The 231,860-nt window shown below is 45.5% G+C and overlaps 2 protein-coding genes and 2 long non-coding RNA genes across 6 annotated transcripts; 2 read left to right on the top strand and 2 right to left on the bottom strand.

The window, feature by feature from the left end:
* The first annotated feature begins 3,859 nt into the window (after window positions 1-3,859).
* Window positions 3,860-8,339, top strand: LOC123575754. The gene is made up of 3 exons (XR_006700977.1): window positions 3,860-3,985; window positions 5,831-6,092; window positions 6,774-8,339. It is a non-coding gene; the product is annotated as an uncharacterized LOC123575754 (long non-coding RNA).
* A 3,142-nt stretch (window positions 8,340-11,481) lies between these two features.
* Window positions 11,482-62,578, bottom strand: CMTM7 (CKLF like MARVEL transmembrane domain containing 7). Of its 2 annotated transcripts, XM_045436426.1 has the most exons (5): window positions 62,063-62,578; window positions 24,794-24,967; window positions 18,285-18,383; window positions 15,317-15,398; window positions 11,482-12,111 (listed from the first exon to the last, which is right to left on the bottom strand). In XM_045436426.1, the coding sequence occupies exons 1-5, from the start codon at window positions 62,249-62,251 to the stop codon at window positions 12,098-12,100; spliced, it is 558 nt and encodes a 185-aa protein (XP_045292382.1). In that variant the 5' UTR covers window positions 62,252-62,578; the 3' UTR covers window positions 11,482-12,097. The 2 variants fall into 2 exon arrangements, with proteins under 2 accessions (XP_045292382.1, XP_045292383.1); XM_045436427.1 differs by lacking the exon at window positions 18,285-18,383 and having other exon boundaries at window positions 11,483-12,111.
* A 15,358-nt stretch (window positions 62,579-77,936) lies between these two features.
* Window positions 77,937-186,061, bottom strand: CMTM8 (CKLF like MARVEL transmembrane domain containing 8). Of its 2 annotated transcripts, none has more exons than XM_045436423.1 (4): window positions 185,442-186,061; window positions 89,977-90,150; window positions 79,928-80,044; window positions 77,937-78,376 (listed from the first exon to the last, which is right to left on the bottom strand). In XM_045436423.1, exons 1-4 carry the CDS (start codon window positions 185,586-185,588, stop codon window positions 78,293-78,295), a joined length of 522 nt encoding a protein of 173 aa, XP_045292379.1. In that variant the 5' UTR covers window positions 185,589-186,061; the 3' UTR covers window positions 77,937-78,292. The 2 variants fall into 2 exon arrangements, with proteins under 2 accessions (XP_045292379.1, XP_045292380.1); XM_045436424.1 differs by lacking the exon at window positions 185,442-186,061 and adding an exon at window positions 160,510-160,694.
* LOC123575751 lies at window positions 106,831-121,332 on the top strand. The gene is made up of 3 exons (XR_006700976.1): window positions 106,831-107,873; window positions 115,146-115,291; window positions 119,116-121,332. It is a non-coding gene; the product is annotated as an uncharacterized LOC123575751 (long non-coding RNA).
* Window positions 186,062-231,860: the final 45,799 nt, after the last annotated feature.

Below are 231,860 nucleotides of genomic sequence, written 5' to 3'. Positions count from 1 at the left end.
ACAGAGTATGCAGCAGGATCTTTAGGTTTCTTGTTCTCACATCGGGGATTACTCTGACTTCTCTTTGGGGGAGACCTTCTTAAGGAAGTATCTAGCAAATCCTGCCCAGGTTAACCCTGAGGATGATGTAAGGGGCAGCCCAGCCATTCCTCTTCAGACTCGTTGTGATCGTTTGCAAGAATGGCCTCTTGCTGGCAGGCTGTCTTAGAGCCAGCCGGCCAGGGCACTTGGTCCTTTCTGAGCAAGGGTTCACAGAGTAGATCTTTCTTGTCCTCCTCTTAGAATTTTGACTCAGGACTCTGGTGTGAAGGCAGTAAGCCCACGTGCCAGGTACTTCAGGACTTTGGTGGAAGTCTCCGGGGCTAGGTGGACTCCTTCTGAAGGAGTGGAATCGTGTTCCCAGTGAGACCATTTAATGACCCTATCCGTTTGAAATTTCTCATTTGTGTGTGTGGATGTGGCAGGTGCGGTGGTCAGAGTTCAGCAGCACGGCCTCCCACGGCTGCTGCCCTCTCTTGCTGACTCGGGACTGTATCCATTTGTTCCCAAGTTTGGATGCTAGTGCCCGTGGTGCTGTCACCACTACCCGCCTAGGGGATAATGAACCCGATCACGGATGCTGTCTTTACTGGGCGTACCATCCATGAGAGGAGAAATAGCTTGGGTCCTGGGCCCAAGAAAGAAGAGTGGTTCGAAGATAAGTAGCGTATGGTCAGCAAGTTCTGGAATTTCACCCCTGACTGTACACTGTCATTTTAAATATCATCCAGACCCAGCTGGGCTTTCACAGCAAACCATCCGGGCTACCTCAGGGTCCCCGCGCGTGCACGGGCTTCGTTGAGTTTGATGGGACGTGTCCCAGCTGGCCGCCTCCATACAGCACGTCGGCATCGAGCCGCAGCGCTGCTCGCTCTGAGGCTTGGCTTGCGTCTCTTTTATTGGTGCAGACGTGGGCCTCTTAGCTGCCACTTAACCTTCCCTTTGCAGAAAGATAATGTATTTGCTGGTATTTTGGGTCCCTCTGGAACTTTTCTTCATCCTGTTCTCTATGGGACCCATGACTGATTGGCCCCCCTCTTCTATTGTAGAAGGAATTCGAGTAAAAAGACCACGTGGTGAATAAAAAAAGTTCAAGGAAAACTTGAGACCAAAACCCCTTTGATGTCCGAAAAAGGGCAAACTCAGTAAACTGAAATGTCACATAATTTTTTATTAACAGCCATGTTAGATTTGTTGTATTTTATACAAATAAACTGTTTAAAATGGTTCTTAAAGATTTTAAGAGAAAATGCATACAATGTAAGAATTTTATAACTGCCATACTTAAATTATGTTCTGCTTGGGGACTGGGAAATGTATTTTTACATTGTTTATAGCCAATCGCTTTTGTATTTATCAATTTAAATCCTGTGGGTCTTTTTTCTTTCTTTTTTTTTTTTTATCTCTCTCAATGTCAAATTTTGTAGTTTTCTTTTTAAATAAATCCATTTTATTGTCTACACCTTTGTAGTTGTTTCATTATCACAGAAGCCTGATGTTGAAGATGAAAACTTTCTCCAGAGTTCTAGGAGTGGGCTGTACAATCTTGGTAAGTACTTTGGTGGGATACTGGACTGTGCGTCTGCCCAGGTGTGAGGCACAGGTAGGAAGTTGGAACACACGTTGAAACAGCCTTTGTTGGGAGCCATGTCTGAAGAGTTGCAAAGGAATGTTATGGACTAAACACCTTTAAATACTTACAAAGAAGCAAATTTGGACTCTCCATCACAATTCTCGTTGTGGCTAAACAATGCTAAAAACAAAATAGGCACATTCTCTTTCAGACTGTTCAGTGACAGAGAAAGTGTGAAACAAAACTGGGGTGGTTCTGGTAAAGCTGCAACTATTTGTGTGGTTTGCAGAACTCCCGCCTCCAGTCTGTGTGAGAATAACAAGATCTTTATAATCATCAGGAACTCACTGGAATTCTTACATTCTTCAGAGTTTTGTGTTTTGTTTTGATAAAGAGCATTGTCTTGGGGCGCCTGGCTGGCTCAGTTTGGTAGAACATGTGACTCTTGACCTCAGTGTTGTGAGTTCAAGCCCCATGTTGGTGGAGAGGTTGCTTAAACAAATGAAACAAACAAACAAAAAAAGGAGTTGTCTCAGTGTGCCGTCAACTGCAAGGAGCAGAAAACCTAAATAAATAGGTCTTAAAGAGTAAGGAAAATTTATTTCATAAGCCCCGGTAGGGCCGTTCTGTGACTGGTCGAAGTTCAGCGTCTCAGCAGTATTATCAGGGACCCAGACTCTTTCCATGTTTTTCTGCCCATGCATCTTCTGCTGTGAGTCTTTATCCTCAGGATTGACCCCTTATGGTGTAGCAAGACAGGTGACATCTCCAGGCATCGTCCACTTGCACAACAATGTCCAAGGCCCAAAGAAGAGATTGTGCATTGCTGTGTCTCTAAGGTGTTCTTTTTTCACAGAAGCCCCTTGGTGGACTTCACCTTCCTGTCTTACTAACAGACTTTAAATGCCCATTTCTAAATTATTTACTGACCTGGAGAACGGCATTACTGAAATTGGCCTAAAGCAATCCAGATTCCTCTCCTCAAGTGGTGAATACCCTTTGAAGCAGATAGAGTCTTCTGTTACCTGAACACATTGGTTCTGATAGCAAGAGCCATGGGCTTGGGGTTCAACAATGTCTGGCATAAGCATGTTAAGGATTGGGCCCCAGCTAGGGAAAATTAAATTCCCAGTTTAAGAAATTTTTGTAGGCCTGAATACCCCCAAAGCAATGTAAAATAGAAAAACTAACAGTTCTGACGTTTAGACTAAACTATAATTGTACAAGTTATGTGTACCCTAGAAAATTGGTCTAATAAAAGGTGGGAAGTACTGTTTTTTTTTTTTTTTTTTCCTGTCACCTTCATATTTGGCTACTTTTAATTTTTTTTTTTTTTTTTTTTTTTTTAATTTTTTTTTTTCAACGTTTATTTATTTTTGGGACAGAGAGAGACAGAGCATGAACAGGGGAGGGGCAGAGAGAGAGGGAGACACAGAATCGGAAACAGGCTCCAGGCTCTGAGCCATCAGCCCAGAGCCCGACGCGGGGCTCGAACTCACGGACCGCGAGATCGTGACCTGGCTGAAATCGGACGCTTAACCGACTGCGCCACCCAGGCGCCCCAATTTGGCTACTTTTAATTTTTGAGAACTGTCGAGTACTGGAAGCACAGAAGATCACACCCATTTCAGACACCACCCAGCTTTAATAGATCATAACTTTTTGCCATAAAGGCCCTTGTTTAAGAAAGAAGATGAAGTTTCACTTCTGAAATACCACCACCTCCAATCTTACTTTTTACTTTCCCAAAGGCACACGTGATCTTGAATGTGGTATCTGTCTTTCCTGTCTTTATTGTCTGTACTATATAGAGAGATGTATCCATAAACAATGTCCGACATGGTATTTATGCTAGATTTAGCCATTCGTAGGTTGCTTTTTCCAATCGGTAGTATTTTGAAATGTATCTGATACACGCAGCTCTAGTTCATTCATTTTAACTACTATTTGGCATCCCGTGGTACGAATTTGCCAGTTTACTTACCTTTCCTCTGTTGACAGAAAAATTTTGATGTGGTTTGTTTTTGACCGTTTGAACCAGTGTTCCAGGGAACAGACATCTTTGAACATCTCACGCACGGGTGCAAGAGTTCTGTGTAGGTTGTGGACTTAGAAATTGTTGCATCGCAGGATGTGTGGGATTCCAACGTGGCTAAATATTTCCAAACAGTCTCCAAAGTGGAGACTTCGCGGCAGCCGTGTACGGGGGTGCTTTGTTTCCTTATTCTTGTCTTGCACTTAGTATTAGTTTGGCTTAAGAGTTTTGCTGATCTGGGGCTGAAATGGTCTCATTTTCTTTTACACTCCCCTTATGACTGGTGAGCCTGGGCGTCTTCTCATTCGGCTGTTGACTTTGTACGCTTCCCCACATCAGTGAGTTGTTCGTTTATATTCTTTGCCTTTTTTCCACCCTGATGTGCGTTTTTTTTTTTTTTTTTTAACTCATTTGAGAGTTCTTGACATATTATGGGTGTTATCCTTTGTTAGTAATGTGCCTTGGAAATATCTCCTCAAAGTCTATAATTTATATTTTAACTTTGCTTCTTGATACTTTGTCTCTTTGCTTATCGATTCTTGTTAGCTCAAGGTCACAGATGTTCCCTGCCTCTTTTTTTTTTTTTTTTTTAATTTTTTTTTTTTAACGTTTTTATTTATTTTTGAGACAGAGAGAGACAGAGCATGAAGGGGGGAGGGGCAGAGAGAGAAGGAGACACAGAATCGGAAGCAGGCTCCAGGCTCCGAGCCATCAGCCCAGAGCCTGACGCAGGGCTTGAACTCACGGACCGCAAGATCGTGACCTGGCTGAAGTCGGACGCTTAACCGACTGCGCCACCCAGGCGCCCCTCCCTGCCGCTTTCTAAAATGTTTAAAGGTTTGCATTTTACATTTAGTACTTGAATGTACCCTGATTTCTGTATGTGGTAGGAGCACTCCGTGACTCTTTACTCCTCTGATAGACAACGGCTGCTTCTACCAAGTTTATGCATATGCGTGGGTCTGGGGCTGGCTTCCTTAGGCTTTTTTTCTATACCTATGCCAATACCATAGTCTTGATAAAGTTGTAGTAACCTGAGGGCAAGTTCAAAATTGTTGTATTCTTAACACTTTGTTATTTGAGACACTTTTTCTTTCTTTCTTTCTTTCTTTTTTTGAGCTGGGGAGAAGGTCAGAGGGAGAGAGAATTTTTTTTTTTTAAATGTTTTATTTACTTTGGAGAGACCTAAAGACCGAGTGAGAGTGGGGGAGGGGCAGAGAGCGAGGGAGACAAAGAATCCGAAGCAGGTTCCAGGCTCTGAGCTGTCAGCACAGAGCCCAACATAGGGCTCAAACTCACAAACCACGAGATTATGACCTGAGCTGAAGTTGGATGCTTAACCAACTAAGCCAACCAGGTGCCCCTATTTTAAAGACTTTTTAAGAATAGTTTTAGGTTTGCAGTAAAATTGAGAGAAAGGTTACTTTACTTTTTACTATAAAGATACTTTTTACTATAAAATTTTAAGATTGATTTGGCAAGTTCCACAAAAAGCCCTAGTTAACTTTTTCTTGGAATTGCATTGAATTTATAGATTAATTTGGGGGAAAATGATTTATGATTTAACTTAACATTCGTGAACCTAGAATCTCCACTGATTTGGGTCTTTTATTGTTTTCCAATAAAGTTTGTGGTTTTCTTCAAAAAGGTCTTGTACATCTTTGGCAGATTTGTCCTAGGTACTTTATTTTTGCAGGTGTCCAGAATGGGATCTTTATTTTATTTTATTATTTTTAACACTATTTTATTTTATTTTTTAAATTAATTAATTTTTTATAATTTACATCCAGATTAGCATATAGTGCAACAGTGATTTCAGGACTAGATTCCTTAGTGCCCCTTACCCATTTAGCCCATCTCCCCTCCCACAACCCCTCCAGCAACCCTCTGTTGTCTGTATTTAAAAGTCTCTTATGTTTTGTCCCCCTCCCTGTTTTTATATTATTTTTCTTTCCCTTCCTTTATGTTCATCTGTTTTGTATCTTAAATTCCTCATATGAGTGAAGTCATATATTTGTCTTTCTCTGGCTAATTTCGCTTAGCATAATACCCTCCAGTTCCAGCCATGTAGTTGCAAATGGTGGGATCTTTATTTTAAAGATGACGTATTCTGATTAGAAAACTGAAAGATAGCTCTGAAGGCTTGCTTAAATTGAGGTCAGTCTTTTCCTTTTTTTTTTAAGGTTTTCCTGTGGGTGATGGCGCGTGCCTCCCGCCATCCCGCACGAACTGCACCCAAGTGGTCCAGATGCTGGCACCTGATCCCTCCCACCATGAAGGTTCCCGTCAACCTTTTAGTTAAAAGTTCCCATCCCTTGGCCTTTCTCTGAATCTGTTATCTGCGTTTACAAAATGGCGACTGTAGTTCCTGCCACTTTCATCAGCTAAAATTCTGCAGTAATACTCAGATTTTTAGCGTGCATATTTGACGTCAGGAAAACAAGGGTAATCAGTACTCCTGCTCGGCTCCCGAATGACACTAAGACGTGAGGACTGATGCCCCTCAGTTCTTCCCACCTACTGCATTGTTATTGCCTGGTAGTTTTTACTTTATCTTGTTTTAACACCTCCCGCACCTTCCACATGTTCCTCTAGGTGCTTTTCTCTAGATGTGGTTGCTTCGCATGACCACGCATACAACTGAAATATTGTGTCTGTAATTAAATAGCTGTGTGTTTCTGGGGGTGGGGGACGCTGCACCCTATGTATGGTATGTCTTCACCAGCCCAGTCCTGGGTGGCCCAAACACCTGACCACACAGGCCATGGGCCAATGTTACAGATACTGTTTACTAAATCTTGGGGTGGCGCACTCTGGCCGGAAGTCCCCCGTGTTCAGCCCATTGCACGGGGTGTCCGCTGCGGTGGGCCCTGACCCATTTACCATCCCTGGATGGCTGCAGCATCGCAGGGGACCTGCTTGGGCCAGTGGCGGGGGGTGGGGTGGGGGAGGGCTCTTTCATCACTGATTCTCGTGACAGGCAAGTCCTTTATTAAGCCAGCAGTGCAATAGGGAAAACACTATTTCCGTCCGATGGGTGGGCGACCACTTGCTGGTGAAGGTGGTTACAGGCTCAGGGGCTGGGCTGGGCCCTGAATCGGAAAATCTGTTTTCTTATCTCGATAGGACTTTCTGGAGCTTGCCCCACGTACGAACTGGAAGATGAGAATGTGAAAGTGGACACTGTTTCATTTAGGGCTCAGTAACGCTGGCAGTCGGCCGTCAGCAGCAGGAGGAGGTTCTCAAATCCAAGAGGTCGGAGGCCCGGAAGTGGAGGAGGTTTCACTGCGAAAGGTGCCAGTCAACGGCGCCACGATACCTGTAGTTCCCGGCGGTCTGAGGGGCCGGAGGCTCTAGGGCGGGGCATCTTCTCCCGCCTGAATGGCTTCCAAGATGTCACTGTTCGGGCCCTCGCTCCAGTGGACACGTGTCTGATGACTCGGGGTGGGGGCTGCGGGAACATCCCCAGGTTTGGAGGGACGGCCTCCGACAGCCAGTACGCGCAGCGGCCGGTCCTGCTGCGGGGCCGCTTTCGTAGTGGCGGCTACGTCTGTCCTAACGTGACCGGGAAATAGCTCCCCGAGTCGTGACACAGCTTCCAAGATGGTCGCGCGGAAGGCCGGACACTTGCATTCTCATTTACGGTCCTCATTTACGGTCCCGTCTGTCTCGCGTCAGCTGTGCTTGGGTGGCACCTGATGAGGCAAGAGCAGTTTTCTCCGTGGAGCCATTACGGAAGAGCTTGCGTCACCACCCGGAGTTCACGTGATCCTGGCCGTGTCCGATACGCTGATGCTCGATCGCCGGCGAATCCAGAGCGATAAAAATGTACGCTCCACACCCCTGCCCCCACCCCTAGAAAGGCGATCTAAAAACAGTGTTAGCAACACCCGAGGCCGCAAACCAAGAGCCAGGCATGAAGGCAGCAACACATTCATGCGCTTTGATGATGTCGGGCACTGGAAATGGACGTGACCACGTTCTTTAAGCTTCCCTGCTCTACAGTAACGCCAGCTGCCGGTGGCCAGCAGGGGTGTTCAACTTGAAGCTTTGAAGCTTTGCACGGCACCCCTGGCTCTGTGAAACCTTGCGGGAGAAGACAATGCACCTTTTCTGCTCCCAGGAAAAGGCATTGTTTCCGTTGTTAATGCTTGGCAAGCTTTATGGGTAAACGCCCTTTTTGGCTTGGCCTCTGCCTTATATGAGCCACCCAAAGAGGTCGCAGTGTGTGCATCGTGCGAGCAGTTTGTTGCAAAAGAGCAGGGAGCAGAGTCCAGACCGAAAAACAAACGTAACGCCCACAAAGCCACACGACTACAGCCAGTATCTAATAAATTTAGAAATATGTGGGGCTTCCTCGGGGTGGGGCTGAATCTGGAGACCCGGTCTCATACCCGATTCTTGCCCCTCCTTGTCCTGCCGCTAATTAGTGCAGTCCGGGTGCTATCAGCTCAGATGAAGGTCTTGGCTCCACAGGAGCTGTGAAATCCACTCTAGGTTTCGCTTCTGCTGTTTGTGCACCCTCACAGCCCCTAGCCGGTCTAGCCCCGCCTGGGCCTTTAATTCTGTGGGTCCCTGAGCTTTTAATCATACAATATACGTGTATGTGCAGGGGTTTTTTTCCGTGGCATTTAGTGGCCTCATTATCCAGGATTTTTATTTTGTAGGAAATCCACGGATTGTTCAAATGAATTGCGTGGTTGAGAATTTTAGTGGCTTCCTGCCCCATCCACCCCTCGTGGCCTTACTGGTCTTTCCCTTTCTAGGCCCCTGGCCATTCACCTGTCCCCAAGGCTGCATATTTTCTCACTGGGCCACTTCCACCAAAGTAGATGATCAGATGCCTTGCACAGGGCTTTGGCCATTGGAGTTATCTCCCTATTCCCCCTCACTCCTGTCTTCCAAAGCCACCCCTGAGTAAGGCTATTCATGCAGCCACCACATATTTCCTGCCTGTACCCACATATCCATCCGAACCATCTGGAGTGAAGATGAGAAGGAGATCGCTGATACGAGGATGTGTTACTGAGTTGGTCACCACTCAGTGTGACTGTTCCCTTGGTCCCACAGAACTGTCCCTGGAGAAGTGGTGTAAAACTTGCCTTAGGACAATTTGTCCCAGGAGAGAACAGATGTATCCACTGACTCCTGTGTCCCATTGACCAGTGTTCCACCCCAGGGCAGGAAGTCTCCTGCACTTGCCCGCGGCACATGTGTGGGTGCTGGGTGGGTCCCTGGGCAGCATCCACAGGACAGTCAAGAGGTGCCAGTGGAGGCCTGGAGCACAGCTGTGTGGTTACAGTGGCATGAAGTTGTCACAGCCCTTGCAGGACCGGCACTGCAGTGGTGGCTGGATGAAGAGAGATGTGAGGCCCACATTACATACAGCATGGTGACTGTTTCAATTACGGATAACTACCAGACTTCTATGCACTTTCTAGGCAACCCATGTAACTGCCGTAGAGCTACATATTAAGAAAAGCAAAGATGCGGTGGATGGAAGGATCTGGAGGTTGTGCTGGGAGAGGACAGACGGGAGGGGTGAGGCAAGGGGAAGCACACAGTCACAAAGGTTGGTTAAATGCCGCACTGCGCCCCGCTGCCACAAGAGGGCGCGCGCTGCTAGGCGAGGGCGCGCAGGGCGGCCACCTGCTCATCAGGGTTTTGTTTTCGCAGAAGAAAAGTTGAGGCCAGCTGCGACCGGTGGCAGCGCGCCAGCAGGCGACTCTGCCGGCAGGGGACCCCGGGGAGGGCCCCCGCCCCGCGCACTAGCTTGGGGTTTCGGGAGGAAGCAGGTGCTGGCCCGAGAAGCCTCCGCGCGCTCCGGCCTCAGCCCTGACTTCCTGCTGCCAGACCACCCTCCTTCCCGTCCCCGGAACCACCGGGTCAGGTAGGGTCGCAAACCGAGGGCTCGCGGGCTGCACAAAGCCTCGGCACGCATTTGGCTCGGCCCGAAGTGTATCTTTTAAAAGTTTATTTGGCAACCTTTATTTTTTTATTATTACTAGTTTTTAATGTTTTTATTTATTTTTGAGACAGAGCATGGGCAGGGGAGGGGCATAGAGAGAGGGAGACGCAGAATCTGAAGCAGGCTCCTGGCTCCGAGCTGTCAGCACAGAGCCCGATGCCGGGCTTGAACTCACAGACTGTGAGATCATGACCTGAGCTGAAGTCAAACGCTCAACTGACTGAGCCACCCAGGCGCCCCTATTTGGTAACTTTTAAAACTCAAATGTTTAGCCTAAAAATTCTCTCCGACACTTGGGGCATCTGGAGCCCTGGGCTGCCCTCCACATGCACCCCTGCCCTCGCAATGAGTTTTTAATAGTTTGGGTCAGGTCGATATTCAGCGTCACCATTATTCTGGCTGTTACTGCTCTACAGAACTGAGCCAAAGGGCACCCTTGACACCGCGATGTTACCTTTTTTGCACAACTCTGCATGGAGCTTATCGTGGTCTTTCTCATTTGCATAATTTTCATATACACAGAAAATGACAATAAAACCCCAGCAAGCCACCGGTTGCCTCATTCGCCTTACAAGGTCCACGGGCTCCAGTTACTCGCCCGGTGGTCTTCATGAGAAAGCCACTCAGTGTCTGGCTGCCTCCAACCTGGGTGCATTGCTCTGGCCCGGCAGCTTCCTTCCTGTCAGGGACTTCTGAACGCGTTATTTTTAAGCAGAGAAACCCACTTTGTCAATCTAGATCATATGAAACTCTATTATATAAAACAGGAAATATGATGTTAACACGAATGATCAATTTACACTTATAACATTTACTTATTATAAAGTCAGTCCATAATGGGGTACCTGGGTGGCTCAGTTGGGTAAGCGTCATGATCGTCCGCTCAGGTCGTGATCTCACGGTTCGTGGGTTCGAGCCCCGCGTCGGGCTCTGTGCCGACAGCTTGGAGCCTGGAGCCTGCTTCAGATTCTGTGTCTCCCTTTCTCTCTGCCCCTCCCCTGCTCGTGCTCCCTCTCTCAAAAATAAGTAAACATTAAAAAAAGTTTTTTTAACTATGCGTAACATAGAACTTAACCACTTTCACAACTTTTAGGTGCAGCTCATTGGCATTACACTTATGCTGTGCAGCCACCACCACATCCGACTCCAGAACGTTTCCGTCTTCCCGCTTGAAAGCTGTACCCGTTAGACACGAACTCCCCATTCCCTCACGCCAGCCCCCCGCTCCGGCAACCATGCTTCCACTTTCAGTCTCTGAAGTTTAACTACTCTAGGAATCTCCTGGAAATGGAATCACACAGCATTTGTCCTTCTGGCTTATTTCACTCGGCACAATGTCCTCGGGGTTCATCTATGCTGTAGTAGGTACCAGAAGTTCCCTCTTTTTCTAAGGCCACTTGTGCTGCTCGTGAGTAGTGCTTTGTTAGGTCTTGTGTGAACAGTACTGGCTTCCACCCTTAACATCCATTTACTCTGAAAATATGCAAATCTTGAGGGGCCAGGGTCTTCTGCATCCTTTAGTGTTCTCATCTCTGGGGAGGTGGGGGGGGGGTGGGTAGGGGTAGGGGGGCCCGGGGTGCATCAAGTGATTTCCCATGAGCTTTGTGGGCCCTGTCACGTGACTCCTGGTTTACAGCTTTCTCGTCCAATAAGAAATTGGCCAAGTCAATATTTTTATTACAAAACACATGCACACACGCCCCCCTCCACACATGCCCACACGCACACTCACAGTGGTAATTAAGACTGAGGCCTGCAACACGGGCTGACCACACAGTGCTTCTGCAGGCCCGCCTCACTTAAGAAAGAGGGTCTGGTCTCAAGAGGGGCTTCTTCCCAAGCTGGATAAATTAGGAGATGGCTTTGTTTTTTTGTTAATTTTTTTAAATATTTATTTATTTTTCAGAAAGAAACAGAGCGTGAGCGGGGAGGGCAGAGAGAGAGGGAGATTCAGAATCCGAAGCAGGTTCCAGGCTCCGAGCTGTCAGCACAGAGCCCGACACAGGGCTCGAACTTTTGAACCGTGAGATCATGACCTGGGCCGAAGTGGGAAACTTAACCGACTGAGCCACCCTGGTGCCCCAGAGAGAGCTTTGTTTCTATAAGAGGATTTAAGGCAGCTTCATCCCCCTGAGGAATGTGGAGTAGAAGCAGATTTAGGCAGGAGTATTCAGAAACCCTCCGCTGTGGTAGGTAAGTGGGGTCATCAGTCCCTGAGACGGTTGGTTCTAAGAGCAGGAGGAAGAGACCAGATTTCCCTGCAGGCTGCTTTCGTTCCCAGGCGGCGAGGACTATTCTCCAAGGAAGACCAGAAAGGCTGAGAGCGGCTCAGGAGCCCAGGAGGACGCCGAGGGCCCCTCTTGTGCCCAGCAGTGTGGGCAGGGCTTTGGCACAGGAGCAGAGGTTCAGAAGCCTGTCCTGGGCGCCGGCCCCCCGACGCTCCCATCTCAGAGCCTGCCTCAGGCCGGGGCGCAGGGTGTCCTCAGACAGCGGCATCTTGGGAAGGAAGTGGCAAAGTTAGGACGGCGGGCAGGGCAGGCCCACCCAGAAGCCACACATCAGGAGGCTGCCCCCCAGCTCTGCTCAGAGCACTTCCTTCCTCCGCCCAGCAACAACTACCATTGGAATTCGTTTTTTCCTTCTAAATACATTTCTTCTTTTTTTTTTTTTTTTTTTTTTTTTTAACGTTTATTTATCTTTGAGACAGAGAGAGACAGAGCATGAACGGGGGAGGGTCAGAGAGAGGGAGACACAGAATCTGACACAGGCTCCAGGCTCCGAGCTGTCAGCACAGAGCCCGATGCGGGGCTCGAACTCACAGACCACGAGATCATGACCTGAGCCAAAGTCGGACGCTCAACCGACCAAGCCACCCAGGCGCCCCTCTTTTTTTTTTTTTATGTTTATTTATTTTTGAGACAGAGAGAGACAGAGCATGAACAGGGGAGGGTCAGAGAGAGGTAGACACAGAATCTGAAACAGGCTTCAGGCTCTGAGCTGTCAGCCCAGAGCCCGTCGCGGGGGTCGAACTCACGGACCGTGAGATCATGACCTGAGCCGAAGTCGGCCGCTTAACTGACTGAGCCACCCAGGCGCCCCTCTAAATACATTTCTAACAGAAAAGAAAAAAATTAGTACGGGCGCGGGGACAGGGGGTTTCTATCCTTCCTCTTCCCCACCCAGGCCTATCGTCACAGGGACTCTCATTGTGTTTGCGGTTTCTTTGGGCTGTTCCTTCATAATTTTAAGTCATAATTTTCACCTTCAGATGTTACACATAACTGTTACATTCTCTACTTTTCTTCATTGGTTTTTTTAAAAAATTTATTTTACTTATTTATGTATCTATTTATTTAGAGAGTGAGAGGGGCAGAGAGAGAGGAGAGAGAGGAAGCAGGCTCCACACTCAGCGCAGAGCCCGACACGGGGCTCGATCCCACGACCACAAGATCATGACCTGAGCCGAAGCCAAGAGTCAGGCACTTAACCAACTGAGCCACCCAGGCGCCCCCTCATTGATTTCTCCCTTAAACAGCTTCAGCGAGACAAAATCTACCTACCGTACAACTCACCCACCTCAAGTGGAGGCTTCATGTCCACAGTTTCCGTGTACTCACAGGACTGTGCGAACACTGCCATGCTTCTAGAATACTTCATCCCTTCCAAGAGAAGGCCCACACCCCTCTGCAGTCACCTCCCCAGCTCCTGGCAACCTCTGATCTACTTCCTGCCTCTTTGGATGTGTCTCTTCTGCCCGTTTCATGTAAACAGAATCCTACAGCCTGTGGTCTCTTGTGACTGCCTCCTCTCCCTCAGCTTCCTGTTCTCTTTTTGTCAGTGACTTCTAGAGGGAATCGGAAGCTAGTGGAAACGTTTCTTCGGGACAACTCAGACCATGTACTGTACACACTCTGATATTCCTTTAGTTATTTTTTTAAGAGAAAGAAAAAGAACAAAGACAGGAAGGGCTGGGCTAAAGAAAAAGGTGGATTAATCAAAATACCTGGCTCAAGCTCTCAGCAGTGTTACCTCTAGGAATGCATTCTAGAGGTAGAAGATATTAGGCATGAGTATGGGGCTATATTTACAAGTGTGTTCTTTACAACACTGTTTAGTAGCAAAGAATTAAAACAAAACAAAACAAGACAAAAAACCACAGTGACCCCAGACAGGAGACAAGTAAACTATGACACAGACATGCCCTGGAGTCAATGCAACAGCACAGAGCCATTAAAAGTGATGGGACAGAGGGGCGCCTGGGTGGCTCAGTCGGTTAAGCGGCCGGCTTCGGCTCAGGTCATGATCTCATGGTCCGTGAGTTCGAGCCCTGCGTCGGGCTCTGTGCTGACTGCTCAGAGCCTGGAGCCTGTTGCAGATTCTGTATCTCCCTCTCTCTGACCCTCCCCCGTTCATGCTCTGTCTCTCTCTCGGTCTCAAAAATAAATAAATGTTAAAAATAAATAAATAATAAATAAATAAAAGTGATGGGAGGGACACGTGGGTGGCTCAGCCGGTTAAATGTTCGACTTCCGAGCAGGTCATGATCTCACAGTTGTGGAGTTCGAGCCCCGCATTCGGCTCTCTGCTGTCAGCACAGAGCCCGCTTCAGATCCTCTGTCTCTCTCTCTCTGACCCTCCCCAGCTCGTGCTGTCTCTCAAAAATAAACACTTAACAAAAAGCGATGGGAGAAGAGGGGCACCTGGCTGGCTCAGTCCTTAGAGCATGTCACTCCCGATCTTGGGGTTGTAAGTTCGAGCCCCAAGTTGGGCACAGAGATTACTTAAAAATAAAATCTAAATACGTACGTACATAAAATCTTTTTATTTTTTTTTATTATTTTTTTTTTTAATTTTTTTTTTTTTCAACGTTTATTTATTTTTGGGACAGAGAGAGACAGAGCATGAACGGGGGAGGGACAGAGAGAGAGGGAGACACAGAATCGGAAACAGGCTCCAGGCTCCGAGCCATCAGCCCAGAGCCCGACGCGGGGCTCGAACTCACGGACCGCGAGATCGTGACCTGGCCGAAGTCGGACGCTTAACCGACTGCGCCACCCAGGCGCCCCCATAAAATCTTTTTAAAAGCGATGGAAAAGAATCCCCAAACAAGTGGGGAAAATGTCTCATAGATGGTTAAGTACGAGAATGAGAACAGGTTACAAATAATACCTGAAGTTGGATCGTTTAACAAAAGCAACATATGTATGTATCTATACATCTTTGTATCTGTCCATCCATCCATCCATCCATCCAACCAGAGAGAAGAAATACTGGAAGGACAGACACCCAGTAGGTGCTATTTCTGGGTAGTGTGATGATAGACGGTTTTCATTAAAAATATTTTGTTTTTCTTATTTGCATTTTCAAAATTCTCTACACTTTATTTTTGTCATTAGGGAACTTATTTAAAGAAAATGCTTCACCGGGGCACCTGGGTGGCCCAGTTGGTTAAGCGTCCGACTCTTGATCTCGGCTCAGGTCACGATCCTGTAGTTTGTGAGATCGAGCCCCGTGTTGGGTGCTGCGATGACAGTGCGGAGCAGAGAACCTTGGGTGACACCTTTCCACCTTGGCCCCCCCAACGCCTCACGGTGGGCGGCCCTTCCCTGTTGCTGAACTCCAGACCAGGCTGTCCTCCCGTTCCCCGGCAGAGGGAACTCTGCTTTCAGAGATCATCTGTGTTCGGGCAACCAGAACTCACCTGTTGACTGGGTCACACACGAGATCTTGTAGGACAGCCATATGCTCGCCAGGCAGAGGAAGGTGGCCACGAAACCGAAGATCTACACAGGAGAGAGAGCAAAGGAAGTTCCCAGGCCGAGGGCCAATCACTCAGGCTAGCCGCCCTTTGTTTCTCATCCCTGCGCCTGTTTCTGGACCAGCTGTGGCCAGGAGGGAGCCCCGGGGAATCACGGGAGCTGACCACCCGGTCCCTGCTCAGGTGCAGGAACGAGGCCTTGTGTCCACGGCTCCCCCAGGAGGGGCCCTAGTGCGGGCCTGGCAGCCAGGCTCTGGCTTTCACCTCCTGGCTCTCCTCACTCTAGGCAACTTCAGGGCCCACGTTTGGGTTTGTGTTTACCACTAAGCTGGGGCCCAGACACTGGACTGTAATTACCCGGGGCTAATGAAAGAGAAAAAGGTGAAGTTGTGTGTTTTAATTTAGGGTTTTAAATTTCTAATGTTCAAATGGATCTTACTGATGTGGCAGCATTGCATTTCATTCATTAATGGCTTTCTGTTCTGTGTCACTTTATAGCCAGGCAAGAGCCCGAAGCTGAAGCCCTGACAGGCAGTTTCATGTCTGCAAACATTGAAACAGTATTAGCCTAAAATGAATAGGGCAGCGCACCTTTCTATTCTGAGGCTGCACTCTGTGCTCAAGCGGCTGACCTAGCTTATCTAGGAAAGCTGACCTAGCCCAGTCCAACCTCATTTAACGATGAAGAAAGAACAGGGCGCCCAGAGAGGAAAAGGGTCTCGTGTGAGGCTCCTGATGGTCGAAGAGACTCTGCTGTCTTCGTATGAAACTTTGAAGCCTGTAGCCATTTCCTTACTTGTCAACAACACCAGCAGCTGCAGCAAGTATAATTTATTGACCACTTGCTATGTGCCCGCCCGTGTTCTAAGCCCATTAGGTGTGCTGATCCTTTAAACTCCTACCATGTTTCCGGCTGGGTGATGTGGGTACCCTCCCCTCCCCCTCATTTGGCAGCTAAAGACAAGGAAGGACAGCAAGTCAACTAGTTTGCTCAGGGCCACAGAGATAGCGAGGGCCAGACATGGGATCTGAGCCCTAGGAATCAACAGAACCCTGCTCTGTATTTTTGCCCAAATGTTCCCAGACTTGCACATGGCCTCAGGTTTGCGGCGCGGCCAGAGCCACGGCTGACACACAATAGGAGGAGCCCAGGAGCAGCCAGGCCACGGGCAGGATTTCCAGCGTTTGGTTTTCTTTTCAGGCCCGGCCTCTGGTTTACATAAGCGGCTGCTCCCACAGGCCCACACCCGCTCCCCTCCCCCAGGTCCCTTTCCTTGGCTCCCTTTGTACCGATTGTCTGCACCACATAATTAGCCTATTGGAGCCTGTCCTAGCCCCTCATTGTCTGTCCTGCACAATTAGCACATTATATACTATCCCGGTCCCCAACTGTCTGCACTGCATAATTGAACAGTTTATTATATCGCTACATAATGCTATTCTGGACAACAATGCCTTGTTTGCTAATTGTTTCATGCGCCTTGGCCTTGACTCCTGAACTAGATTACCATTTTCTCATAAGCAAGGTCCGTGTCTTTTTATTTCTTCTGGCTCCCTCATGGCCAAGGCTTTGTCCTAGGCACAAAGACGGTGTATGATAAATGGGGCTTATTGGAATTCTAAGGCTAACAGACACAGTTATGTGCAACCTGAATCCTAAAACCCAGTGGGAGCCTCCCGTGTGGCTCTGACACAGTGGGCACCAGCCGGCCTGTAATCAAGCAGGTGGGAACCTGTAGGTAGCATTCACTCCCGTCCTTGGGGATTGCAGGGGTGGGGAGGGGTGGCTGCTCGAGGCACTGAAGGCCCATGAGTGTTGAGAGGCTTGGCTGCCCCCCTCCCCACCTTTGGAGGACAGACCCCACCCCTCAGTGGAACTCCAGGCACTAAACCACTCCCAACCCGAAGTCTGGAGAATTTTGTTAACACGTACATGAAAGAGTGACTGTCCCGTGCAGCTTTTCTTAAAACTCAAAATGAGGCAAATCCGTACTGGCCCACAGGCCACCAAACTGTAACCAGTGAGCTAAATCAGAAACCATATTGCAGGAATCTCTGCATCTTTAAGTAATAATAAATGCAGGGGCGCCTGGGTGGCTCGGTTAAGGGTCTACCTTCAGCTCGGATCATAATCGCGTGGTTTGTGAGTTTGAGCCCTGTGTCCTTCTCTGTCCTGACAGCTCAGAGCCTGGAGCCTGCTTCGGATTCTGTGTCTCCCTCTCTCTCTGACCCTCCCCTGCTCGTGCTCTGTCTCTCTCTCTCTCAAAAATAAACAAACATTAAAAAAAAATTTTTAAATAATACACATATATGTATAGTATACACACATATGAAAATATGTGTGTGTGGGGGTGGTAAACACAGCCCCACAGCACTCTTATTTTTATACATTTCCATGGTTCTATTCAGGCTATCAGATCGATCAATTCTCACCTTTGAAAGGTCTAAAAGTGTCACTTCCTGGCCCGAATATTGTTATAAATCAGGACCAGCAAAGCCAGCACTCGTGACAGGTATCACTAACTGATCACATCCTCCAGTGGGCCCTAACGTGGCTTTGGAATCTTTGCCCGCACAACACTGAGGTAGCCACAAGCACATGACTCAAATGGGCATGTGCATTAACGCCGAATGGCCCCCTGGTTTAAGCAGTGGCTTCGTGAGGGAGAGGGCTGGGCCACGGGCCATCTGTGTGTGCCAGAAGCCCTGACGGTCCACCTGCTGAGACCCTCTGCTGTGGGCCCAAGTTTAAGGCTCTTTGGAGACTGTTGCTGGCTGGATCAAGGCGGGTACTGATGGGTACTTTTCTAGGAAAGAAAGGCCCCGGGAAACAATCCCTTCGCTGCCCATCAGGAAGAAAATGTACTAGAGGTGAACTCGTTCGTGAAGTGTCCCCCGAGACCGTCCTCACCGCTCCAGCTACCAGTCCGCTCTGGCTGTAACTCTTGGAGGCTGCCACAATGGAGGCGATTAGGAGGAGCAGGGTACCGATTAAATAGTGCAGAAGTTCCTGGGGACAAAAACAAAGCAAAGCAGTGGGTCGGGAGGTCCACTCCTGGTTCTCAGAGGCAACTGGGCACAGAAGAGAGGAACTCTGACCACAGCAGTTAGCTCACAGGCAGCAGATACGGAAGGCTGGCCAGGATGAGGCCCTGCAAGACAGAAAAGGAGCCAGCAGGCAGCCAGAGAGGCAACAGAGAGAAAGGACACTTGTGGCATGAGGAAAGATATCCACGAAGGACGGCTCTACTCCTGAGAGCAATCTGTAGACAGTACCCTGATGTCTGGCGAGAGCTAAAGCAAACAGCTTCTCATGGCTCCCAGGCTGGAGAGTTTAAAGGCAGCTCCAGCTCTGAGAGGCAAAGCCCCTCAAAGAGATGTGTGTCTGACGCTTCTGCTTCCGAGAAACTTCTCGTCTAACAACGTGCTGGCTTTTGGTGCCCACCCGCCCTGTGAACAGTTGTAGGTGTGGACTTGAGATGCTCGGCCCCTCAGACTTGGAGTCGGAGCTTAGAGTGAGGTCAGGGCCCTTCTGTGATGTGCTTGTGGGGGTGGGGGAGCCAGCTTTCTGGCACCCGAGCCTCCTGGTTTGGTCCTCATTTCATCACACTCTGCTGAGGAGTTGGTTGGCAGGGCAGACTCCACCGTTGCTTCCGTCCGCCTCCACCCCATTCAACCCCATGCTTACAATGGCATCTCCACAGACCCTGAATGAGGCTGAACCTCCTGCATTCAGCAGCATGACTTCCACCTCCTCCTTCTTTCTCCCCATTAAACACCAGATCAGAGGGGAACTGGGGCTGAGGGCTGGGAGAGTACTCCCGCTGGATCCAGAGTGCATTCGTTTTTAATTGTCATCGGTGAGAACTTGGAAATTAGTCCTTCATGAAGTTCTGCCCATCAGGGTAGTCACCTATGAAATTCTGGAAAAGCGTTCCACTTTTAAGCAGCAGCTCCTCTGAAAGCTGGGCAAAATCAAACACCCACATTTCCCCTTTACGGACTAGAAAGGAATTATCAGAAAGTAGATCACAGAGATTTTGACTGAAGAGCAGATTAGTAAGTGAAGTTCCCTCCCTCCAAGATTCTCACCCACAAAGAAAGAGGACTATGACATGGGGTACGGAAAACTGACTTGAGACAGTCCTAAATGGAAGATGCCCCAATAGTGCCCCATGGGAAATGTGGGGCTGAGCTAACCCCTCCAACATTCTCATTCCCTTCTCAGCCCACCCCTATTCTTGTCCCCAGCTTTTATTCCCTCCGCTGCTTGCTCATTATCAGTATCGTTATCAGAGGAGCTTGTTCTCAAAAGAAGCAGAAAGGTGTCATAACTTTGAAAGGAGGCTTATAACTTAGGAACACAAAGGAAAGGTCTCTCAAAATAACATAGCGGGTAATAACATTAAATGTGAATAATTAAAACAATCCAAACAAGAAGCAGAGGTCGTCAGGCTACATTTAAAAAAAAAAAAAAAGATTCAACTAGTCTACTGGAGGAAACCTTATATTCAAAGATACAAACAGATTGAAAGTAGAAGCTTCCATTCAAACAGCAACCAAAAGAAAACTGGAGGGGTTATACTGGTGTCAGACAAAATAGATTTTAAAACAGAAAATGTTACCAAAGATAAAGAGGGACATTTTATAATGATGAAAACGTCAATCCGTCAGGAAGACAGACAATTATAAACACGAATTCACCTAACAACAAAGCAACACATGAAACAAAAACTCAAAGAGATGAAGGGAGAAATAGATAATTCAAAAATAATAGTTGGAAGCTTCAATACCCTACTTTCAATAATGTATAGAACAATTAGGGAGAAGATCAACAAGGAAATAGAAGACTCAATACTATAAGACAACTAAACCTAACCTAACATCTATAAAACACTCTACCCAACAACAGAATATACATTCCTCTCAAATGCAAATAAAATATTCTCTAGGATACACTATATGTTAAACCATAAAATAAAACTCAATAAATATGAAATATTGAAATAACATGAAGTATGTTCTTCAGCTACAACAGAATGAAATTAGAAAGCAATAGCAGGAAGAAATTGGGGAAACCCACAGATAGGTACAAAATAACACATTCCTAACTAATGGGCCAATTAGAGATAAAACCACAAGGAAAATTAGAAGATACTTGCAGATGAATGAAAATGAAAACATAATAGACCAAAATTATGGGATGCAGCTAAAGCAGTGCTCAGAAAGAAATTTATAGCTGTACAGACCTATACCAAAAAACAAGAAAGGTTTCAAATTAATAACCTAATCTTTACCTTAAGACATTGGAAAAAGAAGATCAAAATAAATCTAAAGAGGGGCGCCTGGGTGGCGCAGTCGGTTAAGCGTCCGACTTCAGCCAGGTCACGATCTCGCGGTCCGTGAGTTCGAGCCCCGCGTCGGGCTCTGGGCTGATGGCTCAGAGCCTGGAGCCTGTTTCCGATTCTGTGTCTCCCTCTCTCTCTGCCCCTCCCCCGTTCATGCTCTGTCTCTCTCTGTCCCAAAAATAAATAAACGTTGAAAAAAAAAAAATTAAAAAAAAAAATTTTTAAATAAAAAAAAAAAATAAATAAATAAATCTAAAGCAAGGAGACAGAAGGAAAAAAAGATGGGAGCAGAAATTAATGATCTAGAGAACAGAAGAACAATAGGGAAAATTAGTGAAACCAAAACTGGTTCTTTGCAAAGATGAAAAAAACAGCCAAACCTTTAGCAAAACTGATCAAGAAAAAAAAAGGGAGAGAAAAGATGACCAGATTCAAATGACCAGAATCAGAAATGAAAGAGGGGACATCACTACAGACCTTACAGAAGTAAAACTGATTTTAAAGGAATACTTGAACAATTGTATGTCAGTAACTTAGAAAACTTAGATGAAACAGACATGTTCCTATAAGAACATACCACTGAAAATGACTCAAGCAGAAATAAATAATCTGAAAAATCTAAAACAAGTAGAGTTTGTATTAATAAGAATAATAAATCACCCACAAGAAAAACCCAGGCTCAGATGCTTTCACTGCAGAATTCTACCAAACATTTAAATAAGAATACCAATTCTACACAAACTCTTTTAAAATATAGAAGAGGTGGTAACACTTCCCAAATTATTCTATGAGACCAGTATTACAGTGATAGCAAAACCAGACAAAGGTATCACAAGAAAACTACACACTGGTATCTCTTACAAATACAAATATAAAAATTCTCAATAAAATGCTAGCAAACCAAACCCAGCTACATATAAACTGAATTACATATCATGACCAAACAAAATTTATCCCAGGGATGCAAACTTTAGTTCCACATATGAAAGTCAATGTAATACACTATATTAGAAGAATATTAAGGGGGAAAACCCACGATTGCCTCAACAGACTAAGAAAAAGCATTTGACAAAATCTAACACCCTTTCATGATAAAAAAAACATTCAGCAAAGGAGGACTGGAAATTAACTTTTTCAATCTGATAAATCGCATCTGTAAAAATCCACAGCTAACATTATATTTAATGATGAAAGATGGAATGCTTTCCTCCTAAGCTCAGGAACAAGATAGCAATGTGTGGTCTTGCCACTTCAATATTCAACTAATTTCTTAGTTGAATAAGAACAATAAGATAAGAAAATGATTGGAAAGGAATATAAAACTATCTCTACTCACAGATGGCATAATCTTATATCTACAAAATCCTGAAGAATCCACTAACAGTCTATTAGATCTAAAATGAGTTCACCAAGGTTAAGGATACAAGATCAATATACAGAAATCACTTGTATTTCTATCCACTTGGAATGAACCATCCAAAAATGAAATTAAGAAAATGATTACATTTGAAATATCATCAAAAAAATAAGGTACTTAGAAACAGATTTAAGTTGCCCCGTGCCAAATGCACCAAAACTTCCACTCTGAAAACTATAAAACATTGATGAAAGAAATTAAAGAAGATCTAAATAAATGGGAAAACCTCCCATGTTCCTAGGTCACAAAACTTAATGTTAAGATGGCAATACTCTCCAAATTGATCTCTAGATTCAGTGCAGTTTGTATTAGAATCCCAGCTGACATTTCGTAGGAACTAAAAAGTTGATTCTAAAATTCATATGGAATTGCAAAACTCCAAAACAATCCTGAAAAAGAACAAATAGAAGATTCAGAATTCCTAATTTCAAAACTGGCTACACATCTTCAGCAATCAAGACCATGTGGTAAGATCAATGCAACTGAGAGTCCAGATATAAATCCATGTGTTTATGGTCAACTCATTTTCAGCCAGGATGCCAAGACAATGCAATGAGGAAAGAACAGTCTTCCCAACAGATGGTGCTGGGACAACTGGATATTTACATTTCAACGTATTCTTTCCTTCAAAAGAATGAAGTTGAATCCTTACCTCACACCAGACACAAAAAATTAATTCAAAATAGACAAAATACCTAAATGTAAGAGCTGAAACTCTGAAACTCCTTAGAGGAAAACACAGAGTAAAATCTTCATGATCTTGGGTTTGGCAACGGCTTTTTAGATTTTATACCAAAAACATCATTAACAGAAGAAAAGTAGTTACATTAGATTTCATCAAACTAAAAACCTGTGCTTTAATGAACACTATCAAGAAAGTGAACACTAGGGGTGCCTGGGTGGCTCAGGCAGTTGATCATCTAACTCTTGGTTTCAGCTCAGGTCATGATCTCACAGTTCGTGGGTTCAAGCCCCTCTGTGCGGAGCCTGCTTGGCATTTCTCTCTTTCTCCCTCTCTCTCTGTCCCTCCAGGCTCGTGTGCTCTCTCTCTCTCTCTCTCTCAAGAAATAAATGGATAAACATTAAAAAAAATTTAAGAAAGTGAAAAATAACCAATAGAATGGGAGAAAATATCTGCCAATCATTTATCTGATAAGGATCTTCTAACTAAAATATACAAAAGACTGAGAATTCGGTAATAAAATGACAACCTAATCAAAAATGGGCAAAGGGTGTGAACAGACATTTCTCTAAAGAAGATACATGAATGGCCAAAAAGCTCATGAAACGATGATTGACATCAACAGTCATCAGAGAAATGCAAATCATGAGATACCACTTCATACTCGTTAGAGTGACTAAAATCAGAAAGTAAGAAAATGACGAGTATTGATAAGGATGTGGGGAAATCGGACCCCTCCTACACTGCTGATGGGAATATAAAATGGTGCAGTCACTTTGGAAGAAAGTCTGGCAGCTCCTCAAACAATTAAACACAGTTACCACGGGAACCAGCAATTCCACTCTCTGGTATATTCCCTAGCGGAATGAAAACACGTCCACGCAAAAAGCTTGTACGTGAATGTTCACAGCAGCATTACTCATGATAGCCAAAAGGTGGAAACAACCCAAATGTCCATCAGAATAAACAGAATGTGGTATATCCTTTTAATGGAATATTCCTTGGCTATTAAAAAAAAATGGAAGTACTGACCCATGCTACAACATAGAAAAACCATGAAAACACTCTCGGTGAAAGAAACCAGTGACAGAAGACCACACATATGCTTCCATTTACAGGAAATGTCAAGAAGAGGAAAATTCATAGAGACAGAAAGTAGATTAGTGGTTGCTTAAGGTTGGAGGGGATGAAAGGTAGGAGGTGACAGCTAAAGCATATGGGGTTTCTTTTTGAAGCGAGGAAAATGTTCTAAAATTGACTATGGCGATGGTTGCACAACTCTGGGAAGATAGCAAAATCTGGAGAATTGTACACTTTAAATAGGCAATGGTCCGGCACGTGAAGTATATGTCAACCAAACTTATAAAAAAATAATAGAGGGGCGCCTGGGTAGCTCAGTCAGTTAAGTGTCCGACTTCGGCTCAGGTCATGATCTCTCGGTTCATGAGTTCAAGCACCACGTTGGGCTCTGTGCTGACAGCTCAGAGCCTGGAGCCTGCTTCAGATTCTGTGTCTCCCTCTCTCTCTGCCCCTTCCTTGCTCACGCTCTGTCTCTCAAAAACTAAATACACATTAAAAAAATTTTTTTAAATAACAGAGTGGGACGAAAAAAATCCTGGGAACTTCTGAAATCTTTCCTCAGACTCAGCCGGTCCTTTTAGCTGATGAATCTTACCATTCAGTACTCCCAACAGTATAAATCCCCATCGCCTTTAGGAGCTTCTTCCTCCAAACTCACACACATGGCCCGTTTCCTGCCACTCAAGAAAATAAACACCGAGGCAGGAGGCACAGCAGGACACAGGCGGAGATGTCCGGCAGACATCGGGACGTGCAGGGCCACAGCAGGAAGAGCCGGAGAGAGAGCAGGGGGACACCGGGGGGCGCAGACGGGACGGGTTCTGTTGGGTCTCAGTGCCTCAGCTAATACCCTGGCTTCCGGTGCCCAGAATCGGGCCGGGCCGCTCCCTTACCGACAGGGGCCAGCTGATGCAGGTAAGCACGCGGTAGAGACGGAAGAGATGCACCAGGTAAAAGACGAGGATCATTATCAAGTTGCAGATGGTGACCACTTCAAAGTAGCTGTAGGCGCTGTACCTGGTCCACACAGAACTCCTCACGCAGATGAAGGCGATCAGCAGAGTGACCTGGGACAGAAATACAGGCACATCAGAGAAACGCCCAGCCAGGACGGCCACCCAGGGAAGAAACAACAACAGGACGTTGAGGAACCGCTGCGATTCAGGTTATTTCCTCACAGACTGGCTGCAAGGTTGGGGAAGTGCACTTTCCCATAGTGCGAGCCTTTGAAACATGCCGGTCGCGGGGCACCTGGGTGGCTCAGTCGGTTGAGTGAACGACTTCGGCTCAGGTCAGGATCTCACAGTTCGTGAGTTCGCGCCCCGCATCGGGCTCTGTGCTGACAGTGCAGAGCCTGCTTAGGATTCTCTCTCTCTGTCCCCGTCCTGATTGCGCGCCCACTCTCTCTCTCTCAAAATAAACAAGCTTTAAAAAAAAGGAAAAAAAAAAAAGAAAAAAAGAAAATGTGAGTCTCTAATGAGCATCAGATCACAAAATGTATCTGACACTGGTTCAAGTGGTGTGAAAAATGCTCTATTTTCTCAAGCCCCTCATTTCTAGCGTCTGTCCAACTGCTCCGAACAGATACGAAGGCTGGGAAAGACTCTGGCATGAAGAGTGTTCTGCTTGTCAAATCCAAACAGCGGTGTGCAGAGGGACCCTCGACATTTGCGTATTCCCCTTTGCTAATGAGCAACAGGAGTAATTTTCATTTTTTCGGTTCCTCTCAAGCCGGCCAGCCTTGGTAATAGAATGATTCATGCCTTGAGGCTGTTTTAAAGCTCCGAGGGGAGCTCTGCTTCACTCGGGACTATGCGTGATCTCGCCAGGGCTCTGCTGATTATCAGTCCCCATTTGCAGGCCTCCCGTTCTATGGGTGTCCCCACCTGGTGCTGACCCCTCCCGCACTGGGGCGTTCAAGGCCTGCCTTAAAATGCAGCGAATTCAGGATTATGAGGCGTGATTCCTGGGTGAAGAGGCAATTTTGTGCTTAACTGAATGCAAAGATTAGAATAATTTGTACAACTCTTCATCTGTGACAGAGCCACCTCTTTCCCGTGATGACACAGAGATGTGGGAGTTTCCCAGTGAACAAAAGGGGTCCGGGCAGGTCTTCCTCTACGAACTCCCAGGGCCGAGGACCTTCAGCAGGAAGGACATTATCGTTCTACCGCAAACCATCGCAAACCTCTCTGGGAAACATGCTTGTAAAGTAAGACTTCCCGAACCCTGTTCCACTGGCCTAATGCCACCTACCTACCGTGGGCTCCTCTTCTGGGAATCCCAACTTTGGAAAATCACATTTAGACTGCACAAGGTATGTACTAATGCATGTAACTAAAAGCTTCCTTTTTGCCCAATAATTCATTCATCCCTACTTTAAATGGCCAGCATCGCAGCTAATGCGCTCTAAAAAAAGAAAGAATGAAAAGAAAGAAAGAAAGAAAGAAAGAAAGAAAGAAAGAAAGAAAGAAAAAGATCTGACACCAAACTTTTCAGAACTTTTCTAAGGTCAGCAGGTAACCTCTGCAAATGATGCAGACCCCTGAATCCTCTAGATCGATACTCTGGGGGCAGCCAGAAAGGTGAAGCAGGAGAACGAGCAAGCAAGAGCATGGTGGAGAAAACGCCCTGGGGTGTTCATTCTCCCCCACCCCAACCACGGCCCCCTCAGACCTCTTCTTGTTTCCAGCCAGAGAAGCAAATCAAACAACACAGCAGAATTGAGACAAACTGAAGTAGGAGTTCTGATTTCAGGGCTAAGGAAGGCTGGGAGGCTTCTGGAAGGCAGACGTGATTCTGTGTAGAGTAACTTCAATGTGATACCGTCCAAAGGAGTAATTTGTGCTCTCCAGCTCCTCTGATAAAGGCTTGTCCTTTTATATCAAACTGCCATTGACAGTTGAAAATAAAATATCTAACACAAACATCCAGAGGTTTAAAGGTAATGCTGCAAGCACCCCCAACTCAAAGCCAGGGTCTCACAGACCGGCTGTGGCACTGTTCAGAATCCCCAGCATCATCTCAGATTAGAAACCACCCGTTTCTCCCCCAAACTGTGTCGTTTCTGACTCTATCAAAATGCTTACTAGAAAGAAGAGATGATTTTTGTGAAAGCAAGCAACAGAGGGTTTACATTTCACACCTGAAACAGGCTGACATCACTTGAGAGAAATGAATGTCCCTCTCCCCCACCCCCACCCCCACCTCTCCACCCCCACCCCCAACTCTGGAACTAAAACATCCTGGTTTTAACTCTACAGCAGGCGCCAGGCAGCCTCCTCATGTTCTCAGTCTGGGTGGGTGTCCCTCAAGGAAGAAAAAGCATTTTGAAGTCTAAGATGGAACATTTCTGGAGAAGACTCAAGAGTCAGGCTTCAGGAGAAGCGTTCTTCTGAGCTGGGCAGCAGAAGCCTCCGGTGGTCTCGGGGGCCCGGCCACCTGCTGCCTGCAGTCTGTGCTCTGGAACATTCCCTCAGGAGGCTTGGTCTTCCTGTGCTCCTGCCAGAGTCTGGTCTGCTGAACACGCCTGCATCTGGCTGAAGCTGGCACCAGACACCTTATGTTTCGAGAACCTCGGGCTGGATGTGGGCAGGTCACCCAACCCCACCTTCTCGCAAGGGTTTTTATCCTGACCTTGGAATAATGTATCAGCCAGGAAGACAAGCAGGGGAAAGAGAAGTCGCTGATGAAAGCCAACATCAAAAAGTCTCAGACCCAATTCTAAGAGGCTTTTCTGGAAAAGCCCAGGAGATGAAAGCCAGGCTTGTTCAAAAAGTCAGAGATGGGGCGAGTCAGTGATTGCAAAGTGCTCTTGGATCTGCAAGGAGGCCCATTAATGACTCTGCTTGGCTGTGGGCCGGCAGAAGAGGGATTTGATATGTTTCTAACTTTGGCTGAATTCTGCCCTGGGGTGGGAGGAAATTTACCCCACCTCCCTGTTAAAGCCCCCCGGGTCAGCACCACCAAACAGCCCTTGTGGAACCTCACTGACACCCACGTGCGAGAGAACCCTCGCCCGGCTTATTTCCTCTGCGTCCTCCTTTCACTCACCAATACATCAGCCTTTTGGTTACAGGCTCCTTCCCACCCTCCCAAACCCCAGCACACAGTTTTGTTCTGCATCCAAAAATAAAAATGCCCTTGAAAACACAAGAGGCGGGGGGAATAACCTAAAAAACGTTATGTCAGGGGTTGTCAGGTGCAGGCCGCTAGCATCCGGCTAATTAATGCACTAGTTTCTGAATCTAACCATGCAGCAAAATACCTACAGCTTATTAAAAACCAAATATGCTTGTCTGTGCTGGGACTATTTCTGGAAGGACACATAAGAAACCGGTAACAGTGGTTGCCTCTGGGGAGAACTGATCATTTAGTGGTTTTTTAAATTTGCTGTTTTCTTTCCTTGTATTATAAAAATCACACATTAAGCTGTAAAAAAGCTAATGACATGTCTTAGAGATCTTTAATGGCACATGTATAGACTTACCCCTTTCTTCCAACTGGCTGCGGATTTATTTGACCCAGTGTTTGTCAACCTCAGCACTACTGACATTTGGGGCTGGGTAATTTTTTGGTGGGGACTGTCCTGTAGCACGGTTAGCAGCATCCTGTCCCCCACCCACAAAATGCCAGGTGCTACTAAGCACCTCCCCAGGCACAATAACCAAAAATGTCTCCAGATGTTGGCAAAGATCCTGGGGGGCGGGGGAGGGGGCACCCCCTCTGGTCAGGAAGTACCACCTTACACAATCTTTTACTGATGGGCATTTGTCACATCCCCAGCTTTTTGCAAGTACACATCATCCTGCAAAAGAATATTCTTGGACAAGCTGCTTTCTGCATGTATGTACATTTCTGAAAGGTTCTCAGAAGTGAAATTATGAAGTGAAAGCATATTCACAGGCAAGATTTTGATATTTGCTGCCATAATGCTATCCAAAAAAAAAAAAAAAAAAAAAAAAGATGAGTTCCCCCGCATAGGGAGTCCTGCTCACACAGATTATTATCAGTATTTAAAAAGAAAGGAAATGATATCTTTTATTTAATCTTAATTTCCCTGATAACTAGTGGGCTGAATATCTTTTCATAAGTTTATTATAGATTTGATATTTATATTCTGAATATTAACCTATTGCCTGTTGCGGATATTGCAAATATATTCTCTCAGCTGCCTTTAGTTTTTATCTTTTCTATTACTGAAATTAAAAATTTTTATGCAGTCGAATCTACACATTTTTTATAGCTTCTGGGTTTTGTGGGTTTTTTTTTTAAATGCTTCTTTATTTATTTTGAGAGAGAGTGAGTGGAAGAGGAGCAGAGAGAGGGAGGGAGACAGGATCCCAAGTAGGCTCCGCACTGTCAGCACAGAGCCCCACGTTCGAACTCACGAACCGCGAGATCATGACCTGAGCCGAAATCAAGAGTCGGATGCTCAACAGACTGAGCCAACCAGGCGCCCTGGGGTTGTGTCTTAAGCTCCACCTGCAGGTTCTGGTCCCAGTTTCTGCTGCTTCTCTGGGCACACTGGGCTCCCAGAGTGCCTCAAGGGTTGTACCCCCCCCCCCAGGTGGGTCCCCAGTATTCTCTCTGATGGAACCTTTGTGATTGGTACTAAACCTATTTGGTGTTTGGTTAGATGTGTATTTGCTTGTTGGTCACCTTGTTTACTACCCTTCTCCCAACTACTCTAGGGACTCTGCTGGTTTCACTCTTACTCTCTCCTCCTAGCAGAGTGCCCTGCACATAATAGGTAGGGAATTCAACACTGAGTGAATGGATGGTTTCTGGGGTCATCCTGCCATCCTCTGTGACAGCTCTGTGACACTCTATTGCATTAAGCAAAAACAAAAAACCACGTCTCCCTCCCTTACTGGGCTCAAGCGCTTTGAGAAGAGAATCGTGCTTTTTCATTAAACTTCACTTCGGGACCTAGCACAAAGGACTTTTGGAGGCTGCTAACACCTTTCAAAGTTGGCTGATGGACTCATTAACTGCCCCAGCAGGTCTGGCATCCAGGATCTCCAGGGTATCGGTGAGTATGGTTTGTGAAGGAGCCAGAACATTCTCAGCGTGTTACTGAGGCCAGGCCATGCTCCCCTGTCCCTAATCAATTTTGCACCACAGAGCCCGGACGGCAACCTGGGCAACATCATGTCACCCACGTCACCACCGCTCTTGGCTAGCAAAGGTCATCAGGTCACACTCAGACTACGGAGACGGAACGCTCAACTTGTCAAAAACATCATTATATCAGAAAGGATCAGAAGCACCACTGACGCTTATTATGTAGCAAACTTGGTGGTTTGGTCCTTATATTGAACCAAACTGAAACGGCAAATTTTTTTGTTTGCAAGTAGTAGTTTCTCTAGTTTGTTTCTCTTTCAGTATCCGACTCGATTTCCTAGTCTCTGTTGCGGCTGATTCAATTTCACGAACGAAAGCAACGTCCTCTGCCGCTTGCTCCCACCATGACCAGGGGAGGGGAGGACACGCGGCTTTGTGTATGTGCGGGCGGTAGGCGGCCACCTCCCCCGAGAAGTGGGTCAGCAGAGGGGACCAAGGGCAACTGAGACAACGTGGAGATGCCACAGGGAATGGGGGATTCAACCACAAAGGGAAAGGCCTATTGGCATGGCTCCTCGTGAGCCAAGGAGGCCGAGGTACAGAGACGGGAAGCACTCGGCACCAATCGCCCCCGCTCACACGTCTGAGCCGGGCATGGACACAGGCTGGCCCGCTGCAGCACGCTCCCCGGCGTCCCGTTGCCATGGCAGTGATGGCTGGAGCCCTGGAGCCCCAAAGCCACGTCTCCCAAGGACATCCCGCCTGAACACTGGCTACTGAATGTCTGTCGGCAAAGTGAATGGGGAGAGAGAGGAACGGGTGGGGTGGGTCTTTTTGTTCCAATTTACTCTCCTTTCTGGTGATGACAATTCAAAAACCATTTTCTGCCTACTTTGTGCTAGGGACTAGCGACAATCATCAGTGGAACAGACACAGTCCTTGCCCTCCTGGAGCTCACAGTCTAAAGGAAGAGATCAACACCCACGTCCACAGGCTCACAAATTCTTCACCATAAACTGAGATAAGCTAAGAAGGAATGAATGCACAGGGTTTTCCAAAGATCGCAAGAAACTTAGAAGAACTTGATGTAGCTTGAAGGGTCTGGAGTTCACTCCCACGGAAACCGTCGAGGGGCGAAGGGAGCACTGGCAGAGGCAGGCCACACTAACTCCTGTCACCCCGGCAGCAGCGCCCCCAACAAACATGGCCAGGCAGCACTGTGCCCCATTCACACATCTGAGGACAGGGAGGACTAGGGGTGGGTCACTTGCCACGGATGGTCGATGGTGGGGCCAGAGCACAAACCCAGACTCCCAAGACTCTGTGACGAGTGAGTGTGTTCCAGAGGGACGGGCTGCCATGTCTCAGAGGCTTGAGCTTGGACCCAACCCACCCAGGGTCATCACGTCTGTTCCCAAGCCCTGCAGAGACGTGTGAGAAGGTGGTGACCGGAGGGGCTACAAAGAACGAGCCCCCTCCATGGAGGGGAGGCATCGCCCACCTTCTTCCTCTCAGGCTTCTTTAAGGAACTTTCTCAACGTTTGCTCTGGAGAAATCTGAACTGCATTCCTGCTCAGCAGCTGGCCCTCAGTGAGACCAGTTCAAGCGGTGGCACCAACGGAGGAGGGACAAATCCCCGGAGCTTTTGGGGGAGAGGGGAGGGATACAGGGGACGGTACCCAATGAAAGGACACGGGGCTTGGCCAGCAGGTTGAATCCAGTCCCCACAGCCCCCTCTTCTCTGTTTCACATGTGGTTTTCTTTCTGCCATGTCTTCTCTGTCACCGTCGCTGATAGCACACTGCCCTCCTTGACTTGCTCTACAAATGACAGGTACTACCCTTTCTGAGTGCCTACTCTGCCTCTCTCCGGGCACTGAGCTAAGGACTCTCCGATTTTTAAACAAGTTTACCCTCACAACAGTCCCACTACTGTTATCACTGTCCTTTCACGAGGAAACCTGAAGCACAGAGAGGCTAAGCAACTTGTTCAAAGTCACACAGTCAGGCAGAGGAACCAGCTGGGCCCCTGGCATGGCCCTGAGGTCTAACCACTGCACTGCTCTGCCTACAGGGCCTGTTCCCCTTCACAGCCCCCTCTCCCAGGTTTTGGTCTCTGTTTTCAGCAAGGACTTGAATCCTTTGTCCTGAGCCCCTGGGAGCAAGCACTGAACGTTGCCTGGGACTCTGCATGATGGAAGGGAAGTCCTGCTCTGCCTCAGCTTCCCTCATGCTGGAAGCAGGGCTCTGGGGCTCCAACTCAGAAATGGCCTGTAAGGAATGGGATTCATGTCAAGTCTCCTGCTCAAACCAAAGATACTCAAAAGTATAATCAACACTGTTCATTACAGAAAATCAATTCATGCAAGTATCTATTTAAGAAAATAAAAATCAGGGGCTCCTGGGTGGCTCAGTCGGTCGAGTGTCTGACTTCGGCTCAGGTCATGATTTCATGGTTCATGAGTTCGAGCCCCGCATCGGGCCCTGTGCTGACAGTGTGGGGCCTGGAACCTGCTTTGGATTCTGTGTCTCCTCCCTCTCTCTCTGCCCCCTGCCCCGCTCATGCTCTGTCTCCCTCTCTCTCAAAAGTGAATAAACATTAAAAAAATTTTTTTAAAAAGAAAAGAACAATCACCTATCATCCCATTTCTCAGGGTTAACCACCACCCCTGGCATTTTGGAGGATTTCTTTCCACCTATGTGTGTTTAAAGCATATATGTATTATTTTTCCTTTTCAAAGATTGGCTCATACTGCATAGATAGTTTTATATTCTGCTTCTAGAAAGGTAATTATTTTATCATTTGTAGATGTTACTTATTCAGTTATTCTGCTTCAGAGACCTTATCACTGCCCAGCAAAGCTGTTTATTTTACCTGTTTTTTATTATTATTATTATTATTATTATTGTCTGTCATCTCTGAACGTAAGCCCCACAATGATGGGGATTTTAATCTGTTTTGTTCACTGTTATTTCCCCAGTGCCAGGAACCCTGAATGGTACACGTGTTGTCCGTGGATATTTGGTAAATACATGAATGAATACATGACTGAATGCAATTTGATGTCCGTTTCCTGAGACCTACGTTCCAGGCACTGTGCTGGGCCGCATTCTCGTTCACTCATGCCCGGGAGGGGAGTGAGATGGATGGGGGAGGAAGGTAAAAGCATCACTCTGGAGAGGCCCTACTTTTACATGTGGGGTGAGACATGTAGGATTCACTTTTATCCTGTGCATCCTAAAACGAGTAGGCGCTTTAAATCCAGAAGCAAGGGCCCATTGGGAAACTGTGTGAACTACAACCTGCATGCACATGTCCAGATGTAGACCGTGCCACAGCAAAGCTTTAGTTTGAGACAAGCTATTAAGCCCATATCCCAGCCAAGACTGCCTCTGCCCCGCTGTATGCCTACTTGTGAGTACACAGGCAGGGACCCAGACTCAGCCCCTACTGCATCCCCAGTGCCCAGCCCCAGTGCACTGGCCTTCAATGGTAAACGCAGACCTGAGCTTGGGGTTAGGCTGGATTCTCAACAGCAACCTTCGGGTAAAAATGGCTGGCAGGCTGGGGGCAGCTTCTCCTCTGTAATCATTTCCCCCTCAGGCTCTCCAGGGTTTATAGAAAGGCAGCACTGAATGCAGGGCTTTGCTCTTAGGCATAAGCAGAAGAGAGGCTGCCCGAGCAGATGCCAACATGGCAAGCGAATGGGATGCCCAGCAATTTAGACACAGACTGAAATATTTAGGGATGAGACGAAACACAGTAGAAGATCTGCTCTACAATAATATGGGAGCAAATGGGCTCTGTGCTGACAGCTCAGAGCCTAGGGCCTGTTTCAGATTCTGTGTCTCCCTCTCTGCCTCTGCCCCTCCCCCACTCGTGCTCTGTCTCTCTCTCTCAAAAACAAACAGTTTTTTAAAAAAAGGAGGGGGGCGGAACTCAAGGCAAAGGCAGGTGCTCCAGGGGGGCCGGACTTGAGGCTACAGTGAGTAAGCCACCCACTCAGGTCACCTCAGATGACAGGGTTTGTTGTGAGCGCACGGGGAGCCGCCTCAGCCCCTCTCAGACAAGCCTGGGGACTCGCTGGTGGGCCTTTCTCCTTGCTCAAGGTACAGCCTACAAGTGGGCACCCTTCTCTCCACCTCTCTTATCACACTCTCCACAGGGAACACCCCTATTCACCAGTCACCTCCCAGAACCAGGCCCCTGCACAGGCCCAGCATCTCCCTATGTCCCGCGGACAATGTGGTCTTTGCTGCAGCCAGCTGGATCCAGGGTCAGGTGCCCAACAGAATTTTCCATGATGATGGAAATGTTGTGTCTACCTGTGCTGCGCAATATGACAGGCAACAGCAAGAGCGGAACACTTGGAATGGAGCTGACGTGACTGAGGAATTGAATGTTTACTGTCATTGATTTAAATTTAAATAGCCGCGTGTGGCTAGTGGCTACCGTGTCATACAGTTCTAGACGGCCCACAAAGCATTCTCTGCCCTTCTGTTCCCTGGACTGAAGGGGCCTCTCCCTCCTCCAACACTTCACTCCCATCCCTTTTCTGGCCTCTGCCATTATCCCCTTCCAGGTCTCGTGCCCCCGAGAAGAAGAAACTTCCTTGTAGATCCAGGCAGGGTCTGGGCCTCCCTGGATCCCACAAAGCAGCCACTCAGCGAAAGAACTCACTCACCAGTGCTTGTCCTAGTCAGCTGGACCAGGCCTTTGCCCCTCCTTGGATTAAGTATCAGGCTTCTAGGAATGGCTGTTCGTATAGTCCAAAGAGGTTGGTGACCTTCCACAGATAGGAAGAGAGTGGATGCTCCAGCCATCAGATCTGTTCTATAGAAATCCAGTTATATTTCTGAAAGGCAGCTTGCCTTTGGTCCAACCGCCTCAGCTCAGTGGCTGGTGCCACGTTCTAGCTGCGTGGCCTCACTTTTCTACGCCTCAATTTCTTCATCTTTCTTCATTCTTACAAGTGTACCTTATAAGGGTGTTGTGAGGGCAAAATGCGTTAACACATGTGCAGCTCTGTGCTTGACCCAAAAGAAGGATGTAACAAACAGTGAACATAATGTGTTTCTGTAATTCTAATTTGTAAGCCCCCCCTCCCCAGCGCCCTCCCTCAAGCACAGAGGCCTCGATGCTGCTGAGATTGGAATGTAATTTACATAAGATTAGTATGTAATGGGGCGCCTGGGTGGCTCAGTTGGTTAAGCATCTGACTTCGGCTCAGGTCATGATCTCACGGTCCCCGTGAGTTCGAGCCCCACGTCGGGCTCTGTGCTGACAGCTCAGAGCCTGGAGCCTGCTTCAGATTCTGTGTCTCCCTCTCTCTCTCTGCCTCTCCCCTGTTCATAATCTGTCTCTCTCTGTCTCAAAAATAAATAAAAAAAATTAAAAAAAAAAAGATTAGTATGTAATCTAACCTCCCCCCCCAGCCCCTCCATTCCAAAATCAGTGGTAAGTCTTACAGTCAATAAAGTCTTAGAATCAAGGCAACCCAACATATTAATTCAGAAATGGGAAAAAATAGAAAATATATTAAATGCTCTTTTTTTTTCTTTTTTTTCAGATGGTAAATCCTAGAAAACTGGATAAAATCAGATGGGTAAAACCTCCGTGTGTGGCCATGGTCTTACAGGCAGAAGGAGCTAGTGTTTCCCAGAGGTTCCCTGATGAGGTGATTAACAAAATAAAAGAGTATGACTGACAAAGAATCTTCTCCAGGACTGGTAGGAGCAGGATGGGCTTAACAGCCCCTACTGGGACATGAGCGTTTTTTTTTTTTTAGAACTTACTGAAATAATACTGGTATGATCATTATTTCTGCAAATGGCTAGTTTCCTTAGGCATGGGGGTAAGTTCTGTTATTACCCCCATTCCACAGATGAGGAAACTGAGGCATCTGGAGACATGTGGACAGATTTTATGACTATTTGTCATAGAGCAAAAGCTAACTCCTACATCTGGTTTTAGAGTTTCCCTGGTTTCCCAGTCAGACAAGCCTTTTTTTTTTTTTTTTTTAATGTTTATTTCTGAGAGAGAGAGAGGGAGAGAGGGAGAGAATGATCGGGGCAGGGGTAGAGAGAGAGGGAGACACAGATTCCGAAGGAGGCTCCAGGTTCTGAGCCATCAGCACAGAGCCTGACACGGGGCTAGAACTCACAGACCACAAGATCATGATGTGAGCCGAAGTCGGATGCTTAACCAACTAAGCTACTGAGGCGCCCCAAGCCTAGTTTTTAAAGTGGAAAGAGGAATCAAGTTATTTATTCAGTGATTATTTATTAAGGATCAACCTTGTAGCAGCCTTGTGCTCAGCACAAGGGATACAAGGCTACATTGGTTTCCACTTTGCCAAAGACGATCCCAAGGAAACCGTGATGCAGGGGAACTACTCCGTAATTTGGAGGCTATCCTGGGGAAGTAAATATTTGGAGAAGCTGTGGGGCCAGTCCCAGCAGGAAGCCTGGCATCCAGCCCTGGGCTCCTGCCAGAAGTGAGTGCCTGCTGAATTTGAGAATGTGGGTGTGGGAGGCCTTGATTAAAAACAGAGGCAGCGTAATGCCAAAAAAGTGCCAGCCTGGGGAAGAAGAAATTAGTCTGGGATAAAATATGACAAAGCAAGTATACAAGAACCATTAAGGGATTGTAAGCATGTGTCGCTGATGGAAAACCACAGTTGTTAAGGATGTATGATCATCATATGGTACCCAGTGAGGTATCCAGTGAGGAGTGGAGAAGGAAGTCTTGAGTGTTGGCCAAAGGCTGGTGCCCAATTAGAATGAGTAGAGCTGAGTGGGAGCAATAAAGCATGGTCAGCAACCTCTCACTCAGCAAACACAATTACCAGCGGGCCAGTTAACCGCTCTGCGCCTCAGTTTCCTCATCTTTGCAAGGGGGATCATTAAACCTACCACACAGTGTTGATATGAGGATTAACTGAGCCGATTTGCGCCAAAACATTTAGAACAGCCTGGAACGTCTCTAGTAAACATTCACGAATGCTAGGTATTAAAAAGTTCTTTCGGGGTTTTTTTGGGAAGAATAAATGGGATGTTTGAGAAGTTCTTAGCACACAGTGGCTCTTAAACAGTGACTGTCGGGGCACCTGGGTGGCTCAGTCGGTTGAGCGCCCGACTTCGGCTCAGGTCATGATCTCACGGTCTGGTCCGTGAGTTCGAGCCCCACATCGAGCTCTGTGCTGACAGCTCAGAGCCTGGAGCCTGTTTCAGATTCTGTGTCTCCTTCTCTCTCTGACCCTCCCCCATTCATGCTCTGTCTCTCTCTGTCTCAAAAATAAATAAACGTTAAAAAAAATTAAAAAAAAAAACCTAAATAAATAGTGACTGTCCTAAGTGCAGTGTGCTGTCACCAGGTGATGAGAACAATGTTAAGGACAGCTTAGACACAGGCCCTGTCCTAAAGGAGAAGGAGCCTCAGACCCAGACACAAGTACTGTAAAGAATGAGATAAATGCCACCAGGGAGGTGTGATTTATAAGGAAGGTCCTTGGAAAGGCAGGTGAGGCATGGCCTCTGCAGGGGCAGTCATGGCCTTAGTGAGGACTCTGTGGGAGACCGGATTTGAATATACAGAGAAGAGAAAATGGGGGCTTCCAAGCAGAGGGAGCATGACAAAGGAAGGCCTCGGGGTGCAAAGGCCCAGGGCATATTTGGGACTAGGCAGCTTGTCCATTTTGGGCAAACCCCACATGTGTGTAAAGGGGCATGGAGTGGGCATCAGATTCCAGGCCGAGAGAGTAGTTATTATGGACGGACAATGGGGAGCCAGTGAAGGTTACTGAGCAGAGAAGAGCCACAGGCAGAAGTGGATTTCTGGAAAACTAATCCAATCACAGCATGCCGGAGATGGGGGAGAAGAGGCTCAGGACTAGACTCGGCACCAGCCAGAGGAGACAGGTGGGCGAGGAGGTGGCCTCCGATGCACCAGACTGCATGATGATATGGGGAGCCGGCCCCCCTCCAACCCCCAGGTCCCCGCAGCTGGGGAGTTCCAACAGGAAACTCCCCTTGCTGGCTCTTGCTGGCTCGGTAGGGAGGTGGCTGCCTCAGATTCCTCAGCCTGCTGACAAAATGCTGGAAAGGAGCTGGCAATTCCATCTGTCCAAACACTTCCCCACGCGAAACCACAGATTAAAGGGAAGTATGCCAGGCCTCCCCGCTTCTGCAGGCCGTTAGCTATCCCCTCTCCTGCTCTCTGACCCTAACCCTAACCCTAACCCTCCCAGAGAGGACCTCTCCTGCCTGCCCTCTGGCTGTCTGTGCTTCTGGAGAGCAGAAAGCCTGCCCATGGTGAACCTCCCGCTTCAAACAGGCAAGAGTGGGGGGAGGGGAGGGGGTGGGAAACACCTCACCCTTTCTTCCTCCCTCCTCTGGCTACCCTGTCCCCAGTTCAAAGGCACAGTTAGGGCGCCCTACGACCTGCGACCCCAGGTTCAGAAGGCAGGTGTCAGACAGGCCCTCCCCAGGGGTCTGCATTCTCCTTTGATCTCTCACTTCTGAGTCATCTCAGAGCCAGGCGAAAACACAGACCTCCCTTCAGAAAGTCCTCCGCCCCCTTGGCCTTCACTTATTAAAAATAACCTCGGAAGGCTGAAACCCAGCCGCTCCCTGCGTTTCCCCTTCCTTACCCGACCCTGAGTCCTCTGTGCTGCCGCAAAAGCCACCTGGTGGTGAGACAAAGAGGGCCTTTCAGTCTCCACCAAGAGGCCCTGCTCCTGTCCCTGTCTGGATGCCTTTGGAGGAAGCAGAGAGGGTGTGTCCTAAACAAAGCCTCCCCTCCTGCACCTGCCAATGGGGAACTAGACCACTCGGATACATCCAACACAAACACACTGCCTTCCAAGGGCACTACTGGTGGCAGGGCATTTAGGATCTCAGGAAGGTGAGGCAAACCAACTTGAATCTAGCTATGGGCTCGAATGCTTCTTTCTAAATCCTGTTTCTGAAGGGAGTTTCTAGGCAGAAGTGAGAAACATGCAAAGCCAAAGAGAACAGCAATCACAGAAAGGAGAAAGAGAGACAAGGATTCAGAGAAACCCACATCAGACTATTAGTATGTGAATGTCTCAGAGGGATGGACGGAAAGTGGGTTGGGTCATGAGTAAGCTTAAGGATAAATTCTTTCTCGGCTATCAAAAACCCTCAACAAAATATCAGCATAGCAAATCCAACAATATATAAAAATATGCAGGTGCACAACAAGTAACTAAAGTTTATTCCAGGAGGCATGGCGGGTTCAACATTGGAAAATCAATGTAGATACCGTATTAACAGACCAAAAGAAGAAAAACCAGGTATGGGTATCAGCTGATGCTGAAAAAGCACTTGACAAAATTCAATACCCATTCATGATAAAAACATCCAGCAAACTAGGATAGCAGGGTAATTCCTTAACCTGATAAAGGGCATGTACGTAAAAATCTACGGCTAATCTAAGACTCAGTGGTGACAGACTGTATGCTTTCCCCCTAAGGAACAAGGGAAGGTTATCACCTCTCACCAATCCTATTCAGCATATTTCTGGAAGCTGCAATAAGGTAAGAAAAGGAAATGAAAGACTGAAAAGGAAGAAATAAAACTTTTTTTTAAAGTATTTATTTGAGAGAGAAAGAGAGAGAGAGAGAGAGAGCGTGTGACCATGAGCATGAGCAGGGAAGGGGCAGAGATAGAGGGAAAGAGAATCCCAAGCAGGCTCTGTGCTAAGAGCCCCCACGCAGGGCTCGAACCCCCAAACCAGGAGACCATGACCTGAGCCTAAATCAAGAGTTGGGAGCTGAACCAACTGAGCCACCCAGACACCCTGAAACTTTATTTGTAAACAACAGGGCTACCGGTGTAGAAAAAATCTCCATAAAAAGATCTAAGAGCTAATCATTGAGTTTAGCATTATCAGAGGTTGCAAGCTCAGTATACAAAAATCAATATGTTAACAACAAACCATTGAAATCAAACGTTAAAAACACACAGGACTATTTACAGTAGCATCAAAAAAGAAAAAAGAAAATATTTATTAGGTAAAGATATAACTTTAGAATATGCTAAAAACTACAAAACACTGATAAAAGAGGGGCGCCTGGCTGGCTCAGTCGGTTGAGCATCCAACTTTGGCTCAGGTCATGATCTCACAGTGAGTTCAAGCCCTGTTGTCGGGCTCTGTGCTGACAGCTCAGAGCCTGGAGCCTGCTTCGGATTCTGAGTCTCCCTCTCTTTCTGCCCCTTCCCCACTCTACTCTGTCTCTGTCTCTCGAAAAGAAACATTAAAATTTTTTTAAAAAATACTGATCAAAGAAACCAGAGGAGACTTACATAAATGGAGAGGTATAATATGTTCATGGATTGGAAGGTGCAACATTACTGACATGCCAATTCTCCCCACGTTGATCTACAGACTCAACGAAATGCCAGCCAAATCCCAGCAGGCTTCACAGGTACGTACTGATGAGCTTACATGGTAAGGCAAAGGGGTTACAAGGTGGGGAGAAGGACCGACTACAAAGGAATGGCACAGGGGCATCTGGGGGGATGATGGGACTGTCCTCTATCTCGCTGTGGTGATAGGGACATGACTGTGCACTTGTCAACACAGAGCTCTTCGAAACTTTCTGAAATTGGTTGTGGTGATGGCAGCACATATTCTGTGAATATACTAAAAACCACTGCACCTTTTATATGGATGGAGATGGTGTGGCCAGACCACACAGTGGGAGGCTGCTGGGGATGAGAAAAGAGTCAGAGGCCCCAGCCCTCACTATGCTTTGCAAAGACCTCACTGCGGCATTTCCACAGTGGTTTCTCAGAACTCTGACTTTTCTCTGCCCTGGAATCTTATTGATAACAGAAAAACCGTCCAGAAACGCCCCTGCTATAGGAATGACACAGCCCCCAACACTCACAGCTCACCCACGCCAGTGCCCAGGCGATTTTGGACTTGCCCAGTGATTCGCATTCTGACCCAGCACACATGTCCATATACATAACAACTAGAACAACAGGGATCTTGAACATTGTCCTCCTACTGCACAGGAGAGAAATTTGAGACCAAGAAAAGAAACGTGATTTACCTAGGGCTACTCAGTTGATAGTGGCAAAGGCAAGGGCCAAGGCTATGCCCTTTCTTCATCACTTTGACACCTCTCTGTCGGGTCAAAAATATGAGCCTGGCACATATCACATGCTCTACACTGGATAGCTAAGTGCAAAATAAAACTTTCGCATACTCTGAATGGGGGTGAGTAAGTTCTCTCCACATGCTGACACTGACCTGTGCCAATCTAACTTTCCTATCAAAAGGACCAGCACAGACTCCTAGAAATAAGATGGGGACAGGCAAAGGGGAAAAAGAGGGTGAAGGCCTTGTAGAAAATAGGACTATTATAAGTATGAAGAACCGATCCAATTGATTTCTGGGGAAAGGATTAAAGATCTCACTAGGACACCAAGAAGAGGTAGCAGAATAATAACTAACATTTCCCCAGAGCTCAAATACTTCATACAGGATCTGCACAGTAACCTGGGGACCAGGTAATACCATCATCCCCATTTTGTAGATGAGGAAACTGAGGCACAAGGAGGTTAGGTGACTTACCCAAGATCTCACTCCCACAGTGGGAATTTTACTAGCTGTGTGACCTGGGACAGCTACATAACCTTCCAGAACCTCAGACTTCCCATTTGGAAAGTGGAGATGAAAGATAGTACCCCACTTAGAGGGTTATCTCATCTGAGGTAATACCAAAAAAAAAACAAAAAACAAAAAAAAAACAAAACAACACTGAGCACAGCACCAGGCGCAAATTACATGCTCTACATATACTGAGGGGAAAAGAAAACCCTCATGTGGTCCGTGGAACAATTCTATTATGGTAAACCATCTGCGGGCCTTATATCACTACACTCTTGGGTTATCATTGCTTCTTCCTTCACGGACTTTCCCGGAAAGAGTCTTTTTCTGCGCGTGAATTAGAAACTAAGTAGAAACCACTGCTTCATCAGCCTCCCTTTTCTTCCCAGTGGAGAGGGCTCTTTCAGCCCTGCTTGGCCCGTATTTTTCTTCACCTCTCTCCCTGGCCCCAAGGAACAGAGATTGACATTGACTTACAGTGGACATCTGTTCAGGGGCAGATGGCCTGTGTGATTTGAATATTTATTGTCTCAGTAATTTGTACTTTACATCTTCCTAAAGTAAGAAGGCGGCCTTAGTAAGAAATGCCAAATACACAGGGAGGAGCAGAGATCTGCACCAGATAGGAACTGTGAACGCAGGGTTGAAGTACCATTACCAAGAGCAACAAGTAAGTACACACTTTCAAAGGCGATGCAAAGTTAAGAATAAAAATTGAACCAAGAAAGCTTAGGTTGGTCATTAGGATTGAGGGGGTGGAGAGAGCTCCCTGGAAATAAACTCTGAAATGTGTCCCCTGCCCAAACTGGCAATTGTGGGGCAGACACTGAGGAGAGAAGAAAATAAATTATTATGTGTTACAGAACCCCATGCTACGACTTCTAATATATACTGTTAAACTATGACAGCAAGGTGAAAAGCATCAAAATAACAAGGGGCCCACATTATAATGGAGGGATCAGGATGACATCAGCTAAGCCCACTCATCAATCTTAGTACCATGAAAATAGAGCTAACCAGACATCATGCACCTCCTGATGGAAATACATATCACCACCCGTGATGTGGCCTTGCAACAAACAAACAAATCTAAATCTGATGAACCTCTGTATCTAATAGACAATTTGTAGAAAATACGGAGGACTGGAGAACTTGTTAACGACACCATAGGGATGCATTCAGACACATCTACTCAGTAGGAATGAACCACAGGAATGAATGACTAGATTTTTATTCAAGTAGTAAGTTGTAAGGAAAAAGAAGGAGGGGGAGGAATGCACAGATTAAAAGGGTGCCTGGGTGGCTCAGTCAGTTAAGCATTAAAAAACATTAAAAAAAAAAAAAAAGAAACTTGAGAGACACATAAATGAAATAAAATGTGTAGTTTTTGTTTGTATCCTGATTTGAACAAACCAACTGTTTAAACACACACACACACACACACACACACACACACACACACCTTGTAATTTCAAGGAGAGAGAGAGAGAGAATAGAGAGAAAGCAGAACCTGTGATTATAATCACTTTGATTTCAGCCGCAAACTTAGTGTATACACTCAGGCAAGGACCGAACAGATCATGTGTGGAACTTGTGTAATGGTGGGGCCGCGGGTCAATTCTGTCTTTTCATACCTTTTTTTAGATCTAACTATATTAATGTTGCTCTGAGCATATATAGGTAATAACATAAAACTTCAAAAATAAAATGCTAGATCTATAAAATATCTTCAATGCAAGATGCAGGTAAAACATAAATTAACAGGCTCATTGTACCATTAACTCCTCCGGCAGTTTCTAGGAGACAGAGGACAACGAGGGATTAGTTGTCAAAGCCTAACAGAACCACAACTAACTTACTTCTATGGCTGGCAGCATTTCCACATCCCAGCACTACCGAAAAGCCCATTTTGTGAACTGACCAGGAAGCTTTCAAATCCTCTGCCCTCTCTCTCAACTCTGGGCCTCTGCAAAGGCTGTTCCTTCCTCCAGCAACTCACCCGCCTTTTCCTCCTGCCTTGCCATTTCCCACGCTCAGGTCTCAGCCTGGAGGTTCCTCCCCTGGGAATGTCTGACTGCAGACAAGGGAGGATCCCTGCCTGTGATCTGTGCGGACACTAACCAGACTTCGGATTCAAAGGTGCTCTTTCTTGCACATTTTTGCTTCCCTCTGGTCAGGGGAGTAACTTACCAATGCTGTTGGCCAGACCAGGGAGCAGTTACCGCGTGACAACGTGCCAAAGTCAAACCTCGCGGAAGCGTGTCAGGCACGCGGAGCATCATTGCCAAAGTGGGAGTCAAAAGCCAGCGTATAAGCCCAGCGCCGATGGCTTTTACTTCTTTTATGGACTCTTCCAAGGAATGCTGCATTGCTCACACCCTTGATGGTACAAAAGATGACAGGGTGTATAAAAGTACTTTAATTTTTTTTTTTTTTTTTTTCTTTTCAACGTTTTTATTTATTTTTGGGACAGAGAGAGACAGAGCATGAATGGGGGAGGGGCAGAGAGAGAGGGAGACACAGAATCGGAAACAGGCTTCAGGCTCCGAGCCATCAGCCCAGAGCCCGACGCGGGGCTCGAACTCACGGACCGCGAGATCGTGACCTGGCTGAAGTCGAACGCTTAACCGACCGCGCCACCCAGGCGCCCCTAAAAGTACTTTAAAAAAAAAAATCCAGAAGAGAAGGACTCTGACTGTAAAGAAGTCGTAGGAATATCTTAGGCAATTTATTTTCCTTCCTCAAGTTTTCTTTTTATACAGTCCCAAGAGCATGTAAAATCTCAACGAAGTTTAAAAGAGCTCCTCTAACGAGCATACAATAAAAATTCTACGTAAGAGATCTGTGTCATCACGTAATTAACATTTTTCTTTCTTAGCAGTGCCTAAAACAACAGTGCCTTAGAAGTGACGAAGCAAGACGCTTGTTCAAGGTCCACATTTTCTGCCGATGGGGGAGGGGCTGGCCTGCCTCGTTCATGGCCGTAGCCTCGGCCACTGGCAAAGGGCTGGGACGAAGCAGGCGCTAAACATCTGCTGAGGTGACCTGAAGCAGGGCCTCTGCCAGGCAAAGGGGCCGTGACCAGAACCACACCAAGGGTTAGCACCTGAGCCATAAACAGACATCCCAAAGTGGGCCTGCCCTGTCTGGCCTTGGATTCTTTTCACCTTGAATCCGAAACAGTAGTGCCCCTGTTCTGGGTTTCCTGGTGTTAAATTAGGAGCCCTGTCCTGACAGCCTGACAAACTGAGACACTTCTCTCACCCCGTGGCTTGTCTCCGATTTGCTTTGGCATAGGAACCCGCTGTTTTGACTGTGTGGGTCCGTGGAAACCTGTCAACTCGACTACGTCAAAACGAAAGGTGCTTTCACACTGGTGGCCAGGACAGTGGCTGTAACTTTACCAGCAACTCCAGGTGGGCATCCCAGCCTCTCCTTGCGAGGGTCCCACCCGCATCTTCCTCGGGAGGGAGACCCCCCCCCCCACACACACACCTCCCCGCCTTTCTGGCCTGCAGGCCTGAAGTTAATGCCCCAGGCACCCCCGTGCCTCCAGGCTTGGCAAAGGGGCCCTCCCACACCGGGCCCTCACCCCACCCGTCAGCAGGCACTTCCCCGCGTAGCATCACATCTTCTGTGGAGGATCCAAGTCTCAAGCATTTCATCCAGGCTTTAAATGTTTATTTTTGAGAGAGAAAGAGAGAGAGAGAGAGCAAGTGGGAGAGGGATAGGGCGGGGGGCAGGGGGGCACAGAAGATCTGAAGTGCTGACAGCAGAGAGCCTGATGTGGGGCTGGAACTCAAGAGCCGTGAGATCATTGCCTGAGCTGAAGCTGGAAGCTTCTGACAGAGCCGCCCAGCTGCCCCTGGCAGGCTGACTTTTTTAATTAAAAACATTTTTTTAATGTTTATTCATTTTTGAGAGAGAGAGAGGCAGAGTGTGAATGGGGGAGTGGCAGAAAGAAAGGGAGACATAGAATCCAAAGCAGGTTCCAGGCTCTGAGCTGTCGGCACAGAGCCCGAAATGGGGCTCGAACTCACCAACTGCAAGATCACGACCTGAGTCAAAGCCACATACTCAACCAACTGTGCCACCCAGGCGCCCCGGATGACTTTTTTAAAAGGAGTGTTATTACCAGGGGCTTTGTCCAGAAAATGCGCTTTCGATCATTTAGAACAAAACAAAACAAAAACTTGTGAGTGCTTTCTATGCTCCAGGCACTGACGTAGGAGCAAGGCACCCTGAGGTGACCCAGACAGAAAGGTCACTGTCCTGCAGTTCAGATCCCGGTGAGAAGACCCACCATGAATGAGCAACGAAGTGAACAAGGAGATTTCGGCTCGAGAAGTGATGTGAAAGAAGTCAGAACTGGGCAACAGGACAGGGTGATGGGTTAGGGTGGCGTTAGGGGGATGACTTCAGATGGGGCCTTTGGAGAAGACCCCTCAGAGGCAGGACAGGAAGTGGTCCAGCAGAGAAGCAGGCAGTCTCCACACATGGATGTTTCCTTATCTATAAAATATGAAAAACAGGGCCTTGGAGCCTCCACACAGAGCTGACAGAAAAGGCAAGAGTAGAGAATCCTGCCTCTTAAAAGCTTCAGACAGAAGTGACAAGTACCTCTTCTACTCTTACTCCTTCGGCGAGAACCCGTGGCACAGCCTGGCTGAAACAGAGACGGCGGGAAACGTCTGGCTGCACAGCTGTCAACCAGGAACAGCCCCACACTGTGAAAGAGGGAGCATGAGTTTTTGGTGAACTAAATATCCGTCACCGAGTGGAACCCTGTATGCAGTATCCAACCGCATAACTACTGTGAATTCAGACGCTTGGCGCGAAATGGGAAAAACAGTACTTAGATGATAGGGTTGTCAGGAAGACTGAATGAGGCAATTCATGTCAAGTTCATAGAACTGGGCTTGGTAGGTGATGGGTCTTCAATACATTTTAGCCATTGCCCCAAGGGTGTGATATTTGAGGTAAGTCTGTATGTTTTCCTTCCTTCCTTCCTTCCTTCCTTCCCTCTCCCTCCCTTTTCTTTCTTTTCTTCTTTTCTCTTTTCTTTCTTCCTTCCTTCCTCCCTTGCTTCCTTCCTTCACCAGGACATGCAGTCCAGCTCAACGTGAACTACTTTAACTTCAGATAGGAAGTTTGCAGAAGAGTCTTTTGTGAAAGCAAAAGCACTAAAATTAAGATAAGGTGTGCCATGGTCCAAATGTGTCTCCTTCTCCCTCTTCTGTGTCAGCTACAGCCACAAAATACCGCCCTCCATACCAACTTTAATGTCCAAGGATGGGGTTGCTCTGTCCTGGACTCTTCAGAAATATCAAGGTCGTGAAAGACAAGAACGTATGTTCCAGACTGAAGGGGATTAAAGAGACAGGACAAATGACTATAACTCATGATCCAGGATGGGACCCTAGACCAGAAAAGGGACGTTAGTGGGACAACTGGCGAAATCTAAATAAGGCTGGTAGGTTAGATAATAGTCTGGTGTTGTTCATTTCCTGATTTAGGTAACTGTACTGAAGTGAGGTAAGAGAAGGTCCTTCTTAGGAAATGCACACTGAAGAATGCTGGACAAAAAAGCATTATGCCTGCAACTTACTCTCAACTGATTCAAAGAAAAAATAATATGTACATAAATGGAAAATGATTAAACAAACATATTAAAAGGTTAACAGTTAAGAGGCGTTAAGCATCCGACTTCGGCTCAGGTCATGATCTTGCGGTTCGTGGGTTCGAGCCCCGCGTCGGGTTCTGTGCTGACAGAGTTTGGAGCCTGGAGTCTGCTTGGGGCTCTGTGTCTCCCTCTCTCTCTGCCCCTCCCCCGCTCACAGTCTGTCTCTCAAAAATAAATAAACATTAAAAAAAAAAAAACTTTGGGGTGCCTGGGTGGCTCAGTCTGTTGAGTGACCGACTTCGGCTCAGGTCATGATCTCATGGTTTGTGAGTTCGAGCCCCACGTCGGGCTCTGTGCTGATAGCTCAGAGCCTGGAGCCTGCTTCAGATTCTGTCTCCCTCTCTCTCTGCCTCTCCCCCACTCATGCTCTGTCTCTCTCTGTCTCAGAAATAAACATTTAAAAAATATATTTTTTTAGAAGATTAACAGTTGAGAACCTGGGGGAAGGGTATATGGGGGGGGGGGGTCTCTGTACTGCTCCTGCAAAGTTTCTATAAATCTGGATTTATAAATAAAAAATTACAAAAGTATATATATATACATACACACACACACACACACACATATATATATAATTTAGAGACTTAAATCATTGGGCACTTCTACAAACATTTTTAACAATATCAACTATTTCACAAGCAGATTAGGCAGGGCTAATTCAACTGCCTTAATACATATTTGGGGGGCTGCAATATCTTTAAAGATTCTACTAGAATGCTGTAAAATTTATTTGGCAATCTAATGGTTCGGGGGAACTGGGGACATGTCATTCAATGCCCACAGAAAGCCAGAAACAGCTCTTCTTTGGAATGTACTTTTCATCTTTTGTCTCTACTCCGCCATCTGAGAATGACTCTCTGATGTTCTCTTCATGTATGCTCTGTCTTTAGGGTTCTGCTTTTCTCAGCAGAAATTCAAGGGCTGCTTCTCTTTTTGAATAAGCTATTAAGGAAAAAGATGTACCAAAATAAAGAAGATTGAGATATAACTGTCATCCAGAACAGCAGACGATGGCCATCTCTTCTCTGAAACACTGTTCCTGCAAATGAGCCGTTGCTACTCAAAGGAGAAAATATTCAGTGTCTACGACCCACCATGTGGAAGATTTCTAGAATCTGACCAAAATGGAAAGTCTTGAACTGGTTGTATCAGTTTCCTGCAGTTGTTGTAAAACACTACAATAAAGGTGGTGGCTTAGAATAACAGAAATTCCTTCTTTTACAAGTCTGTAAGTCAGAGGGGCGCCTGGGTGGCGCAGTCGGTTAAGCGTCCGACTTCAGCCAGGTCACGATCTCGCGGTCCGTGAGTTCGAGCCCCGCGTCAGGCTCTGGGCTGATGGCTCAGAGCCTGGAGCCTGTTTCCGATTCTGTGTCTCCCTCCTCTCTCTGCCCCTCCCCCGTTCATGCTCTGTCTCTCTCTGTCCCAAAAATAAACAAACGTTGAAAAAAAAAATTTTTTTTTAAATTAAAAAAAAAAAAAAAAAAAAAACAAGTCTGTAAGTCAGAGGTCAAAATCAGTACCACTGGGCTTAAATTAAGGTGTTGGCAGGACTGCGCTCTCTCTGGTGACTTGAGGGAGAATCCATTCCTTGTTCCTTCCAGCCTCTGGCAGCTGCCCTGGTGTTCCTGGGCTCATGGCCACGTCACTGCAATCTCTGCCACATCTTCACATCACTGCTGGAGAAGGTCATCAAACAGATGTGACCACCAGCTGACCTGGGAGCTGGACCTGGGTCCTCAGAGGTCCTCACTGCCTCCCCCGTACCATCCTTGGAACTTGGGGTTCTGGTTGCCTTTCACACTCCCAGAGGCTACTCCGAGGACCGTCTTGAGATAGTGATGCAACGTTGAGAACACCTGCACAGTGTATGTGACTGAAGGCAGTTAATGCCTCTATGGAAACTTTTAAGATTTGGTGGGCATGCGCAGGAATCCATTCATCTTACTGCCGCCCAAGGCAAGCCTTGTATGTAAGTTCCCTTTGCTTATTAAATGTGCCACCTGGTTGGTCTCTCCCTGCCTTCCCACTATGAGGGACTGGTTTCAGATTACCTGGGAAGCACCAAGAAGGTTTCAAACCAACACTCCCCATCACCTTCTCCTTGGTGGGTCTCTTTCAAAAACACCTGTCATTGGATTTAGAGACCTCCCAGGTAATTCACATCATCATTTCAAGACCCTTAACTACATCCGATAAAACCCTTTTTTCAAATAAGGCCACGTTCACAGGTTCCTGGGATTAGGATGTGGACATATATTTTGGGGGTCATCATTCAACCCACTACAACTGGAAAGCCATTTTTCATCCCTAAACCACACTAAGACAAGTGTATGTTGAAGCAGCGATCGCATCCCTAAATATGGGATTGATGTCACCGTAAGTGGTGAGAGTAAGCTTACAGCCAGCAAGGGGACCCCTATTAGACACAAGGGGTGCATATTGTTTCTAATAGGGGAGTTTCATTCTCTGCCTGAAGTGGAAGTTGGTAAACAGGACACACTGCTCAGTGACAGTGACACTTGACAAGCCCTTGTAAAACCAATGTCACATTGTCAATATAAGGGTTAGTGGTGTCTCTTTTACCTTTTCCAAGTGAAACTCACAACCGTCTGTGTCAATAAGGCCTCACCTCAGAAATCAAATTTCTTTTCTCCAGGAAACTTTCTCTGTGGTTACATTCTTAAGTCCTTCCCAGGAGTTAAAACAGATACGGTCAGGTTATTCATACTACCATGACATTGCTTCTGAGTCCCTTGTAAAAGGTTACAGAAATAATTTTGCTCCGTTATTGATTTTATTTTTCATGCAGTACACGCTAATTTGCTTTCTTCTCCCCTTGTTTCAAGTGGGAGTTAAAAAATAATGACATGACTCTTTAAGTGGACAGCAAAACGCAACATCAAAAGTCCTGGGTGGTCTGAAAGGCTGAGCAGCCTGGCAGAGATCCAACGGGACTGGGCAAGAATATTGATAAACCAGTTTTGCGGGTGGAAGGAGTCAGGTTTGTTAAGTCCTCAGACTGCATCGGCTTCGAGCCTCACCAGAGATCGGAAAAACGGAAGCAATTCCAATGTTCCTAAGGAACACAAGCGGGCACTCCATTGGTGCGCTGCTCAACTACGCTGCCTCTAACCAGGTCAATGCACCACTGCCCAGGTACTGCAGGGGGCGCTGCTGCTAACTCCTCCCGCCTGCAAACCCTGTGCCAATGATCTTGCCCTCTACAGCTACAGCTGTCTGGCTCAGAGGTCCCTGGGAGTTTATCTACTCCCTTCCCTGGTCTGTGGCCAATGAAGGGTACAAAAGCCCAGCTCCAGTGCCTCCAAACAGGGGAATCTGTGCTGCCCCTCACTTTCCAGAGGTCCCTGCAAGATCAGGCTGAGGCTTAGACTTCTAAAATCCACCTTTGTCTAGCTCCTTCTCCTGCCCGCGCCTGCCTCCCTGACTCAGAAAACCATGTGCACAAGAACCCCATCTCTAGCTCTACTTCTAGGGAAGCTGATTTCAACACCCACCCCCTGTGATGGATACTGGGAAATTCTAAGAAAAATGCTGGTCACACAAGTTTTATTCCCTAGACTTCCCTAGTTCTTAGCATCTTAAAGTGGAACTCTGAACACCGAACACTAAGTAGAGTCTTCCTCAGTCAATGGATGTGGAAGATCCCTGAAACCCTGCGGAAGAAGATCACAGACCAGTGTGTATAAGTTTGTTCCCATCTGGGGGGAGAGGGGGCATACACACACGGAAGCACAAAATAATTCCCGAAAGATGCACAAGAAACTGGGATCACTGGTAGCCTCCAGGGAGGGAAAGTGGAAATTGAGGACTTTTTGTACTTTTAAAATCTTTTTTTTTTTAAATACAATTTATTGTCAAGTTGGCTAACACACAGAGTATACAGTGTACTTTTAAAATCTTGATCATGTCTATTTTTTAAAAAGTAAACATAATTTGGGGTGCCTGGGTGGCTCAGTTGGTTAAGAGTCTGACCTCGGCTCGGGTCAGGATCTCATGGTTTGTGAGTTCAAGCCCCACATCTGTGCTGAGCTGTCAGCACAGAGCCTGGAACCTGCTTCAGATTCTGTGTCTCCCTTGCTCTCTGCTCCCCCACTCCCAACTCGTGCTCTGTCTCTCTCTCTCTCTCAAAAATAAACATTAAAAAATTAAAAAAAAAACCATAAACATATTTTTAGCAATTACACAGCCATACTTTCTGTTTGGATCAGGGTTTTTATTTTTTAGAATGGCTCCGGCGGGTGGGGGCGCGGTGCCTGGGTGGCTTAGTCAATTAAGTGTCCGGCTCTTGATCTTGGCTCAGGTCATGATCTCACGCTTCATGGGTTCGAGCCCCACATCGGGCCCTGCACTGATGGCACGGAGCCTAGTCGGGATTCTGTCTCTCCTTCTCTCTGCCCCTCACCTCTCTCTCTCTCTCAAAATAAATAAATTAATCTTAAAAAATCGTTCTGGGAGGGGACCCTGGAGGGGAACAGGATGGCTGGGAGATAGAGGCAGTTGTTACAAGCCTAGAGGCTGCAGAGAAGGCCCCGCATGTTTCCTCACCTGTAAAATGGGAATACCGACACCTAGAAAGGCTGTAATGCTGGGTGAGTTCTTGCATGCCAAGCATACGGCACAATGCCCAGAGCAAGAGCTCAACAGGTTTACTCCACAGGAATTCAATGATGTAGGGCCACAGCCCAGGTACGAATTATCCGGTCTATTATTATTAGAAGAATGGCAACGCACCTTCTGCCTTCTGCACTGCTGCTGCCCCATCTTTCCTTGCCAAGGAACGGCCACAAGAGTGCCAGATCTGATGCAGGATACATGGGCTTCTGTGGGTGTAAGAGTATGTACCGCTGTGTAACAAATGACCACAAACTAAGTAGCTTAAAAGAACACTTAGGCTCCCAGGCGAGAGTCCTCTGCTCTAGGTCTCAAAAGGCTGCAGCCATGATGTTGGCCAGGCTGGGGTTTTATCTGAGGCCTGGGGTCCTCTTCCGAGGTCACATGATTGTTGGCGGATTTTAGTTCCCTGCTGAAACAGAGGTCTTTGGTTTTTTGTTTTTCTGGCCATCTGCTGAGGGCTGCTCTTAGATTCCAGACACAGCCCATAGGTGCTGGGCAGGTGGCCTCTGCCAGGCTCTCGCGCCCAACTCCCTCAGCAGCGTTTACTTCCCAGGGCCTGCAGGAGAATCTCCCTTTTTGGGAAGGACCCAGTACCTCCTTTAAGGACTTTCACATGATGAAGTCAGGCCTACCTGGAGATGATCTCCTTTTGATTAACTTGGAATCAACTGATTTAGGACATTAATTACACCTGCAACATCCATTCACCTAGGCATCTGACATGACATAACCATGGGAATAACATCCATCACCTTTGCTATACTCTCTTGGTTAGCAGCAAGTCACAGGGCCGTCCCACGCTCAAGAGGAAGGAATTACACAAGGTTGTGACTCACTAGGGGTCACCCTATGGCACATCTGCCACAGTGGGCTAGCCTGGGGGGGGGTCTGCTCACCCCACATGGAGAGATGGCACACCACCATAGAAAGGCTAGGCCTTGACCTTACCCGGGTTCAAATGCTGGCTCCAGAATATAATGGGTATTTTCAACGTTGGGCAAGTTACAAAACCTCTCAGCCTCCGTTCAACCAAAAAAAATGGAAGATAAGTAATACAGAGCCACTAACAGGGTTAAAAGCAAAGGGAAACTGCATGTAAAATTGCCTGACACAGTAGAGCAGATACTCGCGCCTTAGTTCCCCTCTGTTCCCAACCCTTCCAGGAGGAACTTGTGACTTAACAAACGAGAGTAGTAAACGATGGTTTCCTCTTAAGCCTTCCAGTAGCCCTGTGGGTAACATGTGAATATGCTTTCTAAAATACTATACACACACTGTCCAATACCCCAGTGAGGGGTTTTCCCTTGTCTGGCCGATTTCATCTCTGGCAAAGGGTGAAACCGTCTCTAAGTACCCGCTGTTGCTTCTCACAGCACCTCCTTTCAGATCGGCCACAGCCTGCCCACCAGCGAGAAGCCAAATGGATAAATTATGATACAACCAAACAAAGGACTCGGATGCAGGTATCACATCGCTTTCAAACAGGTTTAATGACAAAGGAAAATACTCATGGTGTATTGACATTGAAAAAGAAAGGACCCCAAATTGTCCTTTGATGAGCTCAAGATCTGGACTCAAACTGCCTGGTTCCAAAATCCAGCTTCACTCTTTATGGCTATGACTTTGGGCAAGGTACCTAACTTCCCCGTGCCTCAGTTTCCTCATCTATAGAATGCAGATAATGACAGGACCTACTTATCATGGGGATGAAATGAGGTAACACATGTAGAACATGTAGCCTCGTGGCTGCTACCTAAGGAAGTCAATGAGTGATAAATGCTATTATTATTATTATTATTATTATTATTAAAGTACCACTTTTATCATTGGGGAGGAAAAGTTAAAAAAAGACTTCCTCAGGGGAGCCTGGGTGGCTCAGTCAGTTAAGCATCCAGCTTCAGTTCAGGTCATGATCTGATGGTTCATGAGTTTGAGCCCTGCATCAGGCTCTGCACTGACAGTGTGGAGTCTGTTTGAGACTCTCTCTCTGCCCCTCCCCCGCTAGTGTTTTCCCCCCACCAAAATAAATACACTTTAAAAAAAAAGGCTTCTTCATAAACAATTACTAGCATTGCTGCTGAATAAAGAAAACCTATGAGGAAAAGTGAGTAAATACACATTGAGGTCACACGATAGTAGTTCTCAGTACTTTCCAGCAGGTTCCAATTTACTCTGTACCTGAAAGCATTTAATTAATTACTCTTTTTCCTGCCTTCCCATCTCCTTCTGAAGGAACTGCGTTTTCTCTATCTTTAAAAATTTGGATAATACCGCTCTTTCACAGCAATCCTTTCTGTGGGTAATATGTGGAAACCACTTTACAGAAAATTTCTCCTCCTCTATCAAACCACCTATCCTTCTAGCTATCTAAAGAAGGAAATAAAACAAAAAAAAAAAAAGAGTGTGGCCGCTCCAGGAAAAGGAAGGGTCATGTCATCATCACTGCTGATTAAAACACAAGCCAGCTGAACTCCGTTTTCTGCAGAGGCTGAGTAGCTCTTCTGTTCCTGATTTCCACCAGGGAGCTGGGGTGGGCCGCGGTGGTGGGGAGAGATTCCTTCCCGTCCTCCTTTCCTCCAGAAAGCCCCTGGGGCTGCTGAAGCACCGGCAGCCAGTACCTGGCTCTGGGCCAGGCCACCGATGCCAGGAGTTGCCGAGGCCCCAGCGAGGAACGCCAGAGAGTGAGCAGCCGGCGAGGGCGACGCTGAGCCAAACTGGTGACAAAGACGGCGAGCATGTGGCAGGCGGCGGGTCAGAGGGAGGCTCCCGTGGGCAGCACGCCTGGGCCAGCGCGGGGAAGGCAGATGGCAGGGGGAGGAAACAGATGGGTGTCCAGTGGCGCTGGGCAGGAAGCCTAAGAATGGGGGGCGGGGGCTGGGAGGAAGGGAGCAGAGAAGCCCTTCCCTGACACATCAATGTAACTAAATACGCCGACCCACACAGGGAGTCCCCCACGTGAGGCCCAGGATTGCCGTGGAGGGTCTGGAGTGCTCACTGTGACGCCCGGAAACCTGGGTGACTCCCGCGGGACCGCACGCACGCACCCACTCATGCTCCCCAGTGGCCTTCATCAGCACCGTCTCCTTTGGCCGCCGGTTCCCAATCGGGGGGCAGGTGGTTTTTAGGGGGCTCTGGAGGGGAATTCTTGCCAGTAGTTAAGAAATCTACATACTCTGCAGCCTGAATAAATAGGTGTGGTAAGATCATTCTTCAAATTTACGCACATGCTGGTCCCATTACTTAAATACAAGTGCATTTAAAAGCACTACAGAATCGGGGCGCCTGGGTGGCTCAGTCGGCTGAGCGTCCGACTTCGGCTCAGGTCATGATCTCGCGGTCTGTGAGTTTGAGCCCCGCGTGGGGCTCTGTGCTGACCACTCAGAGCCTAGAGCCTGCTTCGGATTCTGTGTCTCCCTCTCTCTCTGGCCCTCCCCCGTTCATGCTCTGTCTCTGTCTCAAAAATAAATTAAAAAAAAAAAAAAATTAAGAGCACTACAGAATCTTCTAGCCCATCGATGTCATTGTTCCTTTTCCAAACCATCAGACACCAAAAATACCATCACAACTTAAAATATTACCATCACATTCCGCTCCTGGAAATTTCTGGATGATAAAGGGACATCCAATAATTTCTAGATATTAAAATGTTCAGATAATTGTTTAATGTCACCATGCTCTGAAGGGCAAGAAGCACTTCATTTCCTCTCTGTAAAAGGTCACTGCCATTTATCCTGAGGGAGAATTTACAGATTTGTACACCAGGATGTCTCTACAAGGAAGTGCACCAGAGACTTTTCCTACATCGACAGAATCGGGAGCTTTTTAAGCCACAAAAAGGGGGAGGGGGCTGGTCACACAGACAATAGCACACCTACGACTGACTACAACAATGCTGTTAAAAACCAAATCGCACGGGGTACCTGGATGGCTCAGTCCATTAACTTCAGCTGAGGTCATGACCTCACGGTTCGTGAGTTCGAGCCCTGTGTGGGGCTCTGTGCTGACAGCTCAGAGCCTGGAGCCTGCTTCAGATTGTGTGTGTGTGTGTGTGTGTGTGTGTGTGTGTGTGTGTGTGTGTGTGTGGCGCGTGCACGCGCATCTCTCTGCCCCTCCCCCACTCACACTCTCTCTCAAAAATAAACATAAAACAACAACAAATTGCGGCAATCATTAAGTGACACGAGAAAGCATTCATCACATTTATGCAAAAAAAATTTTTTACAAAATAGGTACAGATCATCCTAATTTTCTAACAGAAAAAAAAAAATAGAACAACCTCAAATTGTACACGTCTACTATGAAACCACATAAAATTTTTCTTAAAACGCTAATCTTGGAAAACAGTCTACTACTTTCTTTTTTGTGTCTCCCCCAATTTAATGAGCAAGCATTACTTGTGTCATCGGGAATAAACCCCATAACTTGTTATGTTTTATCGTAGTTTCCTGTTCTTGGATCAGGTTTGGGTTGGGAGTGAAAGAATCTTGGCAGTGAGGTCCCTTGCTGCCTTTAACCCTCTGGCTTCCAGGAAGTAGGACATGAGTGTGCAGATTGCATTTGGGACCCAAATCTGGTGCTATCCCCTGCTACACAGACCTAAAGCAGAACAAAGAGGGGTGGATCGTTCTGGGTTATGCTGGGTCATTCTCCACGCATAAGTCTATTCACGGCTATACCAGAGGCTGAGCTCCCCCGCAGTCCAATTCTATTTGGTAACTGGGCTGTGAATTTCCAGAGTGAAGTCCACAGTTGCCCCAGCCTGCTAGAGGGTATTTAGAATGCTCTCATGCCAGAAAACTTAGTGTGCTCTCCCCAGATTCACACACCCACTCAGCTTCCACCCAGCCTGCGTAGTAGGCTCCTTTAATCTTATTTCAGATAAAACATCTCTTTAGGATACTAAATATATGCAATGCCCTCATGACTATCCTGAAATGAGTAAAATGTACACATAAAATGATCCTAATCCTTGACAACCAAAAAGGAGTTTCCATCAAGTTCCAAAATAACCTCTAGGGGGCAGTACAGCCCTGGTTTGAAACCCACTTCAACAGCGATCGCGACGTGATGCCTCCCCGATATTCTTAGATTAAGGATCGTAGGATGATCTGGCAGGCCTTGCATATTTCTCGTCTCACGCAAACCACTTCCACCTTTGTTCCCTCCCCTCCAACCACAGCAATACTCCTTTCTCTAGACTCAGAGTCATGGTCTGTGCTTTTCCTTCTTCCGGTAATGCCGTTCCCTCATCCTTCAAATACCCCTTCCTTCGAGAAGCCCCTCCTTATCTCCCAGACAGGTCAGACTCCTAGTTAATTCTCTTTGTTACTGAGTGCCTCTTTTTCAGAGCTTTTGTCGCAGTTTATGGTTATAGATTTATAATCATTTTATTAAAGTTTATTTTCCTATTTGAGTATTAGGAGGAGGACAGGGGCTGATCTGCCTTATTTATTTGCTCTTCTTTCCACAGTATTCTAGCATACAATAGGTGCTCAAATATTTGCTGAGTAAATAACTGGAACTTCTGGAAGACATTTAAGTTTCCATCTTTGCTGCTTGTGAAACCACATTCTGATCCTCCTTCCATATGGTTCTGCAAATGTCACAGTCCTTGATTCCCTGCACAGGCAGAAAGTTGTCTAGTTAACTGCTGTATTCCGCACGCCTCACATGAGAACACAGCAGATTTCTAATAAAAGAGATGACACCTCTTTCTAGACGTCAGGGGTACAGAGGTTAATAACTGCCCAAGGACTGACTCACATCCTGCTGTATTTTCTTCCATTCCACCACCCCCAACATATCCCTTGTCTCCAACTTAAACATGCTGAATAAAGGCAGTAGAGAGGGAATAGGGTGCTCCTGACCTCACAAACCCATACTCCTCTCTCCAGATTCAACTCAAATGTAACCTTCATCTTCAAGCCTCCCCCTTCCTTCCTAAGTGTAGGCAACCATCAGAGCTTTTACCTCCCAACCAGTCAGTTCTGGGACTTGTCTGTCACCTCAATGAAACCACAGACTTTCTTGAGGGCAAGGGCTTTGTCACAGCCTCCTGCTTCTGCAGAAATGAATATGAACTCTTAAATATATGCGGAACAAATGAACTGATGAGGAATGTTGGCAAGGTCACATACAGGAGCACCTGGTCCCCTTCAGTGTAGGGCTCCTGCCCGCCTCCCACAAGGCTCTTCAGCTCAGATTCTGTGAGGTCGGCAGGTGGACGCTCCTTCCTGTAGTAGCGGATACGGGGAGACACCAGGGGGATTTCCTATAGCCGTGGCCCTCCCACACCCAGTGGCTCCATGCAGGGTACCCCGCTCCAAACTCTCCCTAGATCTATTTCTTTTTAACAGCTTTCCTGAGACTCAATCCACACATTTGAGGTGTATGATTCAATGGTTTTCAGTATACTCACAGGGCTGTGCAACCATCACCATAATCCGTTTTAGAACGTTCTCACCAACCCAAAAAGAAACCACCTACCTCTCAGCAGCCGCTTCCCAAAGCTCCCAAACTCCCCAGCTCTAAACCACTAATCTACTTTCCGTCTCCATCAATTTGCCTGTTCTGGACATCCCATGTTAAGCGGAATCATATAATATGCGGTCTTTTGTGTCTGGCTTCTTCCACTTAGCATGTTTTCAAGGATCATCCATGGTGTTCGTTCCTTTTCCTGCTAGTATTCCATCCTATGAATAGACCACGGTTTTTTTCATCCCTTCATCAGCTTACGGACATTTGGGTTGTTTTCACTTTCTGGCTATTATCAAGAATGCTGCGCTGAACCTCTCCGTACAAGTTTGTGGGTGGACGTGTGTCTTTACTTCTCTTGAGTATATACCCTGGAGCAGAAATGTTGGATCACGTGGCACCTCCGTGTTTAATAGTCTGAGGAGCTGCCAGACTGTTTGCCAAAGTGTCTGCACCATTTTACATTCCCACCAGCCAACTGGCAACGTATGAGGGTTCTGATTTCTTCACATCCTCCACGTCATACTTATTAGTATGGTGGCTTATTAGCATGTCTTTTTTCTTGTTGCCATCAGACTGGGTGTGAAGTGGTATTTCACTGTGGCATCGATTTCCCCAGATCTATTAACAAGCAATAACTGTGGGGGATCTTTGGGGACATGAGGTTAGTCAGGCCTGGGTTGGCCCCACCTCTGCTGCTGACAGCTGTGTGACCTTTACTAGTTTAACCTTTCAGTCAGTTTCCTCTTTGTCAAAACATGGTACTTCGCTGGATTCTTAAAAACAGTTAATGACACATACATGGTATATAGTGTAGAATCCCTAGTGTATTATTAAGTAGTAGGACCCCCCAAAAATATAGCTATTAACAACAACAAAGAAACACAGTTCTCTAGGGTCGAAAACTGTGACGGTCTCTAGTCTAAAGAGGAAGACCAAAGAAAGTCAACTATCGTGGCCACGGGATTATAAAGATTCACGCAAGTGACGTGTCAGGTACCAACATTCACTGAGAACTCGCTTTCCTCCTATTTTCTCTCCTCAGGTTCTGGTAGTGGTGGAGATTCAAAGCAAGACTCAAAGCAAGGAAAGGAAGTTGTTCTCAGACAACAGCCTTTTTAATGGTTTCTTAAAGTAGTATGTTGACAGGTCTGTTGAGCAGACCATGAGGAAAACACTTTATGGGAAGTGTAGGACATAAAGGTCAGCCTACTCAGGATGCAAGTGAGACACCAAGAGTCAAAATCAGGGACCCATGGATACAGTGTCCAATTGTGGCGCCACCTCAGCTGCCATCTGCCCTTCCCCCGGTTTTGTTAACTCTTGACCCTGCACGCGTGTTCCAGCAAAGAAGACAAGAGAACATCAGATGTCTACACAGGCACCCCAGAAGAGAGAAAGAGGAGGAGAATGAGGAAGAGTGAGACAAGAGGCCCAGCTAGACAACCCTAAATAGTCTCTCTATTGTAACAGGACCACCCTGCAAGGGCAAGTTTACTTTCAAGGGGTCTGTTCAAACCAGCCTGCAATCACCGGGGATCTCCAGGGGAGGAAGAAAGCATAAGAATCCGGCGAAGAAGGTTTTAAAAGAGGCAGAGAAGCATCTCTCCAAGTCTTTGTTCTCTTCTATGGAACAACAGGCCTGATGACTGTCACCTGCAACCTGGCATAAGGGCCACAGGCAAGAGCCTAGTTGAGGAGCTTACAATGAAATGGAACTTTCTCTTCTCCACAGACATTATGCCCCAAACTCATGGACCAACACAGAGCCTTCTTAACCCCATTACCTTTGTCCATCAAACTCGTGGACCAGATGAAGGGTTTGATCCCAATTTTTGTCCACTGAACTCATTATTGATTCATGGTATCTCTTCCAGGGCCGCATTAGGGTCTGTCTCACCCCACCCATCTTTTAAGAATGAAGAGGTAGGCCGGTCCCCTCTATTTAGCTGATTAGAGGTCTTACCGTGAGCCAAAACATGTCTTGCTCAAAATCAACACTGCTCAGAAAAATTTGTTGTTGTTATTAGTAGTAGCTAATACTTCCTAATTTGGGGTCCATCTAGACACCTTTCTTAGAGAAAAGGGAACTCAGTCCCCCTCCCTTCAGATCTGGCCCAAGCAGGAAATGACAGCCCTCTGTACACACACCAGAATACCAGTGGTATGGATTCAAGGGCAGCTCTCACCCTGTGTCCAGCCCCACCTTAGCAGACGCCAGCTTCTGGATGCGTAACCTTGTTCCTATTCCCACATCCCTTTGTCCACATCCCTGTTCAAAACTACCCTCCCCCCCCCCAACTCTTGCTGCAAACATTACGAGTGGAGTCACAAACAGCCCAACCTAGTTTCAAAACATATGAAACAAATGGGAAAGGTGTTTAAGATGAAATTTTGTTTAAAGAAGAAATGGGAAAAAAGAAAAGAGTGGGGAACAAGAGAACAGACCAGACAATATCAACTTTGGTGGAAGGTTCCTGTCACTGCACTGGTCATACTCAGACCTCAGAACCTCCAGCCTGCCTACCTATCTCCACAGGTGACTCTGGCTCCCCCAGTGAGTTACAGTAATACCCCCGCCCCACCCCCACAGTTTTGCTTTCTGTGAGTTAGGTTACCCACAGCCAACCATAGTCCTGAAGCAGATGGCCCTCTGCTCTGCTGATTAATCAGAAGATCAATAGCAGCCTAATGCGATGTCACAATGCCTACATCATTCATCTAGCTTGATCTCATCGGGCAGGCATTTCAATCATGTCACATCATCACAAAAAGGGTGATTACAGGACAGTAAGGCATTTCGAGAGAGACCACATTCACATACTTTTTCATTACAGTATATTGCTATAATTGTTCTATTTCACTACTAGTCATTGTTATTAACCTCCTACTATGCCTAATTGATAAATTAAACTTTATCATAAGTATGTATATATAGGGGGAAAAACCAGGAAAGACAGGGTTGGATACTTCCTACAGTTAGTAGGGAGACTAGTGCGCAGGCTCCACAGAAAAGACGTTCCCCATTGATCCTCCGCCTCCCGGCAGACCCTCTAGACATGGAGGCTCCCTTGAACTTGGGAGGTCAGGGGTCCAGAACAGTTGCCCGGAGGGTCCCAATTCCTCTTGCCTACTATGGAACTGAGAACTTCGGACCTCCTCCTCTCTGTGAAACTGCGCCCTGAGCAGTGGAGCCCTGTGCCCTGGGGTGGGAGGAAGAGGAGGCCTCCAGGGGGAGAAGGTCGGGTTGCGCCGCCTCAGCGCGCCGCCTGGGCCACTCTTCCACCCCCGGCTCGGGTGCGAAGCGGCGCGGCCCAGAGAAGAGGAAGGAAGACGAAAAGCAACTTTTGCCTGGGGTTTCTGTCGGAAAGCGGGTCGGGGCCCGCAGAGGGGTGGGTGGAAAAACTTGGGACCTTTGGAGATACGGGTCCGCGGGAGCAACGGTGGCGCCGGGGCTGAGTTCCAGGGCCCGCGCAGCGCAAGCAACTTTCCGAAGCCCTCCCCGAACTTGCCGGTGGCGGCGCAGTCCCCCGCCCCGCCCGCGGCGCGATGCTCCGGCGGGCCCCGCCCGGCTCCCGCCGCCCGGCGCGCCACCTCCCGGGTCCCCTTCCCGCCCGGCCTCTCCAGGAGCCCCCGGCCCCGCGCCCCGGGCCTCTCTTACCATCTGCGCCACTTTCAGCAGGGCCCCATAAGTGCGGGGGTAGACGGGGTCCAGCGGCCCCTCCGAGGGCCTCGCGCCGGGCTGCCCGGCGCCGGCCCCGGACCCGCCACTGCTGCTGCACGTGGTGCGGACGAGCCCGGCTCCCTGCGACCCCGCGCCGCCCCTACCCGCCGGCAGCCTCCCCTGCATGGCCCACCGGCCAGAATAGCGGGGCGGGACGGGGGCGGGGCCGGGGCGGGGCCCGGGCGTGCGGTCGCGGGGCACCGGTGGGGGCGGGGCGCAGGCGTCCGGGGCCCGTGCGGGGACCCCGGTCCGGCCGGACTCGGGCGGGGGAGGGGCTGTCCGGCGCTTTCCGGGGAGGGAGCGGCCTTCCTGCCCTCCGCGCCGCGCGGAAGTTGGACTGGAGGGCGCGGGCCGACGGCGCAGAGGCCCTAACGGAGCGGGGCCACAGCTGGGTCTGAGCCTCCTGGGGTTTCGTGTGGGTGCGGCCGCGTGTGCTAAGAGTACTTGACTGAGGTATGGCCCACACACACTAAAATGCCCGAACCCTGCGGGCTCCGCTCCATTAATTTTCCCGTATGTGTGCACCTGCGTAACCACCACCCGATCACTAGTACCCCCCAAAGATCTCTCCTGCTTCTTCCCAATCTGCCTTCCTCCGTCGCACCCCTTTACCCCCAAGCCTCAGGCAGCCACAATATTCTCCTGCCACTATGGATTTATTTTGCCTGTTTTTGGACTTGCTCTACTTGAAATAGGACTGAATATTCTCATTTGTGTCCGGCCTTTTTTCACTAAACACAATGCATTTGAGATCTTCCTGTTATACGTAATAAAACTATGGTGAATATTCAGGTAAAAGTGTGTGTGTGTGTGTGTGTGTGTGTGTGTGTGTGTGTGCGCGCGCGCGCGCGCGTGCACTCCTTTCTCTAGAGTAAATACCTATGAGAGGATTTACTGGGTCACAGATGAGCCTACATTTACTTGCATTAAACGCCGTGAAACAGGAGCGTCTGGGTGGCTCAGTCGGTTGAGCATCCGACTCAGGTCATAATCTCACCCTCAATGAGTTCGAGCCCCGCATCGGGCTCTGTGCTGACAGCTCAGAGCCTGGAGCCTGCTTCGGATTCCCTGTCTCCCTCTCACTCTGCCGCTAACGCACTCACTTTCTGTCTCTCTCTCAAAAATAAATAAACATTAAAAAAAAAAAGCTGTGAAACAGACATTCAAGTGACATGCTATGTTGCCCCCCTTCTGTGTTATTTTTTGAATGAAGACAGGCCCAAACGGGGCTATGGCAGAGAGATAGGTTATCAATGTTCCCTTTGAACACAGTGTCCCTGTGGCCTAACTTCTAACTTTGTTTGTAAATAACACCAAAACAAATCTGCCTCTCAGAGATTTCTAGGATGCCGGTGCCGTCCTGTTAGAAGACTGTCATCAGTGTGGCAAAGTCCTGATAATTCTAGAATGTGGAGATAATCACACAGTCTCTAGTTTGACCAGCCTCCCAGGTGAATCTAACAAACACTCAAGGCTGAGAACCAGTCATTGCCAAAGTTGAGGCATTTGGTGATTCATTACACTATTTCTTCTACTTTTGTGTACATCTGATAATTTTCATGACCAAAAAAAAATTTAAGTCCAATGTCTGTCTGCTTTTTAGACAATAGTCACAGTACCTGCTACCTCTACTTCTTTCTAAGCGTACCTAGGAGCTGCTGTGACAATGCGACAGGTGCGCAGGCATTCTGTAACATTGCCAGCTCTATGCCCACAGGCATAAAGTTGGTATTGTGTATCATTTTTTATGCAGATTTACATTTTTCATTCCTGTCCTTTTACAAGGCTTCAGAACTTACAATAGAGATGATAGGGGGTCTTTGTTGGAGCGAAGGTTTCAGGGAAGCACAAAAACCTAGCACTGGATAATTTCTCCTCTGAGGGGCCTTCATCCAATTCTCTAGCAATCTTCTAAATCAGTGATTTTCTCTAAATCAGTATTGTCTCTAGACCAGCGGCACCAGCAACACCGGGGAACTTGTGAGAAATGCAAATTCTTGGGCCCCAACCAGGACTGCTGAATCAGAAGAAACTCTGGGGGTGAGGCTCAGCAATCTGTGTTTTGACAAGTTGTTCCCCGCCCCCCCCCCCCCCCGCCCCTCACCACCTCCCACATGATTCAGACGCATGCTGAAGTTTGAGAACCTCTGTCATTTCCTGAGTCTACTAAGAGTTGAGGCTGCTGCGTTTCTCTATCGGCTAATGTGCCATCCAGTCCAGACAGGGAAATATTCGCTGCTGGTGGCCACTCTGTTAATCACTTCATCATGAACACTTAAGAGCTTGAGCAAGATGCCTGGCAGCACAAGGGCCATGTGCTGGCCTGGTGGGAAAGAAAAGGCCCCACGGACCAGACCTGCCGTCAAGGATGCTGAGATTTCTACACTGGCGTGAGGCCTTCTTGGTGTGATGGACTGCCCTTGGAGGGGCAAAGGACTCCATAACCCCCTTGAAAGACTTCACACTCTAAGAGAAAGTCAGCCAGATGCATGGTCTCCAAGCAGCTGGTGAAAATTTAAGAATTTCCAAGTTCTTCTCTGTTCACCTACCCTGAAGGAGTATAGGTTCCGAGGCTTCAATTAGAGTGTCACCGTCTGACTATAACTCATTTACACCAATGTAATTATGATGATATCTCAGTTCAGATATAATGAAAGAATATAATGAGAGTTGATTCTGTATTAGTCAGTATTTTGGCTTGCAAGTGATAGAAACTAAACTCAAGCAAAAAAGAATTCATTGGCTTGTGTGACTGCGGTATGCAGACAAAAAAACCTATCGCAGGCACAGGCCAATACAGGTGCTCAAATCAGGCACAGTCAGAACTTATTTTCTTTTGGTTCTGGAGGCTGGAAGTCCAAGATCGAGGTGCCATCAGGGTTGATTTCTGGTGAGGCCTCTCTTCCTGGCTTGGAGACAGCCACCTTCACACTGTGTCCTCACATGGTCTTTCCTCTGTGCATGGAAACAGGGGGTGAGAGAGAGAGTTGGCGCGGGGCGGGGGGGGGAGGGGGTATGGTGTCTCTTCCTCTTCTTGTAAGAATACCAGCCTTAATGGGATTAGGGTCCCACCTAATTATCTTAATTATCTTCCGGCCCCATCTCCAAATGCAGTCACATTGGGGGCTAGGGTTTCAACATATGAATTTTGGGGGCACATAATTCAGTCCATGACCGGCCCACTGATGGGTCCAAATATGGGCCATGTTTCCTTTAAACAATCATTATGTCCCGGGGGGTAGATATTTTTATTGGACAGGCCAATTTCTACCTACCCATATAGCTTTGTGTGGGTAGTTCTCCAGAACCACAGGAACGGAGTTGGGGAGGGGTGATTCCCAAAAGGAAAATCAGCGTGCAGGTCCCTGAAAGGGGAGTGAATATTAGGCAGTCTTATGGATTGAATGTTTGTGTCCCCCACAAATTCAAATGTTGAAGCTCTACCCTCCAATGTTTTGGTATTTGGAGATGGGACCTTAGGGAGGTAATTAGGGTTAGATGAGATCATGAGGGATTAGTGCCCATGGCATTAATGGCCTTATAAGAAACACCACAGAGCTCTTTCCCTCCCTCTCTTCCATGTGAAGACACAGCAAGAAGGCTGCTACCTGCAAGCCAGGAAAAGAGCTCTCACCAGAAATGGAATTGGCTGGCACCTTGATCAGGGACTTTCAAGGCTGTGGGAAAGTAGATGTATGTTGTTTAAGGCACCAAGTGTAAGGTGTTTTGTTATGGCAGCCCAACCTGAGACAGAAGGGCAAAAGCATCAATGTCCATGACCCTTTTCTAGTACCTGCCTTTTAAATCCTTTTCCAGTGAAGTTTTAGAAGTTTCTCAGGCTCTGAGAACCAGCCAGACTCTCCGGTCCTTCTGAGGAACATCAGCCTCCTGTGAATGGACCAGGATGGCCCTAGAGCCAGAAGTAGCCCATCAAGGACTCGGCCGGCAGCATTTGGAACAGCCTGACATGAGAGCTTAGCCCAACAGAAGCCTATCAGATCCCTTCTGTTGAGGAGTCTGACTTGGAGGCGCTGGGAGGGGTCAGCAGTTGGCAGGTGGAGGCAGCAGAAGCCAGAGGACACCGAGAAGGTGGAAGCTGTAGGCTAGAAGTACAGAGACTTGAGGAACAGAGTGGCCGAAACCCAGCGGATCAAGAGCTCACCACTGAGGGCCAACAAGAAACCTGGTCCTTGGAGCTGGGCAGGAAACCTCTGCCTGTGCTACCTGGCTGTGTGGTTGACGGGCAGGACTCTGGAACCAAACCACCTGCATTTGGCTCCCAGTTCCATCCCTTGCTAGATCTATGACCTTGGAGAAGTTACTAACTTCTCTGATCTTCCATTTCCTCCTCTGTAAAGAGGAGCAACAATAGAACTGACTTTCAGGGCAAATATGGGAATAATATACATGGACAGATGGTGCCTCCAATAGTGTTTGGCTCATAGTAATATAGGTTACTTTTTTTTTTTTTTTTTTAAAGTTTTTGTTCCAAGGGGTACCTGGCTGTCAGTTGGTAGAGCATGAAACTCTTGATCTCCAGGTTGTGAAAAAAGAAAAGATAAAGAAAATTGCAAGTCTGGATGGTTTCATTGGAGAGTTCCACCAAACATTCAAAAGTTATTATTCCTTCTGTCCTTATGTATTTAAACAAGAAGGTTCTACCACCTGGGGGCTGAGGGACCCCCCAGTGGGTCGCTGTTCCATAACCATAAGCATTGGAAACCTTTTCTAAGGGGGAAATAAAAGACTTTTTGGATCTGTAATGCAATGTCAGGCAATCTGAGTAACTAAAAGAGCTTCTGGGGGGAAATTTCACTGGGAGGGACAGAGGGGGAGAAAGAGGACTCACCTAGTTATTTGTGACTCATGCATCATTCAGCAAACATTACTGGACCCTTCCACATGCCGGGCAGAACAATTCATAGGTGAGGAACGCCCTTGCCCAGGGAGTTTGTAGCCCCTAACAATATGGGGGAATAGAGCCAGGTGGTAGAGGGAGCTGATGGTCACCTCCATGGGGCAGAGTCCAGGTCTGGACTGGAAGGTTCCCCGCTCATGTCCAGTGTGAAACAGAGTGCCTGGCCCAAAGTAGTATGCAATACACATTTGTGAGATTAATACAGAACTGCAGGGATGGCCCACAGGAGGGAGGAACCAGCTTGTCCTGAAAGGGGAGGAGGAAGGTTCACAGAGGAGCTGGTACTTGGAACTGTGTCTTGAAGGATGATTAAAAATGTGTTGGGTGGGCAAAAAAGGGAATGGAATATGCCTAGGCAGGAGGCATGAAACTGCACCAGAGGATTCCAGGAATTGCTACTGACACTGATAATGATGACAATGAGGTGTCTACTGTCGTGATGGTGTCGCCCTGATCGCAGCTACTGCTCTGACACATTCCCATCTTGGTTCCCGTGATTCTCTGCAGGGAATGTCTTGCTTATCTTTCCCTATTTTGTGTTGTGATTTGCAAATTAGAATCACCTGTGAAAATACACCTGCCGAGGCTCAGCCCTGAGGATCCCAATTCAGGGTGCTCAGGTGGAGCCTGGACCTCTGTGTTTGGAAGAAGTCCCACCACAAGTGATACTGATGCCCCTGGCTGAGAACTGTTGACCTGGCAAATTGCCAGTGGTCGAACTAAGTCTCGCTGAAATGTCACTGCCTGTGGGAAGCCTTCCTTGAGCAATGAGCAATCTCCCATGGCATTCATTCAACCAGAATTTACTGAGTATCTACAAAGTGCCAGGCTCCGTGTTGGACATGGAAGTACATGTTCATTGCCCTTTTGGAATTTCCTAATAAGAAGGAAGTAGACGGATAAAGCTAGCAATTTTAATAGACTATGGTGAAGGCTAATTGACAGGGTAAAAGTAGATGTGCCATGGGAGCCAATGGGAGACACAGGGAAGGCTTCCTGGACGAGGGGCCATCTTAACCACACACAGAATGATAACGAGCTGTTAACCAGTTACTGGTGGTTGGAGAGTTGAGATAAACACTCAGAGGCATGTCTCAGAGGACATGAAATTCATTGAGGCTTGAGCACAGGGGTCCAAAGGAGGGGAAGGAGCTAGATGAGGCTGAAGAGGTGGCAGGACAACATGGCAAAGACAGGTGGGTCCCCTCAGCGCACCCAGCTGTGCGTGCACCCAGCGCTGCATCTACATTGCAAATGTCTGACGCGCCACACTTCAGGCTTAGCGGTCTCTCTTCCCAGACTGGGCAATTCTAGATGGAAGAAATTATGTGTGGAAAATCTGCAGTCAGGGTCATGCTGCCTTGGGTTTGAATCCTAACCCTGCCGCCTACTAACTCTATGAACTTGGGAAGTTTCTAAGCCCCTCTGGGCCTCAGTTTCCCTACATGTAAAATGAGGACAAAAGCTTCTATCTCTACTTTCTAATCCAATTATCATCTGCATCGTATCAAACCACCCCAAAGGTTATGGGCTTGCAATCATTTATTACCATCTCTTATGGTTCTCATGATTTGACATGGCTCAGCTGAGCAGTTGTCACTTGGGGTCTCATGCAACTGTAATCGGATGGGAGCCAGTCAGATGGACTACAGTCACGTGAAGGCTTGATGGTGCTGAACATCCTAGAAGGTTCTCTCACATGTCTGGCAGTTGATGCTGGCTGTTGACCGGGAGCTCAGCTATGGCTGTCAAGGGGAGTGCCTGCATGTGGCCGCTCTATGTGGCTTGGGCTTCTCAGAGCATGGCAGCGGGGTTCTGAGAGGGAGCACTGGCAGTGAGCATCCCAGGAGGCAGGACAAGGAAGATGCCAGGCCAGTTAAAGAATATTCCTCCATAATCCTGGAGGTCAATGAGTTCACAGGACCTGCCCGGATTTTAGAGGGTGGTAAGATAATTTCCACCATTTGATGAGGACGTTGTAGGGTGACGTTGTCAAGCCATCTTTCAAAAACACAACCTGCCACGCCTCCCATGAGGATTAGATAAATTAAGGCACGGGCAACTCTCCGCGCCATGCCTAGCACATAGCAAGTCCTCCGAAGCATGCAGACTCTTCTTGCCTTTATCCCGACATCCTCAGCACCAATCGTAGTGCCCAGTGCACAATGGTGCATCTTCATCATTTTTAGATTTGACAGTGGAAAAACTGTGTACCATTTATTTGTTTAATTGCCATGCAGCCCAAGAATCATTGTGATTCCCATGAAACAGGTCAGATCAATTTCACTGTTAAATGAAAACTGAGTGAACACGCGTGCTCCGTTTGCGTTATTGTGGTGCACACAAAAAACCGTCTACTCGAAAACGGGGGAAAAGTGAGGGAAGACATATTTAGGGGTTCAAGAAAAGAGTAGTGTGGAAAGAGCACTGGATTCGGAGTTAGGAGACGCATCTTGGAGACCAGGTGCCTCGGAACCACTCTGAGTAAGAATCTCCAGATCTGCAAAGTGGAGGGTGATGCTGCTTTCCTCCCAGGGCTTCTGTGGGGCTAGACTAAATGATATCATGCCTGTTTGGGCATTTGGGACGAGGTAGTGGGATGTGAAATAGGCTGGCATGAAAGGTGGTTGGGGCTAGCAGGTTAGGGCACTGGCAAACAGGTGCAAACAGCATTTTAAGCCAGGACCTAGAGAAAGACAACAAAACAACCCAAACAAACAAAAAACCAAAAAACCTTGGGGCTGCCCTTGGTTCATATTTGCCCTCTTGGCTCATAACCCTCATCCAGTTTAAATTTTTTTAAAATTTGTTTTAATGTTTATTTATTTTTGAGACAGAGAGAGAGAGAGACAGAGCATGAACGGGGGAGGGGCAGAGAGAGAGAGAGACACAGAATCGGAAGCAGGCTCCAGGCTCTGAGCCATCAGCCCAGAGCCCAACGCGGGGCTCGACCTCACGGACCGCGAGATCGTGACCTGAGCTGAAGTCGGACGCTTAAGCGACTGAGCCACCCAGGCGCCCCCCTCATCCAGTTTATATGCCTTGTCCCACATCCTTCAGATACCCAAAGAGAGGTCTGTGCATAACTGAGGGACAAGAAACATTGCTAGCACTTGCTGGCCCACTCAAGCCATTTTGTCCTTGGTTCCAGCCTGCAGTTGAGAATTTGACACTGAATTGCACAGGTGGCTCCTTATTAGTTCCTCCTCCTGCCCAGTATGTTTCTGGATTGTCACTGAGCAGACTGATAGCCACTCATGTTTGCCCCAATACGAACCGGCAAGGAGAGAAGGTTTGCTGTTGGCCAATGTGAGCATGGTGACATCTAGTGAATTAGGCAGTGAATCCTGGCCTTAGAGTTTGCTCTCATCCCGGTGGGTTTGCCATGTCTCAAGTAGCCTGCAGGCTTCCTGTAGACAATCTGCTATATGAATGCTCCCCAGGAGCTATAACTTGCTCAAGAGTGGCTCACCCATGCCTTAGGGCTGTGCATTTAGGAGGGGTGGGACCAGGAGAAGACACCCCATCCCCTTAGGCAGTAGAGGGTCTGCATAAAGGTCCTGGTTTTGTTTGCTTGACCTTTGGAATGAGAGGGGACTCTGGCTGCTGGTCTGCCCACAGGCAAGGTTGTCTGAACCTCAGTGTTTGTCTTTGTGAAGAGGTCAGGTACCACCTGGCTTAGGTAATAAAGCAACGTACAAATATAAGGAACGATTTGTTTTTATGCCAATGTTTTCTACCAGAATCAGTATTCTTTCTATGAAGTTACCAAGAGAATACAGGGGAGAGGAGGGGTAGGGAGGAGGGAGAGCAAGAAAGGGGAGAGTCTCTTTCTCCTACTTTATCCATGGAATCTTTCATAAACGAGAGAAATGATGGCCAAAGATGACTACGCTTCCCTTCAAAAGGAGACAAACATAATGGGTATAGTTCCCTCCATAGTTTTCATGCAATTGCCCTGGTCATTTGTCTGCCTTCATAAGGGGGCCTTGAAGAGGTTCATTTTCCCACTAGTTACGAGGATCCTGGTTTTTCCAGCCTGCTGAAACCACTGCCTTCTCTTGTCTCTGATTTAAAAATATTTGTTATTTCCTGATGATGAATGTATTTCCTGCTCATTATAGAAAATTAGGGGAAATTCAAACCAACAAAGACAATAAAAATCACCCCATGATCCCACCACTCTTTACAATTTAGTTTGCTCTGCCTTTTGTCAACTCCAAGTTAGACTCTAAATGTGTTCTAATAAGAATTCCTCACACAGTTTTCAGTGGGAGCATTGATTTGTGTGTTCATACACAATTTATTTTTCTCTATTATGTATTCTTAGAAAGACAGCACTTTAACAACTGATCTTCAATTTAATAACCAGTTTAGCAACCACAGTTCAGCACAGCTTGAGAAATGTGTTAAAAATACAAAGTTAAATCATTAATGGCAGTGCTAACCCACTCTGATTTGGAATAAACTTGGGAGGGGGTGGGTTGGAGTGAATTCATTTCTAAAGGCTCATTAGATGGACTTATTTATTTAACCATTCTCCTTCTGTTAGGGTTTTAGGTTGATGCAGTGTGTGTGTGTGTGTGTGTGTGTGTGTGTGTGCGCGCGCGCGCGCGTGTGTGTATGTATGTATTTAAAAAAATTTTTTTTTTAAATTAAACTCTATGCCATAATGAGGGGCTCAAACTCACAGCCCTGCAATCAAGAGTTGCATGCTCTACTGAGTAAGCCAGCCCAGGCACCCTGAACTTTCTTTTTTTTTTTTCCTATTATACATAAGACTGGGATTAATATCTTCGTGCGTGACCTCAGGCTCCTAACCGAAGCAACCCCAAATCCAAGGGAATATTTTTAAGCTCTTCATATATATTGCCAAACAGATTTCCGAAAATGTTGTACCGCTTTATCCCCACAGCCTATAACGTTTCCACCTGCTTCTTTTCCTCACATTACAGATGTTTCCAGTCGGCTAGGCTAGAGGGGCTGCAGACCAGGGGCAAGAAAACCTGCATATCTGTCCAAACTATTCCAATTACTCACGGTATAAACTTGGGCAAACTGCTGATACTTAATGAAGCCTCAACTGTCCTTATCAGATAAAAGGAGCTCTTGACGCCTGCTAAGGCAAAGCTCTTTTGAGGACCAACTGACGCCATGTGTGAAAGCGCTTTGTCAAGTATAAAATCGTAGGTTGACTCATATGACATTTTTGTAGGCCAAAGAGTCAAATATTGGCAATTTCATACGGTTCAACCCAACACTGTTACCATTAAGTGGTTAGAAGTTGTTAGGCAATTACTCATTTGTGCTTTCCAGAAACTAATCAGCTAGTTGCGTGTTTTCCCAGGTACCTAGCTCAGTAATCGCTTGGCAGCTCTCATCTATTAAGCGCTTTCTGACATTACTTCAACAGTCTCGAATTCTGACGGCACTACTTTCACAGCCCACGTTCAGAATCGCCTTCTGTTGGTTTCCCTCAGCTTGTCTTCTAAACCAGCTACTCCTTCAAGGTCTCCTGGGACCCGGCATTAACTTCCCAGCATTTTCACCGCCGCAGACATTTGTTGAACACGTACTATGTTCTGCACACTGTGCCGAGCTCCAGAGGGAAGATGGATATGAAAATGCCCGCCTCTGCAACAGACCACAGACCAGGCGGGAGACGGGTGGTAGTGAATCATGTGACAGCAGGGCAGAGGGGACAGGAGCCACAAGGACATTTCAAAATGCCCCAGTGTTTTTCTTTTAAAACCAGCATTCTCCAGGTATACGTCACATAAAATAAAACGCACCATCTTCAGTAAATAGTTTGTGGATTTTGGCAAATGCATATGCGCATGCAGCCCCCACCATACTCAAGATGCACACTGTTTCTATCACCTCAGAACGTTTCCCTGTGTCCCTTTCTAGCTAATCTCTTCCACCTCTAACCCCAGGCAACTGCTGATTGGCCTCCTATCACGATAGATTTGTTTTGCTTTTTTTTTTTTGAATTTCATATATAGATACAATCAAACATTATACATATGTTTTTTGGTCTGGCTTCTTTCATTCAGTGTAATATTTCAGTGACTCATCTACATTGCTGCATGTGTCCAGAGTTTGCTCCTTTTCATTGCTGAGTAGTATTCCATCGTGAGAATACACCATAGTTTGTTTATTCACTGTTTGATAGTCATGTGGGTTGTTTCCAGTTTGGGCCAATTATGAATGCAGCCAGCTGTGCATATTCTTGCATAAAAGTCTTTTTGTGGACATGTTTCTCTTGGGTAGATATCGAAGAATGGAACTGCTGGGTCATATCACATGTGTATGTTTAACTTTATAAATAATTGTACCGTTTTACAGTCCCACCAGCGATGACTGAGAAGTCCAGATTCTCCGAGACCTTGTCAACACCTGGTACCATCAGTCTTTTTAAATTGGGCCTTTCTGGAGGGTGTGATGTAGCATCTCATTGTGGTTTTAACTGGAAAAGTATGTACCTTGTTCCTGTCAAGAGTTGAGGCCTAATCCTCACTCTTAGAAGCTCAGTGTTCTTCGGTAGTAATGGCCAACTTACTTCCAGAGAAGGAAGCCATTTCTCATGGATGACTATTGTCTTTCAGACAAAAGGTAGAGTTCTCATTATGAGTTAAAATGATCAGAGGCCAGGCTGTTCACGCTGCATTCACACGCAGCCTTCCTATTGCAAGGTCATGACCAAGCTAGGTCATGAAAATTCCTGTGAGTCCCCATCCCCCTGCTGTTTCTCTTTCTAAGATTTTTCCATGTTATCACCATCTTTTTTTTTTTTTTTTTAACAATTTTTTAAATGTCTTACATTTATTTTTGAGAGACAGCACAATCAAGGTAAGGGGAGAGAGAGAGGTAGACGCAGAATCGGAAGCAGGCTCCAGGCTGGAGCTGTCAGCACAGAGCCCGACGCGGGGCTTGAACTCACAAACTGTGAGATCATGACCTGAGCTGAGGTTGGACACTCAACCGACTGAGCCACGCAGGCACCCTCATCTTATCACCATCCTTCAACGATAGCTTCAGGAAGGCTTGAGTCACTCTCTCATGTGGACTCTCAAATCTTTCTTTTTCTACCCTTCTGTTGCTCAAAAGCACTGGAACTAACATTGACTTACACTAGCATTATTACCATCTACTTAGGGCCTTGTGGTGACTATTAGAAAGTAAATCAGAACCAAGGTGTTATGCCTTTGCTCGAAAGCCACGTTCCAGGATGTCCTGTGCATTGGTTAGGATATGTGCTGTTGCAACTAACAGGAATTAGTTTAAGCAAAGTGAGTGTCATTGCTCATGTCATTGCAAAGCCCAGAGTTTGACAGCATTCAGGGCTGAGAGGATTCAGTGACTCAATGATGTAACCAGTAAGTTTCTTTCCATCTCTTGGCTCTTCCTTCTATCACCTTCGTCCTATGACTGGCTCCCCCTTGTGGTCACAAGATATTTACCAACAATTTCCCCGCCTACTTAGTTCCTCAGAACTCTGACACAGCCAAGCCCTGGGGCACATGCCTATCCCTGAACCAATCAATCGGTGTGGCCAGGGGGTGGAAGCAGCTTAGGCAAAGCCCCCTTCCCCCCAGGAAGCTGGGGCATGAGTGGGTGGGTGGTTACTGAATAAAAACTAAGACAGATAACAAGAGGAGGGACAGATAACAAGAGGAGGAGAACTAGGACAGATAACCAGAGGTGTGGGCCAGGCAGCGACAAGGTCCACTATAGCCTGGACTTAGAATTATTCTGAATATTCTAGGAAAACAAACCCTCTGCCATGGACACACAAGTTTTCCCAACACATACGTTCCAAATGCAATGTCTCCCTGGCCAACAACTTTCTTACCACTCACCTTCCTTAGTCTCCCTCAAACACCTTCTAGATCGAACACCTAAGTTCACCTACCCCTTAACTTGTAACCATACTCACTCCAATCTTCCTCGTTGCTCTCAACACCATGGACATAGCTGTCACCTTCCTTCACTGCCATCTGCTTACAAGTCACATTTGGCAGAAGCCCGTGGTCAGAACTTCTACGCAAGGCCAAGTTAACAAATGCTTCTTAACTTGTCATCTTACACGGTATGTGTTTGCTCCTGTGCCCCTGGCCTTACATGCCCAACTTTTTTTTTTTTTTCTGTGAAAAATCCATCTTTTCAATTAAAATAATAATTGTCTAGGGGATAGAAATACAAACTTTTAATTGATTTTCTACCCAAGGCTGTAGCTTCAGTGAATATTTAAAAAAAATCTAATGTGTACTTATTTTTGAGGGAGAGAAGGCAGGGAGGGGCAGAGAGAGAGGGAGACACAGAATCTGTCAGCACAGAGCACGATGTGGGGCTCAAACTCCCAGGCTGCGAGATCATGACCTAAGCTGAAGTCGGACGCTCAACCTACTGAGCCACCCAGGAGCCCCTTCAGTTAGCACTTTCAAATATCTGTGCTCTGTGCAGAGATAACTTTATGTATTTATGTATTTAAACTCTTTTGTGTGCTGATACGCTGGGGGGATTTTTCTAAGAAAGCAGCAACTTTTAAATGTATCCAAATAAACGATATTGAACCTTCTTGTCTCTGGGTTTTCTTGTAGTTGTCAAATGTTGGCTACATATCTTGGGGGCTATGAGTTGGGACACTGCAATGGAGAGAGATTGATTGCCTAAAGCATGTCACTTATTGGCCTTAAGTGGGTAAATACATCAAACTCAAAACCCACCCAGCTCCATCAAAAAGGACGCAATGCTTTTGGAAGGGCAGTTGGTGGCCACCTATGCCAGAGAATAGTTTAAGCACTCTGTATCCTGTCCTTGTAATAATATTTTTCAAACCTCAGAAACCTATTCTTTTTATGATGTTTGCTATATCGCATGTGGCTTTTCTTTCTTAAGAGAAAAGTGGAAGCCGTTCAAGAACTTATAGCTTCATCTGAACAGCAGAGAATCATTGTATTGTCCCAAAACCCACACTTAAAAGTGCACGAACAAAGTCAGCATTCAAAAGAGGAAATAAGAATTTCCTTTCAGTTAAAAAAACAGATATTTGGTTTTGCTTTGTGTTTGTTTTTGGGCAAACTCTCAGGATGACACAAATGGTCAAGCTCCTGAAAAGCCACAAATAAAGACAACAAGTACTCCTGCCTGGAAACAAATGAGTACTGTTCTCTAGAAATAGATCTCATTGGGGCTACTGGCTCAAGAAAGACCTATAGCCTTTATGGAGAATATTTCCAAAGTGGGTTATGGAACTCTTCACCCCAGAAGCTGCTTCCTATAAATGGGGCCATGATTATAGAAATCACACACATACACACACACCACAGTGGGTGGCAAGGACATAAAACAGACTTCTTTCTTTCTTTTTTAAAAAGTTTATTTATTTATTTTTTTTTGAGGGGGGGGAAGGGGCAGACAGAAAGTGAGGGCAAGAATCCCAAGCAGGCTCCCTGCAACCATCCCGTCAGCAAAGAGCCCGATGTGGGACTCGAACTCACAAACTGCGAGATCATGACCTGAGCCGAGATCAAGAGTCGGACACTTAACCAGACTGAACCACCCAGGCGCTCCCAGGCTTCTTTCTTGATGGTTGTTTCCAGAAGTTCCCTGAAACACGAATCTGGAAGTTCTAGTTTTTCTGCCTTTTGTCGAGCTTTGGTTGCAATACCAAGTACTTAAAACACCCAGTACACGGAGGATGACTATGCCTCTGTGAGTGTGAGACAGAGAGGAACAAATTCTGACTAGTGATTTCAGCTTTTCTTGCAAAATCAGCGAGTTGGAGGCTGTCCTGCTGGTGACCAGGAATGCAGCTCCCCAAGGATTGAGCGCTGATCACCTGTGGGTCTGTGTTGCTAAAATCCGACTGTCACAGCTCGCTGGATGCCGGACTCAGAGTGGCCTCTGGTACCCCCAACCCTCACCCACTCCCACACACCTGTCCCCTACACTCCCCTTATTCTCGGTCCCCATCTCCCCACTAGCTCTTTGGATCCAGAACCCAGGAACATTCTTCATTGTTCCTTTCAAAGGCCGGTGGTGGGTGTTGGACACTGAAGAAATCTCACCTCTCCTCTACAGAGGCAAACAGAACTTGGATCAGAACTTACAGGTAAACAGGAGGACGGACCAAATAACCAGACAACTCACAACAGAAACAAACAGTACTGCTAAACAACAGCAGAAGAGTGAGGCCCCGGGGGTCACGTCCGCAGAGTGTGCAAGCTAACGCGGCTCACTGTCATCAACCCTATTAACGCTTCTGTGGTTTTTTGTTTTTCAAAAGAAGCTCATGTTGAAAAATCACCCACGGCACACTGCCTTACCAGCAAGAACCATCCTAACTGAACACACTTCCTCTAAACACGCATCTGCCTTGCTGCCTGGGGTTCTTTCCACCCTCTGATGACAGCTAACAACGATGCCACAAAGTAGTCGTTCTGGAGAACTTTTGGTCAGGTATTTTCCACAACGTAGGGTACATGAGTCCCTGTGGTCAGTGAGTATCTTAAGGGACACGCAAGTACTTATTTTCATGGTTATGCACTAATTCTAATACGTATCAGGAAAAAATGCCACCAGCAAGCACATCAATCCATGCACTCAGCAGCACCACGTAGGGTGAGCATCTTAACGAACTGCAAGGCCAGAGTTTCACTAGGTGCTTTCTCTGGGCCCTCTGGTTAGCAGATGAGAATCATGGCCACTGACGATCCCCGGGCTTGGGGAGATGGGTCTCTTCTGCCACCCTGGTCCAGTGGCTGTGGACAAGGGTCTCTGGGCAACGTTGCAACTGGACAGTCCCGTGAGGGCGAAGATGTATCCACAGCACCCCAGCTCAGGCTGTGGTAACAGGTCTCCTTTCTCAAATCAGACACCTTACCCGGTGATTTTGAAACATTTAATCAGAAAAGAGTCTAGCATTTGAAAAGTTAGGTTGATAAACTTGACACAGTCTTGATATTAGCAATTTATCTATTTATACATTGTCTAAGAAAATAAGGTCTGTGAAGACATCCGCAAGATATTGAAGAGTTCCAAGCTACAGCAAACTGCAGATAAGTATCCAGTTTAATTGTAACAAACTGCCGCGAGCAAATTTAACTAGGTATATAAAAACATTAGTCAAATACAATTCTCTGGAAATATACATCATACCTACAGTTTGTCGGGTTTTTTGTTTTCGTTTTTACAAGGAGATTCTTCGTGTTTTCTCCCTCCCTTTTAATTCTCAAAATGGCCAATCACTGTATGGTCCTGGATCTCCAAGCTATAAAACTGAAATATGTGTTCCCAGCATAGCAGATGGTGACCAGAAAGGCGAAGAACTACAGGAAACAAAGCATGATAGAAAGAGGGCTTAGGGCACATTCTAATTAGCAAAAGTTATCATTTCGCCTCCATTGAATCAGGCACTCACAGCATCCCTTAACTCCGGGCTTCCTCATCTAAAACTGCTTTATTGGTTCAATTACCTTCCTTCTGAAATGATCTCTGGCTATGCTGGTTGTTTGTTTTTTTTGTTTTTTTTGTTTTTTTTGTTTTGAAACATATCTGGAAAGCTTGTAGTTCTGCTCAAATAACCACAGGCTGTTCACTTTGGGGTGACTATGGTGGGGTGGCATCTGAGAAAAGCACATGAATTCCTAATTTAGTACAGGCAATTTTAGACCAGGGCTTAACCTCAGACTGTCATACGATCAGTTAAATAAAGGAGTCGAGTTTGTAGGAGGAAGCGATGAACCCACGTGGTACGAATGGGGAGCAGGGAAAATGCAGGCCCCTCTTCAGGGGCAGCTACTGCCCAGTTCCGGTGGATTCTTGCTGTAGGATAGCTTGAGGCATGTGCTGCTACGGCGTGTGATTTTTTTTTTTTAAGTTTATTTATCTAGTTTGAGAGAGACAGAGACGGTGCTCGTGGGGGAGGGGCAGAAGGAGGAGACAGAGAATGCCAAGCGGGCTCTGCGCTGCCGGTGCAGAGCTGGATGCGGGGCTTGAACTCACGAAACCGTGAGATCATGACCTGAGCCGACACCAAGAGTCAGACACTGAACTGACTGAGCCACCCAGGTGCTCCAAAGCTTGTGATTTTTAATGTCATGCACACCACGCTCTCTACGTTTGAGTAGAGATTTTCAAATATAAATACAAGGATATAATGAATGGCTATATTATCATCAGTCAGCCTTCACACTATCATTTTGGCATTCCTGTCTAACTGCCCCCCACTCCCCTGCCAATGGCTTCTTTGGGGGATGGAATATTTTAAGGCCAATCTCAGAGAAACTTCTAGATTTAGTTTTTACAACCAGAGCAACAATACACACGATGGCTTAGAAATGCAAACCATACAGAAGCGTGTGTGTGTATATATATATATCACAAAGCAGAAGCCCCTCAGGCCGCTCCCCTCGTCACCCAGCCACAGTCTCTGGAAGGAACCTCTGTTACTGTGTACTTTCCTCTGCATTCCCAGTGCATAAACAAACATCTCTACTTCTCAAAAAAAAAAAAAGAATCATAGTGTGCTCATTGTTTTGCAACTGCCTCCCCACTTGAACTGTAGTCAGTAGAATTATTCTTAGACGGCCACAAATAGCTTTCCTCCCTCAAATACTTACTCTGTTCCAAACTATCTGGCTTTCACTCAAGCTGGGTCTTTTAGCCTCTGTGCACCTCAGGCCATCGGGAGGCCCCACTAATTTTCGATGCTTTCAAACCACAAGCTAATGGCCAGTGTGTCACAGCTGTGGGTGGTGCTTTCCCCCTCCTGCAGATAATTTGGGCCTCCTCCTGGATCCCCAGCCCCAGTGGGAGGAGGAGAACGTGATCCTGACCATGGAGGTTTGGGGGGGGTGGTGTTGAAAGGGCTCACTCACCGATGAGGCTGCCCAGCTGTTGAAGTTGTGGCTGTCCCTCTCCGGGGAGACAGAAGAGGCATCCACCACAGCGGCCGAGAGGTATAAGACGAAGGCACTGCCATTAAAGCACAGACCCTGGGAGAGACAGAGGGGTGGGGTGGTCAGGGAGTGTGGAAGGTCTGGGCACCTCTGGACCTGAGAAGTGGCCAGGACCGCATGCCAGGTGTGGAAAGGGTGCATCTGGACGCTTGGGAAGGGCTTTTTTTTTTTTAAGTTTATTTTTTATTGAAGGGGACAGAGAGAGAGAGAGAGAGAGAGAATACACAAGCATGTGCAATCAGGGGAGAGGCAGAAATAGAGGGAGAGGAGAGGAGAGGAGAGGAGAGGAGAGGAGAGGAGAGAGAGAGAGAGAGAGAGAGAGAGAGAGAGAGAGAGAGAATCCCAAGCAGGCTCCTTGCTGTCAGATCCCAATACAGGGCTCAATCTCATGAACCATGAGACCATGACCTGAGCCAAAATCAAGAGTCAGATGCTCAACCGACTGAGCTACCCAGGTGCCCCCCACCCCCGAAGCAGCTCTTCAGGGCCTCTAGGAGGAGAGGGCTTAACACCAGCTTATATACAATACAACCAGACACCCCTCGCCTGTCCCCCAAGATACTCAGGCTGCCTGCTCATCCCTTCAGCCACTTCTCTCTCTCTCAATTTGCTCTTAATCCTTGCTTCACCCAGATTTCAGCCATGGCGACCTACTGGCTGAGGAAGGCAGGTAGCTGGGCGCCCCAGCAAGATCTGCCTGGCCCATGGCCCCAGCAGGTACAGCCCTTCAGCACCTGTCCCTGACCCAGAGCTGGGAGACAGCCTTTCCCAAAGCAGGCGAGCTGATCCATTTCCCTGCTCTAAGCAGGGCGGGACATTTAGGTGAACTCCTCAACCCTAGCAACAAGTTCTTCAAACTAAAAAGAAGATTATACATATTAATAGAGCCCTTTGGGAACTAATCTTTCCCTTGGCTTCACCTTATTTTTTCCTATTCTTAGAGAAGACAGATATGTAAATCCAAGGAGGTATTTGGTTTTCAGCTATATTTAAACTCTAGGAAATCATACTGTGAAATGTGTGAAACCTGATCCTATCTGAACAAGGGTGAGAGGAGAGGGTGGGGTGGGGCAAGACTGATGCAGAAACCAAAGCTTTATACAGGTAGGAAGAAGGTGGCTCTCAAGGAATAGATCCTCTGTGGTCTAATAGCTCTCCCTCAGGAATTCAGAGCGACAGGAACAAATAGGGGCAAGGGGAGGAAGCAATATCTTTTTCTTCTTAGGGAAAGAAAGGCACGTAGAAGCACGTAGAATTTTCCAGATGCAGGTCCTAGCATTCTGAGGTGGGTTGTGTATCCCTGTTGCCTCCTCCACACTTATATTAAGCCGGGTTAACGAGATTAACCCTTATGATAAGGGTAGTCCAGGATTCAGGGTATCCCCTGATGCTCATCTGCATAGAAATGTGCCCCCAAGAAGACATGGTTTCCCTGCATGACTCATTATGTTTGCTGGTTGTGGGGTTTTTCTGGGTCCAGAAACACATTTGTGCATTACAAAAAGTTTTTTTAATTAATTAATTTATTTTGAGAGAGAGAGAGAACACAAGTGGAGGAGGGGCAGAGAGAGGGAGAGAGAGAATCCCAAGCAGGCTCTGCACGGTCAGCACAGAGCCCGATGCAGGGATCGAACCCATAAACCGTGAGATCATGCCCTGAGCCAAAGTCGGATGCTCAACTGACTGAGCCGCCTAGGCACCTCTCCCAAGTTTTTTTTTTCAATTGCACATTACCTCCAGAGTTTTATACATTTGCTATCTGCCAAATAAAGGACTCTTCATACATATTTTTAATGCTGAAACAGCTAAAGGTAATTACCTCTGAGGAGTGGGGGACCTTAGTTTTCACTTTGTGGCCTTTCCACAGGTAGTGGTTAAGTTTATTTTTATTTAATAAACTAGTCACGTCTTACATTCGAAACATTAAAATGCTTAAGAAAAAAATTTAAAAGTAATGCATGTTCATGGTAACCAAACAAAATCCAGTGTGGATAGAAGAATCTGGAGTAAAAAGTCAGTCTATTTTTTTCACCTCAGCTTTTTCCTTTGGGATATAAACAAACACCCAATTTTATACAAAAGGAGCCATAGAGTTATGTAAACTTAGAGGTGTTTTTTTTTTTTTTTTTTCTTCACTGAAAAAGATACCAAGGGCAATTTTGCATGCCTGTCCAAAAAGATGACCTCATTTGTTGTCATAACACAAATACCTTAGAATCTAACTTTCCCCTATCGATGGGCATGTCACGTTCCTAGTTTTCCCAGGGTCACAAATGCTACTGTGACGAATGTCTTTAAACAAGTATTTGGGGGTGCTCATGCATGTCTAGTCCCCACACAAGGGGAGAGGTGACGGAGACAGCATTCGCAGAGGTCAGCCTGGTCAGGACTGCCCTGACACTGGCCCTGGGCCTTGTCCCCACTGCTGGGTGGGTGAAGGGCCGGAGAGGGAGTGGTGACAAGACTCCCTGAGGATATGTGTCCCCATCCCTTAGTAAGTGTGGCCCAATCCATTTTTCCAAGGCTCTCTTTCCCTCGGAGAGAAGCAGGGAAGGGCTTTCTTCCCCCCTGCACCACCCTGCGGGGCCCTGCTGGGTAATCACAGCCTCCATTCCTGCTAGCTCAGTGTGGAAACTCCTCCTGCCCGCCTCCCCCCACACCATCTTCCTAGGACTCCCAAATTAAGTATGTATGGGGGATGCCTGGAGTGGGAAACTAGTGAAAACAGGTGGAGAGAGGAAAGAAAAAAGAAGGGCAAAGAAATCAGGATCTGAGATTGTTTTTTTTCTTTTCCTTCCTTCCTTCCTTCCTTCCTTCCTTCCTTCCTTCCTTCCTTCATGTTTATTTATTACTTTGAGAGAGAGACAGAGCGTGAGCAGGGGAGAAGCAGAAAGAGAGGAAGACACAGAATCCAAAGCAGGCTGCAGGCTCCGAGCTGTCAGCACAGAGCCCGACGTGGGGCTCAAACTCATGGACCGCGACATCATGACCTGAGCCAAAGTCAGACACTCAAACGACTGAGCCACCCAGGTGCCCCAGGATCTGAGATTGCTATAGAGGTTCAAGAACAGAGATCTGTGTGGCTACAGTAGTGGCGAAGGGTAACACACAGCTTCGGCAGCCTCTGGAATATCACTGAGCTTCGTCAAAACACAAGGTCGCACTGCTCTAGAGAAGCAGGACCCGAGTCTGAGACTGCTCAGGCTGAAAAAACCCTAGAGCACCCCCCCCGCCCCCCACCAACTCAAATGCCAGTTCTCAAAGCATCCCCGGGCCGCAGGGAACCCAGAACAAATACAGTGTCTTACCAAAGTTTCCCAACTACTCCGTTTTGGGAGAAGGTGGAGGGAGGCTCTTCTTTTCTGAAATTTGATCCCTCTTTGGTACAGAATGTCCTCCCCCCCCCCCCCCAAATAAAGGCACACAGATAAAAACTCTCAAATAGCTGGCCTCCTTGTTGGCCCTCCACCGTGTAGCACTGGTGTCCACGACTGACCAAACCTAACTGCGGAGAGAGAACTCCTCATCCCTTCACAGTGGAGAGGAGGAAGGTCCTCTCAGCTCCAGGGATTTCCCGAAGGCTAGGACCAGGGCATTTGTGAACCCTGGCCGCCAAGGAGACTCCAGGGTTGACGGCTGTGGTTGGCAGCAGGGGACCTGCTTCCCATTCCCTGGCTATCAAAACCCTTTTGGTGTCTATTTCTTCACCTGCAAAATGGAAATAATCCACTCCGTGTTTGCAGTTAGTGTGAGGTGAAATGATGTAATCTATGAAGGACCCAGCCTGACCTCTGGCACACAGTAGGTGCTTTATGAATGGTGGCTGCTACTGCCTATAAAAGGAAGCTGTGCCCTCTGCCCTGTACTGCTCAGAGTGCTTGCAACGAGGCCGACAGGGATGAGCTGTGGAGGATGAATCCTCAGAAAATGCATTTGTGCAGGTCCTGGTGCTTAGTGCCCCAAGGAGGACAAACGGTATTGCTTTGAAGTTTTAGCTCAAATCAGATTTGTCACAAAGCACATCCCAGCCTCTCTGGGTGACTCATATGGCCCAGAAAACATGCCTACAATTGAGTCAATTCCAGTGCAAAGCTCATGCCTTACCAAGCAAAGAGCTACAGGCAAAACTATGAGACTGGTTTTTGTCATGTCGCATGGGCTGGTCTCCCAGCCAAGTTCCCAGTGGATGAAAGCCTGGTCTGCTCATCCCTTCTTGGCAATCTCAGATTCCCCAAATGCTCTGAGAACCAAAAGTAAATCCAAAAGTCATCTGGCAGCAAAAGCTGACTTGTACTGACATGGGGGCAATGCAGTCTTTATTACCCCTCTTTGCAGGAAAATGCACGTGTTCGTGCAGAAATGCTAACATGTCTGATTACAGTGCCGCCCCCAGACTCAGGATCTTACGCAGTAAATGCACCAGATTATTTATCTTTCTAAAATTTGAGGGGGTGGAAATCCTGATTCTAAACATATCTGGCCTAGGGGCGCCTGGGTGGCTCAGTCAATTAAGCATCCGACTTCGGCTCAGGTCATGATCTCAAGGTTTGTGAGTTCGAGCCCCACGTCAGTCTCTGCACTGACCACGTTGAGCCTGCCTGGGATTCTCTCCTCTGCTTATGTGCTCTCTCTCTCTTTCTCTCTCTTTCAAAATAAATAAATTCTAGAAAATAAATTTAAAGAAAAAAAAAACTACAGAAAACATGCCTAGGAATTGAGACTCAGCAGAAGCGGAATTAAAGGTACTGCTCATTCTTGCATCTTAACCATTGGCTCTCCCGTTACAGTTTCCAAGTTCTCTTCCTCCAAGTTCACAAGTACTTTCCTCAAGACATCCTTTAAGACCCATCGTCCTCCCAAACGGCATTCCTCCCCTTCCTCCAGGTCACTTGAATGATGCCCTCTCCCCGTATTCCCACGTGGCTGTTACTTCGAGGTGCTTTCTACCTTTTGTGATTCCCCACATCCAGATGACTCTTTCTTCCCGGTGCCCACCCAGCGAGGCAGGATGCCAGTTCCAACCAGGCTGCGTGGGCTGCCCCAGGCAGCTACGGGCACCTCGGCGGGAGTTACTTTCAGAGCCTGCCCCACGTTCCCGAGAATCGTAACGGAAAATCCTCACGTTCGTATTTGGGGAGACTGTTAAGAGTCCGTCAATGTGTTCCGTGCAATCAAATGAGACCTGTTATTTGTGTGTGTATGTGTGTGTGTGTGGGGGGGGGGGGGTGGTGGTTAACTTAGCTAGCTCTGAAAGCAGCTCCCAGAAAGAACCAGGCCAGATACACTTGAGCAGTGAGGCCGATAAAGCCTGCCAGCTTTATTTCGGTCTACACCACACTTAGACACTATGCTTCAAATCTGGCTTATCAGTCGCTTATTTGGAATTGGATAGTTTTTTGATCCACTGGTTGAAAATAAGCAAACAAAAAGATACTATCGCTCTGAGCCCTGTTTTGTACACACACATGTGTGGCACCACTTGGTTTTTTTTTTTGGTTTTTTTAAATCGTGCAGCCAGTCCAACTCCCCCAAAAAAGATTATAAATTCTCCAAAGGCAAAGGGGACCTCACCTTTTATCTCTGAGCTCCCCTCAGGATGTGTGTGATCAGTCTTCAAGATGACACTAAATGCTGCCTCCTCTCTCGAGAGTTCCCAGCTGTCCCAAGCTGAGGTGGTAGTTTCCATCACACTTTGTACATACCTTCACTTCGCTATATGTCATAGGGTACCATGATGGGTTGATTTTCTGTGTTAACCTGACTGGGTCACAGGTGCACAGATATTTGGTCAAACATTATCCGGGGTCTATCTATGAGGGCTTCTGGATGATATTAACATTCAAATCTACAGCCTGAGTAAAGCAGACTGTCCTCTCTAATGTGGGTGGGCCTCATCCAATCAGTTGAAGACCTGAATCGAACAAGAAGGCTGAGTAAGAGAGAACTGCTCCTGCCTGACCGCCTTGAGCTGGGACATCAGTCTTTTTTCCTGTCTTTGGGCTTGAACAGAAACATCAGGTTCCCTGGCCCTCAGGCCTTCGGGCTCGGACCGGAACCACACCATCAGTGTGCCAGGGGTCCAGCTGGCTGACAGCAGATCTTGGGACTTCCCAGTTTCCATTATCATGTGAACCAATTCCTTCTAATAAATCCCTTCATGTGGGTGTGCATGCACACACACACACACACACACACACACACCCTATTGCCTATGCTTCTCTAGAGCACTCTAATACAGACTTTGTATCGAGAGTGGGGTAGACAGATTTTGGAGACTGGAGTGGAACTGATGCTATAACAAATACCTAAAAATGTAAAAGTGGCTTTGGAACTTGATAATAAGTAACGGCTGGGGAGTTTTGAGGAGCATACTAGAAATACGGATGTTGAAGGGGATTGTGGTGAGGGCTCAGAAAGAAAAGAGAAGAGCTAGAGAGAAAGGTGCCATCTTCTTAGGGAATACATAAATAATCACAAACAGAATCTTAGTGCAAGTGTGCATGTTGAAGGCCACTGTGGAGAGATCTCAATGCACACGTGGGGAACATGCTTTTGGAAACTGGAGGAAAGGTGATCCTTGTCATAAAGTGGGAAAGAATTTTGCTGAACTGGGTTCTATTGTTTCATGGAAGATAGAGCTGACAAGCAACAAAACTGGATTAACTGGATATTTAAATGAGGAGATTAAAAAAAAAATTTTTTTTTTCAACGTTTATTTATTTTTGGGACAGAGAGAGACAGAGCATGAATGGGGGAGGGGCAGAGAGAGAGGGAGACACAGAATCGGAAACAGGCTCCAGGCTCTGAGCCATCAGCCCAGAGCCTGACGCGGGGCTCGAACTCACGGACCGCGAGATCGTGACCTGGCTGAAGTCGGACGCTTAACCGACTGCGCCACCCAGGCGCCCCTAAATGAGGAGATTTTTAAAACAAAGTGTGAAAGGCAAGGCTTGGTTCCTTCTGTTTGTAGTAAAATGCAAATGGAAACAGATGAATTAATGAAGAAATTGTTGGGGTGCCTGGGTGGCTCATTTGGTTAAGTGTCCAAGACTCTTGATTTAGGCTCAGGTACATGATCTCACAGTTTGTGGAATCGAGCTCCACATCGGGCTCTGCACTGGCAGCACAGAGCCTCCTTGAGATTCTCTCTCTCCCTCTCTCTGCGCCCCTCCCCTGCTCTCTCTCTCTCTCAAAATAAATAAATTTACAAAAAAAAAGAAACCGTTAAGCAAAAAAGAAGCAGAACTTGATGGTCTGGAAAGTCCTTAGCTTAATCCATATTGTAAAAAATAAGAAAGCTTGCTCTTAAGAGAACACCAGAGGTGTGGCCGAACAACCATTTGATAAAGAGATCACGGGTGCAAACCACAGATCTAATTTTGTACAGGCAGAAGCCAGGAACAGGTAAGGGATTATACCCGTGAAACACTGCCAGTTTGAATGAAAGCGGGTGGAGATGGGACAAAATAAAGGAGTTCTGTTGAATTTCTCGGATTCTATAGGATAGAATGATAGAGCTATTTGGCTGTGAATATGAGCCTATCTTCAAGAACAAAGAATGAATCATCCAAAGGCCATTCAGTGATCATCAGGCCCAGGGGACAGGCTGGTTGCTCCTCAGTTGCAAAGAGTTGGGCTGCTTCCCTGGTGTGAGCCAGGACATCTCCACCTGGTGCCTCAGGAGCAGGCCCACCCCGTGGAGGTATGGGGGTGACAAGAGGTATGGGGGTGACAATGCCACCCCAGTGGGCCTGGAGGGCAGGGCACTGAACCAAAGAGGCTTATTCTGGAGCCTTAAGATCCAATGGAATTTGCCTTGTAAGTTTTGGGCTTGCCTGGGGACCCGCCACTCCTTCCTTCTTCCCTGTTTCTCCCTTTTGGAAGGGGACTGTCTATCTTGTGCCTGTCCCACCAGTGGGACCCATAACTCGTCTGGTTTCACAGGCTCCCAGCTGGAGAGGAATTCTGCCTCAGGGAGGAATTCTACCTCCAGTCTCAGCATATCTGATTTAGATGACATTTATAGGTGAAACTCTGGATCTTAGATTTCAGTTGATGCTGGAATGAGTTAAGACTTTGAGGGATGTTGAGATGGAATGCATGTATTTTGCATGTTAGAAGGGCAAGATTTGGGGGAGCCAGGGGCAGAATGTTATGGCCTGAATGCCTACGTCCCCCAACGTTCACATGTTGAAGCCCTAATTGACAGAGTGATGCCATCTGGAGATGAGGCCTTTGAGAGGTAATTAGGGTTAGATGACGTCATGAAGGTGGGATCCTCCTAATGGCATCGGCTCCCTTACAAGAAGAGATGAAAGAAAGCTCTCACCAGAGACCAGCTATGATGAGGGACCATAAGGCAAGCCGAGGGCAAAGCACAAGCTAGCACAACCCCCGCCCTCCAGGTAGGCTATGTGTGACATTCCTCAGGCACTCCTGGCTACCCAAAAACAAAGAAAAGGGAAAAACAAATGGTTAACTGATCGCCATCACAGTCTTGCGAGACTGAGTCTCCATCAGTTTACAAGATGGATGTAAATTACAAGAAAAAGGCAATCTTATCAATAGCCTAATCTCCAGAAACCTTACAAACTCAGTTTCCTGGAGTCCCTAATATCACCCCTCCCCTCCATAGTTGTGGGGAACAAAGGCAAGAAGGAAATAGCAGATAAAATTAAATTTCTTTGCAACCTGCAGTCCATTGACAAATACTTGAGGCAAATACAATGGGTAGCATTTCTCCAGCAGCCCCCGACCATCCTAACGTCAATGTCTTACTAGAGGGAATACAACCATAGTTTGAAAATAGCAGTCCTCCTATATCTTTGGAGTCCTCGTTAGCATATGAAAGTCCTGTGGGAGGCTTCCCTTTTGTCTTTACCTCCCCCAGTTCCATAGTATATAACTGGTCACTCTTCACAACCCCAGTGCAGCTCTTTCTGCCCACGGGTCCTGTCCCCGTGCTTTAATAAAAATCACCCTTTTCTGCATAAAAGACATCTCAAGAATTTTTTCTTGGCTGTCAGCTCCGAACCACCACTACTCCAAAACCTCATCAAACTATACTGATGCCTGGTTTTAGACTTCCAGCCTCTAGAAGTGTGAGAAATAAATTTCTGTCAGTTAAAGCTACCAGTCTGTAGTATTTTGTTATGGTGCCAGTGCACACTAAGGTATATTTTCTTATCTATTTCACCCCAGACTGTATGTTCCCCTTAGATTATCCTGCACCCAGCATGGTGCCTGGAGCCAGGACAAGCCTCCAATCCCCCTTGACCACACTTGCTTCCAAATGTTAGGACATCTACTTATTCTAACAGTAGTTTCATTTTTCATTCTAATACTGTACACGCTATGCATCCCAACATCAAAGAGCTGTGTGTGCAAGAAAGTGAGATCTGCCAAGGCTGGGGTCCTGACGTACCTGTTTTCCAGGGAACTAATAAAGAACTGAACTTCTCTTCATTCAGTCTTCTGAGAACTGGTCCGCTATTTTGCCTAAAAGAAATTCCTGGGGGTTCTAGGATGGCTCAGTGGATTAAGCGTCCGACTTCGGCTCAGGTCACGATCTCATGGCTCGTGGGTTCAAGCCCCGCGTCGGGCTCTGTGCTGACAGCTCGGAGCCTGGAGCCTGCTTCGGATTCTGCGTCTCCCTCTCTCTCTGCCCCTCCCCCACTCACGCTGTCTCTCTTTCTCTCAAAAATAAACATTAACAACAACAGCAACAACAAAAATTAAAAAAAAAAAAAAGAAGAAATTTCTGGACTTTCCCATATGCCCAGTTTCACACTCAGGTATAATCACCCTAGAGACAATAGGATAACATAAAGATTACCTGCTGTGTTGGGTCCTCCCTGGCTTTGCCCCCTGCTTTGCCGGCAGGGAGACAACTGAACTGAGGAAAGAAGGACTAAGTTCCAACCTGCATAGTGGGCAACGGACAGTAACAACACCCCCGGCTTCCTTACCACTGTTGTCCAGGGCACCTGCGGGATCCTGGTGTAGGTCATTGTTATGTAGATGATGAGGAAGAAGACGGTGAGGACCCAGTAAAACACGGCTACAAACATGACCCAGCCAAAAGCAGGGACCCGGAAGTACTCGGTTCCGGCGATAAGTGTCCATACCAGCAGTCCCAGAACCTGCAAAACGGTAGAGGCAGTGGAAAAGAAAAGGGAGACACAAGGAGGAAATAAAGAAAGAAGCAGAGACAGAGGGAAGAAAAAATTATATCAAGTGTCCATTACAGCTTTTATTCATATTTCCACATACACACAACTAACAAATATAAAACGGGTTGCAACCTCAGGTGCCCATAAATGCCAGAGGTACAACTTATTGTCAAATTGGTTTGAGGGCCAATTTTTTAAAAAGTAAACTCTACCCGCCCCCCCCCCCCCAGTGTGGGGCTTGAACTCACGACCCCAAGGTCAAGAGTCACACGCTCCACTGATTGGGCCAGCCAGGTACCTCTGTGGTGCACCAGTTTTCTTAGAGCTTTCTTTTTTCCTCCAAGAAAACACAGCAACTCAAGTTTGTACATGACGATCTTGATTTTTAAATATTTATTTATTCCTGGGAGAGTGCTAGCAGGGGAGGGGCAGAGAGAAGGGGACAGAGGATCCAAAGCGGGCTCTGTGCTGACAGGTTGACAGCAGCAAGCCCGACGTGGGGCTCGAACTCACAAACTGAGAGATCGTGCCCCGAGACAAAGTCGGACACTCAACCAACTGAGCCACCCAAGTACCCCGATAATCTTGATTTTTAAATGTGAGCACTAATGATGATTTTTAAAATGCCATGAGGGGACAAACCACACACATCTGTGGCTGGAATTTGCTCACAGGCTGATACTTGTCAAGAAAACAAGACTGCAGGTGTACTTGAGGTCTACTGGGACTGATCCGCTCTCGAGGGATGAATCTCTGAGGATACCCCACGGCCACTACTGTCTGCCCCCCCCCGCCCCCGCTTTCCCTCACGCCCCTCCCCCTCTTCCTTACAGAGGGCAAATAACATGTGGCCTGAGAGAGCTTCTGAAAAGGAGAACAAGCAAGGGCCCAGGGCAGATGCCAGCATTCAGAGTTTTAACGTAAGTTGTGCATTTATTCCGGTAACAGCCATCCAAGTCTTCACCACTGTTGACGAACAAGACCAAAGCCAAAGCCAAATGAATGTCACCCATGGACTAGAGGCAGGTTTCATCAAGGGAAAAGAAACCGATCCAAACTGCAGGCGTCTTTAGCCCTGAACAAAGGGAAGCCGTGGCAAAGTATGCATCTCGCATTCCAGTACCTTCCAGGGACCAGGACTTTATTCCTAAACCATGAAGAAGTTAGATCCAAACCATATCCCCAGGAGACAGCATCAGGAGCCCAGGGCAGGCTCTGGCTGCAAGTTCTGGATTGCTGTGTGACTCAGGACAAATTATTTCATTTCTGCTTTAGCTGTGTTCAAGGTGTAGGGAACAAAATACTAAAGAGACTTTAATCACAAAGCTGGGAAGATGGTTTTCACTCGCTTGTTTAACCCTTGAGAGCACCTAAACTCTGCCAGGCTTCCTGCTATCAGGCCCCAAGGACGGGGTCAGGCACACGTTACTGAACACACCCTGCTGTACATAACTTAAAGCCTCGTGGGGGGAAATATCTGCATAATTCTATTAAATTCTTTTTTTTCAACGTTTATTTATTTTTGGGACAGAGAGAGACAGAGCATGAATGGGGGAGGGGCAGAGAGAGAGGGAGACACAGAATCGGAAACAGGCTCCAGGCTCTGAGCCATCAGCCCAGAGCCCGACGCGGAGCTCGAACTCACAGACTGCGAGATCGTGACCTGGCTGAAGTCGGACGCTTAACCGACTGCGCCACCCAGGCGCCCCATGCATAATTTTAATTGTGACAAATGCTGTGAAGGAAAATGAAGGCTGTGGTAAGGGTGTGTAACAGATATGACCTTGTTGCAGGCATGGGAAGTGTCAGGGAAGGCCATGCTGAAGAACACCCCCCAGACCCAGTAAGAGCTAGCGAGAGAGACAGATGGGAAGACAGAGTTCTAGGCACAGAACTTTCGTCCGGAGTGGGGAAGGGCTTTGCTGCCTTCTAGAACCTGTAAAGAAAGTATAGAAAGTTAGGACACTGGTGCAAAATGTTAGGTTGGGAAGGGTCAGATTATATGGGCCCAGGCCTAAGTTCTTTATACTGTCGCCAGCTAGACCCAGAACCTGACCTTTACTGCCTCACCTGCTTGTACTTATCGACCTCTGTCCCTCATTTTTCCTTAAGCTCTTCTTTCTAGCTTATCTTTTAACTCAGGCAAAAGACCGGACGGGCATAACATCCCATGACAGAAATTGAAACTACTCCTCAAGCAACAGGAAGTGGCCGGACCTGTGCAGACAGACCATGGAGTGACCCAGGGAATGACCAACAGTTACCTTTACCTCACTGTAATACTAAACCTCCACCCAGTCTCCAAGTCAGAGGGCAAGCCTCACCTCATTTATGTACAGGCATGTTTCCTTAAGGTGCACGCGTGGCCTTATGCCCGCCTCTATATACGATGACAAGGCTCCCCTATCTAAATATTCATCCTAACCCTAAATAAAAGGAACCCTTTCACCTTGCTTGGGAGTCAAGGCTTTGAAGTTATTCCCCTTGACCTCATTTGTTGCAGATAAAGTTTCCTTTGTGCCACAACTCCACCGGGTGTGGTTCCTTCTATGCCTCACCAAGGAGGGAACTCATGTTAGTTTGGTTGTAATACCACTCTAGCCGATTGAGGAGAATGGACACATGGAGGGGAAAGGTGTGTGTGTGTGTGTGTGTTCACGTGCGCGTGCACTCATAAGCAGACAAGCTCAGAGACTGTCACAATAGTCTCAGTGAGAGAAGATGACATATTCAAGACCGAGATGGTGGCAGGGAACATGCAAGTGAGGGAATTCGAGACAGACTTCAGAAGCAGCTAGGACGTTAATAGACTTCACAGGTTAGACCAGGATAAAGTGGAAAGACATGCAGAGTCTCTGGAAAGATACACGATGTGCATTAGGGCGTCATTTCCTCACCTGGAACAATGAAACAGGAACAGGTTAACAGGCTGATCTGAACAACAGTTCCTCAGTTGTTCAACCCATGCAATCTGAGGTGGTCAGGGACTCCAGATAGCGATTAGAAGGGGACGCTGCAGGGACAAGAGTGCAGGCCCCTTTTTAAGAAGGAAGACACATATGGGCCACCTGGGTGGCCAAGTCAGTTATGCGTCCAACTCCGGCTCAGGTCATGATCTCACGGTTCATGAGTTCAAGCCCCGCATCTGGCTCCCTGCTGCCAGCAAGAAGCCCGTTTCAGATCCTCTCTCTCTACCCTCCCCTGCTAGAGCTCTCTCTCTCAAAAATAAACATAAAAAAAAAAAAAAAAAAAAGACACTGAAGCCCTCAGACAGGTTTCCAAGGGACATTTTACACTGCTCATGGAGAGAAGCCCACCTCTCTGGTACAGTTTGGATGCGGTGCTGGAGAGCACTAGACAGTCTCTAAATGTTGCTGTTTCCCTTCTTTAGAGTTGAAAGTCGCTGTTCTTTTGATCTAGTTGATATTGTACACGAATTCCAAAGCAATGCTTAATGGAGATGTGTTTTTATGCTTACATTTGTGGCAGCAGAATTTATCGAAAGTGATGTACAAAATGGGACAGAACTCCGGAAAGTGCTAAGCCTCACACTAATGGGATTTCGGGCCTGAAGTCAGCGTAACTGACAGGTAATCTACACACATGTATGTGACACTCATTGGATCAGTGAGACAGGTATAGTAGATGTAATCCAGCGTGGTGGTGCCTGAAATAACATCACGGCGTTCTTGATTCCAACTGAAAGGGTCAGAACAGCCCTTTGTTGACGATGCACCCAGGAAACATTACAGTGTGTGAAAGAGCATGGCAAACAGGGTTAGGGTGTCTTTCCAGGGGAGTGCAAGGGTTTAAGAGTCTCCAGTAGAAGCCCGTGTCCAGCTCACCAGGCTCAGCTAACAGCTCTTGGCTCTGAATGTGAAACGTTTTTCATTATTAAAGCAGAGTCCACTGCCTAGAGACGCTTTGTCTAATGTGCTAGCAGTGGTCATCTTTTACACACAGGGACAATATCGTTAACTGAACCATCTCTCAAAGAGCAGGAGTACCTGACCCATGACCTCACCAGCAAACACAGTTAAAAGAATGCCCCTGTCAAGAAAAGAATTCTACCCAAGTGAATTTCCTAGGTAACAGAAATAAAAAGCAAGCCTTTTGTCTCTTACTATAACTGATACTGATGAAAATCACTCCACAAAAATGTTATTCATCTCCTGCTGTGTGGGTGTATGTGTGCTTTCAAAACAAACTCTAGCTCTTTATTTGCTTAGACTACAAAAACAGTGTTTGTTTTTGTCACTGATGAGCATTTTTTTAGGCTAAGACTTTTTTGAACGGTAAAGCTAAGACTTAAAATTCGGGAGTGATAAATGCAGGTAAAAATAAACACAGAAATATAGAGAGAGCATATATAAAATATACAAAGAAGCAACAACCCCCATCCACCAACTGTAAATTCTCAAGAGAAACCAATATAAAAATTTTAAATCTACCCTTCTTCTTTCCTTTGCATCTGTAACTACCACCAGTATATCCTTTTCTTTCTCCCTTGAAACTATGAATCACGCTGTGCATGGTGCTTATAACTTGCTTCTCTGAGTACACATACGATGTGGGACCTCCTTTCACGTTACTACGTACCGATCTAGGCCAATTTTGACAGTTGCCCGGTTTTCTATAATTCATGTAACCAGTTCCCGACTGAGAGAAATTTAAGTTTTCTCCTTCATGCTTGTATAAAAATGCCCAGGGAACATTCTTTTAATTTACACCTGAATTCCAGGATGGATTCTGAGAAGTGAAATTTCTAGGCTATACGAAGTGTTAGAGATACTGCCAAATTACTCACCCAAGCCTTGGACTGACTGTACTAAAGCATGGTCTTCCCTTCAACCCCAAGTTCCCTCGTTTTAAATATTTCATTTTTTTAAAAAATTTTTTTAACATTTTATTTATTTTTGAGACAGTGAGAGACAGAGCATGAACAGGGGAGGGTCAGAGAGAGGGAGACACAGAATCTGAAACAGGCTCCAGGCTCTGAGCTGTCAGCACACAGCCCGACGCGGGGCTCGAATTCGCGGACCGAGAGATCATGACCTGAGCCGAAGTCGGCCGCTTAACCGACTGAGCCACCCAGGCGCCCCTCGTTTTAAATATTTCAAACCCGATTAAAAAAGAAAGAGATCTCACATTTTGCCTTTCCCTGCTTTACTGAAATGCAGCATAGAGAAAAGTGTACAAATCCGAAGTGAACGATGAATTTTCACAAACGGGAACAAACCTGTGTAACCAGCACCTGCACCAAGAAACAGAATGTGACCAGTGTCCTGGACGCTGTAACCTCACTTGTACTTACTCCTTCCCTTCTCTGAGGGTAACTGACCGTCTTCCTGATTCCTATTACTCTGGATTAGTGTTGCTTGTTTTTGGACTCCACATACATGGAATCCCACAGTATGTACTCTTACATCTGGTTTCCTTCACGTAGCATGGTGTGATTCAAGCATGACACCGAACGCCATTTCTTCATTCTCCTGGCTACACGGCTGTGGTTCTCAAACATACCGATCTAGGCCAATTTTGACAGTTGGGCCGTGAGCATCAGAATCACCTGCCCGGTGTGTTAAACCACAGATGGACGGACCCCACCCTCAGAGTTCGTTTCTGTAGATCTAGAATGGGATTTGAAGATGCGCATTTCTACAAATTTCCACGTGGTGCTGATGCTGTGAGTCCAGGGACCACACGCTCAGAACCACTGATGTATAGTATTCCCCTTGTCTGTTGTAGTTTGCATTTTCCTGATCAGTGGTGGGGATGGCACAACATCTTTCCAAACGCTTGTTAGCCACTTTGAGTTCTTTCCTTATTTATTGCTACGTTTTTTAAAACATCACTTCCTTCCTGATTTGTTAAGTTCTCTACATAAGAGGGATGGTAACCAATCATATCTGTGGCAATATTTTCCCCGTCCAGGTTTGCTTTTTAACTATCTTTTTTAACAGAGTCTTTTGTCATATGGAAGTTTTAAACTTTTACATAGTTAATTTTTTCATGTTTTATTTTTTTAATTTATTTTAATTAATTTTTTTTCATGCTTTTATTTATTTTTGAAGGTGAGAGAGAGAGACAGAGCATGAGAAGGGGAGGAGCAGAGAGAGAGGGAGACACAGAATCCGAAGCAGGCTCCAGGCTCTAAGCTGTCAGCACAGACCCCAATGTGGGGCTTGAACCCATGTACCGTGAGATCATGACCTGAGCTGATGTTGGACGTTAAACCGACTGAGCCACCCAGGCACCCCAATGCTTTTTATTTTTGAGAGAGAGAGAGAGAGCACACGCACAAGCCATGGAGGGGCAGACAGAAAGGGAGAGAGAATCCAAAGCAGGCCCAATCATGATGTGAGCCAAAATCAAGAGTTGGTCGCTTAACTGACTGAGACATCCAGGTACCCCAAACTTTTACATAGTTAATTGGTCCCCATTTAAGCCTTCCTCTATTCTTACCTGCTTAGGAAGTTCTTCAACACAAGATTATAAAAATATTGTCCTATAGGGGCACCTGAATGGCTCTGTCAGTTGAGTGTCCTCTCCTGATTTCAGCCCACATCATGATCCCAGGGTTGTGGGATCAAGGCCCTCCTCTGGCTCTGTGCTGAATGTGGAGCCTGACTGAGATTCTCTCTTTCTCTTTCTCTCTCTCTCTCTCTCTCTCTCTCTCTCCCTCCCTCCCTCCCCTGCTCATGCACATGTACATGCTCTCTCTCTAAAATTAAAAAACCCTCATATATTTTTTTACAGTTTGTATATAGGTTCAGATCTTTAATCCAACTAGAATTAAGTTCCATATATGGGGTGAGTAAAGGCTAATTTTAATTTTTTTCTAACACATAGTCAATTGATCTGTAATCACTTATTGGTGATTTTTCACATACTGGGTGAGTTTCTGGAATCTTAATTTTAGTCCACCCGTCTCTGTGACTGCCGTTCGAGTGCCAGCTACCATAGCTTCAGCACGTACTTTAGGCTTCTGGATAAAGATGTCAAGTCGAACACATGAATCTAATTTTGCTTCTTCCCAAAACCATTCTAAAATTATCACGAGAATGGGATGAATAGGAAAGGAGACAAAAGCGACACATTTTTAGAAGCTTGGAACGGATAAAGGATAATGGACTTGGCCACTATGAGAAAGCTGAATGCTAAGCTGGTTGACAGGGAAAGTAAAGAACCAATGAGGCTCACTGCAAAGTCTGAAAAGACTCAGGCACCTCTGGGAGGGGGACTGGGAGAGAAGGGGGGGGGTTGCTAAAGTAAGGAGGATTTGTGGAAAGTTGTTTGAAAGTAGCTGTGTCCAAGATGACTTTAAAAAAGTGGGGGGTGGAGGTGCCTGGCTGGTTCACTCAATACAGCATGTAACTGTTGATACTGTGGTCATGAGTTCGAGCCCCACATTGGGCACAGACTGTGTAACAAAAGAGGGGGAGCGGTGGGGGGAGAAAGAAAGTAGCTGTGTCCTAACCTTCTGTCCTACTTTAAGCTACTGGGTGACTGCCCCACCTTTGTCATTGGTCTGCAAGTTTATTCTAGGTAGGGATTCTCAACCTCAGTCCTACTGACACAGGAGGCCAACAATTCATTGTTGCAGAGGGCTGTCCTGAGCAGGATATTTAGCAGCATCCCTGGCCTCTATCTACTAGATGCCAGCACCAAGCTTTCCCTCTTCCTCTTACTGATAATCGAAAACGTGTCCAGAAATTGCCAACTGGTTCCTGGGAGGCAAAATCACCCTGTTTGAGAACCACTCTAAAGAAGGTTTAAAAAAAGGGGGGGGGGGGGGCGGAGGTCTCTGGACTGAGGGGCACAGTTGAAGGTTTGAGTAACGACCTGAAAACAAGAGACTTCTATGACCCTTCTATGTGAAGACTTCCCTACCCTCCCAGTCCCTAACCTTTCCCTTCCATGGGTTCTTGGGGGTACTGGCAGCCAAGCCTTCACTCCCACAAGAGAAGAGGCCTTGGGGATTCACCAACACACAGCTTGGCCAGGTCAACCCACAATGAAGTTCCAAGTTGATAAGCCCCACCTACGTGCTTCGAGCATCCCAACAGCTTTGTACTCTTAAAACATAGGCAGACAACCAAGGTTACCAGATCTGTGATGGGGGAAGAAAAAAAAAAAGCTTGTACAATGGGGCAGAGAGCTGAGACCAAAAAACAAACTGGAAGAAAGGAACTTTGAAGAGGGAGAAAAAGAATCAGTATTCTCAGGGAGAAAAGACATTATAGTAGTGAACCAAAAACATGTTACAGAAAGGACATAAATAGTCCTTCAGAAACAAAATTAGCTTTGAAATTACAAATAGGATAGCAGAAATTTAAAAATGCAGTGAAAGTGTTACATGATAAAATTGAAGAAACCTTCTAGAAAAGATAGTGAAGAAACAAAAAGATGAAAAAAAAAAAAAAAAGAAAAGAAACCAGGATAGAGGGCAATTAGAGGACAGGTTCAGGAGGTCAACCACCTGAATGATATGTTTTAGGAATACAAACTAGAGAAAATGGAGGGAAAGATATCAACCACAGAATCACTGAAGAAATCTCAGAATTTAAGGGCATGAATTTCCACATAAAAGGGCTCCCCTGAGAACCCAGCACAATGGATGAAAACAGATACCAATGAAGAAGGTAAATCATGAAATTTCAGCACATCAGGTACAAAGAGAAGATTTTTTTTTTTATTAAAAAAAAATTTTTTTTTAACGTTTATTTATTTTTGAGACAGAGAGAGACAGAGCATGAACGGGGGAGGGTCAGAGAGAGAGGGAGACACAGAATCTGAAACAGGCTCCAGGCTCTGAGCCATCAGCCCAGAGCCCGACGCGGGGCTCGAACTCACGGACCGCGAGATTGTGACCTGGCTGAAGTCGGACGCTTAACCGACTAAGCCACCCAGGTGCCCCGAGAAGATTTTTTTAAAGGACCAAAGAACAAACAGGTCACCTACCCAAGATCAGAAACAAGAATAGCTTTTAAGCTTTTCTAAAAGAAATAGGATGTTAGAAGACACAGGCAAATGCCTTCAAATCAGAAAATGATTTCTTTTTTTTTAGTTTATTTATTTTTGGGGGTGGAGGGGCAGCGAGAGAGGAAGGGAGAAAGAATCCCAAACAAGCTCTGCACTGTCAGGGCAGAGTCTGGCTCGGGGCTCAAACTCATGAACCATGAGATCATGACTTGAGCTGAAACCAAGAGTCGAACACTTAACCGACTGAGCCACCCAGGCACCCTGGGAAAATGATTTCTAGCCCCAAAATTACCCAGGAAAATTATCAATGAAGAGCATGAGAAGAACACATTGCTCCCTCCACTCCCCCCAAACATGCAATGTTGGATGTGATTCACCAAAATGAGGGTAGAAACTCTTAAAAAGGAAACATGGACTAGACTAAGAGGAAAGCTAAACAGGAGAGAGGTGAGAGCAATCCCCAGGATGAGGGGAAATCAGGCAGGACAGGTGCTCCATGCCAGACTGGGGCAGTGACTCAGAAGACAGGCGTGACAAAGGCTATCGCCACCTGCTTTGTGTCACTTTACTTTCTTTTCAACCTGGTGAGGCTATTAGGAAACTTGCTCTACCAAAGTGAGGGAGGAAACCAAGAAACAGGAAGATAAGGGATCCAAGAATTTCAGCCCAATACAAAGGTAAAGGGAATTCCAAAGTGAAGGGAGGTCTCCACGATGATTTTTATCATCTAAGATAAAGATGACCCTGTGACTATGTGATGTGACAGCCCTTGTGGGCAACTTTACTAAGAGGCTAATACAGGAAAAATGTGAGACAAATTAGCTACAAAAAAAAAAAAAAACCCTAAGCAAATAAAAATAGTTGTACTATGTTAATAACTTAAGTAAAAACCAAAAGAAAGAAACTGCAACAGTTGTCTGGAGTTAGGTGTTCACTACAACCCTCCACCCTAAATAATATTTGCACAGAGGTAACAATGAACACTAAATATCAACCTAAATGCATTATAACATGGAGGACAGAAGCAATAGGGATGGTGGTACAGACTGAATTGTGTCCAAGCCCCCCACCACCTGCCAATTTATATGTTGAAGCCCTAACCCCCTATGGGATGGTATTTGAGGATGGGGCCATTAGGAAGTACTTAGGTTTAGGTGAGGTCATGAGGGCAGGTCCCTCATGATGGGATTAGTGCTCTTACAAGATACCAGAAAGCACATCCCACCCGACCCCTGCACAGGCACCAAAGAAAAGTCATGTGAAGACACGGCAAGAAGGCAGCTGTCTGGCAAAACTAAAAGGCAACCGAGGGAATGGGAGAAGATATTGGCAAATGACATATCAAAGGGTGAGTATCCAAAATCTATAAAGAACAGACTCAACACCCCAAAAACAATCCAGTGAAGAAATGGGCAAAAGACATGAATAGACACTTTTCCAAAGAAGACATCCAGATGGCTAACAGACACATGAAAAGATGCTCAACATCACTCATCATCAAGAAAATACAAATCAAAACCACAGTGAGATACCACATCACACCCGTCAGAATGGCTAACATTAACAACTCAGGCAACAACAGATGTTGGCGAGGATGCGGAGAAAGAGGATCTCTTTTGCACTGTTGGTGGCAATGCAAGCTGGTGCGGCCACTCTGTTTTCCACTCTGGAAAACAGTATGGAGGTTCCTCAAAAAGTTAAAAATAGAACTACCCTACGACCCAGCAATTGCACTACTAGGTATTTACCTAAAGGATACAGGTATGCTGATTCGAAGGGGCACACGAACCCCAATGTTTACAGCAACACTATAGGCAACAGCCAAGTATGGAAAGAGCCCAAATGTCCATTGATGGATGAATGGATAAAGAAGATGTGGCATATATATATATATATATATATATATATATATATATATACACACATATATATATATACACACACACACATATATATAATGGAATACTATTCAGTGATAAAAAAAAGAATGAAATCTTGCCGTTTGCAACAATGTGGATGGAACTAGAGTGTATTATGCTAAGCGAAATAAATCAGAGAAAAACAAATACCATACAATTTCACCCATATGTGGAGTTTAAGATACAAAACAGATGAACATAAGGGAAGGGAAGCAAAAATAAGATAAAAACAGAGAGGGAGACAAACCATAAGGGACTCTTAAATACAGAGAACAAACTGAGGGGTGCTGGCAAGGTGTTGGGTGGGGGATGGGCTAAATGGATGAGGGGCATTAAGGAGGACACTTATTGGGATGAGCATTGGGAGTTACATGTAAGTGAATCACTAAATTCTATTCCTGAAATTATTATTAAAAGAAAAAAACAACCTATTTGGTGGTAAAAAGAAAGAAAGAAAGAAAGAAAGAAAGAAAGAAAGAAAGAAAGAAAGAAAGAGAAAAGAAAAGAAAAAGAAAAGAAAAGAAAAAAGAAAAGGAAAAAGAAGGCAGCTGTTTCCAACTCAAGGAGAAAAGTCCCACCAAGCACCAACTCTGCTGGCACCTTGACCTTGGACTTCCAGTAGGCATCCAAAAGTATGAGTTTAAGCTACCCAGCTTATGGTATATTGTTATGGCAGCCCAAGCTAAGGCAGATGGTAACAGAAGGTTACTAGTTAACAATAAGATTGTGGCACCGCTCATATTATTTGTAGCTGTGGATGTAAGTCAGAGGTGTCCCAAGTAGAGACCTCTGTCTCTTGGGAGGGAGACCCTGGAGTAAGGAGGTATTGGGGTGAGAACCGCCTTTTGTCATCAGCCTTTCAGTTCTCCAGGTATTTGACCACCCTACTGATTTCAGTTGATTCCCTAGAATTTTCTGGCTACAATACCCACAATAACAGTTTTGATGCTTTCCAATATTTATATGGTTTCTTATGCCACATTAACTAGAATCTCCAGAACCATCTACCACATGACAGTGACCATCCTTATTCTATTCTACTTTATTTATTTTCATGTTTACATTTGTATGAGGTCTGTTGTTGACAGTTGATGGGTGCCCTTTATCAAGCTAAAGACTTTTATTTTTTAGGGAACTAAGGTTTCTTCTCCAACCTCCCTCATGAACAACAGGGTAATGAGCTCAGTTGAATGAATGTTTTGTATCTCCCTTTTAAAATGAAGTACAGTATTCCTAATATAGCTGAACCTTTTGATGACCCAGGGTCATTATGAACATTGAATGTTTCAACTACTGCCTTGTGCTTTGGCAGGAGGCTGTGTGCCTCTACTCTTAATGGTACCAGATACACGTGCCTTTCTATGAAGAATTTTTTTTTAATGTTTACTTATTTTTGAGAGAGAGAAACAGAGACAGAAACAGAGTGTGAGTGGGGGAGGGAAAGAGAGACAGAGGGAGACACAGAATCCGAAGCAGGCTCCAGGCTCTGAGCTGTCAGCACACAGCCTGATGCTGGGCTTGAACTCACGAACAGCGAGATCATGACCTGAGCTGAAGTCAGACACTTAACCAACTGAGCCACCCAGGCGCCCCGAATAACTTTTTTTTTTTAATTGAAATTGTCAATGGTCACCTGTTGAGGCTCTCAATGAGCTGACTGCAATGGCGTTTCTCTGTCTCCTGTATGTACATGGCCCCCACACAAAGAAATCAGATGCCTCAGACTTCTAAAAATCACACTGAAAGACAAAATAAGTTTGCTTGTGAGGCCTCTCCTGTGAAGTCAAGTCTATGAAGCCTGTGAACTTTGTGACAGCTACAGAAGAATTACCTGACGGCGGTGCTAAAGGGTCTCATTTAGTCGAACATCCGCAGAGCATCTATTATGCGCCAGGAGTTTCTCTGGCACTGTTGGTGGGGTAGGAAATGCCACATTGCTATAGCAAACAGGTTGGCGGACTTATTTCTGCTTTTAGCATTGACTGGCATGAGCATCACTTACTGCATCTGTACATCAGCCTGGAAGGCAGACAGGTGACTTGTGACGATCCACTAGGCTACTCTAGGAGCTATTCTAGGAGCCAGTTGTTCCCAGCTGGCTTTGCCCAGGGGAATGGCATTGCTCCCGGCGTGAGCTCAGCACACCTCTAATGTACCTCACTGGGCTTTAAATCATTTACATGCTTATTCCTTGCAATGAAGGGGCACTGGATATCAGCTACTGGAGATGTCCTTGCTGTCCTCAGAGTAGGTACACGGATGGGTATTTAACTATAAACTGTGTGAGTCCTATGAAAGGAATGAGGCTGATGTGAAAATGTAAGGCATAAGGACCCAAGTATGGATGGTCAGAGGAAGTGTGAGATTTAATCAGTGCATGGGAGTCGACCAGGCAAAATCTGCACTGTAGCGGGAATGCTGACACCGCGATGACACCCCACCTGGCGCTGTGAATCTCCCGAGGTTCTGTCCTAACACAGGAAGATCAACAGCAAGTCCAGTTCCAGAAGAAGCTGATTCATGGCCCAGCACTGGATGGGTATCAGTCTCCAGACAGCATCCTCTCTCAAAGTCAAGGCTCACTCTGAGGTGGTCTGAGGGTCAAAGAATGTTAGTGCTGGACGAGAAGTTCCGGAGATGCTCAGAAGCAACAAGCTTAGAGATCACGAGGCTAGTTAGTGGTCAAAGCAGAATCAGCACGCAGCTGTGACTTCCAGTCTGGTGATGCTTTACTTTGTACTGTAAGGTCTTGATTTCTTCCTTCTCCTTCCCCACTCGCTGTCTGGAGTGACGCTACCCCTCATGGAAATTCAGACTGAGAGGCAGAGAGTATGCCTGGTGAGGAAATCACACACTCTGGAGTCAGCCTGCCTGCCTTCCACTCCCTGCTGCTGGGCAAATTACTGACCAGAGCCTCAGTTTCCTTATCTGTAAAATCGACACAGGGATATAGAGACTTTCCTTGCAGGATGTAGGAAGACCACACAGTTAAGTAATACACGCACAACAATGCTAGGTGCCGTGTCTGTTATTACTATTATGCCAGTATTATCGGCAGGTTTACAAAGACTCAGGAGTACCTCCCCTCTTCCTTTCTTAGGTAAAGAGCAGCCTTTCTCTGTAGTTCAAAATCTTTACACTTGCATGGAGCCAAGGAGTCGTATCTATTTCCAGCTCCCTGGATGTGTGGCTTGAGCTTGAGGGCTCTCCTGTAAGCAATAATACCAACACGATGGCAGGCTGAGTGGACTGGGGGTGTTTGACCCTCAAGCTCTGTCCTCTCTGCCCAGTGTGGACACCTTCAATGTCACCATTATCGTGTCCTCTGCTCCTGTTTGGTTAAATGATATGATGCCATGGCCATATGATTTGGCAGAAAGAGTCAGGCTTTGAAGTCTTGCCAGCTGTGTGACAGGACAAATTAATTTAGTTACCCGGGATTTATTGAGCACCTACTATATGCCCAAGCTCCAGGTAACAGCAATAGCGTAGTATCTATTATGGAGTAAGGAAGTGCTTCTCGTGTCTTCCCTCATTTAACCCACATGATAACTAAAATAGCTTCTCACAACCATTTTATCATTTTATGGGGAAATTGAGGCACAGTGTGTTAACAGTCCAAACTTTTAAATATTTTGCTATACAATAACAGTACCATGCCCAAATCACTGAACTTATCTGTGTCTCGGTTTCTTCATCTGCAGTATAGGGATAACACGTATTTTACATGATGAGACAATATACTCTATAAAGGACAACTACTAGCATGAGTGATGATAACAGAAACAGAGTGGTTTGGCCAACCACAAACCTGCCCAGGAGGAACAGCCACATGCAGGGCTAAAAAGGCTGGTGTTGGAGACAGAGAAGCTGGCTCTTAGGCTGTGCTCTTTCTGTGTTAGGGATGCAGCATTACCTAGAATGTCACCAGCCAGCTCCACGCCCCCCCTCCCCCCGCCCGGTCCAAGTCTCTGGGCAGAAATAGGTTCTGGTAAAATGAGCAGATGCCTTGATACAAACCCATCCCTGGTTCTGCAAACAAGATTCCCAGCAGCTGTCCACTAAGGCTGGGCCACTAGGGGGTGCCATCTTGAGGGTGGCATGGACACTTTTTATCTATTAGTCTCTCAGATGACACATTGGTTCATTTTAAACAGGGAGAAGCAGAGGGGCACCTGGGTGGCCCAGTCAGTTGAGCATTGGGCTCCCTGCTGTCAGGGTGGAGCCTGCTTTGGATCCTCTGTCCCCTTCTCTCTCTGCCCCTCCCCCGTTGTGTGCTCTCTCTCAAAAATAAATTTAAAAAGCCTTAAAAAAAAAAAAAAAAAAAACAGGGACAAGTAGAAAGAAAATAGGAATAGCAGCTAATCCTATTTTCTTTCTTTCTTTCTTTTTTTCTCAACGTTTTTATTTTTTTTGGGACAGAGAAAGACAGAGCATGAACGGGGGAGGGGCAGAGAGAGAGGGAGACACAGAATCGGAAGCAGGCGCCAGGCTCTGAGCCATCAGCCCAGAGCCTGACGCGGGGCTCGAACTCACGGACCGCGAGATCGTGACCTGGCTGAAGTCGGACGCTTAACCGACTGCGCCACCCAGGCGCCCCAATCCTATTTTCTCTGATGGTGTAAACACCCAATGCAGAGAGTATGCATTGAATTCCAAGAAATCCAGGAAGAAAGTTGATACATTACAGAGGTTGACATGAGAGCCATCTTGGGTCAGACACAGTGCCGCGTGCTCAGGGTCCAAAGGTGGGCAAGGCACGCTGTTGTTGTCCCAAGGAACGTACTGTCCAGTGTGAGACAACACAATTCAGTTCAACTCTCCTTCACCAGGGTGTTCCGACCATGGCCTATGGCCACATGCAGCCTACTGCCTGTATATAAAGCCCTTGAACACAGCCATGCTCATTAATCTACATATTATCTATGGTTGTTTTCATGCTACAGTGGCAGAGTACTATATGTGGCCTTCGGCTGCAAAACCTAAAGTCTTCGCTATCTGGCCTTTTACAGAAAAAATTTAGCCACTCCTGTTGACCAGCACACATACTGTCTGCCCAGGAAACACGCACACGTGCACCTATATACATGTACTTAATATTTTTGGTTCCTGCATTGATTCAAACAAACCAGGTTATTAATCCCTTGAGCCAGAGGAGGTGATAGGATAAAAGCATGTACCCTTTCCCTGCACCTCAAAGAATTGCATCATCCTCAGGCTGATTGCTGTCTGCACCTGCCGAGTATTTTCTTTATTCAGTCAAAGGGATCTTTACGGGGCGCCTGGGTGGCTCAGTCGGTTAAGCGTCCGACTTCAGCTCAGGTCATGATCTCACAGTCTGTGAGTTCAAGCCCCGCGTCAGGCTCTGGGCTGACAGCTCGGAGCCTGGAGCCTGCTTTGGATTCTGTGTCTCCCTCTCTCTCTGCCCCTCCCCTGCTCATGCTCTGTCTCTCTCTCTGTCTCAAAAATAAATAAAGACATTAAAAAAAAAAAAGGGATTTTTACGTCAGTCATCTCCACGCCCCTTCAGGATTGTAATGTAGCTCTTCTGTTCAGTAAGCATGTGACCTTCTCCACTTATCCACTAGAGGGTGGCCAGACACTGCTTATGAAAGATTAAGGCCCTCTGATACCTGTTCGATGGAGAGACAGCAGAGTTTACCATCTGTCTGGATGAGTTCCTACACTTAAAGCGCATTCCACAGAGGTGGCAGGACGTGGAAGAATAAACTTGGTCTGGTATTCACTCACTTGAACCAGACATTGCCTAGAAACAGATCTGACAAGAAATGTAGCCAGCCAAATGAGATAAGGATTAATTAAGAGAAAGACTTGGAAGGACAAATTTAATCCCACAAGTTCATGGCCTTCTTTGTGTACCCCTATGAGATTTTTACTGCAGTGTATTTAATATTCTATAGGAGGGACTATGGGGAGTATCGACCAGCGAAACCAAGGGGCCTCAGACGCTGCTGATTCCCCAATAAGAAGCTTGGCCTCTTTGGGCCTCTTCTTTCCCAATGTGGAAACGGGAAGAATAGGATAAGAAACCCAGTTCTCCAGTGGGAGTGGGGAGGCCAGCACATGGGAGGAGCATATCGAATCACCTGGGGTTTCACCCTTGTGGTTTTCGTCCTACTTTCCATATACGCCATGAGAGTGGGTGTCTCTCTCTGGCCCTCCTTGACCCCTCCTCAAATACGATTGTAGGAAACCCCTGGGTGCTCCGGAGCAAAACGAAGCTTCAGGCCTAGGTGTTGCTAAGAATTTGTGACTTAACCTTGCTTTTGCTTAGGACTTCAGTCTATGATCAACTAGATCTGCCCTGAGACAATACCTCGGGACCCCAATATTCCCAGAAGGAAATAGAATGCAAATACAGGGCTGGCTTTAAAATATGTCCACAGATTCCTTGACAAGCCTCTCAAATGTAGGATCCTCTTGAATGTAGTGAATTGTTTCTGGTGAACAAAGTATGGCAGACATGATGCTATGTGACTTGGGAGGCTAAGTCATAAAGCCTACCTGCTGCTGTCTCAATATCGTGCTCCAGGGAAGTCAGTTGGTTAGCAGTCACGTTGTGAGGACATTTAGGCAGTCTTACAGAGAGGTCTACATGGAGAGGAACAGAGGCCACCCATCAGCAGCCAGCAGCTCCTTGCCAGCCAGGTGAGTGAGCCCTCTTGGAAGTGGATTCTCCAGGCTCAGTCAAGCCTTCAGTGACCGCAGCCCCAGATGACATCTGACTCAGCCTCAGGAAAACACCTGAGCCACAACCACCTGGCCAAGGTGATCTCGGACTCCTGACCTACAGAAACTGCGAGCGATAATAAATGTTTCCTGTTCTTTGAAGCTAAGTTTGGGGGTGATTTGCTACATGGTAATAGATGACTAATATGCCAAGTTTCGGCCAATTTGGGCTCATACACAAGAGGCAGTGTAGTAGGTAGAATGGACAGAAGACCTAAGTTTGTCACAAACTTGCTGTGAGAAGAGAGGTAGGCCATTTCACCTCCGGGCCTCGGTTTGTAACCCCATAAGATGGGTACAGCACTAGCTAGGTTGCTCAGGGTTTCAAGGTGTTTTGTGATCTGCAAAGATCTAGGCGAACAGCCGTGACTACTGGTCTCCTGTTTTTTCTCCCAGGAAACATGACCTAATGCTCAGCATAGCTGGCAATTTGACAGTAAGGGTCCTAGCACACCTAGCTAGTGAAAGAAGGTGGGGGGGAGGGGTCTGTGCCCATAATTAGAACCAGGATCAGGGTGCAGAGGAAGGACCAGAGCAGGAGTCGGTAGGCTTTTTCTGTAAAGGACCACACAGTAAATACTTTTGGCTCTTCGGGCCATATGGTCTCTGTCACAACTACTCAATTCTGCCACTGTAGCATGAAAGCGGCCACAGACATTATGCAAATGGATGGGAGTAACTGCGTACCACTAAAACTGTATTTATAAAACAGGCAGCAGGCTGGATTTGGCTGCCAGGCTATCATTTGCCAACCTCTGCCCTCCAGCCTTGCTTCTTCACCAAGTGTGTGGTCCCAGAGCAGCAGGATCAGCATCCCCAGGAGCTTGCCAGAAACGCCAACACTCAGGCCCACCCCGCTCTGCTGAATCAGCCTTCGTGGGGAAGGGGCCCAGCAACGGGCTTTCACAAGTCCCCCTGCCGCTCATGTTTGAGAAGCCTCACCTTCCATCCCTCCCTTCCACCTGAAGCCCCGTGCCCCAGGGACCCAAGAGGAATCTCGGATGGCACTGACCCGATCAAAAATCTTCGGATCTATAAAGAACACCCGGAACCTCAGGATTCTCGTGAGTCAGTGAAAAGCATTTGGTCGGTGGTCCTGGGTCACCAATAAGCAAAGCAGCAGCCAGTCCTACCCATACAGCTCAAGGAACCAGAGCAAGCTGTGTGGTGATGGCACCCAGGAGCAGAGGGATGGGAAGTGGCAATAATTCAAGGCCTCTCCTTCCCTGCGGCCTGGATGGATGGAACCCTTTGCCGTCAGATGCCAACATGGCTCCCGGCCCAACTTGTTTCTTTCAGCAAATTTATGCGAAGGCTGAATCCCTTCATTTTAGTGACGTGTGGGGGGGTATAAAAGGCAAGGAGGCAGAGGCCAAAGGATATCTCTTAAGGAACAGAAGAGATGAAAGGTTGATAGGAAAGAAGCAATAGGATGGGAGGGGATGGGATGCTGTAAACCAGCGTCTGCCACTTGCCCGTGGGAGACACTCGATCTTGTAACAACACTGACGTCTTGCCTCTGAGCACCACACCGACCTAAAGTATTACCAGTTACACACTCTCCTCCCACTCAAGCCACACAACAGCCACACGACGTAGATAATCATAATCCCCATCCAGGCTCTGGGCTCAGAGCAGTGAACGGCCATGTCCAAAACCACATTCTACAAAGCTGGTAGAGCCATGGCTCAAAGCCAGGTCCGAGGACTGCTTTCTGCTACAGAACCTCCCAGCACTGCCCACAGGTCCACGGCTCCGCTGGCGGTCAAGGAGAAATCTTACACGTGCGAGCCTTGATTTGTGTTGACCGCACTTCATCACAGGCGCCCTGCGGGGACGGCTCACAGGGTGAACCTGTTTCTCCCTGGGACATCTCCACCTCTGTCCTACCTTTAGGCACCAGGGAAGGAGGAGATCAGACCAAAAGGTTCTGACACAGTGGTAAACAGTATAATACCAGAAGTCACACGGCCACTCTTTAATGTCGATCTCAAAAGAACTGAAATAAAAATCAAACAGGGAGGGCTCTGAAATGCTTCCCTCCACCAAAGATGCAGGGTGTGAAGACCTGAGCCCTCATGTGGAGGACCACTGTACTCTGGGCAGGAGGCTCTCTAGCTGTCTGTCTGGGCTGCTCTTCTCTGGGGTCTACTCACCCCCGGATATTTAACCGGCTCTGAGGGCAGGACAGAAGATGCTTCACCTTCGAGTGAGAGTTCTGGTCTCCTGGACTGCAGGCCTCCCTGCTTCCACGGAGCCGAAGGGGCCCTAGCAGACACTCTTGCCTGTTTGGAATCTATACTCCTTTGTTGTGTCCACTCTTCTTAATTCTGTGGTGTTCGGATTATCAGGCCTTTTTGTTTCAAACAGAAGACAATTTAGGAGACCCTAAAGCATGATGGTCTGTCCAGGAAACACTGGAATCGGGTAATCGTCAACACACCTGTGCTACCCAGTTAGCCTTTGCCCCAATAGCAGCAGATGCACGAGGCCCAGTGGGGTGCAATGGCCATGGGCAGTTAAGTCAAGCAGCAGATACGGAGAAAGGTAACCATCTGGCCCCTAGAAACAAGTTTAGGAATGTCAAGTTGTGGCTCAAAGGGAGTCTGACCTCCACATTTTCATAGAGCCTCTCCCCCAGGCAAGCCAGTCTGCTTCCTTATGGGAGATGCACAACTTACCAGAGCCCTACTTCAAGTGGGCGGACACTTAAGGACAGACGTAGCCCTCCCTTCCACAATTGCCAGGGGCTGCCGGGGGATTGGAGTAATTCCTCTTCGAATGTGAGGTAGAATTCTCCAGCTAAGCCATTTGGCCCTGGGCTTTATCTTTCTTGGGAGGTTTTTGATCATTGATTTAATCTCGCTAATCGTAGGTCTGTCTGGATTTTTAGAATCTTCACGATCCAGTCGTGGAAGGCTGCATGTTTCTCGACATACATCCCTTTCTAGATTATCCTGGAACGTATAGACGTATCATCGTCCTGGTAGTCTCTTGGATCCTTTTCATTTTTGTGACTTCAGTGTTAATGTCTCCTCTTCATTTCTGATTGTTTTGAGTCTTTTCTCTTTTTTTCTTAGCCTAGCTAAGGGTTTGTCACTTTTGTTGATCCTTTGAAAGCACCAATTAAGTGTCGCTTTCTCGATGGCAAGAATCTCATACCCTTACAGCACAGAAATACCTGTATGTATTCATGGGTTCCAATATTCATTGACTAAAGGTTCACCTATTACCATAATAGAAAAGAATCTTCATGGAGAAGGAGGCCGATTTGTCATACTGCTGAAGATTGCCCAGGCAGTTTCAATACATTCCACACTTCAATCTTTTTGACCTGCCATATAAAAAATGCAATTTCTACCTACATTAAGGGCTAGGAGAGGCTTCGGCACTATATGTACAATTTAGTAGTTCAGAATGGAACTTCCAGATGCCCTTCAAAAATACCTCATGCGCCAACTCTGCTATTTCATAACTAAGAAAAATGCAATGGGATCATTTTGGCAATTTTGCCTGGGAGTCTCCAATTCAAACTTCACTCCCAGAGTGAAAAACCAAAACCTTCAGGCAATCAAAAAAATCAAAGTAAGACAACCTCCTTAAAAATAAAATTCCCCTTGGCAGCTAATGAATATCTAAAACAAGTCATCAGTTTTTCACACTCAGACAAATGATTCACCTCCACATTACCTTCCAGAGGCAACTAGAGACAACCAAATTCTATCTCCCGTGGCTCACACAGTCTCAGTAGGGACTGTCAACAAGAAGCTAGTCAAGGGCTGAAGAGGGACTCACAAAGATGGTCGGAATTACCCAATTCTCAAGGTGAAGGGCAGTGTGATACTTGACTGAGGCACTGTCCCCCAGCATGCAGACACTAGCCCCAGGTGAGAAAGCACACTTCCCCTACGCTTCATTCTCTAGCCAGCATTTGGAAGTTCAGACAAGCCTCAGCTCTGCTTCCAGAAGCCAACAGAGCCACCAACCGGAAAGGGAACGATGGCTCATACAGCATCTCAGACAGCTGGGTCTTTTGGCTTCAACACTGTCCTGATGACATACTGGCCTGACTTCTCTCTGCTGGGACTCAGACTCGCAGTGAGTCTCAATTATTTAATCAGGGTTTCTCAGGGTAGTCATTTGTCACATTCAGCATGTGCATTCCAACTATCTATACAAGTTTGATAACTTTGTTTGTATCTATCTATTTATCTATCTATCTTAGAGAAAGTGCAAGAGGAGAGAGAGCATGAACAGGGGAGAGGAGCAGAGGGAGAGAGAATCTCAAGCAGGCTCAGTGTGGAGCCTGACATGGGGCTTGATCCCATGACCCTGGGATCATGACCTGAGCTGAAATCAAGAGTCAGATGCTCACCCGACTGAGCCACCCCGGTACCCTGAGAACTTTGTTTTTAATTAGATGAGCAGCATAATTACGGTAGAAAACTTGGACAATCTAGAAAAACATTAAGAAAACAAAAATCATTCATGCTCTTTTATGAGTCAGAGAAAACTAACCCTAACACTCTGGTAAAGGTGCTTCAAATGCTTAAGAATGTTTCCAATACAGAACATTATAAGCATAATATTTAGGGTCATGAAAAGTAAGGGCTGGCATTTGTAAAGCTCTCAGGAACTATGCCTGGTACAGTAACTTGTTGGGAGATACTATGGGCACTTGTTAGAAATGCAGATCCCTGGGTATACCCCAGACTGCTTAAGAGGCATTTCTTTCTTTTTTTTTTTATGTTTGCTTATTTTTGAGAGAGAGACAAAGCACAGTGGGGGAGGGGCAGAGAGAGAGAGAGAGAGAGAGAGAGAGAGAGAGAGAGAGAGAATATGAAGCAGGCTCCAGGCTCTGAGCTGTCAGCTCAAACTCACGAGCTGTAAGATCATGACCTGAACTGAAGTCAGACACTTAAATGACTGAGCCACCCAGGCGCCCCTAAAGGGGCATTTCTGAAGAAGTCCTGGGCATCTGCATTTTAAGCATTTCCTCACCTCATCCTTATAATCAGGTAAGTCGAAGCGTTCAGCATTCAGGCTGCTACTGGAAGCTACTGTTGGCAGCTTCCTAATAAAGTCCCTTATCTAAAAATGCCTATTTTGTGTTTGTACTGAACTGACAATCTGGTCGGGTAGAGAATATACTCTCTTTTTTTCAGTTTTTTTAAAATAACAGCTTTGAGCTATAATTCATATAACATAAAACACAAAAATGTACAATTCAATGGACTGTAGTATATTCACAGAGTCGTGTAAATACCACCACAATCAATTTTAGATCATTTTCATCCTCCTAAAAAGAAATCTTGCACCCACTGGCAGTCACTCCCCATTTCCCCTCAACCACACTCCATCCCGGCCTCCCAGTCGTAGGCAACCATCTACTGTCCGCCTCCATCAATTTGCCTGTTCTGGACCTTCTTCCATGTTGCAGCAAGTATCAATACTTCACTCCTTTTTATTCATGAAAAACGTCCCACTGTATAGACATGCCACATTTCGTTTATCTATCTGTCAGACAGCTGATGGACATTTCGGTTGTTTCTCCATTTTGGCTATTATGAATAATGCTGCTGTGAATATTTGTGTGTACATGTTTTATGTGGATATAGGTTTTCAATTCCCTTGGGCACCTTCCTAGGGGTGGAATTGCTGGGTCATATGACTCCATATTTAACCTTTTGAGGTAACGAAAGACTGTTTCCCAAAGTGCCTGCACCACTTTACGTTCCTACCGGCAGTAAAGTGAAGCTTCTAATTTCTCTGCAGGGACATCCTTGCCAACACTCATTGTGTTTTTGATTCTAGGCATCTTAGTGGAAATGAAATGGTATCTCACCATGGTTTTAAAAATTTTTTTTTTTCAATGTTTATTTATTTTTGGGACAGAGAGAGAGACAGAGCATGAACGGGGGAGGGGCAGAGAGAGAGGGAGACACAGAATCCGAAACAGGCTCCAGGCTCTGAGCCATCAGCCCAGAGCCTGACGCGGGGCTCGAACTCACAGACCGCGTCACCATGGTTTTGATCTACATTTCCTGATGGCTAACGACTCAGAACATCCTTTCATGTGCTTATTGGCCATTTGTTTATCTTTGGACAGACATCTATTCAGGCCCTTTTCTCATTCTGTAGTTGGGTTGTCTTTTTATTATTGAGTTGTAAGCGTTTCTTTGCATTTTGTTTTTTTAGTGTTTAGTTATATTTGAGAGAGAGAGGGAGAGAGTGCACGCAAGCAGGTGAGGGGCAGAGAGAGGGAGGCACAGAATCTGAAGCAGGCTCCAAGTTCCGAGTTGTCAGCACAGAGCATGATGCAGGGCTTGAACCCATAAGCCGTGAGATCATGACCTGAGCCGAAGTCGGATGCTTAACCGACTGCACCACCCAGGCACCCCAAGAGTTTCTTTTTAAATAGCAGGGTCATCAACGTTTTCCTCCTAATACTTATCTGTTTGTTTATTTGTTTATTTGTATTTATTTTTAAATAGGCTCCATGCCCAAAGCATAGTCCAATGAGGGGCTTGAGATCGAGATCTGGGCTGCAGTCAAGAGTTGGATGCTTAACTGACTGAGCCACCCTGGCATCCCCTCCTAAGCACCAATGGCTATGTTTTAATTTTTTTTTTTAACATTTATTCATTTAAAAAAATTTTTTTTTAACCTTTTATTTTTATTTTTGAGACAGAGAGAGACAGAGCATGAACGGGGGAGGGGCAGAGAGAGAGGGAGACACAGAATCGGAAGCAGGCTCCAGGCTCTGAGCCATCAGCCCAGAGCCCGACGCGAGGCTCGAACCCACAGACCGCGAGATCGTGACCTGAGCTGAAGTCGGACGCTCAACCGACTAAGCCACCCAGGCGCCCCAACATTTATTCATTTTTAAGAGACAGAGACAGAGCACGAGTGGGGCAGGGCAGAGAGAGGGAGACCTAGAATCTGAAGCAGGCTGCAGGCTCTGAGCTGTCAGCACAGAGCCTGACGTGGGGCTCAAACCCACGAACCATGAGATCATGACCTGAGCCGATGTCACAGGCTCAACCAACGGAGCCACCCAGGTGCCCCACCAACAGCTATGTTTTAAATACAGATGAGCCCCAATATTTTAAGAGCTTTTTTTTTCTGGAAGATGTTATCAGGTTACTGTAAATCAAAATTTATTTAAAAAGCTTATTCACAAGAGGATGCACAACATCCTGTTTGGGAAAATAATCACTTTCTAATTTAGTTTCCACGTAAACTCAAACTTTCCTGGATTGCATCTATTTATAGCAACTCTGTGTAAAACTCCATTTCTCATTCTTCCAGCAGCTGAATGGAGGTCACAAAGGTTACTGGACACCAGGACAACCAAAGAGACAGGCACTGCACACGGCCAGTGCGTACAAGAGAGATCATTCAGTGTGGCCAGGGAGATAAAGCAAACAGAAAACCCTGCTGCAGCAAGGCCAATGGTAAGGACCAGAGAAGTGCAATCATGTCATGAGATGCTGAATGATTCCTTCAGGGGCAGCAATAAATAACTCGGGTGCTCAGAGAGGATTAAGGGCATCAGGAAGGCCAGGACCTCAACGGGTGTAGCTGCTCTCCAGGCAGGGGTGAGGCTGGGACTTGGCATCTACATGCTTTAAGGATGTGGGCAAAAGGCCAGAGGGTTGGCAATGCTTGGGACGGCAGTAGGAGATGTGGAGGGAGAGGGCGGTTGGGCCACCCTTGGAATGGCGGGCTAAGGAGTTCAGAATTTACTCACCAGGCAGGCATGATGGAACCAACGGCATTTTTTGGAAACAGGTATTTCTGGCATCAGTGTTTCGGAGTTGGCATATCTTCAAAATCTCCTTTGGTTGGGGCGCCTGGGTGGCGCAGTCGGTTAAGCGTCCGACTTCAGCCAGGTCACGATCTCGCGGTCCGGGAGTTCGAGCCCCGTGTCAGGCTCTGGGCTGACGGCTCAGAGCCTGGAGCCTGTTTCTGATTCTGTGTCTCCCTCTCTCTCTGACCCTCCCCCGTTCATGCTCTGTCTCTCTCTGTCCCAAAAATAAATAAACGTTGAAAAAAAAAAAATCTCCTTCGGCAATGGGAGAAAGTCACGTGACTGAGGGTGGGCTAGTCATCAGGAGGATTTGTTTCAATGCCATGTCACCTAGAAGGCCGGCGGATGGGCAGACAGCAGCAGATCGGGAGCTCAGCCAGGCTGGCCTCTACACTTCTCCCGGCTGCCTTTGCATCTTGGCAGCAGATGGGCGTTCTTGGGAGAGGGTTCTAAGCCTGATGTCCCAAACTGGCTTATTTCATGGGTCCCCCCAAGAGCCTCCACCCTGGTGATGCCATCCTCCTGGGAAAGTGATACTCCTCCGCTTGGTGGGTTCAAATGCTCAGTGCAGTATCTTACAGTTGGCCGCTGGTCCTTTGGGACTTTTCCTGAGACTACTGAGGGATGAGAAGGAATAGCATACAGCACACAACTAATCTTTGGGAAGGACCTGGCAGCGCATTGGGAGTACAGGAAGCCATGTTACCTTAGCATTGGTTTTTTTTTTTTTTTTTTTTTTTTTTTTTTTTTTTCAACGTTTATTTATTTTTGGGACAGAGAGAGAGCATGAACGGGGGAGGGGCAGAGAGAGAGGGAGACACAGAATCGGAAACAGGCTCCAGGCTCTGAGCCATCCGCCCAGAGCCCGACGCGGGGCTCGAACTCACGGACCGCGAGATCGCGACCTGGCTGAAGTCGGACGCCCAACCGACTGCGCCACCCAGGCGCCCCTTAGCATTGGTTTTATCCGAAGATTTGGGGCTGAGGTGGGGAAGAGGTACTATCACAGATAAACCCCTACTCAGCACCTGCTACAGACCTGATGTTTGTGTGCCTCTGAAATTCCTATGTTCACACCTAATCCCCAGTGTGATGGTGTTTGGAGGTGGGGCCTCTGGAAGGTGATTAGGCTCCACCCTCATGAACAGGATTAGCGTCCTTATAAAAGAGAGCCTAGGAAGCTCACTCTCTCCTTGTGCCGACAAAGATGGCCAAATATGAACCAGGAAGTAGGTCCCCATTAGACATCCAATCTGCCTTCATATTGGACTTCCCAGCCTTCAGAACTGTGAGAGGGAAATTTCTGTTGTTTATAAACAATCAGTCTATGGTATTCTGTTATAGCAGCCTAAATGGACGAAGACAGAAATTGAAAATCAAAGCCAGAAATATCGCAGAGGAAAAAGCTCACAGGAATTAAACATATCAAATACAAAACGCCCTCCCCTAAATTTTACCCGGGTAGCTTCATCCTCAGATCCCTGAGAGAATGAGCTTTACTCTCAGAGGTTTGGGATATTTTGGTTGAAAAAATGTAATAAACACAGGCTTATAGAAACAAGACTCGTGAATTTAGATACCTACTGTGACATTTCTCTTCTGCTGAGTGTTCAAAAATAGACAAGCTCCTTCCACTACTGTAGGAGCAAGCATATTATCCATGGCTTAGCACGGACTTTTCTCTGAAGGACAGCTGATCATGGGGGCTTTTTAAAGGTTGCCAGTAACACTGCATTATTATTGGAACCTCTTTTTCCTCCTGCAACTAGTTATACCTAAACACCCCTTGGTCTATTTCACAATTTAAATAGGTGTGTAAGGATCCCCGGGGGTGGTCATAGGTCAGTGCTCCCATTAAAACCAGAATAAGGTGCCAGTGCCAGGGGAGCTGACGTTTTAAACAGTTCACTTAACTCCCTCCTGGGCGAGATGATGTGGGAGACCCCAGTCTCCTCTGCCTTAGATGAGTTTAACAGTAATAATTCCCTAACTGAGGAAAATGAGACTGCTACCTTCTTCACCTGTCTTAGAGAAGCGGGAGGCACAGTTCCATGTAGAGAAGGCCACACCAAAACAAGCCAGTAAGCCTGAGAGGGCTACGTAAACTGTGGCTTGTCCACTGGAGGCAGAAAATGTTAACAAATAGGTTATTATATATATAATAATATATTGTTTATATATAAATATAAATATAAATATAAATATAAATATAAATATAAATACATATATATATAAAACAGTTTTACGTTATAAGCAAACAGCTTCACAACCAGACTCCCGACACCTTACTTTATTGGGTTTTTTTTATTGTTATTACTGTTTTCAGTAGGTCTCATGCCCAGCACAGAGCCCAACATGGGGCTTGAACTCACAGCCCTGAGATCAAGATCTGAGCTGAGATCAAGAGTCGGATGCTGGCTGTGCCACCCAGGCACCACGACACATTTTGATGGTTCTTAATGGTGCAATAGGTTATACTGCAAACCACTGGTGAAAAATTAAAAGCCTGATCATTGTAAACAACATAGAGATGAAGGGGAGCAACATGGGGCTGACATATCCAAGTCAAAGTTTGCCAAAAATCCCCAAAATTCACGTTCCAGATTCAAGGCCACTCGTGGCTGCATCCACCAAAGTTTTTGCAGGGATGTCAGTAACTAGCAGAGCTGGTCAGCTTTGGCCTTGGCTTGCATCATGTTGTAGAGGAGAAAAAAAGAAACAGCTAGCACTCCCTGAGTCCATGTCACGAACGAAAGGATTCCTAAGGATCACCGCCAATCGCTACAACAGCTTGACAATGTTGGCAATTTTGTCCACGTTTTAAAAACGGAGAAATAGGGGCGCCTGGGTGGCGCAGTCGGTTAAGCGTCCGACTTCAGCCAGGTCACGATCTCGCGGTCCGTGAGTTCGAGCCCCGCGTCGGGCTCTGGGCTGATGGCTCAGAGCCTGGCGCCTGTTTCCGATTCTGTGTCTCCCTCTCTCTCTGACCCTCCCCCGTTCATGCTCTGTCTCTCTCTGTCCCAAAAATAAAAAAACGTTGAAAAAAATAAAAATAAAAATGGAGAAATAGAGGCAAAGTTGGCAATTTGCCCAAAGCCAACAACAGGTGGAGGATTTGCACCTGATTTTCTAACGTCAAAAGGCCATACTCACTTATAAGATCTTTGGCCACTTCTGAGTTACGCTCAAAAAACCAGAAAGGGATCTGGCTGTCCAGACTCCTTGGGTAACAGACACGGTCCCGGACAAGCTCAAGTGCAAAAGGGGCTCTTGTCGCAAAGCTCTCAGTCTCTAGGCGACAAGGGCAGGATGACTTGGTCTCTGGTTCAGGAACAACAGAGAACTATTTATGTGCAAGCACTATTAGGAATAAAAGTCACAGACCTACATTGTGGGCAAACGTTACCAAGTTTGAGAGTCAAAGTCTGGCCATGTTGACATTAACTTATAAATACGTTTTTTATGCAGAGAGAAAACAAACTACCTAAGACAGAGATGGAGAATCCGGGGAAAACGTGGAAATGGTTGTTTCATCACTGCAGCTGAGTCCAGGAAATCCATGAACACATCTCCAGGAAGCAAACTGGGGACAGGCGGCCTGACAGACAAGTGACCAGTGGAAAGCTACCAGAGGAGGCCCATGACAGCTGCCGGCTGTCCCTTTTGCTACCCACCCCCCTCCCCAAGCACCATGCTGGCCTCAGGAGCTCTGCAGCTGCCAGATGTGCACCCCGACACCCCCCCCCCCCCCCCCCGCCGCAGTCTTCCAGCCAGACCATCTGAATTTCTCTTGGCTTGAACATCCCTGGGCCACTTGATAACTATTATGCCGGACCTCATTGCCTCCTTGCTTCTGTAGGAAAGGGCTGGCACCTGGGTCAATGTCTTTGGTAAGAGCGCATGAAGCTCTCCGTGAGGTCTAACCCTGCCCAGCCCCCAAAACATCTACTTTGGAGAAGCAGGAACCAAGATCTACCAAGATGCTGTGGGGAACACAAGACGTCCCCTCTGCCGCTTCTGTCTCTGGATATCTTTGTATCCCAGCCACGTGGAAGGAAAATGTCGCCCATGTGGTCAATGTCAGGGCTCTAGCCTCTTAGGGAGAGACTACAGCAACTCAGTCTCCAGTTTCAGTTCTTAGAGAACACTCTGAGTGACCCAGTTTGGGTCAGGTGCCTGCCCCTCAACCACACAACAGTGGCCTGGCTGGGCCAGGTGTGGAGGGTGAAATATCACCATGAGTGAACATGGCTATTGCTGCTGCCATGATATGTAAAGAGAAGGGCTGATAATTCTTAGAAACTCTGTGAGCAAAGAACTCAACAGGTGTTCATGACCAGGACAGCATTAAAAGTGGCCCAGCCAGTTGAGTGGCTCAGTCGGTTAAACGTCTGACTTCGGCTCAAGTCATGACCTCAGGGTTTGTGAGCCCTGCATCAGGCTCTGTGCTGACAGTGTGGAGCCTGTTGAAATTCTGTCTCTCTCTCTCTCTCTCAAAAAGAGGGAGGGGGCAGCCAAGAAGCGATTTACCTATCTATGAGGAGGTTAAAACTCTTATAGGGAAAATACTAAACTTGGTGCCAAGCAAAATTTATTTTCATGCCAGCTCCTCGCTGACTCCAAATGCTCCCAATAAGTGATGCACACACTACTAAAGAATAGTTGAAAGATGACCAAATAATTGCCTTCCTGACCATTCCAAGCAGAAAAACACAAGAAGCCATCTGATTAATACAGAGTTAGTACATAATGTTGGAATAGTCTAAATCGGATTGCATGCTAACTTGGGTTCTTGAACCGCTAGCTGAATACCTCTGGCACCTGTAGGTTTTTTTCTCTAAAATACATATTAGGCTCAAGTTCCAGGTACCTTGAATAAAAGCTTTTTCCCCACAGGAAGAGAAGTGCATCATTTAGCACTGAGGTCAGCAAACTTATTCTGCAAGGGGCCAGATAGTAAATATTTTAGGCTTTGCAGGACAGACAGTTGCAATAACTCATGTCCGTGGTTGAGGCCTGAAAGCAGCCAACGTGTAAACAAATGGGCATGGTTGTGTTTGAACAAGAACTTCTGAAAACAGGCAGCAGGCCAGATTTGGCCCCCAGGCTGTAGTTTGCCGACTCCTGATCTAGCAGATTACAGTTTCCCTTCATAGCAAACCAGGTTTGGGATAATGCGGTGGGGCTCCCTACCCAGGAAGGCACCTTCCTCCTCACCGGAACATTTCAGGGAAGAAGTCAGGACTTGCCTCTCCTTCCTCCCAACGCTCCTGAGAGGGGCCTTCACCTCTTCATCAGTCCACGCTCATGCACACTCACATTGCACACGCACGCTTTTGCTAGCTGTCTGTTTTTCTCTCTCTTCCCACTCTGGTCTTTTGTTCTCAGCAGATTTTCAAGTGGACGAGCCGATGTCTGACCCGAGTCTCACTGAGGTCTGCAATATTGTTTAAATAGCGCCACGTTTTCCTGGGAAACAATGGTGGGTGGCTCTTTCTCTAACAGGAAACTACACCTCTGACATGTGCATTTTTATACTCTGTCTTCCGGCTGGGCCATATAAGTAAAAAGGCCTGTCCTTAGCAGATACCAGTGCTGGTTTTTGAAGCCCAAAGCAATTTCCAATGCATGAAACCTCCAGAAAAGGAAAGCCATTGTCGCCCAAGAAGCACAAAGATGCTTTAAAATAATTTTGGCGGGGGCTGGGAGAGGCGCCTGGGTGGCTCAGACAGTTAAGTATCAAAGTCTTGATTTCGGCCCAGATCACGATCTCATGGTTCATGAGTTCGAGCCCCGCATCGGTCTCTGCACTAACAGCACGGAGCCTCTCTCTCCCCCCCTCTCTGTTCCTACCCTGCTCATGTGCTCTCTCTCTCTCTCTCTCAAAATAAATAAACTTAAAAAAAAAAAAATAGTAAGTTTGGCAGGGGTGGGGGTGGGTAGAGAAGGAAGGAAGTTACCCCAAATGAACTGGAAGTAAAATAAGATGATGGAGTCAAAGAAAGTCACTACTGTTTTCCAGGTGATTTTTTGGGGGGGCAGAAACTAAGTTTACACAGAGTTTCAAAGGTGAAAGGAAACAACATCTCCTTCCTCCCTCATCTTAACTACCACACACACCCCCTCACCTCCACCCCGGGCCTGCACCACACCCTGACTCCAGGAAAAAACAAAGACAAATGCCAAGGAAGGGAATCAGGTACGTCTTGAAGAAACGTAAGTTAATCCAATTCTATTTTTTTTAATTTTTTTATTTTATTTTATTTGTTTTAATTTTTTTTAACGTTTATTTATTTTTGAGACAGATAGAGACAGAGCACGAGCGGGGGAGGGGCAGAGAGAGAGGGAGACACAGAATTGGAAGCAGGCTCCAGGCTCTGAGCCATCAGCCCAGAGCCTGACGCGGGGCTCGAACTCACGGACCGAGAGATCGACCTGAGCCGAAGTCGGACGCTTCACCGATCGAACCACCCAGGCACCCCTCTTCGTTTCTCTTAAATCTAGTCCTATTTCGGATGTACAAGGGAAGCCTGCTGAGGATCTGAGGGTGTGGCCCGGCGGGGGTCAGGTTAGATGTTTAGATAACAGACATACAGGATCTCTAGTCAGAAGGAGCGGAAGTTTTTCCAGATACTCCCTCTCCTCCACAGATGCTCAGAGCAGAACAGGACTGTATGAGGAAATACACATGGGCCTCAACTTTCAAGTTCAATTTTGGCACATTATTGAATGCAACCCCAAAGGCCTTTAATGTTAAGCATCCTGACGTCAGCTGACGAACCAATATTTCCACCAAGGGTTGTTTTTTTTCTAGGGTGGTTTTGACAGCTGTCTGTCATGCCTACTTTCACAGCAGAGCAAGTTTGCACAAATATCTGAATATTTTGTGGCCTCTTGGCCTTATTAGGCTTTTCAAGTGGGTGGGAAGTGGAAAACTGGAATTGCTGGTGCCAGTGGTAATATTGTTAACCACACGTTCACAGGATGAAAGCCACTGGACTGGTCAACTGAGAAGGACAAGCTTAACATGTAGGAAATGCTGAAAGTCACTCTCCAAAGAGCATCTGCAAAGCAAGGTGATGAAGTGATAAAACCTTTAAAAGCATGGGCTGAGGACTAATACTTCAAAAAATAATCCAGCATGGGGCGCCTGGGTGACTCGGTCATTTGGGTGTCTCGATCTTGGCTCTCGATCTTGGCTCATGTCATGATCCCATGGTGTGGGATCCAGCCCTGCATCGGGCTTCATGCGGGCTGTGGAATCTGCTTAAGATTCTCTCCCTCTCCCCCCCTCCTCCGCCACCCCCCCTCCGTCCCTCTCTCCCACTCACACATGTGCACTCTCTCTCTAAAATAAAAAAAAATAAAGAGGCACCTGGGTGGCTCAGTCGGTTAAGCATCTGACTTCGGCTCAGGTCGTGACCTCACAGTTTGTGGGTTCGAGCCCCGTGTCGGGCTCTGTGCTGACAGCTCAGAGCCTGGAGCCCACTTCCGATTCTGTGTCTCCCCCTCTCTACCCCTCCTCCACTCACGTTCTCTCTCTCTCTCTCTCAGAAAATAAATAAACATTAAAAAAAATTTTTTTTAATTAAAAAAAATTCTACTTTAAAACGTAATATTTAAAAAATAGTGAAAGAGGGGCGCCTGGGTGGCGCAGTCGGTTAAGCGTCCGACTTCAGCCAGGTCACGATCTCGCGGTCCGTGAGTTCGAGCCCCGCGTCAGGCTCTGGGCTGATGGCTCAGAGCCTGGAGCCTGTTTCCGATTCTGTGTCTCCCTCTCTCTCTGCCCCTCCCCCGTTCATGCTCTGTCTCTCTCTGTCCCAAAAAATAAATAAACGTTGAAAAAAAAATTAAAAAAAAAATAGTGAAAGAAAATTCCTATCTTTTAGAGCTCCAGACTAAAATATTTACAGATGAAATGAGATGTCATCTAGGATTCCCTTCAAAATCCTCCTGGAGGAAGAACGGGTAGGAATAGAGATGAAACAACATTGACTATAAATTAGCAATTACTGAAACTGGGCAGTGGCCACGTGGGAGTTTATTATGCTCAGTTTGAAACTTCCCGTAAAGAAGTAAAAATAAAACCACATATTCCTAGATGCAGAGAGAAGTTCCCAGGGTCTTGGCACCACCAACAGGGCAACTGTTGGCTGCAGACCCCTTGATATCAAAGGAGGAAGACTGGGGTTGAAATTCTTCCTGATTAAATTCTTCGAACTGGTAATTATACTGACATGGCTCAGAAACTGAAAAGTGTAAGAAATCAGACAGTGGGAAGGCTATCACCAATCCCCTTTGGGGTCCCTCTCTTGCTACACCTTTCCCTCCCTAACCCCTTGAGGCAAGCACTGTTATCAGTTTCCTGGGTACCTTTCCAAAATTATACTTAGCTCCCCTACTCCCCACCCCTTGCTGTCCTGACTTAATGCATTTTGGAGATGTGTTCCAAGATCTTAGAATGCATCCTTATTTCTCAATCAACTGCTACATACTCTTCCTGAGTACACAGTGTCTCTGATAACTTCCCTGTTGGTGCACATTTTGCAGCTGCCAAGAATCACCTCGTACAGATACCATTTTGTAGGTGTTTGGGTGTGCTGTGGGCAAATGTATACAGAAGTGGGACTACTGAGTCAAAGAATATTTGCATTTAATCCTGGTGATGGCTATTGTTAAATGGCTGTTCATAAAGGTTAGACTTTCATTTACTTCTGTTTGCTTTACCACCAATAATAGGTGAATGTAAAAATAAACCCTGGACAGAGTTATGACCATCGCTTGCCTCCTCCTCGACGGCAGTGTTCAAGGAAGACGGACCAAGTCGGACACGAAGAATTTACTTTGGAAAAGTCATCACAATTGTCCACACTTACTGCTTAATCCGTGTTTTAAGTACTTGCACAAAAAATAAATTAACATTTACTAAGCAGCCCCTGAAGGCCAGGCAATGCTCTAAGCTTAATCATTACACGGCCTTGAGGTCAATTCTATTACCAACCTCAACTGAGACAAGGAAAGAAGTCTGCACATGAGTAACTGTCCCAGATCACACAGCTTGGGAGTGACAAGCTGATGTCAGATGCACTTCACCCTCTCCCTCTGTGGCTTTTCTGTACACAAGCCCCTAGAGACTCAGAAAATTTGCAAATTTAGGTCCCAAGCCACTTCCCAATATTCAGGTCTCTTACAGTAATATATAAGTTTGGGATTCAATCTTTAAACACTGGCTTGTCCTACACTGTTAGGAATAAATTAAACACAAAAGCGTTTTCTTATCACAGGAAAACATCTACCATATTGGCAAAGAGACCTCCAAATCTGGGCTCACAGTCAGTCAGGGATTTGATCTGAGTGCCGTGCCCTGAAATATTTATAAATGGAAAATGACTCACATTAAAAAAAAAAATCACATCAGTCCATATATTCTATGACTTAGGGGGAAAAAAAAAGAAAGAAAGAAAAGAAAGTTAGCCCTGAGGAGTTCTCTTGCCATATAACCCATTGGTTTCTAAAAAACTTTACCGAAAAATTTAGCTTTCAACTCAAATCATTCCACTTGCCTTCCCACCTCATCCCCAAACATCATTCCCTTTTCTACATTTGAGTCTCGATGCACTGCTGTCTTGGAAAAAAGAACCCTAGAGCCAGCAAGGAAGCACTTTTATATTCAGCTCTCATTTCATATTCGGGTAGTGTAGCGATCGACAAATGATTCAACGTCTCCATAAGGTCTTACACATTTAGCCACAAACCTTCTCACAATAAAGGTCACATTCTTGTCATGCCTTCTGTTAACCGTCTTCGAAGTTGCTCTGAAAAAGCTGCCCATCTGTCAAGTCTTGAGACCCAACATGTAAACACTGGGCATCTGGAAAAGTCTGAGTTAATCTTGGAGGAATTTTTTTTTCAAAGACAGTGACCAAAACGTTATCAAAACTGCTTAACTAGTCGATGGACCGGAGCCAATAAAGAGGTAGCATCATAGAAGCTTTAGATTTCAGCGATTTCCTTTTGTTAACTTTCCAGAGGATGTCTAGTTATTTCAAGGAATGTCAGGAGAGTCTCAAAATACAACTAACTCATTAAAAAGAGAGAGAGAGAGAGAGAGAGAGAGAGTGCCATTTGGCTTTCCTAAAAGGAATCGAGTATACATTATCAATTCCAGATAATTTAGGAATAATACCACAAGCCACCAAAAAATATGCCACCTGCTCCTGAAGTCATGTTTCAAAGTATGTTCTTAAAGGTACTCCATGAAAATAGGGTTTATGGTTAGATTCGTTTGGGAAAGGTGGATTCCAGCCAACCCTTGGAGATGTAGCACACTGAAGGCTCCAAAGGGGCTCACAGTAATAAAACTGACCTTGTCTAACCTGGCCTTTTCCAAACTTACTTGGCCATGGAATGCCTTTCATTTAAAACCTAACATGCCAGGGATCCCACTGTGGAGAGTCCTCTTGGAGCACCTGGACAGGTACACCTCTGTTCCATCACTATCCTCACCCTGCCGTGTGTTTCATGGTCACTGTCCACTTCTCTTCTTCCCTGCAATGTGAAGTTTTGAAAACAAGGAATGTGCTTTAGCTACCTCTGTGTTTCCCTCAGCACTCAGTTTACCACTGAACGACTGACCCCAAAGACTCACAGCGGCACTCAAAAGTCAGGAAGCACGAACACAGACACCGGAGAGGAGAGCTGCGGTGGGGATTTCCAGCACTTACTAAAGGATCAGGCTACGTTCACGAGAACACACAATTCAAGGTCTCTGTAAAAGGCTGTCAATGTCTCTATCGGCGATGCCTCAGTTGGACCCACCCCAGAAAATCCCCCCTCCTTGCTGATAACGGAAAGAAAGAAAATGGACATATTAGGAAAAAAAGTCCTTGGGCGCCTGGGTGGCTCAGTCAGTTAGGCGCCCGACTCTTGATTCCGGCTCAGGTCATGATCTCTACAGTTCGCAGAGATCGAGGCCCACGTCAGGCTCCGTGCTGTCAGCACGGAGCCTGCTTGGGATTCTCTCTCTCCCTCTCTCTCTGTCCCTCCCATGTTCTCTAAGTAGATAAAAACTAAAAAAAAAAAAAAAAAAATCCTGCCTTACTCCTCTTACCCATGTTCCCCCTGAGCCAGACCTGACTTCACACCCTCAGCCCGTGAAGGGTTGGCTCCTCTCAGACACATCCTAACCATCCCTCAACTCCTAACAGAGTGACTGTGGGTCAGGTGCTCCCAACATGCTCCCCCTCATCCCCTTCTTCCCCAGGCATCCCCATGCACAGTGTTTCCTCTCACCCCGGCACAACCATAGAATAACAAAGGTGCCATTTTCTTGAGTCCACTGCTCCCCTTTCTCCGCATCCCTGGTTCTGCGGATGCAGAACAAAGCATTAATGCTTTACTTTTCTGGGTTGGCTGCTACTGTAGCTGTACCAGCCTCCAAGATGAGAAATAAATCATGTAGAACCTTCTACAGGAACTAGCTTTGGGAGCATCTCTGAGGCTGAGTGGTCTTCCTTTTAAAAAGTGATGCTTAGACTACCAGCACCCAAATCTCTTGGTGAGTTTGTTAAAAATGCAAGTGCCTGGGCTCCATCCCAGAACTCCTGGGTCAGGATCTCTGGGTGCATGGTGGGGGGTGCTCAAGAAGCTACGTTTAACAACTTACGTGTGACTCATGGATGCACGGTACTTTGACAACCGCTGCTTTAAAAGACCGAGTGAAGAAGGCAAAGCGGGAGAAGGAATGACATTGTGATAGAAAGAATAATGGCCTCCTAGAGATGTCCACATCCTAGTCCCCAGGACCTGTGGCTGTCACCTTACGCAGCGGGCATGATTAAGTTAATAATGCTGGGACAGGGAGGTTATCCTGGATTATTAGATGGGCTCAATGGTCCATAAGGGTCCCTACAAGTGAAAAACAGAGGCAGGGGAGTCCGAGTCAGAGAGAGATTTGGAAATGGCTGTACAGATGGAGGAAGAAGCCATGGGCCAAGCACACAGATTCTCCCTTCGAGGAACCAGAAGGAACCAGCCCCACCAACACTTTGGTGTTAGCCCAGTGAGACTGATTTTGGACTTCTGACCTCCAGAACTGTAAGAGAATAAACCTGTCTTGCTTTATGCCACTAAGTCTGTCATAATTTGTTACAGAATCAATAGGAAACGAACGAACACACACACACACACACACACACACACACACACACACACACACACAACGAGAAACCTGAAAAAGCCAGGACTGTACTAAGCTTGTAGCCCAGATGTCAAATATATCTCTCTTCTAAGAGGCAGATATTTTAAGTGAAAAATGCCAGCCAGCCAAAAGAATAGAAATGCTTCTGGGCGTACAGACGGAAGAAGACAGAGGCGGGAACAGCTTGCGGGGCACGACAGCGGTGCCGCTGATGGTGGTGATGCCCCGGGTTCTCCCTGTGTGCCAGGCACCCCGTCCTAAGCTCTTCTACGGGCAAGACCGTTTCGTCTTCACAACTCCATCAGGCAGTTACCACTCTGCAGGGCAGGACAGCACATCACTGAGAGGAAGCGGGAGGTGGAAGCTGCAACACAGATGTCACTGTCACCGTGGGTGGACTGGGTTAGGAAAGTGTGGGGAGGGGCAGCCGGAACTGAGGGAGGGAAAGCTAGCTGCCTGCGATGGAGGTGCTGTGGGGAAGGAGGAGGTCTGGAGTAGCTAAGCTGCACACAGCAAGGGGTGAGTTCAACCAAATGGCCTAGAGGGTGGAGGGAAAGAGTTAGACCAGACATGGGGGCCACAGGTAGGCTGGGAGCCCGGGTGACTGGCTGCTGAGCAGAAAGTTCTGGAACAGCTTCGAGGGCCCAAAGGCCACATGCCTGCTCTCTGCCTGAATCTTCTCCGATCAGAAAGCAAAACTGGAGTGTGGTGCCCAAGAGCCATGGGGGACAACTGAGGATCTGAATTGAGGAAGCACATTTTGAAAGCATCATCCCAAGTAAGGTGACAAACTTCCTTCTACCAGAACTTCCTTCCACCATTCCACCAGGAACGGACACAAAAGAATGAATATACTACAAATGTCTTTAAAAATGATACTCTTGGGGCGCCTGGGTGGCTCAGTCGGTTAAACGTCTGACTTCAGCTCAGGTCACGATCTCGCAGTTTGTGGGTTCAAGCCCCACGTCAGGCTCTGAGCTTTCAGCCTGTTTCAGATTCTGTGTCTCCCTCTCTCTCTGACCCACCCCGTTCATGCTCTATCTCTCTCTGTCTCAAAAATAAATAAACGTTAAAAAAATTTTTTTTTTTTTTAAAAATGATACTCTTGGGGCTCCCGGGTGGGTCAGTTGGTTAAACATCTGACTTCGGCTTGGGTCATGATCTCGCAGTTCGTGAGTTCAAGCCCCATGTCGGGCTCTGTGCTGGCAGCTCGGAGCCTGGAGCCTGCTTCAGATTCTGTGTCTCCCTCTCTCTCTGCCCCTCTCCTGCTCGCACTCTCTCTCTCACTCAAAAATAAGTAAACGTTAAAAAAATGACACAGCTTATCATCCCAACTGCAGAAGATGTTTATACATCTGTATAAAGAGGAAGGAACTAAAAATTTAGACAAGCTGAATTACCTTGCAGGTGGGAGGATTCAGAGTCAAAAAAATTTTTTTTCACAGCTTCACTGAGGTATAATTTACAAACAATAAATGACACCCATTTAGAGTACTGGGTGGCTCAGTAGGCTGAGCATCCGACTTCAGTTCAGGTCATGATCTCCTGGTCCGTGAGTTCAGGCCCCACATCGGGCTCGCTGCTGTCGGCACTGAGACCGCTTCCGAACCCCTCTGTCCCCCTCTCTCTGCCCTTCTCCAGCTTGCACCCTCCCAGAAATAAATACATATTTTTAAAAATAATAATTAAATACATGGCTTTATAAGTTTTGCCAAAGGTATATACATCCGTGTAGCCACCACCACAATCAAAATTCAGAACATTTCTGTCGCCCCCAAAACTCCCTTGTGCTCGTTTACAATTAAACTCTCCTGCCACCACCTGGCAGCCTATGATGATCTGTTTTCTGTCCTGTCGATTTATTTGTATTTGAATTCCATATGGATAAAATCGTACAGAACGGGGGCCAGCACAACTTTTTCTGCGAAGGGCCAGACAGTAACTATTTTAGGCTCCGCAGGCCACACAGTCCCCGAGGAGCACAAAGGCAGCCACACACAGCACACAAACGAGACGTGGCTGTGTTCCAGTAAAACTCGATTCACAGACGCAAGCTTGAATTTCATGTAATTTTTACGTATCGCAAAATAGCATTTTTATTTTAATTTTTTTCTGCAACCACTAAAAAAATGTCACCGTCCCTCTCAGTGTTTTTGTCAAGACCAGCGGTGGACCCAATCTGGCCTGTAGGCTGTGGTTTGCCAACCCCAGATACAGTATGGACTCTACTTTGTCTAGATTCTTTTATTCAACATTAGTCTGAATTTCATCTGTATTGTCGCATATGCCAGTAATTCATATTACTGTGCCGTATCCGGCTGTATGGCTGTGCTACAACTGTGGATTTGGTTTTTTTGTTTCGTTTTTTTTTTTTTTTTTTTTTTTTTTAAACATTGATTTACTGTTGAGAGACAGAGCATGAGCAGGGGACGGGCAGAGAGAGAGGGACATACAGAATCCGAAGCAGGCTCCAGGCTCTGAGCTGTCAGCACAGAGCCTGACACGGGGCTTGAACCCACAAACTGTGAGATCATGACCTGAGCTGAAGTCAGATACTTAACTGATTGAGCCCCCCAGGCACCCTGGCAACTGTTGATTTGTTTACCAGTGGATAAAAAGGCCCAAGTATTTAGATTTTCTTTACCATAATCTTTATTAATTGTTAAAACATTAAGACTATACTCTACAAAATGTCCAGGATGAAAAGCACACTAGCATAAGTATTTAAACATTTTTTTAAATTTCTGTAACTTTTTCCAAGTTTCTAAAATTCTTTATACTTAAAAGAATGCAAACCAATCCTATAAAACAAGTCAGAGTATTTCCTCAATAGTTTGTTTGCAGATTCAGAAGCAGAGCCGGTCCCTGGCACCCCTCAAGGCCTGTGCCCAGAGCTGATGATAAAGGATTACTAACACATAATCCTGACAGTGAGATTCCCAGGTTCCTAGGAGACACCCACAACTGCAGTGTTGCACCTAGCAATATGATTTCTTCCTCACGTTGCAGGAAAATAACCCTGGAAAAAAGGGGTAGAGGGCTACTTCTAAGTTTGAACTACTTTCATTAAACTCATTTCTTCCTTTGGTGCCCTTCGTAAGCAAGGACGAGGCCTCCTACTAAGATATTTACCGGGGGCATCTGGCTGGCTCAGTTGGTGGAGCGTGTGACTCTTGGTCTCGGGGTTGTGAGTTCGAGCCCCATGTTGGGTGTAGAGATTACTTAAAAATAAAATCTTTTGTTTTTAATTTTTTTTTTAACATTTATTTATTTTTGGGAGACAGAGAGAGGCAGAGCGTGAGCAGCAGAGGGGGAGAGAGAGAGAGAGAGAGAGACAGAACCTGAAGCAGACTCCAGGCTCCGAGCTGATTGTTAGCACAGAGCCCGACGCGGGGCTCGAACCCACAAACTGCGAGACCATGACCTGAGCTGAAGTCGGATGCTCAACCGACTGAGCCACCCAGGTGCCTCTCAAATCTATTGTTTTTAATAAGTTATTTACTGGATGGGTCATTTCTTTTCTTTTCTTTTTAAGTTTATTTATTTTGAGAGCGAGAATGTGAGGGGCAGAGAGAGAGAGAAAGAGCGAGAGAATCCCAAGCGGACTCTGTCCAGCACAGAGTCCGGTGTGGGGCTCCATCTCATGAACGGTGAGATCATGACCTGAGCAGAAATCAGGAGTCAGACGCTTAACTGCCTGAGCCACCCAGACGCCCCTGGATGGGAGATTTCTCAAGCAACTCCGGACAGTGTATCCACAGCTCAGGTGTAATTTTTCTTAGAGCAAAAACACAGCTAGACTGTAAATTCTAGTTGCGGCCTAACAGCGCTCGCAAAATTCCTCTGCTTTACCGCTGCTGTGACAGAATTCCGACGGGCCCTTCCTCCCAATGACACCCTCTCCCGAACCCGTCCCCACAGAAGAGTACGGCTGTGGTTTTTTCAAAGCTACGTATTCACCTTGAGATATTTGAGTTATCCAGGAAAAAACCCCACACAATTTTAAAAATCACCCGTAACTCCAGCACTCCTACATGTAGCTTATGTGGTAAAAATGAGAGTGGATGAATTTCCTGCTCTGTTTTGGTTTAGTCCTGTTTTTGTTTTTGTTTTTTTGTTTTTTTTTCAACGTTTATTTATTTTTGGGACAGAGAGAGACAGAGCATGAACGGGGGAGGGGCAGAGAGGGAGGGAGACACAGAATCAGAAACAGGCTCCAGGCTCTGAGCCATCAGCCCAGAGCCTGACGCGGGGCTCGAACTCACGGACCGCGAGATCGTGACCTGGCTGAAGTCGGACGCTTAACCGACTGCGCCACCCAGGCGCCCCAGTTTAGTCCTGTTTTGAATGTCATTTGTTTGCTTCCTCTTTTCCTTTTTAAAGACTGAGTTAGGAATGTAACGACCGGCTGTGAGAATCTCCGGTGATCCTGCCGACAGCAGAGCCAACGGAACACAGCCCAGGGAGACTGAACGCCGTCATCGGAATGCCCAAGGGAGCAAACAAATTCTCCCACCTCGAACACAAAGAGCCCCCAGTGGGCGTGGTGTCACCTGTGCAAAGCTCCCGGTCCCTGTTGTGAGCTGGGAAGTCACAAAGCTCAGGGCACACAGACAAGGCTAGCACAGCATTCGAACATCCACTCTGGACTTCCTGACGGACCAAAGTCTCAGGTAAAACAGCTGAACTACTAAAAGCATGACAGGGCTCTCACTGGGCTGGCCTTTGAGGAAAAATGAGATCCCGGATGCGCTAAGTTTGGGACCCTCTGCAGGCACATGAGTCCAGCCCTGGTGTTCAGCTCAGGCAAGCGTGAGCCTTTCCAAGATTAAACTCAAATCAGCTGGTCTTGCCGCAGCACCAGGGGAAGCCAAGGCAGGCCCAGGTAACACTCTGCAGCCACTCGATAGATCGGTGAGCCGGCGGTGGGTTAAAGATGTTTGTCTAGAAATCAGCAGCTCAGGAAATATGATCAAGACACACTTCTCCCCAGGACACACGGCTCTCTGGTCCTACCGAGGAAATAGTCAGACGTCCTACATCCTCCCAGCCCTCTAATGCCATCAGTCCCCAGGCCTTGGCTGTCCCTGGATGAGTGCCACTCACCTCTAGCCATTGTTGATTAAAAAGCTATCATGCCCTCTCTCTCTCTCTCTCTCTCAAAAATGAATGAATAAACTTAAAAAAAATAAAAGAGTTCTCTTGAAAATATATCTGTTTTCCTTTAAGCGAATACACCAAGAGATGGGAAGGCAGAGTTTTATACATTTGTTCTTCCCTGTGGAGAAAACTCAACATATTATTCCACAGCTTGGTTTGTTTTTTTTTCTTTAGAATATATCACTAATGGGCCTGGCAATCTACAGACAAGAAGCTGTTTCTGCGTTTTCTGATGCTGCAGGGGGCAGGACCATTTATTTAGCCCGATGGCCCCTTCCCACCCGTGCCAACTTAGAGACAGCAGTGGGGTGGAGTGACCCTGCTGAGGCAGGAGTGACCCTTCACCTGGTTTTTAATCTATCCTAAAAAGATGCTTAGGTCTCTTCCATCCTAAAATCATGTTACTAACACTAAAAGTAATAAGGCAAGGAAAATATGCTTCGTGCCTTCTCTTTTCTCCTTTTAAATTGAGCTTCTAAAACGAGTGGCCTTAAACTGCATCTCAATTCCTTGTTAAAACACTATTCTCTTGCCTTCTAAGGGCTTACACTGTCTCAGGTTCCTTCGCTGCTTTGTTTTTTGTTGCCTGTTGTTTGAACATGAGCTTCCAGGGCCTCTCTCCATTTGTACTCTTGCTCTGCACTGGTTGTTCCCAAACTGTGGTCCCCAGACCAGTAGCAGCAGCAGCAGCATCACTTGGAAGCTTTTTACCCTGGCTCCACTCCAGACCTACTGAGTTAGAGCCTCTGGAGGTGGGATCCAGTGGCCTGTCATTTAACCATCTTGCAGGCGATTATGATGCACGCGGAAGATTGAGAACCATTGCCTCTGATGAACCCGTGCCTAAGCAGGTGCCTGCTCCCACTGTCTGGTAATTTCCATTCCCTCACCTTTAACCTCAACTTCCTCTCAAGCTGGACATCCACATGTGTGCTTCTCACTCCATAGGCTTTTAAACTTAACGCTACCCCAAAAGGACATCTCTTCTCCCCCAGGGTCTATGCTGGGTCCTCCCACGTTCCCCAACAACACATGCCAACACCACATCCCCTCCCACCCAAGTCAGAAACCACCGAGACATCCTAGACTCCTAGCTTTTCCCTTACCTCCCTCTTCTGATCAGCTACCAGGTCGGGTGGATTGTACCCGTTCTCTTCTTTTCCATGGCCTTACCTCAGCACCTTGTCATTTCTCAGTTGGCTAAACCAGCTTCCCATGTGCATCCAACACCTAATAATCCAGCATCTGTCCCTTCTGATTCTTCATACTGTTGTCAAGAGAACTCCTCTATGACAAGAACCTAAATGCAAGGGCCTCACCTAAAACCGAAGGCCGTCCGCCGCTCTCAGGGCAGAGTCCCCACCTGTTGACAAGGGAGTCTCGTTCAGTCCCCAGCCTTCCCTCCTGCTGTTCCTGAAGCCCAGACCAGACAGATGTAACCATCTGCCCCACGCTGCTTCTCTCTTCAGCGTCTCTGCCCAGGAAAAGCCAGCAGGCTAACAGGCACACGAAGAGATGTCCCAACTCAGGAACCAGAGAAATGCATAACAAATCATGGCAACAAGATACCACTTTACACATATTAAGCCAGCCAACACTTAAAAGTTGGGCAGTGTGGGGCGCGTGGGTGGCGCAGTCGGTTAAGCGTCCGACTTCAGCCAGGTCACGATCTCGCGGTCCGTGAGTTCGAGCCCCGCGTCAGGCTCTGGGCTGATGGCTCAGAGCCTGGAGCCTGTTTCCGATTCTGTGTCTCCCTCTCTCTCTGCCCCTCCCCCGTTCATGCTGTGTCTCTCTCTGTCCCAAAAATAAATAAACGTTGAAAAAAAAAAAAAAATAAAAGTTGGGCAGTGTTAGGAGTCAGCTGCAGTGTGCGAATATAGGAGCCCTGAGCACTGCTGGTGGGAGGAAGGACCACAGTACGCATCTTGGAGAAAGTGTGTGGTCAAACTTTGTTGTGTACAATGTCTCAGCAATCCTATTCTTGGGAATATATCCCCAAGCTTCTCATTGAAGTCCGTAAGGTCCATCCGTGACATATACAAGAATGTTTATCCCAATATGCAGGTTGGAAGCAACTTGGACAGGTGTCACTGGAAGGCTGGACAGGTGAAAAGTGGCAGATGCATGCTTTGGGTGACTGTGTATCAGTGGCCCTAATGAACGTCCCCATAACCACACCCTTTGCAATGTGACATTTCAGTCTGTACCATCAAGAGGTAGAATCTTTCCCCCAACACTCCAAATCGAGGTCAGGCTTGTGACTTGTTTTAGCCAACAGAATATGATAGAAATGACTGTGTACAAGTTCCGAGTCCAGACCTTGTGAATCTTCCCTCTCTTGGACCCCTTCCCTTCCACCATGTGCCCAAGCTTGGGCTAGCCTGATGTACAATGTACAAGGCCCTCTTAAATTATCCAGCCCCCAGCAGGCCACAGATTAATGAGTGACACCAGCTGAGATGAGCAGAACCAGACACAGATCAGCCAAACCACTCAACCGACAGAGACTCATGAAAAATGAATGACTATTGTTTTAAGTCACTAAGTTGGGGGTGGCTTATTAAAGTGTAACTACCTGAAACATACCCCAAGGAGTACTACTATGCAGCGATTAGAAGTAACAGAATAGATGGGTCCACAGCAACACGAATTAATTTTAACAGCATAGAGATAATTGGAAAAGAAACGGAATGAGATCATTTATAGAAATGCACTTGTGTTAAGATAGCCATACAAGTCAACAGTGCATATTTTATTTAAAAAACCATGCAAAATTAAAGATTTGCATTTAACCCATAAGTACAGATGCCAAAGGTATGGTGGGAAAGGGGGGATAAATGGGGAAACGACATGAGGCCTCACGTGTGCCAATGATAATGGTGCGAACCGAGGAATACAACTTCTCAACCCTTCACACGTAGTAATGCCTGCTCATCTGGTAAGCCCCAGTCCAAATGAGGCTTCTGTCTACAGCCTGCTGCACCATTTTCTCTTAAAGAGTCAAGAAAGCTTATAAAAGAACAAGAAAGCGTATTTATCACAATTCTGTGATGGCCTACAGGTCTGTCTTCCTAACTAGATGTTCGCTCTAAGTGTAGAGTCTTAATTTTCTTCGAACATCCAGTGCCTACAGAGGCACTGCAAACACTTGTAAATAATAGAATTCTATCATCCTGTAAGAAAAGCATTTTCAAGCCTGGAACTACTGACATTTTGCACCTGACATTTCTTTGTTGTTGATAGCGGTGTGTGTGTGTGGAAGGGGCATTGTTCTGGGTCCTACAGGATGTTTAGCAGCATCCCTGGCCTCTACTCACTAGATGCCAACAGTGCCCTCCCAGTTGTGACAGTCAAAAATGTCTCCAGGCATCACCCCCTGTTCCCTGACCGTCAAAATCACTTCCCTGGTTGGGGACCACTGACATTAAGGATTGGGCTACACGACGCTACAATTCTGAGACAGCGCTGTAGAAACATTTAACATGTCTGAGACAAATAATGTTGAAGATTATTACAATTACAACATTGTAGGGGCGCCTGGGTGGCTCAGTTGGTTAAACGTCTGACTTCGGCTCAGGTCATGATCCCACAGTTTGTGAGTTCGAGCCCCATGTCAGGCTGTCAGCACAGAGCCCGCTTTGGATCCTCTGCCCCCCTCTTTCTCTGGCCCTCCCCCACTCGCTTGCTCTCTCTCAAAAATAAATTAAAACATTTTTTAAAATGACATCATTTTATATATAGTACTTCCCAAGGAGGACTCAGATTGCCAACATGTTTCCTTCTTAGATGGTTCTCACTCACTAGCCCAAAGTTGTTTTAGTCCACTACCCCTGTGGGGAGCGATGAAATACAAAATTCACGTGAATTTTCTCATCCACACAAATATTTCTTGCAAGTTTTAGTTAAACCTTTTACTTACAAAGTTTAAATCTGTCTCTTTAAGTCCCTGAGATATGCCACTCATTTTTTTCTACTAACACTGCATAGGCTGTTAACTGGCTGAGGCTACTGAAGCAGACATTTCTGCTCTATGCTATTAACTAAAACATGAAAACCAATGTGTAACCAAGCTAAAAGAATTCTGCCTCATTTGTCTTGTGTGTGCCACCAGGGCAAACATCAGGCATTTTAATAACCTCATTCAGACTGTCAGTAATCACTGTAGGCTACTGACTCCAGACAAGTATTTGCCTTGGAGGTCTCTCTATGGGCAGACAGAGCTAAACGACGCTTCTTTTGTTCATATAGATTGAGTGTAACAATCTGGAAAATGCAGAGCACTCACATCATTCACATCTTGCAATTATACAAATAAAGAAGTAATAAGCATGGTTCTACAAAGACCTGACTGGGCACTCTTCCTTTATATTTTTACTTTCTTCCTATGGCACGACAAATCAAAATAATGCTAAGATCGTCCCTGGGTGCCGAAATCCCCTGAAAGATTGTTAGCAACAACTACATTCATGTGGCCTCAAAAGAGGTCCCACAGACTTATTACAAGTGAATGGGTCCCTTTTACAAGATCTGGCAGATACGCCTGTAACCACGTGACCAAACTTAGTGACAGCAGTATGGGAACAACCTGTTATCATGTGCCTCTTAATGTGATATGATCAGAAATGTCCAGCACCACTTAGGTTGTTTTTTGCCCAAACTGTCCAATGTGAACCTCCTCATGAGGAAACAGACAAACCAGGCTGTGGAGCATTCTAGAAGAAAATCGCCTGGACTCTTCTAAATGTCAACGTTGTAACACAAGAAAAAGCTGGGGACTTTCCCTGATTAAAGGGGACTACAAGATGTGGCAACCAAATGCAATTCACTGATCCTGATTGGATCCTTGAACAAAAAGTAGGGTGGGGTGGGCGGTGGTTAAGGGACATTGTGGGGAATCTGAATATGGGCTTAATTATCTAGCATTACATCAATGCTAAAGTCCTTCAGTGTGATGAAAGTATTGCGATGATATAAGACAGCATCTTTGTTCTTGGGAGATGGAAACTGAAGGATTTAGGGAATAAGTCTCCTGTCTGCAACTTGCTTCATAGTGGTTGAACAACAACAAAAATAAACAGACACACGCATACAGGGAAATAGAGCAAACGTGGCAAAATGCTAACTGCAAATGTAAACGAAGGAGTCTACAAAATTTATGTGAGAATGAATCATTCCTTCAGTTTTCCTACAGATCTGAAATTTTACAAAATTAAAGTGGGCGGAGGGCGGGGGGAGGGGCGGAGAAGATCTTTAGGTACAGATCTGTTGCTATGAGTATGTAATCAAGCCAGAATGCTTCAGAGATGCATCACACAGGGGAAAAGGGTATTAAGAACCAAATATTATGTTCTGCCTCAAATCTGAAGATAAGTAACCTGAGTTACTTTAAGTGTTTGAAAGCCTAAGATTAAAAAAAAAAAAAAATCCCCGAATCCAATCTAATATGTTTTGACTCTGTTGTCACATTAAGAAGGAGCTGAAATCGTAAGTTTTGATGAATCAGAGCTCTTAAAAATCCTAGAAATTTCTCATCGGTATGATAATGGGCTTGAAGATTTATGCACACACTAAATGAATCCCAAACAAAGATTAAAGTAATCTTTGTAATTTGTTAACGCAAATGCTCTCAAGAGGATATAGAGAAACCTTGCCAGGAAAGGCTGCATTTCCAGCAAGCAGTAACTATCTGCAACTTAGAAGAAGATAACAAAGATTTTCTTTAGTAAACCTTATTTACAGCCTAAACTTATTTATTTTGGATTCTGGACTTGTGCAATTTGGACATTCAGTCTAGAGTTCACACAACAGTCATCTAGAACAGTTTGCTGCACAAAGGAGAAAGCTGCACAATCAGGCATGCCGTTGTTTGCAAGTGCTCGGAGTTAGAAAAAAAAAAAGCTCAATATTTCAATAGGGCCACTTGAGTGTGAAAACTTTGAGACCAGGTCCTTCTTCAGAGATAAGTTTCTACACCAAATGCTTTGGCCCCTTTGTTCAAACTTAGCAAGTAATCTCTTTGTCTCCGGGGTCTCAAAAGATCCTGAAGATAAGGAAAAACTTGGTGGGTGGGTGTGGGATGGTGGGACTTGGAGGGGGAGGAGTCTGTAGGGGGTGCGCACATGCGCACATGCTCATGAGGAATAGGACCTCTGCTTTCCTCAGTTCTCAACACATCTTTGACCTCCCCAAAAGGCTAGAGCCAATGCCTTTTGAGATTTGCTATAATCTCTTACCTGGGCTTGAAATACCCGTGGAATTTCAAGCACCCACAGTGTACTTTTAAATTCAAAGGGGCCTCTGATTCCTTATCGTCTATTTCCATCTCTTTCACCAACGTGCTGACTTGTCAGGATGCCAACTTGCCTTTTGGAGCTTTGTTTCATCATTTCCCCCCTTAGCCAAGGAAATCTTTGCTCTCAGACTTAAAACCAAGTTTGAACAGGGAAGTGATCCTAAAGTCTGAGGAACAGAATGATCTTGTTAGAGGCACTTGGCACCATAATCCGAATAGCAAACAAAGGCAGCCGATTCCATTCTGTACTTTTCCACCACTCTTTGTTCCAAGTAGAGAATTACCTTGAAAGTGGTTACCTTTCACGTATTATTTTATTATATATGGCCACTTTATTTTTTATACCAGAAGTCTTCTACAGCTTTTATAAAAAAGAAGTCAAATCTGTAAATCTAGATTCTGAGCACGGACTATTCTTACTTAGAAGAAAAAAAAAAAAATTAGGAATCAGTGACCACTCATTTCCACAGAATGGAATCTGAGTCCACTTTTCATGATAAAATTTCAGCAGCACCAGAAAAAATAGTAATGACTACAGCATCCAAGCTGTTCATTTTACATATGCAAAAGTCATGTGATCCCCAATGTCATATAGTTGGTCACAGACTCAAAACTACAAACCTCGACACCCAATCCAATGTGCTCTGGGATCTCACCTGGCTTCTTCACATTAATGCTTTCTGAAAGAAAAAATTTCTTTCCTTCTTCTTCTTTTTAAAAACATTATGAAGGGGCGCCTGGGTGGCGCAGTCGGTTAAGCGTCCGACTTCAGCCAGGTCACGATCTCGCGGTCCGTGAGTTCGAGCCCTGCGTCGGGCTCTGGGCTGATGGCTCAGAGCCTGGAGCCTGTTTCCGATTCTGTGTCTCCCTCTCTCTCTGCCCCTCCCCCGTTCATGCTCTGTCTCTCTCTGTCCCAAAAATAAATAAACGTTGAAAAAAAAAATTAAAAAAAAAAAACATTATGAATAAGAAGCCCTGACTGGAAACCAAAATCATTCCTGGAAAATTGTATGAGATGTCAAGCATCCCGAGTGCATTGCCCCCACTCTGCCTAGAGTAGCAACACTACAACCCCACCAAGTCCAAGTGGGCACAAAAGAGGACCCCGCCCTATGTGTCTGCCCCCGTTCATCTACCTTCATCCTCCCTTGGCTACTTCCTGTATTTAATTGGCAGGACGGAAGATGAGGTATAAACCTTTTACCCTTATATTGAATGACTGATTGAACTGGCCTGCTCTTAGTTCTAAAAATCAATGAACTGAAGTTTATATCTTGTTCAAAATGTTACCCATTTTTTTTGTATATGTGGCTGTCAAACTATAATTTCCAAAAAGGTAAACATTTGACTCTTATATGAATATACAGAAGCACATAACAGATTTATTTAACTCACTGATGAGGGCATCAACAGGATGTCAAAACTGGCTCAAAGGAAAAAACCTGTGGAAAAATGAATGTTGGAATAGATTGGAAACTGATACAAAACTAAGTTAATGTGCTGCAGGACATGAAGCAATACCCATGACGGTCCTCTTCTACCTGGGAGGAATCATCTGCATCTCAACTGGACAAAAATCATTTGCAATGTATTAATATCAGCCATCTGTTTTCATAGCAGCCCCTGTGAGTGAAGAATGATTTTTATATTTTTATTTTTTTAAATTTTTATTCGTTTTTTTAACACTCATTTTTGAGAGACAGAGATAGAGCATGAGCGGGAAGGGAGAGGAGAGAGAGGAAGACACAGAATCTGAAGCAGGCTCCAGGCTCTGAGCTGTCAGCACAGAGCCCAATGTGGGGTTCAAACTCACCAATCATGAGATCATGACCTGAGCTGAAGTCAGACACTTGACTGATGGAGCCACCCAAGCACCCCAGATTTTTGTATTTTTAAATAGTTGAAAATTAAAAAAAAATATTTCGTGACACATGAAAATCATATGAAATCCAATGTCAATGTCCATGAATAAAGTTTTACTGGAACACAGTCACATGCATTTGCTTATGTTACCTATGGCTGCTTTCACAATACAATGGAGGAGTTGAGTAGTTGCCAGAAAAACCATATGGCCCGCAAAGCCTAAAATATTTACTATTTGGCACTTCACAGAAAAATTGCTAACTTCTGCCCTAGAGCCTCAGATGATCTTTTGTGAACTTGTTAAACAATGTCCAAGTAGGATACTGAAAGGGTACTCAAGTAATTTTTTTTGCCTTATTTCCAACATTCAGATAATTTTTTTAAATGCCTTTCTACTGATTTATGTGTGTTTTTTCCCCCTTGAGTTGATGACTCCTATAGAAGGGAAACATACCTCCAGAGTAGGGAGAGGCGAGCAGATAAAAGTCGGCATTCCAACATGTTTACACAATACAGGGGAACCTATGCCAATATTTTCATTGATTTAAACCAATGCTCTCTTTTGAATTCTTCTTCAAAAAGGAGGGGTAGAAAGAAGTGTTTACATTTAGAAATGGTGCCTTGACATTCTCTCACTTCCCACAGAATATTCTCTATGGAAACAGTACTCTTTGAGATGTGAACCTCATCTGATGAGGGGCTGAATGACAGGAGAACAAATGAAATACGAAATCGGACTTGTTTTAATTTAATAAGCAGAAGCTGAATGTAAGGAACATCCCTTCCTAGGGTCTCCCTGGAAACACACCAAGAGCTCTTATTCCGAAAATTTCTAGGAGAATGAAAGATTTCAAAAAGTAAAGTCACATGTCTATAGCATTTCTCATATTTAACATATTCCAATATCCACAGAAAGTCTGTGGTTAGTTTGGAGATTATAACGATTTTGTTGGAATTCTATGAACAATGCACATGGCTAATGACCATGAGCCCTGATGGAGGACACAAATCAGACCTCTTTGCCCTTGAGTTTCTCACCATCTTTGACTTTTAAAATGTTATTCTTATCCAGGGCTCCTTCATAAACAAACACTCCGAGTCCTTAAATTAGCACCCAAACGATTTCCCCAAATCCCTCCCACACACAGATCTTATTTTCCTCCACACAGGCCTTTATTTTAAATTGCCAAATCCCCCTGAGTTTAAGAATTTTATTTTTCCTTGACTACGCCAAGCTGGTAATTAAATGTTCTTCCAGATAAGGCTGGTGAACAACAGAAAAAGTTGATCTCCTTCAGCATCACCGTTTCCCACAAGATGCTGTGATGATACCGCTGGGTTTGCAACAGAGCAGGTTGGGACATCCACCCCAGTAGTGAACAGGGCTGACACCAGCAGGGGCGTTCTCTGCGGGAGGCCCCCATTTATTCCACAAGGTGAGTTTCAGTCACAAATGTTGGCTCACAGAAGAGAAAGGCTTAGTTCAGGTTTAGGTAGACCGCGTCAATTCCAAGCAAGGAAATGGTGTGATCCCTCTTCAAAAGTAGGGAGCAATTCTCCCAGCATCATCTCCTTACGTGAACACATAACAGGAGGGTTTATTATCTCTGGTCAGTGGCTAGACCACAAATCTTCCAGGAAAACAACCATCCTTTGGGAGCAAACACACAGGAGGTGAGTGGAAAAGGGAAGCTCACGATGGCTTATCAAAATAATTAAAACGTGGACATTATGGTGGGTTGCTCTCCTGCCCTCTACTGGCCAGGCCCAGGATCAACGCACCCGTGCACACACGTGCTCCTTCTGTCCTCCCGTGTTTGGTTATTGTTTTGTTTTGTTTTGTTTTATCCCAGAGAGGGAGAGAGAGAGAGCAAGCGAGCGAGCACAGGAGCCGGGGAGAGGGGCAGATGGAGAAGGAGAGAGAATCTCAAGCAGGCTGCACCCTTAGCACCAGAGCCAGCCATGGGCTTGACCCCACAACTCTGGGATCATGACCTGAGCTGAAATCCAGAGTCGGATGCTCAATCAACTGAGCCACCCAGGCGCCCCATGTCCCCCTGCGTTTGAATTCGGCACTGCTCTTCCAGAGAAAAACCTGGGTGGAAAAGTCAGGGGCCTGACCTGTGGAACCTCAAATCCAGCAGGAACATCTGAAGCAACACGGTGCCTCATGCAACCCTATTCCCATAGGATACGATATCAACAGAGCCCTCAGACCTAAGCAACTCTGCAGCCCCAGTAGGTCATTTAATAAATGCTCCAGAAGAATACGTGATCTCTCAAGGGTCATCAGACCAGTAATAGAGCCAGAAGCAGAATATGCGTGGCCTATCTCCAGGGAGTGGCAAAGGAAAACGAGATTCCCACAAAGGAACACAGGTTCCAACTGGGCTGACTCGCATAAAGACAAGTTAGAACATGTATGCATGTTTCGACCATCCATCTGTACATCCTCCACTCGCCATCAGGTACTCATTGCGGACACACTACTAGATGAGAGAGACGCAGGTCCCTACTCCCAGGGGGCTTAGCAATTAGACTGAGACAAGCAAACTGGCAATTTGAAAATAAGGCTGCCAAAGTCTGATGAAAAGGAAGTCCTGATCATTACTAAAGCAGAAACCTGGCATGTGACCCAGACAGGGATGGGAGGTGGTCCTTGATCAAGGACAGCTTCCTGAAGGAAGGGACATCTAACAGGGACCAGAAGAATACAGGCCAGAAGAAGCAGACAAGGAAACTACTCAGGGCAAATGGAACAGCATGTACAAAGAAGCAGACATGAGACAGCAAGGGGCATTCTAGAACTTAGAGGTCCGTCCAGTGGAGTGAAAGCAGGTGTAGGGCTCAGGAGCAGGCAAACCGGGAGGTAACAGACTGTAAAAGCAGGCAGGCCCCAGAAGGAGTCTGGACGGCATCACCTTGGAGGGGCTCCCTCCATCATACAAGGCACCAAGGAGGTTCCTCAAAAAGCAGTCATCATTCCTGTCCCCAAGGAACATACCATGCCATAACGGAAAAATGAATACTTCTTGACGCGGTTAACAAAAAGGATGGTGCTATAGAAATGTCATCAAATGGATGTCTATACTGATTAGGTTATCAGTCACTTCTGTTAATCTCTTGTCACCACAACTGAATGTAAGCCACAAAGGTAGAGAATTTGGCTCTTTTCACTGCTAAATCCTCAGTTCTGAGATCAATGCCTGAAACGCAATAGGTGCTCAAATACTTGTTGAATAAATTACTATCCCCTTTATAGTTTTGTTTTTTTAAGGAACAGATGCGATACCTTTATTTACTGTGTGCAGGAATACACGGAAGACATTGTAGCAAACAAATGGATGGCTCTGCTCTCAGGGAGCTGACATTTATTACATGCCCATATGCTACTGCATACTTCACGTGGGTTCTCTGGTCACTCTTTTCCACAGCCTTATAAGGAAGAATCGTTCCCGTTTTACAGGTGAGGAAAGTGAGGCTCAGAGAGGTTAAGAACTTGGACCAAAGGCCTATGATGGTAAGTGGCAAAGCTGGAATTCGAAACCAGACCCGTCCAACTTTGGACTCCCACCTGACTCTGGGCAACGTGACAACCCTGTGATGGGCGACAGCACAAGGCAGCTGTAGTAAAGCCAGAGGGAACATGGAGGAGGAGGAAAGGACCGCTAAGTGGGGTATAAAGCAAAATCGGGAAGTTTCTCAGAGGAGGTGGCATTTGGAAGTCAAAGAACGGTGAAAAATTTGAAAGTAAGGAGGAAAACATTCCTAGTGGAGGGCATGGCAAGGACAGAGGCCCCCCAAACAGAGCAGCGTAGGGTACTTGCCCCTCAGGGGGAAGCAGACAAGGCGGAGTTTCACTGAGCTCCTGCCCAGAATGAATAAGACTATTAAAATAAATGCAACGCTGCTCTATTAGGAAACATGAGGCATCTCTCACCTACAACTGGCAAGAATCCAAAGGCTTCGTAGGACGCCTGGTGAGGCCAAGGGGAAGCAGGCCTCCCAATCATCACTGATGGGAATATCTAAGGTCATGGCCCTTGTGAAGGGGAAATCTGCCAACAGCTACCAAGGTGAGATGCATTTACCCTTGATCCAGAAGCCCCGCTTCTGGGTATCTATCCCACAGGTACACCTGTACAAGGAAGAACCGAGCACAGTTGAGTAACTGGTCTCAGACCGGAGGGAAGCGCCCAACAAGAGGGGACTGGTTGATTCAATTATGGCGCCTCCACACCATGGAATGCTATGCAGCTGCCAAAGTCAGGATGACCTCCAGCTACTGATCCAGGGATCTCTAGGATATCTCTACATGGAAAGGTAATAAATATAGATAGGTATCTCAGGAAGAGGAACTGTGTACAGTTGACCCTTGAACAATGTGGGGGTTAAGGGCACTGACCCCCGACACGGTCAAAAATCTATGTCTAACTTGTGACTCCCCCGAAACTTAACTGCTGATAGCCTACTGTTGACCGGAAGCCTTACTGATATAGCCAATTAACATGTATTTTCTATGTTATATGTATTGTATACTATATTCCTACAGTGAAGTAAGCTAGAAAAAGAAAATGGTAAGAAAATCATAAGGAAGAAAAAATACATTGACAGTACTGTACCGTGTTTATTGAAAAAAATCTGAGTGTAAGTGGACTCACGCAGTTTAAACCCATGTTATTCAAGGGTCAATTGAATATAGACTGCTACCTTTAAATGGACAAGAGATGGAAAATAAACATATATATTCAAGCATATCTATTTGCCTAAAGCAGTGGTTTTGAACCAAGAACAATTTTGCTCCCCAGGGAGCATTTGGCAACGTCTAGAGACATTTGTGACTGTCACCGCTTGGGGTGGGGGTGGCAGGGGCCTACCAGCATCTGGTGTGTAGAGGCCAGGGACGCTGATAAGCACCCGCCCCCCCCCCCATGCACAGGATAGCCCCCCACAACAAAGAATTACCCATCCCTGAATGTCAGTAGTGCTGAGGTAGAGAAACTCTGGCCTAAAGGAACAACAGAAGGATAAACAGGAAACTCCAAGTTGTCCTATGTAAGAGTTGGGGTTAATGGCAGGAGTGGGGGGGAGGGTGGCGGGGAACAACAAGATATCTATGCAGCTTTTCCTAATTTTGCCTTTTGAGCCATGCAGACATAGTACCTAGTATATGCTATTTAGAAATTAAGTTTAAGAAAAAAGAAACACAACGTTGTGATGTATAAGCAACATGAGGGTTTCGGACTGGGAGTCAGGAGCCTGGGCTGGGGATCCAAGTCCTTCATAAACAGGCAGCCCCCAGCCTTCTCAACTGTGCAATATGGCATCTCTATACAAGGGGCTGATGGGCTCTTCAAAATATGCCCCACTTTCAAGCTGGCCTGCACCATGGGGGAGGGAGGAGGTACAACCCAAGGTGGCGTGGGTTGAATGAGGGAAGCAGGCATTTCTACCACACACAAACTCAAGCACAGGAATGCTTAGATTTTTCTGAATATTTTGCCCAATAATCGCCTTGAAAGCCATGAAACAGTCTCTGTTTCCAGACCAGACTGTTAAAAATCAAACCACAAGATAAATCTGGATAGAAGATAACGAGAGCAAAAGATCACCGGAAGGGTTTAAGGACATATCATCTCCCTTAACTTATTTTTCCAACCTCCATGAAAAAGTTTACATCCTGTGTTCAATCACCAAGTATTAAAAAAAAAAAAAAAAAGACAGTAACACAGGGGCGCCTGGGTGGCTCAGTCGGTTTAACGTCCAACTTCAGCTCAGGTCATGATCTCACTGTTCGTGGGTTCGAGCCCCGCATTAGGCTCTGTGCTGACAGCTCAGGGCCTGGAGCCTGCTTCGGATTCTGTGTCTCCTTCTCTCTCTGCTCCTCCCCCATTCACACTCTGTCTCTCAAAAATAAATAAATGTTTAAAAAAATTAAAAAATAAATAAAAAACCACAGTAACACAGGCCATGAATCTCACTTCTACTAGCCGTACCCAGAGTGGGGACAGAGGTCACCTGCTCCTCTAAAAAGTAAACTCACATGAGAGGAATGTGGCTTAAGGGGAAGAGTTTGAGGACCAGGCCTTCCAATGCCAGGGTCACTAGCTTACCTCGTCATACTCTAGGCAGGTGCTGGGTACCTCAGACCTTTAGGTGGAAAGGAAAATTCAAGATACAAGGTTTCCAGATTCATTCCTTTTTCTGGATGCAGCTGTGACTGTCCCAGGAAGGCCATCATTCATCCCTGGATTATAATTTGGTAGCAAAGGGATGCAGTCTGAATGGACATCCCACTTGCTTCACTTCTAGCTCTGTAGCTCTGGTCACTTAATTTTTCCAAGCCTCGGTTTCCTCATTTGTCTTCTTCTTTTTTTTTTTTTTTTTCTTGGTAAAATTAGGAAATCAACTCACAGGATTGTTTTGCTTAAAGCCCCGTCAACAGTTGACCTTCAATGAATGTTATTCTCTACCCAAAACTCACCTCTGCCTCTCACCTCCCACCTATCCTGCGGATTGCCAGCAGAGAAACAAAAACAAAATCTACATCATATCCCAGTCCTGCTCAGCCTATTTTAGTATTTCTCAATCTCGAATAGTGGTATGGGCCTCTTTAAAGTGAAAATAATTTTTTTAAGTTTATTTTGAGAGAGAGCGAGAGAGAGCAGGAGGGGCAGAAAGAGAGAGAGGGAGAGAGAGAAAATCCCAAGCAGGCTCTGCACTGTCAGCATAGAGCCCAATGAAGGGCCCGAACCCACGAACCGTGAGATCATGACCTGAGCCAAAACCAAGCATCAGACACTTAACCAAATGAGCCACCTAGGCACCCCAAAAGCGAAAATAATTCTCAAAACAACCTCCAGTCATGGCTAAGCCATGTAGTGCCAGTATGAGCAAGAACCAAACGTACACATCTTACGGTTCCTCCACAATGATGAAACCAAGCCAAATTTGCAAGTTAAACAGAACACAAAACCATAAACCCAATGAAATTGGAATCAACATTAGTTATTATTAGGCAGTAAGATTTCATGAAACTGGACCACTATTTGCAACTCAAATATGGTGCTAACAGCAGTCACACTCGTTCTTTTGTGTTCACTATGCCAGTATCATCTGACATATCCTATGTGATAAGAACTTTTGATCACTTTTCTCTAGTGGCTGCAAGCCTCTTACTGGACTGTCACCCCACATGGCCTACACAAGTCTGCTTGTCCTCTTCTCCTGAGCCTATGACATTCTACTATAACTTAGCATCAAGGTGACTACAAACACAAGAGTCTACCCTGAAGTCACCTGGAGGCCCTTGGGAAAATTCAGAATGTTCAGAATTTGCTTATCATGTTAACATAACACAATTTTTTTTTTAATCCCTGAAAATACAAACTGACGTAAGAAACACTGCCATTTAGTGTTTAGATCACATCTAAATTCCATATTCTTGTACCAAAGTCCTCTAAATTTGGCTTCAGACTGCTTCACATACAACACATTTTAGAAACAGCTTAAGTTACACACCCTTATACTTACCCACACAAAATTTTTGTGACGTGGATAATAATTACTTTGAATGTATTTATTTGGGAAAGAATTGCCATCTTTATGGTATTAATGTTTTTCATTCATGTACATGGTATGGTTTTCCATCTTTAGCTTTCAATGAAGTTTCATAGTTTTGCTCCATAAAGGTCATATGTAAGTTTTAAAAATCATATTTGCAAACCGTTTATTGCTTGTATACAGAAACGGGATTGAATTCTGTATTATGATCTTATATCGAGCAACCTTGCTGAACACCGTCATTCTAATCATTGGTAGGTTTTGTCTGTAGACAATTAATATCGGCTATGAATCATGACAGCTCGATTTCTTTCTTTTCAATCCTTATATTTGTTACTTCTTTTTCTTGTTCTGCCACACTGGTGAGAGCCTCTAATACTATGATGAATATAAATGGTGATAATGGACATACATACTTATGTTCCTGATTTCAGAACAGAATGCTTCTAAGTTTCATCATTAGGTATGCAATTTGCCGGCGGTTTTTGGTGGTTGGTCCCACATTTTTTATGCACCCATTTCAATCAGACTGGTTTTCTTATTAACATGCCATTGAGAGCATAATTGGTATCACTGGGGATATTGTTACTTCAGCTAATATTTTGCACGCTATTGTGCTCAGCACTTACTATACATTCTCTCTCCTTTCACACTACCCCTCCTAGCCTGGAAAGACCACTCTCCTCTTTTTTACTGTCTTTAAAGCCTCCTTTCAGATCTCACCTCTTTCCGGAAGCCTTCCTTGACACCATGGCTGTCTGAACCTCACTTCCTACTCATTTGGGGAAATGCAATCAGAATTTGTCTTAGAGGCCACAGAGTATCCACCAAATTTCAAATTCTCAAACTTGAGGACCAATGGCCAATTCTGTTTAGCACACATAGTGTTTTTCAATAGTGTTGTTTTTTTCCCAATTTTGAAAAATTATGGTAAAAGACACACCACATGAAATTTACCACCTTAACCATTTTTTTATTTTTATTAAAAAAAATTTTTTTTTAACGTTTATTTATTTTTTTGAGATAGAGAGAGACAGAGCATGAACGGGGGAGGGGCAGAGAGAGAGGGAGACACAGATTCGGAAGCAGGCTCCAGGCTCTGAGCCATCAGCCCAGAGCCCGACGCGGGGCTCAAACTCACGGACCGCGAGATCGTGACCTGAGCTGAAGTCGGACGCTTAACCGACTGCGCCACCCGGGCACCCCCACCTTAACCATTTTTAAGTGTATAGTCCAGTAGTATTAAATACATTCACATTGTTGTGAAGCCATCATGGCCATCCGTCTCCAGAACCCTTTTTTTTTTTAATGTTGATTTCTTTGTTTTGAGAGAGAGCATGCGTGAGCAGGGGAGGGGCAGAGAGAGAGAGAGAATCCCAATGCACAGCCCAATGTGGGGCTCGATCTGACAAACCTGAGACCTTGACCTGAGCCAAAGTCAGCCACTTAACCAACTGAGCTACCAGGAGCCCCCATAAGTCTGAATTTTAATATACTATTTCTTACGGACCTTCTCTTAAAAATTCTCAAACCACTGTATTTGTGGGTGAGAATGTAAAATGGCACTGCCCCTGTAGAAAACAGTATGGCAGGCGGTTCCTCAAAAAATTAAAACTGGAACTACCATAGGATCCAGCAATGTCACTTCTGGGTTTAATCCCAAAAGAATTGAAAGCATGATCTCAAAGAGATAGTCGTACATTCATGTCCGTAGTAGCATTAATCACAACAGCTGGAACATCTCTCTCTCCCTCTCTCTGCTTCTCCCCGGCTCCCGCACGCTCTCTCTCAAGATAAATAAACTTAAAAAAAATGCAGACTTACAGCTTCTCTGAAAATCAAAAGATCTGCTACCGTTGAGCCCTTCACTCCTCCCTGGCAACGATCAGCTGCAGCCATGAGGCAGGGCCTCAAGGACAGAAGGCACAATCTCTGCTTCTCCACAAACCCACTGCTCCGTGCAGCCCAATGACTGGCCCGCTTTGCTCATTTACGCTGCCTGCCTGCTCCCTGTTTGCAGATGATTTTGCGACTTCTGGTATGAAGGAGATCGCTAGAGACAAAGGATCAGGACTCTGGTTTTGCCACTTGCTGGTATAACCTTAGGTCAGCCACTAATTCTTTGAGTTTTGGTTTCCTCACCAGGAAAACAAGCTAATGGCATGTGCCTCGGTTGATTTATTTATTTTTATTAAAAAAAATTTTTTTAATGTTTATTTATTTTTGACAGAAAGAGAAAGACAGAGCATGAACGGGGGAGGGTCAGAGAGAGAGGGAGACACAGAATCTGAAACAGGCTCCAGGCTCTGAGCGGTCAGCACAGAGCCCGACGCAGGGCTCGAACTCACAGACTGCGAGATCATGACCTGAGCCAAAGTTGGACGCTCCACCGACTGAGCCACCCAGGTGCCCCTCGGTTGATTTATAGTTGCAGGAAATTCTAATGAGATAGCCTGTTTGGAAAAAAGGGCTTTAGAAATGACGGCTGTATTTTCATCTAGTCACCCTCAAGCATGAAAGTCAGTTCCTCAGCTAATTCTAAGTCCCTTGAGGGTAAGGATCTATTACGTATAATCCTATGTTTGCAGACTCCTGGACACATAGATGTTGCAAAAAGATCATGGGTTCTGCAGTCTGGCTGCATGGGTTCAGATCCCAGGGCTAGCCATGCGGTGTCTGGCAAGTGACCCAATCTTCTGGAACCTTAGTTTTATGACCCACAATAAAACGCATCATGTCAAGTGAATAGTATATATCATGTGAGTTAAGATTTCATAAATGCTTTTTTTTAATGTTTATTTATTTTGAGAGAGAGCGAGAGAGAGAGAGAGAGAGAGAGAGAGGGAGCAGGGGAGAAGCAGAGAGAGAGGAAGGGAGAAAATCCCAAGCAGGCTCTGTGCTGTGAGTGCAGAGCCAGACGTGGGGCTCAATCTCATGAACTGTGAGATCATGACCTGGGCTGAAACCAAGAATCGAACACTTAACTGACTGAGCCACCCGGGTGCCCCTTCATAAATGCTTTCTTTTAAAAAGCCCTACATGGGGGCACCTGGGCAGTTCAGTTGGTTGAATGTCCCACTCTTGATTTCGACTCAGGTCATGATCTCATGGCTCATGAGTTCGAGCCCCCCGTCAGGCTCTGTGCTGACGGTATATGGAGCCTGCCTGGGATTCTCTCTCTGCCTCTCTCTCAAAAATAAATAAACTTAAAAAAATTTTTAAAAGCCCTGGATAGATTGTCCCTTTCATTGACAAACCTCAAGCACAGAACACTACTGCTTTGTGAGAATCAGTTGGCATATGAGTGTACTTTCAGATTCTCTGGTTTTCCTACCAAGAGCCTCCAGATAATTTTCACATCTTCACTCACAACCAAAGTATGACTCAACAGGCTTCATTTTGGCCATCTCTGTAAGGTTGAGGGAACACGTGAAATAATGTGGATTTTTTTTGAACGAATAATTTTCTAAAATATTTACTCTGGGGGCGCCTGGGTGGCTCAGTCGGTTAAGCGGCCCACTTTGGCTCAGGTCATGATCTCACGGTCTGTGAGTTCGAGCCCCACGTCGGGCTCTGTGCTGACAGCTCGGAGCTGGAGCCTGCTTCAGATTCTGTGTCTCCCTCTCTCTCTGACCCACCCTGTTCATGCTCTGTCTCTCTCTGTCTCAAAAATAAATAAATGTTAAAAAAATAAATAAATAAAATAAAATATTTACTCTGGTTTGGGGCACTGGGTGGCTCATTTGGTTAAGTGTCCAACTCTTGATCTCAACTCAGGTCTTTACCTCAGGGTCATGAGTTCAAGCCCTGCACTGGGGCTTAAAAAAACTTTATGGGCACCTGAGTGGCTCAGTCAGTTGAACATCTGACTTTGGCTCATGTCATGATCTCATGGTTCGTAGTTTGAGCCCTGCATTGGGCTAGCTGCTTTCAGCACGGAGCCTGCTTTGGAACCTCTGTTCACCTCTCTCTATGCCCCTCCCCGACTCAAGTTCCTTCTCTCCCTCCTTCTCTCTCTCTCTGTCTCTGAAAAATAAACATTTAAAAAATTATTTTAAAAAATGTATTGACTCTATTGATCTAATCAACTTTTAAAAGCCTTCCAAGAGGCATTTATATATGCCACTAAACTTTTATTTCCCTAATGTTCTAAATTAACTTTATTATGAATTGGCAGAAAATCGTAATTCCTAGCATACACAAAGACAAAATATAAAATTTTACTGGGGGGTGGGGGGGGGGCGCGGCGCCTGGGTGGCTCAGTCAGTTATGCGTCCGACTTCGGCTCAGGTCATGATCTCGCAGTTTGTGAGTTTGAGCCCCGCGTTGGGCTCTGTGCTGACAGCTCAGAGCCTGGAGCCTGCTTCCGATTCTGTGTCTCCCTCTCTCTCTGCCCCTCCCCTGCTTGTGCTGTGTGTCTGTCTCTCAAAAATGAATAAATGTTAAAAAAAAAAAAAAATTAAAAGAAAAATTTTACTAGGGGGTGTCACCCAATCAATCTATCTACAATTTATCTGAACACAAAGAAAATAATTCAGCTAGTAATAATTTAACAGTATTAACAGCTGAAGTGTTTCATGATTTTAAGAGTAAAAGTGGTATCACATTGGTCTCCAACCTGTTCAGGGACAAAATATCTGAGAAGTTTAAGTAAAACTCTGAAAAAAAATACGAGTATGTGTCAGGCTAATTCTGAGAAAGACAAAAAAAATGAGGAAAAACTTCAAATTGAGTGAATTGAGTAGCTGTATGTGTGTGTGTGTGTGACAATCCTACCTCATTCTGTTCTAGATAGATACTCCTTTACCTCATCTAGGTTTAAATATTACGGAAGGTGCCCAATTAAAATGGTGATTAAGTGTTAGGTTCTTAATATATTGTTTTGTGTCAGTTCTCAGAGCAACCTATTAATGTACTGGGTGAGCAAAAGTACTTTAGGCAGAAAAAGAACTTAATCGATATTAGCTAGCCCAAAAAGAACCTAATGGATGTTAGCTAGCCCAAAATAAAAGACACGAAGCAGCCACAAACATGGCTCTACTCTACGTCCCCATTCGGATTTTTAAATGGAGACCGATGAGTTTCAGAGGGTCTGAGGGACCTTCCCAAGCTCATGGAGCTGAACGGGTTGTTCCGGCAGGGTTTGAACCCGAATCTATTTGACCTTTCCACAAGACAAGTTCACGTGGAGAATACTCTACAACATGGTGCCTAGAGCAAGAGGATTTTTAAGAATTCGCATGGAGAATGGAGCTTCCAGAGTTCAATGCAGGCTGGGTTGACTTAGGCCACAGGGGCAGCCTTGCCCCCGGCCCAGAGATGATCTATTACACAGATCCCCTTTTGCGAGGGAAAATTAACTTTGCCACCAAAGGACCTAGTTTCCACAGCTTGTGTGCACCTGTGGCCAGCAATATGGAGAACAAACTTGCCCCAAATGGCAATGCCTACCATACCAAGAAAACTGGGACCTGGAGGCCAGATTTAGCCCACTGCATAGTTTTTTATGGCTCATGAGCTAAGGGTGGTTTTATATTTTTAAATGGCTTGGGGAAAAAAAAAAGAATACTTCATGATTTGAAAACTGTATGATATTCATTTAGTTATTTTTTTAATTTTTTTTTTCAACGTTTATTTATTTTTGGGACAGAGAGAGACAGAGCATGAACGGGGGAGGGGCAGAGAGAGAGTGGGAGACACAGAATCGGAAACAGGCTCCAGGCTCTGAGCCATCAGCCCAGAGCCTGATGCGGGGCTCGAACTCACGGACCACGAGATCGTGACCTGGCTGAAGTCGGACGCTTAACCGACTGCGCCACCCAGGCGCCCCTTAGTTATTTTTTTAAAGTTTATTATTTATTTTGAGAGAGACAGAGAGAGAGACAGTGTAAGCGGGGGATGGGAGGTCGGCGGGGCGGGGGGGGGGGGGGGGGTGGGTGGGGCGGGAACAGAGGATCCAAAGCAGGCTCTGTGCTGACAGTGGAGATCCCAACACGGGGCTAGAACTCACAAACTAGGGAGATCATGACCTGAGTCGAAGTCAGATCCTAAACCAACTGAGCTACCCAGGCGCCCCGAAAAGTATATGAAATTCAAGTCTCAGTGTTCATAAATAAGATTTCATTGGACCATGGCCACATTCACTACTGACCCATTATCTATGACTGCTTTTGTGCTACAGTGGCAGAGGTGAGTAGAGGCAGTCAAGGCCATATTGCCTGCAGAGCTTAATACACTGACTGGTCCACTACAGAAGGTCTGCTGACCTCTGGAGTCAAGCATTTGCTCTCCAGCAGGCCCTGAGCTTTACTAACATTACATACCTCTAATTCTCCCAAGGTCCTGAGGAAGTGGCATTGTTCTCACTGTAACAAGGACAGAACACTCTGAGAGTTTAAATCACTCAAACATTCGAGTACAAAAAAAATGGGCACCAGGCCCCATGCTAGGTACTGGAGAATTTGGCAGTGAACAAAATGGATCCCTTTCCCCTTTCATGGAGTTTGTATTCCCGAGGCAAAGAGCAAATGTGCAGTTTCCAGTCCCGGTACGTGCTAAGAGAAGAGTCACCACTCTGCACGGGGTACTGTGGCACCGAATCCAGCTCTGTTGCCAATGACCCTGCTTTTTTAAAAAAAGGTTTCATCCTGAATTAATCACAGATTCATAAGAAGGTGCAAAAATAGGACAGAAGCCTTCTGGACCCATGGCCCGGCTTCTCCCAACAGTGGGGGCTTACGTAACAACAGCACTTTGCCAAAACGAAGACACTGATACATGCACAGTATACTTAACGAGTCTATGGAATCTACGGGTTTCACCCACTTTTGCATCTACAGTCTTTTTTAGGAGGACGGGGGTGTACATTTGTATAGAATTCTATGCAAGGTGCCTGCTCTTCTCCGCTATGTTACATAACCTCAAACAGAACCACCTAGAGTGCATACACACTGTTGCCCTGGAAGCAGTTTACTTAGGGACTGTTCTCCACCCTCCCTAAGGGTTCTAAGCTCCCTTCCTGGATCAGGTCAGATGACCAGAAGGTATGCACCTAGACTGCATTAGCCATGGCCTTGGAGACTCTCCTCTGTTAAACCAAACTGCCCTTCAGTGTCAGGCCTTCAACCTCCCCTCTACGAGTAAAGGCCACATGAATCCTAAAAAGTTTCTCCCACGTTTTCTTGAGAACAAGACCCAGGACACCATTCGACATTCCTGACATAACTGGTCACATGAGGGGCGCCTGGCTGCATCAGTCAGTAGAGCATGCAACGCTTCACCTCAGGGTTGTAAGTTCGAGCCCCACGTTGGGTGTAGAGATTACTTTAAAACTAAAATCTTAAAACAAAAAAATAACTGCCCACACGAGAGAACTCTCAAAACAGACCCAGGGTTAAAACAAAACAAAACAAAACAAAACAAAACAAAACAAAACAAAACAAAACAAAAACTCTCCCTCAATTGACTGGTTCCTTCCTTTCCAGTAAAAAGAACTGTAACACCATTCATTTATTCAATAAAATATTTATCGAGTTCCTCCTATCTTCCAGGTACTGGAGTACGAAGATGAATAGACGCAGTTCGTGGCCTCTGTGAGCTGAGATCACAGGCTGGTGTTGCAGACAGACACGAATCATCTAGAATGTCTACTGTTTATTTCCACTTTTAAAATAATGTCGTAGAATCAGTTACTTAGATTTTTCAATAAAAAATACAATGTGGGGGTGCCTGGCTGGCTCAGTTGGTGGAGCATACAACTCTTGATCTTGGGGTCGTGAGTTCAATCCCCAAGTTGGGTGTAGAACTTACTTAATTAAAAAAAAAAATAATACAACGTGAGGACTAAAGGGGAAAAAATAATAGGCATGATAAGAAAAAGTATGGCGGCCACAGAAGGACAGATCCCCCCCCCCCCAGCTTGTGCACCAGAGAGTGTGTGACAGGCAGCATGTGGTCCCCCACCAGAGGCCCTGTCCTAGCCCTTGGGCTCACTTACCTCCTTCCTCCTGTTCTCTCAAATTAGATTATTTTTCCACTTCTGTTTTGTTAAATTTCAGTGTATATTTAAATGGGGGTTTACATGTACTCATAAAGCACTTCAAACCCTTTTTAATTTTTTTTGTAGGTTTATTTACTTATTTTAAGAGAGAGAATGAGCATGAGTACAGGAGGGGCGGAGAGAGAAAGTGGGAGAGAGAGAATCCCAAGCAGGCTCTGAGCTGTCAGCACAGAGCCTTACGCGGGGCTTGATCTCATGAACCATGAGATCATGACCTGAGCTGAAATCAAGAGTCGGATGCTTAACTGACTGAGCCACCCAGGCACCCCTTCACACCCTTTTTAGAAAGAAGTGTGCTGTAATCACAAATTGTTACAAACAATTTCAGAAAAGATCCCAGAGGCACCTCAACATATCTAGAGCATCATTTTCTGGCCACAAACTAATGGTGTATTTGAGTCTCTGAAACGGATTGCCTTCGTATCTTCCTTATTCCTCCTCTGCTACCTCAGCTTTCAAAGTTGGGGAGATGTGTGCCCATGTGCGAAACATATTGAAAATGTTTTTGCTGTCGAGATAAAGTCCTTGGAGCCATAAATGGTGAATATCCTGCCCTGGAAGGGACAGTCCCACACAAAAGTCAACTGCCCAGCCTGAAATGCTGAAGGTCCCACGGAAGATGGCACCCCGCCCGGTTACTTCATGCCCCGGCTCACACATGGGAAAGGAAGCTAACTGCCCTACCGTGCGCTGCTCATTTTGCATACACCCAGTATGGGCGGGAGCCTTGTCTCTGCAAGTCTGCGACTTCTCCAGAGGGCAGAGCACGCCGCCTCCTGTGGGCCCCCATTGCAACTAGTGGAGTATTAGCCACACACGAAGAGCTCAAGGGACAGTGGTTCAGCCCAAAAAGAAATTCAAATGGCCTTTCGCCAGTGAGAGCCGATTAACAAAATTTTCCCGTTTGATAACTAGATGTCATAGATAAAACAACACAGATTGTCCCACGGCGGGAAAAGAGCAAAGAAAAATACAGTGACAAGAGTAGGTTCTAGATGACCACGTGCTTCCTCATAGTTTGGGCTACGTACAGCTTTGTTTTTTCATTATTGCCTCTTCGCTCCAAGGAGCCTTTGTAAAAATACTTCTTTCCTAATGCCCTCCACTCCTCTTCCCATCAAAAAAAAATTTTTTTTCCTTAAACGAACATTTACGTAGTGCCCATTATGAGCAAGGAGCTCTTTTAAGCCCTTGAGATACAGTCATGACAATACAGATCCTACCCTCACATGGCTCACGTTCTAAAGGGAGTATCAGAAAAAAAAGATAGGATCATCCAATGGTGATATAAATGTCACAAAAAGTAAAGCAGATTGCAGGAGGCCACAGTGGCTGGAGGGGCTGACCCAGGAGGGGAGTTTGCAGATTGAATAACCTTGGGTTCTGACTCCGAACGAGGCAGGAAGTGGCATAATGTGATACATCTTAGTAGGGTCTCTGGCTGCTCTGCTGAGAACAACACTGGGGGATCAAAGGCCAGTGAAGAGGCAACTGTCGGGGCACCTGGGTGGCTCAGCTGGTTAAGTATCCGACTCCTGAGCATCCGGCTCAGGTCATGATCTCACGGTTCATGGGTTCAAGCCCCACATTGGGCTCTGTGCTGACTGCGCGAAGGCTGCTTGGGATTTTCTCTCTCTGCCCCTCCTCCCCACCCCTCTCTCAAAATAAATAAATAAGCTTAAAAAAAAAAGAGAGCAATTGTCAAAATAAGACAAGAGAGGATGTTAGTTTGGCTGAGGGTGGAAATTCTGGAAGTGATGAGTACTGATAACACTCTGGGTAGATTTTTTCAGAACTTTTTTTTCTAACACAACCAAATCACCACTGTCACGGCTAAAAAAAATTAATAATTATTGAATATCGAAACTTATTAATATTCATATAGCCCTGGATTGTCTCATAATTTTTTTTATCATTTGTTTCTTTGGATTAGCATCCAAATAGGTAAGGTCTCTATATTGCAACTGATTGACATTTGTCTCTTAAGTCTCTCTTAATCTATACATTTCTCCTCCATTACTCTTTTCTGTTTTTTTAGCTTAAAATTTGTTTTTTGGAGAAACTGTCCTAATGACACAGTCTGGATTTTACTGACTGCATTCTCAGAGGTTCTTTTACAGTTTTCTCTGTCTCCTGCATCTCCCCAAAATTGGTACTTGGGGTTGAGTTGCCTGTGAGACACGCAAGGAGAGATGGTGTGTCGGCAATTATAAATCTGGGATTCCGGGGAAAGGTCCAGGCTGGAAGTAGAAACTGGGAGTCCTGGACATAGAGAGTGTAAAGCCATGATTCTGGAAAGCACTGAGGGAATGAGGGTAGACAGAGCATAGAAATGTTGGAAGGCCTGAGCCCTGGCATTCCTGTGCATATAGCTGGGGAGATAAGAAGCACATCCGGTCAGATAAAAGAGACCAAATTTAGGACAGTAACCCCAAAGCCCAGTAAATGGTAGGGATCATTAGTCTGTGATGTGCCGAGCGTTTTGCCAGGCACTTGGTATACTGAATATATAAAGGTACGTCAACTAAAAGGTATAATGTAGAAATCAGCATTTATGTATTAGAATGAGACAAAGAGAAAACTCAATGTGGGAAGGGAAGGAAGGGGCAAGTTGCCCTGAGGAGGGGTTAGCCAGGCCCGAAAGAGAAGGAAGGGAATTCTAAACAGCAGAGAGTATAAAAACACAGAAGTGTGTTGCATGAGAACATCAAGGCAGAGCTAAGAATGGAACCTCAACTGTTTACAGGGACCAAACAGGTAACATGCCTGAATGAAACACATCAGGATTAAAGCAGTGAATGGCAATGACTCTTGGTCTGTGGCGGCACAGAATGCTAGTTGTCCACACACCCACTCTCGCCTACTCACTACTTTAGTGAGAACTGGATTTTAGCCATTCGCGTGGCCATAGAGATGGAGACCACGCTTCTCCAGCCTTATCTGCAGCCAAATGCGGTCACACCAGTACATTCTGGTCAACAGGATGGGAGAAGAAATGATACACACAATTTCCAGGTTGGGGCTTGAATGGTGCACCCTCCTCTTCCCCTTCCTACTGAGCAGACGTGATGGTGGGAAACAAAGCGGCATCGGGGGCCACGAGATAGAACCCACTGTGGAAGACAGAGAGAAAATAAGACAGAAACTGCTGGAACTCTGGAGCTATGGAGCCACTCTGTCTGCCCTGGACAACCAGCACTTTGACTGTCAAATGAGAGAAAAACAAGCTCCTATCTTGTTTAAGCCACTTACTTTGGTCTTTGTCACAACAGTCAAACGTGCATCTTGACCAACACTCTTACATGCAGGTGGCAGCCATTTCTTGGCTCCAAAGAATTATTGCCAAGAGGGACAGTGAGTCCAATGCTGTACATTTGTCCATTTTCCAAGAGAACATGGAAATGTAGGTTTTCTTAAAATATCTTTTTCATATTGGCAACTAATTCTGATTTTCAACACTATTCAGGCCAACAAAACCAGTCTGGGGGCCATTCTCATTTCTGTTTCACAGGCTTCTCTGAAACGAAGACTTTTATTAGGAAAAAACAACACAATTTAGGGTGATAACAACGACAAGATATTCAGAGTCCTGCAAGCTTGGGCAAAACAAGAGAGTTCTCACAAATCCTCATTACCCTCAAATACAGTCTCCAAGGTGGCTCCATTCCTTAGAGCATGGACTCCCCAAGCCTGTGAGTCAGCAGCAACAACAACCATAGGTCTTACCTGCCCGTGGCCCACTGCACAGCCTCCCAGGATACCAGTGGCCTTTACCATGCTGAAAGCTGCCCCTTTCTTTCTCTCGCTTCCCCCTCCTTTTTAAGATTAAGGAATTTCTCATGAGATAGGGATGGACAACAGTACCATGCAAATATCACCCACTGATGCAAAAAATATCAAAGGTGAAAAGATATCCCTCAGTTTCATACGGAAGGTCTGGTAGCCTCACCAAACAAGTTCACCCAGACAAACCACTCCCCGGAGAAGGAGTGGGTGGTGGCATAAGACACGGAAGATGCAACATCCAATGCTCATTTTGTGGGACCCATCGATGAGACAGGTTATAAGGAAATAAACTAGGTGGCATCATCACTCTGCAGGGCCCTTGCTCACACTCACTTCTACAAAGTAAAATCCTGTGTGATACAACTTCAGCTGAGCCCATCTTCCCCTGGAATTCAGGCTTAAATGCCTATGCAAACATCCATGGCGTCCAAGGCTAGCCACAGGCAATTGATTGCTCTAATTTCCAGCAGGGCAGCGTCTCCTTGAAGGTACTCACCATACAGGTTCAAACTGTGCACTGTCCTCGCAAGCTGATTTAAAGATAAGACAAATACCATGGAGTTACTGTTGCAGAAGCAGCACAATGAACAGACTAAAATAAGATCACGTTCCAGGAAAAGAGGTTCCTACTCATGACACCATCTGCCCTCTCGGGGGCTGGTGTCCAGTTGGGAGAAGAGCCTCTGTTCTGTGGTGTTCCCACTGGGAGAGATACACAAATTTGGAGGTAGAAACTGGAGAGTTTCCCTGAATAATAGAAGGAGAAGGATTTGGAGGTAAGGAGGATGAGTAATCCAGGAGGGAAGGTGACAAAACAAGAGGGAGAGGAGAACAGAGTGGGAGGTCCACTTGCATTTGCCAAGAGCCTCTTGCCCATCGCCGGTCAATGCCTGAAACTAGCCCAACACTCAGGCAAGTGGGCTTCCTATGGACGCTGAAAATGGGAATAGCCAGGGTCAGGGGATGTGGGTGAGAAGGCAGAGAAGACGAAGAGCACGCTGGCTCTTTGTGAATTAGGGAAGCCTATGGGAGGCCTTCAGGCTCCTTTACTGAGATTCTGAGTAGTTTCACCAATGCCCTTGAGGGAAAGGGAGTCCCCTATCACACCTGGGTAACATCAGTTCCCCCCAAACAACAGTTATGAGTTCTTCCTGTGCCAGTCACTATGCTAAACAACTTACATGAATTTGAATTTAATTTTTCAATAGTCTCAAGAAGCAGGTACTATTTGACATGTTTTACAGATGGCTTCAAAATGTCATGTATTTTGTTTATGATCACAGAACTAATAGCTGCTAGGCCAAGACTGAAAGCTTGATCTGTTTGACTCTAAATTCTGCCATTTCTGCTCAGAAATACGCCATGTTTAGCATTAAGAAAAGGCTTCAGGTTAGAGATTAGATTTACTAATGATGAGACTCCACAATATCAGGAGACTCCGCAGTGGCCCGTGCCTCATGATACACTGCACCAGGAAGGGCACATATCACTACAGTGGTATTCCTGACAATGTACCCTGAATCTACTCATGTGGGAACATCAGACAGGCCCACTTCAAGGAGCATTCCACAAAACAACTCCCCTGGATTCTTCAAAAGTGTCAAAGTCATGAAAGATAGGAAGACTGAGGAACTGTTCTAGGTTAAAAGACACTAAAGAGACATGACACTAAATGCAATGCATGATCCTGGAATATATCTTGGATAGGGAAAAAGTGAATAAATATAAAGGGCATTATTGGGACAAATGGTAAAACTGAAGTGTGAACTGTCTTAGTATCAAGTGTACATTTGTTGAACTTGACAGTTATACTATGGTTCCATAGGTAAATATTCTTGTCCTTGGGAGACACAAGCCAAAATATCTGGGGTATCTGTGGTCATGAATTCTGCAACCTACTCTGAAATGGTTCCACAAAAATATTAAATAGACAGTGAGGGAGGATGAAGTAGTGTATTTACATATGAGAAATCACCGTGAACGGAGGAGGAAATTCATTGTACTGTTCTTAGAATTTCCTTAGCAACTTTAACTTTTTTAAAATTAAAAAATTATGGGGTGCCTGGGTGGCTCAGTCGGTTAAGCTGCCAACTTTTGATTTTGGCTCAGGTCATGATCTCAGGGTTGTGACATTGAGCCCCAAGACGGGTTCCATGCTCAGTGTGGAGCCTGTTTAAGATTCTCTCCCTCCGTCTCCCTCTGCCCCTCCCCCGCCAAAATATAAAAAAATAAAAAATAAATGGTGTTCAATGTCTTTACTAAAAAGAATTTTAAATTAAAGGATTCTGCCTTCAATTTCTAGTGATATGACAGGCTGGTTATCCTCCCAAATGAAAAAAGTATAGATAAAACATTAAATATTTTTAAACATGTTGCTGAGCTGGCATGAAAAGAAAGAACCGTAAGAGGCCAAAAATGAAATGAAATGGGAATCCCGGGGAACAGTTGAATGCCAAAGGGAGTTTTCATGCTGACAGTTTGTTGAACCTCATGGGGACCTTGAGCGTCCATCTTTTTTTTTTTTTAACAGCTTTTTTGAGATCTAATTTATATACCATAAAATTCACCTGTTCAAAATGTACAGTTCAGTGGGTTTTAGTATACTCACCAAGCCGGGCAACCATCACCAGTATCTAAGATCAGCACATTTCATCATCCCCAAAAGAAACTCCATACCCATTAGCAGTCACTCTCTCAATCATTCCCTCCCCCGCCCCTCCAAAGCCGGGCCCTGTTAGCATTCACCTACTTTCTACTTCTATGGAGTTATCTACTCTAGACACTTCATGTACATGGAATCCTACAACATGTGGCCTTCTGTGTCTGGCTTCTGTCACTCAGCATAATGTTTTCAACGGTCATCTATGCTGTAGCATGTATCAATACTTCATTCCTTTTTATTGCTAAACTTATAATCTACTCTATGAATATATTAGGTTTTATTTATCAGGTAGTGTTCACCAGTTGATGGACATGAGGGTTGTTTCCACCTTTTGGCTATTGTGATTAAAGTTGTTGTAAACATTCATGTTCAATTTTTTCTATGGAAGCTTGTTTTATTAGATTATTTTGAGTATATGCCTAGAAATGGAATTGTTGGGTCATATAATAACTCTGTTTTTCCTTTTGAAGAGTTGCCAATTTTTTTTTCCAAAGTAGCCACACCATTTATCAGTCCTTTTTTTTTTTTTTTAATTTTTTAAATTAAGTTTCTTTATTTTTGAGAGGCAGAAAGAGACAGAGCTCAAGCGGGGAAGCAGTAAAGAGAGAGGGAGATACAGAATCCAAAGCAGGCTCCAGGCTCTGAGCTGTCAGCACAGAGACCATTTATCAATCCTAACAGCAGTGCCTGTGGGTTCCAATTCCTCCACATCCTCACCAGGCCTTATTATTGTCTTTTTAATTAAAGCCATCTTACGGAGTGTGAAGAGGTTATCTCACTGTGCTTTGGATCTGCATTTCCCCAAAGACTGAGGAGAAAGTGCATCTTTTCACGTGCCTACTGGTATATTTTCTCTATATTTTCTTTAAGAAACTGCCATTCAAACCCTTTGCAGAGCTTCCACCTTGGTGCAAGATGGCAGAAGATGATTAAAGCCAAGGGCCCACACAAGGTGAAAATTTTAACAGGAAACAACCTCCCACACCCACCCTACGTAAAGCTGGAATCTTAAAGGACATCCCTTCAATGTGAAGGTAGAGAAGAATTAACTCACTGTCCAGAGGGAACAGCAAGAGAACAGCTATCTCAGACTTGGCAAAGGGTAGAGAGCAAAAAATATCCTTTTCAATTTAGACACACTCAGTCTCTCATTTGGGTTGGGTCTAAGTCTAGTTAGGATATAAAGAGCACAGTAGATCTGGAAAAGTTAAAAAGTTTCTAGAAATGTAGAAAATTGAAATTAAAATTTGAATGTATAGATTAAATAGCTAAAAAGATAATTATTAAAATAGAGGAAATAATAATAATAATAATTAATAAAATGCAGGCCAGGAACACAGAGTTGGAAGTTATCAATTTGAAAGCCATAGAAGATAGAATCTAAGGCTCTAATACATATTTAATTAGAGTTTTAGAAGAAAATGAAGTAACGTGAGAAAGACAATATTTCCAACATTTCAAGAGATAATGGCTGAAAATTTTCCAATATTGTTGAAAGATGTATAATTGGGTCCAAGAATCTCTATTAAATACAAGGATAAATAAAAAGAAATCATCAGACATATAATGAGATTGTTGTATACAAAGGCAAAGACAATTTTAAAAGAAAAAGAATCCAAATAAAAAAGGAAAGGCAAATTGTAATTTGCCAAATTCAGTAGCAGCCATGGAAACCAATAAAACAAAAGAATAACACCTTTAATGAATGGAGACAAAATGGACACCTTAGAATTCTATAATCTGTGTAATTATCTTTCAAGAATGAGGAAGAAAAAAGATTTTCATAAAAATAAAAACAGATGGTAGGCCTGAGATATAAGAAAAAACAATGAGCAAGGATACCAGGCAACCATGTGGGTTGTGGGTAAAACAAAACTGTTGACTGTATACAAAAATTATAATGCCTAACATGTAGGTAGAAAGGACTACAGCGCTAAATGACTAGAAAATATTACAAATTGTGAGAGATGTCATCTGAATTAGAGTTCTGAGGTCTTTGTTTTTGCTTAGAAGCAGGTTAAAAATAGGCATTAATTTTAACCTGGATAGCAGACTAAGTACGCATGTTTTTTGTTTTGCTTTTATTTTTGAGAGAGAGGGTGTGTGAACAGGGGAGGGGAAGGGGGGGGGCGGACAGAGGATCCAATGTGGGCTGTGCACTGACAGCAGCGAGTCCGATGTGTGGCTCGAACTCACAAACTGTGAGTTCATGACCTGACCCAAAGTTGGACACTCAACCGACTGAGCCACCCAGGCGCCCCTAAATATTCATGTTAAGATAGCTAAGGAATCCACTAAAGAATAGACAGACCATGACTTCTAAACAAGCAGAAGGAAAAAAAAAGGATAAGAAATACAAAAAGGAAAACTGAATCATTGCAAAACATGGCAATCCTGGCGGCCATCAACATCCTTCTATGTCGATGGGGCAAATTATGGTTCATTCCTGTATCGGAATACAATTTTAAGTTAATGAGCAGCTACATGTGTCAACATGGAAAACACTCAATGATGAATGAAAGTAGCAACAGAAGAAAGTAGTAACAGAAGAAAGCATCATGTGATTCTATATTCTGCAAAGTTCAAAATGAGTCAAGGCTAAACAATGGCCGTAACACTTTGAACTTTATAGAATACAAAGCCAGGACAGGGGTTACCTCTGGGAAAGTGGACAGGGCACACAAGATGCCTCTAAGATATGGCAGAGTTCTATTTCTTAAACTGAATGGTGGGCATATGGATACTTGTTTTATTATTCCTTAAATAGTATATGAGTTTAGTACAATATGCACATACAAAAAAGTTTTGTTTTGTTTTTTAAATGTTTATTTACCTTGAGAGAGAGAGAGAGAGAGAGAGAGAGAGAGAGCAAGTGAGCGAGGCAGGGGCAGAGAGAGAGGAAAAGAGAGAGAATCCCAAGCAGATTCAGCACGGTCAGCTCAGAGCCTGACTCAGGGCTCAAACCCATGAGCCGTGTGAGATCATGACCTGAGCAAAAGTCAAGAGTCCATTGCTTAACCGACTGAGCCACCCAGGCGCCCCACGTACAAAAAGTTTTAAGGAATCTTAGTTCCAGGGGCATGGTACAAGTCTGCAGAAGACACTTCCCTACGTCTTAATCATGCAAGTCAGCAACAGAATGACTGTGGCTCAACCTTTTCAAGTACCCCAAGAGAAAGGAAACCCAAATACTACCTCCCATCTGAGCTCCCTTGCCACAGCTAGCAGCTAAGCCAGGCTGGTACCAACCAGTGACCTAGTGAACTGAGCTTTGATCTTCCACCTTTCACTAATCAACTTAATCACATAAAGGGAAGTTAAAAAAAATAAAATAAAAAATCCAACATTAGCTTCCCAGGGCAGCGCGAACATAAGCTCGTGATTTGAAATGTGAATGAATAGGAAAACCACTCAGGATTCATGTCACAGTTAAAGGAACCTGAGACATTATTTCCAAAGTATGAGCTAGTAGAATATTAAATACAGCGATTATGGTTCTCCTTAAACATCTCCATCTCTAAGGAAATTTCTGGGTCTGTGAAACCAGGAGGCCAGAGCCTCAAAGCACACGGACCTTTTTTTCCCCTAAACGCGAAGGCAGAGTTGCTGACAAGTCCTAGATATTTTCTCCTCTTGACTGTCACACGATGTCAGGCAACACAACTCCTCTGTGTAAAGAATCTTGTTTGAGAATGCCCCTTCACGTCTGCTCTCAGTTAAGTACTTAAGACAAAGTTTTTCTCTTTCTAAAGTGATCTTTGATGTTTGCCAATCCTTCCTTGACTGATAAAGATTGTATAGATTCTTGTTGTACCCTCAATTTAAAGATGTCTGCCCCACATCAAGCCCCTTCTGGAAACAAGGTGGGTTATAAATCAATAACAAAGAGGTCTTTCTCCTCTGAATTATTTTCCCTCCAGAAAGTGGCACCACTTATAATTAGGTTTTGGAAAGATGAAGGAAAGCGTAAGGCAAGATAAGAAGGTTAGAACTTTGCATGTTTTTCCAAAACAGGCCATTAAACCCAGACCTCCGGAAAGCTGACCTACCCCATAGCTTTTTAGACCTTCTTTGAATAGCGTTTACACAGGAACATAAATTGATGAAATGTTTCCACTGCACCTACGAAGCTGGCATCGTTCATAATTGTGCCTAGGCCATTCTCCTAATCTTTCACAGTCTAAGTGAACTGACCATGTTAAAAGTTAAAATAAGCAGGGCTTTGTGGTTCTTACTGTAGCCTTAAGCTTTCTTTAGTTAGAAGTATCATCGTATCCCTAACCTCAGTACGTAGCACAGAAGCTAAATTCTACGGTCATGCTCATCACTGGGCGCACAAAAAAATCCTAGAAGCTAAGACAAGGCCATTCATTCTCAATGCAGCCCTGTCCAAGTGGGATTAATCTACATACTCTGCATCTACTGAGAAAAGCGGAAAGAAAGAAATCGATATGTAGCCAAGAAATAAACTAGTGTTTACCTCTGGGACAGGGCTGACATGTATTTTAGCTCATTTTCTCTTCTGCTAATTATGAAGTCATCATCACCCTTCTCATTATTAGAGATGGAAGTTCAGGAACTATCAGGCCAGTTGTGCAAGGTCACACAGCTAGAAATGGAATGCATGTCTAAATTGAAAAAGGGTAAGCCCTTAGAGCGTCCTAGAAGTATGACAAATCACAGGTCTTTCACTTCCAACACAATGAGCCTAGTAGAGTCCAACGAAAGTGGCCGTGATAAGCACGGCACGTGGATCCACTCACCTCCACTTCGTGCCCCTCGCAGCACACGCCTTCCCGCTCACCAGAGGCTGGAAACCAGTCTATAGCCCAGGTTCCACACATGATGTAGCTTTGGCAGACGCACTCATCCGAGGCTTAGAAAGCAAAAGACAACATCATGGGGCTACACATGCCTTGGCTGCTTCTGCATTCCCATTGCAAAGTCAACCAAGGAGTGGACTGTCTGTGACATCTATACTGAAATCCCAGGGTCCCATCCCTTGCTTCCCAGTGTTGAGAGACCAACGGACATTTGGAGCAGACATTTGGGCCATGTGTCGCACTGGAAGCAGTGGAGGCCCGGGATCCAGCAGTTCTGAGAGTAAACCCTACTTCTTGGCCTTTCTGCCCACGATAGGGGAGTTCCTGAGTGTGATTCGGAAAGGTTTTGCTGGAAGCTTAGCTTAGAGCCTGCTCTTCCAGCCCTACCCAAATTTTTGGAAGCCAGTTAAATCTTGCCGCTTCAACCAACCAGCGTGGATATTGTCATCTGCAACTGAACTGTGACCAAGACAATGGATATCCTGCTTTCCCACAGAAGGGAGATTCTACTGGACAGGTTACCATGAACCTGATGGGTGGGTACAGACGAGGGAGAAGCAATCAGGGGAGGTTTGTTTCATCTTGCACTCAACAAGTGTGGTGGACCCACTCATGTGTAACCTGGGAACTGTTTTCTCAAATCAACTAGGAATGCCAACAAAAGAAGGGATTCCCCCAAACCTGGGCTGACTTAATATCAACTGAGATAACAAAAGTGAAAATTCACTTAGTTTTAAATGAAAGTTACAGGTAAAATATTCGTCTAGGGAGAAGTGCTGCTACCTTTCTGGGAATAGTTCTAGTCATAAATCTTGGCCAAAAAAAGAAACTATACTTTGCATCTGTTAAATTTTAGATTTGTGAAATGAGTAACAGACCAAGGCCTACAAGGAATAAAATGCCTTTTGAATTCCAGCTCAAATTTGAAAATCTGAAATTTTAAACTACCTTTTGGCATCTCCCTAAACATACTTTTCTTTGTATATCTTACATCCTGTCATTGATCAGCCGTTTGAATAAAAATAGAAAGGTACTATTTACCACTATATTCTAAATGGCAGACACAGATTCTGGCACACAATAAATATCCAACACGAATTTGATGGTTGAGGAGTTTTCTTCTTAGGAACTCAAGTAATGTGAATCCCTTGCCTCAAAATTAATCCATGCAATCAAAAGCCAATCAAAAGCCAATACCGTTTGGGGCGCCTGGGTGGCGCAGTCGGTTAAGCGTCCGACTTCAGCCAGGTCACGATCTCGCGGTCCGTGAGTTCGAGCCCCGCGTCAGGCTCTGAGCTGATGGCTCAGAGCCTGGAGCCTGTTTCCGATTCTGTGTCTCCCTCTCTCTCTGCCCCTCCCCCATTCATGCTCTGTCTCTCTCTGTCCCAAAAATAAATAAACGTTGAAAAAAAAAATTAAAAAAAAAGCCAATACCGTTTGACAGAAGAGAGGGGACACAGCAGTGTATGACTTAACAAAATTCTATAAGTTATGTCTGGGGTGGTTTACTTGATCAGATGTTAAGGTATATCCTAGAACTAAAACATGTTAAAACATGAGAACAAAGACCAGAATAGACTAGAAAGTACAGAGTTGAACCCAAAAAGATACAAGAATTAAGTAAATGAAACAAATGAAGCAACCCACATTAGTGAATGAAAAACAGTTGGTAATATATCATGTCAGGACAACTGATATTTGAAAACAAAGAGCTCAGATTTATACCTTCTGCTACAATAAATTTCAGTATGAAGGTTAAATATTAAGAATTACTAAAAGAAGAAAACAGGCTAGTGTATGTACCATCAAAGTGAGCACAGAAAATGATAGGTTAAATACTAATGTCTTAATTATATTTAGTTTGTTAGTAAGGTACAAACTTCTAAGCACGATGTTAAATGTGAGGAAAAATGAGATGAATAGATTTGAGGATAAACTTTGGTTTTTATAAATAAAATCATCATAAATAAAACTACAGCATGATAGTCTGGAAAAATATTTACAATACAGAAAGAAGGTCAATATTCCGTCTGTATGTTAAAAATACCTATAGGGGCACCTGGGTAACACAGTCGGTTAAGCGCCTGACTTTGGCTCAGGTCACAATCTCACGGTTTGTGAGTTGGAGCCCCCGTGTCAGGCTCTATGCTGTCAGCTCAGAGCCTGGAGCCTGCTTTGGATTCTGTGTCTCCCTCTCTCTCTGTTCCTCTGCCACTTGCACTCCATCTTTCTCTCTCAAAAATAAATAAACATTAAAGAAAAAAAAAACCTATAAGTGGGGATGCCTGGGTGGCCCAGTTAGTTAAACTCCCAACTCTTGACTTTGGCTCAGATCATGATCTCACGGTTCGTGGGTTCGAGCTCCACATCAGGCTCTATGCTGACATCTTAGAGCCTGGAGCCTGCTTCACATTCTGTGTCTCCCTCTCTCTGCCCCTCCCCCACTCATGCTCTATCTCTCAAAAATAAACATTTTTTTTTTAAATTAGAGGGGCGCCTGGGTGGCGCAGTCGGTTAAGCGTCCGACTTCAGCCAGGTCACGATCTCGCGGTCCGTGAGTTCGAGCCCCGCGTCAGGCTCTGGGCTGATGGCTCAGAGCCTGGAGCCTGTTTCCGATTCTGTGTCTCCCTCTCTCTCTGCCCCTCCCCCGTTCATGCTGTGTCTCTCTCTGTCCCAAAAATAAATAAACGTTAAAAAAAAATAATAATTAAAAAAAAATAATAAATTAAAAAAAATAACTGTAAGTGAATAACAAAACAGTAGAACTTCTCTTCCAAGGTAGCTGACCAGATCTGTATGTTTACCTCTTTATCCCTAAATCTCATGGACAAAAAAAAACAAAAAACAAAAAACAAAAAACAACCAAAAAAAAAACACCCCACAAAAACACAAATAATTTAAAAATACAGAGTAGTGCTGAAAAGGTAAATAGAGCAGCGGTGGGGCAGTCTAGATAGAGCAGTGCAGGATTCCTGGGAGGGACGTGGGAAAACTGATGATAAACAACGGAGTTTCTAGCCTTTGGCTCTGAAAAGGAAAACAGAGGACCCATCGAAAAGGTGACCTTCCAAACAGACCCTCCGAGAAGTCCAGACTAGAGGTAACAAGAGAAGTGGGAGAAGGAATAGGTCTAGAGTAATTTGCCAAGGATGAGTTTAAAGAATAAGAAGCTGCCAAGTTAATCATCCTCTCCCCTATTTCCTCCAGCAGTTACTTCTGGAAATAGCCCTCAAGACAAAGTTTCAAGACTGCCAGATGCTTCAACAGGCTACGTGCACACCTCAGAGAAAAGTCCACGCAGCTACACTCTTTCCTGATATCCTCTTTGCCCAATTAATGTTTCTCTTCCTCTGGAAATGACACAAAACCAAACCCATTAGATACAGGTCATGTGATGAAAACCTGTGTTCACTGCCAGGGGTACAGGCATTGTCACTCACACTGAGCAAACACTCTCAGCCATCTCATCTACAATTACAAACAATCATGAATCACCAAATGATGGAGGAAATCAGCCATGTAAGGGGCCAACAGACTCAACAAGCAGAAGTGGTCTCTCTGCAAGCAAAGTTTAAATATACTAAAGTTTCTTAAAATGATTCAATAAAAAGAAGAAGCGAATAGGCTACAAAGTAAAAAGAATGACAAACTGTTGGGAATTAAACATATCAAAGCCAAGAGGCGCCTGGGTGGCTCAGTTGGTTAAGCATCAGACTTCAGCTCAGGTCATGGTCTTGGGGTTCGTGAGTTCGGGCCCCACATGGGGCTCTGGGCTCTGTGCTGACGGCTCAGAGCCTGGAGCCTGCTTCAGATTCTGTGTTTTCCTTTCTCTCTGCCCCTCCCCCACTCATGCTCTGTCTCTCTAAAATGAATAAATGTTAATAGATAGATAGATGCGTGTATATATAGATAGATGCATGTTTATATATGCCAAAAAAACCCATACTCAACAAAAAATCTGAATTTGGGCTGGAAATGTTATTTCTCTAAAATTCTACAAAAGAACAAAGAGAAGAAAAGTTTGGGGGGAAAAAAACTGAAAAGATACCAAAGACAGTTTAATCTCTCCTGCAACTTCTAGACTGAATAAAGATTTTTTGGAAGGAGAAAACAGAACAGATGCAGGAAATACAAAAAAAAAATTTCTCTGTGCTGAAGATCAATTTGGATATTAGTTACATAGGGTCCAATGAAGGCTGAGGACGAATAAAGAATGCCTTTCTAGACACATAGTGTTAAAGTACATGACCTCTACAGATCTCTAAAGATAGAATATTCCAAAAGCTTCTAGGGAGATTTAAAACACCATTTGGTTGCTCACAGGAAATGAGAACATTATTCCCACAGAGCAGTGGGTTTATAGCCTGCAGCAAACAAGCCCTCTGACTTAAATATTATAAATGTTATATTCTGCAGTAGATTTGCAAAGGACATATTCTCAGCAGGGAACACCAGGGGACATTAGGCTAGAGCTGTCCTGAAAGAGGGACTTCAGGTCTTCTCAATCAATCCCAGGTTGGGGGACCAGCATCCCGTCTGCCCAGGGAGAGACCTCACCAGTAGTCAGGAAACTCCAAGGAAGGGTTTAACCATCTTCTTTTACTCCCACCCACAACAACCTGAAGCTCCACTTTAATTACTGCGTATGGTTGAAAAACTACCTTTCACAAACTATTTCACCCCAATAAAACAACATTCCATCTACAATTTCTTGCTACACCACCAATGCCATCTTTCTACATTCCACATCTTTCTACATTGGGTAATACAACATGCAAGTCACTTCATGCAAGGCCGGACTGCAGCTGAGTCTGTGGGAATGCACAATCAGGAAATGGACAAGGAACCTAACAGGTCTGCCTAGGGTCTACCAGACCATCAGGTCTCTTATTAAAAGCACTGGATGCTGGGGTGCCTGGGTGACTCAGCCAGTTGAGTGTCCGACTTTGGCTCAGGTCACGATCTCAAGGTTCTTGAGTTCGAGCCCCACACTAGGGTGTGTGCTGACAGCTCGGAGCCTGAAGACTGCTTTGGATTCTGTGTCTCCCTCCCTCCCTGCCCCTCCCCTGCTCTCTCTCTCTCTCTCTCTCAAAAATAAATAAACATTTAAAAAAATAAAATAAAGAGACAAGAACATAACAGATGTCAGCCAAAAAAGTAGACAAAATATCACAGCAAAAGAATCAAAAAGGTTGGTCTTACATATGAGCATAGAAACAGCTTCTCAGATATAATACTAACAAATTAAATTCAAGAATAAAAAAAGTCTTAAAATACACTAGACTATTAAAGGAATACATTATAACTAAGTAGAGATGTATTCCAAGATCACAGGAACAATTCAACAATAATTTTCCTAATATATTTCACCCCATTAGCAAATTAAGGGAAACAAAACCCTGGATGATCACATCAATAAATGCTCCTCACCCCAAATCCTATCTTCTAAATTCAACAATCATTCTTGATTAAAATAGGTACAAGTAAACTTCCCTTCCTTAACTCAACAAAGAATATCTATCAGGACCTACAGTTAAATCTGTACTACAATTAGTACAATGGAAACATCCCACTGAAAGTTTTGAGCTAGCCAAGGATACTCATATCATCCCAATCACTCAGCAATATACTGGTAGTCCCAACCTATGCAATAATGAAATATATATATATATATATATATATATATATATATATATATATATATGAAAAGAAAAACAACCCTTATTTACAGATACCACTACAATTTACTTATAAAATAAACAAAACTATTAGAACTAGTACCTCAAATAAGATGGCTACACACAAGATTAAAATAAGAAAAATAGAGCTTCCTTATAAAACCACAAATAATCAGAAATTGATAAATCCAATTCATTTTGACAAATCTCCCTTATCAAAAATTGAGAATTCGAGGGTGCCTGGGGGGCTCAGTCAGTTAAGCATCCGATTCTTGATTTCGGCTCAGGTCATGATCTTGCAGTTCATAAGATACAGCCCCACATTGGGCTCTGTGGTAACAGCGAGGAGCCTGCTTCGGATTCTCTCCCTCGCTCTCTGCCCCTCCCCCACTCATGTTCTCGCATGCACTCTCTCTCTCTCAAAATATATAAATAAATAAGCTGTAAAAAAAAATTGAGAATTCCAGATATGCTAACTAACTTGGATGTAAATAAAAAACAAATTTAAAAAATTGAGAATTCTTAATTGTAATAATACATAAGATTCATTGGAAAAAAACTTAGGACTTCAAAAGCATAAACTGACCCAAATAAATAGAGAGACACAATATTCCTAGGTGATAAGATTCAATATCATATTAACTTATAGCACTAATTATAATTAATTATATTAATTTATACATAATTATATTATCAAATTAATTTATAAATTTAATGCAACTCAATCGAAGTTGTAATGGGGTTTAAGAAACACCGATTCTGAAAATCACTTGTGTTAGTTGAAGTATACAAAAATAGCAAAGAAACATAAAAATTTGTAGGACTTACTCTACTGGATATTAAAATACATGATGAAGCTTACAGTAATTAAAAAGGTTTGGAACTGACTGAGAAATTGAATAGAATAGGGTCAAGAAACAGTTACACATATATGGGAATATGATAAGATTAATGGTAAGACAACTACATATCCATTTGGGGAAAAAAAGTGAAATCACATTCTTACCTTATATACACAAAAAGAACTTAGAGCTTAAGATGGTAAATACAGTTAACACTTAAAAAAATTATCCTATAATTTCTTCAAATATTTGTATAATCCTGGGGGTAGGGAAACCATGTTTAAGCAAGGTGAACCCCAGAAGGCGAAATAAAGAGAACAGTTTAGATTTCATGCGAATTAGAAACTTATTTTGATACAAATGGCATGATTGATATGTAACAAGTGACAGAAAAAATTTATACCCATAGTATATAGGAAAATTATAAATCGACAAAGACGAAACATAGAAAAATATCAAGATATTATTTTCTTTATTTTAGAGAGAGAGAGAGCACAAATGGGGGAGAGGGGCAGAGGAAGAGAGAGAGAGAATCTGAGCTGAACGTGGAGCCTGATGTAGGGCTTAATCCCACAACCCTGGGATCATGGCCTGAGTAGAAATCAAGAGTTGGACGCTCAACCAACCGAGCTACCCAAGTGCCCCAAGATATTAGTAGATAAAAAATAGCTGCGGAATATATGTAATATGTTCATCCACATATGTGGGTCATACTATGTATCTGACATATACAGAAAAAGGTCTGGGAGAAATGTGAATGGTAAGTACACCAAGGCAGGTGGGTAGATGAGGGAGGGAGTCAAAGATGTGAGGCAGCAGAGACTTTAAGTTTTCATTCTATACATAAATGATCTGAAGTTTATCATTACAATGAACACTTATTCCTTTGCTGCAAGCTTCTTTAATTCCATTAACTTATAAATATATTCTCATTCTAAAAAAATGTAAACTTATAAAAAGACAAAACAGTTACAAAGCAAACATCCCATTCAAACACATTCCCCAAACCAATCTTATTTCTCTCCTGGGAGGTAATTTTCATTTCAGTTTTCTCTCTCTTTTATATCGTCACAACATTTTTTAAAGAAAGAAAGAGCCCCATATTTTAAATGAAGAAAAAGCAAGCAGTTGCCAAAGGAAGAAATAAATGGCTAATGAGCATATTGAAAATATTCAACTTTGATAATCACGGAAATGCAAATAAAAACAATTCGTTCTGGGGTAGCCGGGTGGCTCAGTCCTTTCAGCATCCAACTCTTGATTTTGGCTGAGGTCATGATTTCACAGTTCATGAGATGGAGCCCCACATCCAGCTCAGCACCTGCGATAGCTTGGGAGTCTCTCTCTTCCTCTCTCTCTGCCCCTCCCCCACAGGCACTCTCTCTCTCTCAAAATAAATAAACTTAAAAAACAAAAGACAAAAAAACAATTTGTTCTTTTTCACATGTCCAAGGCTCCCCTAAATATCAGCTGATGTTCTGACTAGGGATGTCCATGCCAAACTAGTTTTTATCATTTTGAGTATCTCCCAGTCCAACAAAATTGGCAAACATTAAAAGAAGGTTTGAGTATTTGCAGGAACAAACCCTGTTGCACACTAAAACACCACTAGAAGAAATGTAAATTCGTGTACACTTTTCTGTACCACTTGGCAGCTGTATCAAAAGTCTTAAATACACATATGTCAAACCACAAAAAACTATTAGAACTAATAAAGGAGGTCATCAAAATTGTAGGATACAAGGTCAAGGACACAGAACTCAATTGCATTTTTGTGATCTAACAATGAACAGTCTGAAAGTGAAATTAAGAAAGTAATTCCATTGCAAGAGCATCAAAAAGAATAAAATATTTGAATAATATTTGAATATATTGGAAATATATTGAAAATATTTGTATATTTGAATATATGAATAAATTTAAAAGAAATATAAAACACGTGTCCTGAAAACTACAAAACATTTGTGAACGAAATGAGAGAAAACCTAATTAAATGGAAAGACATCCTATATTCACGAATTGGAAAATTTAATTTTGTTAAGACGGCAATACTCCCCAAATTGATCTACAGATTTGACACAATGCATGTTGAAATGTCAGCTACCCCTTTTTGCAAACATTGACAAACTGATACTAAAATCCATACAGAAATGCAAGGAACTCATAGCCAAAAAACAATTTTGAGAAAAGAAAAAACTTGGTATCCTCACAACTTCTGATTTCAAAATGTTCTACAAAGATAGAGTAATCAATACAGTGTGGTGCTGCCATAAGGACATGGAGATCAATGAAATAGAACTGAGTATCCAGAAATAAACCCTTATATTACATTTGATTTTTGACAAGGGTGCCAAGACAATTCAATGGGAGAAAAACAGTCTTTTCAACAAATGGTGTTGGGACAATTAGATATCCATATGGAAAATAATCAACTTAGACCCTTGCCTCACACTACATACAAAAATTAACTCCAGGCACCTGGGTGGCTCAACTGGTTGAGCACCCAACTCTTTTTTTTTTTTTCAATGTTTATTTATTTTTGAGAGAGAGAGAGCGAGCATGAGCATGGGAAGGGCAGAGAGAGAGGGAGACAAAGAATCTGAAGCAGGCTCCAGACTCTGAGCTGTCAGCACAGAGCCCAACACGGGGCTTGAACTCACAAACTGCGAGATCATGACCTGAGCCAAAGTCAGATGCTCAACTGACTGAGGCACCCAGGTGCCCCGAGCATCCAACTGTTGATTTCAGCTCAGGTCATGATCATATAGTTCATGGGTTTGAGCCCCACAGGAGGCTCCATGCTGACGATGCAGAATCTGATTGGGAATTCTCTGTCTCCCTCTCTCTTTACCCCTTCCTTGCTTGCTTGCTTGCTCTCTCTCTCTCTCTCTCAAAATAAATAAAAATAAACTTTAAAAGAAAAAAAATTAACTCAAAATGCATCACAGACTCAAAGGTAAGAAAAAACTATTCAACTTTTAGGAGTAAACAAAAGTAAATCTTCATGACCTTGGATTAAGCAAAGCCTTCTTAGATACAATATCCAAAGCATAAGCCATAGTGTGTGTGTGTGTGTGTGTGTGTGTGTGTGTATATGACTTTATCAAATTAAGAATCTTTGTACTTCAAAGGACACCATCACATAAAGTGAAAAGACAACCCACAGAATGGAAGAAAAATATTTGCAAATAATATATCTGATAAGAGACTTGTATCCAGAATATGTAAAGAGCTCTTACAACTCAATAATAAAATAATTTTTTTTTTTTCCTCAACGTTTATTTATTTTTGGGACAGAGAGAGACAGAGCATGAACGGGGGAGGGGCAGAGAGAGAGGGAGACACAGAATCGGAAGCAGGCTCCAGGCTCTGAGCCATCAGCCCAGAGCCCGATGAGGGGCTCGAACTCACGGACCGCGAGATCGTGACCTGGCTGAAGTCGGACGCTTAACCGACTGCGCCACCCAGGCGCCCCTAAAATAATTTTTTTTTAATGGCAAAAGATTTGAATAAACATCTCTCCAAAGAACGCATACAAATGACCAATAAGCATATGAAGAGCTACTCAACATCATTAGTCATTACAGAAATACAAACCAGGGGCACCTGGGTGGCTCAGTCAGTTGAGCCTCTGACTCTTAGTTTCAGCTCAGGTCATGATCTCATGGTTTGTGGGATTGAGCCCTGCACTGGGCTTGGCACTAAGCATGGAACCTTCTTGTGATTCTCTTTCTCTCTCTCTCAACTGCTCCCCCCCAAATAAATAAACATCAAAAAAAAAAAAAAAGAAATACAAACAAAAATCACAATGAGATACCACTTCACACCCTGTAGGATGGCCAGAGTTAAAGACAGAAAATAAAAAATCTTAATGAGGATGTAGAGAAATTGGAACTCAGATTGCTGGTGGGATTGCAGTGTAGTGCAGCCACTTTGGAAATAGTCTAGCAGTGCCTCAAAATATTAAACAAAGAGTTACCATATGACCCAGCCATTCCAATCCTACATAAGTGCCCAAGAGAAGTGAAAACATATGTCTCCAAAAAAACTTGTACATGAAGGCTCATAGTGGCATTATGTGCAATAGTCAAAATGTGGAAGCAGCCCAGATGTTCATCAGTTGATGCATAAACAAAATCATATATATATATATATATATATATATATATATATATATACATACACACACACACATATATATACACTACAATGGAATATTATGTGTTAGTAAAAGGAATGAAGTCCTGATACATACTGTAAGCATGGATGACCACTGGAAACATTATGCTAAGTAAAAGAAACCAGACAGAAAGGGCCACATATTGTAGGGCCATTTTTATGAAGTGTCCAGAAGAGACAAATGTAGCCTAGTAGACAGAATGTTGACAAGTGTAGACAGAAAGCAGACTAGTGGTTACTGAGGGGTGATAGAAGGGACGAATAGGAAGTAACTGCTAATAGGTTTCCTTCTGAGGTAACAAAAGTGTTCTAAAATAGTTGTACAACTCTGTAAGTACCCTACAAATCCTTGCGTTGTATACTTTAAAAGGGTCAGTTTTATGATATATCTCCATAAAGCCACTTCTTAAAAAGGCGTATGCTAAAACTCATAGAACTCTACACTAAAAAGGGTGAATTTTACCGTATACCTCAAAAAACTCGACTTTAAAGAAAATGCATAGACCTTTTAATTCAGTTCTAAGTACTCATCCTTAGAAAATATTAAAGAACAACCAGGAGGAGTTAGTATAAGGGAAGTTTGTCACAGTTTTAAAGGAAAGAAACATAAACTGACTAGTAGGAGTTGGACATTTATGGAATACTATGTGGCCATTAAGAATGTCATAAGAGGGGCGCCTGGGTGGCTCAGTCGGTTAGGCATCTGACTTCGGCTCAGGTCAGGGTATCTCGGTCCGTGAGTTCGAGCCCCGCGTCGGGCTTTGTGCTGACAGCTCAGAGCCTGGAGCCTGTTTCAGATTCTGTGTCTCCCTCTCTCTATGACCCTCCCCCGTTCATGCTCTCTCTGTCTCAAAAATAAATAAACGTTTAAAAAAAAAAAAAAAAGAATGTCAGAAGATAGACCCATTAAAAAAGAGAATGTCATAAGAAATTAATTATTAATGAGGAAAAGGTAATTTATCAGGTCTCAGCAGGGCACTGGGCACTTTCAGATTGGGTAATCTGAATGGAGTTTAGTAAAGGCATTATTTATAAAGCAGGGTGCCGGAAAACCACAGTGATAGTGCAGTGCCTGGCAATGGTAAGCAGCTGGGAGTGAACAGCGATCAGGGCCAGGGAAAATAGCTGTGTGGCAAGGGTGGCCAGATAGCCCGCCTTCCATGGAGGGACACGGTCAACCTGCTAGGAGCCAGCACTTAGGAATCCCAGGGACTGAATACCCGGAGGCTGCTCTCCTCTCATCCCACAGCCTCCTGCGGGTACCACCCCTGGATGACTGCAGTGAAACATCAGAGGGGAGCCCCTCGAGACAGTCCATGGAAATCAGCCTTTAGGGTGGAGAACAGAGAGGGGTGGAGAGTGGCTCTGAGGGACAAATGGGAGATAGCCAGCACAGGTGGCCACAGCAGTAAACAAAAAGGATAGTTTACAAGTGACTGCATTTAAAAAATTACAGATAAATAATAATACAGAACGACTCGAAAAATTCTGGAATGGTTTATTCGGTGCTAAATGGTGGTTCACTCAGGGGTGCCTGGGGGGCTCTGTTAGTTAAGTGTCTGACTTCGGCTCAGGTCATGATCTCACGGTTCAGGAGTTCGAGCCTTGCATCGGGCTCTGTGCTGACAGCTCAGAGCCTGGAGCCTGCTTCAGATTCTGTGTCTCCCTCTCTCTCTGCTCCTCCCCCACTCGCACTCATCTCTGTCTCTCAAAAATGAATAAACATTAAAAAAAAATTAAATAGTAGTTCACTCAAAGTTCCTTAACAGTGGTGCTGTTGGCAACTGGTAAAGCAACTCTTCATCGTAGGGGACTGTCCCATGAACGTCAGGACATTTAGCAACCCTGACCCCCCAGGAAACTAAACAACAGTAGCAGCTTCAAATATTACAATAACCAAAATTAAAAAAAAATCCTAGGCATGGGGTAGTACCATGCCTGTTAAGAACCACCATGAGGGCAAAAAATTACATGGGGTTTTCTTTACTTACCTACATTTTTCTATTTTTTCTACAAAGATTAGGCATTGTTTTCTGAAAAGGAAACTATGTTCACTTTTTTTTAATTTTTTTTAAACATGTATTTATTTTTGAGACAGAGAGAGACAGAGCATGAACGGGGGGAGGGCCAGAGAGAGAGGGAGACACAGAATCCGAAGCAGGCTCCAGGCTCCCAGCTGTCAGCACAGAGCCTGATGCGGGGCTTGAACTCACGGAACGCGAGATCATGACCTGAGCTGAGGTGGGATGCTCAACTGACTGAGCCACCCAGGCGCCCCTCACTTTTTTTTTAATAAGAACTCAACAGGATAGAAAAATTTGATTCCAGCTTTCCGTAAACTATTCATCTTTCCCCACCTAAGTCTGCTCATGACCGTAAGTATATGACAGGTGACCTAACATTATTCCACGGATGCTGTAATTCATTCTGAAGTCACCAATGACAGGAAGGGTACAATTAACTCAGCTTCTGAGTTAATTCTTCAAGTACTTGTAATTGTTATAAGATCAGAGCATCCGACAAGTCACAGGTCAAGTACTGGATTGCTTCTAGCTTGTTGTAAAACTTTAAACGGAAGGAAACAGCCACAATTTGGTTTCAACAGAAGGTTACATAGGCACTGCCCAAAGTGTTTGAGCAGGTTAGCTACCACCACTCACTCCTGTGGGAAAACGAGGGCTAGCGATTTTGACAACAGATTTGAGGAAACACTATGCTTTGTTCTCTATTATTTCATTTCTCCTAGGTTCCAGCGGGAAGTCAGAATCTAAGTAATTCTTAGTAATTTTAAGTAATTACTAAGTAATCTTAGCAATTATTTGTCTCAGTATTTGGTTTTTTTCCATGGCAGAAAGTAACATATTTCTGGGGGCACGTCTATCTTAGTCTCAGGGCTGGGAAGGCCAATAGTTTGAGAGCTGCTTCCCTCCATAAAGAATTGGTGGTACCATATGGCATTACCTCCAAGAAACCATCCACAGTAAGCCACATCCTGATTTGGACGTTACAACATGAACAAAAAAAAAGTACCTTAGATTAGCATATATCATTTAAGTGATTCTTCACCTTTTTTATTTCAGAGAGTATTAAAAAAGTATTTTTAGTTTAATAGGCTCACACTACTGATAGTAATTTAAACCAGCAGAACTTTGCAGAAAGAGAATTTCAGAATATGTAACAAAACCCTTAAATGTGAGTCCTCTTTGACACACAATTCTACTTAAAGGAACCTTCCCTTGAGAAAATCACTGGATAAATGTGGGAAGAGGGACAAAGAAGGAAGAGTGCTATAGCACTACCTATACTGGTGAAACCCAGGAACATGTGAGTTTTAAAATAGAAAACAGAGGGAATCAAAGACGACATTTTCTTGCAACAGAACGCTGTGATAACTGAGAGATCCAAGATCCTGAGAAACGTTTACAGTATGGCAAGTGAACACAGCATATCATGAACTCATGAGATAGATTATAAGAAAATGCATGCATAGAAAAAAAAAGTGTACAAGGAGTTTCAGAAAAAAAACAAAACGGAAAGGTAAAAAATAATTTTAAAAAATCCCCTTACACATACACGAGTTTTCCTGATTGAGAGAACACACCAGGTAGGTCCTCAGTATAATGGAAGAAAATGGACTCAGATGAAGGCACATTGCTGGGATCTTATAGATCTCTTGGGACAAAGGTCCTATAGGCTTCCAGAAAGGAAAGGAAAAAAAGGATGAGGAATAGAAATTTATGAAAACAGGAATCAGAATAGTTAAATGATAATGGAGGAACACTCAAAATTTTGGAGGAAAACAATTTACAATCTAACATTCTTTACCAAACTATTAATTATGTGTAACAGTCAAATCAAGACTTTTTTTTTTTTTTTTTAAGAGAGAGAGCACAATCGGGGGAGGGACAGAGAGAGGGGAATAGATCCAAAGCAGGCTCTGCGCTGACAGCAGGGAGCCCGATGTGGGGCTCGAACTCACAAACCGTGAGATCATGACCTGAGCCGAAGTCAGATGCTTAAAGACTGAGACACCCAGGTGCCCCTCAAATCAAGACATTTTGAAAGATGTAAATCTCGATTCATACATGCATCCTTTCTAAGGAAACTACTAAAGTCTGTGTGGTCCCCCCACTAGAAGTGAGGCAAAACAGAGAAGGACAGCGGTCAGGAGAAGCAGGGGACCCAGTGTTGGAGAGAAGTGGAGACAAAGACTCCCCATGGTGACACTGCAGGAAATCCCATGATGTCAGCTATGCCCAAATGAGCAGGACAGGTGGGAGGAGGTCAGAGGTTCCCAGAGAGGATTTGGCCATGAGATGACCTTGATAGAATCCTGATGTCTCTCAGTTTCCTGATAAGAGATTTAGATAATTAAGGTAAAATTAATGACTAAACAGAGAAAGAAGAAATGGAAAAAGAGAAGGAAACAAATTGGGCAGGAAAAGAAAAGTGCTCACAGACTACTCGGTGGCTGGGCTGTGAACAGTGTTTATGGTGTCCTAAGGTCAACAATGGGTATTGATTTAACCCAAAACATAGTAGGAGACAGAAAGAGTATATGTATAATAGGGGGGTGGGATGGGATATCTAGGAGGTGGTCTGAGAGTGTTAGAGCCACATGTCTCAGAGGGGGAAGTCGAAAGATAACACCTACAACGGGGGGAGGGGGGGAATCAAGGAACAGCATTATAAATATGTTATTTAGGGCTCTAAGAGATTTGAAAGTGAGCACCTCTAGGTATGAAGACAGTGGGGCAAACTTCTAATTCTATTTTATTCCTTAAAACGTGCACAGTGGTCAAAAACCAAAATTGAACTATTGGAGTGGTAAGGGTAATTTTTCTTACATGTGTTTCCATCTTTAAAAACATTTACTGAGGGGCGCCTGGGTGGCTCAGTCGGCTGAGCGTCCAACTTGGGCTCAGGTTACGATCCCACCGTTCGTGGGTTTGAGCCCCCTGTCGGGCTCTGCGCTGACAGCTCGGAGCCTGGAGCCTGCTTCGGATTCTGTGTCTCCCTTTCTCTCTGCCCCTCCCCCACTCGTGCTCTGTCCCTCTCTCTCTCTCTCTCAAAAATAAACATTAAAACAATTTTTTTAATTTAAAAAGAAAATAAAACGTTAAGTTTTTTTTAATTTATTGAAATTTTAAAAGACACATGTCAAAATATCAACAGTGGTTATTTCTACTGGCAGGACTATAGGCCATTTGCATTGTGTCCTTCGCTTTGCTATTTTCCGAAAAAGCGTGGAACACAGAGCATATGGATCACCAGTCAAAAACAAGAGGCATTTTACTTCATGCCGGGTCCAGATCCACCCCCAGGTAGAAGCCCCCATCTCCGACTTCAGTTTCTGTTTGCTCTGCTGGAGCAAGGAAGTTGCCAACTACTTAACGCACACAGCAAATATTTGCCGAATTCCTATAAGCCAGGCCCTGCAAGGTGATTCCAATACCTTCGTTGTTGTGTTTTTTGTTTTTTGTTTTTTTTTTAATTGGGTCTCCTGATGTCCTCAATACCAGCGAAGGGAACTAGCTGGGGGATGAGCCCAGACAACACTGTGCAAACTTTACGTGCATTGGCATCGATTCCGTCCATCTGGGGCGGGGCCTGAGACGCTGGAGGAGCAAGTCAGCTACCTGATGTACCCAGGTTCTGTCGGGGGCTTCTCAGAGAACCATCTGGGTCTTCAGCCACTTCTATACCACCATGGCTCCCATTCTCCAAACCCACACAAGCTAGATTTCAACTCCACACATTTCCAATGAATGTGTGTGAGATCGGGTGGAAAGGGTAGGCGGCTGGGAAGGATGCTTCTTGGCAGTTAAGCGCAGGGCCCTGGAGTGTGCCAGGCCCATGGTTGAATCACAGTCCAGACACCTCCACCCCCCCCCCCCCACACCCGCCCTGGACTTCCCCTCTCTGTGCCTCAATTTCTCCTCATGCAAAATAGGATAATAATTGCACACAGGATAGGGCTGCTGTGTGGCCTGCATGAGGGCACAAGGCCAACTAAAGGTCTTGAGGAGGCCCTGGCACATGGTGAAACAGTGGCCACCACCGGCTGGTAACAGGGCTCCCTCCAGCCAAGAAGGACTGGCTGGGACTTAGAAGAAATCACTAGACCTCTCGGCCTCCATGTCCGGTCAAGAGGAGAATGCGCACGCCGGCCCTCCTCCCCAGGACTGCGCTGAGCCCAGGAGGTGCACAGCACCCTGCAGGAGACCTTCCGGTCCCCAACGGGGTCGAGGCCCTCATATTTTTCTCGGTACAAGTTTCTTAATTCACCTCAATTTTAACACCGGGGAGAGAAGTAGGCGAAGAAAAAAGTCCTCTCCTCTCCCTGAGTTCTGGAAGGCTTTGCTTTCAGGGAGGAGGCCATCTACCTGGAGATCAGGTAAGGAAGGCATCAGGTGTCCGTGACACTCGTGAACCCCAACCGAACGAACGCCCACCGAGCGCCCTGCTCCCAACACCCGGCACGACCCCCGACGGGACCCAGCAAGCAGACATCCCGCGGCTCAGGCGCGCAAGGTGATCCGACCTCGCTCAGAGCGGTGGTCTCCGGGTTTCGCACGCCGGGGAGAAGGCGAGCCCGCGCGAAAGGCGTCCCGGGCTGGCGGTCGGCGGAGGCACCGCGCGCGGGCCCCCCGGAGCCTCCCCCGCCCCTCGCGCGCGCGGCACTCACGATCTCCGCCACGATGAGGAGCCCGGGCAGGGTGCGGAGGAACTCCCGGTCGTAGGCGAAGCTGCTGCTGCTCGTGGAGAAGTTCTCGGCGAAGGAGCTGGCAGTGGTGGTGACGGTATGCGAGCGGGCGCGCTGCGGCTCCTCCATCGCCGCGCCTCTCGGCGGGGCCGGCCCCTCCCCGGAGACCCCCAGCGCGTCGGGGGCCGGACGCGCGGCCCGGAGCCCGGGGGCCGCCGGCGGCGGGGGAGGGGAGCGCGGCGGGCGCGAGGAGGGAGGCGCGCCGGCGGGCGCCCCCCGGGGCCGGTCGCGCCGCGGCGCGTGTCGTGCGGGCGCTCGGCGCCCCTCGCTCCGCGGCGCGGGGCTCTCGGGCTGCGCTGGGGCCCGGGAGGAGAAGGAGACGGCGCCAGGGGAGACCGCCGGGCCGCCGAGCGCCGCGGCGGAGGCCGGGAGGAGGGGAGGGGGCGTGGAGAGGGGCGGGCGCGAGGCGGGAGGGAGAAGGACCGCCCCGCAGAGGCGCCGCGGGTCAGCGGCCTCTTCACCTGTTGCTGGGGACCGCGCGGCCGGATGGGCGCCGGTCGCGGCCGGGGCCGCGAGGCGGGCAGCCGGGCGGGCGGCGCGGAGGAAAGGGCGCGGGGGTCCCGGCCCCCGCCACGCCCCGCCCCCTGGCGCGCGCAGCCCCACTGACCTGTCTTCTTCCACCTGGCGGCCGCGCGGGGGCTGAGCGGCCCCGGGGAAAGCCGGGCCCCTAGCGACGACCGAGGCCGGAGGTCGGGTGGTGACTCGAGTGCCAGAAAGAGCGGCCGGAACCCGGGCCCGGCCGGACCTTAGACCCGAGATTGATGGGAGGCCTCTGCGACTGCCCGGGAGAGGCCTGAACTTTTCCCCCTCCCGTTGTGGCCGCCACCAAAGGCCGGTGTTATTTCCTGCTCCTCCGGTCGGGAACAATTTGAGGAACCGACTTAATCGCTGGGCTTCGAGGGCAGGGCGAGACGCTTCCAGGCGCTCGCAGTGGCTCTACGGGGATCCGTGGAGTCTAGGTGACGGCTAGTTGTTTGGGGTCCCTGGTCAAGGCCAATCAGCGTGGCCGTCCCGTCACCCTCGGAAGGAAATGTCCAAAAAAAAAAAAAAAAAAAAAAGCTTGGGAAGTGTGGGTTGTGCAAAGCGAAGTGTAGGATAAACGGGCGTGCTTTCCTGGGATGGGGGAGGGGATGCGAGCGCCCCGTTTACAGGGTCAAGCTAGACCTGAGCTGCGACATGGCACCTGCGTTTCTCAGCTCTATGACCACGAGCCAGTGGCTGCACCTCTCTGGGCCTCAGTGGTGCCATCTGTAAAATGCAGGCTTTGATAGATGTTTGCCAAACACGTCTTCTGAGTGGTCCTTCCTCCTGTTTTGTGAAAGGCTGGCAAGAAACGTATTTTATTCAGAAACCACCAAAAAGAACGGAATAATAATTTGGTCACAAATAGAGGATTGCTTCCAGGTCACAGGAAAGGCATTCCTTCTGATCTGCTCCAAGACAGGTTAAACAAGAGGTCAGAAGGGACATTTTATTCACCAGGTCCTATCAGGTGAGAAGAAAGCAAAAACTAAATCTAATAAAACAAAACAAGGAATTTCTTTTAAGTCTAGGGCCTAGTCAGGAAGACCTCAGGGAGTAAAAGCTAAGGCTTCAAAAGCTAAGTTATAAAGACGAAGCTTTGGAGAACTTCCAGCCATGAGCATTTACTAAGCACCTTGCACTGGTGGGTAAATGCAACAAATGCAACAAAAAATAAGGCACTCTCCCCTAGAACAATGGTTCTCTCACCTAGGAATTTGTGAGAAATGCAAGTTCTCAAGTCCCACCCTAGACCCATTGAGTCAGAAACTCTGAGGACAAAACCCAAGAAGTTGGGTTTGAACGGGTCGTCCAAGAGACGGATGCGTACTTTAGTTGGGTAGCTACCGGTTCAGAGAAACTGGCAATGCAGCTGAGGGAAATCAGGTACATGACTGAAATGGCTGGGAAACAATCTACGACATCACGCATGACATTTAGTGAATGCAGGAAGACAGGAAGGAAGTCTAGACAACTCTATTTCTGTAATACAAAGGACAATTCCTTCTCAAAAAAAAAAAGAAAAAAAACCTCTTGGGGCCAGGTGGATTTCAAACTTCAGATTTTTTTAAACTTAAAAAGGTAAAATAGGGGCGCCTGGGTGGCTCAGTCAGTTGAGCCTCCGACTTTGGCTCAGGTCATGATCTCGCGGTCTGTGAGTTCGAGCCCCGCGTCGGGCTTTGTGCTGACGGCTCAGAGCCTGGAGCCTGCTTCGGATTCTGTGCCTTCCCCTCTCTCTGCCCCTTCCCTGCTCATGCTATGTCTCTCTCTCAAAAATAAATTAACATTAAAAAAAATTTTTTTTTAAAGGTAAAATATACACAACCATATACTATGCAACACCCTCGGTGAGGTCTAGAGAGGTGCTTTAATCAAATGCAGTAATTTTCTGCAATAAAAATACGTGAATGACATAAGTGTGTGTTTGGGTTATCTATTGCAATGTAATAAACACTCCCCAAACATTCGTGGTTTAAAATAACAACCGTCTTATTTGCTCATGAATCTGTGGGTCAGGAATTTGGGCAGGGTTTGGCTGGCAGTTTCTTCTGCCTCGTGTGGTGTTGCTTACTCATTCACTCAGCTGCTTTCAGCTCATAGTCCAAGATGAGCTTCCGAAAGTCCAAGATGGGCAGCCTTCGAAAGTCCAAGATGGCTTCACTGACATTCTGTTGCCTCCCATTCTGGCGTTTCAGTGATCCTCTATGTAGCCTCTCTCCCTTCAGGAAACCTAAGTGTCCTCACAGCATTGTAGCAGAGTAGTTGGACTTCTGCATGGCAGCTGTCTTCCAGAAGAGAATACTCCAAAAGGGGCAAGAGCGGAAGCTGTAGGTGTCTCAAGGCCCGGCCTTGAGAGCTACACAGAATCATTTCCAGAACATTCTCTCGGTCAAGGCCAGTGACAAGAGCAGCCTGGATTCAAACAGTGGGGATATACATACCTCCTGGGGATGGGAGAAGCGGGAAAGAACTGTGGCCATCTTTTAATCCGTGAAGTAGGAAATATAACAACCATAAATAGCATCACCTCGGTGGAGGCCAGGTTTTCCATAAAATACATTTTCTGCAAACTTGAGAACAAACTATTGGTTTTTAGCTTTTCAGATTCTGGAATTGCAAAGAAGCAATTGTATACTGGATGCTGACAGAGGGGCTGCGCCTTTCCAACTGCTGCCTAAGTTCAGGTGCTCATCTTCTGCCTGGAACTCTCCTGATTGGTATTCCTGCCTCCAGTAACATCCTTATCCAATCTCCCCTTCTTCTTCCTGCAAAAATTATTATCCTGAAATCCCAGGCTCAAAGCTGGGCTAGTGTCCCACTGTGCACATCGTAAGGGCCTCTGTACCGTGGCTCAACCTGTCTCTTTCCAACCAGTCCAGAAGGCTTCCCATTCCAGCCCCAAATACCTTTTCATATGTCTCTGTAGGTGCAACCACTTTATGCCCATAACCAGCTTTGCTCTCGGCCTAGAAAGCTTCTTAAACCTTCACCCATAGCTCAAAATCTGCATCTTCCAAGACCCATGTCAAATGCTACCTTTTCTGTGATTTCCTCTGGATATCCGTAAAGCTTGTTCTTCTTTGCTTTAGAATTCATTAATTTTATGCACTTCTCTTTTCTACTTCTTTAGGGTCTATGAATTAATCTTTTTGGCCTCCACCCCCCCCCCCACCATAGGAGGTATTGAATGAATACTGAAACCCAAGTTTGTTCTTAAGTGCAGAAAAATATCAAGGAAAGAAAAGGTAGGCCCTACCCTCCTATAAGAGACTTCATGCAGAACAAAGCTTCGAGTGGGGACTTGTGGGAAGTGTATAATTTTTAAAACTAGAGGAGGAGGGAAACAGGTGGTACATCATCCCAGCCTACAGGAATAGCCCAAGTGATATCGCAAGTGCCAGGAGGAGCAGACCATGTGCAGATAGACACAGAGGAATCTTAAGACAATCTCTGCATGGAATAGAGGAGTTGCATGAGGTGCAGTAGGGTAGAGGGTTTACATAGAATATAAGATACGGTTTCCATAAGGCCATATCACCCAACAAGCAAGTTATGAGACATACAACTCTCAATGGCCCATGGAGCCCAGGCCATTCCATGCGGGCCCAGGGCCCATCAATAATTTTATGAAATAAGTGGCTAGCTTGTGTTTTCTACCTGCTCCCTGAGGGAGGAATAAAGGCCATTCTCATTTATAAAGTACATTGTTTTTTATTATTGTCATATAGTGATATGACAATCCTATACGTTGACTCAGTGCTCACCACAGTAAGTGTAGTTACCATCTGTCATCATACAATGTTATTACAGTATTATTACTGTACCTTTCATGTTCCTGACTTATTTATTTTGTAACTAGAAGTCTGTACCTCTTCATTACCTTCATTTATTTCACCCATCCTCGCACCCTTCTCCTCTCTGGCACCTGCCAAGTTGCTCTCTGTATTTAACAGTCTGGTCTTTTTTGTTTGTTCTTTTGTTCTTTAAATTCCACATAATGAGTGAAATCATGTGGTATTTGTCTTTCTCTGTCTGACTTATTTTACTTAGCATATACCTTAGGCCCATCATGTTGTGGCAAATAGCAAAATTTTTGTTCTTTGTTATGGCTGAGTAATATTCCATATCCATTCATCTGTTGATGGATACTTGGGCTGTTTCCTTGTCTTGGCTCTTGCAAATAGTGCTGCAATAAACACAGGGGTGCATGTATCCTCCGTTGGTGTTTTTGTTTTCTTTACGTAAATGTCCAGTAGTGGAATTATGCAATCATATGGTAATTCTAATTTTAAATTTTTGGGGAACTTCCATAATGTTTTCCACAGTGGTTGCACCAACTTATATTCCCACCAACAGTGCGTGAAGCTTCTCTTTTCTCCACACCCTGGCCAACAGTTGTTATTTCTTGCCTTTTCGATACTAGCCATTCTGACTGGTGTGAGGTAATATTTCAATGAGGTTTTGATTTGCATTTCCCTGACGATTAGTGATGTAGAGCATCTTTTCATGTGTCTTTTGGCTGTTTGGAAAAATGTCTATTAATTTTTTAAATGAATAAAAAAATGCCCATTTTTTATTCGAATTACTTGGGGTGTGTGTGTGTGTTTGCATGTGTATTGTATAAGTTCTTTATATATTTTGGCTATTAATCCCTTATCAGATATATTATTTGCAAATATCTTTTCTCATTCAGTAGGTTGCCTTTCTGTTTTATTGATGGTTCCCTTTGCTGTGCAGAAGGCTTTTATTCTGATACAGTCTCAGTAGTTTACTTTTGGTTTTGTTTACTGTGTCTGAGGAGACATATCCATAAATATGTTGCTGAGGCTGATGTCCAAGAGTTTATTGCCTATGTTTTCTTTCGTGATACTCTTACCAAAATGAATGACCTGAATTTAACCACAAGGAAAGAATAGACCAAAATTAAAAGACATTTTGCAATTAAGTGTCAAGGTCGTGAAAGACAAAGAAACACCGAGGGGCTGTTCCATACTGATAGAAACTAAGGAGACCTGACAACTAAATGCAGTGTGAAATCCTAGGTCAGATCTTTTCCTTTCTTTTTCTAAGTTTATTTATTTTTGAGAAAGAGAATGCACACAAGAGCAGAGGAGGGGCAGAGAGAGAGGAAGAGAGAGAATCCCAAGCAGGCTTTGCCTGCAAACACAGAGCCCGATGGGGGGCTTGAACCCACAAACCGCGAGATCATGACCTGAGCCGAAATCAAGAGTCTGACACTCAACCGGCTGAGCCATCCAGCTGCCGTCCTAGGTCAGATCCTGGGTCAGAAGAAGACCACCAGCGAGACATTTGGTAAAATCTGAATAAACTTTGTATAGTAGATAACGTCATTGTATCATTGGTTTTAATTCTAGTACTCTTGTTATGTAAAATGTTAATATTTGGGGACTCTGAGTGAAAGTTTACAGGAAATCTTCATTCATTTATTTGCTTTACTTTTTGTTAGTCTGAAATTACTTCAAAAAGAAAACTTAAGAAGATAAAAATGGTTTAAATTTATGGCTGATTAAGAATAGTTTCCTCGGGGCACCTGCGTGGCTCAGTCAGTCAAGTGTCCAGCTCTTGATTTGGGCTCAGGTCATGAGCTCACGGATCGTGGGTTTGAGCCCTGAGTAGTCGGACTCTGTGCTGTCACCAGGGAGCCTGCTTGTGATTCTTTCTCCCTCTCTCTCCCTCTCTTTTTCTCTTCCCCTCCCCCACTCTCTAACTCTCTCAAAACAAATAAATAAACTTAAAACAAAGAATACAGTTATCTCACTGTATATTAATTTAAATTAACATTTGAAGAAAACAATAATAGAGTTATCTAATTCCAGCTGTAGTCCACATTTGCCAAACACGTTTGATTTTGTGGTTTATCCACCCTACAACTTCCTGCCTCCCCTCCTCTTCTTTTTTATTTACTTATTATTTATTTATTTATTTATTTATTTATTTATTTATTTATTTATTTAAATTAGAGAGAGAGAGAGTGCACGTGTGCAAGCTGGGGAGAGGGGCAGAGGGAGAGAGAGAGGGAGCGAGAGAGAGAGAGAGGGACCTGATATGGGGCTCCATCCCACGACCCTGGGATCATGACCTGGGCCAAAATCAAGAGTCATGTATTCAACCAGCTGAGCCACCCAGGCACCCCTCCCCTCCTGTTATTAATGCATCCTGTAGGGAATCCAGGAACTTGGCTGAGAAGTCAAAATGTACGTTCCGTTCCGGTCCCGAAAGCTACCAGTCAGTCTGGTCTGTCTTCAGTTTGAAAACGGGTGGAGATAGGGCCCAACTCCATTTGCCAGTGAACCTCTGGGTCTGGGCTTTGTTTGGGTTCCCAGGGGCTCTATCAATACCAGCAGAGGTCTTAAATCCTCTGGGATTAGGCAGATAAGGTAAGACAAGGGAATCAGGCTCGATTTGTCTCAGAATGGCTTCTTAAATTGTATTCTTCTGAACCACACACACTAGGGTTTAAATATTAACTTTGTAAAAAGTTCTTCAATCATACAAAGGAGTACATTCACTCCCGTTTCTCTGGAACTATATGAGCTCTTGGGTTATACTTTCATTTTTTTGCTTTAGTACTGAAAACACACAGGAAGTATTTCACTTTCCTTGTACCCATAACGCAACACTTGGGAATCTGGGAAATGCAAGAAAACCAGCACCCAGCATTCAAACTCAGTTGTGGAGGATGCAATAGGGAGTAGTGGGGTCTGTGGTAGAAATGAGCACTAATGCTCTGAAGGGCCCAGCTGGGTTTTGGTTCCACCTGATTGTTGGCATGTAAGAATTTGGGCCTCGTATTGTTAGAAGTCTTGATTTTTCAATATATTTTTTAAATGCTTATTTATTTTTGAGAGAGAGAGAGAGAGCGAGCAAATGGGGGAGGGACAGAGGGGGGCGGGGAGGACAGAGGATTCAAAGCCGCCTCCACACTGACAGCAGAGAGCCCAGTACAGGGCTCAAACCCACCAACTATGAGATCATGACCTAAGCTGAAGTCAGACACTTAAACAACTGAGCCACCCAGGCACCCCAGAAATCCTGATTTTTAAATATTGGCAGCTAAGGTACATTATTTCAAAACCGCACGTGCCACCTTTGTGGGCTGAACAAAACATACCTGAGAACCATCAGTTGGTGCGATCTGATTGAGGCAAGGGGAGAAGGCCTTCTCCCTCTGCGGCCCCCTCGGGCCTCCGGCTTCCTCTGGGAGGTCCTGTAAAGGGCTGGGACCTGCAGAGTTTAGGCAGAGAGGGTGACTCTAAGGGCAGAGTGGCTGGAGGGAACTCTAAGGAGAGTGGTGAGTGAAATGTGAAATAAATGGAATGGTGCAGAGGGCAGAAGTGGGTTTTCTGCAGGCAAGCAAGGTTAAGATTGGGAAGACAGAGAGGGATGTTAAGCATCAGCTCATAGAAAGTCAGTTCCTGGAAGATAATGATAATATCTAAATAGTAACTAACCTATTACTGGCCTGTTTTGTTTCAGTCACTGGCTCAGCTCCTTAAGTAATTCTGTGAAGTCAATGATTGAAAAGAAGTCTTTTTAGGGGCCTTGATCCCAGCGAGAAGGATGGACTGCACAGAGTTCTTAGCTGTGTTCTTGGCTCAGGAAACATTTATCTACTGCCCATGATATGCCATGCATAACTGCACTGAGCAGTTCAGTAGGACACCGTCCCTTCCCTCAGTGAATACGTCACAGGAGTGGGGGAGTGAGCAGGGAGGGATCCTGGCCAGGCCCAGGGGTGGGCCCAAGGGCAGCAAACACAGAGGGATGGCAGCACGGTCAGTCTGGGGCCTGGGGACAGTTTCCTCAAGGAGCAGACATCTTAACTCTTTTTAAGGGCCCTTCCAAGTTCCCGAAGCAAAGAATAAAGGGACAGAGAAGGCAGTTCCAGGAGCACGGATGCACCCCCCTCCCCCTAAGCCCCATCAGGAAGCACTGGAGTGTGTTTGCTGAGAGAGGTGGCTAGAAGGGGTTTGAGCCCTCCTGGCCTTCCAGGACAGAAAACAGTGGACCCTTCTGCTCCTTCTCCATTTGGTCAATAAACATCTATTAAACCGCGTGTGGAGAAGGGGATGGAGAAATTCTATCAATGAGCGTTTATGTAGCTTGAGGTCACATCATACCCACCTCTATCTGAGACTCAGAGAGGTTCAGAGGTATATACATGTGTGTGGTGTTTATGCATGTATATGCAATCTTAGAGAGGTGAACAAAGTCAAGGTCAGACACTTGAGAATCTTTTGGGCTGCAGATTTTTTACTTTTTCAGCAATTGCTTTTATAACCAGGAAGAAAATTAAATTAATAGTACATATACTATTTACGCAAACCAAAGGTCAGTAAGACGACTGGGGGGAGAGTGGAGGGGTGGGTGTCTGTTAAGTTTCTCCTGTAGGGCAGGCTAGCTGACCCCCATGCCAGATTGCGGAGTGGAAAATAACTAAGGTTTGTTGAAGGAAGGGCCTGTTTTCCTGCAAGGCATTTTTCAGGGGCCTGTTTATCACATTCAAACAAGGAAACAGACACCATAAATCACCAGCACACGGAAACCCACCAGTGGACGGTGTCTGAGGATGAGGCCCAAGTGACACGGACATTGGTTTCAGAGAGGAGATGCCTTGGGTTCAGAGAAGCCACCCTTGAAGTTCCATATGGGAAGGCAGCAGCTGCTAAAACTACCTTGTGCTGGTTAATGGCACCCTGTCAAGGTTCCATGGGCCAAAACCTATAAGCTTTATTTACATTTTTATTTATTCAAATTCTATGCTCTTGTAACAGTTTGAAAGAGAGGTGAATTTGAAGGTCCTAATGGCTTCTACTCATGAACATTTATTAGGCACCCATGTGTAAATTCTTCTGCCCAAGGTGTCGGATGAGCAAAGACCTTCACTTTCAGAGTAGACTATGCCTGGGTGGCTAAGTCGGTTAAGCGTCCACTTTCAGCTCAGGTCATGATCTCACGGTTCATGGGTTCGAGCCCCGCGTCAGGCTCTGTGCTGCCAGCTCAGAGCCTGGCTCCCGTTTCAGATTCTGCGTCTCCTCTCTCTCTGCCCGTCCCCCACTCACGCTAGGTCTCTCCCTCTCAAATAAAATGTTTAAAAAAAAAACAAAAAAACGAAGTTGACTACACCCAAAGAAGTGCTAGGAATCTTCCAAAGTGAAATCAGAATTGCACCCAAAAAATTAGGCAGCAGGGATGAACAGCAGAGTAATTATACCCATAATGTGTCTCACCAGAAAGACTCCGAGAGGAACACATTAAGCAAGGAATTTTTGGGAGTGGATGTTTGCCTACTAAGTGGTTTTGCTTCAGAAAGAATTAATTGGAGGGTTTGCTTATTGATAATTAACTATTTGAGGAGAGATGATGGAGCTGAGAAATGTAAAGGTGGCTAGAGTCTTTATCCAAAGGGTCCAAGAAGCACCAAGAAAACACCAGATTTGTACCAAGAGATACATTAAGCATGCGTTCTTGAAGAGTTGCGGGCACATAAAAGGTAAAATGTATCGAGGGTTTGCTCTAGCAACTGTATCACCTCTCTGTTTATGATGCCAAGAATCCCCTTGTTTGTTTTTTAATGCCCATGATCAGATCTGCTTTGCTCGGAGGCTAGCAGCTGCTCCTCTGGTCGCGCCATGTGCTTGTTTCGGGTGCTAGGGGAGAGGCTCTGGGTAGCTCGGCCTCGTTTTTTACAGGCTGAAGTCGTGTTAGCGTCAGGTTTATTGCTGGATGACAGACTGCACTGCGGTTCCTCCCCTCCCTTGGCCTGATGAACCTGTGACCAGAAAAGCCAGTTAGATCTCCCGTCACACTCAGCAGTGGGGGCTGCTGGAGAAGGAGCAGGCAGGCTGCCTTCAGTGCATCTATGCTTTCCAGACTGGGGGATTCTGGTGCCTCGCCTGTAGGGTCCTCAAAGCATGCCATAACACAAGAGAATTATGGCAGCACCAGCAAGGACGGAGTTCATGGACACCCAGCCGAAGGCTGGAAGAAGGAAGCGTTCAAGAAAATCTGAGGAGAGAATGGAGGAAAAAGAAGTGGTACTTTTCTTACACTCTGAGTGACGTGGGCCCCATCAACAGGCCGCCGTGGATAACCGACAGCGTGGCACAGAGACTCACACATTGTTATTTTTGATGTCGTCTCCATCTCTGGTAATGGATCGCATCTACCCCGTCACACAAGTTTACGTAGTTTTTTCTAGACCCAAGTTAGAAATCCAATCACTTTTCTGGGGCGCCTGGGTGGCTCAGTCGGTTGGGCAATCGACTTCGGCTCAGGTCATGATCTCGCAGTTTGTGAGTTCAAGCCCCGCATCCGACTCTGTGCTGACAGCTCAGAGCCTGGAGCCTGCTTCAGATTCTGTGTCTCTCCCCTCTGTCTAACCCTCCCCTGCTCACGCTCTGTGTCTCTCTGTCTCTCAATAATAAATAAACATTAAAAAAAAAATTAAAAAAAAAAAAAGAAATCCAATCACTTTTCATCTGCAGTCTTTTTAGTTATTTTAGCATCTCTGGCACAACAGAGATTCAGATTGTCTTCCAAGGTCCACTCTCCCCTCTTTCCTAACAGAGCTTCAAAGCATTAGCCGGACACACAGCCACCTACTTAAGGACATTTCCCAGCCTCAAGGTTAGACGTGGCCATGTGGCTAAACAAATAAGAATAATAATAGCTCACACTCTTATATGTGACAGGGAACTATTCTAAGTGCTTTAGATCTATAAGCCACTTGATTTTCATAATCACACGTAGTGTTGGGAACCAGAGGCACAAAGACATTATGCGACTTCACCAATAACACACAGAAAGCAAGGGGTAGGTCTGGGATCGCACCCCCAGAAGTAGGCCCCAGAGTCTGCATCCTAGCTCACATTCACCCCAATGAAATGTGAGTAGAACTTGTAGGTCATGGCCTCAAAGGGGAGAGGCTTGCTCTCTCATTGCCCCTTCTCTCCTTCCTGCTACCTGGAAATCACCATGTTCAACTACAAGGTGAAGCCACATGTTGAGGACGTCAGGACAAGATGGGACACTGTGTGCCCAATCTCATAGGACGATCCTATCAGCCTAGATTGCTCATGCTAAGGTTGTTACAAGAGAGAGAGAAAGATTTTATTTCTGTTATTTGGGGAGGGACAGGTAGTTAATATATCCTAACTAATCTACCTTATGTAAAGAGTGAGGTCATGGAGGGAAGGGGACCATGTCTTTAAGCACCTACTGTATATCCAGTGTCTCCACACACTATCTCGTTCACTCCCCATAAAAGTTCTGCAAATAGGCATTGTTAGCCAGTATCTGCAATGAGGAATCTGAGGCTCAGAGTGGTTAAGTAACTTCCCCAAGATCACAGAGCTGGTAGGTAGATAGGCTAAGATTTCAGCAAACCTTCTCCAAAGGCCTCTTTTTCACTCTTCTACAGCAATGCACTGGGGAAAGGTGACTCATTCATAAGAGGCATGTCTACAACATCCATACCATGATTCATAACCCTTTGATTAGTTACTCCTCAAAGCAATCTGATCAGATTGGCACGCTTAGTTCCATATTGTAGATGAGAAAACAGACAAGACAAGCAATTATGCACCCAAAGTCAACAGAGGGCGTAGGAGCCACAGTTGTAGAAATTCAAGGCTGATAATTGCTCTCCAAATATGGCCAGTTTGAGAACCCAGAGTTCTTATTCGTCAAACTTGCAAAGTGTCTTCTTATTTTCATGAATCTTAATGGTGGAGGGAGGAAAGCCAATCGCCAATGACACAGATGTGCTGTGTTGAACCTGAGTTTTAGAGGTTTTTTTCCTGAAACGTTGACTATATTCAAGGTTTATTGGTCACATTAGACCTTCTGGGTTGCAGGGAATAGTTGCATAAATCAACCTGGAAACGGGACCTCTTCTAGAGACGAAGGCAGTGGTTACTGAGGTTCTCACTTACTCTGTCCAGGTGTAGCCTCAAGATGGGAGACCTGGAGACTCCAAGTCCTAAGTACTATTCAGCTGCTTCTCTTTGTTTTCTGCAGGAGACCAACTTTCTCAGTTCCTGGTCTATTTGGTGGAAAACGTTGGCTCCAACTTCCCCACTACATGTCTCCTGGGTTAACAAGGGCAGCCAGACCAAGCTGGAATCTGCATCTGCCACCCAAATTCCCAGGGAAGGGGCCCCAATAGTGTAGCTTAAGCCCCTTGCCTACCCCCTCATCCAACCAACGATGACAGGTACACTGCAATCACATGGATTTGGGGAGAGAACCATTCCCATAGAAACAGTAGGGGTCAGATGACTTAGTACAGTTGTCCTAACTCTAACTGCACATTAGCATCACCTGGGGAACTAAAGCCACCAAGGTCTAAACCCTACACCTAGAAACTATGATTTAATCGGTCTAGATGGGATGGAATCCTGGCATCAATATTTTGGGGAAGTCCCTCAGATGATTCTCTGTAGGCCATAGTAAGGTGTTTGCACTATATTTAATGGCAAAGAAGAAGTCTTTCAGAAAGGTGTGGGTTTTTTTAAGACTACTTTTCAAAAAAAGTCTATTTATTTTGAGACAGAGAGAGTGTGCAAGCATGGGTATGCACACTCGAGTGGCGGAGGGGCAGAGAGAGAGAGAGAGAGAGAGAGAGAATCACAAGCAGGCTCTATGCTGTCAATTCAAAGCCCAACCCAGGGCTTGATCCCATGAACCGAGAGGCTGTGACCTGAGTCAAAATCAAGAGTCAGGTGCTTTACAGACTGAGCCACCCACTGCCCCCAGAAAGGTTTTAAGCAGGAATTTGCGTGTGCTGAAAAGCTGTTCACTTTGCTCTATGGTTTGTCACTTCTTCTATTAAAGAAACATCTGAAGATCTCATTGCTTGAAGAGTGGTTCCCATACTGACAGCATTAGCATCACTTGGGAATGTCTTAGAACTGCAGAATCTCAGCCCCACACCCTCCTCCCAAACCTGCTGAACTAGAACCTGCATTTTAACAAGATCCAAGGGTGCTTTGTGTACACATTGGAATTTGAGAAGCACTGCCCTAAGACCCTGTTTTTCAAACTTAGTTGCACGTCAGAATCATCTGGGGAGTTTTTAAAATGACTGAGGCTAGGTCCCACCCTCCGGGGTTCTGATTTAATTGGTGTATACATTGGATATTGGGGTTTTTAAGAGCTCCCCAGATGACTGTAGTAGACAGCAGAATTTGAGAACCATGGCTGTTAACAGTCTTTCTTTCCCACACAGCCCCTCCCGTCAACCAAGAAAATAAATAATTTAGGGAAGCCAGCACTGAAAATCCCATCTCTGTTAGGTTGGTGAATTAATTGCCAGAAAGTAGTTATCCTATTTGTGCTATTTGATTTAGGCTTAAGGATGGTAAATAGCTCCAGGCAAAATACAGCCCTAAAGGTTCAACTTAAATCTTGAGGAGAATTGATTTGGAAACCGCATGCCTAATTCCCCTGCGCCTTTCCTCACTACAGCTGCACCCTTGGTGTCAGCCTGGAGTTCTCTCCAAGCCACTTTCAGAAGCAGGGAAAGGAGATACATACCGAGGCTCGCTTCTGTGCCCACAGCCCCGGATGCCATTTTGTCTTGTTTTGATGTCTCAGTGTGGAGAGATTTTTCGTTTTGCCTAAGAGCTCAGCCTTCTTGGATGCTCAGTTTATGCTTTGCCCTGCTCTGAGCAGCTAAACCGAAAAGCACTCCAGAGCCCATCTAGCAGGCTCATGTTTTCCTTTGGCCAGATAGCATCAGAGGAAAATCATTGAAAGCCACTGTGGAACAATTGTCCTTTTATACAAGATGACCTTTCCTGGGAGAGGGGACCCCTTTGCTTTAGTATCCTCAAAATTAGCCTCACGGGAAAGGGTCTGTGCTCTCCCCTGAACGCCCATCATCACCTCAGTCATGGGCTTTTCATTGTCACCTTTCAATCTCCCCAACTCTCTTCTTTTTTCTCCCCCTTGGGAAAGAATCCTGTTTCCTAAAATGGGTTGAGGCAGATATTGAAACTCAAAACCAGAGAACTTAAATCTGTGGGAGGTAGGCAGCAATCAGTGACTCCAGCAGTCAGTGGCTGATGAAACGTGGCACAGCCAGAGATAGAAGATTGAATGAACCTGGAGCTTGGTCATCTCCTCAGATCCGGTTCAAATGAGCAGCCAATTGAAATTATGAAAATATGCCCCAGGTTCCTTAGACCTTCTTGCACCAGGTCTTGAAGTATGAGTGCATATATAACAGGATGGGTTTGGCAGACATTGAGGTTACTTCTCCAACATTTATCATATCCACCATCATTATGGGATGGCCATTGTGGGAGAATGAGTTTGACCCCACCCATAGCCCCATGGCTGGACCCTGAATTGGGTTATTGGAATAACCCTAACTCCCTTTGCCATCCCAGTTGGCTTGAAGGGCAGTTGGACTGTGGGAGGAAGACTGAGCTGAAAAACAGAGACGCCACCCTCAGGAATGGCACTCAGGAATCAGAGTATACATACCCCAGCTCCTTTGCCCCTGGGACTAGAGAATTCTGAGTCATGTGTTCCACACCATATCTTGGAGTTTCTTCCAAGGACTAAGCCTCAGGTGTTCAGAGTCTGTAACTAATTTAACAATGTCCTCTTTGGGGCGCCTGGGTGGCTCAGTCGATTAAGCGGCCAACTTCGGCTCAGGTCATGATCTCATACTCCGTGAGTTCGAGCCCCGCGTCGGGCTCTGTGCTGACAGCTCAGAGCCTGGAGCCTGTTTCAGATTCTGTGCCTCCTTCTCTCTCTGACCCTCCCCTGTTCATGCTCTGTCTCTGTCTCAAAAATATATAAACATTAAAAAAAAAAAAACTGGGGCGCCTGGGTGGCGCAGTCGGTTAAGCGTCCGTCTTCAGCCAGGTCACGATCTCGTGGTCCATGAGTTTGAGCCCCGCGTCAGGCTCTGGGCTGATGGCTCAGAGCCTGGAGCCTGTTTCCGATTCTGTGTCTCCCTCTCTCTCTGCCTCTCCCCCGTTCATGCTCTGTCTCTCTCTGTCCCAAAAATAAATAAACGTTGAAAAAAAAATTAAAAAAAAAAAAAACAACAACAACAAAAAACAATGTCCTCTTTATTGGCCACCTTCCCTTCCCCTTATCACTTCCCAATTCTCTTCTCATGTTCCCTTCAGATGCCAAAGTTGGCTACTCATGCTCAAGTCCTTATCTCCGGTCTGCTTCTGGGGGAAATCTAAACTAAGACAGTTGTATTAAAGTTGAATTTTTACACCAAATGCACAGGTTGCTCTTTGCGGATGCTGTGGTGCTTAGTGGCCTCTGCCTGGATTGCCCTTTCTTCCTAGTCTCTTCTAGACAAACTCCTATTCATGCTTCAAGACCCTGCCCCAGGGCCTGCCCCACCTAAAGTTAGTCATGGCCTCCCTTCTGCCATCATTAGACCGTGTACAATACTGTATTGTTGGAATGACCTTGTTAGAATTAGGCGTTCACTAGGCAGTCTTTTTTCTGTCCTGAGTGACTTAAGGACAGTTACCTCTATTCCCCTAGGGATTAGAACAGAACTTGGCACTTAGCTGCCATTCAGTAAATATTGGTTGAATCAGTATGTGAGTGATCTAACTAGTGACTCATGTCTAATTAGAATCTAACTAGAGGTAGGCATTCAGCTCTAGAAGTTAGAGGTTAGAGTTCCTTGTTATTTAAATGGTCATTCTAAAGCAGAGGGGTTTTTTTTATTTTAATTTTTTAAATGTTTATTTATTTTTGAGAGAGAGAGAGCACTCTTGTGTGCACCAGCAGAAAAGGGGCAGAGTGATCCAAAGTGGGCTCCACACTGACAGCAGAGAGCCCGGTGCAGGGCTCGAACTCCCAAACTGCAAGACGGTGACCTGCACCAAAGTCTGACGCTTAAACCGACAGAGCCACCCAGGTGCCCCTAAAGCAGAGGTTCTTAACCTATGTAGATTCTGGGGATGTGGGAACCCCCAGAAATTGTCTGCAAAACCACGCATGTCAGGGCATTTATCTGAGGAGAAGATCTTTGCTGTCATCAGATTTTCGAGAGTCTTTGACTCGATTCCTTCAACAGCATTGTTAATAATTCAGTGCCAGTTACACCCCAAGAGCTGGGCTAGATGCTGTGGATAAAGCAGTGAACAAAACAAAATCTCTCCCCTCATAGAATGTACATACCAGTCAGAAAACAAATCGTGAATGAGGATCAGTGCCATGCAGAAAAATAAAGGAGGAACGAGGAAAGGAAGTGTATGCTGTTGAGCTAGGGTGGCCAGGGAAAGCCTCTCGGGAATGGTGACATCTATCCCAAAGATCTGAGAGGAACCATGGGCTTGTGCCCACGGGAGGGTATGGGAGAAAGCCCCCTAGGCAGAGGGGACAGCAAGAGCAAAGGCCCCAAGGAGAGGCATCCCAGGGCAGAAAGGATGCCCACGTGGCTGGAAGAGGGGCAGACAAGGAATGAGGTCAGATTGGTGTTGGGGATCAATCTCGGTCTTCCAGATCAAAGTGAGGACCTTGGAATTTGTTCTAAGTGGGGTGAGGAAGCCTCTGGAGGGTTTCAAGCAGAGGAGGAGCATATTCAGATGTGGGTTTTACAAGGGCCCCTCACGTGAATAGACTGTAGGGAACAGAAAGCAGGGAGACCAGTGGGGAAGTGACCCCAGTGATCCAGCAGAGTAATAATGGGGGCTTGATCCTGGCAGTCATAGTGGAGGAGGTGGGGAGTGGTTGGATTCTGGATGGATTTTCAAAATAGAGCCAACGGGATTTGCTGTGGGTTGGCTGGGGTGTGACAGAAAGAATTGACAGTGACTCCAAGGTTTCAGCCTGAGCATCAGGAAGGATAGGACTGCCATTAACTGAGATGGGAAGTCAGTCTGTGGGAGGGCAGCGAAGGAGAGTTCCATCCCTGCCCCAGGGTGGCGTCACATCTGGTGACAGCAAACCTCTTGTCTTCTCCGGCTGCTTCCTGTCCTGCACGAAACCCAGGAAAGTATAAATAACAGACCACTCTTCTTCTCTAAGATCTTTCTGAAGCGGAAGCCGTAGAAGCGACCCCTGGAGTCTAGCCCTAGAACTGTGGGGAGAGGTATTTATTTTTATAATTAATAATCTTCGAACAAGTCCGGTCCAGACAAAAACACGAGGGAGGCATCCCACAGCACCGTTAGCATTCTGCAGTTAAAAAATTTTTTTAGGGGCGCCTGGGTGGCGCAGTCGGTTAAGCGTCTGACTTCAGCCAGGTCACGATCTCGCGGTCCGTGAGTTCAAGCCCCGCGTCGGGCTCTGGGCTGATGGCTCAGAGCCTGGAGCCTGTTTCCGATTCTGTGTCTCCCTCTCTCTCTGCCCCTCCCCCGTTCATGCTCTGTCTCTCTCTGTCCCAAAAATAAATAAACGTTGAAAAAAAAAATTAAAAAAAAATTTTTTTTTTAAATTGATTTATTTTTGAGAGACAGAGAGAGACACAGTGGGGGGAGGGGCAGAGAGAGAGGGAGACACAGAATCCAAAGCAGGCTCCAGGCTCTGAGCTGTCAGCACAGAGCCCGATGCGGGGCTTGAACTCACAAACTGAGAGATCACAACCTGAGCTGCAGTCATACGCTTAACAGACTGAGCCACCCAGGCGCCCCATCACTCTGCAGTTTTTTAACTCCAAATTTGTTCTCACCCTCTAGAAGCAATGTGTGACGGTAGAAGGAGTAGGGTTCACCTGCTCAGCGAGGTCCGGATTATAGCCCCAGTTATTAGCTGGGCAGCCCTAGATGAGTTATTTAATTTCTCCTCCCCTGGTTTCCCAATCTGGAGGCAAAAGTGGCTGCCATATGGGTTGCATGAAATAAAGGCATGTGCTCAGTTACTATTGCTGGGTAACAAACTACCCCAACGTGAAGTGACTTAAAGCAACCACCATTTTATTACACCTCACAGATTCCGTGGGTCAGGAATTTGAGCAGGACTCAGCAGAGTGATTCACTCGATCGTTGTGGTGCCAGTTGAGGTCACTCAGCTGGTGGATGGACTGCTCTGGAGCATCCTAGATGGTGTCACTCACATCTGATGTCTTGGTTGGGGTTGACTATGTGCTCCACTACGGGGATGGTTTTAAAACACAGCCCCAAATTCACGGATACTTCTATCAAGAGGGGTCTACGTCACCCCATCTCTGTTCTAGAAGAATCTGTGTGATACCATGTGACTTGCAGAGCTAGGTCACAAAAGGCTTTGCATCTTCCACCTTATTCCTTGGAATACTCACTTTGGAAGCGCTGAGTGACCATGTAGGAAGTTGGACTATCTTGAGGCCCCCAGCTGTGAGGAATCCCGAGCCACATGAAGAGGCCATTTTTAGGCACTCTGGGCTACTGTCGTAGGTAAGCCCGTCTTGGAGATATCTCAGCCCAGATGCCAGACATGTGAGTGAAAACTCTCAGATTATTCCAGCCCCCACTGGCAAGTCTTCCCATCTGGCATGTAGTAAGTACCCAGGAAATATTTTCACTGCAGTTCTTCTTGGCATGGTCAAACATTCAGAGCTGTGGCCTTGCAGAGTTTTATTTATTTATTTTGTGGGGAGGAATCTCTATACTGTGTTTCATAATGGCTGTACCAATGTATGTATTCCCACCAACAGTATATAAGGGTTTCCTTTCTCTGCATGTTCACCAGTACTTATTATCTCTTGTCTTTTTGACAAAAGCCATGCTAACAGGTGCGAGGTGATATCTCATTGTGGTTTTCACGCGCATTTCCCTGATGAACAGTGATGTACCTTTTCATGTACCTGTTGGCCATCTGTATGTCTTCTTTGGGAAGATGTCTGTTCAGGTCCTTTGCCCATTTTTTAACTGGGTTATTTGTTTGTTTGTTTTGATATTGAGTTATAGGAGTTTTTATGTTTTTTAAGTAGTAACCCCTTACCAGGGGCGCCTGGTAACTGAGCCCCCCCATCCGGCTCCGTGCTCACCATGGAAATTCTCTCTCCCTCTGCTCTGCTTTCTCTCTCTCTCTCTCAAATAATTTTTTAAAACCCTTATCAGATAGATGGTTTGCAAATATTTATGGACAGGCTCTTTGAGACAGGTCAGTTGGGGAAGGATCTACAAAGCCCTTAAAAAAATTCTTTTTTTAATTTATTTGAGAGAGAGAGAGAGAGAGAGCAGGGGCTAAGGGAAGAGGAAGAGAGAATCTTAGGCAGGCTCCACACTCAGTGCAGAGCCCGATGCCAGGCTCGATCCCACAACCCTGGGATCATGACCTGAGTCGAAATCAAGACTGAGCCACCCAGCCACCCTAACTCCTTTCGAAACACTGCCTTGTTTCTAACTCCTACTTCAAAATGTTAACATTTTTAATCTTAGGTCATATGATGCAAACTTATAAAACAGATGAATTATTCCATTAATAATGAATAATGTATGCAGTTGTTACTTGCAGAGTTGTTTAATAATCAATACGGTTGTCTTTCAGCTGGGGTCCCTTAAGCAATTTTGGTTCTAAGACTAATCCTTCTCCCAAAGACCCAGTTCCTCACCTGCCACAGGTGGGTCTTATTGAGGCTGCAGGAAGCTTGTGGTAGCCCTTCACCAATCCCCCCTCCCCACCCCGGGCCCAGCTGGCTCACTTTAGCTGCCAGCAGGAGGAACAGTCTTCCAAATCTCCTTTCTCCCTACTTCAGGGCCCTTACTGGAAACTAATGGCGCGCTCAGATTGGGTACTTTGAAGAGTTTAGCAAAGGGACTATATAGGAAGTTGGGACAAGGATGGGCAACCTCCAGGGAGGGTGCAGTTCCCCAGGGTCAGGACTAGGTGGCGCTGTTACTGCTCCTGGGCCTGGGGGGAGGGAGGACAGGAGAGGCTGGATGGTGGGGGTAGTGCTGTCCTACAAAAGCTAAAGCAGCCAGCCAGTGCCAACCTTGCTGGGAAGAAGTTGGAAGAATAAACACCCGGGCCTCTCCTCCCTCCTCTCATCTCCCTCCTCCCTCCAGCCACCTGCTGAGGCTCCCCATTGGTTAAAGAGGGCAGCCTTGTGCCGCCTACCCTACCCGAGGCAGCCTGGTCCAGGAACAGGATGGGAAAGGGTCGAGGGGACATCCAGAGTCAACCCCCTCAGCGTTGTTATCCTGATTTGATTTAAAGTGGGGAAACATGGGGCGCCTGGGTGGCGCAGTCGGTTAAGCGTCCGACTTCAGCCAGGTCACGATCTCGCAGTCCGTGAGTTCGAGCCCCGCGTCAGGCTCTGGGCTGATGGCTCAGAGCCTGGAGCCTGTTTCCGATTCTGTGTCTCCCTCTCTCTCTGCCCCTCCCCCGTTCATGCTCTGTCTCTCTCTGTCCCAAAAATAAATAAACGTTGAAAAAAAATTTAAAAAAAAATAAAGTGGGGAAACAGTAAAGGCTCAAAAAAGATGAAATACAGGTAAATGGATGACACTCCCTGGAGGGATGGCCCAGTCATTCTCTTTGTAAATATGTCTTTGAATCCAAGTTCCTTGATATTATCAGAGCAAGATTTTTATTTGGTGGTGATGGTGGAGGGAGTGGGACATAAGCTAAATATATTCCAATCTTATTTTAAAATCTATTTATGTCAAGTAGCCTCATTGGTAAAGTGTTTCTCTCACCAGGCTGGGCCTGGGCTGGGCTAAGAGTGGGGGTGGTAGGAGGCAATAGTGGTGAAGGATCCCCCCGCCCCAGAACCCTGGAAAGCACTGTCCTTTCAATGGGAAGACACCCAACATTTTTTCCCTTTTTCCAGTAGGTTTACAGTATGACTTCAACTCAGTTCTTCCTTTTCTCTCATGGTTCAGCTAAGACTGGCTTCTAACAAAGACTAAGCTGAGACACCTTAGTCTCTCTGCTAGTAAGCAGTCAATATTTGTGGTATCCTAGGACTGGATACCATAGGCAAATGCAAGAGGCTTGGACTGACCTCAGGCATGAACAAAAGGTGGCCAAATATTGCTGGTCCTTGGAGCTCTCTGAGCCTTATCTGGGAGGCAGTAAGATAGCCAGAAGCACAGTTTCTGAAGCCAGAATACCTGCCTTTGAATCTCAGCTCTGCAATTTATATCGCTGTGTGACCATTGGCAACTGACCTAACTTCTCTATGCCTTGGATTCCTCTTCTGGAAACTAAGAATCTTAATAGGAACATTTGCCTTTTAGTGCTATTGTCGGAATTACATCAATCAATACTGTAAAGCACTGAGACAGCTACCACCTGCCACCAAATAGCAATAATCATTGGCAATTATGATCTCATAGTGTCATGGCAGGTATCAAATGAGTTCATACATGGTAAGGTACTCAGCGTTGTTCCTGAACATAGGAATGTTAGATATTATTTTCAGCCTTCATTCATTTGTGCAACAAGTGTTTAGTGAGCAGCCGCCGTGGGCAAGCCCTGGTCTGGGCATGGGGTGGGTGAGGGTGCAGGTGCAGAGGTGAAGAATAGACTAATATCCCTGACCTTCTGGAGCTTACAGTCTAATACTAATTAGCAGCACAGAGCAGAGGTAGACTTACCATAACGAGGCTTACGCTATAAACTCCTCAGATAAACTCCTCAGTTGCACAGACCCTTCCAAAAGCTGTATGAGGGCCCCTACCAATGTCTTTACATTTCTTGCCTAACTTTATATTTATAATTGTGCATTGTCTTTCTTAAAGATGGCTCTCAAAATTGAAAAAGCTTCTGACTCCACAAGACCAGAGTTTGCCTTGAAGTTTATTATCAGTAGTAATAATTATTATTTGGGTGATAATCATGATTTTTTTCTTTAGTTCAAGTTTTTATTTGAATTCTAGTCAATTGAAGGGGTGCCTGGATGGCTCGGTCGGTTAAGCGTCTGACTCTCGATTTCAACTCAGGTCGTGATCCCACATTTCCTGGGATCCAGCCCCGCATCCAGCTCCGTACTGGCAGCACAAAGCCTGCTTGGGATTCTCTCTCTCTACCCCTCCCCCTGCTTTTAAACATTTTTAAAAATAAATAAATAAATTCTAGTTGGTTAAGATAATAATCATGATTATTTGTTGGGAAATGAGGCAATGCTGTAGGTGGCTTCTGATGTTTTATATTATTACCCTGAATCTTTATGCTTTTAAGTGTCCCAAAGACGTGTCCCACCTGGTAGACTCACAGTCAGGGGATAGAGCCTTGTGCATCCAGATAGGGGTTATGGCATCTCCTCCTTCGTCACCTCCCCCTGTTACCTTTGGCACACTGTGCCATCTAGTTAAGCCTGAAAGCCCATCTGAAAAGAAAATTGCTTGTATCAGCTGCTTCTCATGACAAGTCTCAAGGCTGTGGGCTGGGCTAGGAAGGTGGGAAGGAGGCTTAGAGACCATGGAGCCCTAAACCCTCAATTCACAGATGCAAGACCAAGCTGGGTGGGTGGGTGCCCAGAGCCAGGACGTGAACTCGACACTCTTTCCTACGGCAGCCTGGATCCCACCCCTCCAGATCAGGAGCAACGCACATTTGTCAAAATATCATGGAATGTGTGTGCAGGTGTTTTTTCCACAATGCATCTGCTGCTCAGGTATCTGCAACACACATGTAACTATAATTTCCAACCCGCCTGATGAAGTGGCCTGTGTGGATGGCAAATAAGACTTTGTTCCCTCTGAATGCCTCTGTACACAGAGCGTGCCCAACTACCTCGCCCCGTGCAGCTGATTTGGGGAAACAAACATGTTTGTTGATAGGCACAGCCATTAAAGTCATACACAGAAAAGTTATTTTACAGGGTTGTAGCCAAGTTCCTCTCGTTTTGCTTTGTTGGACTGGAAGTATCTAAGCTAGTAGGTTTTAAAGAGTTTGACATTTTAACCATAGCGAGGTGTGGTTTCATATCCAGGTCTTGTGCTATTTATTGCCATTCTGGAAAAAAAAAAAGCATAAAATAGAATTGCCTGTCGTATAGCTCTTCGGGGGAAATTATGTGCAAACTTAATTTACTCCTTAAACCAGACAAGCATACATAATTGTCTGCTGTGGCCAGGGTTGCAGTTTTAAAGAGAGCTGGGAATAGCGGTAGGTGAAAAAGAGAAGATTTGGATGACAGCTTTCAAATAATTACTCCATTAGAGCTGGTTTATTAACTTTTGATATGAAATGAATATATCTATGGCATACTTGTTCCAAGAACAAATTATCTTTAACCTTCTCGATATATCCAAATGCCCACACAACTTTCAAAAATTATACTGGGCAACCTTGCCTTTAAAAATGTCTTTCATAAAATAGTCATTTGCATAAAGATTCTTTACAAGTTAAATAACTCAGTTGCACATGATTTTTCAGAGCGTAGCTTTAAAGTACTGGGGAATCTGAAATGGGTGGTAATTTTTATTTCAATTGTTCTGTTTTTCCAGCCGATTCCTTCCTTTTTATAACATGTTGTAGAAACTTCCATTGGAACCAGGGAGGAGGGGCGCCTGGGTGGCTCAGTCCCTTAAGCGTCCGAGTTTGGCTCAGGTCATGATCTCACGGTTCATGAGTTTAAGCCCCGCTTTGGGCTGACAGCTCAGAGCCTGGAGCCTGCTTCGGATTCAGTGTCTCCCTTTCTCTCTGCCCCTGCCCTGCTTGCACTCTGTCTCTGTCTCTCAAAAAGTGAATAAACGTTTAAAAACAAGAAAGAAAGAAAGAAAGAAAGAAAGAAAGAAAGAAAGAAAGAAAGAAAGAAAGAAAGAAACAAACAAACAAACCAACCAACCAACCAGGGACGATCTGTTTTGCCTAGGTGTCATATTATTTGTATCCCCTCTGACTCTCAAAACTGTCCTACCTTGAGGATAGGCTACCTGGTTGCCCCAATTATCATGCAAGTCACACTGGGTTCTGAGGTCTCCCAATGGAGATCTCTGTCCCTTTTCTTTTTATCCTTGTGTCCTCAGTGCCTTCAACAGGATCTGACACGTGGCAGGTACTCAGGAAATGTTTACCGGAGGATCGAGGGCCAGTCACTAAAGGACTGATATTTCTTATAGAGATACATTGATTAAGCCCAGTCTTAATGATTTCCTTCTATCTACTGAATTGTACTTGAGCCTATTAGCTAATCAGCAATTGGCCATTAGTAGGGTGGGGAAAGAAAAGTAAATGATGGAGTTACAATAATCTACTAGGCAGAGGGAAGCGAAGGAGGAAGTAAACATGATTAGAAGTCAGAGAGTGCTCTGGGGCGCCTGGGTGGCGCAGTCGGTTAAGCGTCCCACTTCAGCCAGGTCACGATCTCGCGGTCCGTGAGTTCGAGCCCCGCGTCGGGCTCTGGGCTGATGGCTCAGAGCCTGGAGCCTGTTTCCGATTCTGTGTCTCCGTCTCTCTCTGCCCCTCCCCTGTTCATGCTCTGTCTCTCTCTGTCCCCCCAAAAATAAATAAACGTTGAAAAAAAAAATTAAAAAAGAAAAAAAAAAAAAGAAGTGAGGGAGTGTTCCAAAAACCAGCAATGATCCCAGAATCTTTTGATTTAACAGGATCAGCCACTGCAGGACCGGTTTGGAAAATGCAGTCTACCCCTGCAGGCAAAAATTATTAAGATCTTTCAATATTGACAGTACTATTATGTGCTGGAAAGATAAAATTATTTATAGTGTATGGCTTGCCCTTGGCTGTAGAATGATGTATTTTGATCTCGAAAATGTAAAAATGATACTTTATGAAATTATAATGACTATATAATCCTTCACGAAGAGATCTAGAATACTTGGAGAAAGGCATACTAAGATTCGGTTTTAATTTAGAAGTTTACTTTTATTTAGCAGAGTAGTAGAAATAGTAGTTTTTGATGTTTAAATTTATTCCCTTGCCGATATCTTTCCCAAAACATAAATCTCGAAACCACCACAACTAGAGTAAGATTTCCCTCTGATAATGAAGAATATTCAGGAACATTTTCATTGGGTGATTTGAATCTCGTAGCTAGCTGTTTAAGGAAATGCCTACCGTGAGCACTTTGTGCCCCCAAATCATAAAAGCAATAAAACTTTATTGCATAACATTCCATCAGTAAAGAAATGCAAGAAATGAAAATTACTTCTTCCCCAGGCCACTCTCCAGAAGTAACCATCATTTTCATTTTCAATTTAAGCAGCATTAAAAAAAAAAATCTTTGAAATTATAAATAAATATGCTAACATCAATGCGAGGGTACTTTTTTACCAGAGGGCAATATCTCTTTACTTTTTATTGGCGTACAAATCACTTTCCAGTCATAATGCTAAGATCTAATGATCCAAAGGATCATTTCCTTTTTTAAAAAACTTTTTATTTTAAAATGATTACAGTCTCCTTATGGGCTGAATATTTGTATCCTCCCCAGAATTCGTAAGTTGTAGCCCAAATCCCCAAGGTGATAGTGTTTGGAGATGAGTGGTGTCATCTTGGATGACCCAAGGATTAGTGCCCTGGTTTTGTTGTTGTTGTTGCTGTTTTTAATATTTTATTTAAAAAAATTTTTTTTTCAGTGTTTATTTATTTTTGGGACAGAGAGAGACAGAGCATGAACAGGGGAGGGTCAGAGAGAGAGGGAGACACAGAATCGGAAACAGGCTCCAGGCTCTGAGCCATCAACCCAGAGCCTGACGCGGGGCTCGAACTCACGGACCGCGAGATCGTGACCTGGCTGAAGTCGGACGCTTAACCGACTGCGCCACCCAGGCGCCCCAATATTTTATTTTTTAAGTACACCCAATGTGGGGCTCGAACTCATGACCCTGAGGTTAAGGGTCGCATGCTCCACCAACTGAGGCAGCTAGGCACCCCAGGATTAGTGCCCTGGTAAGAAGAGGTCAGCCAGCTAGCTTGCTCTCTTTCCAGCATGTAAGGATACAACCCAGAGGCAGGCTTTCAGCAGAACCTGACCATGCTAACACCCTGATCTTGGACTTCTAGCCTCCGGAACGGTGAGAAAGAACTTTCTCCTGGTTATAAGCCACCCAGTCTTTGGTACATTGTTATGGCAGCACAAACTGACTAAGAAAAGTCTCAAAAGAAGTTGCAAAATTAGTAGAGAGATTCTAGGTACCCTTCACCCAGCTTCCCCTAGTGGTTACATCTGATAACTATAGTATGCTGTCTAAACCAGGAAACTGCCAAGATCATTTCTTTTTGAAACATCTAATTATTTTGGGAAAGTCCTGCTATAAATATGATAGGAGGCTCCTAGGATTCTTTATACCCAGATGTAACTATTCTACAAGATATCTACATCATAGAAGGACCTATTAACAAATACTATTATTATATGTAATCTGACATCAAGTCACAGGCTGGATAGATGTCAACACAGAATATTTCATGGACCTTGGTGGACTATGTGTTGGTTTAAATTCTGTGCCATCCTAGTTTCCAGGAGCTGAATTTAAAGTAACAAACAAGAGCACTCGAGTGACTCAGTCAGTTAAGCGTCTGACCGGATTACAGCTCAGGTTATTGATCTCCTGTGGGGCATTGGGCTGACCACTGTATATAGCGTGCTTGGGATTCTGTCCCTCTCTTTCTCTCCCCCCACCCCGCCCCCACCCCTCCCTTGCTCATGTTCTCTGTCTCTCAAAATAAATAAACATTTTTTTTTTATTTTTAAAAAATGTTTATTTTTGAGAGAGACAGAGACAGAGCTTGGGGGGGGGGGGCAGAGAGATAGGGAGACACAGAATCCAAATCAGGCTCCAGGCTCCAAGCTGTCAGCACAGAGCCCAATGCGGGGCTTGAACCCGTGGACGGTGAGATCGTGACCTGAGCCGAAGTCAGATGCCCAACCGATTGAGCTACCCAGGCACCCCTAAACATTTTTTTTTTAAACAATAAGGTAACAAATGACATTAGTGGGTCAAACACATTTATACTTAATGGTAAGGATTTTGGAAATAAGTTTTTCTTTAAAGTATACCAATATTATAGCTGTAACATAAAACCCAGCCTCGGGGTGCCTGGGTGACTCAGTCGATTAAGGATCTGGCTCTTGATTTCGGCTCAGATCATGAGCTAGAAGTTCATGGGCTCAAGCCCTGAGTTGGGCTCTGTGCTGACAGCTTGGAGCCTGCTTGGGATTCTCTCTTGCTCTTTGTCCTTCCCCTGCTCATTCTCTCTCTCTCTCTCTCTCTCTCTCTCTCTCTCTCTCCCCCCCCCCAGCTCATTCAAAATAAATAAATAAACAAACAAACATTAAAAAATAACAACAACACCCGTGCCTGTAAGGCTGCACTTACATTCGCTTCTCAAAAGCTCTGGGTTCTCACTGAGTTTGTCAACACCTACATTTAGTGGGTCGTTTTCTTCACTCAAGATTGCATTTATCAAAATCTGAGAAAACAAATCATACGCTAATGTGGGTATTGCCATGATGCAGTTTTGTGGTTATCGAGCGGGTGGTTTGGGCTTGGAAAACATGACAGTCTATTTTTATAGGGAAGAACTACTGAACACAGGAAAACAGCAAGTCAAAGAAATCTTTAAAATAAAAAAATCTATTTATTTATTCAAAAAATTCTAAAGATCACTTGGTAGGCAGACACAGGCCTGAGCACGGGGTAGGTAATGCTAGATTACACTTTTTTTTTTTTCCACATTTTGACATCTCAAGAATAGAAAAGTGGCTAATGGCTAAGTGTGGCTAATGGGTTAGACATTTTTAAAAAATTTTTGACATCTCAAATAGAGAGGTTGCTTAAAATCACTGTTGGCCATATGGCAGTTGTAATGTAGTTGTCACTGCCTACGCATTTGTGAATTTAACTGTAATTCCTGGTTGTAAAACTAGTTAACTGCCAACCATCAGTGGTTTGATCAAAAATTCATTTAGGAAGCATTTGAAGAAGGAAGAGAAGTCCTAGGTGTTGTCTGAAAATCTTCTGTTGACCCTTCTAGTAAGATCTAGGAAGCACGGGGGTGCCTGGGTGGCTCAGTTGGTTAAGATCTGTGCCGATCGCTTGCTCAGAACCTGGAGCCTGCTTCAGATTCGGTGTCTCCTTCTCTCTCTGCCCCTCCCCTGCTCACACTTTGTCTCACTCTGTTTCTCAAAAATAAATAAATGTAAAAAAAAAAAAAAAAAAGATGTGGATATATGGGTATAAAATTGTTTTAATTTTTTTGTATGATTGAGCATTTTCAAAATAAGATTAAAAATAAAAATTAAATAAATCGAAAAGAGTCTATCAATAAATATAAAATAACAATTCTAAATGATAAGAGTCATAGTCTCCTAGTTTAGTCGACTGAGTTGGGGTTTTTTTTTTCCTTTTTAAGATTTTTATTTTTTATCTTTAAGATTTTTTTCATGTTTATTTATTTTTGAGAGAGACAGAGAGACAGAGCACAAGCAGGGAAGGGACAGAGAAAGGGAGACACAGGCTCCATGCTCCAAGCTGTCAGCACAGGGCCTGACACGGACCTTGAACCCACGGACTGCGAGATCATGACCTGAGCTGAAGTCGGATGCTTAACTGACTGAACACCCCAAGTACCCCATGATGTATTTTAAAGCCAATGGAATCTTAGATTTGAAGAAATACAGTGGGTCCTAGGGTGGAGGAAAATACAGTGCTCTCTCACAGTGTGGAAGCTTACAGCAGAAGAGGAGGGGATGTGTACCTTAGAGCACATTGTGTTAAGTGCTATAACGGGGTGGTGGGAGAACATCTCTAAAGTAACCCTTACATTTTAGAGCTTACAGCTTGCATTGAGCTTCCGCATTTGTATAGCACATTGTATCTTCTTAACCATCTTGTGGGGTGGCCGCACGATTAGCCTAGTCTACCTCGGTTGAATGAATGAGCCCATAAAGAAACCGCGGCCCAAAAAGATTAATGATCTTATGGATAATCCATATTATTATTAGGATGATGCAACTAGTAAGGGCTCAGTCTAAGACTTGATTCTTCCAACAACTGTTCCTTCTAAACCATTTTTTTGGGGGGAGGTTGGGATCCCTGGAAGCAGAGCCCGAGCCAATGATGCCCCTATGCAAGTGATCTGTTGGGTTGTTATCTCAGAAAAATCCTGTAAGGAGGAAAGGAGGCAGGATAGAACCAAGGATCGAAGCAAAGCAAAGATGTGAGTTCAGCCAAAGTCCAGCCTCAACCTGATCCCGAGGGAGCCCTGCAGAAGGAATTTCTCATCTTGAGGTAAGGGGGTTGGGCTTGTATACTCCTACATCAGTCTGTTAGCGGCTGTAGGTACCCCACCTTCTCCTGTAGGGCGTAGGCATCACTGAGCAAAGTGGCTCTGAAGGTGGTCCTCTGGGGAAGGTGAGGAGCTGTAACCTATTAGCCGCCAAAACTCAATGGTAGCTTAGGGAATGGGTATACCAGCCAGGTAGAGGGTGGGGCAGCAAATAGTATCCACAACACCGTTGCTGTTCTTGGTATTATCAGAGACATGGCCTAACATACTTTGTTAGGTGAAGCCTTTTGAGATACCGAATTCCCTGGCTAATGAGCGTCCCGATTATGAGCCGGTAGCATTTAGCCACTAGGACTGTTCTGAGAGCTAGACAATGTTTACCGCAAAATAGAGTTAAAGAGAGACTCTGTGTGCTGCTTTATCTGTTTACGACAGAGGTCATAAACCAGTGGTCACCGGGCAGGATTTTGGCTCACAGATGTGTTTCATTTGGCCCGTACAGTGTTTCAACATTTTTAAAAGCCTAGCAGCTGACACTTACAATGGTGGAGAGTCCCTATAAAGATGTGGATTCCTGGCTTCCACCGAACATTTGGAAAGGAGGCTGGGCCAGCATGCCAGTGCTCTAACTAGTGTCTCAATGTGGAGCAAGCTGAGTACTGGCTGCCCCTGGCAGACAGGTGTCCCCACCTCCTGGGTCCACCTCTCACTGGCGTTACGTCTGTCACTGGGTCCTGAGAGTACTTTAGTTAACGGCCTCAGGTGTGAACTCCGTGCGATACCTTGGAGGTGTTTTTTGGAAAATGAAGTGAAAAGTGTGCACAGTTGTCTCAGTTTCCCATCCATGTCTAGTGTAATTAAACATTTTTACGAAGTGTAAGATATATATATAGAAAAGTGCACACCTCACAACGTTCAGCTCGGTGTGTGTTCACGAATGAAATACATCTGTGTCATAGCACCCAAATCAGGAACCAAAACATTTCCAGTGCCCCAAACGCCCCCTTGGACTCCCTCCAGTCTCCCCTGCCCCAGGGCCCCTGCTATCCTCACCTCTATCAACATAGAGTCGTTTTTTTCTGTTTTTAGAGTTGATAACGATGGAATTGCCTATTTGGTATCATTTTGAAGATGTTTTCAATAGGAAATGTCTGACTCCAGTTTGCAATACAAGAATACATTTTACTCTCCTACCAGGCACTTCAGAGAGCATTCTGTCCTAAATAATTGCATTTCCAGTGGGACACAATTTAATTGCATTGAGTTTTTCTGTATACTCCTGGGAAGAACTTGGTCAAATAGACATTGTGCATGAGAAGAGTCATTTGGGTCCAAGAGGAATTCTATCCTGGTATTCTGCCTGTGAGTACTGGCTCCAGGAGCAGAGGTGTTCACTGTCAGAGAAGATTCTGGAACACCCGAGAGAAATCAGGTTGACTTACAGCAATAGCTTTTATATTTGGCCAACAAATGGTTAACAACCCCCTAGTCAATGCCCAGCCCTGCCAGGAAGGTGAAAGAGAAGCTTTCCCTCCAGATCTCATACTCAGTCTGGCCTGGATAGAAACAAGTGGTTAACTGTTTACAGTTCAAGGTGATCTGAATTCACAACTCTTGAGTCAGACTACCCAGGTTTGAAATCATGTCACCACCAGTCAGTTGTGTGACGTTGGCTCAGCTCCTTAACCTCTCTGTGCCTCTGTTTTCTCATGACTGAGAGAGGTTATAATATTGTATGTCGTAGGGATACCTGGGTGGCTCAGTCAGTTAAGCGTCCGACTTCAGCTCAGGTCACGGTTTCCAGGTTCACGGGTTTAAGCCCCGCATCAGGCTCTGTGCTGACAGGACAGGACTCAGTTCGGATCCTCTGTCTCCCTCTCTGCCCCGCCCCCACCTGCGTGTGCATGCTCTCTCTCAAAGCATTTAAAAAATATAGTATATATCGTAGTTATAGTATTATAACTGAGGTTATAATAGTACCTGCCTCGTGGGACTGTTGGGAGAATTAAATGAAATCAAGTAAATGAAGAGCTTGGCACGGTGCCTACCACATAGTGACAGCTCAGTAAATATCAACATTATTGTTATTGTAAAGGAGTGGAAGACATAGGAGGGGAACTGAGGATGGATGGGAAAGGAAACCCTCACTGTAGGTGATCGTCTGGCAGTATTGAAGCCGTCCTTCAAGAGTTAACCAGATGTTACCCAGGTCAACCAAGAGGAGAAAGGACTGGAATAGGGTGGAGAGAGGAAGGATGTTTGGGAAGAAAGAATAGCCTGTGCAAAAGACAAAGGGCGTGAGCATGTCCTGGGCACCGCACTCCAGCGTGTTTGCCTGGACAACCTCAGACATGGCAGGAAATGAGCCTGGCAAGGTACACGAGAATCGTATCATGCAGAATGTTAGGAAAAGTGATAGGAAACCTAGAATTAAGGCTAAGTAGGGGCACCCGGGTGGCTCAGTTGGTTAAGTGTCCGACTCTTGGTTTCAGCTCAGGTCTTGATCTCACGGTTCATGAGATCAAGCCCCACATCAGACTCTGCACTGACAGCATGGAGCCTGCTTGGGATTCTCTCTCTCCCTCTCTCTCTGCCCCTCCCCTTCTCATGCTCTCTCCTGCTTTCTCTCTCAAAATAAATAAATAAACAAACAAAAAAAAAATAAGGCCAAGTACGTTACTGCATGTGCTTTCAAGGTCATATTGCAGCACTGAGTAAGAGGCCACCCAAGGATCTCACAGTTGTCCAGGCTACTTACTATTAATTAAGGACTCAGACTTTTGGGAAGGTCCATGAAATTAGTAGATTTGTATCAGCAGAGATGCAAATAAATTCTGTCTGGTGGAAAAGATAATCTCAAAGGTTAACCAGCTTTGTATGTAATTTGGCAAACTTACTCTTTCTCTTTTGAAAAAGTCTTTTTTTTTTTTTCCAACGTTTATTTATTTTTGGGACAGAGAGAGACAGAGCATGAATGGGGGAGGGGCAGAGAAAGAGGGAGACACAGAATCAGAAACAGGCTCCAGGCTCCGAGCCATCAGCCCAGAGCCCGACGCGGGGCTCGAACCCACGGACCGTGAGATTGTGACCTGGCTGAAGTCGGACGTTTAACCGACTGCGCCACCCAGGCGCCGCTGAAAAAGTCTTTTTAAAACCTCAGTTCCTTGGGGCACCTGGGTGGCGTAGTCAGTTGAGCATCGGATTCTTGATTTTGGCTAAGGTCATGATCCCTGGGTCATGGGATCGAGCCTTGGGCCCAGCTCCACGCTGAGTGTGGAGCCTGCTTAAGATTCTCTCTCTCTCCTTCTGTCCCCCTCCCCTTCTGGTGCATGCACGTGCACTCTTTCTCTCTCTCTAAAAATAATAATAATAATAATAATAATAATAAAAACCTCAGTTCCTTGAATGTTTCCTGATCCAGATTTATTTTCTCACTGGTTTCCTCGCTAATGAAGTCAATAATTTTTAACATTTTCTATATTTGGATGAAAGTCTTATTTTTAAGTTTTAAAAATTATGCTAAGAGGTATCGATTTTAACCTGAAACCAGTAGGAAAACATTGAAGTATTTTATGTGGGAAAATGATGTAATTATACCAGTGCTTTAGAAAGTTCATTTTTGCAGCAGTGTGGCAAGGAACAAGTCGCTTATGTGAAATTTAAGTTCGAAAGCCGGTGGACATTTGGTGAAAGTAATGATGAGAATTTCCGAATATCCTGGGGGCAGGCAGTAATTTCTGTATGGAAATTCTATCATGTATAGAATCAAAGAGGAATGGTATTCACACTATAGTTTAGAAGGATATCCTGTATATTAATATATGTTAACGACATTATGGTAATGAGTGATCATAAATATTTTAAGTAGATAAAAGAAGTCGTGCCCTAGGGTTCCTATTGGAAGCACATTAGCCACGTGCCCTCGTATCCGCAGTGAGAATGAGTTGTAGCTTGCCTGCAGCTGGAAAGAAAGCCAGCTTATCTGATTTGAAGCTGGCTCTGACCCTTCTTTCCTCTCCCCATAGTCTCCAAATCCAGGAGGTGAAGTGATAAAAGAAAACATGTTGGGAAGCTCGCATTCCCTGAGAACACTGCCTCTGGTGGGAGACACTAGAGCTCGAGGGAAACACGCTATTCCTGCCCTTGACATTTTGAACCATTTGAATGTACAGGTGTTTTGCATCCTGCTGTACCAGTTGTGCACTGCACAAAGGAGCCATTATCTGGAGAGGCACCCAGGTGCCCGCATAGCAGGCATTTTAGACCTGGATAAATTTTCTGGCAGTTGGCATTAAGTGCCTTGGATCAGGAGTGCCCTTTTTGCACAGAGGCACCAAATGGACCAGTGTGGCCTTAGAAATGATTTTTTTCTTTTCTTTTTTAATTAAAAAGAATGTTCAGGGGCGCCTGGGTGGCGCAGTCGGTTAAGCGTCCGACTTCAGCCAGGTCACGATCTCGCGATCCGTGAGTTCGAGCCCCGCGTCAGGCTCTGGGCTGATGGCTCAGAGCCTGGAGCCTGTTTCCGATTCTGTGTCTCCCTCTCTCTCTGCCCCTCCCCTGTTCATGCTCTGTCTCTCTCTGTCCCAAAAATAAATAAACGTTGAAAAAAAAAATAAAAAGAATGTTTATTTTTGAGTGAGAGAGAGACAAAGCATGAGCAGAGAGAGAGGGAGACACAGAATCCGAAGCAGGCTTCAGGCTCTGAGCTGTCAGCACAGAGCCCAAAGTGGGGTTTGAACTCACGAACCGTAAGACCATGACCTGAGCTGAAACCAAGAGCCACCCAAGTACCCCTATTTTTTCGCAGTGTATTTAAAACGTGCTAATATATTGGATTCCTAGAATTTTCAGGGCTGGCATTCTGAAGTGTTTTTCTCATATTACACATTACTATACCACTTTTTCTTCCTTAAGGTGTATCTGTGTCTTCAAAGTTCTGGACGTTGGGCTAAAGCCACAGGTTCTTTGCCTTATTGTTTTATTTTCATCATGTCTATAGATGCATCAGGGCACCTGGCTGACTCAGTCAGTAAAGCGACTATTGATCTCAGGTTTGTGAGTTCCCTCCCCACGTTGGATATACAGATTACTTTAAAAAATAAAATAAAATCTGGGGCACTTAGGTGGCTCAGTCAGTTAAGCATCTGACTCTTGGTTTTGGCTCAGGTCATGATCTCGAGGTTCGTGAGATCAAGCCCTGCATTGGGATTCTCTCTCTCTCCCTCTCTCTCTGTCCCTCCCCCCCCCCACTCTCTCTGTCTCTTTCTCAAAATAAATAAACTTAAAATTTTTTTTAATAAAAAATTAAGATCTTGTAAATAAATAAAGAAAAATAACTGCTCAGCATCTATTTCCTCTTTATTTTATTTTTTTAATATGAAATCTATTGTCAAATTGGTTTCCATACAACACCCAGTGCTCATCCCAACAGGTGCCCTCCTTAATGCTCATCACCTACTTTCCCCTCTCTCCCCCCATCAACCCTCAGTTTACTCTCAATTTTTAAGAGTCTCTTATGGTTTGCCTCCCTCCCTCTCTTTTTTTTTCCCCCTTCCCCTCCCCCTTGGTCTTCTGTTAAGTTTCTCAGGATCCACATAAGAGTGAAACCATATGGTATCTGTCTTTCTCTGTATGGCTTATTTCACTTAGCATCACACTCTCCAGTTCCATCCACGTTGCTACAAAGGGCCATATTCCATTCTTTCTCATTGCCACTTAGTATTCCATTGTGTATATAAACCACAATTTCTTTATCCATTCGTCAGTTGATGGACATTTAGGCTCTTTCCATCATTTGGCTATTGTTGAAAGTGCTGCTATAAACATTGGGGTACAAGTGCCCCTATGCATCAGCACTCCTGGATCCCTTGGGTAAATTCCTAGCAGTGCTATTGCTGGGTCATAGGGTAGATCTAGTTTTAATTTTTTGAGGAAACTCCACACTGTTTTCCAGAGTGGCTGCACCACTTTGCATCCCCATATTTCCTCTTTAAAACATTATCCTCGGGGCACCTGGGTGGCTCAGCTGGTTGGGCCTCCAATTCTTGATTTTGGCTCAGGTCGTGATCTCATGGTTCATGAGATCCAGCCCCACGTCGGGCTTTGCGCTGACATCTTCAGAGCCTGCTTAGGATTCTCTTGTCTCCCTCCTTCTCTGCTCTTCCCCCACTCTCTCTCTCTCAAAATAAATAAACATAAAACAGAATAAAACATTATCCAGGTTTTCCTGTAGAAAACCATTTCTTTTTTTTATTCTCAACCACATGGTTTACATGGGATTGATCCTACCCTCAGTTCTAGGGCTGGACCCTGATTGACTCAAATCACTGTGTGGGCACTTGCCTGGCTTAAGAAAAGGTATATAACCCAACTGGCACCAGTGAGAGACAAAGATATTTTTGGGGCCAAGCTGCCAGAGGAAAGGTAGCCACCACAGGATGAAGAAAGCCTAAAGCTGCCAGAGGAAAGGTAGTTGGCATAATGAGAATAAATCTAAAAACATAGAGGGAAAGAATTTTCCATGGTGACATCATTTGGGCCCTGACTCATGCTGCTCCTGAAGCCAGCCTTGCCTTGGGTATTTTGATTCTATGAGCCAACATAGTCCATTTATTATTAAGGCAGTTTGGGATTTTGGAGGTTTTAAGGGGGAGATTGGTTTTGTTTTGCTTTGATTTTTGTCATATGAAACACACGATCCTTACCTAATGTGTTCTCTTTTTAATGGGATTTGGATTTATCCATTTTCAGACCACTGTCTGAAAGGATGAATCTAGGCTCCAGTAAATCATTTTTTTAAAACAACTATTTGCTCCTAAAAAGCACTTAACACAAATTGCTGGCGAGAGAGTGCCTTGCATTATTTGAAAATTACAGCTATACTTTTCTTGGCCCCTAATCAGAACAGAATACCCTGACCGCTCTTTCTTGATATTTTCCTTTGGTAAAAATGAGCTTCGACTTATGGGTGTAGCAGATGGGTCCAACTAGGAGACAGAAGACTATAATAGGTTGACTAGGGGAAGTTGTACATAAGGAAGTATTCGCTATGATACAAGAGTAACCGTAAGGCAAATGGAAATTATACGGTACCCTAAGGCCGAGGGAGCATACCCGAGGAAGGCCAGACTTGGAAGGTGTTTACATCTCGTTGGAGAAGGTATGGTTCATTCAGCCCAGAGGACAGCAGAGAGTTTGTGGTTCGGCGAGGCCAACGCTGGTCTGCAGCTGCCGGGAAACCATAGGTCACCCTCTGGAATGCAGCCTAGTGAAAGGTGGCATGGGTGGGCAGTGGGAGTCTGGCCAGGGGCAGGAGCCCTTCAGGACACGCCAGCTACACGGGAGCTTTGGTTTCCAAGTCAAACGGGTTATGGGAAGGTTATTGCCAGGCCAAAGCTACACTGTCAAGGAGAGACTGTGTTCCCGGCCCGTGGCTGGGGCGGGCCCTGTCAGATGTCCTCAAACCCATACGCTTCCAGAAAAAGCAGGAAGCGACTCGTCCTCCTGCAGTGTCCTCCCAGTTTCCTCTGCGGAGAAAGCTTGATTATCACCGGGAGAGATGCTTCGAAGAATTCTAAATTGATGACCAACACGGTGTTTTTCAAAGGGCACACCTCTGTCCAACCCTTCAGGTACTATTTGGAGGAGTGGTGCGGGGAAGAAGACAGAAGCAGACAGATCTCACTCACCCCGACTCTGAGAGGGGCTAAGGGTTTCCCGAAAGGGTGGAGCTCAGCCTAGGGAGGTCCCTACTAGAATGTGTTCTGTGCCCTAGAATGAATCCAAAAAAAAAAAAAAAAAAAAAAGTGGGATGTGCTGTGCTAAGCAAAGGGGCACAATTTATTTGCTGTCAGACGCTTCATAGCCTTCAGTGTGCTCATGTGTAATGAATTTCCCCCCAGACTACTTGAATTTTAATCCTTTTCCCTTCAGGCCTGGCTAACCTATAAGGACGCCTAGAGCAGGTCAATTTTTCTCAAAAGGCCCACAAGAATCTCCTTCCTTCTCCTCTTCCTCTTCTCTTTCTTCATCTTCTTTTTTAAGTGTTTATTTCTTTATTTTGAGAGAGAGAGGGGGTGTGTGAGAGGGGTAGGGACAGAGAGAGAGAGAGAGGAAGAATTCCAAGCAGGCTCCACCTGGTCAGCATAGAGCCTGATGCGGGGCTCGAACTCACAAAACTGTGAGATCATGACCTGAGCCGAAATCAAGAGTCAGATGCTTAACCGACTGAGCCACCCAGGCGGCCCTCTCCCCTTTCTTTTTTTTTTTTTTTTAATTTTTTTTTTAACATTTATTTATTTTTGAGACAGAGAGAGACAGAGCATGAATGGGGGAGGGTCAGAGAGAGAGGGTGACACAGAATCGGAAGCAGGCTCCAGGCTCTGAGCTATCAGCACAGAGCCCGACGCGGGGCTCGAACTCACGGACCGTGAGATCGTGACCTGAGCCGAAGTCGGACGCTTAACTGGCTGAGCCACCCAGGAGCCCCTCTCCCCCCTTTCTTTTTAAAGTAAGTAGCGACCAAGAGCCAAGTGCAACTAAATGAAGTGGTAAGTACGGCCGGGACCCCTAGCTGGTGCCGTCAGTGTCCCACAGCATCCTCGGTTTCTTCACCACCCCCTGCACACAAGCTCCCAGCCTAAGTCTTTGGTGTCTTCGTCCTAGAATGGCCCTCGCGCTGCCAGAAGCCTCATTGCAAACACCTGGCAGTTCACAAGCGTCCTTCCCCCCCACGAGTCCTTAACTCCGGTGGAAGTGAGCCAGAATGGCCCTCAGTGGGATTTGGCTTGCTCTTATGCTGCAGCATGGGCCTCGTCCCCTGCCTGTCCCACCGTCTGGTCCCTCCGGGTTTGTCCTGGGAGCACTTCCTGGTATGTCACTTTCACAAGCATCCTAGTCCCAGGGTCTGTTTCTGGGAAATTCAGACGTTCCTATTTAACAGTCAGGAGAAATTGAGAGGTAAATTACCCAAGCTCTAAATAAATAACTAAATAGATGATAGGTGGGTAGGTAGGTAGTTGGAAGGCAGATAAAATATAAATAAAGTGACACTGAGATTTTAAGTTTTATTTTCTTTATTTTGAGAGAGAGAGTGTGGGTGCGGGTGCAGGGGCAGGAAGGGGAGAGAGAGAGGGGGAGAGAGAGATTAGGAGAGAGAGGATCTCAAGCAGGCTTTGCACTGCCTGCCCAGGGCCTGACACGGGGCTCGATTTCACAAACCGTGAGATCATGACCTAAGCCGAATTAAAGAGTCAGACACTTAACCAACTGAGCCGCCCTGGTTCCCCAACACTGAGACAGAAACCTGGCTTTCTTCTGATTCTCAAATCTGCATGCCTGACTGTAATATTCAATACTGCTTCATGAAACAAGGTCATCCATTAACGTAGAAGTGTCTCCAGAGAAGGACAGCTCTGGGAAAAGGAAGGGCCAGCCACACCGACTCAGCCACCTGTGTATCCCCCGATGCCAGGGTGCTCTAAAGTTAATTCTCTGAGGGAAGACTATACTGTACTGAGCTTCACTTCCCCCTCCCTGTGGGACCCAGCAGTCTCCAAGCATCAGGAACTGATACCTGGCTATGATAAACTTTTCAGTACACCATGATGGAAAGGGGAAAAAAATGTCAATATGGTAAATTTTGCATGATACCAAATGTATTCAGTTTAAAGGATTCTTCTTTACTCTGAGATTACGTCCTTTGTACACTTTTAATGTTTAAATATCTTTTTTTACATAAGATAGTAACAGTAAAAGTAGATAGCAGTTGATTTTTTAAAATGTTTATTTATTTTGAGAGAGAGAGCGCACAAACAGGAAAGGGCAGAGAGAGAGAGAGAGAGAGAGAATCCCAAACAGGTTCTGTGCTGTCAGCACAGAAGCCAACACCGGGCTTGAACTCACAAACCATGAGATCATGGCTGGAGCCGAGATTCAGAGTCAGACACTTAACTGACTGAGCCACCGAGGTGCCACACAGTTGATTTTGTTTTTTTAATGGTCTAGGGGTGCCTGGGTGGCTCAGTTGGTTGAGCGCCTGACTTTGGCTCAGGTCATGGTCTCACGGTTCATGAGTTTGAGCCTCATATCAGGCTCTCTGTGCTCAGTGCCGAGCCCACTTTGGTTCCTCTGTCCCTCTCTGCCCCTGCCCCTCCCCTGTTTGCATTCTCTCTTTCTCTCTCAAAAATAAATAAACATTAACATTTTTTTTTATTTTTTTTTTCAACGTTTATTTATTTTTGGGACAGAGAGAGACAGAGCATGAACGGGGGAGAGTCAGAGAGAGAGGGAGACACAGAATGGGAAACAGGCTCCAGGCTCTGAGCCATCAGCCCAGAGCCCGACGCGGGGCTCAAACTCACGGACCGCGAGATCGTGACCTGGCTGAAGTCGGACGCTTAACCGACTGCGCCACCCAGGCGCCCCTAACATTTTTTAAAATAAAAAAAAAATGGCCTAATGTGACAACATTAAATTTGTTAACCTCGTCATTACAGATTTTTTTAAGGCAGGGGTGGGAGTTGCGGGGCAATTTTATTCATCTGAAAATTCAGTTATCTATAATTTCACGTCCTGGGAGGGGATGGATGGTAGGGCTAGGATCTGCAGGTGTGAGACAACCTTCTTATTTGAGCAGAACCCTTCCTTAATTGTGATCACCAGTGTTAATCAGGATTGCTTTGATGGCCAGTGACAGAAACCCAGTGATCTTGGACAAAAAGTGATTTTGCAAGGTTCTCATCACTTCAAGAAGGTCCTGGTCGGCCTCATGGACAATGGAACTAAGTGCTCCAAAACTACCATGTGACTCTCCAGCTTTCCGGGCACACCAGTTATGTTTTGCTATATAGCAAACTACTCCACAATTTAGCAGATGAAAACAATGACAGTCATTTATGATGATCGTGAATCTGCAACTTGGGACAGGGCTCGGCAGAGAAGGGAAGTCTCATCTCTGCTTCGTGTGGTATCAGCGGGAGACCTCAACTAAGGGTTGGGAGATCTGCTTCTAAGAGAGTTCAGTCAGGCTGACAAGTTGGTGCTGTCACCTGGAAAGTCTTTCTCCGGGTGTCTGTCTGTGTGGGTCTATCCACGTAGCTCCTCATAGCGTGAGAGCCAGATGTCAAGGACAAGCCTCAGGGAGAGAACCAGAGGAAGCTGTATTGCCTCTGCGAGCTGGCCTCAAAGTCAGATCGTATCGCTCTGCCTTTTCTAACAGTGGTGGCAGTCACAGAGGCCCCCTCATTTCAAAGGATGGGGATAGTCATCAACTACATCTCTTGATAGGGAGCAGCCAGGCTCTAGAAAAGTGGGTGGGATGAGAAATACTTCTGTGGCCATTTTTTTTGTAAACACAATCTGCCACAACATGTATTTTCTTCATTCCCTTGGGTAGGTTTCTGCCAGGTATGGACAACATGGGCATTCATGATCTTCAGGCTCCAAGCTTTAGCCCCTCTTGCCTTTGGCCCCATTTGAGGTGGACCTTTGAACCAATTACAGTGGTAAGAGATTGAATAATGTGGTTTGGCTTATTTTGAGTCAGGGACCTACCGCTCTACCAATCACTGTGGCCTAAGGGGCGAGCATGGGATCAGGGATAAGACGGGGCAAGGCACAGAGCCACAGGAGGGGAGGAGTGCTGTCATGAGCTGACAACCACCACAGGCAAGAAGTCCTGACTTTAAGATATGCTCTCTTGGAGGACTTGCTATAAAGGCTGCCCTTCCCGTTCTTCAGTGGGGGACCAGGCATGCGGCCAGGGCCCTGATAAATGGGCTCCCTGTTTGCAACCCTCAGAGAAGACTTGTATTACTTTATAGACCCAATTCTGAGAATATAACTACAGCTTTGGGTGGAAGTTGTAAGAGATTTATGTCTAAAGAAACAAACCCAGCAGGCTTAGCAATAAATGGGATTCATTTCTTTCTGGAAGTTTCTGCCCTGAGAAAGGGATGAAGTTTCAAGCTATATAATCCTTGACGGCTGCAAGCTACCCACATATGTTTCTCAAAACAACTTCTTTGGTTGAACACTTCAGCTTTTGAATGCCAACTCCGGTGCTAAAAAACCAGAAGCCACTTGAGACCATCTGAATAAAATCTAGATAATTTGGGGACCGGATGTTCAAGACCTTCCACAGTCTGGCTCTGGCTGAAAATTACCACCATCTCCACTACTAATTTAAGCTTTAACAAGTGGGATTTAAAATAACATTTTAAATACCTTTCAATAATTTTATTTTTCACCGGTGGTAGTTTCCAAAGGAGGTGACTTATGGGCCATCTTTGTGTTCTTCTTCTTATCTTCCTATATTTTAGGAAACCTAATAAGCACTATTTGGGGGGAAATAAAATTCTTCCCTCAACAGAGGGATCCTGTCAAGTGCTGCTGGAACTCTTTGGTGGGAGAGAACATATTGTCCAGCAAGGCTGTCCGTCTTCTGTCGCTAGACAGTTATCATCCTGAGAAGGTCAGTCCATTAAACCTGAACTTGCCTCTCTCTTACCCAGGGATGCACTTCCGGGCCCTGAACCAAGGTGCACAATTCTACTGTTTCCCCCCGACTGCTCTCTGGATATTTTAAGATCCCCATCAAGTTCACCCCACGCAATCCATCCACGCACTTTTTGTCACCAGTTAATCCTATCCAGGATTCACCATCCTGGTTTCCCTCTGGACGGATCTTAATTTTAAATATTCCCGCTGACAGAGGAGCACCTGTGTTCAGTTCAGTATGTCTTCATTCCTTCACCAACTCTGCACTGGGCACCTAATTGCCAGCTGGGCTCTGGGAGCTAATCAAGAGCAAGGAGGACCCAATCCCTACCTCACCAAGCTTAAAGTGTCTCAAAGAAGATAGGGACAGTCAGAGTACCGGAGGGCCGATATTTTTCCCAAGACGATGACTCCTTTTTCCCACCTGTACAGCCTAAAACTGTATCATCTTACTTGGTTTCTGTAACAGCCCTTTTTCACATGGATGGGGACAATGCCAGGCAACTGGCATCCTGTACCTCTATGGGTTTGTTTTATACTTCTATCCAATAGCAGTTCCCGTTGTATCTTGTGGGTTTCAGCTCATCATTCTGATGTGTTGAAATCATTTAAATATGGATCATGCCATTTTTTTTCATTTGCCCTCTCTCCCAGTTCGGGGTCCTCGGCAAAGTTGATAAGTGTGACTTTTAAGATTTTTGTGTTTAAATTAATCGTTGATTTTGCAAATGTGGACAAAGCAAAACAAAACAAAATGTGGACAAAGCAATAAGCAGTACCCTACGAAATACCACACCAGTTCAAAGATCCTCATATATACTTAGATGAATGAATGAATGAATATGTACTTTTCTCTGACATTTTAAAAAATTTCCTTTGCTATTTTCCAAATCACTTGATTGTTTATTTTTTCCCCCAGAGAGTCCTAGCAATTCAATGTAGACTGGTTGTAGCATCTCAGACATAATCAATGGCAGAATTAAATTACAAAGAAATATAATATCTGTACATCAATACAAACACCTGTTGTTTGCAGAATTGTCCAAATTACCATACCTCCACTAACCCCTGCCTTACCCCTTTAGAAAGGAAAATTGGGTCATTTGAATGTAATGCCCAATTTAACTTCATTTGTAGGTATCAAATAGAATAACCCTTAAAAGAACATCTCAGGTCAACAATGGCATCTGCTAAACAATTTTGTTGGTAATTTTAAAGCCACGGACTAGTCACGAAGGTTCTATTTTTATGCCTATTGTTGAGAACATCAAGTATCAACAGGAAAGCAAATCTTACTGAGTGAGATCAGCTAATCTAGACAATGGGTTGTCCAGCCACTGCTACCAAGGTTTCTGGTTGAGCCTGCAGAGAGTTCAGAAGTCTCTTCCCAACCCTGGAGCAACTTCTGGTTCCATGTGCTTCACAGAGCAACGATCAGAGGCAGACCAAGGGGCCTGGATGATCTATCATTCTCTGACTTCTGTGGGGAGCTCACATTCAGTGAAGACAGGGAAATAAACATGGTTTCTGCTTGTGTTGGCACAGCCTGTTTCAGGGCTGGGTGCACGCATGTGGGTGTGTGCGTATGTGTGCACTCGTGCGTGTGGACTCCTTGCCAGCAAGGACCTGTCTCTGCCCGGTATTTTTGGAGCATGCAGTGTTGATCAGGTGAAATTCCTAAACCAAATATTGCTTCTCATCTTGCCGTTTACAGGGACTGACAGATTTCTTTTATTATCTAAAATTTTTAAATGTTTTTATTTAGTTTTGAGAGAGAGAGAGAGAGAGAGAGAGAGAGAGCGAGCAAGCAGGGGAGGGGCAGAGAGAGAGGGAGACACAGAAACCCAAGCAGGCTCCAGGCTCCAAGCTGTTGGCACAGAGCCTGACGCGGGGCTCCAACCAAAGATCATGACCTGAGCTGAAGTTGGACGCTTAACCAACTGAGCCACCCAGGAGCCCCCTTTTATTATCTAAACTAAAAACACTTTATACCTTCCAAGAAGTTTATGGACTCTTCACATATGAAAGTGGGTCTGGTGTGATCATCTTGGAAAGCAAGCTGTCTGGAAGTACTTTGAGAAATCAGATGTGTGAATATGTACTGATAGTCCAGCATTCCCCACTCCTGGGTATATGCCTCAGAGAAACTCACTCCTATATCCATGAGGACGTGTGGAGAACATTCATTGCAGCATCCTATGTGTGAGAGAGGGTGATCGCGTCCATCACTAGGAGAGTAGGCTGTTAAAGAGAGGCAGACCATGGAATTCTTGGATCAGCTAGAATGAATGAACTGAAGATACATACAATAATATGGACAGATTTTGAAAATAAAAGGTTGAATGATTAAACTTGGAAAGTAGAAAGAGCCAACCAGCTGTCTCAACCTCCCCAGGGAATCTGTTATGAATGTAGGCTCTCTAGCCCATGCAGACCTTCAGAATCGGTGTCTGGGGTGGAGCCCAGAGATCTGTGTTTTTCCCCAGGTAATTCTGATGCAGCTAAATTCAGATTACCATTCACGTGCATTTCAAATGCATACATACATCACACAATTCTCTGTGCCTCTCTAAGGCAGGGTCATATCCAAAGAAATACGACACATTGCAATGTGTGCTCATGGGGAGAATCCAATAAAATAAAATAAATACAGCAGTGAAGCATGGCTCAGAGAGAAGATGATAGTGATAAGCTGAATAATGTGAGTAACTTAGTTTTGTAATGAGGTTAAATATACTTGTCTGGTTCTGAAAATCCCAACAGAGAACTGGACAATAGAGGGACATCAGACACAGGGAATCTCCTTTGCCCTGTGTTTTGAGTCCACTGACTTCAGTGACCAGCAGAGATGAAGTCAGTGATTTGGGCTGTTTGTGCCCGTATATGGAGAGAAAGTCAGTTCCTCCTGTTCCCACTCAGCAAATATTTAAAGACTGTCAGTTTGAGGGACACCTGGGTGGCTCAATCAGTTAAGCGTCTGACTCTTGGTTTTGGCTCAGGTCGTGATCTTGCAGTTCATGAGTTCAAGCCTCAAATCAGTCTCTGTGCTGACAATGTGGATCCTGCTTAGGATTCTGTGTCTCCCTCTCTCTCTGCCTCTCCCCCACTCTCAAAAATAAATAAACATTAAAGAAAGAAGAGTTTGAGGGGTTGCCAAATTATTAGCCTGCCCAAAATGTCCATATATTTTATTCTGGCCCTGAGAGGGTTACCTTATTTTAAGATACCTGTAAGGCAGGTGAGAGGCCCATGCACATTCTCCACTAATCATTTAGCCAGTGGATCACATGACCCGTCATGGCCCAATGACAGAGAAGCTGAAATGACCACAGAATGGCCAACTTGTCTCCTGTTTTGTTTTGTTTTTTTCTCTTTGGTTTGAGAATCTGACTTTTGACTGTTGAGCAAAGCAGAGGGGTGGTTTCCTTGGCTGAGTCTGCAAGCATTAGACAATGAAGGTGTCAAAGGGTCAGAGGCACCTCAGAGGTATAGCGGTGAGCAGGCTGGCACTACCCCAGCGAGGGGACCTGGGAGTTGATGGTAGAAGGTCTGCGGGCTGGGAGTGGAGAAGGCTGGGCTCCCAGTGGGTCCTGAGAGCAAGACCACATTATTTATCATCCATTCCAAACCGAAGGACATTCCACATTGATAATAGTACGATCATCTAATCCCCAGAATTTATTCCGATTTCATGACATGACCCATTAATGTCCTTTTTCCACCTAGGATCTAATCCCATACTATGTGTTGCATTTAGCTGTCCTTTTTCTTTAGTTTCCTTTAACCTAAGATAATCTCTTAGTCTTTATTGTCTTTTATGACCTTGACATTTTCCAAGAGTATGGATGGGCCATTTGTTTTGTAGACTGTCCCTTCATTTGGGTTTGTCCAGTGTCTTAGTGATTAGGTTCAGTTTGTGTATTTTTGGCAAGAATGTCACAGAAGCACTGCTGTGGTGTCTTGTTCAGTACATCTGTCTGGAGGCATCTGATGTGTATTTGTCCCGTTAGTGATGATTTAGTCACTGGGTTAAAGTGCCTGTCAGATTTCTCCATGTGAAGTGATCATTTCCCCACTTTGTAATTACAGTCACCTTTTAAGGAAACTATGTAAATATCAAATAGTAGGGGTGTTCTGAGAGTCAAAGGGGGTGCTATTGACATTCCAGCTGAGATAACCCAAGTA

Source organism: Leopardus geoffroyi, chromosome C2, assembly GCF_018350155.1.
Source record: "Leopardus geoffroyi isolate Oge1 chromosome C2, O.geoffroyi_Oge1_pat1.0, whole genome shotgun sequence".
In the NCBI taxonomy this organism is placed as follows: Eukaryota; Metazoa; Chordata; class Mammalia; order Carnivora; family Felidae; genus Leopardus; species Leopardus geoffroyi.
The sequence above is the reverse complement of the archived record's forward strand: the minus strand, read 5'-3'. Positions and strand labels throughout refer to the sequence as shown.

Excerpts from the sequence above, each read along its gene's own strand:
- CMTM7 (XM_045436426.1), bottom strand. The coding sequence starts at position 62,251 with ATGCAGGGGAGGCTGCCGGCGGGTAGGGGCGGCGCGGGGTCGCAGGGA. Across the intron at positions 24,968-62,062 it reads TGCTGAAAGTGGCGCAGATG|GTCACTCTGCTGATCGCCTT; the intron begins GTAAGAGAGGCC and ends TTTCTGTCCCAG. Across the intron at positions 18,384-24,793 it reads GCATCAGCTGGCCCCTGTCG|GAACTTCTGCACTATTTAAT; the intron begins GTAAGGGAGCGG and ends TTTTGTCCCCAG.
- CMTM8 (XM_045436423.1), bottom strand. The coding sequence starts at position 185,588 with ATGGAGGAGCCGCAGCGCGCCCGCTCGCATACCGTCACCACCACTGCC. Across the intron at positions 80,045-89,976 it reads AGGTGCCCTGGACAACAGTG|GGTCTGTGCTTTAATGGCAG; the intron begins GTAAGGAAGCCG and ends TGTCTCTCCCAG. Across the intron at positions 78,377-79,927 it reads ACAGCTGGGCAGCCTCATCG|TTCTTCGCCTTTCTGGTCAC; the intron begins GTGAGTGAGCCC and ends TGTTTCCTGTAG.